This window comes from Phyllostomus discolor, chromosome X, assembly GCF_004126475.2.
Source record: "Phyllostomus discolor isolate MPI-MPIP mPhyDis1 chromosome X, mPhyDis1.pri.v3, whole genome shotgun sequence".
NCBI classification, from domain to species: domain Eukaryota; kingdom Metazoa; phylum Chordata; class Mammalia; order Chiroptera; family Phyllostomidae; genus Phyllostomus; species Phyllostomus discolor.
The window spans coordinates 80,149,727-80,438,084 of NC_050198.1; the positions used below are offsets into that span (position 1 = coordinate 80,149,727).

Genomic DNA, 288,358 nt, shown 5'->3' on the forward strand with positions numbered 1-288,358 from the left:
TTGGCACTGGCCTGGTCTAAGTTGAAGTGGAGGTGACATTGAAGCCAAGGGTTCTGTTTTCACCACCTTCCATCCTACTGTGCCCCTACTGGATTCTAACTGGAGTGGGAGATCAGAATCTCATATGATTGCTTGGGATAGTCTCAACAACGTCACTAGGGGCCTCAGGCCAGGTCCAGGGAAGGCTTCGAGCTGGAGGAGCTCTGCCGGTCTCCTCTGAAACACCAAAAACTGCCCTTTCCCTCCAGATGGCAGTGATCCTTAAGCATACTTTCCCACCCAGCAAATCATGGTATTAAATGCCGTTTTCTTTTGTCTCCATGGTAAGAGCAAAGAGCCAAGATGCTGCAGCAGCTTGCAAACTTCCCAGCTCCCTTGTCACTGCACTTTCAGGCAGAGCTCTGCCAAGGCCATGGCCAATGTTGAAATGGCCATGGACTAAAAGCAAAGGGAGTGAACATGCTAGTCTTGGGGCTTTTACGGCATGAGGGGGCAGGGATTCTGAACTCTTCTCTCAGCATGAAGTGGAGAGCTGCCTTGGGTTATGGTGGCTGTCCAACCACCAGCTCTGCAGGGTGTGTTTGTCAGGGATTGGAGCCATGAAATGGTTGGGTAGAAATGCATGTGCTGGGGTCATAGCTGAGAATAGTCCAACCGTAAAGCCTCACTGGGGAAATTCTGAGCTCAAAGCCAACCATTTTAGGGGCTGAAGGATACCACCTTTCATGGAGCCAGTTTTGAGGCTGTCATACTCTCCATGGACAGTGAATAAGGCAGTGGTGCTATTTCTAGGGTTCCTCGGTCTAGATGTAAGTTATTAGGTCTAGGAAGAATTCTAAGCTACAAACAAATACAAGACTAAACCTGTAGATCTAGTAGAGCCAAAGGGACAGCAGAGGCAATGCAGGGAGATGCTTGCCCAAGGGCTTTGGGTCCCATTAGCATCTGCGCTCAACCTTAGAGATCAAAGGCAACTGAGTCCATGGGAAGATGAGGAAAGTTCTATGCAAGCACCCAAGAGACTTTGCCATACACAGGAGGTTAGAACTGATTATGGAGAGAGGATCTAATGTTTCCCTCATTTTACAGATGAGGCTGCTGGGACTTAGGAAAGTGGCTGTCTAGGTCCTCCAGGAGTGAATGGTAGAAGTGAGACTCAAATTCAGAAGTGTTCCTCTCTGGGAAAAAAAAAAAAAAAAAAACAAAAACATGCGGGCAGGGAGCACTTACTGGAACCTGAGGAAGAAACACAGGGAGAAGGTAAACAGAGAGGGGGACCTTCAGAGATTCTGAGAAGAGGAGGAGAAAATGAAAGGGTTTAGGAAAATTGAAGAGAAAGGGGTATAATCTCTTTGAATGTCAGCTCTGTATTAAGCATATTAACATTCATTTAAGCACAGTGAACATATTCATGTTCTATCCCTAGAAATAAAAGAGAAGATACAACTGCAGAATGGAAGAAGAACCATAGTTTGGCTGGTGAATGAAAAGCCTAGACTAGATAGATGCAGAGCCATAAGTAATCTGAAGAGTGAAGAAGTTCCAATCTGAACTCACACACCATACTCCCAGCACTTATGTTGCACTGATAGTTCCCCTGACCTCTGTCCATTACTAGGTTACAAAGCTACTAGAGCAGGAACTATATGACTCATCTTCTTATCTCCAGGGACTATTGTACCATGGTATGCAGTAGCTGCACAATAAATGTTTGCGAGCTGTCCATCAAATACAGTTATTAATGTATGTATGCTTTCAGAAATTCAACACCCATATTAGGTGCTCCTCCAGAAGCATCTGTGTTGTACTGCAAATGACAAGACATCATACGTGGGAACCTGCCAGGGAAGCCAGGCACCTCTGTCCTAGACATGACCCTTGTGCTTTCCCCAACTAAGACACAGACCTTGCAGACTCTGCTGAGACTAGATAAACTCCTCAGGAAGGTACAGAACTAGACATGATTCACAGGGGTCTCTGCCTGGAACTGGGCCTCCGGAAGATATTTTGGCTCTCTGTCCCGATTGTCAATGCCCATTAGCCAGAGACTACTACCAGGATGCTCCTATGGTTGAACAAGTTGGGTTTATGCTCACTGCAGTGAGGGGTAATGCACACCATGGGGAACCATAGGGTATCTCAGGGAGAGGGTGCTAGAAAGAACTTAATAGGATTTGAGCTGGCCTGGGTGATTTCAGGAGGGTTTAAGGAAGTTGGGCTTTGTTCTGGATTGGATGCTGTCAGGAAGCACGGAAATTCAATGATTGAGTATCTTATTAAACAAATCTGATCCATTAGGAGGACAGACTAGAGTGAAGCTAATGCTGTCACTGGTAAAGAAGCATGCAGTCCCTCAGATTAGCCAGGAAAGGGGAGAGTGCATTTGATCATTTCTGTGGTTTGGGTGATGTTCATGCTTTTGTCTGTGTTTACACATGATTATGGAGTACTCTTGTTTTTGTCTAGGTCCACCATGGTCAGAGCAGCCTTGTACGATGGTAATGTCATGAATCTGTTTATTCTCAGCAGAACACCCAGGCCTAGTGGCGAGCGCCAGGCCAGTTCGTAGCAACACCAAGGCCTAGCTGACAGTCCCAGGTCAGCTTCTGGATGTCAGGGGCCGTGTTTCTCTTTTGCAAATGTTCATCTGGAGATGATCTGTTTTCCTACCACAGCCTGGCAGTTCAGTATCTAAATATTTAGACCCTCCCTGTACTCTGACCTAGTCACACACATCTGTAGAACCAGCCAGGCAGGGGAACGTCATAACTGGCTTGGGCTGTGTGTCTCTGTGTGTGGTTTTGTGTACATGTGCCTGTGCCTGCCAGAAATTCCCTGATAAGATGGGAAAGAGGCCAGAGGCAGTCCTGCTTCACCTCTGGGCCCAGCATAACTTCCCCTCTCCTCAGAGAGCAAGGCACTGGGATTGAGTCCTAATGATCTCTAGGGCAACAAGGGTGCCCAGCTTTAGGTGGAGTCAGGGAAGGACAGGGGATATCACCACAGCCAAACTCGAGAGAAGCGGGAAAGGGAAGGGGTAGTGGTGGAAGGGAGGGGAGGGTTCCTTTGTATAAATGGGTCTCTAGAGGGGCTGATTTTCCTTCAAGGAAGCAGCCTGCAGTAGGTCACTGTGGATTCTCCACCCCCATCCTTTTCTGCTTTAGTTTCTTGTCTCCAAAACAGACCCTGCTAATTAAAACAACAAACTCACATATGTTGACCTCATCCTCCACTAAGAGGCTTACTCTGACCTCTTTCCAATCAAACACACTTCCTTCCCTCAGGTCCCTGTCTCAAGCTAACGTACGAGACCATCTCCTGCTGTGCCTTACAGGTGGCCAGGCAAAGGCCAGTACCATCATGAAGAGGTGCCGTGGTGCCATAGGATAGCATTTGGAAAGCAGCAAAGAAAACGTGAGGTTGAAGTGAAGTAGGTGGGTTCCAAATGCTTGATATTTTGGCAGAGCCCCAACTCTTCTTTGCAGGGTGTGACTAGCCCTGTTCCGCACTGTGCTGTGGCCCAACTAATGACAGGCTGGCTATTGAGGGCCAAACCTCAACTGGCACTGCTTGTCTGTACAGTCAGAAATCGGTCCCTGTGATCCTTGGTTTAAGTGGCAAGTCACAGCAGTGGGTGAAGTGATGGGGGTCTCATACCCTGGATTATAGAGAATGGAGGCTGCAAGGCAGAGGCTCACTTGGACAGTGAGCCCTGTTATCTAGCATCATCCAACCAAGCAACCAAGCAGTTGCTCAGCATTTTGCTGGTGTCTTGGGGGTTGGGGCACACTGTCCCCATCCTGAGACAAAAGTCTCTGCTCTGGGAGGGCTTACGATCAATTCAGGCAATGAGCACTAATAATGCAAAGAATGACTTAAAGAAGAATTAAGTTCAAAGGCAGTAAGTGCAATTGGAGTTCAGAGATTAAATCATTCACGGGCACCAATCCAAGTGGTACCATGTTACCAAGGTGGGATTTCATTTGGGCCTTGAAAATGAGCAGGATTTGGATAGGTAAAAGGGCATAGGAACCTGGCTGGTGTGGCTCAGTGAATTGAGTGCTGACCTGTGGCCCAAAAGGTTGCCAGTTTAATTCCTAGTCAGGGCACATGCCTGGGTTGATGGTCAGGTCCCTAGTTGAGGGCGTGACAGGCAAGTGATCAATGTCTCTTTCCCTCTTCCTTCCTCCTTTCCCCTCACTCTAAAAATAAATAAATAATCTTTAAAAAGGGATTAGGGATGGTGTTCAGATGTGAAGAGCATGAACAAAAGTTTAAAAGGGGCAATAAACCAGATGCATACACTTGCATCTGTGCGGAGTCATGGGAAAGGAGACTGGGCAGGGAGGGCAGAGCGGGCTGAGATCAGGAGCACTGTGGAAGCCTTTGGACTTGATGTGATTGGTGACAGGGAGTCACTGTGTTCTTCAACAAGGGGGGTGGGGTCGACTAAGGTCAACCAGTGCTCTGGTTGATCTCTATTTTTGGTGTGTATGTAGTACTTTGTATGTCTTTCTATGGACGCATCTCACTAAATCATACTTCTGCATGCACACATTTGCCTTCCTCACTGACGCTAGGAGTTTCTTAAGACAAGTGGCCATGTTGTCTCTATCTTCTTTTTCTGACATCCACCTGGTTCATAATAGGCACTCAATGAATACTGATTAGAGAAATAGATTATTTCATTTTAATTAACTGAATTACAATGACATTCCATACAAGGATCACAACCATCAAAGAATTAAACTAAATTACACATAATGCTAAAACAAGATAAATTACAATTTGATCTTTTGTGAAATGATTTGTGAAACACTTCAGTATCTTACCACCACCTTTGTAAGCAACAATCATGACTGCATAATGAATCCTATCTCACAGGAGACTAGATGAGTTTTCTACTTATAGATTTGGATATGTCACATGTCAGGTTATATTTCACCAAAACTGTATGTGTGTGTGTATATATATATATATATATATATACACACACAGTGTCAATTGTTCTAGTACAATTAATTTGTAAAGTGGACATTGGTCCGTTCTAGTATTCAAAAGGATTTCATTGTAGCCCTCTCTTTAAACAAATTCAATATTTAAAAAAATCTACTGGCCATAATTTTCTCTTTACAAAATGACTCACAACTGGACTTCTGAAAGTACTAAAAATTTCCTCTTAATTGAAGTAAGATTTGATTTTTAGAAGTTCAAGTAGTTTGAAATGCAAAAATGCATGAGTTGACTTATGAAACTCTCACTTCTATTTCCAGGAAATCATCTATAAAGTGAAGAATGCCCATAAGCCCTATCTTAGATAAAAAGGGGTTGGGAGAAAGCAGATTTGTAGTTTGGGAGACAGTGGGTATTGGGGTCAAGAGATCATGACTCCTCAAGAAGTCAGTCTGCTGGTTTAACCACAAAGTACCAGATCTCTAAACCCTTGTCTCTGGTTGCATAAACGTCCTTTCTGCCTACCCGCCACCCCAGAACCTATTCAGTTCTGGGATGGGGGTTGGGAGTGGGTGGTGGCACATACGGTGGTGTTCCAGGTAAAGCAGAGTCTATTCCATATGTTTACGTGTTCACTTATTCAACAGTGAATAAGTAGGTGCTTTACTAAGCACCTACTGTGAGCTGGACTCTATGCTAAACTCTGGAGATATAACCAAGATCAAGATATTAAAGCCATGATTCCGTCTTCCAGGAAGCCACAGACCAGAAGGGAGACATAAGCAAGGAACAGGCTTGGAAGGGTCAGGAAAGTCTTCATAGAGACCACGACCTACCCCACAGGAGGGGGAAGGGGTCAAGCACTGTGGGCAGAGGCCACAGCTGGTGCACACAGAGGGGTCCACAGGGGCGAGACAGAAGTTTGGGGAAGTGAAAGGAGTTCGGAGTGTGGAACAGGGAATACTAGGCTGAGAACAATCATGCGCTTGGTAGTAGCTCCAATTTGCTTGCTCTCTGATATGCACAGCTTTTCTACCTTCATCCACCCGCTCCCTTTCAAAGAGAGCAGAATTTAATTTAGAAGAATCAGATTTTATTTAATGATGTAAACATTAAGAATTTGCCTACATCATTGAAATGTTCACAAAGGACATGACCATTCACACTCATACACACAGAGGAACTCTGCTGAATAAAAAATGCTCCTTTAATCATCCACGCTGCTGTCAGGGACAGCAAATTGCTTGCCTAGTCCACTGGGGGGTTTCAGTCTTCATGAATGTTGAATAGTTTGGCTACTTCATTGAGATCTTCATGTTGCTCACCGTCCTTAATTATCTGAGGGAGAGAGGAACAGTGGGTCACTAACACTCCACCTGCATTCTGGCTGCACTGAACAATGGGGCAGCCTGAGGCACAATGGGAGGGAGTTGTGGGAACAGTTTGCTACTAACCCCAAACGAGCATGTGCCAACTCCCAGGCTACCCAGCCAGATCCCAAGTGAAAGAGAAACATTCCTGAGCCAAGGCTATATCTTTGTTCTGCTCAGGTGCAATTTGACCTGGGTGTCTGGTCAAATTATACCTGACCAGGGTACCTGATGAAGAACGAAATCACAAGAACATATTTTTGGCCTGTTCCTTCCATCTTCCTCTAAAAGCTCTGACAGGCACTTACCTTCCTTGCTATTGGCATTCGGTTGAAGATGTTCCACAGCACAATTCCCACTACCACTTTGTCCCTGAGGTAGAAGATGACACCTTTGCCGTAGTCCTCCCCTTCCTCAGGGGCCTGGGGCACTGCGGAGTTGCTGGGAGGAATGGTGATTTCTGAGGCCTCCAACTCTGTCTCACTCTCTGATCGGATACCAGTCCCTGTGGCCAACCCCCAAAACAAAACAAAGTCAGTTATTATGAGCTTAGAAAATTCTAGAAGGAAAGTGTTTTTTGATACCCACTTTAAGCTGCTTCTAGGTGGTTTGTTTTCCTATGCTCTCAGTGAAAACTGGCCTTCTTCAACCCCTCTTCATTGTCAAAGGCAACGAAAGCTCTTCCTTGCCTGTTCGTGGGCACTGCATCAGTCTGACTCAAAACTTCCCTCCCTTAGTATCTCATTTTAAATTTATGCTCTGGATATTTCCTGGTATCCAGATTTCTTCAAATGGCAAAAGACTTGCTCCTGTCCTCTCAGAAACATTCTAGAGTTACATGGTTCATTACAGTGGCCACTAGCCACAAATAACTAGTATAGTTAAAATTAATTAAATTTTAAAATGCTTTAATTAGGTGAAACATATAATCCAGTTCCTCATTTATACTAGCCACAATTCAAGTGCTAAATAGCCACATGTGGCTAGTGGCTAATGTATTGGACAGAGCAGAGATAGAACAATGCTACCAGAGTGGAAAGTTCTATTGTACAGTGCTACCATAGAGACACTCTGGCCAAGCAGGAGAAGGCATTTCTATGTGGAAAACCACAGTGGAGCTGTTTCTTCCTGGTGAGGGTGGGGACAGAAGGCCGCATGGGGAAGGGGCATCTTATCTTCTGAGAATGACCAAGTTCCAAGTAATGCTGTTCAGTAGACAGAGGAGTGACCTGGAGTTTCCAAGTCCCTAGGTCCCTCTCCTGGGTCCACTTCCAAGGAGAGGTCAGAACTAAGGAGAAGGTGATGTGATCAACTTGGATTACACAGAAAAAGGACCTAAATATCCATGTAATGTCTTGTTTTCTCCTTCCTAAAGAGCAACTTGTCCTTGAAATACTTCTGACAAGAGGACATGGGGGTTAAATAACTTCAGCCAAGGTCATAGAAGGGAGAGAGAACAGGCCTAGGAGTTAATGAAAGATGTGTGTGGGAGAGAAATTCATTCTGAGAGAGGTGCCTCCCATCTAAAGAAAATCTGGCATTAAGATCTAATAAATGGAATTAAAGGTAGCTCAGGATTTACTCAGCCCACTTCTTCACTGCCCAGGGCCCCTGGAGGATAGCAGGTTCTAAACTAAAGCTCTCAGGCTTAGTTTTTAGGATTAGCAGGAAGAAGGAAAAAAAAAAAAGCAAAACAAAAATGAAACATCTAACAAGTCTAGGTTTCCTTTATCATGTTGGTCTTCCTATTCCCTAGAGACAAACTAAACAGCAGATCAGCTGAGTTAGCCACTGTCCACAGTCTGGGATGGAGACCCACAATATCTGTGCCTCTGCTTTGACCAGGATACCTGATTTTGCCAACTCTCAGACCATGAAAGAATGGGACTTTGGGTTTTGGTTTATTTTATTTTTTTTTAAAGATTACTTATTTTTCGAGAGAGGGGAAGGGAGGGAGAAAGAGAGGGAGAGAAACATCCATGTGTGGTTGCCTCTCATGTGCCCCCAAATGGGGACCTGGTCCACAACCCAGACACGTGCCCTGACTGGGAATCGAACCACTGACCCTTTGGTTCACAGGCTCCCACTCAATCCACTGAGCTACACCAGCCAGGGCAGGTTTGGTTTATTTTAAAGCACACATGAAGAGAGACTTTCACTAACAGTCCTCCCTGGCCAATACAGAAAGCCCTTGATCAGACGAATGTGGACCACAGCTCCTCAACACTCTTCCAAGTGGTCGGCCTTCCTTACCTGACTGCTCTGTGGCAGATCTTGGGTTGTCTTCTGCAGAGGCTTTTGCAAAAACCCCAACTGTGGGCAAACTACTATCCACGAGACCAATAGCTTCATAGCCAACTTCAGGGCCCAAATCACTCCTAAGGAAGGAGAGAGAAGAGGGCGTTCTGTCATGGGACTGTAAAGAATGACACAGTAGGATACTTTTCAAAGACTCTGTACTTTTATGCTACCCAAAGAACTTTATGAGCAATAACAAGACAAACACCAAATTGTTCTGTCTCCTCCTAGGGCACTTGGGAATAATTGTGAGAAAGCATGATTCTTCTAAGCAACTTTTATTTTACATAAAAAGCCATTATAAATATCACATATCCATACAATGTTCTACACTCTTCAATTTAGTCATGTTTTTATCCCATACCACATTTGGGGATTGATGGGCTCCCCACATTTACTATTCACAACCTTCCTTTAACTTGTCCTAAAACTGCCTTTTAGAAGCTTTAAAGGGTGATCCATATTTACGGAATTCAGAATTTGAGACATTTTATGGTTTCATTAACTGACAGTATTTCCTCTTTAGCCTCCATTTTCAAGGTCAGAATGCTTTCTATAAAGAGGTACCTTCACCCACTTGGTCATTTTATTTTAACTCTTCTTGGAAAATTTCCCTATCATCATCATCATCATCATCATCATCATCTGTTCTTAATATGCTAGGAACTTCACAGAATATTTACAGCACACACATACACCATGGTTTTGTAATCATCTAGGGTACTTGAGCTGTTTTGTTTCTGGTGCTCTGCATTTTGTTATCTTCTTAGCCACAGAAGCACAATAGACTGGTGTCTTCAAGGAACAGTCTGGAATAACTTCTTGCTTTCTGTTCCTGAGACCTAGCTGATAATTGCATAGCTGTGGACTACTCTTTTCCTAACTGAATTAGCTTATACGTATTGACCCTGAAATCCATGTCCTATGTTTTTGCTGCCCACTCATAAAACTGTGTGTGATCATCCTAAAATGTATTCTCGTTAGCTGAGATTTTTCCTTAGAGGTTTTTGAAACCTTCGGGATTTTTATGTACCCCATCTTTCAAATCACCAAGATGAGAATGTGGCAAACAGGGGCCAGCCCCAGTACTCAGGAATGTCCGCTGCTAACATTTTGCTATCCGGAGAACTGCCTGTATATATGCCTTACTTTGAACTCTTGATCTTAAGGGTTACAAATGAGTGGGCTACCTTTTTTTTCTTTGTCAGCATGTAAGGCTCATTAGGGTTAGCAGCAAAGAACAAATTAAAACACACTGCTATCTCTACCTAAGAGCACACTTCTGTACCCCTACTATAGTTTGAACTCTGAGCTATGTTAACAGAAGTGCCAATGCCCTCTCCATTCATTTAGCTAGTCTACGTTATGTCGAATTGGGGCCCTTTTACCAGATGGCCGCTTTGGGGTAGAATGTGTGGACATGAGTTGGAATCCCACCCTCATATAAAATGAATGGACCCACGAGGAAACCAAATCATAACTCTGGTTCCATTAATTCTGTGTTCAAACCAGTTCAGTCCGCAAGGCACAAAACTATTACCAGAACATTGACTGATGCCAGTATGGCTTAGCAGCTCCAGTCATATTTTCTCCAGCCAACCTTCCACTCACAACAGCATGATCATGGTGTTCTACCCGCCTCCTACCCAATTTTATGTCATAGAAGCATGCGGCATCTCCTGCCTGTGGAGACATATACAGTACATGAGCACGTGATAAAAAAAAGCAAGTTAAAGACGGAACATAAACTTTTTAGGCTCAAAAACACTTGTGATGTCAACTAATTAATGTTTTCTGTCTACAGGCCAGAATCATATATACACTATCAAAAATAGTTGAGATTCCATTAAAAAAACAAAAAACAAAACTATTCTATGCTTCCACAAAGCTAACCTAAATCTCCTATGCTCTAGCTCATAATTATTTCTTCTCACTTTGCCCTTAACAGAGACAGGATATTTAATAACCATTATTTGCACAATATTCTTTCCTATGTGCGGAAACAGTTTTTAGATGTGAATGCCTCTTACCTAGAACTCTTTTCCAAGATAAGATTTTTTTTTGTTATTCAGTATTCATTCATTCAACAAATATATAGAGAGAGTACTTATACTATACAAAGCGTTATACTGTCTGGGTTGCTTGCCTGAAGGAGTATATAATGTAGCCGAGGAAGGCGCAGCATTGCTCCTCACTACAGTGCAGTGCAAACAAGAAATGTGCTATCTGAGAGGTACAAATTAAGTGAGCTCAGTGTTTCAAAGAGAGAACCCATAGCTGGAGGTCAATGAGGCCACTGTTGTGAAGGAGGTGGTATATGAGCTCTCCAACCCTTTGCCCACCTTTGTGGCTATTCAGATTCCCCCAAAGACTTCCCTAAAAATTCAACACATGAGCAATAGTGAAATAAACTATGAAATCCACTAATGGAATAGTATACAGTCATTAAACTATTTCGACAATCTGAAGCAATGTGGAAAATACATGATAATGTTAAGTGAAAAAGAAAAGAATATAAATATTCATACATAGTATGCTTGCCGTGACTGTCTACAACAAAAGAAAAAAATCTATGCACAATAAAATGAAGGGAAGGAAATACACCAAAAAAGCCAGTGGTCGCTGCAGGTGATTTCTAGGTGATTTCTCCCTTTCTCCTTCTCATTTATCTACCATATTGAGCATGTTTTTCTTTTATAACAAGTTTTTTTTTAAAAAATCTAGTACATTTTATCTTTAAAAAAAAGCTTTAAGGGCAAACACCCTTCAAAGTTTCTATGTCCTTAGTCATGGAGTCCACAGTCAAACACAATACATTTATAATGCTCTAACAATTGGGAAATTACCTCATGGTTCCTACATACTATATAGTCTTGTTTGTGTCACATCAGATTGTTTAAAACAGCTAAAAATAGTTCTCAAGGAAAATGAAAATGGAATAACTTTTTTTTCTAGAGAATGTCATAAAATTGCCTCATCCTCTAATCTCTGGACTCACGTTCAGGGCAGAAGGAACAACAGATGTGTCTGAAAGCTGTGTTCACGCCCACCAGGCTCATGCCGGCAGCTGCCGCCAACAGCAGCACTGGAAGAGCTCTAGTTCTGTAGGCCATGCACACTGTTCATTTCCTTTTCCACTAGCTTGCAGTGTGAGACCATACCTGATCTTGTAAGTCAAGCAGTTCATAAGTACCTCTTCTCTACCCATGGCTTCCAAACATTCTGACTATATCACGCTAAGCTACTAATGAACTTTAGCACCACACTGGATAGGCTTGCTCTTAAGCTGGGGACCAGGAGCCATGCTTGGTCTTGCTGTAGCATACTTACCACCCAGATGTTAGAGCGTGCTTGGAGCTCTGCATTTACCCGGAAGCCACCAAAATCTGAATCTATCTCTAGTCCACCAGTCTTGGCTAATTCAACATTGGGCTCCAGGCCCACAGCTGCCACTATGTGGTCTGTTTCTACCTGAAGAAAAAAAAAGAAATAATTCAGTCAATCACCACAGTTTCCCTGTATGCCCATGGACATAGCAACTGGTGCCATTAAGAATGGGGCTTTATTAAAAAAAAATCATTGGTTCATTGACCTCTGGTAAAGTTTCCTGCTCCACACACTCATAGCCCATATCACCTGAAGATAAATCTGTCACCTTAGTCATCCCAAATATCTGTGATAAGATGGGAAAGGGAGACAGAAAAGTGGGTCACAGGTGTCCACTCTGGCTCTCATCATTCTTATTTTAATGCAGGGACAGTTCATTCAGAAAATCATGACAGGTTAATGGTGGCTGCCAAGAAAACTAATCTACTGGTATCAAATGAACAAGTAAGAATGAAGAAGGGGGAGGGGAGGACTAGAAGGTCATCTGGCAGCCTTTCCCCCCCTCCTTACCTTCCGGCCATCTTTCAGCTTGATGAGTAACTTGCCACCGCTGACTCCAACTGATTGCACAATAGCATTGGGCAGCACCTTAACCCCTTCTGTGAAGGCAAACAAGACCTGAGGCTGAGCCTGTGAGTGTACCACCTTCGTGAAAAGTAGGAAAGCAGGCTAGAGGCACCCCATCTGAAAACCGGTAATCGCACGTATGCAGGCAACCTTGGGGAACCACAAGAACCTATGCCTGCAGTTCATCTTCAGCACTTCTGGGAGTGTGGTATCTAAGATTCACAACACCTATGTGAACTTAGCTGGCTGGAGAATGGTGGAAACATTTCAACTAGTGGGTGATATCACTTATGTCAAAGGGGATCCCAAAGGGTTCCCAAAGAGGTAAACGTGGCATTAGGCATAACTCAGAGGAAAGAGCAGTAGCATATGGAAAGAGTCTCTCTACCTCGTCTGACTTTTTCCATGGTCCAGTTGCTGAGGTATTCGGGGAGGACCTTTCCCATATTTCCTTTTTCAGGAAAGAGCTGAATCACTTCAGTGCCTAAGGCTTGAGCTGAGAAAAAGAAAAAAAAAAGAGTAGGGATAGCTGGAAGCAAAAGCCAGTCCTAAAACAGGAAGAGAAGTAAAGGAGTGGCAGGCAGGCAGCCATCTGCTATGGCAAGGACAATGTTCTGACCCAGGCAAGAGATCACATTTGTGGGGCACTGGGGCACGAGGGCATTCACAATAGCCAGTACAACAGGTGCCAGAACTGTTGTCCCTGGCTTGCACGACATACCGTGACCTCAGTGCACTTGCACTTGGGCCTCACCTTGGGCTTACACAAGTACCGTGGGACCTCTGAATAGTAAGCCCCCTCCTGAGAAGGTGCCCCAATTTCACACAGCTTAGGGAAAATGGGTGCCATGAAATATTTAGACCGGAACTCACAAATGTGTCAAACTGGGAACCATCATGCGTCTGAAGGAAGTCTTTGACTTTTACAGGGAGCAGCAGTTCAAAGATGTGTACACTTCTGTAGTTTACACTGCCTTTACCATCTTAAGAACTCACTTTCCTTATTCTTTTATTTCTAAGGCCTCTGGGCCCGGAAGCTAGAGAAAAGGGAAGAAAGCACTGCTGTTCAGTCGCTCGGATAGCAGCTTTGCAGTCACTACAGGATCCCTCATCAGAACTAAGCTCAGAACTAGCTTCTTATGATACCAACCTTAGTCGAGCTTTTTCTACTGATTCTAGCAAATGCATCTCTGGAGTTTGTGAGAGGTCCCCCCAAAGCACATGATATCAGATCAGAGGGAAAGAATCGAGGTCACTCCCCAATACTCACCTTTTCTGCCAAGAGCACAGGCCAGTTCGCTACCAAGGAAGCCTCCACCAATAATCGTAATTGATTTGACTTCCCGGGAAATCTTCTCTAAGGTTCTAAAGTCTCCAATCTGCAGGATTGCACCAGTTTAGTCCAGTGATTTCCCAAAGGGGCACAGGATGACAATACCAGGAACTATCTCCCGCAAAATCTTTGACAACAGTAATTTGCACGTACAATCTCCTTATATAAAGTGGTTCAATTATAGCTCATGTTACTTTTAAGAATTAAAATAGTGTTTTTATTTTAATACCTTTTATATCAAAGAATGACATAGCTTTATGGGGGGCACTGGCTTCTCATATAAGTAAAGCCTGGAACATTTGTTTCCAGAAAATAGGTTTTGTAGCTGAAATGCCTGAGTTTGAAATCCAACTTAGCCATTTATTGCCCAGGTCACTTCACCAAGCCACTTGCCCTTCTCTGCTTCAGTGACATCTACTATAAAATGAAGAAAATAAACTTCAATGGCTGAGTTTTGTAATGAGAGATAAAATAGACGATACATAAATAAAGTATCTCCTAACACAAAACTGTGTCCATATTAAGTGCTTGATAGAACACAATTTTAACTGAATAGTCAGAAAAGGGAACCCCAGAGAGGACAGGTGACTTGCTCAAGGTCACACAGCTTATTAGTGTCCTTTAACTACAGAAGTCACATTTTGGGACAGCCCATGTTATTGATGTACATTTCTTTTTCCACTGTCACACTCCTAGCAAAAGTGGTTTTCAACTGGGGGTGGTTTTACCCCTTCACCCCAGGGGACATCTGGTATTTTGGGCTGTCACAACTGGGCGTGGGGAGGTGTTGCTTGCAGTAGTGGGTAGAGTTCAGAGACACTGCTAAACATCCTACAAAGCACAGGACAGTCCCTCACAGCAATCATTCACCCCAAAATGTTGGTAGTTCAGAGGTTGACAAACCTTGTTCTGCCAAGAACTTAAAGGATTGTACAAATCTTTTCAAATACCCATAACAGTGGCTAGAAAATTTTGGCAGTTTTCATAAGCACAGCACAGTGATAAGCAACCCCCCTTCCTTCTTCACTTAGGTACCCTTACTTTTTCTCCCCAAAGTCTCCACTATAGAACTTGCGATGAAAAATGCCAAGAGGCTATAAGGAGTTCCAATGACTCAAATGCATCAGGAAAAAATAACACAGAAGGGCAATCCAAAGGAACTATAGCAAGCAATGAAAATACCAAATGTATTTTTCTCCTAGGAGCTTAAAACTCTTGAGTGAGGTATTTGAGGTGCAGAGAGAGGAAGTGACTTGTTCAAGGCCAAATAACCAGTCTGCAGAAGAGCCATAAATATAACCCGAATCTCCCAATTCCCAGGTGGGTACTTGGGGACCATAAGATTATGCTACCTCTTCAAAACCAACACAACAAAAGCACTAAAGCGGACAATTACCTTTCTGAAAAGTGTTGTTCTACTCTTCACCTCTGCTCCAGCCCTATCAATGGCAGACAGAGTTCTTGGAGTGCCTCCTGGAAATAAGAGGAGGAAAGGCCTTCAGCCCAACAAGCAAGAGCTAGCCCAAACCATCCCCCCATAAAGGTGGTACTGTGGTGTGTGTGTGTTCCTGCTGCTGCTAAAGCAACAGGATTGGAGGCTTTGTTTTGCTGCAACTTGCAGCAGGCTTTTGTCAATTTCCTTTGAGAAGCACATTTCAGAGTATCTCTTCAAAGCCCGCCCCCCCTCCACACAGATGGTCACAAGGCCTCACTTTCTACTTCCCTCCCTTTCACTAGTTTCTCACCAGACAGCATAGCTACTTTGTTTAACAACTGCTCCAGCCTCTTTTCTTGATTTCTGGTTGGAATGGGCAATGAACTCACAAGGCTATATCAGTTTCAGGGCACAGGGAAGCATGCAGGGGTTAAGCAGGGAGAGTGAAAAAACAAAATCCCCCTTAATATTCATCCATGCTTTTGGGGGAAGGAACAGCAAGGATAATCCAGAAAGGCTGTTGATAGGACGCCCGGAGGTAGCTGGGCTTTGTACAAAGATAAAGACGCCCACTTCAGAGAGTCTGGGTTTTGGTGTTCTTTTTTTTTTTTAATTAAAGATTTTTATTTATTTATTTTCAGAGAGGGAAGGGAGGGAGAGAGGGAGAGAGAGAGAAACATCAATGTGCAGTTGCTGGGGGTTATGGCCTGCAACCCAGGCATGTGCCCTGACTGGGAATTGAACCTGGGACACTTTGGTTCCCAGCCCGCACTCAATCCACTGAGCTACGCCAGCCAGGGCGGTGTTCTTAAAATTAAGTGATACTGCCCTGGCTGGTGTGGCCCAGTGGATTGCGCACCAGCCTGTGAGTCAAAGGGTAGCTGGTTTGATTCCCAGTCACGGTACATGCCTGGGTTGCGGGCCAGGTCCCTGTTTGGAGGTGCACGAGAGGCAACCACACATTGATGTTTCTCTCCCTCCCTTCCCCTTTCTCTATAAGTAAATAAATAAAAACTTTAAAAAAGTGATACCTTCTATACTGACACTTGAATGAGCTCTATATCAGGAAAGAGAGTCATCTCCAGAAATACTCACCTGTTGCAATCAAGCACTTCTCATAGGTTATTTGAGAGCCATCATTAAGTTTCACCATGTTGCCTCTCACATCCAGCTGTACTACCTGGCACACACACACACACACAAACACACACATGCACACAAAAGATTTAAAGATAAATTAGCTTTAAGACATTTTTATTGAGATATAATTCACTTACTGTAAAATCCACCATTTTAAAGTGTTCCATCAGTGGTTTTTAGTATATTCACAAGCTTGTGCAACCATCACCACTATAATTCCAGACCATTTTCACTGCCCCGCAAAGGAACCCTGTACCTATTAGCCGTCAGCCAATGAGAAGAATTAGTTTTTAACCTGAGATGATCAATCCTTCAGAAACCATTTCTGGGCAATCACTGACACCACAGCTTCTTGTACCCAGTTTCCTCAGGTGGTCCTTATTCCCTAAGCAGCCAACATGAGAGCAAGTCCCTCCTGTCCCAAAGTTCCTGCTCAATTCACGGAGATGAAGAAGAACAGGACCCTGGCTGGCGTAGCTCAGTGGATTGAGCACAGGCTGTGAACCAAAGTGTTGCAGGTTCGATTCCCAGTCAGGGCACATGCCTGGGTTGCAGGCCATGACCCCCAGCAACCACACATTGATGTTTCTCTCTCTCTTTCTCCCTCCCTTTCCTCTCTAAAAATAAATAAATAAAATCTTTAAAAAAAAAGAAGAACAGGGACAGACTTTTCTGTTTGGTGCTTTGGAACACTAACTTCCTTGTTAACAACTCTCCTACACTGTCACCATTTTTACGGGATGCTTTGTCCAACTTCTAGCTCTCACTAAAACTTAGATGCCTCCAAAGACTTCTTATCTTCCCCCTGACTCCTCCCTGTCACAAGGCTAGGAAGGACTGTTGGCGGCTCCTGCTGCTTCCAGATCCCAGTGTCCTCATCTCCTTTTGAGGGACAACTACCTATATCCCTATAAGCCACTGTTACCCAGTCACCCCCTAGCCACTCCTCCTAATTTACTGGAGACCTCTGAACCTGGCTCATACTTTTCCTCTGAGCCACCTCCAGAATCTTGTTATTGCTTAACCTCTACTTCTACCTCAGACACCCCACTCTTTGGTCACAACTGCCCATCCTTCCAGCTTTCTGTCAGTCCCACTGTCATCTATACTTGCTTTCGATTTTCTCTGTTCACCTGGCAGGTTATTCAATCTCAACTGGGCTAATGGTAGATCATCCAAACTGCTCTCTTGCCAGCACCCCTACTTCCTGTACCCTATTCCTTCTCATGGTGAAAAGCTTGAGCTTTGGAGTCACAGAGACTAGGGTTCTAATTTCTGCTCCACTCCTTACTAGCTTTGAGACCATTCATTCAAGATGTATTTATTAAGCACCTACTATGTATCAGTGACTGTACTAAGTGCTGGGGGTATGATGGTGAGAAAGACAAGATACCTTCCCTGCCTTCAGAGTCTAGCAGCAAACATAATTTAATGAGCACTATAAGCAAGTATGAGAAATCAGCTGAGAAATGCTGTGATAAGGGCAACAGAGATAGCTCCAGGAACACAGGACAGGCACACCCAATCAAGCTTTCTGGAGGCAATGACATACCCTGAGATGGAATGGATGAGCAGCTTTTTAGCCCCCTTTGTTGTGTGGTGATTAAGCTCCCTCTTCAACCCAACCCCTCTATTCAACCTTCATACACCTCACTCTCACATAACCACCTGGCATCCTAGTTTATTGCAAAAACAAGTGAGGCCCTTATATGTGATCTTTCTCAGCTCCCCATAAGGTTCCTACCTCCCAACCCCCAAATAAAAACCATACTTTCTTCCTTCTAGCTTCTGAGTTGCCTTTTCTGTTCTGTTTCTGTGTCTATGTCTGACCCTCATTCCTTCCTTTTTTTCCCAGAAATTTCCCCTATTAGTCTCCCATTCATTCCCCTAAAATGTCCCACCCTGAAAGTCTCACCTTTGATTCTAGGTCCTCCTCAAGCTTTTGCCCAACTGCCATCACCCTGTTCTCATTCAAGCCTTTTGAAACAGTTTATCAACTCTTTTCTAACTTCACAATGATATCTCAGCCACTAAATCAAATGGGTCATTTTATAATTCTTTTCTTACCAGATTCCTTTGCTGAAGTAACATTATGCATCATATCGTCCTCCTTGAAACTCTGTGATCTTGGCCCCTGTCCTGGGCTCTCCTCATACTGCCCTTGAACTTCTTTCCTAGTCTCCCTAGTGGACTCTTCATAAGCCTGCCTCCGAAAAGTTAGGTTCCCAGGGTTCCATCCTTACCCTCCTCCTGTTCTGACTACAGAACTCTGTGGGAGACCTCACCCACTCTCATGATTTCAACTCCTATACATATAGGGATAATTCTTGAATCTCTGTCTGAGCCTAGAACCCTCCTCTGAGCATCACGGTCATATATCCAACTGCCCACAGAACAGCTCCACAGACACTCTACTTCATATTTAACAGTCCAAAACTAAATTTCTCTCTTAAACTAGATCTTCCTCTTGTAATATCTCTCTCAGTTGGGGATACCTCAACATCTACCACACAAGCTGGAAACCAGAAAGTCATCTTTGCCTCCTTGCTCTCCCTCATGTTCCACCTTCAATCTATTACCATGACTGCCAAGTCTGCCTCCTAAGCACATCTGCAGGGTTCCCCACTCTTCACCACGTTGCTGTCAGGAAGCTACACACTGATGTTGGTAAGAGCTTGAGCTCTGCAATCAGAATACTGCAGTCAGACAGATCTGGGTTCAAATTCTGTCTCTACCACTTATTAGCTGTGTGATTTTGGGCACGTTATTTAACCTCTTTTTTAATCTCAGTGTCTGTCTCTATAACATGGAAATAGTAATAGTACTCACCTCACAAGATTATTGTGAGGAGAAAATGAGGTAATATACATAAAGTGTTTTAGAACTGTGCTGACTTTATCATTACCACTACTGCCCTAATTTGGGCCCCCACCATCTCTCACCTGGATTACTGCAATATTCTTCATAATAGTCTGTCTCTAAATAGTCTTGTCCCCCTGAAACCCATCCATCCTCATCACAACCCATAGAGTGGTTACTTAAAATTCAATCCAATGGTATTATATCCTTGTCTAAGACCCAACAGCTCCCCAGTGCCTATGGCATAATGCTCAACCTCTTTCACATGATAGAGCTCTCTGGGATTGGGCTCCTGCACAACTTCTCAGTTTCATCTCTTGCCACTCCTTAACTTGTACTTTCTGCTCCCTCAGTACCCAGCTGCTTGTTTCCCTGCACCCAATACGCTTTTCCATACCCTCGTGCCTTTCCTTATGCAGTTCCTTTTTATTTGAATGCTCTTCACTCTCATCTTGTGAATGCCTCTTCATTCCATAATATTTCCCATTCTATAAGACTTCCTCCTCCAGGAAGGCTTCCCTGAAATCATCACTATCCTGGGCATGCTTCCCAGTATAAGTCCCACAATATACTGTGCATATCTTTCGTATTCCACATGTTTGTTATGATTATCTGTGCATATTTCTAATATTGTTAGCCCCTACAGAGCAAAGGCCTGTGTGTTATTTACACATAGGGGATACTTTATGCTCTGGATCTCATCTAGCCTGGTCTTTGATCTTGATAGCCATTCCCTCTCAACTGGAACACTGCCATTAGCTTACAAATGTACTCTAGTACCTCCCATAAACAAAAGTGAAACACAACACAACAATACAAAACCTTCCCTACCCCCCACAACTGCCCCCTAATACCTGCTTCCATTACTCAGATGCTTATCTTTGTAAAGTCTGACAATATTTCCATGCTGATCTATGCCTGAAGTATTTTACTATCTGGAATACCCATTCATCAATCTCTCATCACCAATAATCCCAAGGAAATGTTAGTGTGCAGAAATAGGAAGAAGGGGGAAGGGCAGGGGTGCAAATCAGGAGAGGGAACAGCTTCAGGGTCATGGTCCTCAATGATATGACCTCCCTGGGAAAGGTTAGTTGGCATGCCACTTAAGATTCTGAGGTGCTTTCCCCAAGAAGACACACTAAGCATTGTAGACTGGGAATATTAATCCTAAAATGATTCAATCCTTCTCTGATAAACTACAATGGCAGGGCAGATGTAAATGGTACTGGGGATACAAGTCACCATACTCACTGCCCACACAGGCACATACGTGGAGCCTGACAAAGGAAGCAGCCTACTAGCTCACCTTCTTCCCCGTGAGGACAGCCACACCGCCATTCTCAATGTGAGGCAGGTCATCAGCAGAGACATAGAAAGAAGGTGGCTGGAAGTATATGCTGTACAGAGAAGAAGGAAATATGTTATATACACATGTGGAACTGCCATCAACTTCCCCCATAAATTTAGTAAAATTGTTTCCATCATGAAACACTTTTAAACATTTTCCAAAGTAAGTCTCCATGGTCACTAAATCTTGGTTGTGACTTATACATACAGAGGTATTTTAGAGCAGTGGTTCTCAACTGGGGGCAATTTTGTCCTTCCCCTGGGGCAAGTACATTTGGTAATGTCTGGAGATATTTTGGCTGTAACAGTTTGGGTGGAGGGATGTACTGGTATCTAGTGGGTAAAAGCCTGGGATGCTGCTGAACACCCAATAGTCCACAGACCACCCCCGTAACAAAGAATTATCCAGCCCCAAATGCCAAGTACTGAGGCTGAGAAATGCTGCGCTGGATATAGGTTCATTTCAAAATGAACTCAGTTTAGCTCCTGAGATGATTTTGCCTGAAACAGTGGACAGTAACTATGAAATATTAATTAAGGGATGGTAAGGTAATTGGAAATATGCATCCTGCTTGAGAAAGGAACATGACAGTGAGGGTGAGGGAGGTGGGAAGATTTATGAAATCTGTTCAATAGCAAAAAGATCACTAAGGACAAAAAAATTGAGACCCAAAGTACATGGTACTTGAATCAAGAGATCCAAGTCATCCTTTTTAGAAGAAAAAGGCTTTCTAAGTCTCTTATGTAAACATTTAAAAAATATTTTATTTATTTTAATCAATAGGAGTTCTGGCCAAGATGGAGGTGTAGGTAGAAACCCTTTGCTTCGTCGCACAACCAAAAGGAGGATAACAACCAATCTAAAATCAATAAACAATGGGAAGTGCCCCCAAATCAAACTGCATATAACTCCAACAACCACGGAATGAAAGAAATAGTCAAACAGAACGACCAGACCGGGAAGGCAATAGATGGAGAAAAACCGCTGTGAGGAGGTGGACCCTGAGGCAGGGCTGGCTGTGGTGAGAAGGCCAGCTGTGTGAATGGGCGCTGACTTAAGGGGAAACTGAGACTCAGAGGTGGCTGTGTACTATGGTAGTTGCCACAGTGGGAGAAAATCCCAGTCTTACATGAGAGAGTTCATTGAAAAGTGCACTAGAGATGAGCAGGCAAGCTGCATTGTTCCCTCTCTGGCCCCTCCCCCATAGGCAGTGCCACAGGAGCGCAGCAAGGAGGGTTGCCCTGCCTAGGTGAATACCCAAGGCCCCACCCACCTCTGAGCAAAGAAATATATGGCCCCAAGCAAAGAAATATGGCCCACGTAAAAGAAGAGAGCAACCCCTTAGAAAGAGAGCTAAGCAAAGAGGATACAGCTAACCCATCTGATGAAGAGGTCAAAACCCTGGTAATCAAAATGCTCACAGAACTGATTGAGTTTGGTCAAAAAATGAAAGAACAAATGAAAGATACCCAAAATGAAATAAAGCAAAATATTCAGGGAACCAACAGTGACAGGAAGGAAACAAGGATTCAAATCAATGATTTGGAACACAAGGAAGAAATAAACATCCAACCAGAACAGAATGAACAAACAAGAATTCAAAAAAGTGAATTCAAAAAAAACCTCTGGGACAACCTGAAACATTCCAATATCTGAATTATAGGAGTGCCAGAAGAAAAAGAACAAGAGCAAGAAACTGAAAACTTATTTGAACAAATAATGAAGGAGAACTTCCCCAATCTGACAAAGGAAGTAGACCTCCAGGAAGTCCAGGAAGCCCAGAGAGTCCCAGAGAAGTTGGACCCAAAGAAGAACACACCAAGGCACATCATCATTAAGTTACCCAAGATTAAAGATAGAGGGAATCTTAAAAGCAACAAGTGGAAAGGAAAGACTTACCTACAAAGGAGTGCCCTTACGACTGTCAGTTGATTTCTCAAAAGGAACTTTGCAGGCAAGAAGGGGCTGGAAACAGGTATTTGAAGTCATGAAGAGCAAGGACCTACATCCAAGATGACTCTATCCAGCAAAGCTTTCATTTAGAATGGAAGGGCAGATAAAATGCTTCCCAGATAAGGTCAAGTTAAAGGAGTTCATCATCCCCAAGCCCTTACTATATGAAATATTAAAGGGACTTATCTAAGAAATTGAAGATCAATGTACAACCCATGGGCATGAACTATGGGGGTGGGGATGCTGGAAGGTTAGGGGGTGGAGGGGAGGATAAAGGGGAAAATTGGGAAAACTGTAATAGCATAAACAATAAAATATAATAAAAATATTGTATTTGTTTTAGAGGAGAAGGGAGAACGAGGGAAACATCATTGTGTGGTTGCCTCTCATGCGCCCCCTACTGCGGAGCTGATATGGCCAGCAACCCAGGCATGTGACCTGACCAGGAATCAAATCGAGGACCCTTCAGTTTGCAGGCTGGCGCTCAATCCACTGAGCTACACCAGCCAGGGCTTGTGTAAAAACATTTTAATAAAAAGGTTCTTCTTTAAAATGTACCTTCTCCACCACTGCAATTCTGAATATCTGCTAGGGTGTGAAAGAAAGTGTTATAGAACAGTGTCTTAGAAGTGACAACACAGGCTATAAAACTGATCATCCCTGGAGAAGTCTAACATAAAAGTCCTAGAAATAGGAGCATTAGTACTTCAGAGGCCAACATTACACCTTCAATTGTTGGTAGATTTGGTAACAGAATACAGGGCTTCTGCCACTGTAACCTGTTGTCCCTAAGCTGTACCAAGTGTGTACCAGAGCAGACTCCAATGAGCAGCCATGCCATCCATCCTATGCATTGCACATGGTCCATGAAAAATCTTTTTTTAAATTTTTATTTATTAATTTGTGTGTGTGTGTGAGAGAGAGAGAAGCATCAATTTGTTATTCTACTTATATTTGCATTCATTTGGTTGATTCTTGTATGTGCCCTGACCGGGAATCGAACCTGCAATCTTGGTGTATCAGGACAATGCTCTAACCAACTGAGCTACCTGGTCGGGGCTCCATGAAAAATCTTGACCTACTCCCTCTTTTTAAGTTGAAGTTGGTAGTCAGGCCCATTTTACATAAGTGAACACACCTTCTCTCTTTTCCATTCCACTGTTTGAATCGTAGTGTCTTTGTGACATTTGGATCATCCGAAAACCACAGTTCTTTTGAAAGAGGAGGTCGCATGTATGGCAGTTCAGGATCTTCAGATACAATCAGTACCTGTAGACACAAAATAATGATACTTTTCAGAACCAAGTCATTTCACAGGCATTTCACATGTCAAAGTGTTCACAGTGGCTAAGTGCTTGCAGACTATATATATACCCTCTGTGACAAGCAGAACAGTATGTGGCTTACCCTGGCCCCAGGATCCCGAGCCCGAATGGATCTGGCTGCAGCAAAAGCAGCAGTACCTCCACCGATGAGCAGGAATGGAACATGACTTGGTACCCTGACCTGAGGAACTGATTCTCCTTCTAGAGCTGTAAGCAACAGACCAGACAGGGTGAATTTTCTTAAAGTCTCAGATGACTCCTTGCCACTTCAAAGAAAATCATCTTAACTTATCTGAATCCTTTACATAAAGCTCACAAAACACTGTATGTACACATTTTTCTTAACGAACTTCTCAACGTCATGATGGGACAGGAAAAGCAAGTATTCCCTTCATTTCATAAGTGAAAAATAACCGAAAAAGGAATGAATGATTAGGCCAATGTCATTCATTTATTAAATGTCAGAACTAAAATCTAGCTTACATGTTTAGCTATTTCTAAAATCTATTAGAAAGTATATATTAAAAGGTTTCTGTCCTTTGGATTAATTTCCTAATGACTAACAGGGAAATATCAAGTTCAGTTTCACTTTTTTAAAAATCCTAATCTGAGGATATGTTTATTGATTTTTTTGTGTGCACAATAGAGTGAATGTATTTTATTATGGAAATTTCTTTCTTTTTTTATTTAATCTTTATTGTATTTATTGATTTTTAGAGAGCGGAGAAGGGATGGGAGGGAAGGGGGAGAGAAAAACATCAATTGGCTGCTTCCCACAATGCCCCGACCAGGAACTGAACTCACAACCTTCCAGGGCCAGTTTCACCTTATGTTAGCAATAAAGGGGGAAAACCCAGAAGGTCAACTGGGGATTATTATACAATGTTCAAGAACAAGGATGTGTTAGTGATGAAAGCAATGTAAATCGCCCACCCAGGGTTGTGGGGCTTATTAAAGGATTAAAACATTCCTCTCTGAAAAATCAAGCCAGTTGTGTGTGATGGAAGTGACAGCTAGGGCTATATGCTTTAGAAAAACAAATGCATCTTTAACAACTGAAAACTCCAAAGACTCAAAAGGGTAACAAAACAGACCAAAAGAATTTTGTCATTGAAAAAAAGGCCTTCATCTCTTTACCAATAACTTTCCTCTCCAAGCTTGCCTTTTTAATGTAAAGCTTGCCTTTTGAGAGTCTAATATGAAGAAAAACAACCAATCATGGTCACCACTAATTTTATTCTCAAACAGAAGTTTCAGTCAAATACTTTAATAAGTTGCTGCTGGGCCTTGGGTAATACCATGGTTTCTGGAAGCTTACAGTATCTCAGCATCATTGCTGTCTACAAGATATGAGCAAAGCATAGTATCCAAACTGTTTATAACTTTCCCTTCATCTATTGAGCCTCAAATCTTACTTACCAGATGATGTGGCCATCTTCTGTTTCTCTTCTGGCGTCAGCCCTAATCCTGAAATTCTTTCATTGTATCTTTTTTTGTCATCTCTTATATGCTTGTAGGCCTGTAATCCAAACATGGAGAAAATTGATTTCCTAACAGAGCTAGCTCATACCATTAGTAATATCATTATCTTCCAATTAAATGAGAAGCTTTTGTCTACATGAGGTAAGTTCTATGAGAAAATCACTAGGGCAAAATTATTTTCTTAAGAAATAAAAAATATTAAGTGTGTACACACTTGGTGTGGAAAGAATACAGGTTAAGCAGATGAAATTGTTCTAGTTTCAAATTTCCTTAGGGTCTATGTGAAGAATTTTCCTCATATTGTATTTAATTCTGAAGGTACAAAGAAATCAGAAAAACATTGTATAGTAGAAGAATAAAGTGCTAGGAAGTACTGAACTTTAAATAAGGGATTTTGGACTTCGCTGGATACTGGCTATGAAACCAAACCTGTGTGGTCCAGGGTTGGCAGCTGGGACATAAATTTCCCTGGTGAGTGTTCTGAGTTTGGTCCCTGAAACATGACCACCTATATCCTAGAGTGATAGATTAACTAATCATTCCCTCAATGGTCTACCCTTTCATGTCACTTAGATATTCATTAAGCGTCAAACACCTTGCTTAAATACCTGTGGTATTTTAAAAAATACTATTTTCTCTATCTTTTCAAATTGATGAAGGGTACTTTAGCATTATGACTAGTGTTTTTTTTTTTTATGTACAGCATCAGAATTGGAAAACATTTTAAAAAGCAATAGGCAACAATGACTTGTTTTTTATAACACTTTTGCTCTTTTGTATCCCACAGGGTCAAGAAGACAGAATTTAAGTGACCATATGCCAATTGGAACCCCAGATTATTAGTTAATTGGCGAAAGTAAGCAAAATCAGAGGAAGTGTAATTAAACATGTTTTTTAAAAGACTTATTTATTTTTAGAGAAAGGGGAAGGGAAGGAAAAAGAGAGGGAAACACCCACATGTGGTTGTCTCTCGAGCGCCCCCTACTGGGGAACCTGGCCTGCATCTCAGGCATGTGCCCTGATTGGGAATCAAACTGGCAACCCTTTAGTTCTCAGGCTGGTGCTCAATCCACTGAGCCCCACCAGCCAGGGCTAAAATATGTTTTAAGAATATTTCCACAAGCCTCTTACAGAGTAGCCTATGAGGCAATGTGCTGCAATAAAGGACCTCGCCCCTGAGACCTCAAAGTTTAGCAGCCTGAAATCTTCTAACACATGGTACGGATGGATTAGAAAATAAATACTATATGTTAAAAGACCATGCTTATTCCTTGAATTTGCCACTAAATTCAACAAATAAACTGAATTCAGCTAACATTAACTAAGAGAGTTTTTTTTTTATCTTGGCATTAGATATTATACATGAATCAAGTATTTATCCACTATATATATTTTTTTTCTTTTAAGAAAGGGACTTTTATCCAAAAAGATGGCTTAACCTGGTCAACATGAATGGGCAGAGAAATAAACTGGGGTCATGTTCATATTGAGTGGGACGAACAAAAATAGCCTAGGCCCTGCCACACCTCCTGGTAGCTTCACACATTGCCAGGAAAAACAGGCTACGAAATATCTTGAGGTTTAGTGGGGAAAGGACAAGAATAAAGCTTGTAATCTATTTAGAACCTTATTTATTTAGCTTTTAAGTAAATGTTCTGATATAAGAACAAGTTTGCAGACATACTAATTAAAATTTTATCTTTCCCTCAAGTGTTTCTGTATTCCCAGTTTGCACAGATATCTAATTAGTGGCATGACTATATGTAAGGTTAAGAAAAACTGTAATATGAAAAATATTAGTGTAAACAACTTTTTAAAGCAGATGAATGTGCCAGCATTTGGTTAACTTAAAGGAGGTTGAAGGACAACAGGTCATTTTCTTAGTGAGGCAACATGAACCTATCAGTTGAATAACTGCAAAGGGTGCAAATGCCAATTCTCATTACATATTCTAAAGGCCACTCAACTCTGTTCACTGATAAATAACAGGACTGAGATTAGGGATGTGCCTGTGGTCCTAGAGAAAGTCACTAGCAAAAGAGGGAGTAATGCTCACATCCACACCGATCGGGAATTTCTATGTAATTTAAGCTGAAGTGTTGTTCCAATCAGTGTTTTCCAAAGTGAGGTTGCAACCCAATAAAGAGCTGTTAAATCAATTTAGTAGGTTATGACCAGCACACACACACACACACGAAAATATGTGCCCTGGCTGATGTAGCTCAGTGGATTGAGTGCAAGCTACAAATGAAAGGGTCGCCAGTTCAATTCCCAGTCAGGGCACATCCTGGGTTGTGGGCCAGATCCTCAGAGGGAGGCACATGAGAGGCAACCACACATTGTTATCTTTCTCCCTTTCTCCTTCCTTTCCCTTCTCTCTAAAAATAAATACATAAAATCTTCTTTAAAAAATAGGAGAACAGAAAGTATTGGAGTCTATTATACCTAGTAAGTATTATTTTGAAATTTTCTATTTTACATATTTATCGTTATATAATGGTTGCAAGATAAAATTTATTTCTTCCTGTGGATTGTAGTAAAAAATTTTAAACCCACTAGTTTAAGGTATAGACCCCTGGCAAACATTTCAGAAAAACCTTCCTTGTTCTTGGCACTGCTCCCTTATTTTTGGAGGGCGGAGTGAGGGGAAGGTAAAGACCTCCCAACTCAGAAATTGCTAAGGTAGTATGTATACAGGAACATGTCCTCTCAGTGTGAGAGAGAAAAGTTGCAATGAAATACTGTTCTGTATGGAATGCTTATATCCCTCTCAAATTCATATGTTGATGCCCTAACCCCCAATGGGATGGTATTTGGGGATGGGGCTTCTTGGAGATGATCAAGGTTAAATGAGGTCATAAAGGTGGGGCCCTAATCCCATAGGGCAGGGGTATCAAACTCATTTTCACCAGGGGCCACATGAGCCTCACGGTTGCCTTCAAAGGGTCAAATGTCATTTTAGGGCTGTATCAATGTAACTACTCCTTAACTGTTAAGTGAGAGCTCAGTGTTGTCGCTGGGTAGAAACAGGGTGCTGGGCCTGATAAAACAAGGTGGAGGGCCGGAATCAGCTGTGAGCCTTGTGTTTGCCACCTGTGTCACAGGGCTAGTGATAGGGAAGAGAGCTCACATTCTTTTCCTCACGTGAGGACATGGGAGAAGGCGGCCACCTGCAGGCCAGAAAGAGTGCTCTCATCAGAACCTGACCATGCTGGCACCTTTACCTTGGACTTTCATCATCCAGATTGTCAGAGAATAAATTTCTGTTGTTTAAGCTTCCTAGTCTGCGGTATTTTATTATGGCAGCCAGAGCAGACTAATATAAACACTAAACAACTTGCAGCCATATCTCATCAACTCTGATGTCTGATTTTAACCATTCTCTGTAGACTAATACCACTTTCAGAGAAAAATATCTAAGCTACCTCAGATCACATTTGCAGTGATTTAAAACCTAATATAAAACTCCACAAAATAGTTAGCAAATGACTGTAGGTAGACAAAAGCTTATCATTTAATGTGAAACCACTATAATATAGTAGTTGTATTATTACCAGTGTTGGATAAACACAGAGGGCAGTGAGGTATTTAACTGAATGGTTTGGGAGGCACCTGTGCTTCATAGATATTTCTAAGGCAGGAGACAGCAACAGTGATTGCCCTGTCTTTTGGCCTGGCATCACCAGAGTTGCCTGGCCAGCTCTGCGGAGGCCATCCAATTCTGGCACAGCAACATAAAGCAGAGATTTAACAGGTTTAAATTTTACAAACATGTCAGATGCAAACATTTTAAATCGATTTTTGAGTGAACAGAATGGAACTGATAGGAAAAGTTGAGAGAACTATGAAATGGAAAAGTTAAGACTTAGAGGATATCTGAATTATAAATGAGAGGCATTTAAGACAGTAATCTACAGGAATATGTTAGCTTATAGCACTTCAGTCACTAGTTTGACCAAATTAGAGATTACAAAGGGACACTGCCAAATGAATTCACTTTGCAATGGAAGCTGGGGGTGAGTGGGGAGGACTTCTACGGCTGTTTGGACCTCCTCAAAAGCATTCAGTAGAATGCCTTTTAAAATTGATCGTTTCCCCCAAAACACATCATTTCACCTAAAATGATTCAAAATGGATGGTATTCAAGTTATCTTCATGTGCTTAGTCAACATTTACTCTTTGAGACTGTCTTCTTAGATATGCAGCACTAAAGCACAATATAATTTGGCATCATAAAACATAATTATGAAATTGACAAAAAATTTTAAAAGGCTGATGATGAGTATTTATAATACTCATTAAATGTGTGCCTTCATGTATATCCAGTAGTTCAACAGTTTTAAGAGCCAGATTTGAGGACTCCCTAGTGACTGACAATGTCCCTTTAACAAATACCTAGAAGGCACATGCTATGAATACTTCAGTGTATTCTATTGGATCCAGTCTTCATTAGTGCCACAGTCTCACCCACCATGCCCCCAAATAAATTTTGGTGTAAGCATCTTACATAATGAACTCCTGCCCCAGTGACTGTTGCTCCTACAATTAAGAAGTATACTAGTCTGCTGCCATCTTTCCCAGAAGAACCTGTAGACGCTAGTGATCTAGAAGGGGATCCTAGGTGATGACACGGCACAACTGTAGGTAAAGATAAAGCCAAGAAAGAAACAAAAGGAAATAGAAAAAGAACTAAGTATCAATGAAGAAACATTCAACACAAAGGCAAGGACACATGTTTGTGGTTACCCTGTGCTAAAAACGAAAAAAAAAAAAATGCTGCTCCAGGATTAGAGGAGAATATATATTTCCTTAATGTCTGTTATCTGACCGAGCTTACCTATTTTTTACTTTGACTCACAACTGGCAAGAACTATCTACTTTTCTTGTACATTTGGAAGTCAGGTCACGGTATGATGATCTAGATAACTTCAAATAATTTTCATGTCCCTTTTTTTAACCTAGTGATCAAGAAGCAAGACAAGTTTGCTGTCTTCCCAATACAGAAAGAACTAAAATTGTAATGTCGTCCAACCATTTGCTCTCAGTAAGTAAAACAAACAGCTTCCTTCAATCGAGGGTGCAGTTATCTAAGTTGGTTCTCTCAACTTTACATGATCCAACTTTAGACTGATTTGCTAATTTAGACTGATCTACTTACTCACAGTAAACCCTGCCAAGTTAAAAAATGTACAAAATAATTCTTGTGTGACCAACTAAGCTGATTAGAGTTCATTTAAGGTGATATAATTGTGCTATAACTATGCAGAAGTTAAAACCATACTTCTTACCTCACACAAACTCCATTCTAAAATTGGAGATACTAGGACTACTTCTATATATTTAGGCTTTCAGTGAGATTCAAGGATAGTTTTCAAATTAGGAATACTTAGTATTTGAATTGAAGGCTGTTGTTTTTGTTTTTCATACCTATCCCAAGCTGAGGAGAAAGAAAATATTTGACAAATGGGTCAAAATAAAATATTGTGCTAAGGAGCTGCAATGAATTTCGACCTTAATCAATATCCAAGAGAAAAGGTACAATTTTTGGTATTTGGTCAAACCTAAGAAAACACAGTGGCTTTCAAGTAAAAAGACAAGTGAAAAGTGCAAAGATAATCAACAGGAGATTAAATTTCAGTCATTCCCAAATTGGCTCTCATAGGGTATCAGACAGTAGGCATGTTAAAAGCTTATTGGAAATTTTTTCAAAAGGAGAAAGGGCAATCAGTTGCAGAAGTTTTAAATCAGAGTAGTACCGAGTCTATTAATGGAAACTGTTTGGCAGCTTCTTCACACAAGCTGCTTTCTACTTACATATGCACCAGCACCTATTGTTGATAAGCCCACAAAAAGGACTAACACAGAATTATCGATTTTGCCCCCTGATGCACCAGAGCTAGCCATTTGTCTTGTCATCTGGAGTTCTAGAGGAACATGCCATCGCTGGAACAAGTTGCCTAAAGGACACAATTTATTAAGACACACACACACATATAAAAATAAAATAGTTAATACATGTTTATGACTAAACGTCAATGCTTTGTATAAGTCAGGACTTACTGCCTGCTGGCTGGATGACGTTGCTGCTAAATGACCACGGAAAAAGACATCAACATTGCACACACAAATATAACAGATATCAGAATGCACACTCTTTACATGGTTAGTGTTCTTAAGAATGCTGCCCGGGGAGGAAATTCATAGCTTCCAGAAAGGATCATGAAAAACATATGTGCAGTTCATCAAATACTTCTCTTATACTTCTTCACCATAAATGAAGTAACCATGGAGAGATGACTGGATAGATATAAAAAGTTAATTACAGGATACCTAGGACATTATAACAGTCACTTAAGAAGACATCTAAACAGCTGGTTCAAACCTCGCACAAAATAATAAAACCCTGCCACACAATCTAACCAAGACACAGTTCGGTCTTGCATGAAAAGTATTATTTCTTGGAAGACAAATGTTCAAGCTAGGATGAAAGTCAGAAAAAAAAAAATTTAAGTGAATTTACTCCCAAAGAACTGAGGAATTTTGAATTATGAAGTATTTTTTAGAATGACAAAATATAATATATCCACCAACTACTTGGTTCTTAGTCCTCTGAAAAAATACAAAGTGATGTTGATGTAAAATTTTGTGTAGCTATGCAAATGACCTGGTGATCATAACAACTCTAATACAGAACTGTCAAGAGTTTCATAGATTTCTTCGTCCAGGAGGATGCTGGCATTTTCAGATGAAGGAAGCTCTCAGAACACTCTATGCTTGGGAAATTTCTTGTCTTAACTATTGACCTAGAGCAGGGATTCACACACTTTCTCTGTAAAGGACCCATAGTAAATATTTCCAGCTTTGCAGGCTGTCCAGTCACTGCTGTAATCCGGTTGCTGTTGCAACTGTTCAATTCTGCTGATGTTGAGCAAAAGCACCACAGGCAATATAGAAATGAATGGGTGTGACTGTGTTCTAATAAAACTTAATTTATAGACACTAAAATGTGAATTTAAAATCATTTTAATGTGTCCTCAAATACTCTATTTTTAATTTTTCTCTAGGCATTCACAAAAGTATAAAAACCATCTTAGCTCAGGGAGTGATACAAAAGCATTCATGTTTGGCTCATGGGCTGCACTTTGCCACCTGATCTAGAGCAGTGGTTATAAAACTTGCATCAGAATCCCATGAAGGGTTTGTTAAAGCACAGATGGACAGAGACCAACCCGTACAGTTTTGGAGTCAGGGGATCTGGGATGGGGCTCACAAATTTGCATTTCTCACAAGTTCCCCGGTGATATTGCAGGCCTGTACTTTAAGACCACTGGTGTAGAGGCAGGTAGATATGTTCTTGGTCTGATCAGGCTATTGGAGACGAACAGAATGGGTGCTGGTAGTAGCATTCCATGTACTTATAGAGATCAGAAACGGAGTTTTCTACTTTGCTTTCACAATGTTGGGGCACAGAGGTATAAAAACACATCCAACATAGGTCTGCAGTCTCTTACCTGAAATCTTTTTTTTTAAGAATTCTTTTCTTTTTTTATTTTAAGATTGTATTTATTTATTTTTTAGAGAGAGGGGAAAGGAAGGAGAAAGAGAGGGAGAGAAACATCAATGTGTGGTTGTTGTTCACGTGACCCCAACTGGGGACCTAGCCTGCAACTCAGGCATATGCCCTGACTGGGAATTGAACCAGTGACCCTTTGGTTCACAGGCCCATGCTCAATCCACTAAGTCACACCAGCCAGGGCAAATCTTCTTTTTTAAGAAGATTTTATTTATTTATTTATTTTTAGAGAGGGGGGAGGGGAGGAGAAAGAGAGGGAGAGAAACATCAATGTGTGGTTGCCTCTCACACGCCCCCTACTGGGGTGGGCTGCAACCCAGGCATGTGCCCTGACTAGGAATGGAATCAGAGACCCTTTGGTTTGCAAGCCGGCACTCAGTCCAGCCAGGTGAGCCACACCAGCTAGCGCTCTTACCTGAAATCTTTATGGACATGTGCAATGCAGAACTTCGAATTGTTTGGTCTTAAGGATACAGTGTATATACCATATAGTAAGGAGCACCCAGCAACCCAAAGTGACACACATTCATGTTTCTATGACCAATTACACAGAGTGGATAAACAAAGGATTCCAAGTAGGCTCGCTCCAGTTCAGGTCAGGTTTTACTGGCAAATGAGTTACAAAAACTTGATTTTTAGTCTATTTTGATTTCTCAATTATAGATAAGAGACCATGGGCGTATATTCTTAGGGCTAAAAACATATTTTTTACTGTTTTTATTTCTTACCTGCTTGAGAATCCTTCATCACCTTATGAAATAAAACAGTTTATATTTGGAAATAACAAATCATGAAGATAAAATCATGTGCAAGGGTAGAGTAGCTAATCTCAATCTGGGCAAGCTTTCAATATTCAGACATCCATAAGATGATGAAACATGAGTAGAAACTGAAAACTCTCAGAGCTTAGAAAGTGAAACTGGGTAGAAAAGGTTCCAGGAGGTTTAGTTCAATGAATACAAGTTTAGTTCAGTTTCAATGAGTTTTGTCCCTCACCCCACCCCATTTGTTTACTGAAAATAAATTATTTTAAGTTCCATTTATTTCCCTAGAGAATTCTAAATCCAGAAATTCTAACAACTTTATTTTAATATAATAGTAATGTGTTTACTCTCTGTTTGTTTTTCACAAACTGATAAAACTAAGAGCATTAGATTTGAGAAAGTTCAGGAGATTTTGCCTCACTATACCCCTAAAAAGAACATTTAAAAGTAAACTGATTTTTAAAAGGTAAATTGGTTAACATTTAATCTACTGCTTGAAAAAAAAAAGTAATACAACACTATTATCATTAACAAACCAACTTTTAGCATACCTACAAAGTGACTTTAAACTTTGTAAAAAGTGATAAGTCTTGTATGGATGTTGATATTTCCCACCAATTTTCTTTTACCCATAGAATTACTTCTACACCTCTCCCCATCCCTGGAGCTTCAATATTTTAGTAAATTTTACATCATGACTGAAACATGCCTTTTCACTTGTCTTACTAATGTGGGAAAGCCAACTTACTCCTTGACTTCTCATTATTGTTTTAGATTTTCTTCAGTCAAACCACAGATACTTTCTTCCTCACACTTAGGATTCAATTCTTTTTTTATCTGATACATTTATATATTATAATTGTCATTGTAGCGGTAGATAGCACCTCTATCATATCACATTATCATTTCTTTTTTAGTGGTTGGAGTAATTAGGATCTAGTTGCTTAGCAAGTCTGATGATTATAATATTGTTGTCTATATTCACTATACTGTGCAAGGATTCAATTCTTCAATTGTTGTTACACAGCACAACAGTGCCCAACAGATAGTAGGTGTTTGCTCAATAAATATTTGTTAAATTAGTGAAGGAAAGAACTAGAAGTTCTTCCGAATTCTAGTGATAAGGAATAAATATTTTGAAGAATTCTTTGCAAAGAAGTTTTAGCCATATCCCAATTATTTTGGGTTGCTTTATAATAAATCAGTAACTTCAAATACCAATGACTAGCATTAGAATAGTACCTAAGTCATCACCAGTTCATTTCCATAGATGTCATAATCTCCTTTTTCCATATTTCTGGAAGGCCTTTTCCAGAAATACTTTCACACAATTGAGGTACCTAGGAATCTCAAATAGAGCGGTCTATATACTCTTGAGTCTTGTGTTTGGAATGTCAAACTGACTTTTCTGACATGGATAAAATGCAGGACAGGACGAGTCTACATGACCTGTTCCTTAGGCACCTCTTTATAAGGAATCCAACAACTACTTACCTTTATCAGCCTCTTTTTTTTTTTTTTCAGCATCACCTCTTATGGGATTTTAGAAGAATCAGGACAGTGATAACTATAATAGAGTGTGAACCACTCTGAAGAAAGGCACCAGAGGCAAAATGATTCAGATGACCAAAAAAAAAAAAAGAAAAAGAAAAAGAAAAAGAAAGAAAGAAAGAAAAGAAATGCAACTGTTCTGCAAAGGTAAGTCTTACAGTACTAGGGTTCAGTCACTGAGAATTTGTCACATGCCAGAGGCTGTACAAAACGCTGAGGACACAAAAATAAATAGATTATGAGGACATAATCTCTGTCCTCAGGTAGTGCATAATTTAGAAAGGGAGAATGGCTGCCACTACTCTGAATATCAGAAGACGGGCTTGATACACATCATAAGAGACTCACTCTGTCTATTTTTTTTTTAATTTTTAGGTGAGTGGAAGAGAAGGAAAAGAATCATTATTCATTCAAAATAGTATTTCGCAAATTTGCCGGATCATATGAATTACATCAAGGGACTTGTCAAAATATAAAGTTCCAGCCCTGGCTAGTGTAGCTCAGTGGATTGAGTGCCAGCCTGTGAACCAAAGGATCACCAGTTTGATTCCCAGTCAGGACACATGCCTGGGTTGCAGGCCAGGTCAGGTCTCCAGTAGGGGGCGTGCAAGAGGCAACCACACATTGATGTTTCTCTCCTCTCCCTCCCTTCCCCTCTGTCTAAAATAAGTAAATAAAATCTTTAAAAACATTATATATATATAAAATTATGTCCTCTCTCCTAGAGATTCTCATTTGGTAGGTTTGGGGTCCACCCTCCCCTTGATTTATATGACTAGGCAACTTTGGAATGCTCTAGAAGAAAGTTATAATATGCAGTAATTCCTGTAAACTGTTAGAAAATATAACATTAATTGGTTGCAGAAAAGACTAACTTGCCAAAGATTTTCTTCTGGAAAATTTTGCCTAAGCAGAAAGAGGGGGGAGAAGGCTCATCTTTTTTTTTTTTTTTTTTTTTTTTTTAGTTTAAAGATTTTACTTATTTTAATTTTTTCTAACTTTTAAAAAAGATTTCATTTATTTTTAGCAAGGGGAAGGGAGAAAGAGAGGGAGAGAAACATCAATGTGTGGTCGCCTCTCATGCATCCCCTACTCACGACCTGGCCTGCAACCCAGGCATGTGCCCTGATTGGGAATCAAACCAGCGACCCTTTGGAAGGCTCAGGTTTTAGGCTTCAAAAAAGCATCATTTGAGTCCAATTTCCTTTTTAAGGAGTTAAGAAGGATTCTAAGTAGAGAAAAATGTTCAAACATTTGTCCCTCAGGTCAGGGATCAGTGATCAGTTTGATCACATGGGTAGTATAATGTTTGGTGACCAAATACTACAGAACAGAAAATATCCATTACCTAACCTATCTGCTCTGCAGTGCTGAAGTGACTATTAATATCTTCAAATATCTGAAAACAGGTAGAACATCCAAATAAAATAAACAAATAGTAGCTATTATGATTTTAAGGAAAAATGCAACATAAAATGGAAATGAACCTGACAGCAGTGACAGATGTGGATGAGATCATTTTAAGGTAGTCTTAAATCTTCCTAAAATCCTGGTAGAGAATTGAGGGGGAAGAAGGAAAAAAAAAGAGGAAAATGGCATAAAAACAAACAATGCCTCTTTCCCACTTACACAAAAATGTATGGTTGATGTGACCATGTGAAAAAGAAATCAGATTAAAAGCAATTTGTAATCAAGCAGCAAACAGGGTAAATTTGTAAAGTGACAGAATTGTTTCTTTTTCAAATTGCAACCTCAGCCCCACCCATTTCTTATACACTGGTGTTTGGACAAAAGACAAAGAATAAGTGTATACAAAGAGATAGATGGATATGTCAAAAGACATCAGAATACATTCTACAGTACACTACCTTCATACAAAGTTATGCAATGGGAAAAAACCATTGAGTCTGTAATTTTTCAGTACTAGTTCTAATATCACCAACCACCCTCAAATGTCTCAATATTAGTTTAGGAATCCATATTTAATTACTGAGAACTTTTGGCCAGGCTTCAGAATGCGGGTAAAAGCGTGAGTTTTAAGCAAAGTAAGTACACAAAGTCTGAAAGGTCAATGTGGACACAAATTTTCAGCTTACCTAAATTTATGTGCAATTTGCATAGAGAACACTCATTTCATTGCACAAACCCAAACATACAGATGACATCACAGATGATATATTAGTCTAAAAGCCAAGGCAGAGGTTTTTAAGTTCCAAAAGTAATATGTCTTAGGACCTACCTCAGATACACACCCATCAGGAAACATTTTCTTGAGACATAGCAACTGGAAAAACTCTTCAAATGCACATTCCCAAAGATAACAATATAAGGGGGATATTTTCCACTTTTTGTTTTAAAATCACTCAGGTGGTTCCACATTGGAAAGGTCTCAAGGATAACTTCTGGTATTGCAAATGTTAGTGTCCTCAGATGGTCATTCCAAGATTATCGATTAAAAACTAAATAAACCTGCACCTCTTATAGGTGGATATTCCTTACCCTCATGAAACTGTGCTGGTTGAAAATGAGCAGGCACAAGACATGCTCAGATAAATTCAGAGACAGCTGATGTACAATGGGCTAAAGAGGAACTGGATTCATTATTAACCTTGAGGTCAAACTTTAGGAAGCAAAATGGAGTTGAGGAAAGGGTATTAGGGTCCCAGAGACAGGCCACCTACCCTTTGCTCTAGCTATTAATTATGTGACCTTGGGCAAAAAATTTTCACCTCTCTGCCTTGGTTTATTATCTATAAAATGGGTTTGGACTTTACCACAAAATCCCTTCCGCCTCTAAAATTTGATGAAACAGCTTCAGGGCAAATACAATGCATTCTGCAAACTCTCTGAAGCATTAAAGTCCACCAAGAATTACACTGACCAGATACCTCAAATTAATCCTGGGTCAACTCGCCTGGTGTCTGGCGCACAACCCACTGACTCCTTACTTGCAATGCACTGTTTCTGTTTCACAGGGCACTCAAATCTATGGATCTCATCTGGGATTTGGAAGGTAAAGCAGGTAATACACTCATTTACAGAAGGAACTAGGGCGTGGAGCTTAAATGTCCTGTTTCAAGTCTCACAATCGGTAAAAGACAAAGTCTACTTGACCTCATTGCTCTAAAAAGGCGGATGAGAGTGGCCAGAAGGTGGCATTGGTCAATACTAGACATCCAGTTGTTCCGTTATCCCTGAAGAGCAAGCCCTCCCAGGAAAAGGCCTCAAGCCAACTACTGGGTTCAATTCCCTTGAAGGTCAGGTCCGTACCGCTTGCAAAACTCATGGTTTGGATCCTGCCAACTCGGAATTCACGCGACTGCAAGTGTGTTCAGTGTTTCCCGGGGGATGGGGGACGGGGAAAGCTGCAAGGCTTTGGGAGCCTAAGCATCCCAGGCCCTTGGTCTATCGAGGTGGGGGTTGCCCGGGATGGGACAGTCACCTGGAAGCCGGTTCCTCTGCCTTGGGCCTCGGACGCACACAGTCCGCACCAAGGGCGCCAGGTTCTGCTTCAAAGCACCCGCTGTCAGGCTTCCACACCGGAACATTTTGGCAACCACTACTCTGCACCGCTTCCTTCCTTTCTTCTCACGCACCAACAGATGGGTCAAACACCGTGGGCTCCGGCCCACTCCCTCCGTCCCTTTACACGCACTCCACGCAGACTCCTCCTCCCAGCACGGGGTGGGAATTGGACAGCTTAGCAGACTTGCTGGAGCAGAGGGAGGGTAAGCGCGACCTGAGGCCTACTGCGCAGGCGTAGTGCTCAGCCTCGCATTGCGATTGGCCCGCACGAGGAGAAGATCTGCGCATGCACCTAGTTGCCCACAAGCTTGCAGTGTGCCCGCCGCACTTGCCAGTAAATTTCCGGGGGTTGGTAGCTGTACGTTCGTTAAGCTGAGCGAGTTTAGAAGGCTTTCCAAGGTGGGATCTGTGGGGGCGCTCTGCCTGGCTGTTGCGGCCAGAGCTGCTCCTGTGTTGCTGGAGGAAACTGATAGCAGCATTTCACAAAGCGTAGCTCCAGCACTGAATTTTGTTCTTTTGTTTTAGATCACGAACCACTCAGCCTTTCAGATTCTCTGGCTGGACTCCACTTCCAGTCTTAACACAGGTTCCAGCAGGGGCTCAGCTGCCCAATTTCAGATTGGATTTTCGTCCTTTACAAATTACAGGCACTTTGTGACCCAACCCCTGTTTCCGGGGCAAGCATTCATTCCGTGCTCTGTTTTCCCATATCGCTTTTATATTGTGCAATTCTGATTCCTAGATGCTGTATCAAGGGCTGTGGATAGGATCCTGCTATTAATCTTACGTGCTTGAGAGGGGGATGCTGGCAAAAAGCGTTCCTGCTTCATAGACTTTCTGTGAGATAAATACTAAACAGGACTTTTGGAGTTGTGGGAGGAGTCGAGTGTGGGGCTGAGTATAAATAGGTGTTTCGACTGTAAGCCAAATTGGAAATTAAATTTTGGCCGTATGCAAAACATATGCCTTTTCTCAAAGTTTTGGGTTACATATTAATTTAACAACTCTTTTTAAAGGGTTTTAAAAAAGATTTTATTTTTCTAGAGAAGGGGAGAGAGAGAGAGAGAGAGAGAGAGAGAGAGAGAAGGAAGGAAACAGCAATGTGTGGTTGCCTCTCACTCTTCCCCTTCTGGGGACCTGGCCACAACCCAGGGATGTGCCCCGACTGGGAATCGAACTGGCTATGCCTTGATTCACAGGCCATCACTCAAGCCACTGAGCCACACCAGCCAGGGCTAATTTAACATGTATTTACTGAGCACTTGCCACTTGGCCTATACTATGAAGGGAGGCCCTCGGGTTGTGAAAAGTATAGGATGTGGTCACTGTCTAGTTGGGGAGACAAGGTACAAGATCCAGAAGGTATCCAGCCATGTAATGAAAAATAGAGACATTTGCCCTGGCTGATGTTTAACTCAGGAAACTGTCTTTACTGAGGTGAAAATGACCCAGGGTTCCCTTACACATTAAGAATAAAGTTTATCACTAGCCATCAGAGAGATACAAATTAAAACCACAATGAGACTGGGATGGGGTAAAAGGCAGAAAATGGTACTTGAACAACAATTAAAATAAAATAAAATTTCAAAATAATCACACCCCCCCACACACAATGAGATATCAGCTCACACCTGCCAAAATGGCCGTCATTAATAAATCAACAAACAACAAGTGCTGGTGAGGATGTAGAGAAAAGGGAACCCTAGTGCACTGTTGTTGGGAATGCAGACCCATGCAGCCATTGGTGCAGTATGGAATTTCCTCAAAAAATTAAAAATAGAACCACCTTTTGACCTAGTGATTCCATTACTAGGAATATATCCTAAGAATCCCAAAACACCATTTCAAAAGGCTATATACACCCCTATGTTCATAGCAGCAGTATTTACAATAGTCAAGATTTGGAAACAGCTTAAGTGCCCATCAGTAGATGAGTGGATCAAAAAAACTGGTACATTTACACAATGGCATACTGTGCAGCAGTAAAAAAAGAAGGAATTCCTACCTTTTGCAACAGCACGGGTGGAACTAGAGAGTATTATGCTAAGTGAAATAAGCCAGTTGGTGAAAGACAAATACCATATGAGCTCAACTATAAGTGGAATCTAATGAACAAAATAAACTAATGATCAAAATACAAGCAGAGACATGGAAACATGGAACAGACTGACAGCTGTAAGAGGGAAGAGGAGAGGTGGTTGAAAGAAGGTGAAGGGGTTAGTCAAAGAATGTATATGAATGACCCATGGACATAGAGAATGGTGTGGGGGTTGCCTGAGGGAGTGGGGGATGGGCTGGGTGGACGGTGGCAAAGGAGGAAAATTGGGATAACTATAATAGCATAAACAATGAATTATTTAAAATTTTTTAAAAAGAATAATGTTCAGAGCCCTAACCAATGTGGCTCAGTTAGTTGGGTGTTATACTGGAAAGCAAAGGGTCATGAGTTTGATTCCCAGTCAGGGCACATGCCTGGGTTGTGGGTTCAGTCCCCGGATGGGGCAGGTACAAGTAAGAGAGGCAACCAATTGATATTTCTCTCTCACATTGATGTTTCCCTCTCTTTCTCCCTTCTTTCCCCTCTCTCTAAAATAAATAAATAAATAAATAAACATTTTTTTTAAAAAAAGAATAAGGTTCAGAAGTGCAGGCAATAGGCAGCTTTTTACCTAGGGCTGCTTTGGGGGATAAATATTGAAAAATATCAATTCTACAATAAGGTAAAATTATTCATATTTATTTAATATCTCAAAAACCTTACAGATATTGCTATTGCTCTTTTTGAAAGCCAATAATAAACATGGATTGATTAAATAAAAGTTAATAATATCTGTTGGTGAAAGAAGCTTTGGAAAATACTATCAAATTGTGATGATGAGGTACCTATGAAAACAACCAGGTGTATTTGAAAGACAATCATTTAGTGATACACAGTTAACAAAAAAAGGCATTGTGTAGCACTTTTGATTTGTGCAATGAGGTAGTTTTCTTGTCTTTTTAATTTAAAATTATATTTCACTGTGGGTTTTTTTTTGCAAAAGCAATATATACATATCAAATTAACTCCAGAAATATAAGTGGAAGTCCCCCCCCCCCAAATCTCAACCCACAGAGATAGCAAACACTTTTTATTAGGGCATGGAGCACATTTTGAGATACCATATTTCTAGAAATTAATGTTTCTACCCTATAAATATAATATGAACTCTCAGACTCAGTGACAAGTTTTTACTGGAAGCATACATACATCTAAATAATCTTATTATGTGGATACTACTTTATACCCCTCAGAGATTTAGCATTAATTCTGGCTGTGATTTGGCAAAGCTTCTTTCTACTCTACCTATTGGATATGCCCAATTAGTAGTTACCTCCCTCTCTTTTAAAAAATCTTCATCCAAGGATATGTTTATTGATTTTAGAGTGAGAGGAAGGGAGAGAGAAAAACACTGATGTGAGAGAGAAACATCAACTGATTGCCTCCCATATGCGCCCTGACCAGAGCTGGAACCCACAGCATTTTGGTTTACACAATGATGCTCCAACCAACTGACCCACTGAGCCCAAGCACGTCCCCCGCCTTTTAATAGCTACTCTTCTGTAGATAATGATCACCAGATTTAGCTTCAAATAGAGAGGAATGAGGCTGAAAACTATCACCTAAACATCAGCCAATCCAAAAAAAAAAGCACCCCAAGATGAGTGCTATTCACACTACACAATGGGAATTGATATTCATAATGATGGCCTTGGTTTAACCAACTAAGATTAAAGCCTTCTCAAGATGGTTTTAATATTGAATAGCATAATCTAGGGTTTTAGAAATGGGTGACCCACATATATGCTAAAAGAGTTAGCTATAAATATATCTGCTAACTCAACTAAAAAGCTTATTACTAGAAGACTCCATTTTCCAAGCCACTTTGTGTAACTTGGACTTGACTTAGCAGCTGCATTCCAACTTGCTTTCAGATCTATTACTGATGCACTGAATTGTTTTTTCTCATAGCAGGGATAGATTTAGTCACGTTCCTCTTTTCTGCAGCTCTGCCTCGCACACAAATAAGGCAGCTCCAGTGTGCTGCTGGAATCCCTGGCCTTGATGACATTAGCAAATAACTCTTATGTAGGTGCTATTGGTATATGTTGATGTTATTCCTCAGAAATATGTTGGAGGATGGATAAAGTCTTAAAAGCAAACACAGAAGGGGTGCACTTTATTGTACGTAAGTTGTTCCTCAGTCAAGTTATTGCAAACAAATTCTGAACCTGCAAATCACTTTCAAGAGAGGGTCTACTGGTCTTGACCATGATGTGTAATGCTTAGTAAGATTTGGGAAGCTGCCCCCTAAAACCGTGAGAAAGTACTGTTCATTTATCATCTTCCAAGCATAGTCTAGGCTTTTGGCAAATTAGACCCAACCACTTTTTCTACATTCAGTTGCAGAGGGGTGAACCCTCCTAGGGGTTTCCAATTCCTTTTGAAACTCCACCATTCTGGAAGGGTTTAAGATTGTATGGAGGGCTCGGGAATGCAAGACATTGTGAGGTTTATGCCTTGTCCAAGATCCCTCCACCTGGGCCTGGAATGGTTAGCCCCAGTAACAAAGTCCCCTTTTGCTGGAGCTGCCACCACTAGCTTTCCCCCCTTCCCGTATGCCCTGTATGGCCCTCTCCCACGGCGGGCCTTCCCCATTGGCCAGTCAAACACAACCGACTGCAGTAGCCAATGAGAGACACTCTCCTGAACATTCAGAGGATGGGTGCTCATGGTGTGATGAGGGGAGGTTGGCGCCTGGCACGCGCCCCCCTACATGTGGCAAGTCTGTGATAGAAACAGTAACTCCCCCTACACACGCACACCAGTGCCCCCTGGCTCCCTCTCAGCTACGTGGCCCTCACGTCCCAGGGTGTATCTTGGCAACGCCCTCCCTGGCTCCTCTTCCGCGGGGCTCGCTTGTGGGGCTCTCGAGTGCACCTGCTTCTTTAATAAGACAGAGCATCCCTCTATCCCAAGGCTTGGGAGGGGTCCACGGAGACCCGGCTCAGCTGCTCGTTGCTCCGGAGGTGAAAGAGGTGTCTCGACCCCGCAGTCCGCTCTCGCCGAATAATAATGCACCTGGGCCAAAGTGCTCCAAAAATGCTTTAGGGTACAACTCTTTGTCCTCCTCAGCTGTGTTCCGGGCCCGCTGATTCTCCAGCGCTCCTAGAAAGTGGGGGTGGGGAGCCTGACACCTATAAAATAAATGCGGACAAGGAGAAAGGAAGACCACCCCGGGGTGGTATATGCCACTCTCTCCACCCGCCCCTTTCCTCCATAGGCTTCCCTCCTGAGGTGTGTCCCTGGACTGCCGTATGGAGACACCTCTTTCACCTCCGGAGGTCTAGGCCTAGGCGCAACGGTAGCTCGGGGCGCGCCATGGTTTCGCCTGCCTGACTTAGCATTCTGTCTGAGGGCACAGGCAGAAGGAGAAGGCTCGCGGCTTGCCTTCTCTCTTTCCACCTCTTCTTCTCTGTCTGGCTTTTGTGTTGGTGCCTCAGAGCTGCGAAGAGGGTGAGCTGAAGGAGGAGGAGGGGGACCTGGGGTGAGAGGCACCCCCTGCACGAGCGCGCGCGCGCTTGCGGTGCCGGTGCACGCACACACGCGCGGACACACTTGCGGACACGCGCGCACACACACATGCACAAAGCTCGCTCGATTCGAGCGCACTAACGTGGTCGTTTTCTTTGTGTGGAACCCTCGAGGGGGTTGGGGCCCTGGTCTCGTCCCGTCCTGTCTCGGGGAGATGGCGCAGCCCATTATGGGCCATGGGAGCCTGCAACCGGCCTCGGCCGCTGGCCTGGCATCCCTGGAGCTCGACTCATCGCTGGACCAGTACGTGCAGATTCGCATCTTCAAGATCATTGTGATTGGGGACTCCAACGTGGGCAAGACCTGCTTGACCTTCCGCTTCTGCGGCGGGACCTTCCCGGACAAAACTGAGGCCACCATCGGTGTGGACTTCAGGGAGAAGACCGTAGAAATCGAGGGCGAGAAGATCAAGGTGATCCAGATGGTCAGGTCCAGGAAGGGTGGGCTCTGGGAGGGGTCCTCGCTTGAGGTATCCGCTCTACTGCTTGTGAAGCGTCAGGTGCGTGGCTGTGTCGATGCTTGCTGAGCCCATGATCGTTGGCACCTCCTCATCCCCCTTTGCCTCTCTCAGCTGCCTGGTCCCGACCTCACCCGTTTTTTAGGGCAGGCCGGAGTGGGTGCATCCATGCCCTCTGCTCCTGCCTGGTAGCTCCTGCCAGGAAAAACTGTGTGATTCCATCCTTGACCCTGAGCCAGGAGCAGCAGCACCTGTGAGCAGAGGGAGGTAGGAGGGAACCCCGTTCTGGTCTATGGGATGGATCCCAGAGCACTGTGCATATCTTGAGGTCTCTTCTACCTTTTGGGTGCCAATAGGCTGTAGAAACCCAGTTTGGTTAAGCCCCATGGCATTAGAGGGGAGGAAAGGATGGAAATCCATAGAAAATTACAGTTTATGGTTAACATCAGGGCTGAAATGGAATAAGAGTGGAGTGGGGTTGTTCTGGCACAAAGTCATGAACCATTTTAAAGAAATTGAGACAGGGTCACCTACCAGCCCCTCATAATAGACAAAACTTATTATTTTGGAACAGTACTCCTCAAATGTTATCTTCTGCATTTGTTATTATTTGCCATTACTCATTCTCTAGGTATTGTCTTCACCAGACCTTTGTAAAAAGGCAGAGCAACTTATCTGAGGGCCAAGGGATGTGTCTTGGTCCTCCCTTCTCATTAGTTTATGAAATAGACTAAATACAGACATTCTTCTCTGGCCGTTTGTACTCACTGTTGGTTCATAAAATGGGGAAACTGGATAGGAAAGGGATACTTCGACGTGCAGAGGATAGCAGGAGGGAGGACATGACAAGGGCAGCTTCATGTACCAGGGGAGCAGAGGGGGGCATGGTTATGGGTAGGAAAGTCACATCAAAAGACACTGGGCACTAAAAACCAACTCCAATAGACCCACAGCTAACCTCTTCTTGAGCCTATGGTCAGACCCTGTCAGACGAAGGTAAACCTCCCTCCTGCTGGTCAAAAGGGCCCAAATGACCACAAGGCCTATCTTCAGAATGATATGGAGAGGAGGGCTGAGTAACTGGGAGAAATGATGAAACACTGTAAACTCTGCAAGACTCTTGACTCCTTAGTTATTAAAATAAATGTATTTTAAAATGGCTTCAGAAACCGAGTCAAGGTGCTGGATGTTTTAGGAAGATGGGCAGCTCAGTACTGGTAAGGGGGAGCTCTTGAGAACAACTGAGCCCCAGGGTCAGGAAAATAGGGTACTGTTTTGAGACAGTGATCTTTTTCACCCCTTGCATTTTGGGGGGAATGGCTACATTTCCTTTTTAAAGTCAAAGTAGGTATCTGTCTTTCTCTATTCCCAGGTCTTTATGTTGACTGTTGCTTGGTCAAGACTTTCTTTTTTAAAAACATATTTTATTGAGTATGCTATTACAGTTGTCCCATTTCCCCCCTTTCATTCCCCTCCACCCTGCACACCCCCTCCCACCCACATTCCCCCCTTTAGTTCATGTCCATGGGTCATACTTATAAGTTCTTTAGCTTCTACATTTCCCATACTATTCTTGCCCTCCCCTGTCTATTTTCTACCTACCATCTATGCCACTTATTCTCTGTACCTTTTCCCCCTCTCTCCTCCTCCCACTCCCCCTGCTGATAACCCTCCATGTCATCTTCATTTCTGTGACTCTGTTCCTGTTCTAGTTGTTTGCTTAGATTGTTTTTGGTTTTGCTTTAGGTGTGGTTGTTAATAATTGTGAGTTTGCTGTCCTTTTACTACATGTGTTCTTTATCTTCTTTTTCTTAGATAAGTCCCGTTAACATTTCATATAATAAGGGCTTGGTGATGATGAACTCCTTTAATATGACTTTCTTTAGTGTGTCTAGCTTCTTTAACGTAAGGTTGTAAGTTTCTGGAATTTATAAAGCATGCCTTAACAATACAAAGTAGAAATACACTTACAGATGTACCCTTAAACTCTGAAGACCCTTAAAATGTAATGCTATCACCTGTCTAAAATCAAGCGTCACATTGAGCCAAACCGCTCTGGATTTAAGAGAGGGGAAGTAAGTCCATGTGAAATTTACATGGATGAAAAAGGAAGTGTTTGGGAGTCTGGGGGAGAAAGAAGGGAGGGGGAAGCTAGAAAGTGGAAAATGGGAGGTGAAAATGAGTGGAAGAGGGTCACAACCCAATGCTCTTGGGGAAATTTTTAAAAGATTCCTTTTCTCTAAACAGCCCAGTACTTAGCCAAACTGGATTTTACAGTCCCTGCTAAAGATTCTGGACTTTTCCCAAGGGACAGAGCCTGTGACAGTGTGACTCACTAGAAACAGAGCTGAGCAGAACACCACGTGCGGAGAAGTGCTCAATGCAGGCTTTTTAGGGGAAGATGATATTTCAAGAGGGCAAAGCCTTGTGACACGTATGACATGAAGGAGCTTTCTGAGGGAAGATTCTGCAGGATCTCAGGGTGGGGTGTGGGAGTGAGGACATGGTGACCCTGCCTCTTGTAAAGTTGTTGCAACCTTAGGGCTAAACCCAGCAGGCAAAGACCAGCATGCCTGGGGGAAGGCAGCAGAGCACGGCAGCGAGCACATTATCTCAATAGGAGATTTGGCCTTACACTCCGGTTGGCCTGGAGTTTCTCAAGGAACAAGTATCAAAACCACATTAGGAGGTGACTTCCAAAGGCTTCTCTCTTTGGGGAAAAGAGAAAAGTCCAGTGTGCCAGGCTGAGGTGTCCTAGACCACAGCCAGCAATAGAAGGCTGTCAGGCTATAAAATGCCAGCTCTCACGGGAGAGTGGGAAAGAGGGCTCAGTGAGCTCTTCTCACAGTCCCTGAGTAGGGTGTGGCCTCTACTGGGTTGTGCCTGATTCAGCATATTTGGGACTACTCTCTTAATTACCAGGGCTATCTGTGGGGCCTTGAAAACCAGTTTGGTGTCTCCAGTCAACGTGTCTTCACTCCCTCCCCATCACAGCATTTATAATCCAGTGTTTCCTAGTTAACATGAACATCAAGAAAAACCTCCAACAAGTAGGTAACAATAACAACAACAACAACAACAACAACTCCTGCTTTTTGAATAAAGAGTCCAGACTGGACACTTGACATGCACTATCTTTTTTGATCTTAACTGTAGCCCTATGAAATTAGGACTGTAGTTGTCATTCCAGTGTACAGATAAGGAAAACATACTTAGATTAAATAACTTGCCCAAAGGCATTTGGCTGGAGCTTCTTGAGTCTAACTAAGCATTTTACTAGCTCATTATCCTGCCACCCTGTGACAGGGCCAAGTATTTTAACCTAGATTCAAAACCCAATCTCTCTGCCATTGCACTCCACTGTAGGGGGAGATATCTGGCCTTGGGGGAGTATGCACAGTGGGAGGTGGCATACTGGGCGGCCAGCCTGGTGGTCTCTTCTAGGCTGGGGGTCCAGGGTTGTAGAGTCCCAGGACCCAGGATCCTTCAAGTTGTCCCCTTCAATTGCACCCCAGACACTGGACTGAGTATCTCATCTAAGTTTTACTTTTTGCACCTTAACTGTCTCACCTTAGGTGTGAGAATCAGAGAATGTTCAGAGATAGAAGAGACCTAGAGACTTTCTACTCCAACATCCTTATTTTAGAGATAAGAAACCGAGACTCAGAAAGGGAAACTGACATCCCCGAGATCACACAGGCCCAGGCCTACAACTCAGGTCTTCTAATTCCCCTTTTGGTGCTCCTTTCATATAAATTCCTGATCTGGGCTTGTCCTTCCTTGGACCATGCAACCCATGCAGTAACCTTCGATAGGGACGCAGGGGCAGGGACACATCATGTGGGAAAGCTGACACACCTTCCTGACATCAGTCTTGGTGGAGGCATCTCCCAACCCCCAGAGGAAGGGTGGAGCTTCCCATAATGACCATTATGGGTCTGTCTCCTATAGGTCTACCTAAATCATTTTGAGCCTGTATCAGACTAAAAGCATTGGAAAATGCCAAATAGGAATGAGTGAAGGGTGGGATGAAGGAGGTATTACAGGTGGAGGACCAGAACCACTTTTGGAAGCATTCTTTGTAAATTCTCATGGAAGCAGTCTCTCCTGCCTAGTATGGCTCCTTACGTGGGCTGGGGATCCCTGCAGCCCTAGCACTGTGGATCAGGCAAACTGCAGGTGAGCCAATGCTGTGGGCAGGTGCCAACAAGGACTGTGGATATCTGTTCCTCTGCTGACCACTTGGAAAAACACCTTCTTGTGTTACACTATCGAGTGGATGGAGGCTGAGCTAAGTGTTCCCTCAGAAGCTGCCTGCAGTCAGAATGACATCATGTCTTCCTTAGGGCTTCTGAGCTTCCATCTTCTGCCAGTTAGCTTAACAGTTAATTACCCATCAGTGTGTTTCTCTGTCTGTCTTGCTTCCTCGCTTTCTGTGCGTAAATTTCTCTTTGTCTCTGTCTAGCTAGTTAACAAAAATTATTTTCAACTTTTCCTGTCACCCGCTCTGGAACTCTCCAGAAGTTACAGATGTATTTTTCTCCTCTTTTCCACTTCTACTCTCCCCCACTGGCCACCAACAAAAGGACATTCAAGCCTCATGTATAGAGAGGTGCGAGATATGTTGTTCCCTAGGGAAAAGAAATTTCCATGTCAGCTATGAGCATGTGCAGGGGGTGGGAGACTTGCTGAAACTTGCTCAGGCAGCGATAGCCCCAGAAGAATTGTTTAAAAGGATATATTTATCTTTGGTAGCTCCCCACGCTGTGCCCTTGACCCTCTTCCAACATCCCTGTCACTTTGGGCCTGCCCCCAGCCACCCATGGCAGGTTGCAGGCATTCCTCTCTCCTCCCCCTCCCCACTGACTGCTGGTCCCTGACTCTATCTCATTGTCAAGAAGCCAAGCTTTCTGTGCTTTCCAGGATGAGAGCCAAGAGGTCCAAGGAGCAGCACTACAAGGGCAGGGCTGATGGGCCTTCTGAGACAATGGCAACGATGAACATTTGCAGAGCACTTTATATTTTACCTAAGCTCTTTTTCATGTGTTATTTCATTTGCCTAATCATTTACTTGGCTACTAAGCAAAGGAGTTAGAACCCATGTCTCCCAATTCCAAAGCTACTGCTGTATTTCAGCTGCATCCACTCAAATATTTGTCGGGCCAGAATTAATGCCGGAGGTTTTGGGCTGGGAAGAAGGGAGAGTGTTTATTAGGCACTGTTCCATGTACTAACAAGGAATGCAAATCCTCACAGCATTACTACAAGATTGCTGTGGTCATCCTCAGTGTCCATGGGGGGACAATGAAGATAGTTATCTGCCCAAGGACACCTAACTAGTAGTATGTGACTGGGCTGAGATTTGCACCCAAGTTGGTTTGACTCCATCATGCCCCACTGGCCCTTGGAGAGAAAAGAGAACTGACCCTTAGCCATATGCATTCTCTGAGGAGCATGCATATGGCTACAGGACAGTTGTAAACCCTGGGCCGCCATGTGGATGCAGTGCCCACAGGAAATGAAGGATGAATAAGAGAAATGCCAGCTGCAAAAGGGGAAGGAGGTGCTTTCACTGTCTATCAGGGGCCAGGGTCTTATGGGGATGCTGAGAAGAATAGGGACATCAAACTGCCAAACAAAAATGAGGTCCTTTGTGTGTCCCATGAACCTGACTGCTGTGCTCTTCCTTCATGATGGCTCTTCTGGTTTTGTACTGTGAGCAGCCTGCTTCTCAGCTCACCTCTCACCACAAACAGGGGTGTGAAGAATTTAGGGTGGGTTAGAATTCTGGCTCTTTATAAAGAGCTAGAATGGGAGCAGTGCCCCGTTTAAATTCCGAGCCTGCATATAAAAGTGTCAAGGCTCTCCATGGCATTGGAAAGGCAAAGTTGGTCTCCAGCAGAGATGGCCTTCCCTGTAATTCTGGCAGCTTGGGTGGTGTACAGTTTTGAAGCCAAAGAAAAGCCAAACAGCCAACCTACTCAGCTCCATACACCTCACACATTCCCACCCGTGTTCTTGCTACTGGTAGGTATTTTTAGACTCCTGAGTTCATGGTGTTAAAGCATCTGCCACATGTCTGAGGGCTGGTAGGGATTTAGCCTTGCTCAGAGGCTAGAGTTCGAACCACTGGGGGGTTGGAGATCAGACTATTCTTGCGCTATACCTGTTCTCTTCCCATTGACCTCCATTTGTTTCCTGGTCTACTCTCCTTTTATTCCTGTTCAGGGCACCAGAGCTGTGGAAGAAATGAGAATCTTTTTTGGCTCTGCTTGCTGAAGCAAATCAGTCTTTGAGGACTCGTGTTTTTCTACGTAACCAAAGTTGAATGTTCTCTCTGAAATCACCTTGGTAGATACCTAGGATGCCAGACTGCTTGTAGTTTTGCTGGCTCAGGACAATGCTGCTTTTTGATAATGACGACAATGACTGTGACAACCATAATGATGAGTGATCTGATGCAGAAAAGATGGCTTATAGTTTAGGTGGAGATGCCCAGAGCATGATAAAACAACTAGAGAACAAATAAATATATTTTTTTTTAAAAAAAAGAATATATTTATTTACTTTTAGAGAGAGGAGAAGGGAGGGAGAAAGAGAGGGGGAGAAACAGCAATGTGCGAGGTATACATTGATCAGTTGTCTCTCGCACTCCCCAACTGGGGACCTGGCCCACAACCCAGGCATGTGCCCTGACTGGGAATCGATCTCTCTTTACAGGTCAGCACTCAATCCACTGAGCCACACTAGCCAGGGCCAAATAATTACATTCTAAATGGTGTGGTATGGACTCAAAGTACACTAGAAATACCTAAGAAAAGAGAATTAAAAAGAAGTTGGAGAAGATCGTAGGAAGAAGGTGGAGGCATGAGCTGAGCCTTGAAGAATAGGTCAGATTTGGGTAGGGTAATGAGGGGGCAACTGATTCTGTAAGGGAAGGGTGAATTAGCAGGACCATGAGTACAGTCGACAGAATGAACCAGGTGTGTAGCTGAGTAGTTTGAAATGAGGTTGGGTGGGGTCAAATTATGGCAGACAAAAATTTCCATTTGATGCCACATGCAGAAGAGGGCTAACATAATTTCCTGATGAGGATGATGACATGCTGATAAAAGCAGGGACTTAGGAAGGCAAGTTTGAAAGTAGTATGGAGGAAGCACTAGAGTAGAGACATCGAGAATCCAAAAGACTTCACTGTATTCCAGGAGTGAGGACAAGAGGGTCTGGCCTAGGGACATGAAAATCAAAATACAAGAATGGGTGAATTTGAAGGTTGTGCCAAAGGCACGTTGTGGCCATGTCCATAGTGGGAATGAAGGGGAGCCTGTACAATGAAAACTGATGTTCCAAATGATGGCTCTGGGGCCCTGTTAAGAGTTTCAGTCAGCAAGGAGATTCAATTATATTTACTAGATTATACTGATGACTGATACTTCAAATAAAGGCTATACTTTGTTTTAAGAGCCATAGTAGTCAATTAGTGGCCATAATCAGATTTTCTTCGATAACTGAGAATTGTATAGAGCCTTGGGACCATCATTCTGAGTATGAATTTCTCTTGTCCAAGACTTTGGATGTGTAAAGGGAAATAGATTGGGCTGAATGTGTCAACTCCAGAGTGTCCCTTGGGAGTTGTGTTCTCGTATATGTTATTTATATTGGAATTTTCCATCAATAATTTGGCCGTTATCCTAAAAGTTGCTATTCAGAAGAAAAATCCATTGTGGTAAATTACATTTTAAATAACAAAGAAGTGAACTTAAAATAAATTGAGCTATGCCCTGGTCAGTTAGCTAAATTGGTTAGTGTCATCCTTATACCACAGGGTTGTGGTTTTGATCCCTGATCAGGGCACAACCAATGAATGCATGGAGCAATGAAGCAGAGTTTCTCTCTCTCCTTTCCTCCTTCCCTCCCTCTCTCTCTCAAATAAATAAAATAATAAAATAATAAATTAAGCTAAAAGTTGAGATTTAAACACTAACTTTGTTTCCTTTAAAAAGTCATCCAACCCCGCCCCCCACCCCACCCAAACAAAGTAATGGATGCTTACAGTAGAAAATTTGAAAAATACAAAAAAAGAACTAAATAAATAATAGCTGTAGTCCCACTTCCCCCAAATAATCATTAATGTTCTGGTGTATACACTACCAAGTTTTCCTATGCATATGACTATGTTTAGTATATTTTTTTTTAAAAATTGGGACCATAGCATATAAAAATTTCATATCCCGGTTTCATTTATATTTTGTGCATATTTCCTTCATCATTTATTCTTTAAAAACATTTTAATGGCTGCATAATAGCCTACTATATAGATTTATGCATACACTTTAGCTATTCCTCTTCTACTGAGCATTTAGGTGGTTTTGTTTTTTTAAAAAGTATAAATAACATGGTGATTAAGATCCTGTACAAAATTTTCATCACATCTCTGCTATTGCTTTTGTATAAATTTTTGGAAGTGAGATTACAGGCTCAAAGAATTTTGAACATTTTTAAGGTTCTTGATAATATTGCCAAGTTACCCTCCGAACAGTTGACCAACATATGTCCCACTTTTTCAACTAAAAACCTTAAGATTTTTTGACTCAATATTTTCAACTAAAAATCTTAAGAAAATCTTTATGCACCATGAAAGCAACTTCTCTCAATACTTATATAAGTCCATTCTGCCAACCCATCAAAAAACCACTTCCTGCCCTGGCTGGTATAGCTCAGTGGATTGAGCTCGGGCCTGTAAAACAAAGGGTTGCTGGTTTGATTCCCAGTCAGGGCATATGCCTGGGTTGTGGGCCAGGTCCCCAGCTGGGGGCACGTGAGAGCAACCACACATTGATGTTTCTCTCCCTCTCTTTCTCTTTCCCCTCCCCCTCTATCTAAAAATAAATAAATAAAACATTAAAAAAAACCCACTTCCTGTGTTAGGGCTTGTCACCTCAGTTTTATAATGACACAGAACCATGTTTTCTCTTTTCTACTGATGTTTCCTCTTCTGACTGCAAACACGGGTTTTTGTATCTTCCAGGTTCAGGTGTGGGACACAGCAGGTCAGGAACGCTTCCGCAAAAGCATGGTAGAGCATTATTACCGCAATGTGCATGCAGTGGTCTTCGTCTATGACGTCACCAAGATGACATCCTTCACCAACCTCAAAATGTGGATCCAAGAATGCAATGGGCATGCTGTGCCCCCGCTAGTCCCGAAAGTGCTTGTGGGCAACAAGTGTGACTTGAGGGAACAGATCCAGGTGCCCTCCAACTTAGCCCTGAAATTTGCCGATGCCCACAACATGCTCTTGTTTGAGACATCGGCCAAGGACCCCAAAGAGAGCCAGAACGTGGAGTCAATTTTCATGTGCCTGGCTTGCCGATTGAAGGCACAGAAATCCCTGCTCTATCGTGATGCTGAGAGGCAGCAGGGAAAGGTGCAGAAACTGGAGTTCCCACAGGAAGCTAACAGCAAAACTTCCTGTCCCTGTTGAAACCAAATGGTGTAAATACAAGCTCCATTATCACTAGAGATTTTTTCTTTCCTTTTTTTCCGTGCCTGCATAATGCTGACACCTGCTTGTTTCCATACAAATTGATACTAAAATAAAATTTGTATAGATTAGCATATGCCTTCATGTCTTGCTTTCCTCTGAGAAGACATTTCTGATTGTGATGAGTAGAGGAGGCAGCTTACCTTACTAGAATATACCCGTGACAAAGCATACTCCTTATCAGCCTCTTATGCCACCTGAAGATCTCATCATTTGAGTCACTTCTTTAGGACTACTGATGTACCAAATGAGTCTTCATTGTCTCATTTGGTTACATCAGTGGGCGGAAACACCCAAAGCAGGTGGGACACAGGACAGATATGTTTTTCTGGAGTGCCAATGCAGGTAGCAGGATAGAGAAGACTTGAAAGATGTTGACTCATCAGTATTTCCTATATTCCCTGGATGTCAAGAGGAGGCTGCTCTCTCCTTATTTCCCAAAGTGTAAAAATAAGAAGCATAGATTGCCCAATGGGCCCAGCTGCTTCCAAAGTAGTGACATCCTTCTCACCATTTTCCACTAAGCACTCTCTGACACCAAAGTGTTTTTGCCCTTTGCCCCTTTCTTGGAGAGGGCACACTCAAGCAACCAAATATCTATTATGCACCAAGATCTTTGCTGTAGGCTATGGAGGAAACATAACAAGAGGAGGATTCATCCTCTACATTCAAAGACCTTTTGATCTAGTTGCGGGAACATTGTACACATTGAAACTACTTGGGAATAAAGATTAGATAGCCGTATCACCAAGTGCACAGAAGTGTTGCAGTTATGAGAATTGAGAGCATTGTGTACTATAAGGGAGGGGTCACTGAAAAAGAATTGGACTTATTTTGTATGCTGAATAAAAAGTAAGATTTGGATTAGTAAAGATGTGGACAGTGGGCAAAACTCAGGAGGCAGGAACGACTTTGGGGGTTGAACAGGAGGGCAACTGAAGTCTGGCCCCACTGACAGCTGAGCAGCCTTAGTGAGGAGCCCAGTGTGGGGAGGCCTTCACATCAGACAGGGCAGTCTGTTGCCTTCTGAGCCAAATGGGAGCTTTTGGTGGCTTTCCAGTAGGAGTCTTGTAGGTATGTTTTATATGGCTGGTCCTAGGGATGTGAAAGTCCCTTGTCCAATTGTTAAAGTAACTAAATGCCTAGGGGATATCTACAGTAGCCCCAAGTAGATCTCTTTACTTGGGGGATCTCCTTTGGGTGCCTCTGTTGTCAGAAGTCTGTGGAGAGAGGATCTGAAGCAGACAGGCGCTGAGCACTTTTCTGTTGTAGGTGAATGCAGGTGTGCTGCCTGCCCCCTACCCCCTGCCAGCAAAGATAATAATCCCAGATGCACTTCCCACCCAAACTGTCTGTCTGGCCCTTCCAAGTTGTCCCTGCAACCCTCTTCCTCCCACACTGGCTAATCCCCCAGCCCCAGCCAGCCTCAGGCTCAGCCTAGCCCCCAGGCTGGTTCTCACTTCTTGGCTTCTGCCTGGAAATCCCAGTCTTCAGAATTTGCCTAGTATTCCAGTGAGGGCTGTTTTCTTCCTAGTTGTTCCCACCCAATGTCCATCCCCTGAATCTCACCCAAGGGGCTGAGAGCCTGTTGTCTGTTGGCAAACTGCCTGCTAAAACTCTGTAGCTATCCTTTCCCTCATGGAGTACACTAAGGACTTGTCTCAGACTTTAGATATCGACTCCTTGCCCAGGACATTATCTGCTGTTGTGGTGTCATTTGGTTCTTGTGACCTTGCTGCAGAGCTGCACCTCAATAGCTGCACATATATTTGTGCATTCTAATGGGTGCATTTTAGTCTGTGTCTTGATCTGTCTTAGACAGGCCCCTTAGTGCTGTAATGGGCTCAAAATGACAACATTCCAACTCCTCTAACCAGGATTGCCTCTTCTAGACCTGGATTGCCTCTAACATACTTCAACAAACATTTACTGAACACCTACTATGTGCTACTGTTCTAAGCCCTAGAGATACATGGGTGACCAAAATGTTGCTCTCATAAAGGAGACAGACACTAAATCAGAAATGAGACACATAAATGAGAGAATTTGAGAGAGAAATAAGGACTCTAAGGGCCATAAAACAGAGTAAATGGATAGAGAATGAGGGAAGCGGGGGGGGGGCAACATATTAACTAAAGTGGTCACAAAAGGCATCTCTGAAGAGATAATACTTAACTGAGAACTGAATGAAGAAAAGCAACAAACTGAGAGGTCAGGGGTCAATAGAACCCCAAGTAATGGAAACCGCAAATGCCAAAGTCCTGAGGCAGAAGTGAGGTTGGTACATTTGAGGAACAGAAAGAAAAAGTACTGTGGATGAGCAAGAAAGGGAAAGAATGTGGAAGATGAAGCAAAGAAGTAGGTAAGGCCGGGCCTCTTGGGTTGGGGTTTTATTTAAATGCAGTGGGAATCCTGTGGAAGGTTTTAGCATCATCTAGACTCAGTAACCTTTGAAAAGATTCAGCAGGCTCGCTGACCTGCAACAGCGGAAAGACTTCACTTTTCATAACATCTCTGAGAGAAATAGACACCCCTTCCTGAGTAACTCCCAAGTGTGGGCCGCAGGGCTGCAACCTCCATGATAGCTGTTTCCCACCTTAGAAAATAGACTCTGAAAACTTATTCCAGATGTTCACCTTTTGGTCCCGCTTAAGGCTCTGATAGTTTTGTTGTGAAGAGCAGGCACCCACCAATCCTAATACCTGTCTCTATCCTCTGTGACTCACCTGCTTGATCCTGTCCTTCCCTGTAATATGACATTACTGTCCCTCAGGTGCCTGGGGACAGCCAAGAAGTCCTGGGGCTCCCCACTGTAACCCCAGAAATCATGAGAATCTCTGGGCTCCATCCACTCTCCCAGCTCCAGAACTTCCTGCTGACACCATGGTTCTCAGGCCTTGACTTGGAAATGGGCTGCACCCAGGGTGCACCCAGAGAAAGGGGACACCTGAGACCAGAAAACCATGACACCCTTGATGCCATGAGAGTGGTAAGGAGCAAGGGGAATTCAAGGGAAGCATGGTGCTTCCAGGCTCCTCATTTAGCCTTGCTATGTCTCCGGAACAATCCATGATGGCCAAAAGCTCTCTTCTACAGTTCCTCTGTACTTTCCAGACCTGTACACTTGAGTCTTCATTGGTACTACAGAGATAGGACAAGGAAAAATAACTACCAACACCTGAATGTCTATTATGTGCCAGGCCCTGTGCTAAAACATGTTATATTCTTTCACTAGCTCATTTAATGTTCTTTCAACCCTATTAGATAGGGATAATAATTTCCATTTTATAGATAAGAATATGGATGTCCTGACGGATTTAGTGGCTTATCCAGGGTAGTAAGTGGTAAAGCAAAAGCTGTCTTACTTCAAGTCTAGTTCTTTGTATAATATCGTACTGCCTTTCCAGCTAGTTCCAAGCTGCAGGACCTTTAAAGGGATTGCAGGTTGACTCCAGCCAGTCACCCTGACCCATGGGGTTTTGGTGAACAGGCCATTCAATAACCAGGACTGGGATTTTCCTCCTTGAATGGGATGGCACTGACCAGACACGTGCAAGAAGCCCAAGTGGCTGACAGAAGTGCCAGCTCTGGGCCAAAGGAGTACCTAAAATGTCCTTACCTTGGACAACAGCTGGGAACCATACAGACAGTTGGACTCTGCTGCTCAGACTTAGGACTATATGATCTTGTCACTTACCCCCCCCCCCCCACAAAAATATCCCTCCACTAACACCTGCGCATGTCAGATTCAGACTGAGGATTTGCTCTGGCCAAGTCCAGTGTAGCCGAGGACTCTCTTAGGAGGATACTTCAGTCAAAGAGCCCAAGACCAGATGCTGTTCTGAGCACCACCACCTAGAGCAGTACCTGTTCTGGATATCCAGCCCAGAACAGCTGGAGAGACCCACTCTCCAGTGAAGTTGATTGCAGCCCACCCTGAATGTGTGTGGGGTGAGGGTGGAGGATGTGGAGATGCACTGAGAGCTCCCTGGATAGCAAGGTTCAGCCTCTCTTGCAACTCTGAGTGGCATATGCAGAAAGAGGCCAGTTATTTTCCTGTAACACGTGAGGGGACAGAGTTGTTTCCCACCATCCCTCATCCCCTCACTGGGAGAGGCCTGCCTCTCTCTGGAAGTGCTGGCCTAGGCTCCACTGGTTTCAAACCTGGTTCTGACTTCAAGTCCCACTGACTGTCAACACCTGTAGGGGCTGGTGCTGGGGCAGCAGGACTGAGATAGGGGTCCAAGAGATTCCCATACGTAATTGATTTCCAAATGCTGGTTCACAGCCAACAGCATGAAATCAGTTGGCAGATTTTTAAAGTACAGATTTCTGGGGCACCACCCCTGAACACTCCAATTTACTAGATCTGGGTGCAGGGCCCAGGAGTTTATATGTATGTATGTATGTATTAATACTCCAATATATTCATTAATTTCAGAGAGAGAGGGAGGGAGAAAGAAATGCTGATGTGAAGTTCTGGCCAAGATGGAGGCATAGGTAGAAACCCTTCTCTTCCTCACACAACCAAATGAAGGATAACAACCAATCTAAAAACAATAAACAACCAGAAGTGCCAGAAAATCAAACTGCATGGAACTCTGACAACAAAAGAATTAAGGAAGCATTCAACCAGACCAGTAGGAAGGAGATGGGTAGCTGGCCAGGAAGGGAAGACCAGTGGCAAGGTGATGGACCATGTGGGTAGGGCTGACTGAATGGAAAACTGAGACTCAGAGCTGACTGTGGACTACAGTGGCGGTTGTCACAGTCAGAGCAACTCCCAGTCTCACATGAGAGAGTTCATTGGAAAGAGGAGCTAGAGCCACGCAAACAAGCTGCATTGTTCCCTCTCTCGCCCCACAGGGAGTGCCAAAGCGCAGCAAAGAGGGTCACCCTGCCCTGGTGAATACCAAAGGCCCCACCCCCTTACTGCTTAACAGGTGACCTGAGACAAAGAAGTATGGCTCAAATGAAAGAACCCAGAAAAACTCCAGAAAGAGAGCTAAGCAATGAGAAGATAGCCAACCTAGCTGATGAAGAGGTCAAAACCCTGGTAATCAAAATGCTCACAGAACTGATTGAGTTTGGTCAAAAAATGAAAGAACAAATGAAAGATACCCAAAATGAAATACAGCAAAATATTCAGGGACCCAACAGTGACGAGAAGAAAACCAGGATTCAAAGCAATGATTTGGAACAAAAAGAAGGAATAAACATCCAACCAGAACAGAATGAAGAAACAAGAAAAAAAAAAAAAAAGAAGAGAGGCTCAAGCACGTCTGGGACAAGTTTAAATGTTCCAATATCTGAATTATAGGGGTGTCAGAAGGAAAAGAACAAAACCAAAAAATTGAAAACTTATTTGAATAAATAATGAAGGAAAACTTCCCCAATCTGGTGAAGGAAAAAGACTTCCAGGAAGCCCAGAGAGTCCCAAAGAAGTTGGACCCAAAGAGGAACACACCAAGGCACATCATAATTAAGTTACCCAAGATTAAAGATAAAGAATCTTGAAAGCAGCAAGAGGAAAAGAGAGAGTTACCTACAAAGGAGTGTCCATAAGACTGTCAGCTGATTTCTCAAAAGAAACCTTACAGGCAAGAAGGGGCTGGAAAGAAGTATTTGAAGTCATGAAAGACAAGGACCTACATCTAAGATTATTTTATCCAACAAAGCTATCATTTGGAATGGAAGGGCAGATAAAGTGCTTCCCAGATAAGGTCAAGTTAAAGGAGTTCATCATCACCAAGCCCTTATTATATGAATGTTAAAAGGACTTATCTAAGAAATTTAAAAACTATGAACAGTAAAATGACAACAACTTCACAACTATCAACAAATTAACCTAAAAAAAAAGAAAAACAATGAAAACAAAAACCAAGCAGAGAATCAGAGAAATGGACATCAGATGGAGGGTTTTCAATGGGGGAGGGGGAGAGGAGGAATGGTGGGGGAACGTACAAGGAGTAAGAAGCATAGTTGAGCCCTGGCTGGTGTAGCTCAGTGGACTCAGTGCTGGCCTGTGAACCAAAGGATTGTTGGTTCGATTCCCAGTCAGGGCATATACCTGGGTTGTGGTCCAGGTCCCCAGTGAGGAGTGAGTGAGAGGGAACCATACATTGATGTTTCTCTTCCTCTCTTTCTCCCTCCCCTACCCTCTCTTTAAAAATAAATAAAATCTTTAAAAAAGTGTAATTGGTAGGCATAAAATAGATGGGGAGAGGTTAAGAATGGCATAGGAAACAGAGAACTCAAAGAACTTATACGTACAACCCATGGACATGAACTAAGGTGGGGGTAATGCCAGAGGGTTGGGGGGTGCAGGGCGGAGGGGGGATAAAGGGGAAAAATTGGGAAAACTGTATTAGCATAATCAATAAAATATACTTAAAAAAAGAAACATTGATGTGAGAAGCATTGATTGGCAGCCTCTCACATGCCTCAACCAGGGATCAAACCCACAACCCTCTGGCACACAGAACAATGCTCCAACCAACTGAGCCACCCAAGTAGGACAAAATTTGTATTGTTAAAATGTCCATAGTTGATTCTAATGTTCCCCCAGGTCTCTCTGTCTGTCTGTCTCTTGCTATTTCTCTATCTATCTATATGTGTATCTATACTTCCTTATAGGGAACCTATATGTGTGGCAGTGGTGAATGTAGCCCAGTCCCAGATTCGGAAAACTGGTGGGGAGTGAGTCGGCACATAGGAACTGAGCCCACAGATGGGTTTTCCAGTGGGGAATCAGGCCTGCATTGTACCTAGGCTGCTATGAGGCTTACTTTTTGCTAAAACTCCCTCACCCTGAATTGAGGCAGCAAATGTTTACTGCATATCTTTAAAGTAACTTCCTAAAATTTATGCTAAACCTCCCAAGGAGTGTAACCAGTTCAACCACTTTTCCCTTTGCATTTGCAAACATCTTTTTCTTTGAAGTCATTAGCAACATCCTCTCCTTTGTTTTCTGTAAAAGGTAACCACCTAATGCGAACCTGTGTGCAGTAAATGAGGACCATTCTCGATGTAATGTGCCCAGAGAAGCAATAATAGCTTGTCCAAGCAGGGGTTGGGGCCCTCTCTCACTGAGTGGCCATGCGGTCCCTTTTCCTCCACAGGACTTCTGTAACCCGTGTGAATTTGTTCATTGCAGCCACAACACACGGACCCCCACTGGCCAGAGTCCACATCACTTCCTGATGAAATCTGGAATCAGAAACTACTTTTCTTGGGCCAGAGATTCAAAACTAGCAGTCTGAGTAACTATGGAACCCCAGCCTGGTGGCCATTTGTCTGAAACTAGTATGCAAGAGCCTCCTAAGCATGAGAGACAAGTGGAGAACTAATCCTGAATATAAACACCTCTGCATTGTGAGGGCCACTCTGGACACAGAACACAAGATTGATAATTCAATAGAGATTGTATGTGTTCTGTGTGCCCTCTACTGGTAAAATTAGTGAAGGCTGAAAAATGTCTACTAGTAGTTTCTCTGAACTGTACTGACCATTCCCTGGGATGGAAGGCCATACAGAAGGAGCTAATATTGTCCAAATCAGGGCACTTAGGCACCTAGAATTAGAAGGGTTACTAATTTAAAAACACAACTTTATTGATGTATACTTGATATGTAAAAATTGAACATTTAATTTATACAATTTGCTGAGTTTGCACATATGCGTACACCTGTGAAAACATCACCACAATGAAGGTCATAAACATATCCATCACTTCCAAAAGTTTATTTGTACTACCCCCTTTTTCATGGCAAGAACATTTAAATTTGTTAAGAGGGTAGATCTTGTGTTAAAGGCTGCTAAGTAGGCTACTCATGCCCAATCATTGGAGCTTTGAATAACTACTAGCATGGCAACAGGGAGGGAGAGGGGACATTGAGAAGCACCTCACCTGCCCAGGGAGAGACAGATTTTCAAGATGGGTAGGTAAGTAGCCCTGGACCACTGGGGATAAAAGAAGATCCCCCTAAGCCATGATGCAGTTGAAATAGACTGAGAAAAGGATCTTATGGTCTGAAGTGACTCTGTGGTTGGTACTTAATTTGTTTCCTAATGATAAAGTATGCATTCTGACCCACTGCATTTACTCTTAAAGTACTGAAGAAGTGTCATGAAAGCAGGGATAAGAAACCTGGCCTGCTTGATTCTTACACAGCCAGGTGGAAACCCCAATACTTCATATAAAGGAGAGGAAGTTACTCCAAGTATTTTGGTCATGCTTATCCTTCCAGGGAGATCATTAGACGAGGAAGATGCTATCAGACCTAACCTAGCTTACAACCTTTATACCTCCAACTGAAATGACAAAATGACTCATGACACCTCACATTTATTGTTTACTATGCACAGCTAAGTCCTCTGTTATGTGCTTAACATGGACTGTCATGCTTAACACTAAAGCTCTGAGGCACAGAATGATCACAGCGGTTTGCCCAGGGTCATATCACTGGCCAGTATTAGAGCAGGGTATAACCCAGGTCTGCCTAACAGTAGAGTGAGAACCACAATGCTAATGACTTATTCTTTAGTTCTTTCAAGCCTAAGAGGAGGATGTGCTCCTGGGCTTGAAACTAAGGGCTCCATCTCTGCTGTGTTCCAGAATAAGTAGCAGATCTGCTGGCCGATGATGCTAGATGCCAGGGCTTAAGCTGATGAAATCACTGATAGCTCAGGTACAGGTTGTATATGAGGGTAGGTCCCTGAGGAGCAAACCGTCCTCTTAGGAGGGGAGGCCGAAGCAGGGGTTTGGAAAGTCTAGGAATGCGCTGGCTTGAACAACTGGAATGTTTTAAAAAGAGGTGTTTTAGAAAGTTCCTTACACTATTTGAGATGGAAAGAAGTGACCTTTAAGACGCTTTCCAGTTCTTTATTCCCCATGAGCAACAAAAATAGTGTGATCACACACCACCTCTATTTGATGGCCAGCTATGAAGATAATGAAGTGTTAGGCCTCTGGATAAAGATTCCTTACTTGTCTACAAATCAGAAGTCAGCTTTGAAATTGCTTATCTTCCATTAAAGAAAATACTCATATTTGACTAAAACTGGGACAGGAGGAGGTTTCTGTAAGGTGAGCAAGTCAGTACTTCCTGATACACTTCAGAATTACAAGTGACCTCAGTTTACTCATCAGTAAAATGGGACTGGAAACCATCTTTACATGATTTCTTGAACATTAAAATAAAAATGTTATGTATGTGAGATCCAGTTTATGAATAAACATTTGTGTATTATACTTTATTCAATTCCCCTGATATAAAGTGCATTAGTGAGAAATGAAAATGGAAGACCATTCAGGTTTTTCCTGGTCATTGAGTTTTAAAAATAAAGTTGTGTTGAATATATTCTGCTTTTAAATTCTTCAGAACTGAGGTAATCTGAACATAAAGCCACCTGAAAGTCACTAAAAGAACTAAATCAGCTTCAAAAATCACTTCAAATCATTTGATTCAATCAATAGACAGGCAACTAGTTAAATAGCCTAGTTTTCTGAGCTTGAGATATTTACTGATGTACTCAAGGGTTCTTATGCTCTGAGTCACTGATTATTTGCTAGATAGAAAATTGTTGGAATTCTGGCCAAGATGAAGGTGTAGGTAGAAACCCTTCACTTCCTCACACAACCAAAAGGAGGATAACAATCAATCTAAAATCATCACTAAGTTACCCAAGGTTAAAGACAAAGAGAAAATGTTAAAAGCAGCCAGGAGGAAAGGAGAGAGTTACCTACAAAGGAGTGTCCACAAGACTATCAGCTGACTTCTCAAAAGAAACCTTACAGGCAAGAAGGGGCTGGAAAGAAGTATTTGAAGTCATGAAAGACAAGGACCTACATCCAAGATGATTCTATCCAGCAAAGCTATTATTTAGAATGGAAGGGCAGATAAAATGCTTCCCAGATAAGGTCAAGTTAAAGGAGCTCATCATCACCAAGCCCTTATTATATGAAATGTTAAAGGGACTTATCTAAGAAATTAAAGAAAATCAAAAACTATGAACAGTAAAATGACAACCACCTCACAACTATCAACAAATGAACCTAAAAAACCATGAAAAACAAAAACTAAGCAAACAACTAGAACAAGAACAGAATCAGAGAATGGATATCACATGGAGGCTTTTCAGTGGAGAGGGAGAGAGGAGGCATAGGGGGGAAGGTACAGGAAATAAGAAGCATAATTTGTAGGCATAAAATAGAGGGAGGTTAAGAACGATATAGAAAATGTGGAAGTCAGAGAACTTATATGTACAACCTATGGACATGAACTAGGAGGGGTGGATGCTGCAGGGTTGGGGGATGCAGGGCGGAGGGAGGATAAAGCAGGAAAAATTGGGAAAACTGTAATAGCGTAATGAGATATACTTAAAAACAATAACAAAAATTGTCATTTTATCTTCAATATTTTATCAAGGAAAGGAAATGGGTACTACCTAAAACATTCCTTCTATTCTAATGTCATAATTAATCTATTCGGGTAGCTATACTGGAGAAAATGGAGGAAGAGGAAGGAGATAATGCTAACAGCTAGAACAATTCCAAGACTGAACGACAATATCCCTAACTTCTGAGAAAAGCAGGTACATTTTAATCATTTTGAAGTTCTGCAAAAGGAAAGGCCACTTTACTACTGGTATTTACAAGTATTTTTTTCATAAAATTAATGGTATTGGATAAGTAGGGAAGATTTCTGGAAATGAATTCCTGGTAATGATTACTAAAAAGTTTTCTGTAAAAAGGGATTCTCTAGGCACCCTAGGAATGTTTCCCTCCCAAAAAGATTGGATTCTCTACTAGTATGCAACAAGGCAGTGTTGTTTCAGTCTTTAGACAGGAAAAACCAGAACTAGACTCATTTCTGACATTAGAGAATTATACCACATGTAATGGAAGCACTGTGATAAAATGTCATCCACCCAGAAGTTTGGAGGAATATATTGCGAGACCTGGAACTATAAGCCAAAGTTACAGATAACCACAGTGCTTATGGACTGCAGAAAAAACTGTCAATGAGAAGATTCTACTGCTCTGTAGTTTCCACGGTCTCCTCTCAGCAGTAGTAATGGTAACAGCAATGACAGCAGTAACAGTGGCAACAGCAGCAGGAAGAGTGCTGACATTAGTGATAGTTGTGTAAGCAGCAGCATTTCATTGCCTACTTTTTAACAGGCCAGTGGCAAATTTATCTATCTGCCTGTCTCTGCCTGCCTGCCTAGATAGATAGATAAATAGATAATTCGTGATCCTTATTATTACACGCCTTTCGCTGATAAGAAAGTTGAGACTTGAGAAGTCTAGGTAATTTACTTGAGGCTACCCAGCTGGTTAGATACAAAACCAGGATTTAAATCCAGTTTATTTAAACCTTATTTCAAGGCTGAACTCCCTTCTCACCACCACACATCACAGTACCGTGGATAAATAGATATTTTTCAGTGTGGAGGGTTAAAAATGGTAGAAGAGATACACAGTAGCTTGTTGAGGACAGCAAGCTTTTTTAATGATTTTAAACCCCTCTTATTTTCCACCTGAGTTAACACAATAGTGATCCTAGCTGATCTCCTTGATTCTGTCCTCGATCCCCTGAAGCTTATTTTCAAGATAGCAGCTACATTGGTTCTGTTAGGACTCTATTTAAGGAGTTTTGTTTTTCACTGAGGTGTAACATACTCCTCTGATCAAAATCCACCAATGGTTTCCTGTCCCAGGATAAAAGCCAATTCCTTGCAATTAGCTTTAAGGTCCTATACTACATGGGTCTATATCACACCTCAGGCCACATACTGTACTACTCTCTCCTGCAGTCCACCCCCACCAGCCCCCCCTCCCGACACTCTACTGTAGTGCCATCAGTCTTGTTGCTCTTCCTCAAGTCAGGCATGATTCTCCTTTAAAACTCCTTTTTTCCCCCTTCATCATTATGTTAGTTGTAGACTGTTATTAGGTTAGGTTGAGTTTGACTTCATATTCCTAGTTTTGGTACAAAATTCACATATCATAAAATTAACCATCTTAAAGTGAACAATTCAGTGGCATTTTGTACATTCACAATGTTGTGTAACCACCATCTCTATCTAGTTCCCAAACATTCTCATCACTGGGAAAAGAAAAAAAAAAAAACTACTCATTAAGAAGTCACTCCCCATCCTCCCTCCCCTCAGCCCCTGGCAATCACCAATCTACTTTCTGTCTCTATGGATTTGCCTATTCTAGATATTACATATAAATGAAAATATACAATGTGACCTTTTCTTATTTTTTCATTTAGCATCATATTTTTGAGGCCCATCCACATTGTAGCATGTATCACTACTTCATTACTTTTTATGGCCAAATAATATTCTATTGTATGGATATACTACAATTTATTTCTCTCTTCATCTGCTAATGACATTTGGGCTGTTTCTACCTTTGGGCTATTGTGAGTAGTGCCATTATGAACATATATGTACAAGTACCTGAGTCCCTGCTCTCAATTCTTTTGGATCCATACTTAGAAATGGAATTGCCGGTCTATGTGGTAATTCTATGTTTAATTTTCTGAGGAACTGCCAAATTGTTTCCCAGAGTGGCTGAACCATTTTACATCCCCACCAGCAATGTATGGTGATTCCAATCGCCCCTTCAGGGCTTTTGCATTTGCTATTTTCTCTCCTGAAGGCTTTTCTGATAGATACCTAAGTAGCTCACTTCTTCACCTCCTTCAGATATTTACTCAATTGTCATCTAATGGAGGTGACCCTGACCATCAAATTTAAAATGGCAGCCTCCCAACCCCTACTCACCATATTCTTTCCTTAATTTTTCTCCATGGTATTGATCATCATCTAACATACTATATAATTTTCTATTTTCTATTCTTTGTCTTCCACCACTGAAATGTAGGCTCAATGAAGGCAGAAATTTCAGTCTGTTTTTCCACTACATAGAACAGTGTCATGTACATAGTAAGTGCTCACTTAATATTTGCTGAAGTGTTTTGGCAAAGTGTGACAATACAAGAGCAAGAAACTAAGTCTCTGTACTTTAGAGGTTATTTTTCTAATATGGTAATGGATTCAAACTGAGTCAATCTCACCTTTTATTTAGCTGTTACCAAAAACTGCACATGCACGAGATGGCTTTTTCTGAATCAGGTGAAAACATTACTATTACAATATGCTGAAGGTAAAGGGCTCAGGCTGTCAAACCAAAACTCTCAGCACCAATTAAAACCCAACTGACTATAATAAGTAAGCTTAGTACTGATTGTCTAAAATGTTTTATTTAAACAAGTAAAAATTATGCTACAGGACACAGAACTTTAAGTGTATTATACTTTAAGAAAATGAATACATACCATGAGAAATATGATCATATGGAAGAATACAAATCTGTAGCCCTATCTAAAACATTGCTATAGCAAGAATGTAACTTATAATTTTGAACTGTAACAGAAGCAGATAAAATATTCACATAAAAAGAGAACTTATGTCAAAACCACGAAGAAGTTATTTCTGGGCAAAAGCTTAAAAATTGATGTAATTAATACTGCTGAATTGTTCACTTGAAAATGGTTTAAATGGCAAACTTCATGTTATATATTTTTATCACAACTTTTGAAAAGTAAAAAAAAAGGGGGGGGTAGAAAAATGGTGGATGAAAAAACATCCTAGAGACAGATATGGAAATAAACAGTTGAGTATCATCAAACCCATTACTAAGAAAGAAGCCACTTTTGAAGATTTTGGAAAATCATTTATAGCAGAAATCAGTCTGGAAAATTAAAACTAAATAGATTTAACTCTTTTGACCGTTAATTTCAAAGATTAGACTATATAAGAAATGGTCATTAAAACTCATTTTCAATATGTTTGTTATAGGCTGAATATTTGTGCCCCTCCCCACCAATTCAAACATTGAAATCTAACACCCAATGTAATGGTGTTTGGAGATGGGGCCTTTGGGAGGTGATTAGATTATGAGGGTAGAGCCCCCAGGAATGGGATTGTAAAACAGACCCCAGAGAACTCTCTTAACCCTTCTACTGTGTGAGGATGTAAGAAGTAAGACTAAGACAGTTTCATAGTTCAAGGGTTCTGACATTAAGAGAAAAACCACTCATGACTGAATCAAACTTCAGAGCCTGCCCACCTTCATGGTTATTAAGATCACAAAGAACTCTTGTCAGTGTTTAAAGTTCAAGAAATTAGTAAACTATAAACAGCGAGCTTTTAACTGTGCTGGATGGAAAAGAGTAACATGTACTCAGTAGATAGAGCTCTCCGTCTGTAGGCTAAGTAATCAGGCTTCCATGTAAGAAGCAAAACAATGTTCCTAATGGTATGATGAAATCTACAGCTTTTATGTAATGGTATTTGTTAGAAAATAATTCCTGAGGCATTTTAACAATACAAATTTTATTAAAAAAATAAGTAATAACATCAAAACTGTTCACCAAATCTATAGTCAATGTAACCAAAATACACACCAAATTAAAAAATATATACATCTATGTATATATGTGTGTGTATATATATACACACACACACATATGCAAGAAACAAGTGCATTTTTGGTCCCAATAGTTTTGAATATATTATCTTTATCCAAAGGAATTACATTAATGGCTAAGAAGATATTATGCATTACATGTACAGAAATGTAACTTTAAAATTTGTTTTAAGGTCTACAGAAAGGTTTTTTTTGCCAATTCCTTATGTCTTTGAACTCACAATCACTAAAATAATGTTAATAATAGTTCTAAGATTGACAGAGGGTGTAATAATGTCTAATGTGTGAAAAATAACCAAATTAAGAAGATACCAATAGGTAGCTATATCAAGTCTGTAGAGAAGTCTAAGGAATTTCTTGGTGTTCTTAACAAAACAAAATGAACACAAAAGTTGTAAAGAAAAGAAATAAAAGGTGGACAGAACAGAACAGACCTCAGTAAATTTGTTGAAGAACAACATAAAACCAAGATAAAATTAAGTTAAATTAAAAAAATTAAAGCCCTGGCTGGTGTGACTCAGTGGATGGAGCTTTGGCCTATGAACCAAAAGGTTCATAGAGGCAACCACACACTGATGTTTCTCTCCCTCTCTTTTCTCCTTTCCTTCCCCGAGCTCTAAAAATAATTAATTAATTAAATAAAAAATAAATTACAGTTCCAAATTTACAGTTATTAGTACTGCCACTTTAAGTTTTATCCAGTATTAACCCTAGGGGTTTTTGGCAATACTAATATTTTTCAAAAATTTAAAAAGGTTTTATTTATATTTTAAGAGAGAAGGGAGGGAGGGGGAAAGAGAAGGAGAGAAACATGGATGTGTGAGAGAAACACTGACTGGTGCCTCTTTCATACCCCCTACTGGGCACCTGGCCCACAACCCAGGTATGTGCCCTGGCTAGGAATTGAACCAGCGACCTTTTGGTTCTCAGGCCAGTGCTCAATCCCCTGAGCCACACCAGCCAGGGCTGGAACTGTCATTTTGGAAAGTTGTTTTCCAAGGGCACAATTTTACAATCTACACAGGCAGATTTTATAGTCCTTGAACTGCATACATGACAGAAGAAGACTAAAGGGCAGCAGCCTAAATGATTAAACTTCAACTTGGGTGTTAAAAGCATTGATTTGATGGGCTTTTCTTGGTCAGAACTGAACTATAAGCTTAAGGTAAAAAACCAAAGCCCCCAGTGAGAAGTTGTGTTTAATTTGGTGGTCATCTCTGGCCAAATTAGCATGATCCACCATGAAGGAACGGACTCTTCCCAAGATATGATTTCCTAGGGCCACAACCTAGAGGAGGTCTCACAGTTAAACAATTCATATTTCTTGGAAAGAGAGAACAGGCATCAGTTGTGTCCAACGAAGGGGGACACTGACCAGGAGTACCCTGGACATTTTTGAAATTTCTGTGTTGCTTCTCCATCTGAAAAATATGAAAAACAGAACAATGACAGACAAAGAACAAGAAGAAAGACAGCTACCTGGCCTAAAAATGTAAGATTTGTATGAAATTAACTATGAAATCAGACAGACAAAAAAAAAAAAAAGATGAACAGCCATAGCATTTGAAATGCAATATTCTGAAGGCAAGTACAGCAGAGAAATACACACATTATTTTAAGCAAAGCGATAAAGACCATAACAGACAAAAGTTATTTTTGGAGAGAGCCAACTGGAGGAAAAAAGCATATGTTAAGATATGTTAACCTGACACAAAGATAAGGTGGAATAAGAATCTAGTGCCATTTGAAAGCTGAAAAGAGCTGAATGAGAGATAGTGTCATGGACTTGGCTGTTTAACCGTTTTTGTGTGAGCAAACACTTCAGAACTTTGAACTTAGGAAACTGGTTCTGTGTAAAAAAAACACTTCAGAACTTTGAACTTAGGAAATTCCAACTTGTCTTGCACCAGGTTGCACGAGCTCCATAGAGCAGGAATCTATTTCAACAAGCAGCTTTAAAAACAAAAACAGAAACAAAATACTTTAATATTTTTCATTTCTATTAATGATACATTAAAAATATGCAACAGTGTTAAAAATCCATCAAAGAAAAATACAGCGAATGAAAATTCAACTTACTCAGAAGCAGGTTCAGAAGTTGAGGTACTTTTGGGAACTGAAATTAGAAGCGTTTAACACTTAAAATAGCACACATGATGAGTGAGACTATCAACTTAATAAAATTAAGGCCCCATATTGTGGTTGATCCAAAATAAAGGAATAAATATCAGAAATCCAAAACAATGCAATTACATATACATACCATTCTCTGTTACAACTTGGCAAGTATGATTTTTACGTTGACTTAAGTGTTTAGCCATACGATCTAAACTAGAAGAATCAGCTAGGAAATCACATTTAAGGCACACAAGAGTAATGCCCCTATGGAAAAAAGAAGAAAGAAAATATTTTTATCTTTCATAAAAATCTATATACAGGTTCAATAATTGTTGTTCCATATAATAACTTTTTTCATTTTTTTTAATTTTTAGAGAGGGAAAGGGAGGGAGAAAAAGAGGGAGGGAGATATCGATGTATAAGAGAAACATTGATTGCGTGCTTCTCACATGTCCCCAACTGGGGACCTGGCCTGCAACCCAAGCATGTGCCTCGATTGGGAATCGAAATGGCAACCTTTCAGTTCACAGGCTAGTGTTCAATCCACTGAACCACACCAGCCAGGGCAATAACTCCTACACCAGCCAGGGCTCCATGTAATAACTCTTGATTTTCTTTTTATGCAACACGACCATTACTTTTCAATTTTGTTATATAAGCCTGATATATTTGAAATGGTGCTTTAGAAAATGGCATAGCCATGTCTAAGTTATGCTAACATTTAGTGCTTTATAAATTGTTTGCTCTCAGACCAGTTGCTAAAAGATAAGAGTCAGGAGACCTAAAGCCCAGTTGTGGATCTACTAACGACTTGTATAACTTGTGCAAGGCACAATATTTCTGTGCCTTTGCCCATCTGCAAAGCAATATAACATTCATTCATGCAATATATATTTGTTGAGAACTCTTTCAGCAATATTTTTATTGTTGTTCAAGTACAGTTGTCTCCATTTTCCTCACCCCCCCAAGCCCCACACATCCCCACCTTTCACCCTTGAACCTACCCCCCTTTGGCTTTGTCCACATGTTCTTTATACCTGTTCCTTGATGGCCCTTCCCTTATTATCCCTCTCCCCACTCCCCTCTGGCTATTGTCAGTTTGTTCTTTATTTCAATGTCTCTGGTTATATTTGTTGAGGACTTTATGTACTTTGTAGAGCCTACAATATAAAATCTTAAGTGACAACAAAATCATAAAAAATGGGAATGCTTTAAAAGGAAATCATTAAACATAATGTAATTATTATTATCAGCTTATGAACAAAGTGTAAATATACTTTCACAATTCATTTTAAATTTAAGTATTTGATGTATCTAGGAATAAAAAAAACATTGGTATACCTTAGACTGACTTCTCCCCTGCAGCTCTAGTCTTAATAGTTTGTTGTGTATATCTAGCTGTCACGTTAGTGCATCAAGAAGGATCTTCATAAGAATGTGGCATGGAGAAAATTAGGAAAAGCTGAACAACCCAAGGAAACTACATGTCTGACTTATAGCTTTCCATAAGATCAGATAAGCTCTTAGGATTTTTTCTTTTTCTAAGTCATTCCAAATATGAACATTAAGTAAGTGATCATTATTTGGAGAGGTGCTTCCTGGGTCTACTTGAATATGATAGGTAGGTAGGGGCATTTTTGATGCTGGGGACCAGATAGTATTGTTGTGAACTCCCTGGCATTCTGTTCTGTAACCTGAATCCTGATGGGGGATAGGGTAGTCCAGTCCAAATGGAAAACCCATTAGTTTCTTAGTTTAATGGCTAAAGAAAAGGTTGGGTGCTCTCTCGCGTGAGTCCCCCTTATTTCATGACATCTCATTTAGATACACAGGACTGCCACAAGATGAAGAAAGACTCCTTGAGGAGCCTGGCCTCGCATCAATCAGAGCCCCTACCTTAGTACTAACTTAACATTGCTGGGAGAAGACTGATGTTTGGATTAGAAAACAATGGAAATTTGGCAGAGGCCATGAGTGTGCTGGTCCAGAAATGCAGAATGTGCTCAGGCTGTCAGACTTTGTATAAGATCCGGGAGGTAGCGTTTTAGATCAGTGGACATTCTAAAAGAGCACTTGATGTTATTTTCAAGGAAGACTAGAAATGTAAAGCCAAGTTCGTGAAGAGATGGGGAAGCACGATTCCAAGTCAATGGGATAAAAGCAGAGACAGAAGCAGAGATGAGTCAAACACCACTTACAAAGCAAGAGGAGAGGGTGGAGCAAAGGAGATTCACCCAAAGGTCTGGTTGCTCTCTCAGTTGGATCTTATTGACCTACCCATGTTTTGGGCAGCTTTGGGAAACCATCTCTCAGGTGGTATTTAAAGGAAAGTTTTAGCCCTAGCTGGTGTGGCTCAGTGGATTGAGCACTGACCTGTGAACCAAAGGGTCATCAGTTTGATTCCCATTCTAGGGCACATGCCTGGGTGGTGGGCCAGATCCCCAGTTAGGGGCGTGTGAGAGGCAACCAATTAAAGGAAATGTTTATGACACATAATTCACATGCTATCCATTTCAGTCATTTAAAGAGTACAATTTATTGAATTTTGGAATGTTCACAGAGCTGTGCAACCATCACAACAATCTAAGTTTAGAACATTCTCATTACCTGAAAAAGAAACTCCATATCCCACATAAGCATTCACTTGCCCCTACCTTTCCTAACCCCCAGCCCATGGCAATCACTGATCTACTTTTTGTTTCTGTAGATTTGCCTATTCTGGAAATTTCATATAAATGGAAATACACAGTATGTGGCATTTTGTGACTGGTTTCTTTCATTAATAGGTTCATTGAAATTCTATTTTCTCAGCCCTGGCTGGCGTAGCTCAGTGGATTGAGCACGGGCTGGGAACCAAAGTGTCCCAGGTTCGATTCCCAGCCAGGGTACATTCCTGGGTTGCAGGCCATAACCCCCAGCAACCGCACATTGATGTTTCTCTCTCTCTCTCTCTCTCCCTCTCTCTCTCCCTCCCTTCCCTCTCTGAAAAAAAAATCTAAAAAAAAAATTCTATTTTCTCTACAGAATTTACTCTTATGTTAAAACTGTTTTGCATGTGTGTGTATTTATTATTAAATTTAGACTACTTTTCCTACTAATAAAGTATGTATATACATGGAAATGTCCTGATTAAGAAAGGTTATGGTTACTATGATCCAAATTTTAAAAATTCAAATAAAGTAGTGTCGCAGGTTCGATTCCCAGTCAGGGTACATGCCGGGCTTGCAGGCCACGGCCCCCAGCAACCACACACTGATGTTTCTCTCTCTCTCTCTCCCTTCCTTCTCTCTCTAAAAAATAAATAAAATCTTTAAAAAAATTTCTATAAAAATTCAAATAAAGTATAGTACATAGCATTAGAAAATAATCTTCATACAAATGAAGCCATGTGCTTTCCTCCCCACCCCTGAAAATCACCCCTCCCAAATGGTCTCTCTTATGATGTCATGTCAACAACAACACTCCCTCAAAATTGTAGTTTTCTCTGACACCTTTTTATTTAAAATTGTCAATATTTCAAACATTTTATTTTATTTTTTTTAAGATTTGATTTATTTACTTTTAGAGAGAGGGGAAGGGAGAGAGGAAAGGGAGAGAAACATCAGTGTGTGGTTGCCTCTCATGTGGCCCCCACTGGGGACCCAGCCTGCAACCCAGGCATGTGCCCTGACTGGGAATCGAACTGGTGACTCTTTGGTTCACAGGCTCATCCTCAATTCACTGAGCTACACCAGCCAGGACAAACATTTTATAGTATTAACAATTTATTGAGCACTTACTGTGCCAAGCTGAAGGTTTAACATATCATTTCATCTAAATCTTAGAGAAACCCAAAGAAATAGTTGCTATAATGATAATTTTTAAAAATAGAGGACAAGGCCAGGTTTGGTAACTTAGCAAAGCAAGGGCCAGGTTTGAAACTCAGCCCTTAGATTCCAGAGCCCATATTCTTAAACACGATGTAATACCACCTTGCTACCTTAATCCAGGTTATTAAATCCGTTTTAACCACAACAATAATCTTAACTAGTCTATGTGCCCTATACAGCTAAACTGACCTTTTATACCCCTCCAAACTGACCTTTCTTCAGTACTCTTGGTTCTGCACAAAACACCAGTGGTTTCCCCAATGTCTTCAAATTAAAATGAAGCTCAAATTCCTTAGCCTTTTCCATGGCTTCCACAATCTGGATCTAAGCTAAAAACTATTCCCCCAGACTTTAATCTCAATACTATTTATATAAACTTCATGCTCTATCTAAATTGTACTATGACTTCTGTTTTTTTTCCTTTCTGCATTTTTATTCGTGCTGTCTTCTACCTAGAATGCCCTTGTGCCCCTTCATATAAGTAGAAACCTCTCTTTCCTTTGAAATCATTAACTCTCATGGCACTCGTTATAAACCTCCTTGTATTACTGTAATTATTTAGTGGATTCTGAGCTAAGTGTGTGATATAACCAAAGTTAATTGTAAGTACCTTTAGAAATGTTTGACAATTCCTTCTGTACAGTAAACAAGTTGTGCATTTTCCTTTATTTCAAAACCAAAAAACCTTACAAATTATGAGGCTATCTATTGATAAAAAAGTGTTAGTTACTTTGCTAGGAATCTTAAATGTCTTTTATATTCAAATATTGTTGGAGAGCCTGAATTTTTATTTTTTATTGCAAAGCTACGGAAGTTTCACCTTAATGACTAACACCACTGAAACACAGTTCAGTCAGAGACTATATTCCCTCTTTGATCCAAGGATATAATGAACAGAACTCCATATATCCAGGAGCAATCATTTCATTTTCCAAACGAGGCACTCTAGCACCAGGTTAAAAGAAGTTACTATAGTCTGGACCAGTGTGGCTCAGTAGGTTGGACACTGTCCCACAAAGTAAAAGGTTGCCAACTTTAATTCCTGGTCAGGGCACATGCTTAAGTTGTGGGTTTGATTCCCAGTTGGGGTGTGCATGAGAGGCAACCAATCATTTCTCTTTCACATCGATGTTTTTTTTTTTTTAAGATGGATTTTTTTTAAAAAGTAAACATTTTATTGTATCTTTTCTATTATTTTATTCTTGTTATACCCTCCTCCACTTCCACCCATCCCCTCCTTCCCCCACAATCACCAACATTGAAGTTTCTCTCCCTCTTTTTCTCCCTCCCTTCCCCTTTCTCTAAAACTAAATACAGCTCTGGCTAGTGTAGCTCAGTAGACTGAGGGCAAGCCTGCGAATCAAAAGGTCACTGGTTTGATTCCCAGTCAGGGCACATGCCTGAGTTGTGGGTCAGGTCTCCAGTGTTGGGCATGCTAGAGGCAACCACACACTGATGATTCTCTCCCTCTCTTTCTCTCTCCCTTCCCCACTCTCTAAAAATAAATAAATAAAATATTTAAAAAACAAAAATAAGTAAATAAATACAAGTAAAAAAGTTAGGTACTATAATTTTTCAACAGAGAGAATGAAAAAAAGATCAACTAGTTACCTGAGAGTTCTACAATGCTTCTTAAAAATAGAAAACTGTTTACTTGGATGGCTGCTATGAGAGCTGGAAAGATAAGAGACAAATGAGATTTTATTACATAATAACTTGTATTAATTTTATGACCATATTTCAAGTCTATGTACAGTTTATTAGTTTTGAATAAAAGAGTCTGGTCTAAATTGTAAAATTCTATTAATCATCTCTGTTTACTTCAAAATTTTTATCTTATATCTCTCTGTACCTGTGTATTTTTAACAATATATTGCCCTGAGAATATTCTTAAATGATCAGTACCACAATATTGTGTATAAAAAATCTCATAGTTAAAATACAAAGACCATCAAATGGAAATTTCCAACGATTAAGAGTTGAAAATAATGTAAAAGGTATTTGCTAATAATGTATTTTGTTATAATATAAAGTTATGAATAATAATGATCACTTTCTAATCATATTGAGTACTTAGTGAGTAGGGACAATCTAAATGATCCTCAAAGTAACTGCTACCTGGGCTAAATGACACTACTTATCATTAGTAAAGCAAAACATTTAAATAATCTTTTGCAATTACTAGGAGAGCTTTTAAGGAAAGTGAATTAAGGGAAGCACAGCTCAGGAGTTAAAACAGTAATTCCTATACACATAGAAGAGAAAACCACTAACCAAATTTTGTAGCCAATGATAGTAGCTTTTATATTCCCTTTTAAATTGATAAGGAAAGTTTTCCTATATTAGAAAGCCAGGCAGGATTAGCTAGGATTGGCATACCATAGTACTATTACCTAAAGTGTGGTCCATGGACCAGCAGTGTCTGCATAACCTAGGAGTTTATGAGAAATACAAAGCCTTAGGTTCCACTCCAGACCTACTGAATTTATCTCTGGCAGTAGGGCCCAGAAATCAGTTTTAACAAGTTTTCAGGTAGTTATTATGTAAGAGGGAACATAGCTAAACATGATAAAGGCCATATATGACAAACCTACTGCCAGCATTATACTCAGTGGGCAAAAACTATAAGCATTCCCCTTAAGATCAGGAACAAGACAGGGATGTCTGCTTTCATCTCTCTTATTCAATGTAGTACTGTAAGTCCTAGCCACAGCAATCAGACAAAAAGAAGAAATAAAAGGCATCCAAATTGTAAAGGAAGAAGTAAAAGTGTCTTTGCAGATGACATGATACTGTACACAGAAAACCCCAAAGATACCACCAAGAAACTATAAATGAATAAATGAATTCAGCAAATTAGCAGGATACAAAATTAATATTCAGAAATCAGTTGCATTTTTATATGCCAATAATGAACAGGATAAGAAAAGAGGAAAACAATCCCATTCACAATTGCTTCAAAAAGAATAAAATACCTAGGAATAAACCTAACCAAGGGTATAAAAGACCTGTACTCAGAAAATTATGACACTGAAGAAAGAAATTGAAGAAGATACAAATTAGTGGAAGCATATACTGTGTTCATGGATAGGAAGAACTAACATCATTATGATGTCCATACTACCCAGAGCAATTAATAGATTCAACACAATTCTTGTTAAGATTCCAATGATGTATTTCACAGAACCAGAACAAATAATTCAAAAATTTATATAAAACCACAAAAGGCTCCTCATAGCAACAGCAATCCTGAGAAAGAACAAAGTTGGGGGACTTATACTACCTAATATCAAACTATATACTGTAAGACCATACTGATCAAAACAGCGGGGCGCTGGCAAAACAAAACAAAAACAAAACAGATACAAAGATCAATGGAACAAGAGAGCCCAGAAATAAATCCACATTTTATAGTCAATTAATATTTGACAGAGGAAGCAAGCACATACAATGGGCTAAAGACAGTTTATTCAATTAATTGTGTTGGGAAAATTGGACAGATATGTGCAGAAAAATGAAACTAGACCATCTTCTCACACTGCACATAAGAATAAATTCAAAATGGATGAAATACTGAAATATTAGACCTGAAACCATAAAAATCCTAGAAGAAAACATGCACAGCAAAATCTTGGACATTGCTCATAGCAATATTTTATCAAATATATCTCTCTAGGCAGGGAAAACAAAAGAAAAAGATAAACAAATGGGGCTTCATCACACTAATAAAAGGTTTTGTACAGCAAGGGAAATGGTAAATAAAATAAAAAGGCAACCCACTGATTGGGAGAACACATTTGCTGATACATCTGATAAGGGGTTAATATCCAAAATTTACAAAACTCAATTCCAAAAAATCCAAACAACCCAGTTAAAAAATGGGCAAAGGACCTGAATAGACACTTCTCCAAAGAGGACACACATATGGCCAATTGACACATGAAAAGATGCTCAATGTCACTAATCATCAGGGAAATGCAAATTAAAACCACAGTGAGATAGCATCTCACACCTGTTAGAATGGCTATCATCAATAAGTTAATAAACAACAAGTGTTGGCAAGGATGTAGAGAAAGGGAATCCTTTTGCACTGTTGGTGGGAATGCAGACTGGAGCAGCCACTGTGGAAGCAGTATGGAGATATCTCAAAACATTAAAGATGGATCTGCATTTTGACCCAGCAACCCTACTTCTCAGTATATCCGAAGAAATCCAAAACACTAATTTGAAAGTACATCAGCCACCCCTATGTTCATTGCAGTGTTATTTAAAATTGCCAAAAAATGGAAGCAGGCCAAGTGTCCATGAAGAGATGAGTAGATAAAACAACTATGGGACATTTATACAATGGAATTCCACTGAGCCATAGAAAATAAGAAAATTTTACCCTTTGCAACAGTATGGAAAGACCTGGAGAACATTAGACTCAGTGAAACAAGCCAGTCAGAGAAAGAGAAATATCATAAAATTTCACTCATATGTAGAATCTAATGAACAAGCTGAACTAACAAGCAAAACAGAGACAGACTCATAGATGGAGAACAGAGGACAGCTAATGAGGGGTAGGTTAAGGGGTGGAGAGAGTGAACAAAAAGGAAAAAGAACTCACAGACATGGACAGCAAGTGGTGATTGCTGGGGAGAGGGGATATAAGGGGACTAAATGGTAATGGAAACAATTAGTAAAGATTACATTAAAAAACAAAAATTGGATAAAAGATTGAAGGATAGCAAGATTAAACATGACTAAGATATAAAGGATTACGGGACAAAAACAAAGCAACATTCAAACAGATGATTTTGAGGGTGAGGTTGACTATAACAATGGATTGGTGCCACTATTTAAAAAGATGGATTAAGACTGAAAGTCATGGAGTAATGACAATTCAAAATAAATATTATATATGATGAGTTAAAAGGGGAGGGTAGTAAAGAGGGGGGGGGTAGAAAATGTCACAGGTGGATGTGAAGTGCTGGCTTAAAAACGTCAAGGTACTGTGAGGTCAGGCTGATCATCAAGGAAGGAAAAACCTTGCAAGCCAAGTGCCAAAGCCATAAAAAAAAGCGGGCAAATCCTAGGAAGTAGAAGCTAACTATGCCCAGAAAGTAACAAAGGTCTCATCATGATTTATGAGAAAATCACTTTTATTGGTTATATCTTATTTCTGAATAAAAATAAGTAGAACTACTTTAATTTGAATAATCAACTTAGCATAGTTATATAAAAATTTTTTTGTCTATTAAAAAAAATTCATCCTGAGGAAGTGTTACAAATGAGATCCAAATGAAAGTAATGTGGGCTCTGAAGGCTTTTTCTAGTATAAAGTATACGAGGTATGTCCAAAAAGTATCCAGCCATGTACTATGAAAAATAAGAGACATTTATTGAAGGTATAAAATACAAGAAACATTGTACACAGGAAAATGACACCTCAGTCCCCTTCAAAGTAGGCTCCTTGGGACCTCACACAGTTCTCGAAATTGCCATCTACTTCCCTATAGTATTTTCCTGAATCTTATTAACGGTCTGAAATCTCTTCCCATTCAAAGGTGATTTTAGTTTTGGGAAAAGCCAGAAGTCTCAGGGCACCAAATCTAGGCTGTAAGGGGGCAGAGTCACTTGGGTGATTTGATGTTTCACGAAAAAATCTCTGCATGAGACGTGATGCATGAGGGGACACATTGTTGTGATGAAGCTGCCAATCACCAGTTGCCCATAGCTGCAGCCTTCTGAATCATCTGAATAGTTTCCGCAGAGGAATGTTCAAACTTAATGCAAAACTTGATGTAGATCTGTTGGTCTACTTGCTCAGTCATTTTGAATGTGACAGCCACACAGTACACATGCTCACTCAATGACGTTTATAGCCCCCATTGACTAGTACAGTGAAGCTGTCATTGTTTCATGCATGTGCATTTCCAGTCCACTCTATTTGGCTGCCAGGTTACACCAATGTCATGCAAACTGTTCCTGTTATACTAACAATGGTTGGACTTTTTCTGGACAGACCTCATATGGTAAGTGCTAAAGTACGTAATTTAAATTGAGTGGATGTATGAAAAGAAATTCCAATAGTAGCATCACGACTGGAATATTCCTGTAGTCTCTCATGTCACATTTCACTGAATGAAAGATGGATGACTTTAAAGACGAATGGACAGGGGGATGGATGAGAGACAAGGGTATGAGGGAGAGGAAGGGGTGGATAGAAACAGAGAGCATGCATATGTAATCACCAATAATGGGTCTTACCATCTTTGACAAATCTGATGTCTCTCAAAGTAACTGCTCACTTGGGTTACATGTGTTTATTGAATAAATATTTTTAAAACATTTAAAGTTTTATGTTTGGAAATAACCACTTTTTGAAAGAGTTAGAAAAATAAATTTCCTTAACAAACTTATTTTAATTTCATTCTCCTAACTTCTTGAAACTTTTGTGCCATTAATTTCATGAGTCATTATGCTAGCAAACAGTATTGGGTAATATCATAGAATCTCTATTGGTAGATCCCTTTAGCTCTTTGATGTGACAAACTGGCTTCTAATAGGATAAATTTGATTTAAAACAAAAAACACAGATACCCTGAATGGCAGTTTTGATTGGCAGTGTATAAGTTTAACTCACCTCGCCATATGATTTACAAAGGCTTTGTTACAGTTAGTGTTGTATTTGCAAAAATTACAGTGGATATATATTGAAAAGTGGCTTGCAAAATCTTTTATTTTGGAATGACACTCAATGCACTTGTGAACTCCTCGACAACACCTTATGGAGACAGAAAAAATGATAAAATTTATATTGTAAAATAAAAAATAATAAGGTAAAGCTTTAACATTTTATTAATTGAAGCTAAGATATTTAAGTTAACATCTTTAAATAGAGATTTATTAATTTGAAATTTTTCTATGAAATAAGCTAGGATAAATGTAAAAAATCTAACAGCAGTTAACTTTTCCCTGAAAAGAAAAGGATCATATTAACCAATTCAACTATCACAAGATATAAACACAAAATATAAGGTTAGTGTAAAAGATGACAATTATACAAACATAGTAATTCAAGTTCTGTCCAAGAGTTGTAAAAAGTACCTTTTTACTTGCTTGATGTTTATGCCAGATAAAATCAACATGTAAATGTGCAAGAGAGTTTTGTGATATGGTAAATCATATTAAAATAAACCTTTCATATTTAACATAAATTGAAATTGCAAATCAGGAATAAAATATAATACCTTAAATTCTTCAAAGCTATGCTGATTTTGTTCTTTCTGTTGCGTTGTTTCTTTTGCTTGTAAGAGGTTTTTGCTTTGCATTTAGACGCACCTTTACCTTGCTTACTTGCATTGGATGCTTTACTTGCAGTGGGTGCAGTTGCACGAGGCTTACACATCCTAGCCTTAGTTGCATTAGATTTCGTGGAATTTTTAGCAGTGGTATTTTTAGACTTTGGAGGTGAGACCTGAAGAGAAGAAGTGCTTGGAGTATCACTGGAAGATGTAGTTGATGGTTTTGAATGAAGGTGTCCAAATGATGCTCGAATAGTAACCTATAAATATGATGGCAATGTATGTTTTATAAAATTAATCATCACCATAATATTAAAAAGATCACTGCAAGCACTCACAGTATGATCCATTTCTTTTTGACAAGGGTACCAAAACAATTCAGTGAGGGAAACAATAGTCACATTAACAAATGATGCTGGGACAAATGGATACCTACATGCAAATGAATGAGGATCCCAACTAGATACGAATATTAACTCAAAAGGTATCAAAAGACCAAACTGTAGGTGCTAAAACTATAAAACTTTTAGTAAAAGGTGAAAGATTTATATGATTTGTAGAGAAACCAGAGCATAAAAAAACTACAGAACTTTTAGAAGCAAACCTAATAAATCTTTGTGACCTTGGGTTAGGCAATAGTTTCTTAAATGTTACACTGAAAGTATAATTAGCCAAAGAAAAAAAACAGATAAATTGAACTTCATAAAAATTTAAAACTTGTGCTTCAAATGACACGATTAAGAGAGTGAAAAGATAACCCACAGAATGAGAGAAAATATATGCAAAACATATATCTAATAAGGAACTTATATATAAAATACATAAAGAATTCTTACAACACAATATAAAAACAAATAACCTGGGGTGGTGAACACACAATACAGTGTACAGATGATGTGTTGTTGAATTGTGTACCTGAAACCTATATAATTTTGTTAACCAGTGTTAATTAAAAGGAGAAAAACACAAATAACCCAATTTAAAAATGGGCAAGTATATTGTAATAAGTATGTATGGTGCCAGGTGGGTACTGGAAATATCAGGGGGAACACTCTGTAAAGTATATAATTGTCTAATCACTACATACTACACCTGAAACTAATACAAAAATACTGAGTGTAAACTATAAAAAAAATTTAGAAAAATGGGCAAGTGATCTGATAAGCCTTCCTTCAAAGATGTATGCATGGAAAATAAGCACATGAAATATGCTCAATATCACTAGTTATCAAGGAAATGTAAATAAAAACTCCAATGTGATATTACCTCACACCATCTAGAATGGCTATAATAGAAAAGGCAGGTAAGGGCAAAGATGGAGGCATAGGCAGATATGCTTCACTTCCTCACGCAACCAAAAGGACAACAGCAAATTTACAAACAAAAAACAAAAGACAAATAAAAAACAAACAGCCAGAACTGTCACAAAATCGAACTGTATGGATGTCTGACAACCAAGGACTTACAGAAGAAACATTCATCTAGACAGGTAGGAGGGGAGGAGAGGTGTGGGCAGCTGGTGGAATGGGTGGCTCCACATTTGTGTGTGATAAATCAGGAGGAACAACTAGGGAGTGAGACAGACCGAACTACCCAGGGTTCCAGCACCGGAAATAAAGCCTCAAAACCTCTGGCTCTAAAAACCTGTAGGGGTTGCAGCAGTGGGAGCAACTGTCAGTCTCATAGCAGAGTTTGTTGGAGGGGCTTATGAGGTCCTAGAACATGCACAAACCCACTTATCGAAGAATCAGAACCAGAAGGGTGCAGTTTGCTTGTGAATAGCAGGGGGAGTGACTGAACACCAACCAAGAGCTGAGCAAGTGGTACTGGCCCCTCTGAAACCCCTCCTGCACAACACAGTGAAGTGGGTTGCCCCACCCTGGTGAATACCTAAGGCTTTTCCTCTTACAGTGTAACAGGTGTGCCAAGACAAAGAAATAGGGCCCAAATTAAAGAACAGATCAAAACTCCAGAAAAACAACTGAGCAACAAGGAGATAGCTAACCTGTCAGATGCAGAGTTCAAAACACTGGTAATCAGGATGCTCACAGAACTGATTGAGTTCAGATGCAAAATAAAGGAAGATGTGAAGGCTATACAAAGTGAAATAAAGAAAAATATATAGGGAACCAACAGTGAAGGGGAAAAAACTGGGACTCAAATCAAACATTTGGAACAAAAGAAAGAAATAAACATTCAACCAGAACAGAATGAAGAAACAAGAATTCAAAAAAAAAATGAGGAGAGTCTTAGGAACCTCTGGGACAACTTTAAATGTTCCAACATCCAATTTATAGGGCTGTTGGAAGGGGAAGAGGGAGAGCAAGAAATTGAAACCTTATTTAAAAATATAACGAAGGAGAACTTCCCCAGTCTGGGGAAGGAAATACACATTCAAGTCCAGGAAGCTCAGAGATTCCCAAAAAAGATGGACCCAAGGAGGAACACACCAAGACATATCATAATGAAATTACCGAAGATTAAAGATAAGGAGATAATTTTTTAAAGGTAGCTATGAGTTTAAGATTTTATTTATTTTTAGACAGAGGGAAAGGGAGGGAGAGAAATATCAATATGTGATTGCCCCTTGTGCGCCCCCATACTGGGGACCTGGCCTGTAACCCAGGCATGTGCCATAGCCTGGGATTGGACTGGTGACCCTTTGGTTTGCAAGCCAGTGCTCAATCCACTGAGCCACACCAGCCAGGGCAGGAGAGAATCTTAAAAACAGCAAGAAAAAAAGAGTTACCTATAAAGGAGTTCCCATAAGACTATCAACTGACTTCTCAAAAGAAACCTTACAGATGAGAAGGGGCTGGAAAGAAGTATTCAAAGTCATGAAAGGCAAGGATCTACATCCAAGATTACTCTATACAGCAAAACTATCCTTTGGAATTGAAGGACAGATAAAGTGCTTCTCAGATCATCACCAAGCCCTTATTATATGAAATGGCAAAGGGATTTATCTAAGAAAAAGAAGATAAAAAATATGAACAAGTAAAATGACAACCAATTCGGAACTCTCAACAACTGAATCTAAAAAACAAAAGTAAAAGCAAAACCAAACTAAGCAAACAAACAGAACAGGAACAGAGTCACAGAAATGGAGATCACATGGAGGGTTATAAGTTCTGAGGGGAATGGGGGAGAGTGGGGGAAAAGGTACAGGGAATAAGAAGCATAATTGGTAGGTACAAAATAGACAGGGAGAGGCTAAGAATAGTATAGGAGCCCTGGCTGGTGTAGCTCAGTGGATTGAGCGCGGGCTGCAAACCAAAGCATCGCAGGTTTGATTCCCAGTCAGGGCACACGCCTGGGTTGCAGGCCATGGCCCCCAGCAACCGCACATTGATGTTTCTCTGTTTCTCTCTCTCTGTCTTTCTCCCTCCCTTCCCTCTCTAAAAAAAAATACATAAAATCATTTAAAAAACAGTATAGGAAATGGAGAAGCCAAAGAACTTATATGTATGACCCATGACATGAACTAAAGGGGACAGTGGTGGAGGGAAGGGGGTACAGGGCAGAGAGGGATAAAGGGGAAGAAAAAAGGGACAACTATAATAGCATAATCAATAAAATAAATTTTAAAGAAGATTTTATTTATTTATTTTTAGACAGAATGGAATGGACAGAGAAAGAGAGGGAGAGAAACATCAATGTGTGGTTGTCTCTCACACGCCCTGCCCCCCTCACTGGGGACCTGGCTCGCAATCCAGGCATGTGCCCTGACTGGGAATCGAACCAGCAACTCTTTGGTTCACAGGCCAGTACTCAATCCACTGAGCCACACTAGCTAGGACACAATAAAATATACTTAAAACAAGGCAGGTAATAACGAGTGGTGCCAAGAATGTGGAGAAATTGCAACCCTCATTATTTTTGGTTGTACAGTAGTTTTGAAAAACAGTTTGGCAGTTCTTCAAAATGTTAAACATAAGAGGTATACAACCCAGCAATTTCACTCCTAAGTGTTCCATTCTAGCAATTTCACCCAAGAGAAATGAACTACATTCACATAAAAACGTGTGCATGAATTTTCAGAGAAGCATTATTCATACATCCAAAACCTGGAAACAATCCAATGTCCATCAATTGGTGAATGGATAAATAAAATATAGAGTGTGCCTACAATGAAATAACATTCAGCTATAAAAAAGAATGAAGTACTGATACATAAGTGGTGGTACATAAATACTGGTACAGCCGTAAGAGGGAATGAAATATTGATACAAGCTACAATGTGGATGAACCTCAAAAACATTATGCTAAGTGAATATGTCAGACATAAAAGATCATTTATTGTATGATTCCATTTATATTAAATGTCCAGAGTAGGAAAATCCACAAGGGCAGAAAGAAGGTTAACATTTGCCTGGAGCCAGTGGAGGGGAAATAGGAACTGACTGCCAATAGGTATGGGGTTTTTTGGGGGGGGGGTGTTGAAAATGCTCTAAAATGGATGCTAGTGATGGTTGCACAATTCTGTGAATGTGTTAAATTTTAACACTGAATTGTACACTTTAAATGGGACAATAGTATGGTATATGAATTATATCTCAATAAAGCTGTTTCAAAAATACAGCAATACAAAAAGTTAAAAATCATTCCTTTGAAAATGACAAATATAAAATACAATCAGTTAAATCTTCCATTTATTCTGAGTGGTTATACCAGTTAAATTAAATTTAGATCAATATTTACTTACTGTTGTATTATAGTGTTATAGTGATAGTATTTATATAACATAGGTATTAATGGATAATTAGGAATTAGTGCTAATTATTATCATCATCAAAAAAGCATATTCCATGGCTATTTTATGCTCTGATATAGCTAAATAGCTTTCACAAATTAGAGGTCAAAATTTGAATCTCAAAGGCCTGAAATAACAACTCTGGAAGGGCCTATATCACTCTTTTTTTCTTAAGATTTTATTTATTTATGTATTTGCTTTTAGAGGGAGGGGAAGAGAGGGACAAAGAGAGGGAGAGAAACATCAGTGTGTGAGAGATACAACTGGTTGCCTCTCACACACCCCAACTAGTGACCTGACCTGCAATCCAGGCATGTGCCCTGACTGAGAACGAATTGGCAACCTTCTGGTTCTCGGGGCAGCACTCAATCCACTGAGCAACACCACCCAGGGCTAGAAAGGCCTGTATTACTCTTTGATGACTATAAAGCAGATCTCCAGTAAATGTGACCTGCTTTCTCTGGGGGCTCACAGAGCAAAATTTATGGCTCCAAAGGTTACTGTGGAGGTTACATCAATTCATCATATATCACGGAAAGTTTCATAATATTCAGAATTTCCTTTAAGGGAGCTAATATAAAATTTATCATTTAGTATTTAAAAAAATGTTCAATTACACCCACTGGTTAATAATGAAAAGCACAGTTGTCTATTTAGCTTCTCTTTAATCATTTAACTATGCAACCTCCATGTATTTGAGGAGCAGCCAATGAAGACGTCATACGTAATACATGTGGTTTGGTACACTACAAAAACCACTGAGCTAGGAGTCAAAAGACCCAAAGTGAAGTCTCAGTACTACCTATTCCTAGCCATGTGACCCTGAGTAAGTAACGTATCCTCTCTAAGCCTCTTCATTTATAATAAGGGAATCATACCTACCTTGTCTACCTCATTAAATTGTTACATGGATTAAATAATGGAATGTATGAAAAAGCACACTGAAACCTTAATTCTAAAGTACTGTAATCATTATGATTAATATTATAACATAATATACTAATTATTACTACTAGTATGAGAAGATCTGAGGGAGGACTGCACTGCTTATATTAGTATTCTGCACGTCTAGTCCCAGCATGGAAGGAATGGACTGCACAGAAGGAAGGATACTGGATAGCTTCTCTGGCTCTACATATTCAGAGCACTACTTTGCATTATTTTAGTTCATTGAAATAGTAGACATATTCACATTCAAAGGTAAGTACTCAAAACCAAATATAAATGTTTGGGAATTTTTTCAATTTGGATTAGGCATCCCTCTACTGGAGCACAGCCAAGAGCTGACTTTACATAAAGAAGTCAGAAAAAGTGTACACAAGGCAATCATGGAAAAGGAAATTTGCAGTCAAATGTGTTTGTGCTCTTAAAACAGCAATGCTATTCAGAAGCAGAACTTGCTTTTCTGAGAACACTCAGTAACACCAACTTCAACAAACCATGGCATTCAAGGCACTGTGACACATGCTAGAGACACAAAGATAAATTAAACATGATTCCTGACCTTATAGTCTAGTGGCTGAAACAGACATATATGCTGCCAACTGGAATAGCTCAGAAAGAGACTATAGAATATTGAAGAAATATTCTACCCGTTGACTCAGGCTGCAGTTAATCTACTTGCACTCAGTACAAAGAAATTTGATCCAAGTTAGCACACGTCAATCAACTCAGAAAAGAATAGATAGAAGTTTTTCTTTCCAAACATAAGATAAATCTTAAAATTAAAATCTTACTATTATATTCAATAGATAAAACCAGGCAGGAGTTTATTTCTATTATCATACAAAATGTTAAAATACAACATATTTAAAACTCACTTTTGAACCAGGAGGCAAGCCTTCTAGCTCTTTAGGTTTTATAAATGTCCGATGCTGTGCCTTGTGATCCAGTTTCTCCTTGCAGGTCAAAAACTGTAGTCTGCATTTTGTACAGCGATGAACTCCTTTTTTCTGTTTATAAACAATATTAGAAATAATAATTTCTACTACCACAAAACCTGGGACCTGAAATTGCTCTTAATTCTAATAACTAAACAATTTAAAAATCAGTGTTTTGCCATATTCCATCATAAATAACATCAAAATACCATTTCATTATTTAAAAGCACTTCTTGCATTAGTATTTGGGTTTCAAAAGCATTTGTTACTATATAGGCAATCAACATGAAAATTGTAACAATTAGGTTCCAATGGGACAAGTTCTATAGCATTTATAGGGTGAAAGCTTTTTGAATTTACATTTGAAGTAGAAATTATTCAAACACATGGTAACATGAAAATGAGCTAGACTGTATTTTTATCCATGAAAACAGCAAATTCTTTTTTAATGTTGTTATTTCCATTTATTTCACAAGTTGGTAAAATACATTGAACTTTCTAACACCAAAAAATTTTAGCCAAACTCTCTCATGAAAGTTATGGAGAAATGGTTGTATAAAGCAGTGCTGCCCAATAGGACATTCTAGACTGATAATGATCTACAAGTGCACTGTCCAATTTGGTAGCCACTAGCCACATCTGGTTATTGAGCACTTAAAATGTGGAAAGTCCAACAGAAGACTTAAATTTTGATTTAAATAGACACATATGGCTAGTGGATCAGCTGAACAGCTGATTCCAATCTACTGCTTGAGAACCCCTCAACTGCGTTCCCTCTTAAACCCAGTCCTGTTATTATTTTACCAATGGGAAATAGGACCCAAGAGATACCTAAGTGATTTGCTTATAGCTAGTGATTTCTACTATAAATTATATATTATCAATTTCAATCTTTATGTATATGCTTTCATTAATTAAAGTTATATTTTATGTTTATATGTAAATTTAAAACATACAGATACAAAATAACTTTTTCTCTAAAGCTGTATCTCTCTAGGCCCATCACTATTTACATTTGAAACGAATAATCATTTAGGAAAAGCAAACAAGGTAAGGTATATGAAAGTACCTAAGTTTCTGGTGCATAGCATGAATATTATAAATAAAAATTCTTTACACATTTCAAAACAATATATAAATATAAAGTGTTTGTATTACTAGTTTAGTATAATTTTATGACTTTAATTTTTTCCTTTTATTGACTCTAGAGAGAGGGGATGGAAGGGAGAAAGAGAGGTAGAGAAACATCAATGTGAGGGAGAAACATTGATTGGTTGCCTCTTGCAGCGCCCTGACTGGAGATCAGCCCCACAACTCAGGCATGTGCTCTGACAGGGAATTGAACCTGTGATCTTTTGATTTTCAGGACAATGGCGAACCAACTGAGTCACTCGCCAGGGCTCGTTTTAAGACTATTTTAGAAGTAAGGTGCATTGGATCATACCATAGGTACAGGCAATATAAACAGATTCACCTATATGTGCTCAAAAGAGAGAAAGAGTGGGGGAAAGTCTCAAACAAACAAATCAGCAAAATAAAACCAGAGGCATGGAAACAAGGAACAGAATGACAGAGACCACAGGGAAGGTGGAGGGGGATGAAGGGGGAAAGAAGGGGAAAGGTCTGATGAATGAGCACGTATGAATGACCCATGGGTATGGATAACATTGTGGGGATTGACTGTGGGAGGGGGAGGGCGGATGGGGCAGAGGAGAGCAACAGGGAAAATTGGGACAAATGTAATAGAACAACAATAAAAAACAGCAAGATAAAATGAAAGATAGAAAGTTCCCGAGTATAGTTCTCAGAATTTTTTTCCCTCTACTTGTACTTATACCCACCTCATCCAGTTTCGTGATTTAAAATTATCACCCATCCAACTGTCTCCTCAATGTCATTACTTGTTATCTAACAGGCATTTCAAATCAACATGGTCAAAACTGAACTCTAGATTACCCCCCAGCCACCCTGCAAAAAAAAAAAAAAAATCTGTCCCCTCCTAGTTTTTCCAATCTCAGAATATGGGAACACCATTCTTATTTATAGCTGTTTGGGACAAAAGAACTTGGTCATTCTTAACTCTTTCTTTCACACCTCATATCCAACCTATTAAGAAAACCTGTCAGCTCTGCTTTCAAAAACAATCTTTTCACTTTTCATCCCCCCCATCCACTGCCACCATACCAGTCCAAGCAACTCATCTGGACTCTTGCAATAGCCTCCTATCTTCCCCTTGTTTCCATTTTTTCCTCCCAACAGTCTAACTCTCTCCATAGCTGCCAGAGTAGTCTCTCACATGCTTAAACCCTCCAATGGCTTCCCATAACACTCCTAAAACCTGACTCTAGCTTATGATGCCCTACACTATCTGCCCTGTATTCTAATGCTACCACTTAATTTCCTATTATTTTTCCTCCCAGTTGTTTACTGCACTCCAGCAATACTAACTAACCTCTTTGCTGCTCCTTGAACATTTAGATACATGCTCACCTCACTGCCTACTTACTGTTCCCTCTACCAGGGGCATTTTCTCCCAGACATATACATGGCTTTCTTAATTTTTTTTTTTGGAGAGGCTCTCTTTGATCACTCCATTAAAAAAACCCCAGAAACTACTCATTTACCTCCTAAGCCCTGGCACTCCCTATATTTTCTTCCCATGGTACTCATCACCAACTGGCATACATATATTCAGATATCACATACACACTCTTCTCCACTATAATGCAAATCCTAGAAGGCACAAACTTTGTTTTGTTCATTGCTGAAAAACAGCCCCTGGCATATATTAGGCACTCAATGAATACAGGGTGGGGTAAAAGTAGGTTTACAGTTGTAAGTATGCAAAAACAGTTTATTCTTATATTATTTATTAATTATTGTATTATTTTCCATATGAAGAACTGTAAACCTACCGTTGTCCCACCCTGTATTTGATAAATAGTGAGACATACAGCAAGAGACTGACATAGAATGCACATGAAAAGCAGGCACAGTTTAACTAGTTTGAATGTCTGCCATTCCATTCCATGAGCATCTGCCCAGAGCCCTGAGATGGGAGCCCTGAGCAGATTAATCTACTGTTCCTTTAGTTGGACTCAACTCTGCATACCTATTTTACTCACGCATGCTTGCAATGTGCTAAGGACGATAAAGTACATTTTTTAATAGCATAGTTTGTTCAACCAAAGAACAGTGATCTGTTCCAGGGACAAAGAAAAGTATCTGTTGAACTTTTGACAAGTGTACTGTATCATTTGGGTGATCTGAAGGATTTTCAAGGTTAATCCTGACTACCTGTAAATGTGCCTTCAGACCTAATATCAAAGAATATGACTCTGAGATAAAAACTTTGGCCGTAAGACAAATTTTGGTCCTGCCACTTACTAAAGAATGTGACATTGGGCAAATAACTTATTTTCTACAAAGCTTTGTTCCCTCATCTATGAAATGAAAATGACCATATGCCTGTTTTGTAGAGTGGTGGTGAAGATTAAACAAGAAAATACAAGTAAAAACACTAGTAACTGTCATACAGCAAGTGATTAGTGTAAGTTAACTGCTCGTTATTATTATAAAGATCTAATGAGGCTATATAACACATCTGAAATCCTTCATCCTTTCTTAAAAGTTGTACAAGCTGTACTGTTAGCTCTAAAATCACTCAAAACATAATATATTCTTTTATAAAAAGTTACAACCACAGTCTTCAAAAAGAATAAAATTTTATCTAGACTGAACAATTCTTGTGTAAAATTGCACTAATGTCATCACAATTACAAGCTTATAATCCTGCCACGGTTTTTGAGTATTTTGTGAACAATTATACAAATTACAAATACTTTGAAGGATGCCTGGTGACCTTTCATATTAATAGAGCCTTTCCTCTATTGACTCCTGACCGCCTCCCTCTTAAGTACTTGAAACTTACAAAAAAAATGGGTACCCAAGGTGTGTAGGTAGTCCCCAAGACTACTCCCAGGTTTGATGATCTAGTACAGAGGTGTCAAATTCATTTTCACCAGGGCCCCATCAGCCTTGCGGTTGCCTTCAAAGGGCTGAGTATAATTTTAGGGCTGTATCAATGTAACTACTCCTTAACAGTTAAGCAAGAGCTCGGCACTGCTGCTGGGCAGAAACAAGGTGCCAGGCTGGATAAAACAAGGTGGAGAGATGGATTCGGCCCATGGACCTTGTGTTTGCCACCTGTGCTCTAGTAGGAGGAATTAAAAGACTTAGAAGTTGTGATACCCATAGTTCTGATTTATTACAGTGAAAGGATACAGAGAAGGATTAATAAAGGGAAAAAAGTACACGGGAGTCTGGAGGATACTGGTGCCAGTTTCCAAGTGCCTTCTCCCAATGGAGTTGCATAAGACACACTTAATCCCCTAGCAACATCTATGAAGTGTTTTTTTTTGTTTGTTTGTTTTGTTTTATTTTATTTATTTATTTTTTTGGCTAGGGAAGCTCTCTTGAGTCTAAGAGCTGAGATTTTTTCATGGGTTCAGTTGCCAAACCTTTAGATGCCCAGAAGAAAAGCAAGTGTTCACCATAATTGTATTTTTTTGCACAAATGATCTAGAAAACCTGGTACAACGTGGTTCAAGGTTGCAGGCATGTAAAACACTTCTCAGTTAATAACAAAGGTTCTAGGAGTTAGCCAAGACCAGTTATGCAAGTAGACCCTTCTGAAAATGTACATGATTTGAGCAACTCAGTCCTGCTAGGTTAACTCTTTCCTAGATACATGGCAAGTTCAGATGTACAACTTGAGGTATGGAGAGTGACCATAGATCATATAAACCACTTAAGAGACACAGTCCACATAGCAGGCCCATCCTTCTTTTTCTTACCTTTTTAAGCATATATTACTCTCTCCACACCTACATTTTACCCTGGAGTTTAGTAAAGCATGGGAGATAGAATTATGTTAAAAACTTCATAATGAAATAGAGCTTTTATCTCCTACTTCCTTTCAAAATCAAAGGTCAAAAGATTAAATATAGAGCGCCAAGACCATTGTTTCCCAAATCCTGATCCCCAAGAGATGTTAATAGGTATTGAGCAAATAAAGGTTTCAATGGTCAAATAAATTTTGGAGATAAAATATACAATACCCCTTTGCTTGGACATTTATGATTTTCAGCGTATTAAAAGCTCTGAAAAGTTTTATTTTAAAAATAAACAAAAGCCAATCATTTAATTTTATAAATCTAGCCATTTACTGAATTTTTTCCAGGAACAATTTTAGAGAAGACATCTACTAACATCTGACAGAACTTTGGTGCCAACCCAGAACAGAAAGATCTTGTCAGAGGTTCTTAAGGGTAAGGTCGCATACCAGGATAAAAAACTAAGCATGTCGGTACCATCCCAGTCATAACACAGATGGTCCTAAATGTATCTGGATATGCTAATTTTATGATTTTTTCCAATTAACAACTACAAGTTGATTTTATGATTATCAGATGACTGGAAATCGATGTTAGCAGTAGTGCTGTGACAATGTAATCAATAATATGTACTAAGCTGATCTGTGAGGAGACAAACCTTGATTGCATAATCAGATTCTGTGAATTCATGACTTCTGGTTTTGGCAAAGGTACCACTGCTTTTTCAAACACTCAAGAATAGGTTTATATCAATGTTTTCAGCCAAAATAAAGGATGGTCTAATTGTGTCAGGAAAATAGCAAGAGGCATAAAATGAGAATTCAAAGGAAACATGAAAGCAGTAATACTGGCATCTGAGAGATTACACAGCAGGACTGGCAAGTCATCCAGAAAACAAGTTATAATGTAAACATAATTCTCTGGCATAGTTCACATATCTAGAAATAAATCTCATTGCTGTTTCCTTTGTCACTGACTGCTACAAAAGACCGTTTCAAGCCACTGAAGAGAACCACGTCTTTGCATAATAAAAAATGGGCTACAAATTGGAAATAAAGTTTGAAGAGAAAAAGGAAAGAGATTATGAGCCCTAAATCTTATCTTACTCAGTTCATACTTATCCCTTTCCCTGCTCCTGATTAACTACTTTCAGAATCACTCCCATTCTTACCACTCTTAGACCCCTGGAATATCCAACTTAATATTCCACTCATATTCCATCTTCTCCTCCATTCTAGGGTTCCTATTTCTACCTGTCCTTCAGAATTTTCCCTATCCATGAGCCTCATCATCACCAGGAAACAGACAAATAAAGGAAGTGGAAATTTCACAAGTAATTCAGCATTAATTATAAATGGTATCATTTGCAACAAATTTGCTTTCCTTCTAGAACAAATCTAGCCAATGCTTTAAGTGACATGCGCACGCGCACACACACACACGCACACACACACACACACCCCTTTTCAGTAAGACAAAATAAACACATAAGAACTGCTAAATCTCACCTGATGTTTCATGTAATGATTCATGTACGGGGTTGCCATTCTACTAACTTTGAGGCAAAATGGACACAGCAAGTTCTTCGTGTTTTCATGGGATGCTCTAAAATGACTTTCTACATCAGAAAATGTTGATGATCTAAACTGGCAAACCTAGAAATATAAAGAAGGTTTAGTTTAACTTCAAAATTTATAACTGATACACAATTACATCAAAATAGCAATGATGAATCCTTTGTTCAGAGGAACATTACATTCTACTAATTCAGCTCTTCTGCCTATACGATGAAGAATCTTATTACTGTAAATAATGATAATCTTTGAAACAGAGAAGTTATCATTCAAAGTTTAAAAATATATTACTAAATGTAACTAGATTTCTTTCTTTTCAGATCTACTACCCCTTCCCCTGACTTAAAATTTCAAACTCTGATACCTCTTATCTTATAAAGTTTATCCAGCTATATAAAATGGAGTATTCTTTTCTTTGGATTTTAGATAGCATCCAGGATATGACAGAGGCAATTTATCTTTATCTTGCTATCTTATTGGGAACCAGTTCAAATTCTAGGAAAATAAAGGCCACAAAGCATTTAGTTGAGTTCCCCATAATTAACAGCATTTATTTCCCTAGCATGTCCATATTGTTCCCTACTTGGTAACTAATAAAGTCCATATGTTTGTCTTTTTCCAACAGAGTATTCTGTTTTTCTAGTATAGGGGTCAGTAAACTATGACCCACAGGCCAAATCTAACCCACCACCCACACATATGTGAATTAAACCAAGGGAGTTTCCATGACTGAAGAGGCTCTTCAATTTTAGTAACTTTTCTTTGAATAGTTAAAAAATTCAAAAAACAACATTATTTCATGGCACATGATTAATTAAATGAACACCTAAGTACATAATAAAATGTGTGTGTACCTGGCAAATATATGGCATTTCACCGGGTTTATGAGTGTCCTTCATATGTTGTAAAAGAGTATGTTCTGTTTCAAATGATAATTCACAGATTTTACAAATAGCTGAAATTGGAAAAAAAAACACATTGCACCATATTAAGGATGTATATAAATAAGAGGTTCATTTTGTACACCTATAACAATAGCAACAAGTAACAATAGTAACAGTGATGATGGTTCCAACAATTCTATAGTTGTTAACACTGTTAACACTGTTCTAAGAACTTTACTTGTATTAGCTTACTTAATAATTCCCATTCCGTCATTGAGAGTGACTGCTATTTTTATTCCCATTTTTCAGATGAGGAACCCCAGGCACAGAAAGATTAAGTAACTGGCCTAAGATCTTGCAGTTGCATTAAGAGGCAGAGATGGAATTTGAATCCAAGCCGTTTAACTCCACACTCTGATTTTAACTTTCATTGCCATTACTTTTCTTATTCAAGTATAAATCAAGACCACTGATTTCATATTTGCAAACCAGGGAATCTGGTTTTCTAATTTAGCCCCTTATACACAATGCATGAGTTATGCCCTATTTACAAAAAGAACTTCAATTTTAGTAAGTAATTGTATTGAAAAGTTTCTACAAGTTAAAACTTGTTTTCCAACTTTGCCCTCAGACTACCAAGTCTATTTCTTATTCTTATTTTTTTCTATCAGATTTCTAAAGGATTCCTCATAGTTTGGATGATGAAAATCATTAACGTTCAGGACTTCAGTGAAATTGTTAACTTACTAGAAAACTCATGAGGTGTGTGTGTGCTCTCAATGTGACACTGCAGCTGGAATGGTGTGGGATACTGACGGTAACAGTGCTGGCAGGTGGTGTGGCTTTCCCAGCTCTCACTGTTCTGCTTCTCAAGTTCTAAATGGTGTTTCATGTGGTTCATAAACCTATAAATAATTGTCAACAGGTGCAAATATTCAGATTTACAACCAACGAAAAACCTCACAAATAAGTATCTGGGCCTAAATGTTAAAACAGCAGTTGTATTACTCAAAATAATATCTCCAAGCCACAAAATCATCTAGAAAAGTATGCACTTTATGTTTTTTAAAGATTTTATTTATTTTGCACAGAGAGGGGAAGGGAGGAAGAGAGGGAGGAAAACATTGACTGGTTGCCTCTCGCATGCCCCCAACCAGCCACGTGGCCCACAGCCCAGAGTTCAACCCACTGAGCCCAACCAAACAGGGTGAAAAGTGTGCACTTTAAATAATCACTTTCATTAACTGGCTTAGTAAATCTGTTTGTACAAAATAATCTCTTTGTTTTAAAATAACCCATTAATAGTTAATATGAAATACCACTAATTTGCTAGAACTCTCCACCATTATTTCAGGTTAATTTTTTTTGTAAAGAAAAACAGCAGGCTTTTTTTCCATATATGAAATACTATTTACATTTTAAAGCAAAATACTTAAAGGAAGGAAACCCTTACCACCAAAAGCAGTTACTATAGAGTCAGGAGAGAAAACTTCTGAAGGCTTTAAATATATAAAACAGGTTTCAGCTGCTTAAAGGAAAAATTATTAGTGTTTTTATGTGTCTTGGTTTCTAAATGCATGTAATGCATTAATAAGTATTAAATTATAGCATTTTAATACTGATAATTTAATGGTACTAGTTTCCTTTTAGCAGAAATTATTCCTTTTAACTTGTGGGCTATGAACTTTTTTGTACAATGTCATCCATTTCTAGATTATACTATGTCAGGGTCCCAAAAAGGCTTCTTATAGGAAGGAAGTATGACCTTCAATGGCAGAGAGTACTATCGAAACAGGCATATCTATTTCAAAGGCTCACTGAAACTTTTTACTTAATTTCCAAGAAAAGTTAATCCATCAAAACAAGACTGTGTCAAATATTAACCGTTATTCACTATTAGTCCCTAAAGGAAGTAATGAAATGAATTGATAATGTCATCAATCTAATAGCAATCATTATGGAGGCTTTGACATTTATCTTTTCATACTTCCAAAATACTAGTTCATTTTAGAGCCACTTATGGTGCACTTTGAAACGTCTTTGTTCCTCTCATTTTAACTTTACCTCTATTCAAATTTATTTTAAAAGTTTTAGTCTTGCCTAAATACATATAAAGGGCATAAGCCACTAAACTTTCAGCTCATGACTTTAAGAAATAAAATCTATTTGTATAAAATAATCTCTTAATCAACTAGCTATCTTTCAATTATTACAATGCCCTTATCAGCAGCTCACACTGCTTAAACCCCTTACAAGGCGGTTCTCAGAATAAAATAGCCCTATATATTGGTTATACTCAATGTAGAAAAAAATACCCAACAATATGTTGATAGGGCAGAGAATAGAAATCTTGAGCTATTAGCTTCTACCATTCTCTAAAACCAACAATTTGCCATCCTAGTTTTTACTATTAAGGTAAAATATTATTTAACACATACAACAGTGTTTATTGCTCAGGTTTCATTTACTAAATAATATGTCAAAAAAGGTACAAAATTCCTAGATATTATAAAACATGGTTAGCTTAAACTTTCTAGATAGTCTGATAATGTAGAAATCTGTAACTAGTCTTTTGAAATGATAACAAAAAGAAAAATTTCTTGTTTAATATTAAATGACTAGTCTTAAGGGAAAAGCCAAAAAGCTTTTGCTAAATAAAACTTCTACTGTCATATGTATAACATTTAAGTATAATAAGGAACTTAACTGTGAACTACTTTCCATGAGTTTTACCAAAATTACTAATGTATTTTCTGATGTGTTTTACCATAAACATGGCAAAAACATGGAAGGAGGTCACAGTGTTTCAGTGTTACATCTCAAAGTACAACTTCTCTTCTGTTAAGCTACTGAAACCATTAGCAATTGGAGGCTATTAGGGCTTGATAAAAAGGAGGTAAAGAAGTGTGAAAACTCATAATATGAATAATATTTGAAAAACCTTTGGAAATTATAAAGCCCTACCCTAAACATAGTATTCATAATTTAGTTTATGCTTATATTACAGTACAGTTCAGCATTTTTCTATGTACTTCATTCTAAATCTAAAATTCATCAGAAAATAAAATAAACCCTGGGCTTACAAATGACCTACAGGATGCCTACGGATGTTACTTACATATGATGGTTATCAAGGGTAAATATTTTTAAAAGTTTACATATGTGTATGGGTCACAATATAGGTACATGTATTTCATGTAAGGGGAGAGCACTGATGCCTGCAATTTACTCTGAAAAGTATCAAAAAAATCAGATGGGTCTATGGATGAATAAATATGTAGTAATACAAGTATAGTAAAATGTTAATGGCAGAACTGAGGTGGATAAATACATACAGATGCTTTTCGTAACATTTTCAATTTTGCTGAATAGTTGAAAATTTTTATAATAAAATGTTGGAAAAACAATGTCAGGTTATATGGTATAAACAATGAAAAATACCTATCAATGTCTGGTTACTTTGTTTTTGTTACTATCTCACTTACGATGATAGATATGTAATATGTCATACAACTCAAAGGCTGTCAAGTATAAATTCCTAAAATTTAAAGCATGTATGTATAAACCTTCAAAATTCCACTGAGAATTAAATCTCTACTTTTAAAATGTACTAAACTACAAAATCAAAGCAGACATGTTTCAAAGAACTGGCCCTCCTCTAAAAAATCATTTTGTCCCACAAGGTAAATGTGCTAAAAGTTATAAATATGAATTGAAAAACTAGTGCATTAAATAAGACTATTATGAAGGAGGTCAAACTGGATTAAGTGATTCTTCTTGTGATAGAAAAAGTAAGATTGGAAAAGCAACTAAAAAATAAAAATGTCCCCTGGAACCTTCTAGTTTAATGATAAATATAAAAAATGTAATTTCCCCCTAAATTAAAATAAATTTTGTCCTTTCTTAAGTTATCTGAAAGAAATACAACTAAGTGGACCCAATTGTCAAAATCCTAAAATACAAGAAAGGACAAAGGCTTTTCAACATGATAATTACCTTTGCTCTTTGTAGAAAGTGCTAAAATGGCAACAAAATAAAGATACAGTATTATATCTGTAGCATCCCAATTTTCAAACAGAAACAGAAATATATACATACCTAATATTATTTTTAAGAACTTTCAAGCAACTGAAGCATTTAAAGGTTGTGTAAGTTTTCTGCTCATTGTCAACATCTCCTTCATGTTTTCCGTAGTAAAAGTCACTAACTAACATGATCAACTTTTCCTTCTCTGTACCAGTCTTATCTTTACTTTCAGTATTTGAAATTTCTACTTTGATCATCTCCAAAAATTTATTTACCATGTCCGGACAACAACGCTGAAAGAGAAAAACATATACACTATACTTACATCTCTTTTAAAAATTAGACCACAAAAAATTATTTTGAGTTTAAAACTAGGGCCAGTTCATGTAAAACTGTGCTTGGCACTATACCTGGAATGATATTCACCAAAATGTTGGCTTCTTTCTTTATATAGTCTAAAAAATTCAAACAATATACACCCTTTTTATCTTTATAAAGAAATAAACAAATAGAAAACCTTAAGGTCAGGGATGGCTATATATCAACTTTTTTCCTTTCAATTAAATTTTATTGATGTAAATATCTAATAATAATTTGCAAATTGGCCAAAAATCAAACATTTCATATATGTGTCAAAATATAGCTCAACATAGTAGTATTTCAGTAAAGTCTGGTTGGAACTAGACTTTGAGCACAGGTAAATTGCCATTCCCCAGACTCAAAGTACCTAGGAAATGTATGGGACCCAAGGAAAGAAGCACCAGTTGCATCTTGAAAACCTCAACACATTCTATCTAGAATGCTGAAATATCATGGAAATCTACTTCATGAATAAAATCAATGCTGCATATAAACTGACCCTAATGGTGAATACTTTCATACACGAGTTTTTTATTGCCAATGAGATAAATTGTGTATAGTAATCCCATCACTGTACACAATTTTCAGTTGTAGAATTTCCCCGTTGTTCTTTAATAACTATTTCCTAAACACACAAACTACATATACACAATGCAATCACAAAGTGAAAGACTTTAAAAAATAAGTTACAAGAAAAATTGTGACAGAATTGAGACAAGTAAAACCTATCAGACCAATTAAATCTATCCTACCAATGAATACCAATGTTTAACTCAACCACTACAAACAAGCAACCAAAACAGAACCAGAGACACTGAAATAAAGAACAAACTGACAGTAACCAGAGGGGAGGAGGGAGAGGTATAACAGGGGAAAATAGGGGAAGATATATAAAGGACACATGGACAAAGCCAAATGGGGTAGGTCTGAGGGTGGGATAAAAATGGAAACAATCATACTTGAACAACAACAACAACAAAAAGAAATTTCATGTAGGATCACAAAAGAAAAAACAACTCTGGTAAAAAAAAAACGATTAGGAAGCATTGAAAATAAAAAAGATAAACACAGATTATAACAGGCAAATGAACATCATAAGAAAGCAAAGGTTGTGAGCCTGATATCAAACAAAATAGGATCAAAGCCAAAACAGGGACAGTTTATAAAAACACAAAAGGGTACATTTATAATTAAATTTATAAACATAGGTTCACCTATATTCCTAAATGGCAACTGTAAAACAGAACTGGAAGATATCAAAGAAAATAGAGGTGATAATGTGAGACTTTGAGACCTTCTCAATCCATGACAGAACAAGCAGACAAATATAAGTGAATATATAGGAACCTAAATAATGTATTAGTACATTAGATCTGATTGATAACTATCAAATTCCATACCTCCCCCAAAACATCCCTTATTTTCAAGTTTCCAAATAACAATCACATATTTTTAAAATGGAAATCTCTACTGTAATCTTATACAATTTTAACTGATATGTCTCCCATAGTTTTAATCACAAGCAATGCTACAATAAGATAAAAAAGCTACACATCGGAGAATGCTTGCCACTTTCTCTAGATGCAGGGGTATATATAGTATGCTATGTTTTGTGCATAAAATGAATAAAAAAATAAGAACATTTATGTGTGCCTGTATATAGAGAAAGCAAATGAAAGAGGATATAAATGAATAAAAGTTATTTCCTTTGTGAGTTGTATTGGGAACTAGGCAAATAAGGAAAGGTGTGATATTTTTCACTGTATACCTTCTTATACTTTTTTGAATCATGTGACTGTATTACTCCCAAAGTTCAAGAAATTAAAAATAACGAAGAAACTCAGCCTTTTTTTTCTGTCTCTCCATCTAACGCAAAATATAAAACATCAAGTATCTCTATATAATATTACATAGATCAGAAAACCAAAAGCACCTGTAGACGTTACTTCTTACATAAAACCAAACCCAAAGTCTAGTTAGCAGGCATCACTCAGAAAGGTCGAAATAGTGATAAATCAAATACAGTTTTACATAAGAAAAAAAAAGATTGCATTTGGAATTTTGGGATGCCCCTTTGTTTGTTACATTTTTTTTTGGAAAATTCTGAATTTGAATGAAAAATCTGTCAAACTTTGAAATAGTAATAACCTTTCCTAATTTGCTTCTTTGCCTTGTCCTCTTCTTATCCCTTCTCTCCTGAATATAATCTACACTGCCTTTTTTCTTGCCTCCTTTCCCTCTTCTGTCATTCATGCTGGGCATACAAGAAGAATACAGATTAGCTTTATAGATCAGACACACAGAACACTGTAATATCTACTAAAATATTTTAAGAGGATCAATACATAAACCCCATACTTCATTAATACTTTGAAAATTACCAAAAACCTAATTCCAAGAGCTTCCTACACCAATATAAAGCTAGAATTTATAGCAACTATACAAACTACATTCTGGATTGAGTTAAAACAATTGTTTAAATAATATGAAATGATTCACCATTAGGAGTTTACATCTGAGTGTTAAAAATTAAAATGTGTGACAAAAAGTTTCATTAAGTACTGTGACATGCATATGAAAAAATGGACAAAAAATAAAGTAAAAAGGAAATTTTTAAATCACATATAAGATTAAGCACTTGAAATATTCTGATTAGTACATTGTTTTCATTAAAAATTAAAATGCAATGTTATACTATAGTATATATAAACTTAATTTTTAAAATTTGATACTTGAGAAGGATTTTAAAATCTTATATGAAGATGATCATTATAAATATAAATTTTTACTTAAGTTATATGAAAATACCAATGAGATTTATCTAAATGTCTAGACAAACTAGTATTTACTATCTATCAATCCTGAATATTTTTAAATATTTGTATTTCTAACATAAAAATTTGAAAAATTTTACCTTCATGTGATATTTCAAAGCATCCAAAAGATTGAACTGAACATTGCACTTTGGGCAAGGTCTTTGAAAAGGCATTCCAGTTTTATGTTCAATTGATGAGGTATCTGAAATAAATTAAGGACTTTTATGATTCAAATTTTTCATCTTAAACCTTAAACAACCACTAATAATAGTTTCAAAATTTCTCATAATATTTCTTATGTACGCCATATTTCTTATATTTCTTTTTTGTACGCCATATTCATGTTTACCTTTTGATGTCATAACTGGGGAGGATGTCACTGAAGGAGAGCTGTCTAAAGATAACGAAGCACAAGAATCTATTTCAGAAACATCTTCGTTGGTCTTTGGCTTTTTTGGATTAAGTCTGCTTGCTATAACAGAATGTTTTTTTATAGGCAAAGTTTCATCCAGAGCTACAATTTAAAAAGTAAAAAAAAAAAAATTGTGAATGTTTTAGTATAGAACATTGCTTACAAATGCTACTAAAATGGTCTTACATTTAAAACTTCAGTAAAAATACTTCAGTTAAATTAAAGGCAATACAACTGAATTACCATATCATACAAATGACAATAAAGAATGATCAAAATTTATATGATCAATAGGTAGAAACTGCACAAACAGCTATTACAAACTACACATATTTAAACTCATAAAATAAACTTGTAAGCAAAAAATTCTAAAGACACTTTTGAATAAAGAAATATATAAATAGGTAGCAGGAAAAAAAATCAGACCAAAAAATAGCTTCCAAAATTAAATCATAGAGAATATTCTAAACTCAGTTCCAAAAATGAATTTTTAGACATGCAAATGCTTTTGTGCTTGTAAACAAAAACAATTTCTAATCTAAAAATTTAGAGAAACATTTTAAGATACTTATGGAAAACTCAAGTTTGTTCTTTTTCCACTTAACAAGCTGACTGGTGGTCTAAATGATCTGTTTATTCCCCTGAGTCTAATGCAGGGATGTCAAACTCATTATCACTGGGGGCCACATCAGCCTCGGGGCTGCCTTCAAAGGGCTGAGTGTAATTTTAGGACTGTATAAACGTAACCACTCCTTAAGAGTTAAGCCAGAGCTTGGCGCTGCCTCGGGGTAGAAACAAGGTGAGGCCAGACAAGGTGCGGCTGGGTAAAACAAGGTGGAGGGCCTTGTGTTTGCCACCTGTGTCTTAAAGGCTTCCAGATGATGCAATTCAGGGCATTTGCAAGAGAAGTGGGGCTATTTAGGGTACAACCAGATCCAGCAGAAGTCCTTTAGAAATGAACACACAACTGTAATTTGTGATAAAAATTCTAAAACTTCACATCAAATCCGTGTTTTAGTTTTTGAGATAACATAGAAATAATTTTTTCCATCTTCAAATACATCATACTGCAGGAACTTGGGACTGATTTTTGTGTGATCACACTACCATTGTTCTCACATGCTTAGGTTACCTGAACAACCAATGAGCGCTGGTTATTTTGGACTAGGCAACTGAGTATCTAGCAGGCTGTATAGTAAAAATAGACTTTTATATATAATTTTTTAAAGTATGGGTAAATTTCCAAGTTAAATAAAATCACTCTGGGCTCAACAGTTTAAAATGCTGACTCTAACTTATTTATATCTGTTGCTTTTGACTTGTGCTGTTTACTAGCCTCAATTATGCCAATAAAATCCTGTTCTCATTCTCCAAAATCAAGTTCAAGTCCAATCTTCTCCAAGAACCTTCTAGACAGAAGTCTATTAATCATTCTTCTGAACACATAGCACATATTAGCATCCATAATTCTCATGTGAACAATTGTTTATTGTCAAGTCCTTTAAGGCTTTAATGTATTTCTTGCTTCTCACTTATCTCATTTGAGCCTCAAAAAAGCTCTAAGATAAGTAGAGCAGGAATTAAAATTGTATCTCCAAATGGCTGATTTCAGGTCTGAAGAATGCATTATGTGAGAAAAATAAAAGTATCTATTTTAATAATATGAAAAAAATAGGTGTAAAGATGGTAGTTCATTTGATAAAGGCTATGAAAATGTTTACAATAGAGTCTGAAACATCTATCTTCCTAATCAACTATAACCTTATTTACTATCAGGGCAATGTTCTGCTCCTCGTAGTACTACAACTTATGGAGAGAGAGTAGGAGTCACTATCTTTACCCCTTAGAAGCTTCAAGAATTCAGGCTTTTTCTATGAATAAAGATCATATGCTGCCCTGGCCGGTGTGGCTCAGTTGGTTGGAGTGCCTCCTGTAACTGAAGGGTTCAGGGTTTGATTCCCGTTCAGGGCATAGGCCTACATAGTGGGTTTGGTCCCTGGTCCAGGCATGTATGTGAGGGCAACCAATCAGTGCTTCTCTCTCATTTTGATGTTTCTCTCCCTTCACCTCTCCTATTCTCGAACAGCAATGAAAAAATGTTCTTGGGTGAGGATTAAAAAAATAAAGATAATGTGCTTTTTTAAAAAAATATTTTATTTATTTATTTTTAGAGAAAGAGGAAGAGAAGGAGAAAGAGGGAGAGACAAATATCAATGTGTGGTTGCCTCTCATGCGCCCTGTACTGGGGACCTGGTCTGCAACCCATGCATGTGCCCTGACTGGGAATCTAACTGGTGATCCTCAGGTTCGAAGCCTGTGCTCAATCCATTGAGCCACACCAGCCAAGGCAAGACCATGTGCTTTATAAAAATCAGATTTCGGACAAGTACTTTTCCTCCTAATTTATTTTGGTTCTTGGCTATTTTATTCACTATATCCATATACCTAGATAGATGACTATCAAACAAAGTATTATCAGAATGGGAAAATATTTTTGGTATACATATTACCATAAATTTCTCACTATTTTTGGTTTGGCAAATGCATACCAATTTGTAAAGTAAACAAGTTAAACATGCAAAAAAATTTCTTCTGAACTTAGCTCCATTTTAGTGAAATATATCAAATTTGCTAATATAGAAATAGAAATTGCTTTGATTATAGGGAATTTTCAACTAGACAAAATTCCTTTAAGGAATACAAAGAACAATAATAAAGAACTTGAAAACTATACCAAGAATGGTAGCTCTTCTTCAACTGGAAATTTTTATTACTCTTTAAATGGATATTTATTGACTATTTCTTATATGTAAATCAAAGTTTCTTTAGTATTGCCATTTTATAATACCACTCTATAATCATATTTAACTGTCACATCTCCATCATTTATTTGGATAGAAAGACACTAACTGAGCTTGTGAAGAAATCAACTATAACCATGCAATTTTTCTCATACTAAAAACCTCCCAAATAATTAATACTTAATCTATAATATTAGGGCATCAAGCAACTGCCCTGACTCACAGAAATTAAGATTTTTTCAGCCTATGACTGGTTCCAAGTGAGAATGAGGTCAAAGAATACATGTTAGTCAACTTAACAGAAAGAAATAAAATATTCTATTATTAAATACAATGTTATATACAATCACCCAAGAAAGTCAATCGTAAAGTATTAGCTTCCATCTTATAATATATGAAAAACTTAACATGAAGGCATGGGCTTCAGAATAGAAATTCATTCCATACATATATTCAACAGTTCTCTTTATGTATTTATAAAAAAGTGCTAAACCAAACCTTCTATATAAATTGTTGATCTGTCTTGGGACAGTGGCACTGTGTCCTGGGTCAGGTCAAACAGTAAATCTGAAGAATCATCCGATTCAACTTGTGATGAGTTCTTTGTAAAATCCTGTAAAAAGTTATAGGTAATTATTACTCTGTCAAAATTAGCATCTACTAGGTAAGGAGTATATGGGAACTCTCTGGATTATTATTATAATTTTTCTGGAAATATAAAATTAGTTAGAAATAAAAGTTAAAATTAAAACAATGATATTATTGGCAAACTAGCAGTTGTATTTTGGTAAAACTTTTCTGCAAGAAATTTTGGCAGTATCTAACATGGGATTTCAAAAGTTCGTGTCTTTTGATCCGATTGTTTCAAATATTCTGCTTCTAAGAATTCATGCTAAGGAAATGAAAATATTTAATGAAGAATTATTTGTTATAGCAAAAAAATGAAAATCTGTATGTCCAACAATGGAGAAATGGTTAAATTAAATCACAGACTATCATGCAACATCATGTTTTTGAGAAATATCCAGTGACAAAGAAATGTTTCCAATATAAATTTCAGTGAAAAAAAGAATAGTATTCTGCACATAAAATACAATCCTGATTAATGATATATTCTATATACCACACTACCCATTTGGAGAAACAAAATCAAAATACAGTCTGCATCCTCTTCTGTTTCTTCTCTACCTCCCAAACATATTGCCTTCATAATGGGAATATAAGAATCTTGCTTGAGCATTTTGTGCTTCACAGCTGAGAGACAATCAAGTTTTAATAATCTTACTTTGCTCCTAAGTTTTCTGTTGACTAACCCAAGCCATTCCATTCCTAGAATTGAGGTACTGCAGGCAGATTTCTGCATTTGAGACTTAATGTGTATTACATAAAATCAATGTCTTTATGACTTAATTGTAACCAACCACAATGTTATTGCAAGGTAGATATTTTTCCAAATGTCCAATATAGTTCTTCAACAGAAGTTCCTCCAAATAATGTTAATACTTTAAACCCTTTTCTAGGTGATAACTCCTGTCAATTAAGTACCACCATTTCAGGGAGCAGATACATTATTCAACAAATAACATGCTAAAATAATTCTCCAAGTGGGAATAAAATAGTTCAGAAAGATACAAAATACAATAGTAAGGTACGGTTAAGTAAGGTTCCCAATATATCCCAGCTTACTACTGATGATAAAGTTGGAATTAGAAGCTAGGTTGACCTGATTACAAAGCCTGTGCCCTTAAAAGCTTTATCACACTGACTTTAAAAAGTATAATAGTAATTATCTCCCTGATTGCTCAAAAGAGTTGTTGAGGTAAAGAGAATGAAAAAGTTTAAAAATTTCAGAGAATATCCTAAGAATCTCAATTCATTTGAGAATATATATGGGTTCTATTCAACCCTGGCTGTACATTAAAGTCACCTGGAGAGTTTTTTAAAAAATCTATCATGCCCAGGCATCACCTTACCCCACAGGAACTGACAAAACCCTCTATTTTAAAAAAGCTCTATTTTCTAAAAGCAGAACTGGGAACCTCATTGGGGAGCTTTGATTAAACAACCATGCTCACAGAAACAAAAATTCTGAGTTTGAATAAGCTCTAGTTTCTAACTTTTCTAACATGAAAGATTCTACCCTCTACTCTCGGCTAATCTTTTTCCCTGGGTCCAATGTAGGGATTATTTTCATTTGTCTGCATTTAAATCATGATGTATCCTTTTTCTTTTTCCCCCTAGTGCCAAACAGCTTAGGACAGTGTGAAAACACCACCAAGTTAATCTGATTCCAACTAAAATAAAATTATTTACATTTCTGGTAGCCTGCCATCTTCAGATACACCTATTAAGTTTTTCTTTTGTTTTAATTAATTTATTTTTAGAAAGAGTGGAAGATACGGATATAGAGAGGGAGAGAAACATCGATGTGTGAGAAAAACATCAATTGGCTGCCTCTCACAGGCCTCCAACCAGGGAGCAGGCCTGCAACCCAGGCATGTGCCCTGACCAGGAATTGGACAGGTGACCTTTTGGTTAGCAGTCTAGCACTCAATCCACTGAGCCATACCAGCTAGGGCTTAGTTTTTTTTTTTTTTTTAAGTATTAAAAACAGTCCATGGATGCTTAGAGGCTCTAAATTCAAGAGCCAGTAGTCTGAGTAAATGTTCTGATTTCAGAAAGGGAGGCCCAGGGGGGTTGTGACAATATTTTAGTTAGGATCAAAGGCTGAATCAGTACTCCTGTCTCCTCTCATTTTCAATCTTGGTTTCTTGAACTACTAGTCCAGAGCTCATATTATTACTGGTAAGTGTTTCCAAATGCAGATACAAGTTTACCAAATTTCTATTTTTTGCTTCAAAGCTCAAATTTTATCATAGGCATGAACACTATTAGTGCTTTTCTGTGATGGGCACACTTTCCACATTTTTGAGGACTGAAAAATTATGTGTTTCAGACAGACTCTAAGTAGCCCCCAAGGCTCCCTCCTGATATTTACACCCTTATATAATCTTCCCTAGAGTATGTGTGGGACCTGTGACTGTTTCTAATCTACAGAATATGGCAAAAGTGAGGACATGTGCATGATTGTTACAAAGCCCATCTTGCTGAGGACTCTTTTCCTTGCTGGTTTTGAGGAAGCAACTAGTCATGCCAGGAAAGCCTACATAGAAAGGAACTGAGGGCAGTTTGTGGCTGACATGAACAAGACACTGACGCTTTTAGTCTGACAACCCACAGAGAACTAGATACTACCAACAACCAAGTGAGCTTGGAAGCAGTCTAAGCAGTCTTAAATGTTACTGCAACTCTGGCAAACATCTTGATTGCAGCCTCATGAGACCTTGAGGCAGAGAAGCCAGTTAAGCCATATCCTAATCCAGACTCACAGAAACCATAAGATAATAAGTATATTGCTTTAAGCTTTGAAATTTGTGGTATTATTGTTATTCAGCAATAAATAATTAATATATGGTGCTTTGTCCATCATTCTTTCAAGTAAAAATGGCATTCCATTAATAAAGACAGTGAGGTCAATTTGCAATTGAATCACACAAGTGATTAAGAAAACCCTATACTGCATATACAGAAATGCTTTATGCACCTTACCCATTTCATTACACAGAATATTTAAAAAGAAGTATATTCAAAGCTCAAGTTAATAAAATCAGTAAAAAATATTATTTCTTCAAGGATATTCTTAAATGAAATAATTCTTTTTTAAAAAGATTCTATCCATTCATTTTTAGAGAGAGGGAGAGAGAGAAGGAGAGAATATCAACATGTGGTTACCCCTCATGTGCCCCCAACCAGGGACCTGGCTAGCAACCCAGGCATGTGTCCTGACTGGGAATTAAACTGGAGACCCTTTGGTTTACAGGCCGGCATTCAATCCACTGAGCCACACCAACCAGGGCATGAAATATATTTTTTAAAAAGATTTTATTTATTTATTTTTAGAGAGGGAAGGGAGGGAGATAGAGAGAGAGAGAGAGAGAGAAACATCAATGTGCGGTTGCTGGGGGTTATGGCCTGCAACCCAGGCATGTACCCTGGCTGGGAATCGAACCTGGGACACTTTGGTTCCCAGCCCACGCTCAATCCACTGAGCTACGGCAGCCAGGGCGCGAAATATATTCTTAAATAAAATTTTTCTACTGTGGGTGCTCAGCGGTCACGAATACAAAAAACTACTAGTATAGTTTGGGTCCTTTGCCTTGATTCATATTAAGGTACAAGAAGTTTTACCCTCCATTGCTTTTGTGTCACTAGTGCAAATGTTGACAAGTGAAAAAGGAAAATATCTTACTATGATGAGTTTTAACTTCACAGAATCCTAAAAGAGTCTCAGGGAACCCCAATAGTCTGTGGTCCACACTGCTGCCCTAAGGCACAGGTGGCAAACACAAGGCCCGTGGGCCAAATCCAGCCCGGTACCTTGTTTCTACCCAGTGGCAGTACCGAGCTATCACTTAACTGTTAAGGAGTAGTTACGTTTACACAGTCCTAAAATTACATTTGGCCCTTTGAAAGCAACCTCAAGACTGATGTGGCCCCCAGTGAAAATGAGTTTGACACCCCTGCCCTAAGGCAATGCTTCTTTTTTAAAATATATATACCAAAAGAGATAGATGTGTGTATGTGCATATTTTAAAAACTCTCAGTTCACCCTGCCTGTTGTGGCTCAGTGGATTGAGTGCCAGACTGTGCACCAAAGAGCTGCTGGTTTGATTCCCAGTCAGGGCACATACCTGGGTTGCAGGCCAGGTCCCCAGTTGGGTGCATATGAGAGGCAACCACACAATGATGTTTCTCTCCCTGTCTTTCTCCTTCTCTTCCCCCCTCTCTAAAAAAATAAATAAATCAATCAATAAATCCCTTAGTTAACCTGGATTGAAATTGCAAATCCATCATTTGCCAGCTGTGTGGCCTTGAATGGATTATATAGCCTTTCTGAGTCTCAGTTTCCTCAACTATAAAGTAGGGATGATTATTGTGCCTACATCATAAAAAGTGGTAAGAATTAAATGAGATTAACTTATTTGTAGCATTTAGAACAAAGCTCCATATTAGCAGACTAATAAATAATATTAAATATTACCATTATCTATCACTTCTGTTAAACATATTGAAAATTAAACTTCTGAAAACTATGTTTCAGAGTAAAGAGCAACAATGACTTTAGAACAATCTTTCAATTAAGAATAGCTGGTTCAATTTACTATCTTAAGAATTTTGCCATTATGTGATATTCACTACTGATTATACTATTTAGATAGCATAGTTTTCAATATTATACCTATTTAAATTAAGCTAAATATAATTACCTGATTTATTAACAGGTCGGATAGTTAGTTAATATAGTCATTACTTTGAATATTGAGCTATCATAAAGATGGTGATATTTTCTTATAGTGATTATGGTTCTACAGAAACGGTGACTAGCTCTGATAGACCACAGTTCTAACCAGGTATTATAATATTCAACGTGTCCCTGAGGTAACTGAGGTTTCAGAAACACTTACCGATTTAGACACATTCTGAATAACAGAGCTAGGTGAAGATTTAGATTCAGGATTAAATCTAGGTAAGGCAGCCACTGGATTTGATGATGGGTCTCCATAATGTTGACTTGTAGGCTTGAATGCATCCGTAACACCTGTATTTTAAAATTATACAATAAATTAAATATTTTTCTATACAACCAATTTTGTCAAAATATTATACTTTAAAGTTAATATAGTACAATAATACTATACCTTGATTGAGTAGTTCATTCTTTATTCCCTTTGAAGATGAGCTGGAGTTACCTCTGTTCAAAATATCTATAAAAATTACATTTATTTTAAATGAACAAACACAACCGAAATGCACTAATAGACACAGATTGCCGACCTGTGGTTGCCAGAGGGAGTGGGGTTGGGGGACTGGGTGAAAGAGGTGAAGGGATTGAGAAGTACAGATGAGCAATTACAAAAGAGTCATAGGAATGTAAAGTACAGCATAGGGAATGTAGTGATAATATTGTAATAACTATGTATGGTGCCAAGTGGTTACTGGAAATATCAAGGGGGACACTTTGTAAAGTACAATTGTCTAACCACTATGTTATACAGCTGAAACCAATACAAAATGATACTGAATGTAAACTGTAGTTGAAAAATAAAAAATATATTTTAAAATTTATTTGGATGTGTAATGTATAAAAGATAATAGAGTGGGTTTGTATGTAGACCTGTGTTCCTGTGACTCAAGCCCTTCCCTAATCCCCATGCCATATTCATACCTCTAAAAGCCTAGAAGATTCATTATGCGTAAGCAGATTGGGTTATCTGTACCATTACTCATTAAGTTCTAAAAGGAACACTGTCAGAGACTACAGACTAAATTGAACCCGGAGTATACGAGAGTATCTCAAATCTATGACTACACCAATAGTAAATCTGAGACTGACGTGACCCTCTAGATCAGTTTAACACTGCTCACTCTTGTACCCATGTGAACCCATAACTTCTAGGTTATTGAGGAGTCAAATGAAAATTTGCCAGAGTAGAGATTTGCCTAAAATTGCTAATCAGTAAAAGGTACGCAGCATTAACAAAATCCTCAAAACTAAAAAGTTTTTACACAGCAAAGGGAACTATCAACAAAATGAAAAGACAACCTACTAAATGGGAGAAGATATTTGCCAATGAGACATCTGGTAAGAGGTTAATATCTAATATTTATAAGGAACTCATATAACTCAGCACTAAGAAAACAATCCAATTAAAAAATGGGCAAATGACCTAAACAAACACTTATCCAATGAGGCCAATAGATACATGAAAAGATGCTCACTGTCATTAATCATCAAAGAAATGCAGATTAAAACTATAATGATATATCACCTCACACCCGTGAGAATGATTACTATGAATAAATCAACAAATAACTAGTGTTGGTGAGGATGTGAACAAAAGGGAACCCTTGTGCACTGTTGGTGGGAATGCATATTAGTGCAAGTGCTATGGGACAGTGTGGAGGTTCCTCCAAAAATTAAAAATGAAACTGCCTCATGACCTAGTGATTCTATTTCTAGGTATATATCTGAAGAAACCCAAAACACTCATTAAAAAATATGTACACTCTTATGTTTGTTGCTACATTATTTACAATAGTCAAGATATGGAAGCAACCTAAGTGCCTATCAACAGACCAACAGATAAAAAGTGGTGGTGCAGCCCTGGCTGGTGTGGCTCAGTGGACTGAGTGCTGGCCTGTGAGCCAAAGGGTCACTGGTTTGATTCCCAGTCAAGGCACATGCCTGAGTTGCCGGCCAGGTCCCCAGTATGGGGTACACAGGAGGGAACCACACATTGATGTTTCTCTGCCTCTCTTTCTCCCTCCCCTCCCCTCTCTCTAAAAACAAACAAACAAACAAACAAATAAATAAATAAAATCTTTTAAAAAGGGGGAGGTACCTAGTATACAATGGAATGTTACTCAGCCATAAAAAGAGAATGAAATCTTGTAATTTGTGACAGCATGGATGGACCCAGAGGGCATTATGCTCAGTGAAATAAGTAAGTCAGAGAAAGACAAATACCATATAATTTCACTTATATGTGGAATCTAATGAACAAAATAAACAAGCATATTTGAAACATACTCCTAGACATAGAGAGCAGACTGTTGATTGTAAGCTGGGAGGGGGTTTGGAGGACTGGGAGAAAGAGGAAGGGATTGAGAAGTACAGATTGGTAGTTACAAAACAGTCATGGGGATGTAAAGTTCAACATAGGGAATAGAGTCAATAATATTGTAATAACTATGTATGGTGCCAGGTGGGTACTGGAAATACTGGGGGACCACTTTGTAAAGTATTCAATCTATGATTGTCTAACCACAACGTTGTTCACCTAAAACTAATAGAAAATAATATTGAATGTAATATATATATATATATATATATATATATATATATATTTTTTTTTTTTTTTTTAAATCCCACAGAATGCAGACTGGTGTAGTCACTGTGGAAAGCAGTATGGAAATACCTAAAACAACTAAAAATGGATTTGCTTTTTGACTCAGTAATCCCACTTCTGGAAGTATATCCAAAGGAACTCAAAACACAAATTTGAAAGAATGTAAGCACCCTTATGTTCACTGCAGTGTTATTTACAATTGCCAAGAAATGGAAGCAGCCCAAGTGTCCATCAATAGATGAATGGATAAAACAACTATGGGACATTTACACAATGGAATTCTACTCGGCCATACAAAAGAAGAAAATTTTACCCTTTACAACAGTATGGATGGACCTGGAGAACATTATGCTAGGGGAAATAAGCCAGTCAGAGAAAGAGAAATATCATATGATTTCATTCATATGTGGAATCTAATGAACAAACTGCACTAACAAGAAAAACAGAGACAGGCTCATAGATGGAGAGCAGGATGACATCTAGTGGCAGGGGGAGGTTAGGGCGTGGATGGATGAGAAGGAAAAAGGACTCATGGATGTGGACAACAGTGTGGTGATTGCTGGGGGGTATGTAAGAGGAATAAATGGTAATGGAAAATATGTAATAAAGATTAAATTAAAAAATCCCATTAAGACCTCAATAAACTTCCTTTCCTTCCTCCTAGTAAAAAGAACCAGATCTTCATAAAATAATTTATAAAGTAAAGGGCCACACGGGGTTGTTTTATGATCATGGAAATGCAGTGCTCTATGACTTAAGCACTACTGAAGTCACCTAGGAGAAAAATCTGCAAAAACAACTTGATATTGTTTGCTTTCAGAAATTCAAGGTATTTGAAGAGCTATTAAAGAGTTATTCCTATAGTACTTTTTGGTGGCAGCAGTCTGTCAAACAAAAGTTTTTAACCCCTCCCCCATGGTGGATTGATATAAATATTTAGCTCATGATCCATATGCTAAAAATATTTTATGGCTGAAACATAAAACATCAATAAAATCATTTAAATTCTGAGTTAAATTAGAAAAGAAATTTCACTGGGATCAACTTTCTTTTTGATAGAACCACTTACAACTAATACACTTTATTCTAGTTAAGTGCTGTTAACAGTCATTTGTAGTTGATATAAATCTAATTCGAACTATCATGTTTTCAGTAAGATAATTTGAGTAATAATTTTGAAATATGGTAATATTTCCATATAAAAATAATCATAGTGACTAGGAAACAATAATTAAGAGAATATAATATTCTGTTCCACTATCAACAACAAACATGCTAACATGCCTAGTTCATTTTATAATTGAAGTGGCACTAAACTTAGCACCTCTCAAATTTGCCACAAGAAATGATTATAAGAATTAAATTAAAATAAATTATTCTACCTCTGATGAAAATGGAGAGAAGTGCTATTTTTAGTTTAGAGTCAAGAGAAGCAAGAACTAGGCTTTCATAAAATTAAAAACTTGTCTGTCAAGCACACTATTATGCACTGCCATGGTAAGTAAGAAAACATCTGTTTCCTCTTTCTTCCCTGATGTTCAGTATGTTGTTTCTCTGTACTTTACACATTTTTATTGGACATTTAAGGTAGCATCATCAATATTTTCACTTTAACATTATTACAATGTTAAATCTACTTACTGTAATTGAAATCTAATAATCTACAAAGATAGTGGTCATATTCCACTAGAAAGCCATGAGGATTAAATGTGCTGACTGCCTGCATCACTGAAGTACATGGACTGATGACCAGGTTCTCCTCCTTTATAAATATAATCAGGAGTTGCTGCAAGATGACAGTGGTCAGAAACTACAGCCCATGTTGGTACACAGACCAGATATCGTACAATCATGTAGTGCCTGTTCATTTTGTAGCCTTGAATCAAAATGACACTGCAATGTGAGAACCCCCTCAGAGACTAACACAAACTCATTTAGTATTCTAGTATTTTAAGCAAAGTATTCCAAACACTTCCTTGTCTAGGTGCATTTGGATGTTAGGGAGAAAAATAAAAATTAACAAGTAAACAGGTATAAATAGGCCACTTGGTTCCACTAAAAATTATGATTTCCAATATCAGAAGGCCTACAACGTTGTTAAGTACAAGTCCCAACCACATTCTCCCTCTGATTCTCACAAATTCTTATTGATCTCTATGCTCCTTCTCATGAGTAACAAGGACATATAAGATAGCATACAGGTTTTTCCATTGGAAACATCTTACGAAATTTCATCAGAAGTTAATGATAACTTGTAGGGGACTGACCATGGGCTAAAGGGGAGGGCTGGGTGGACGCAGGCAAAAGGGGAAAAATTGGGATGACTGTAACAGAAACAACAATAAAAATAAAGTAGAAAAAAAGAAAGTAAATGCTTACTTGAAATGGCTGGTTTTGAACTTGATATCTCTCCAACAAAGATTAGCTCATCATCATCCTCATCCTGATTTTCTTCTATTTTCTTCTGCCATGGTTCCAGTTCTTCTTCTTCACATTCCATAAAGAGTTCTGCCATTTTTGAATTATCTAATTTTCAAAAGGAGAAAAGCAAATCTTATTTTAAATACATTTTTTACAATATATACTATGATATTTAACATGTACTTTAATAATGCTAATAGCAATTACTGAATTGATATTTGTCAGTAAATGGTAGCAAAATTAAGAAACTTCAAATTCAACCTCTAATATCTAAACTAATAAAAGTAAGCTAGACAGCTACATAATGGATGACAATAGTTATCTGCAGTAGACAATAAGTTTTAGGAATAATCAAATCCAATCAAACTGAGTTTTAGTTTTATGACTAGAATATAATTATATCTATGAAAGGGACTGTACCTATTATCTTAAAAAAAAACTCCACAGACTTTGGCATTAACAAAAGGGAGATAAACTAGGAATAAGAAGCAACAGGTGGGAGATATAATAGAACAACTGAACAAGACTGAGATGTACCAGGCACAGAGCAAAGAAGGAATGAGGTGCTAGAATGAAAATAGAAATACTGAGTAAGGCTCATTCCTTCTCAAGACAGATGGAGACATTTCTCACATGAAGAAACTAAGCAAAGAACATACTGTGAAAACTACCAAGCTACAAGTGTTGACCAAGCACACAGAGCTCCTTGTGATCATTTTGGTGCCTCATTCTTTTTTTAAAACTTAATTTTTTATTTTAATTTTAATTTTATTATATTTCCCCCATTACTATTTATCTCCCCATACTCTCTTCCACCTTCACTCACCCCTCTCCTCCTGCAGTCACCACACTGTTTTCCATGTCTGTAAGTCCTTTTTCCTTTTTGCTCAATCCCTCTACCCCTCAAACTTACCCCTCCAGAGCTTGGTGCCTTATTTGTAAATATGGATGCACAACTACTGAGAATCAGAAATATGACTAAAACCTCCAGTGTGAAATACAAAAGCAATAAAACAGAAAGAAAGACTGTTAAAAAGACACAGATAATATACACGGCAGGAGAAAATATCAGAGATGATATAATTAGTGATTTTAGAGAGGTAAGACAAGAATGTTATAACATTCAGAAAACAAAAAAAGTTTATATTAATCTGGCCAAAATTCAGTAAAATATCAAATGCCAAGGTTGAATAAATGTCCCAAAAGTAGAACAAAAATATACATGTAGGAGTGAACAAAATTAGATTTACAGTTGTAAGTATAATACAATAATTAATATATAATAATACAAGAATAAACTCTGTCCTTGGCCGGGGCATCATCCTGTACATCAAAAGGTTGAGGGTTTGATTCCCTGTCAGGGCACATACCTAGGTTTCAGGTTTGATCACTAGTTGGGGCACATACCGGAGGCAGCCGACTGATGTTTCTTTCTCACATCGATGTCTCTCTCTCTTCTTTCCTCTCTTTAAAATCCTCGGGTGAGGATAAAAAAAGAAAAAAAGAATAAACTCTGTTTTGCATACTGACAACTGTAAACCTATTTTTGCCAAGTATACAGATATATATATATATATATATATATATATATATATATATATAGAGAGAGAGAGAGAGAGAGAGAGAGAGAGAGAGAGAGAAGGAAAGAGGGAGGGAGGGAGGGAGGGAGAGAGAGAGAGAATACACGATTGTTAAAAAATCAATTTCAAAATTACAAGTCACCTAATAAAAGTTCCAGAAAAAGAACAAAGAAAAAAAGGGGATGTAATCAAAGTAAAAAAATACAAGAAAAAATCCCAGTTGTAAAGGATATAAATCTCCAGATAGAAAGGGCTCACCAGCACCTAGCACAATAATTAAGAAAAGAAAACACCTACAGTAGAGAGACATATTGTGAAATTTCAGAATGCTGGAGATAAGGGAATAGTGTTACATCTGAGAGTGAGAGTGGAGACAGAGAGAAAGTTAAAATACTGCTTTCAAAAGTCTTACTAAAATAAATTTCAATTTAAAATTCTATACCCAGCCAAGATTTTTGTTAGACATAAGGTACATATTCTTTTATCAACAATGAAGACCGGAAACATCAGACAAAACTTACCTTCCATTCACCCTTTCTTAGAAGGAATCCACCAACATGAGACTTAAGGAAGAAGACTTAGGATGCAGAAAACATGTCATTTAATGTAATAGAAAGAAAAAGGAAAGTCCCAGGACAATAGCCATTCAACAAGTCTAGAAAGCAACCAGACAATGTACAGCAGGAGAACATTACTCTCAGGAGGAATGTCTCCAGGAGAACACACACACACACATACATTATATACTAAATTGTTAAATTGCCTTACAAGTTTTACCATGTAAAAAATTGAGTTAAGAGGCTACAGAAGGGTGTGAAATGCCTTCGCTATAGACCTTAACTAAATTTAGCAAATTTTAAAAAATGAAAAATTTAAATTACTGGATATATTTTTAAAGAGAGAAAAATGTAAATGTATCCATAACATATTAATACCATAGTACTATGCTCATCAGGGAACAATGTTTATTATGGTCATCATAATGGAAACATCAAATATAATTTAACAAAAAATTCAGATATAACTATACTGGGTGATGCTTGGAGGGAGAGGTAAGTGTAAGAAATCTAAAATCTTCATAGTGCTCTACAGGAAAATCATTAGATAATGGCAAAAACTTACGAGTCAAGAGGTTGTGTTATATATATGTGTGTATTAAATTTTTATAAATATGGAAATGATTATTAGAAAAACAGCTAAACTAGTAATAGTGGATGTCTTGAAAAAAAAACATAGGAATATATAGGCTCAAAACAAAGCCATGTTCATGTGAACAATCCTCTCTCTTGCTCTTTCACATCTTCCAAGAAATGGTAGTTATAACTTTCAGATTACATATTTGTCTTTTTAAAATGAGGCATGTATTGTTCTGGTTAAAAAAGTATCGAGGAAGCAACTAAAATTAAAATAATAGCAATAGGAACAGATAAAAATGGTGCTCAATATATGGAATGAGATGTGGACAGGGAACAACTGAACAATAAAAATGAAAACAAAGCAATAATTCCAGGGTTTAGGCTTAGACAAAAATATCTCATTTTTTAGACAATTATCTTTAATTCATCTTTTACATGCAGTAGTTTATAAAGGTAATTTTACTGGATCAAAACAATGTCATTTCTACTTTTAACTCAAAATTAAAAGGTACTAGGTAAATAAAATAATTTGGGGATTGCATACAAAAGAAACACCTTAATAAGTGCATGCTACTTAAAAAAAAAAAAAACTGTAAGTTCCAGCCAAGATGGAGGCATAGGTAGAAACCCTTCACTTCCTCACACAAACAAAGGGAGGATGACAACCAATCTAAGATCAATAAACAACCAGAAGTGGCAGAAAATCACACTGCATGGGACTCCAACAACCAAGGAATTGAAGAAACAATCAAACAGACCAATCAGACCAGTAAAGTGGCAGACAGATAGAAATCATGGCGAGATGACGGACTGACTGTGTGGGCAGGGTTGACTGAACAGGAAACAGACTCAGAGCTGACTGTGGACTACGGTAGGGGTTGCTGTGGTGGCAGAAACTCCCAGTCTCACAGGAGAGAGTTCATTGGAAAGAGGGGGCTAGAGCAGAGCAAGCGAGCTGCATTGTTCCCTCTCTGGTCCCTCCCCCACAGGCAGTGCCACAGCCAGCAAGGAGGGTCACCCTACCCTGGTGAACACCTAAGGTCCCACCCCCTTACAATTTTACAGGTGGCCTGAGACAAAGAAATATGGCCCAAATGAACGAACACAGCAAACCTTCAGAAAGAGATCTAAGTAATGAAGAGATAGCCAACCTATCTGATGGAGAATTTAAAGCCCTGGTAATCAAAATGTTCACAGAACTGATTGGACTTGGTCACAAGATGAAAGAACAAATGAAAGATACCCAAAATGAAATAAAGCAAAACATCCGGCGAACCAAAAGTGACAGGAAGGAAACGAGGACTCAAATCAACGATTTGGAACAAAAGGAAGAAATAAACATCCAACTGGAACACAAGAAACAAGAAGAAATTTGAAGAAACGAGAATTCAAAAAATTAAAGAGAGGCTTAGGAACTTCTGGGACAACTTTAAATGTTCCAACATCTGAATTATAGGGGTGCCAGAAGGAGAACAAGAGCAAGAAATTAAAAACTTATTTGAACAAATAATGAAGGAAAACTTGCCCAACTGGGCAAAACAAACAGACTTCCAGGAAGTCCGGGAAGCCCAGAGAGTCCCAAAGAAGTTGGACCTAAAGAGGAACACACCAAGGCACATCATCATTAAGTTACCCAAGATTAAAGATAAGGAGAGAATCTTGAAAGCTGCATGAGGAAAAGAGAGAGTTACCTACAAAGGAGTTCCCACAAGACTATCAGCTCATTTCTCAAAAGAAACCTTACAGGCAAGAAGGGGCTGGAAAGAAGTATTCAAAGTCATGAAGGGTAAGAACCTGCATCCAAGATTACTCTATCCAGCAAAGCTATCATTTAGAATGGAAGGGCAGACAAAGTGCTTCCCAGATAAGGTCAAGTTAAAGGAGTTCATCATCACCAAGCCCTTATTATATGAAATGTTAAAGGGACTTATCTAAGAAAAAGAAGATAAAAAATATGAACAGTAATATGACAACAAACTCCCAACTATTAACAAATGAACCTAAAAAAAAAAAGAGAAAACGAAAACTAAGCAAACAAACAGAACAAGAACAGAATCAGAGAAATGGACATCACACAGAGGGTTTTCACTGGGGAAGGGGAGAGGAAGAATGGGGGAAAAGGTACAGGGAATAAGAAGCATAATTGGTAGGCATAAAATCGATAGGGAGAGGTTAAGAATGGTATAGAAAACAGAGAAGTCAAATAACTTATATGTACAACCCATGGACATGAACTAAGTGGGGAATGCTGGAGGGTTGGGAGGTATAGGGTAGAGGGGGACAAAGGGGGGTAAATTGGGAAAACTGTAATAGCATTATCAATAAAAGATACTTAAAAATAAATAAAATATAAAATGAGGGGAAAAAACCTTTAATATCATTTTCCCTTCTATATAGGTATGTCAAAATCATTTATTGGCACATTATTTAATGTTTAGTAGTCCACCTACCATTAAATATACAAAAAACTTTCCCACCCTCCCCAATGTAACCAACTTTATGAACCGTTCCTTTTCTTTTCTAAACTATACTTTATATATATATATATATATATATATATATATATATATATATAAAACACATATATATTATACACACACAGTGTATAATGTAAGTAAAATTAAAAATTCACATCATTTGCGTGTTCTGACTACTTAAAAACACCATTCTCATTATGTTGCTTGAAGTACTCATTTGTACTGCTTCTTCCATCTAAAATATCCTTTCTTCTTACTGTAGACTGTCTACATTACTTAAGTATAGTAGAAATAGCATGAACTTGACATTAAATAGAATAGTTCAAATCTTCACTATACTACTTCTAATCATGAGACTCTGGTGAAATTGCTTGGCTGTTTCCTCATTTCTAATATTGGTTTAATGTCAACCTAACTGAAGTGATAAGGTAAATTCAAGAAAATTCATGTAACGTACCTAACTTAATACAGATCTTCAACAAAATATTTATTTCCTGCCTCTTCCCAACTCTTAGTTCAATTTTAACTTACTCAATAACCCATTAGACCTTGTTTTTCTTCCATCTCTTACTACATTAGGAGTCTATTTCATGTAATTCAAGATTTACTATATATAATCTCAAATGCTCACTATTAATGTGTTTGAACTGTATATGTCTAACTCCAAGGTAAGCTCCTTGAGAGTGAAGAGTATATTTTTTCTTCCTTTGTATTTTCTCTTAGACACAGCAGTCTACTGGACATGCAGTAGGCGCTTAATGTATGATAATTTACGAGCTAAGAAACTAGGCAAAGTCAGGCAATACTATCTTTTAAAAATGAGGGAGACCCATATATACTGATAAGTCTTCCTTATTTTTTTTAACTAGGTGCTGCCACTGTCAATATATTTCAAGGTAGATTGTTGAGTAAAAATTATTTAAAGACACATAATAGCATATATAGTATGATTTTATTTAGAAATAATAGAGTTTTTGTCAACGCATAAAAAAGTTTGTGATTATGTATAAAAAGCATTATCTCTGGAGATGAAGAAATATTGGTTTAATGTCAACCTAACTGAAGTGCGAGTTTCTAGTTTACTAACATTTTTATTGTATATTGTTCTTTTTCACTATGAGCATATATTAGTTTAATAAGTGTGTTTACTTATTTTAGCATAGACATTTTTATTGTATTTTTCCATTACCATTTATCCCCCTTATACCTTTCCCCCAGCAATCACCACACTGTTGTCCATGAGTCTTTTTTCACTTTTGATCAATCCCTCCACCCTCTAACCCCCCATTGCCATCAACCTGTTCTCTATCTATGAGTCTGTCTCTATTTCGCTTGTTAAATGTGCTCACCTCTGCCTTTCTCATCTGTTCTCATGAAGCAAGGTTATAAGTACAAAAGTCACACATACTAGCATCACTTTCAGCAGCAATACTTACTTTTTGGTTGAAAAGGTTTATTGTCATCCATCAAGTTGCAGAGTCACCTAAGCACCAACATACAACATCAATCAATTTTATGAGTCACTTTAATACCAAATATTAAAACATTAAACTTGGGATTCAGAAACCTTTGGGTCTGATTTTGATCTCCAGCAAACTTACCATGAGACTCCAGACAAGGTAGCAAGTTAGGTCTCAGCTTTTGGACCTATAAAATAAACATAACTACTATTAGAGTGGATTTGTTAAATTAAGTATATACACACATTTACTCCTTTTCTCTTACAAAAAGCTTACCTTTTGAGTTCGATGTTTTTGATATACATATGCTACTCACTTTCTGTAACTGGTTTATTCCTCAATGAATGCGAACTTAATCAAATGTTGAATGTACAAAGTATTACTTAAAGAAATCTAATGAATTATTAAATTACAAATAATCTTTGAAAGGCATCCTTTTGTAAAAATGAGGAATTACCCTTTAATATGCTTTATTGAATCTAAATTTTGCAATGCTAAGTAACAATAATCTTTAACTGTCACCTATTTTTCACATCAGAAATGTTTTGAACATCAATGATTGATTGGGTTCAATTCCCAGTCAGGGTGTGTATGAGAGGGCAGCTGATCGATGTCCCCCCCCCCTCTTTTTTGTAAAAGAAGTGAAAAATGTCCCTGGATGAGGATTTAATTTTTTTTAATTACTCATTGTCTTCTATGCTCAAGGTAATGTGAAAACTAAGATGAATAAATCATAGCTGTGCCTTCAGAAATTTACAATCTTATGTGTCTATGATTCTTTGGGCTTTTAAAAGGTGGTATATTAGGCTCTGGCAGGTGTAGCTCAGTGGATTGAGCATGGGCCTGTGAACCAAAGGGTCACCAGTTCAATTCTCAATCAGGGCACACGCCTGGGTTGTGGGCCAGGTTCCCAGTAAGGGGTCCATGACAGGCAACCACACATGGATGTTTCTCTCCCTCTCTTTGTCCTTCCCTTCCCCTTTCTCTAAAAATAAATAAAATCTTTAAAAATAAAAAGGTGTTATTTCCTTAAAACAAGAATTTGTGTTCTGAATTCTCATGTACATACTAATTTACACATAAAATAATCACTTAGAAACTATTTCAGTTATAAAACAAGTAAAATATTAGACATCAGAAATCTAAAGTATTAGGATAAGTAGCTAATTGAGTCTTCATATTTATCTTTAATCTTAGACAGCAAAAGTAATCTTCCCCAGTTTTTCCAATTCCAAAATTTTCTAGACTGAATTAGACCAAAGGGAAAAAAACTATTTTAACTCCAGAAAAATCTGCTATAAATGCCTGAATTACTATTACAAGAATCTCTAGTGAATTCAATACATAAGCAAATTTCCATAGTTCTGAGGTTTGACTATTTTCTTGGAAGGTTTTAGTTATTTATTTTTTAGAGAGAGGGGAAGGGAGAAAGAGAGGGAGAGAAACATCAATGTGTGGTTGCCTCTCACACACCCCCTACTAAGGACCGGGCCTGCAACGCAGGCATGTGCCTTGACTGGGAATTTACCCAGCAACCCTTTGGTTCTCAGCCCGACACTCAATCCACTGAGCTACATTAGCCAGGGCTGAGGTTTGACTATTTAAATCTCTAACTCAATTTGATAGTTATCACTTGTCTTGCAACTAGAATTAAGGTAATACATATATATGTTGAGTAGATAAATACCTGATAATTCTTTCTCAGCATTAAGGACCTACTACTGATTCCAAGAATACAGAATTTCATTTTTTTTTAAATCCTCACTTGAAGACATGTCTTTATTGCTTTTAGAGAGAGGAAAGGGGAAGAGTTGGAGCGGGGACAGAGAGAGAGAGAGGAACATTGTTTGGTTGCCTCCTCCGTAAGCACCTTGACCAGGGACTGAAACTAAAACCTAGGAATGTACCCTGACCAGGAACTGAACCTGCAACCGTTTGGGGTACAGGACGATGCTCCAACTGATTGAGCCACCTGGCCAGAGCCAGGATATTTTTTTTTTTAAGTCAGAACTGTACAGCCCATGAGACTCATAAAGAACACTTTTATTAAATGGTCATACAAAATGTCTATTGATAGATATTACCACAAATACCTTAAAATTGGTACTAATGTAAAAACAGTATACATAAACACATCTGGTCTACTGCCTATGATTAACTATGGAGCTAGCTTTTGGGGCCCATAGCAGCCATGAAGGAGCCTCAATTAATACATTTGCAAACATTCTAAAAAGTCAGAAATCCTCAGATGACATTTAGAATCACAACATCAGTCTAAAGCTGTGCTATCCAATAAGGTAATATCACCACAAAAAACTCAAGTCATTACTTCAGAGTTTTGGTGGCAAGGTAAGGAATTCCGTGGGAGATTAATCTGTTTGAGAAATAAAATATTCAGCAAAATGTGCAGTTAGAAACTTGGTGCTCCTATAATAGCAACTCCAAAGGGTCTCTAGGTTATGCAACTCAGAGTTGGCATCAAACTGTAGGAGTAAAGAACTCTCCATTCCAGCTGCTGACTCAGATGCAGATACTATACCCATGTTTAATATGCTGTTCCAATGGGAGAATAATGAATCCCAAGTAACTGACAAACACCTCTTGGAACACACTATTCAGTTTTTGGAGACTGCCTGTATTAATAATTATAATTACTATTTAGATAGTTTCTGTTTTTGGGTTTATATTTTTAAAATTCAACACTTTTAAGAATTCATTGCATAAAAATTTAAAAACATTAATGTATTAAAATAGTTTAAATGGTTAATTGTATTTTATGTGTATTTTACCACAAGAAAATATATTTAAAAATTAACGGATGCCATTTCACATCCACTAGGATGGCTATAATAAAAAAAGATAGAAAATCACAAGTGCTGGCAAGGATATGGAGAAAAGGGACTCCTTTTATACTGTTGCTGGAAATATGAAATTGTGCAGACACTATGTAAAACACTTTGGTAGTTCCTCACAAAGTTAAACATAAAGTTATCGTATGACTCAGCAATTCCACTCTTGGTGAGAAATGAAAACATATGTCCACACAAAAACTTGTGCGCAAATGTTCATAGCAGCATTATTCATAATACCCCATGATTGGAAACAATCCAAATACCTGATTAATGAATGGATAGCCAAATGTGAAATACCTATAGAATTAAAAATATTCATTCATAAAAATGAATGAAGTACTGATACATACTATGATACGGGTGGATCTTGAGAACATTATACTAAGTGAAAGAAGCCAGTCAAAAAAAAACGATGTATTATATTATTTCATGAAATACCCAGGAATAGCCAATTCATAAAGACAGAAAGTAGAATAGAGGTTGCTTAGGGCTGGGAGGGTTGGGGGAAAATGGGGAGTGACTACGTATGGGCATGGGATTTCTTTCGGGGGTGCTGAAAATATTCTAAAATTGATTATCGGTAATTTTTTCACTATGTTGTGAATACATTACAACCAATGAACTGTATACTTCAAATGAGTGAACTGTATGTTATCTCAATAAAGCTGTTAAAATAATAAGCTGGTAGGATATAAGGCTGGGAGTTGTGGAGTCACGATGTGGAGAAAGACTACCTAAGAAAGAAGCTAACGAAGAGAAAAGCAAAACCATAGATTCTGGGTTAGAGAAAAAGAGGGGAGGTAAGGAAGACATTCAAGTTTGATGTTATCATTTAAACACCTGAAGCTAGCTATGCTTGAAGAAAATTAATTACTAAATTTTAAAAGGGAATTTAAATTTAAAAAATTTTTAAATTACTAAATTTTCAATTAAGAGAATTGTTCACTTCTGGTTTCATCTACTTTGAGCAAGGTTTCTGGTACTTGTATTGAAGAGAATACTCTTACCAATGGACTATTAGCCAACATTTTTCAAACTAACAGATCTCTAGGAAAAATAGATATGTTCCAGATGGTGCAAGAGGTCTCTAAAACAATACATTGTTTTGCTATCTAAAAAATTAACATTAGCATAGTCAGGTAACCTGGATGACCACCTTATAACTAAGCTGTCATAATTTCAATACTCATGGTTTTTAAAGTTGAGATATAATAGATGTATAGCATTATATTAGTTCCAGGTATACAACATAATTCAATATATGTATACTGTAAAATAATCACAATAAGTCTAGTTAACACCCATCACACAGTTACAAATTTTTTTCTTGTGATGAGAACTTTAAAATCTACTCTCTTAGCAACTTTCAAACATTCAATAGTCTTATTAGTTATAGTCACCATTGTGTGTATCACATCCCTGGGACTTATTTGTAACTGGAAGTTTGTATCTTTTGACCAAGTTCACCCAACCACCAATCTGTTTTGTATGTCTATGAGTTTACTTGTTTAAGAAATAAAACAGTATTTGCCTTTCTCTGACTTATCTCACTTAGCATAATGCCCTCAAGGCCCATCCATGTAGCTGCAAATAGCAGGATTCCTTTTTTTAATGGCTGAATACTGTTCCACTGTGTGTGTGTATCACATCACATCTCTATTCATTCATCTGTCCATGATGTTTAGGTTGTTTCCACACCTTGGATATTGTAAATAATGCTGCAATAAACATGAAGGTGTAGATATCTTTACAAGTTAGTGTTTTTGTTTACTTCAGATAAATTCCCACAAATGGAATTGCTGGATCCTATCAGTACTCATACTTTGTATTTACTACTGCATTGTCATCAAGTACTATAATATTCATTGCTGCTGTCTATTAATAAAAGATCAGAGGGAGAGAACATCTAAATAATGCATGTGCATAAAATGAAAGGCAAATGGCAATATGGTTAGCTACAGAAATGAAAGTATTGAAAAGGTTCAAATAGAAAAATCTTGCAATTGTTTAGACATATGAAATATAGGTATGAAAAACTCAAAATATGCAGTGACTGTTTCATCAAAATACATTATTCATTCCATGTATTAAAATTGATTTAAATAGTACTGATTTCATAGTTTTAATTACTTTGTTTTTTGGCACATTTAATTAATTTGTTTTTTAGTAAATTTATTAATATGTGTTTACACCATTAAAACTTATGATCTTGGTCTTTCCTTCTTGCCTTTGTGTAAGGCCAAAAGAGAGAGAGGGGTGCTTTGATGGCCTTAAAGCAGACTTGTAGGAATGTCACTAACAGCATGACCTTTGAGAACAAATCCAGCAACCAGAACCTCACCATTTTCCTCAATAAATTTTAAACAACATCATTGGGTACAAAGGTTGTGATTCATTCATTCATTCATTCATTCATTCAGCCAATCTTGATCAGCTGGACCCTGACATGCCTTCTGATGGCAGAATTGGTTGTTTGGCTTTGACCCCTACTTTTTCCAGCAAATTCCCTTTGCATGAAAAGCACCTCCAAAGAGTGTTTTGTTTTACAATTGTGTAGGTACTCTAAGAATATTCTACATTTTAAGTAGGAGGGTGTCTTGTGAAAATGTTTCCCCCCTTGTTTTTGTTTGCTTTTATTTTTGCTTATTTGTTTCTATTTTTTAAATATTGTTATTTTATTACAGTTGCCCCAATTTTACCCCTTTGCCTCCTCCACCCAGCTCACCCTTACCCTACAACTCCCACAGTCAATCCCTACACCATTACAACAGGAATTAATTGATACAGTACTGAAATCCAGGAAACACTGGATTATACCTTTGTTCTGTAGACAATTTCACTGGCATTTAAATAATTCAAACTCTCAAACCAGGTTTTGGGAACAATTCACATGTAATTTAGAAGCAAAACATAGGCTCACCATCCTTCCTTTGTCCAAGAAGTTTTAATATTGTGGGGATTAGATATTTTCTTGAAAGCCTGAATACATGAAGTTCAGGTACACTTTGGAAAAATATTTCTGCAATAACTTTATTATTTTGCCCCCATTTTATTTAGGTTTTCAACTTTTGTCTCTGTTGACCTTCTTTTTTATATATTTTATTGATTATGCTATTGCAGTTGTCCCACTTCCTCCTCCTTTATTCCCCTCTGCCCTGCATCTGCCCTCCCACCTGCATTCCCCCCTCCCCTTAGTTCATGTCCATGGGTTGTACATATAAATTCTTTGGCTTCTCTATTTCCTATACTATTCTTAACATTCCCCTGTCTATTTTGTACCACCATTTATGCTTCATATTCCCTGTACCTTTTCCCCCATTCTTCCCCCACCCCTCCCCACTGATAACCCTCCATGTGATCTCCATTCTGTGATTCTGTTCCTGTTCTAGTTGTTTGCTTAGTTTGTTTTTGTTTTCATTTTATGTTCAGTTGTTGATAGTTGTGAGTTTGTTGTCATTTTACCACTCACATTTTTCTTCATCTTCTTTTTTCTCAGATAAGTCCCTTTATCATTTCATATAATAATGGTTTGGTGATGATAAACTGCTTTAACTTGACCTTATCTAGGAAGCACTTTATCTGCCCTTCCATTCTAAATGATAGCTTTGTTGGATAGGGTCATCTTGCTTTTCATCACTTTGAATACTCCTTTCCAGCCCCTTCTTGCATGCAAGGTTTCTTTTGAGAAATCAGCTGATAGCCTTGCGGGAACTCCTTTGTAAGTAACTATCTCCTTTTCTTTTGCTGCTTTTAAGATTCTCTCCTTATCTTTAATCTTCGGTAATGTAATTATGATGTGCCTTCATGTGTGCTTCCTTGGGTCCAACTTCTTTGGGACTCTCTGAGCTTCCTGGACTTCCTGGAAGTCTATTTCTTTGGCCAGATTGGGGAAGTTCTCCATTATTTTTTCAAATAAGTTTCCGATTTCAGTTCTTCCTCTTTTTCTTCTGGCATGCCTATGATTTGAATGTTGGGATATATAAAGTTGTCCCAGAGGTTCCTAAACCTCTTATATATTTTTTAATTCTTCTTTCTTCATTCTCTTCAGGTGTAATGTTTATTTCTTCCTTCTGTTCCAAATCTTTGATTTGAGTCCTGTTTTTTTCCCCCTTCACTGCTGATTCCTTGCACATTTCTCTTCATTTTACTTTGTATCAACTTCACTTTTTCCTCCATTTTGCGACCATACTCAACCATTTCTGTGAGCATACTGATTACCAGTGTTTTGAACTGTGCATCTGATAGGTTGCCTATCTCTTCATCACTTAGTTCTATTTTTGGAGTTTTCATCTGTTCTTTCATTTGGGCCATTTTTTTTTTGGTCTCTTACAGCTGTTACACTGTAAGGGGTGGAGCCTTAGGTATTTGCCAGGGTGGGGCAACCCACATTGCTGCCTTGTGCTGGTGTATGTGGGGGAGGGGTCCTAGAGGAAACAATGCTCCCTGCTCATCTCTCAGCAGCTTTCAGTCAATTCCCCTGCTTTCCACAAGCAAATCTGGGCCCTTTTGGTGCTGATTCCTGGGTGGGCAGGTGTCTCCAACGAACTCTCCTGAGGCTACGAGTTTCTCCTGTTGCTACCACCACAGGTTTTTACAGCCAGGGGTTTTGAGGTTTATTTCCTCACGCCAGAACTCTGGGTTGTGCTGTTTCTTGGCACTCCCCAGTTGTTCTTCACGGTTATCTGCTTGCAAATGTGGGCTCGCCTAGTCTGCCAGCTGCCGACTTCCCATTTCCAGTCATTGCCTTGTCACAGGTCCTCTCCACCCCTGCGGCCCATCTCTGCCCCTCCTACCAGTATGCATGAATGTTTCTTCTTTAACTCCTTGGTTGTCAGACTTCCATACAGTTTGATTTTCTGGCAGTTCTGGTTATTTTTTGTTTTTAAATTTGTTGTTGTCCGTCTTTTGGTTGTGCAAGGAGGCAAAGTATATCTACATATACTTCCATCTTGGCCAGAAATCAAAAGATATGTCTCTGTTGACTTTCATACTTCATTTATTGGTAGAAAACAGCTAGATGACCAACCCTAAAGATATAAAATTCATTGGTCTAATACTTTGCAATTATTGCCTATATTTTAAAATATTTTTATGTTAGTTTTTGGGATTGGGCACTATAGTAAACCTTATTTTCTGCAAAGTAATTTTTATATCACATTCAGGCTAAGGATTTTATCTATAAGAATATGCTTCATTATAATTCATTTGTAAAAGATAATCAGGAGAAAAAAACTAATGCATAAATGGCCTTTTGAAGCCAAACTATACAGTATTTTATAAAAGTTTCACAAAATATACTATAATGACTAATTTCTAAAATAACCTCAGGATTGTATTATTAGTTAATTCACATCTTATAGGGGTAAATTTTTTTACAGATTTTGTAAATTAATTTTTAGAGAGAGGGGAAGGGGGGGAGAAATATCAACGTGCAGTTGCCTCACATGCGCTCTCCTACTGGGGACCTGGCCTGAAACCCAGGTATGTGTCCTGATTGAGAGCTGAACTGGTGACCCTTTGGTTCTCAGGCCGGCACTCAATTCACTGAGCCACACTAGCTAGGGCTTATAGGGGTAAATTTTATCCACTAGGGAAAATGTCAACTAAAAAACTACAGTATAGGGATGAGAACACTGGACATAGGCTGAATAACTAAGTGGGAATTTGGACTCTATTATTTTCCGGTTGCCAAACCTATAGGATGTTTAATCAATCTCTTTGACCTTAGTTTTCTATCTGTAAAATGAAAACAGTAATATCTACTGAGAAGATGAGAAAACAAAATTCTAGTTCAGATAAAGAACTGTTAATATATTGTCATAAATGAAGTATACAACATCAGTAGTTCTCAAACTTTTTGGTCTAAGGAACTCTTTGCATTCTTAAAACTTAATAAGGACCTCAATGAGCTTTTTGTTTATGTGGATTATATCTATTGTAACTTACCACATTAGAAATTAAAACTTAGATTGGAGAAGATGGTGGAGGAGTGAGGGGAAGTTACACTAACCTTCTCCCAGGATCAATCTGGAAATACAACTAAATGGTGGAGAAATCACCCGGAATAAACAACTAAACAATAGCAGGAGAGAAGCCTTATAACTATATACAGAAGAAACAGCTTTGGCAGAACATGACTGGTAGGCAGTGCAGCGGAGACACGAGAGGACTAGTTGGGCACCTATAGGTGGCAGCTGAAGTGACAGAGGGATATTTATGTGGCCAGTTGGATACACCTGAGAAGTGTGAGGTCTAAACCCTAAGCTAGACTCTCCAGCCTAGAGCACCAGAGCCTGAAAAGTACACAGATATCACCCAGCTGCAAAAAGTAGAGGGGTTTCTCTCTGCCAGAGACATTTGGCTGGAGACTCAAAGAACTCCTTAAAGGGCCAATGCACAGATTTCATTTGCAGCCACTTAACCAGGGCTCCAGCAAAGAAAGAGGCAGAGTGGACTGGAGACACTTGAGGAGAGTCGGGGAACAGGGACTTTGGGGAGAGAACTGAGAGAGCAGCTGCGAGGATCCTGGTGCTGAGTCATCCCCATACTGCAGGAGCCATCTTGCTCAGGCAGACCACTCCCCTCCAAGTGGCAGCAGCCAGAGGGGAAGCAATAGCCTCACCCCCAGGAGGGACTCGGCTCCAACTATGGTGCTTAAGCCTGACTGCTGAGTGCAGAGTGACTAGATTAACAACTGAAGGACTCGGCCACAGAGAGTAGATCCTTGGTAGTCTCAAATAGGCTGCCTAAGGCAAGATGGGGGTCACCATTTGATATCACCAGAGGTGGATCCGGAAAGCAAAAACAGTGGTAAACACTAGATGCTATCAAGAGGAAACCCACCATAGTCTTCTCCATGATTTGCGATATTTTCTTTCCTGCATAGCTTTTAACATTTATTTCTTGTCTTTCAAGTTTGTGCATATTAAGTCACTAGATCTTATATTATAGGTTATTTTAATTCACATATTTTGTTCTTCCCTTCTCTTACCCCATTTACCTCCTTCTTTACTCTCTTTATTTTCATTTTAAATTTTGTTTTCTCTCTTGCTACAATGTGTTTCCATTATGCACTTATTATTTCTACCCTATCCAACCTCTCAAAACCAATTTTCTTGTCAAAGGTCATCTCACATTCTTTTTCCTGCTCTTAAAATACCCCCCCCCTCTCCCCATATTTAGCAATCTTTGCTTGCTGGTTGTAGATAAGGTAGTTGTTGCATTTTTTTTTCCATTTTATCTCTAGAACTTCACTATTTTTGTATTTCAAATCTCAAATTTTACCTTTCCCCTCTCCTACTTTTTTGTCTGAAATTTTACTTTGTCCCTCTCTTATTGCCCCTTTTTCTTTATTGTTACTCTTTCATCTCCAATTTTAATTTTCCCTGTCTTAGCCTGGTTTTCATTCCTCACATTTGCTATTCCCTCTCCCTCTACCATCTCAAAAGCACTTCCCTTTCCTCTAGATATCTCTTAAGCTTTTCTTTATTCATTTCCCCCTGTAATTCTTACCCTACCTGTATTAATTTTAGCTCATTTATTGCTGGTAGTGCTGTGGTGGATCCTTTTCTCCAATTTGGTTCTTATTTTTTATTATTTACTTCCTTTTCCCCCTTTTTGTTTCTATTTTATTTTTTTAAATTACTGTTTAAACCTAGTACTATACACTCCCCTTCTTTTACTCCATTCTGCCTTCATTCCCTTTTTTATTTACCATGTGAATTATACTTACTCCCTTCTCATTGCTCCGATTCCTTACTCTTATTAGTGTTCCTCCCTCTATCCTCTCAAAATCATTTTTCTTTCAGTAGGTCACTTCATATTCGCTCTCTTTTCTTACAATAATCTTGATCTCTTTACACCCTTAATAACACTGGTTCATTTACTGTTGATAGTGGGACTGTGGATGTAAACTGTTTTTGAAGACGTGGCTTTTTGCTGGCAGCATCTGCACAACATTATACAATACGTGGTGGGTGGAGTGACCCTAGTCAACCAGTCGGAGGGAAGTACCCACCAAAGAATGACCCAACAACAATCAAAACCCAATTACATCCACAGAGCCAACATAAATGGGATAAATGGCATCCTGAGAGCATCAAGTTCAGGAGATCATGGAGAATGGACCACTGAATCACACAGGTCTCTACCACAAAAGTTCACACCACAAAGACAGAGAGTTAAAGCAGATAATTTAAGAGGTAGAAGCAAACAAGAAGCAAAAAAGAAGAGTCTACCAAAAAATAGGAAGACAAAGAAACAACCCCGAATAGAAAGGAAAGGAGGAATCCCCAGAAAGAGTGCTAAATGAAACAGAGGCAAGTAAACTATCAGATATTGAGTTCAAAGCAATGGTTATAAGAAAGCTCAATGAGCTAATTGAAAATTACCAAAAACTACAGAGAAGGTACAAGGAACTTACTGTGAACTACATCAGCATGAAACAGGACATAGAAACTATGAAAAAGAGCCAGGAAGAAATGAAGAATACAATTTCTGAATGGAAGGATTCCTTCTACACAGTACAAGGAATCAAAACCAGGCTAGATGAAGCAGAGGATAGATAGAATCAGCGAGCTGGAGGACAAGGTAGAAAACAACTTCCAGAAAGAGCAAAAAGAAAAGGAAAAAAGACTCATAAAAAACAAGAGGAGTTAAGGGAACTGCAGGACAACATGAAACGTAATGATATCCATATAATAGGGACACCAGAAGAAGAAGAGGAGCAAAGGGTAGAAAACCTGTTTGAAAAAGGAATTATGGAAAATTTCCCTAATTTGATGACAGAAAAAAATCACACAAGTCTAGGAAGCACAGAGGGTAGCAATCAAGATGAACTCAAACAGGCCCACTCCACAACACATGTAATTGAAATGGCAAAATTCCAAGACAAAGAGAGAATCTTAAAGGCAGCAAGGGAGAACAGGAAGTAATATACAAGGGAGCCCCGATGAGGCTAGCAGCTGACTTCTCAATGGAAACACTACAGGCCAGAAGGGAATGGCAAGAAATATTCCAGGTAATGAAAAGCAAAGGCCTGCAATTAAGACTACTCTATCCAGAAAGGCTCTCAATTAAAATGGAAGACCAAATAAGGAGGTTCCCAGAGAAAGGAATGGTAAAAGAATTCACCTCCACTAAACCAGCACTGCAAGATATGTTAAAGGAACTGCTTTAAGAAGATGAATAAAAAGAGTGAGAGAGAGAGAGAGGGGCACACATGTAGAAAAAGGAAAAATGGCAATGAGTACGTACCTATCAATAATAGTCTTAAATGTAAATGTATTAAATGCTCCAGTAATAAGACAAAGGGTAGCTGAATGGATAAGAAAACATGACCTGCACATATGCTGACTACAAGAGACCCACCTCAAAACAAAAGACCTACACAGACTGAAAGTGAAGGTTTGGAAACAAATATTCCAAGTTAATGGACAGGGAGAAAAAGCTGGGGCAGTAACACTTATATCAGAAAAAATAGACTGCAAAAGAAAGGTCATAAAAAGAGACACAGGAGGATACTCCATGACACTCAAGGGAAGAAGCCATCGAGAAGACATAAACATTGTAAACATATGTACACCCAACATAGGAGCATCCGAATATAAAAGGAAAATCTCGGAGGATGTCAAGAAAGATACAGACAGCAACACATTTATAGTAGGGGATTTTAACACCCCACGGACAAAAATGGATAGACCTTCCAAACAAAGTATCGACAAGGATAGCGTGGCACTGAACGATGCACTAGATCAAATGGACTTAACTGACATATACAGAACCTGTCACCCTAGAGAAGGAAAATATACATTCTTTTCGAATGCACATGGAATGTGCATGTCTTTCACATTTTGAAAGACAGACCACATGACAGGACACAAAACAAGCCTCAACTAATTCAGGAAAACTGAAATCATACCAAGTATTTTCTCAGACTACAAGGGCTTGAAACTAGAAACCAACCTCAAGGAAAAAAAATCAAAAACATTCAAATTCATGGAGAATGAATAGCATGCTATTAAATAATGAATGGGTTAATAATGAGAACAAGGAAGAAGTGAAAATGTTTCTGGAAACAAATGAAAATGAATACAAAACAGCCCAAATCCTGTGGGACACAGTGAAGGCAGTCCTCGGAGGGAAGTTCACAATGATACAGGCCTACCTAAAAATGATAGAAACATTTCAAACAACCTAACACTATGCCTACAAGAACTCCAGGAAGAACAATGAAGACAGCTCAGAGCAAGTAGAAGGAAGGAAATAACCAAGATCAGAGCAGAATTAAATGACATAGAGACTAAAAAGCACAATTCTAAGAATCAATGAATCCAGGGGCTGGTTCTTTGAAAAGATAAACAAAATAGACAACCCTTTAAGCAGGTTCATCAAGTAAAAAAGAGGACCCAAATAAACACAATCAGAAATGAAACAGGAGAGATTACAACTGATATTACAGAAATACAAAGGATTGAAAGAAATTACTACAAAGAATTATATGCCAAGAAATTTGAAAACCTAGGTGAAATGGACTAATTTCTAGAAAAATATAATCTTCCAAAACTCAATGAAAAAGAAGCAGAAAGCCTGAAGAGACCAATAACAGCAGACAAAATTGAAGCAGTAATCAAAAAACTGGCACATAAAAGCCCTGGGCTGGATGGTTTCACAGGAAAATTCTTACAAAACATTTAAGGAAGAGCTAACCCCTAATCCTTGTCAAACTCCAAAAAATCCAAGAAGCAGGAAGACTCGCAGACTCTTTTTATGAGGCCAGCATCATCCTAATCCCAAAACCAGATAAAGACACAACAAAGAAAGAAACTACAGGCCAATATTGCTGATGAACACAGATGCTAAAATCCTCAACAAAATATTGGCAAGCTGCATCCAGTAATACATTAAAAAGATCATACACCATGATCAAGTCAGATTCTTTCCTGGGATGCAAGGATGGTACAATATTCACAAATCAATAAATAATACATCACATTAAAAAAGGAACGACAAAAATTATATGATCATACCAATAGATGCTGAATCAGCATTTGATAAGGTACAGCACCCATTTATGATAAAAACACTCAGCCAAGCGGGAGTAGAGGGTGCATACCTCAATGTAATGAAGGCCCTATATGAGAAACCTACAGCCAACATCATATCAATGGGCAAAAACTAAAGCATTCCCACTAAGAACAGGAACAAAACAAGGATGTCCACTTTCACCACTTCTATTCAACATAATACTGGAAGTTCTAGCCACAGTGATCAGAAAAGAAAAAGAAATAAAAGACATCCAAACTGGAAAGGAGGAAGGAAGCAAAACTCATTGTTTGCAGATGACATGACAGTATACATATAAAACCCTAGAGACTCCACAAAAAATCCACTCAACCTAGTAAGTGAATTTGTCAGAACAGTGGGATAGAAAGTCAATGTTCAGAAATCATTGGCAGTTTTGTACACCAACAATGAAATATCAGAAACAGAAATCAGGAAAAAATCCCAGTTGATATAGCAACAAGAAAAATAATGTTTCTTTTTTTTAAACCTAGGAATAAACCTAACCACAGAGGTAAAAGACCTGTACTCAGAAAACTATACAACACTGAAGAAAGAAATTAAGGAAGACACAAATAGGGAGCAGTGGGGGTGGGAATGCAGACAACTTTAATTGAACAACAATAAAGTAATGTAAAAAGTTAAGCAGACTGAGAACCAAAGTGTTGCAGGTTTGATTCCCAGACAGGGTACATGCCTGGGTTGCAGGCCATGACCCCCAGCAACCGCATATCGATGTTTCTCTCTCTCTCTCTCCCTCCCTTCCCTCTCTAAAAAATAAATAAATAAAATCTTTAAAAAAATAATGTAAAAAATTTAAAAATAAATTAATTAGTATGTTTTTGTCTTAAAAAAGGGAAGACACAAATAAATGGAAGCATATACCATGTTCATACATTAGAAAAATTAACACCATCAAAATGTCCATACTACCCAAAGCAATTTATACATTCAATGCAACCCCTATTAAAATACCAATGACATATTTCACAGATGTAGAACAAATATTTCAAAAATTTATATGGAATCATAAATGACCTTGTATAGTCTCAGCAATTTTGAGAAAAAACAAAGTAGGAGGGATCACAATACCTAACATCAAATATATTACAAGGCCACCGTTATCAAAACAGTCTGGTACTGGCATAATAACAGACATATAGATATATGTGTAGACATATGTAACACAATTGATTGCCCAGAAATAAGCACATGTTTCTATGGTCAATTAATATTCAACAAAGGGGATAGGGACATAACATGGAGTAAAAAATAGTCTCTTCAACAAATAGTGTTGGGAAATCTCAAGAGCCACATGCAAAACAATGAAATTTGACCACCAACTTACACCATACACAAAAATAAACTCATGGTGGATAAAAGACTTAAATACAAGTTGTGACACCATAAAGTCCTAGAGGAGAACACAGGCAGGAAACTTGCAGATATTCCATGAAGCAGTATTTTCACTGATATGTTCCATAGAGCAAGGGACATAAAGGAAAGAATAAACAAATGGGACTTCATCAAAATAAAAAGCTTCTGCATGGCTAAAGAAAACATCAGCAAAATGAAAAGGGAATCAACCACGTGGGAATATATATTTGCCAATGACACCTTGGACAAGGCTTTGATCTCCAAAATATATAAAGAATTCATACGACTCCACACCAGAAAGACAAACGATCCAATTAAATGAGCAAAGGTCCTTAAGAGACACTTCTCCAAGAAAGACATACCAAGGGCCCAGAGACAAATGAAAGGATGCTCAGCACCACTAGCCATCAGAGAGCTGCAAATTAAAACTCCTTGATGGCTCTGGCTGGTGTGGCTCAGTGGATTGAGCACCGGCCTGTGAACCAAAGAGTTGCTGGTTCGATTCCCAGTCTAGGGCACATGCCTGGGTTGCAGGCCAGGTCCCCAGTTGCGGGCCCATGAGAGGCAACCACAAACTGATGTTTCTTCTCCCTATCTTTCTTCCCCCTTTCTCTATGCCTAAAAATAAATAAATAAAATCTTAAAAAAAGATTTTTAAAAAAGCCTCAATAAGCTACCCCTTCATACCTGTCAGAATGACCGTCATAAACAAATCAGCAATCAACAAATGCTGGCAAGGTTGTGGAGAAAAGGGAACCCTAGTACACTGTTGGTGGGAATGAAGACTGGTGCAGCCACCGTGGGAAACGCTATAAAATTTCCTAAAAAACAAACAAACAAACAAACAAAAAAAACATAAAACAAAAAACAAAAAACAAACTAAAAATGGAACTGCATTTTGACCTGGCAATTCTATTGCTGGGATTATACCCTAAGAATCCTGAAACACCAATTCAAAAGAAGCTATGCACCCCAACGTCCATAGTGGTGTTATCTGTAATACTCAAGTGCTGGAAAAGCCTAAGTGCCCATCAGTAAATGAGTGGATCAAAAAACTGGTATTTTATACAATGGAATACTATGTAGCAGAAAGAAAAAACTCCCACTCTTTATTGATAGCATGGCTGGAAATGGAGATTATGCTAAGTGAAATAAGCCAGGCAGTGAAAGACAAATACCATATGATCTCCCCTATAAGTGGAACCTCATCACCAAACAGACAAGAGAGCAAAATAGAATGAAAGACATGGAAATAAAGAACTGACAGTGACCAGAGGGGAGGGAGGAGGGTTACAATGGGGAAAAAAGGGGAAGGGTCAAGTCAAAGAACAAGTATAAAGGACCCATGGACAAAGACAAAGGGTGGCAGGATTGAATGTGGGAAGTGGGGGTTTGGTAGGGCAGGGGAGAGTAATATGGAAAAATGGGGACAAGTGGAATTGAACAATAATTGTTTAAATCCAAAAAAAAAGAAATTAAAACTTAAAAATTTAATATTTATTTATTTAAAGCACAAATATGCCCAATACATGTTCATATATAGTTTTAATGAAAATACTTTTTTCAAACAAAAAATTTAATGAGAAGTGTGGTACTGGTTTACATTTTTTGCAAATGTCTTTAATATCCGTCTTAATAAAAGACAACTGAATTCTTATGTAAGCTTCTGAAATGTATCTTTTGTTTTTCTAATTATATACAAAGGAGTACACCATGAATAAATCCTCATTAAATATTTAATAAAATTGGTTTCACTATTTTGTGATTCTTATGTAAGTTATTTGTAAAATGACTTAAAACATAAAACATAACATAACAAGTTCCATTGGACCCAGATTGTACATAGTGATGACTATTTTTCCTGACATATCCAGAGTGAATAAAAACACTCCTTAAAAGAAAACTGCTTTGCAGAAAATGAATAAAAAAATCTAGACACACATTTTTTATACCATTACAGAATAAACCAAGTCTTTTTGAGTCATTTAAAATAACCTTACTGAAAACCAAATATTTTTAAATCCTTCTTGACGTAGGAAGACAGAATAGGTAATACATATTTCTGATCTTTTAACTTAGTTTTGAAATAACAAAATATTTTAATATATATTTCCAATATCCTATCTGTCACTAAAACTACGGATTTCTTTTATTTCCAAAAAATTGCTATTCATTTAGGTACTCTCCCTCTCCTATTAGTATAAGAGTGACAGAAATATTTTGGTATGGTTCTTTTAAAAACATTTTATTGTAGTTTTTTTCCATTACTATTTATCCCCCTTATACTCCCCTCCCCCCTGCAATCGGCACACTGTTGTCCATGTCCATGAGTCCTTTTTCCTTGATCCCTCCACTTTGCATGGTTCTAAATGTCCTCTTGAATAAAGAGAACAAATGGGAGAAAAGAAGAGGTACAAAATTATATATATCCTTATCCCCTCATTCACTTCTTTAACTAAAAATGCTGATGCTAAGTAGTAAAACACTGGGCTGAAGAAATTGGATTGGACTAGAAATCAACTGAGGAAAGAAAATATGTTGAAACTGTACTTTAACAACAATTAAAATAAAATTAAAAAAAAAAGAAAATAGGTTGAACAGGGGAAGCTGAAATTTGGAGCCCTTCAACATGAAAACTTTTTTTCAATGTGTTATTCTTCAACTTTTCAACATGCTTGGAAATAATAATAGTTTAAATACTAAAAAGGTGAAGAGATGTAAAATATTAAAAATAAAAATATAAAGGAAAGGGAATTGGAAAATATTTCTTCTGTTTTTAGGGGGTGAGCATCCTTTTTTATTCTCCTTAACCACCTCAGTCCCGTGAAAAGTGTGGCATAATACAGTAAATTGAACATTGGCTGAAGACTTAGAAGATCTAGGTTTAAGAACAGGTCCTATCAATTCCTACCATTTAAGACTTCGGTAAAATCTCCTTGAGGATGTTCCCTCACCTTCCACACAGTTCTATCAGTACCCCACAGCCCACCTCAGAATGGGTAATAATCAATGAAACATACAAATGTAAAATACAATTATAGTGGAATTCGTACCAATGTTAAAACATCAAGAGCATACAGCCATAACTTAATAAAACAAACCAGTGCCTTCATAGGCTCTGAAAATTTATCCTTAAGGAGGCGGTTAGAGTTTTCATGGTAACCCCCCAAGCAGGACACCTCATGAATGCAAAGAGGAGACTTTTGTTGTTTAAAACTCTATTTCTTGGTTCTAATTTTATATTTAACGGCACTAGAAGACATTAAAATTCACAGACCAAAACTGAAAACAAAAGGTAAAATTTAAGTCCACATATTTAAAAAAAAACCAACTAAAAAATCTTTGCAAACAAAGAGAATCCCTTGGATGAAGATCTCCCGTGCTTCCAGAAGCTGGTACAGTTGACATTTTATTCTGATTTCTCCTTAATAAAAAGCACTAAAACTTGAGATAAGTCAAGAGGAACTCCCTCCGTGTCTAGAGAAGGATAAAGCCTGAGAATAAGATATTTTTTTCCATTAAGTAAGACCTGCAAAGCTCACTGTTAAAAAAACTGTGTATCGAACTCCACGTTTTCTTCTCAAGGCTCTTCTCCTCCAGACAATAACGGAATGGAGCACGATTTCTATAACGGAGGAGCGAAGTCCCTTTGGCAAGAACAAGGATTTGAGCACTTTACAACCAGTAACCTGGGTCGGGGGAGCCTGGACCTAAACGATGGGCCCAAAGGCCCCTGAATCCTGAAAGTTCGGAACCTTCCCTGGTTTCTTTGCCTACGACTTTAGAGACTTGGGGATAGGCGGGTGTCGCCAAACGTCGACATCAGAAGTATAAAAGACCAAAGGGAGTTGCCTCCAAAAAGAAAAGACAAAACCTGTCATCGGACAGATGCACAGGTCCCATGAGCTGAGGTGGCAGTGGCGGCGGCCCGCGCGACCACGGCCTGAGCTGCCCGCCAAACCCTGCCGCCGAGCAGCTACCTTCCTTAGATCCCTCCCCCGCCAGGAATGGCGCAAGATGGTGGCCCACCCGGCACCGCGCCACTTCGCCGTCCCCTCCCCCTCGCCCCTGGCGATCCAGGCGACTCACGCCGGAATTCAGACCCTCAAGACTCCCGCTGCCTTCCTCAGCGCTAGGCCGCTGTTGCCGCCCTCAGGGCAAGGCGGTCACCGCCACAAGCGACAGCCTCCGCCAGCTCCCCTGAGGCGCAGGCGGGCGTGGGGGACACGTACCGCGAACAGAACCGGTCGGCCAAACTGGGACTTGAAGGAGGAGGAGAAAGAGGAGGAGTACAAAAATACCGAGCGGCGGCCAAAGAAAAGCAGCAGCCTCGGTGACTCCAGGCGTGGAATGATCGACTCAGACCTCGGTGGAGGTATATAGCTAAGCGCGCTGCCTCATGGGTAGGGGACCGCGCCTCCACCACCCCCATCCGGCCCACTGCACATCCGGGTTTCTTTTCTAACGGATGACGGAGGGCGTGCGCGGACATGTGCAGGGCCTCACAAATTCTCGAAGGCAGCGGCAATTTGGCTGTGCACTGTGGTTGGTGGGCCGCAGTCTGCGAGCCCTGGAGAAGGCGGGACGCTGAAGCCGAAATCTTTCTCAACCCTCTTGTCAACCAGGGTTGCAGTTCCAAAATTCGGGCTGCACCCAGTATCTCAGCACATGAAAATGTGAATTTTGGATCCTCCCTGTGTGTAATGGGGAGAGGCAACAATTTTAAACATACTATAACTGGGAGTTGAAGACCTAAACTAGATGAATAAAAGGAATAAAAATCAGGTTATTTAAATGATTAATTTCACTAAATTTGTTTTAAACTGGTGGGTTTGCTTGCACGTTATTCCTATCATATAGATGTCTATAATAGTTATTAGAATGTTAAGGAAAAATATGTTTACAAGAAAAATATTTGCCAAGATACTGCTTGCACAAACATTTTCTAAGGATTAAATTTGAATGGTAAAGAAAGTTTCTTCTCACAATTTTCCTTACAAGTTCTGTGGCAGTAGTGGTCATTCTCTCAACAGTTACCTAGACTTAAAACCTTGCCATAATATTCCTTGACACACATGCAAGTTTAGTGAGTCACTGAATCCTACCAATATTATTTGAGCTAGTTTTTTCTTTCTCATCTGAACTTTCTTTTGCTACTGGCCTTGAAAATAAGCTTTACAAGAAAAGACAGTGAGTAATCAAAATAACAAACATGGAAAGTTAAAAGTTGCAAAATCTTGGAGCATTTATAGATAACTCCCCACTTCTGGGCAGGCTGATAAGAAAGACCAGAGCTTGCTTTCTCCTTTGTTGTCAGTGTAGTCTAGAGACTATAAAGTTGCAACACACTCCCTCTTCCTCTCTCTTAAGCCAGTCCAGAGCTGTTTGGATCCCCTCCTTTCCCAGTGCCCCTTGAGTAATAAATTTATTTCAGATTTTCTGGGTGTATGGAGTGTCAAGAGCCTCCACATTAAAACTAAAATCAGGAGGGGGGAGAGTCAACTATGCCTCAGTGGGATGACTAGAAAACACTTATAAACTAACTCAAATTTCTAAATCAATTCATTCTTTTTTTCATGAAAAAAATATAATGGCCAAGAAGACCTGAAAACTCTTGTCAGTAAATGTGCTTCTAAAAAATCCCCAATATTTTATTTGGTTCTTTTGACTAACTCACCATGTGCCTCTTTTTTTTTTTTTTGACTACCATTAAATCGGGATTTACTCTTACATAGCTTTTCTGGGAAATTTTTAAAATTAAGATAAATCCACATAAAACAACCATTTTAAAGTGTAAAATACAGTGGTTTCTAATATATTCACATCATTGTGTAAAATCATCACCACTATCTAACTCCAGAACATTTTCATCATACCCGAAAAGAACTCCCATACTTGTTCATAGCTACTCCCAATTTCCTCCTACCCGCATCCCCTAGAAACCTTTAATCAATTTTATTTTTCCACAGACTTGCCTCTTTTGGACATTCCATATAAGGGAAATCATACAATATATAGTTTTTTGCATTTTGTTTTTTGCATCTGGCTTCTTTCATTTAGCATGTTTTAGAGGTAGATTTATTTGTGTGGTAGCATGAATCACTAATTCATTCCTTTTTATGGCTGCATAATATTCCATTGTATAGCTATACCATTTTTTAAATGCATTCTTCAATTGATGGATATTTGGGTCATTTCCACTTTTTGGCTATTATAAACAATGCAGCTATGAATGTTGGTGTATGATTTTTTTGAATTGCATTATGAAGATATAGTTCACATACCATACAATTCACCCATTTTAAGTGTATAGTTCAATGTTTTTTAGTATAATCACAGGTATGTGTGCCCACCATCACAGTCAACTTAAGAACATTTTCTTTTTTTAAGATTTTATTTATTTTAGAGAGAGGGGAAGGGAAGGAGAAAGAGAGGGAAATATCAATGTGTGGTAGCATCTCTTGCACTCCCTACTGGGGATAGGGGACCTGGCCCACAACCCAGGCCTGTGCTCTGACTGGGAATCGAACTGGCAACCCTTTGTTTCACAGCCTGAGCTCAATCCACTGAGCTACACCAGTCAGGGCAAGAACATTTTCATTACTCCAAAAAGAAACCATATATACATTAACCACCATGCCCCTTCCTGCCCCAGCATATCCTCCCGCCCTAGACTACCACTAGTCTACTTTCTGTCTCTATAAATTTCCCTGTTCTCAATACTTCATATAAATGGAATTATATAATATGCCATCTCTTGTTACTGGCTTCTTTTTTTTTTTTTTTTGCATAATGTTTTCAAGGCTCATCCATGTTGTATTTTATTCCTTTTTATAACCAAATGATATTTCATTGCATGGATATACCAGAATTATTTATCCATTTGTCAGTATATAAAATAAATAATAAACATATGAAAACTATTATTAAAGGTGAGTCAATGAAAATCTAGGAAGGCTGAAAGAGTTGTCCAATATCACACAAGGGACAAGAGAAAAATGGCAGGACGAGTACTAAAACCTAGGTTTCCTTGTTCCCAGTCTAATTTGTATGCAATGGCTGGCATTAAAATTTTCCTGTTCTGTTTCTCACCCCATCAAAAACAAAGATACCAAGTAGTATATCTGATAAAGTTACCAAAATTTATATGCAATAGTCTGGCATTAAAATTTTCTTGTTGTTTCTCACCACATAAAACCCCCCCACAAAGATGTCAAGTAGTACATCTGATAGAGTAACCTAAGTTCCTGGGAATGTATGTTTATTCTGAGTGGGCCTTCTAGAGGAACTGTCCCCACAGAACACTTTAAAGAATGGAAGAAACTGAATACAGGAAAGACAGGAGAGGTATTTCTATGGACACTTGATATGTAGTAATAACTACAACTGTGGCTAAAAAAAATATGTAGCACTTATTGTGTATGAAGCACTGTTCTCAGTACTTTATAAATACTGATTATTTTCATACAGATTTATCAGGAAATCATTATGTTTATCATCCCCATCTACAGATGTCAGAGATAGTAAGTACTTTGCAGTCACACAACACAAGTGATAAAGCCAGGGTTTGAACCCAGGCATTTTGGTTCTGGCATCTGGATTAGCCATTATAGTCTTTTTTCTCTTTAGATTTTCAGTAAATATGTTTTTTTTTAATGTTTCCAATGAGTTTAATGAAACCGTGCAGATGCCAAACTAGGGAGCCAGGAACACAGCCCAGAGGTCTCATGGAAGCTCTACCACACGGGCATGGGGAACCGTTCGCCTAATGCCAACAGCAAGGGAGGGGATGCCCACTGGCATCTCAGACCTAAGACACTCCTTGGGGGGTGGGGTGGGGGATATTCATTGTACCCCCAGAGCAGGAGCAAGATGGCCACCTTCACTCCTGAACATAAATTCTTGTGAAGACCACGTCATTGGCACCAAACGACAGTATCAGCTCGTTGTTGGCCAGCTCGCGGGGCCAGTGGGTTTTGGGGCCATCCTCCTCGAGGAGAGTTTGTGTGCAGTGGATCTTGTTTTCATTCTCCCAAGTGGCCAAACTCCTGCACTTGCATCCATCCACAGTCTCCTCCGCAAAGCCTTCTCCGACCCTGAAGTTGACCTTGGTGGTGCCCACCATGGTGGATGTCTTGATGTAGACAGATCAAGACAGTCCTGGAGGATCTCCATGTGAGGCTTGGGTGCTGCCTCCATGGCCACCTTCTGCAGTATGGTGTTCACACCCAGGGCCTTGAGGAGCTCTTCAAAGTTCTCATTGCTGTGCATCTTCCAGGTGATGGTGAAGTTAGGCATAGTGGCAGCAGTAGTTGTGGTGGCTGCGGCTGGTGCATTCAGAGCTGCACAGCCAAGACTGCCTTCAGTAAATATATGTTACATGAGTGAATAAATGTATACATAGTATGAAAAACTTAGATCAAAGATCCTTTGGGAAATATTTAATGACAAGGGGTATCAAACAATGCTGGCTTCATGTAGAATAAGTACAATAGAGTAAATAGTAGAATGAATCTCCCATTAAGACAAAGTCACTCTTGTCATACATTTTTGTGGAATTAACAGGTTTAGTCACCTACATCTCTAAAATTCCAGTTAGGACCTTTCTATGTTTCTCACATTTCTGGTTAAACCACTTTAGCAGTAGAGGGCTCTTGACTAAATCTCAAGGATAATTCACCCACATATATAATTTCTAGGTAAAGAGAGTTTTCATATTCCTCTGGTAACTGCATGCAGAGATTGACAGCCCTTCAGAATTGAAAGGTATAAATGTTTGTAATCAGTACTTTGCATTATGCTATATTTTAGAGGGGGGCACAAAGAAGTATACAAAATAAATCCTTCTCTTATTGCATTAACATCTAATTGGCAGCTTAGGCTCATCACCCCAGACATGATTAGTGAGCAGTTCACAAACCTGCATAATCAAGTACACTAGCTTCGTGTGGTTCAGATTTTCAAGTGCAGTGACAGTTCAGAGAAAAAGGAAATTAGAGTAGACGGAAGCAGATATGTGAGACCTGGTCTTAAGATGAGTTTAGACTAATCAGGGTCTTGAAGAATGAATACAACTTGATAAGGCAAAAAAGAGACACTTTATGTAAGAGTGGAAACATGAAGGAAAGAAAATGGGGAGACAAAAATGAGAAAAATGCTTTTCTGAAACAATAAAGGGACCAGTTTAATTAGAGCAGATGTTGTAAATTAGGGACATTGAGTTTGGGTATTCATTCATGAAGCAAATGCTTACTGAACACAATGTCAGGTGTTGACAATATTGAGATAAATGGGACACAATCCTTGCCTTCAAGTTGCTTTCATTCAAATGATAGGAACAGGTTCCTAAATATATAAGTACTGTGATAGAGGTATACTTCAAGTGGGCTCCTGACTCAGCTTGGGTATGTCAAAGGAGGCTTCATGAGGGAAGTGATAGCTGAGTTTAAATGACTGGCAGTCAACCAATCAAAAATGGGGTGGCCAGAGGGAGTGTCAGCTAGAAAACCATGGGGAAAAACTATAGGGGTAAAAGCATGTAGCAGCCATGGCAATACCCTATTCAGATCTTTCTATGAGAGAACCTGCTGCAGAGATCATTGATGACTGACAGACTCTAGCTATATAACCTTTGAATCTATTGCAGTGTTCCCACCTGGCCATGCTTCCCCCTGGGGAACTCTCAGACAATGACTAGGCATGGAAGATTACTAGTACCAGACTATTATTGTGGGATTCTTCTAATGGACAATTTTTGCTTGGGTATCCCCAATCACCCTTGTCCAAGACTTTCTTAGAACTGCACTTCAGTAAGATGCTCTTCCTACTCAATCCTCCTTTCACAAGTGTCAGACCATGGTTTCTAAGTTATTCCCACCTATTTTTGCTTCTTCCTCCTTTACCTTCTATAGGTGGTTCTCCCATGAAATATTTGGCATGTCTAATTCCATCTTAACATCTGCTTCTCCAAGAAACTCTACTGAAACAAAGCAGCAAAATATATGCAGGAAAGCAAGAAACTGTGCAAGATTACTTGTAAGGACCAGTGGTAGATGGAGGTGGACTGAGGACACTGAATGACTTTACCAGGAACTTGGATTTAAAACCTGTGGACATAGGAGCCATTGAAGATTCTGCTGGAAGAATGAAGTGCATATTTGTGATTCAGTTTAATCTGTCTGAACTTGAAAAAGAAGAGAGACTTAAGAGTTAAGACTAGATGCAGGGAGATCAATTAGGATGCTTCAGTGGTAGTTTTGAAAGGAATAACACAGGCAGTGACAATAGGAAGGAAGGGTAGAAGATGGATTTAATTAATATTTAGAAATAAAATGGGGGGGGCGGGATTGGTGATTACCTTGCTGTGGTGATTAAATGTGAAGGATAAGGCTCAGTTCTCTATCCTGGGTTTTTAGGTAGAGAATATGGGAAGAATAGTTTGTTTTTAGTTGTATTTAGAACATGTTTAGGTTGTTTGCCCTATGGGTCATCTATGAGACATTGAGACATGTAGTGTGTTGTCATATATGGAAGTCTATAGCTAAAGGAATAATTCTGAGTTGAAGACAAAAATTTTGGAGTAGGATAGTGTATGTGTATAAACTCACCTGAAGTAATGTGTTAAGTGAGAAGAAGAATAAGCTGAAGATGGTTATAGAAGTGACAGCATTTTGTATCAAAATATGTTATAAATATTCCTTAAAATATATCCAATGGAATTTGAATTCAATTGAGGTCTGATATTTACCACCATCCATTAAAAAATACCAGAAGTCCCAGCCATTCCATTTCTAGACATCCAAGACCAATGAGTATATATATCCGTTATGTGATATGTATAAGAATATTTACAGTATTTTATACATAATAAGGAAAACCTAGAGAAAAACTAATTGTCCATCAGCAGTAGAATGGACAAATAAATAATGGTACATACATAGCTATGGTTCTCAGAATCTTTTTATATTCTTAAAAATTACTGAGACCCAAAGCAATTATGGATTCAATGCAATTCCTATCAAAATAGCAATGGCATGTTTCACAAAACTAGAACAAATAATCCAAAAATTTGTATAAAAACATAAAAGACCCCAAATGGAGAACAATCTTGAGAAACAAGGACAAAGTGGGAGGTATCACACTATCTGATATCAAGCTATACTACAGGGTTATACTAATTAAAAAAGCATGATACTGACATAAAAACAGACACATAGATTAGTGGAACTGAATAGAGAGCCCAGAAATAAAACAATGCCTATATAGTCTGTTAATCCATGACAAAAAAAGGGAGAACATACAATGCAGCAAGACAATCCAACTAATACATGGTGTTGGGAAAATTGGACAGATACATGCAAACAAATAAAACTAGACCACCTTGTACACAATACAAGAATTAATTCAAATGGAATAAAGACTTAAATTTCCTGGCCAGTGTGTCTCAGTTGCTTGAGCATTGTCCTGTAAAGCAAAAGGTCATTGGTTAAATTCTTGGTCAGGGCAAATTCTTGGGTTGTGACTTCATCCCTGGTTGGGGAGCATGTGAGAAGCAACTGATTGATGTTTCTCTCACACATCAATGTTTCTCTCCCTCTCTTTCACTCTCCCTTCCCCTCTCTCTAAAAATAAATAAATATTTAAATGTAATACCCGACACCATAAAATTCCTAGAAGAAAACATAGGCAATAAACTCTCTGACATGTAGCAAGGTGGAGGCTTGCAGACCAGGTGGGTGAGGTGGTGGCTGGTGGATCTGGCAGTCTACCATTCATGTGTGGATAAATTGGGAGGAACAACTAGGGAGTGAGACAGACTGCACAACCCAGAGTCCCAGCATGGGACAAGAAAGCCTCAAAACCTATGGCTGTAAGAACTGGTGGGGTTGTGGTAGTGGGAGAAACTGCCAGTCTCACAGGAGAGGCCATTGGAGTCCTAGGGAGTCATGGGGCCCTAGAACATACACAAACCCACCCACATGGGAATCAGCACCAGAGGGCACAATTTGCTTGTGGGTAGCAGGGGAAGTGACTGAAAGCAGGGTGAGAGCCAAGCAAGTGGCACTGTTCCCTCTCTGACTGCCCCCCCACATACACAACAGTACCACAACACAGTGAAGTGGGTTGCCCCACTCTCGTGAATACGTAAGGCTCCACCCCTTACAATGTAACAGGTTTGCTGAGGCAAAGAAATAGACCCCAAATGAAAGAACACATCAAAACTCCAGAAAAAGAACTAAGCAACAAGGAGATAGACAACCTATCTGATGCAGTGTTCAAAACACTGGCAATCAGGATGCTCACAGAAATGGTTGACTATGGTTGCAAAACAAAGGAAAAAGTGAAAAGCTATGCAAACTGAAATAAAGAAAAATATTCACAGAACCAAAAGTGAAGGGAAGGAAAGAGGGACCCAAGTCAATGGTTTGGACCAGAAGGAAGAAACAAATATTCAACCAGAACAGAATGAAGAAATAAGAATTCAAAAAAAAAATGAGTAGAGGCTTAGGAATTTCCAGGACAACTTTAAACATTTGAATCATAGAGGTGCCAGAAGAAGAGGAAGAGCAAGAAATTGAAAATTTATTTGAAAAAATAATGAAGGAAAACTTCCCCAATCTGGCCAAAGAAATAGACTTCCAGGAAGTCCAGGAAGCTCAGAGAGTCCCAAAGAAGTTGGACCCAAGGAAGCACACATTGAGGCACATCATAATTACATTACACAAGATTAAAGATAAGGGGAGAATCTTAAAAGCAGCAAGAGAAAAGGAGACAGTTACCTACAGAGGAGTTCCCACATGACTTTCTGCTGATTTCTCAAAAGAAACCTTACATGCAAGAAGGGGCTGGAAAGGAGTATTCAAAGTGATGAAAAGGAAGGACCTACAACCAAGATTACTCTATCCAGCAAAGCTATGATTTAGAATGGAAGGGCAGATAAAGTGCTTCCCAGATAAGGTCAAGTTAAAGGAGTTCATCATCACCAAACCATTATTATATGAAATGTTAAAGGGACTTATGTAAGAAAACAAAGATCGAAACTATGAACAGTAAAATGACAGTAAACTCAGAACTATCAACAACTGAACCTAAAACAAAAACAAAGACAAACTAAGCAAACAACTAGAATAGGGACAGAATCACAGAAATGGAGATCACATGGAGGGTTATTGGCAGGGAAGGGTGGGAATGGGGAAAAAGGTACAGGTAATAGGTAGCATATATGGTAGGTAGAAAATAGACAGGGGAAGGTTAAGAATAGTACAGGAAATGTAGAAGCCAAAGAACTTATATGTATGACTCATGGACATGAACTAAGGGGGGGGTGCGGGTGGGAGGAGGTATGCAGGGCAGAGGGGAATAAAGAGGGAAAATGAGACAACCATAATAGCATAATCAATAAAATATATTTTTAAAAGTGCAAGGTTAATTTAACTCCAAGAAATCAATCAATGTAATTCACCATATTAACAAAATAAAGGAGAGAGCCCATTCAATCATTCTGAGAGATGCAGAAAAAGCTTGTGACAAAATTCAATATCCATTCCTGATAAAAAAAATTTCCAGAGAATTAGGAATAATAAAAAAAAAACTTCTGGAAGTGAATAAAGGTCATCTATAAACACAGAGAGCTAGCATCATAATTAATGGAGAAAGATTGAATTGATATTTCCTAAGATAGGAGCAAGGCAAGGTTGCCACTATTACCACTTCTATTCAACATAGTACTGAAGTTTTAACCCATTGCAAAAAGGAAAGAAAAAAAAAAAAGAAACTGTAGGCATTAAGATAAAAGAGGTAAAACTATCCCTATTTGTAACGATATAGGTATTAATGTAGAAAATCCCAGAGAAATAAGAAAACAAATATTAGAACCATTAAGTGAATTTAGCAAGGTTACAGGATGCCGGCTTAATATACAAAATCAACTGTATACTAAGAACAAACAATTGGAAAATGAAACTCCAAAAATAATTCTACTTACAATAGCATTAAAATTTAAAATATTTACAAAAGCCCTGGCTGGTGTGGCTCAGTGGATTGAGAGCTGGCCTGCAAACCAAAGGGTCACTGGTTTGATTCCCAGTCAGGGCACAAGTCTGCATTGTGGGCCAGGTCCCCAGTAGAGGGCTCGTGAGGGGCAACCACACATTGATGTTTCTCTCCCTCTTTTTCCTTCCTTTCCTTCTCTAAAAATAAGTAAATGAAACCTTAACAAAAAAGAAAGATTGAAAATCAGCTTTTAAAAATTACTAATAAATTTGATTAAATTCTTCTATATGGAAACTACAAAACAAAGCTGAGAGAAGTTAAAGAATACCTAAATATGGAGATACACCATGTTCATGAATCAATATTGTTTATGTGATAATTATCCCTAAATGATGTGTAAGTATAACACAAACACAAGCACAACTGCAGCACTTTTTTTATCCTTAAAATACATTATTGAAAAGGCAGGCCAGAGACTTCCGGCAAGATGGAGGAATAGGTGGTCGCACCATACCTCCTCGTACAACCAAGATTAGAAAACCAATAATTTACAACAATAATTTACTATCAGAATAACACCCAGATCTGGCAGAGGATTTATCTGAATGGAAGTCGGGCAGCCAAGAAGTTGAAGTAGACGCGTTCATCCAGACTGGTAGGAGAAGACGAGCCGGCGGGCGCGGAGCTGGCTCGGGTTGGCGGCGCGCGGAGGTCGGGGGGAAGGTTTGGCGCGAAATCGGCGCAAAAGCCATCGGGCACGTAAGAAGGCAGCGGTGATCCCTGAGTACGCAAGCTGCGGCTGGCAGACCCAGAGGGGCAGCGATTCTGGACCAGGGCAGAACTCGCGGCCCAGAAGCCCAGACAAGGGTCTGAGTCCAGGGGAACGGAACTACCGCCATTGTTTTCTCCCGCCCCACTCTTGCTCCCGCCCCGCCCCCACATATAACGTCACAATCTAGCGACCGGGGTGCCCAGCCCCGTGAGCACCTAAGGCTCCGCCCCCCACCATAACAAGAGCAACCAGACTGGAAAAAAAAAAAAAAGGAGAGACAGGGGGAAAAAAAACCCATGTTTTCAACAGAGCAGATCAGTCCCCCAGGACTCATCCTTTTGAGCGACCAAGAATTAGCCAATCTATCAGATGCGCAGTTCAAAACACTGGTGATCAGAAAGCTCACGGAACTGGTGGATTTTGGACGAAATTTAGATGAAAGAATGCAGAGTACCATAAAACAGATGCAGGAAGACACGCGGAGGAGAGCCAATAGTGAAAGGAAGGAATATGAGTCTCAAAACAATACAGTGGACCAGAAAGAAGATAGAATCAACCAAGCAGGAAAGCATGATGAAATAAGAATTCAAAAAATTGAGGAAAAGATTAAGAGCATCCAAGACACCTTTAAACGTTCCAATATCCGAATTATAGGGGTACCAGAATCGGAAGGGGAAAAGCAACAGATTGAGCACGTATTTGAACAAATAATAAAGGAGAACTTCCCCAATCTGGCAAAGGGAACAGTCTTCCAAGAAATCCAAGAAGCTCAGAGAGCCCCAAAGAAGTCGGACCCAAGAAGAAACACACCAAGGCACATCATAATTACATTAGCCAAGGTAAAAACGAAGGAGAGAATCCTAGAAGCAGCAAGAGATAAGGGGACAGTCACCTACAAAGGAGTTCCCATCAGACTGTCAGCTGATTTCTCCAAAGAGACCTTAGAGGCAAGAAGGGGCTGGAAAGAAATATTCCAAGTCATGAAAGACAAGGACCTACATCCCAGATTGCTCTATCCAGCAAAGCTCTCATTTAGAATGGAAGGGCAGATAAAGTGCTTCTCAGATAAGGTCAAGTTAAAGGAGTTCATCATCACCAAGCCCTTATTTTATGAAATGCTAAAGGGACTTATCTAAGAAAAGAAGATAAAGAAAAGTCATGTATAGTATAAGGACAGCAAACTCACAAATATCAACAACCACACCTAAAGCAAAACCAAAAGAAACTAAGTAAACAATTAGAACAGAAACAGAACCACAGAAATGGAGGGCACATGGAGGGTTAGCAGCAGGAAGCTGGGAGGAGGAGAGAGGGGGAAAAGGTATAGAGAATAAGTAACATAGAATGTAGGTTGAAAATAGATAGGGGGAGGGCAAGAATAGAATGGGAAATGTAGAAACTAAAGAACTCATAAATATGACACATGGACATGAACTAAAGGGGGAAATGTGGGTGGGAGGGGGTACAGGGTGGAGGGGAGAGAAGGGGGGAAATGGGACAACTGTAATAGCATAATCAATAAAATATATTTAAAAAAAAAGAAAAAAAAAAAAAGAAAAGGCAGGCCAGATACTGGGAGAAAATATTCCCAATACATAGCAAACAAAGGACTTACATTCAGAAAAAAAAAATATATTCACACGCACACTCAATACTATGAAGACAAAACATTAATGGGCACAAGATATGAATATACACTTGATAAAGGAAGATATATAAATGAACAATGTCATGAAAAAATACTTAACATCATTAGCCATCAGAGAAATGCAAATTAAAAAGCACAATGAGGTACCACCACATACCCATATAGGACAGATAAAAATAAAAAAAAATGATTATACCAAGTGCTAGAAAAGATGTGGGGCAACTGGAAATCTCATATTCTGCTGGCAGGAATGTAATATGATACAATCATTTTGGAAAACTGAGTTTAAGATTTTCAACATAAACCTAGTTTATGACTTAGCCATTCCATTTCTAGGTATTCACTCATGAGGAATGAAAATATGTCTACATTAAAACTTGTACACAGGACTGCCAGCCAAGATGGAGGCATAGGTGGATGCACTGTGCCTCCTCACACAACCAAGATAGGGATAATAAGAATTTAGAGACAGAATAACAACCAGGACTGACAGAAAATTGATCTGAATGGAAGTCGGACAACCAAGCAGTTGAAGTAGACCCATACATTCAGACCGGTGGGAGGGGCGGAGTCAGGCAGCCAGGCACCAGTGGCGGTGCTGAGCAGAGAGCGTTGGGATGTGGGCCTAAGGCATCTGGAGGCACGTAAGACCTCTGGGGCACGCAAGACCGCAGTGGGTGGACCCTGAGAGCACAAGTGGCGGCTGGCAGACCCCAGCCTAGGGGTGGCAACCAGCAGACCCAGCGAGGCAGTGATTGTGAAGCAAGACACTGCGCGCAGCCCAGGATCCCAGTGCTGGGAAATAGAGCCTCAGGATACTGATTGAGGACACCCCTGGGAGTTGAGGTGCACGGAGAGACACCCAGCCTCACAGGAGAGGTCCTTAGAGCGTCCCACAGCATACACAAGCTCACCCACATGGGAACTGGCACCAGAGGGGCCCAGTTTGCTTGGGGGAAGCAGCAGAAGGGGCCAACATCCCACGGAGAATGGAGCAAATGCCATTGTTCCCTCTCGACCCCGCCCCCACATACAACGTCACAACCCGGCGACTGGGGTGCCCAGCCCTGGTGAACACCTAAGGCTCCGCCCCTCATTGTAACCTGCACAACCAGACCAGAGAGAGAGAGAGAGAGAGGAAGGGAGAGAGAGAGAGAGAGAGAGGGAGAGAGAGAGAGAGAGCGCGCTGGCTCAAACACAAGACCAAATGAAAGCCCCAGAACCCATCTTTTTAAGTGACTGAGAGATAGCCAACCTATCAGATGCACAGTTCAAAACACTGGTGATCAGGAAACTCACAGAATTGGTTGATTGTGGTTGCAAGTTAGATGAAAAAGTAAAGGCTACAATAAGTGAAATGAAGAAAATACACAGGGAACCAATAGCGATGGAAAGAAAGCTGGGTCTCACATCAATGGAGTGGACCAGAAGGAAGAAAGAAACAACCACACAGAAAAGAATGAAGAAGTAAGAATTCAAAAAAATGAGGAGAGACTTAGGAACCTCCGAGACATTTTTAAATGTTCCAACATCCGAATTATAGGGGTACCAGAAGGAGAAGAGGAAGAGCAACAAGTGGAAAACTTATTTGAACAAATAATAAAGGAGAACTTCCCCATTCTGGCAAAGGAAATGGACTTCCAGGAAGTCCAGGAAGCTCAGAGAGTCCCAAAGAAGTTGGACCCAAGAAGGAACACACCAAGGCACATCATAATTACATTAGCTAAGGTAAAAATGAAGGAGAGAATCCTAGAAGCAGCAAGAGATAAGGAGACAGTCACCTGCAAAGGAGTTCCCATCAGAATGTCAGCTAATTTCTCAAAAGAGACTTTGCAGGCAAGAAGGCGCTGGAAAGAAGTATTCCAAGTCATGAAAGGCAAGGACCTACATCCAAGATTGCTCTATCCAGCAAAGCTTTCATTTAGAATGGAAGGACAGATAAAGTACTTCTCAGATAAGGTCAAGTTAAAGGAGTTCATCATCACCAAGCCCTTATTTTATGAAATGTTAAAGGGACTTATCTAAGAAAAAGAAGATAAAAAACATGTATTACTATACAGCAAATGACAGCAAACTCACAACTATTAACAACCAAACCTAAAACAAAACCAAAAGAAACTAAGCAAACAACTAGAACAGGAACAGAACCTCAGAAGTGGAGATTACATGGAGGGTTAGCAACAGGGGAGTGGGAGGAGGAGAGAGGGCGATAAGGTATAGAGAATAAGTAGCATAGATGGTAGGTAGAAAATAGACAGGGGGAGGGCAAGAATAGTATGGGAAATGTAGAAGCTAAAGCACTTATGACACATGGACATGAACTGAAGGGGGAATGTGGGTGGGAGAGGGTATGCAGGTTGGAGGGGAGTGAAGGGGGGAAATGGGACAACTGTAATAGCATAATCAATAAAATATATTTTAAAAGTTAAAAAAACTTGTAACAAATGTTCATAGCAATTTTATTTGTAATAGACAAAACTAGGAACAACCCAAATGTACATCAAGAGATGAATGGATAAAGAAATTTTGGTATACAATAGAAATTAGGGGTATATCCATACTATGGAATACAGAAATAAGAAGGAACAAATTGTTCACACATGTAACAACATAGATGCATCCTAAACTCACCCATGCTGAGTAAAGGAGCCAGAAAAAAAGTACATAATGTGTGATTCCATTTGTATGAAATCCTAGAAGGGCAAACTAATCTATGGGGTTGGGTATGGAGGGAGAGATATACAAACCTGAAGCATGAGAAAACTTTTGGGAGTGATGGAAACTTTTTAATTTTTTTCAATAAAAATCTATTTATTTACTTTTTTCCATCACCCTTTATCTCCCCTATACCCACCCCCACGTTCACTCCCCTATCACCACACTGTTGCATTGTTGTCAGTGTCCATGAATTCTTTCTCTCTCCCTTTTTTTTTTTTTTTTGCTCAGTACCTCCTCACCCAGCCTCCCCCATGTCCAGCTATCAGCCCGCTCTCTATGAGTCTCTACAAGGATATTTTGCTTGTTAGTTCATGGAAATGATTTATATATTTTTTCTTTGAACTTATTTTTCATTCTGTTCCTCTACAGAATTTTATTCTAGTGAAATATAATTCTAAACATCCTCAAATATTTCTATGCAATAAAATCATAGACATTCTCAAGCAAATAAATTTTTGTAAAGAATTCATAATGAAGTATAGAGTCTTGGAATTCTATTAAAAAATCCTCATCTAAGGACATTTTAAAAATTGCTTTTAGACAGAAGGGAAAGGAGAGAGAAACATCACTGTGAGAGAGAAACATTGATTGGTTGCTACCCATGAGCACCCAGACCAGGGATTGTATGCACCTAGCCTGGGGATGAAACCTGCAACCTAGGTAATGTGCCCTGATAGGGGAACAACCAAAACCTTTCAGTTATAGGACAATGCTCCAAACAGCTAAGCCACATGGGCCAGGGAAGAATCTTGGGATTGTAGTTTGAAAATGATGGACTATATAACATTCATTTGGCACTTACTATACATTGCTAAATAACTTATCTATGTACATCTTATTTTACTACATGATTAATTTTTTGAAGGAAGGAAAGTATGTCAGATCTTTTTATCACATGAGACCTGGCACACAGTAGATGGCTCGTTTATTCATTTTCTCATGAATCCCAAGATTTCTAGAGCCTTTATGTTTAAGGTACTTAACTAGGCCTTGGACATGTAATGATGGGTCCGTGCAGGGCTCAGTAAATTCCTCTTGATAATTGATTGACAATTATCAGGTACCTTTCAGAAAGGCTGTAATTGTCTTTTCTCCTACAAGGGGGGTGCAGTACAGGCCCTATTAATTCTGTTGTAAAAGCAGGGACACCAAGATAGAGATTAAATGATTCATTTAGAGGCATGCACTTCATTGTGAGTAGAGTGAAAGATTAAGACCCTTATAGGCTCTTTCCTGAACAAAGGTGCTAGAGAAATTACTTCAGTGACTGGGGTTCATATTTCATTTAAATGCTCTCATTTCATTTCTGCTACATCTACCTTCTTACACTAATATTTCTTTTTTATTGAGGTAATATATGTTTATATAATATAACATATAAACATATGTTTATGTAATATAACATTACATAAGTTTCACGTGTACAACATCTGGCTGCAACATCTGTCAACCCATTGATTGCCAGATTCGTATTTCTGAATTGCTTATTCCACTTCAGACACTGTCAGGATAAATTAGACATCTAAGGTTAATGATATCATCTGAAGCAGAACTACTATAAGTAGAAAATATTAAAAAGCAGTTTTGTATTTCCATATAGTGTATTGGGCTTTTTTTTTTTTTTTTTTTTTTACTATGAGTAAAAATGGGAAAAATAAAGTTGGGTCAATTTTGAAATGTAAAAATAAAAAGAAAAGAAAATTCTACTTTATTATATATCCTCCAGCAAGTGTAACAAAAGAAGGACAGATAACAGTAAACATTTTATCTTCAGACAATGCAGCTACAAACTATTCTGCTGAATAATCTGGTAGATCCCTGGCTATGAGCAGAGAAAGGGTAAAAACTCCAACGATATGTAAAATTGGATCAGATACAGGCTTCATCCATGGCCTAGCCCACTCAGCTGACAAGGTATGTTGTTAACAAAACATGTTATACCACAAGTACATTGCCCTATCCTGTGTTTATCTTGCTGGAAACTGTAATTATCTGAAACAATTGCCTCAGTGAAAATTGTGATATGAATTTTATAAAGAGCAAAACAATTTGGACTCCTTATTTCTTTCTGGCAAAATCTGATGTTGTTTGGAGTCTATTCTGCCACATACCCCTGGAAGACAATTTCCTTCCATGGAGCAAGGGGTACATTTTGACTTGTCTCATTCCCTTCAGGAGGAATGAGTTTCAGATGGGTGTGTGACACAATTTTGGCCAATGGGACTCAAGGAAATTATGCTATAGGCCTCCTCAAAGGATATTTTCCCCCTTGGGATGGGGAGGAGAGAGAGAATATCGCAATATCACAGGTATGGGAGGCAATATCCGTGTTCTTTGTGAGATGCCCCTACTTGCATCTGATGCAAGGAATGCTGAAGCCAAGATACAGCCCTAACAGGTGATGACAGGAGATATTACCATCATGCTGAGGATAGTACAGCAGAAAGAAGAAATCCACTTGGGTCTTTGATGACATATTTGAGGTACTCAATTAACTCATCTTAGAACCATCTTTCCTAGACTTATTTTATGAGATAATAAGTTTCTTATTTTTATTTTTAAAAATATTTTATTTATTTAATTTTAGACAGAGGGGAAGGGAGGGATAAAGAGAAGGAGCGAAACATCAACATGTGGTTGCGTCTCTTGTGCCCCCTACTGGGGATAGGGGACCTAGCCTGCAACCCAGACATGTGCCCTGACTGGGAATCGAACCAACGACCCTTTGGTTCTCAGGCCACTGAGATCCACTGAGCAACACTAGCCAGGGTGAGTTTCTTATTTTTAAAAGTCAGAAAAAGTCATCTCCAGTCAGGGATTCTGTTGGGTTGATGCCTTGATCTTTTCTAGTGAAGAAATGAGAGTGTGAATGATAAATATAAAGTGTGGGATTTGAAAAATTTGAAAGAGATATTTCAGGTTTTACCTATAGCCCTCTTCTTCTCCTTTCACCTCACTCCATCCCTACCCCACCTTACATACACTGGACTCAGACAAGGGCCAGGAGACATAGTGGGAGACAGAGAATCTTTCCCTTCTGATGACCTAATCTTTGTTTTTGTCTCAAGCTTATTGTGTTTGGTTCTTTCTTCCTTAAGGACATCTTCTGTACCAGGAGGCTCCTCAGTCACTAAATTATCATACATGTGTAAACCCCAAGCCACAGCTTGGATCAAGTGGGGTGCCTCAATTTCTGCATCATTTTGTGGCTGTATCTGGAATGCTCCCTCTGAGCATGGATAGAGAAAGAATAAAAATGGCCCACACTCAGGATTGGGCACTGGCACTGGCATGGGAGATGGTCACAGTATGCAGGAGTTATAGCATGGCTTCAGAAGATTATAACTCCTGTGAAGGCCATATAGCATACAGCCTAGAATGCTGAGTGTAGACTTAGTGCTCAACAGATGCATACAGAACTTAATTGAAACAATTGGTTTCTAAACTGAAGGTTAAATGGGTTTCTTTTACTGAATCGTCCATTCAGAGAGTGACTTTCACTCACCAGTCTCTTCCCTTTCAAAACAAAACTGTCAATTTTTTCACCTCAATTATCTAAGTGTATTTTATGACATACTTGTGAGATAGGAGATGGTAAGAACAGTTTACTTTACCAGGAAGAAGTGAAGACACAGTTGCTCTAACTTGGCCAAGATTGCAGAGGGCATTTGTGGCAGAGCATGAGTGACCCATTAAGCCCTCAGGTTCTCAAGCCATTGTTCTGATGTTCCTGTCAATACTTGTTTGGATAGCACTTTCTTAGTTCTGTCTTGCTGGTCTGCTAATTACCCATGCCAATCATAATTGAAACACCAAGGGCCTACAAGTCAGCCACAGTCTCAGGAAGATATAATAAAAGTATTTTTTTTTTAAAAAAGCAAGGCACAATATAGTATATTACTTCTTCAAATGTGTGTATTGGTTGGCACATCATAAGTCAAAAAATGTGTGCAGGAAGGAGTGGTGCTGTTTTTTTCCTCTTGATATAAAAAGAAAAGGATATATACAACTATTTTGAATGAAACACAGCTGAAAACAAAGTGAGAAATTCACCAGTTTAAGATCCTCTTAACTGAGAACTCTTTTAAGATCTCCTTAAAAAGAGTTTGCTGCCCATATCTAAAGGATCAGGAAGGATGTGTCTTTTCTTCCTCCTCACCCAGAAAGTCCCATGTCATTGCTCTCTACATGCACTTTATTAAGAAAGCCTGGATGATGCTGGAGTGTTTAGTATAAACCTTGACAGAAATGCAATTTAACATTCTAATAAACACTGAGGCTTTTTCCTCATTCATTTTTACTTTATAAAGAAATATAAAGGTGTTCAGAAGATAACATCTAGAACTGGAGAAGATTCAAAGGAGAAATGCTGAGGAAGGAAGAAAGCCGGGTGGGAAGGGAAGCATGTGTGGGGGTTGAGACTGCTCATGTGAGATGATTCTGGATTTGGGCTAATCTCCTGCCACTCATCCTGGCAGACAAAGGCACTGGGGTACCAGAGCCTCTGAATTCCCACTGCGCCGGACCAAGCACAAGGACAAATAGTCCCTTATTAGAGGCTGCTTCATCGCCCAGAGGCTGGGATGGAGGAAAGTGAGTGGCCTGGATGGCAGCTCCTCTCAGGCTGAACTGCACTTATGTGGAAAAAAGCATTCCATCTTGTATCGTTAAGTATGATGATTTACTGCAGTGTAAAGTTACCTGTAGGATTTTGTAGATATTCTTTATCAAGTTGAGGAAGTTCCCCTCTATTTCTAGCTACTGAAAGTTTTTATTATGAATGGGGGTTAGATTTTGCCAAATGCTTTTCAGTGTCAATCGATATGACGATAAGATTTTTCTTCTTTAGCCTGTTGATATATTTTGGTTACCTTGAATGATTTTTAAATGTTGAGGCAGTCATTCATACATGGGATAAATCCCACATGGTCATATTGGTAGAGGTGGTTTGCTAGTTTTTGTTGAGGCTTTTTGTATCTAACTTCATGGGAAATATCCATCTGTAGTTCTTTTTGGTACTGTCTATCTGATTGTGGTATCAGGGAAAGACTGGCCTTATAAGTTAAATTGGGAAGTGTTACCTCTTATTCTATATTCTGGAAGAGGTTGGGTAGAATTGTTATTTCCATTGAGATGTTTGGTATAATTATTCAGTGAAACCATCTGAACCCAGAGATTTCCTTTTGAGGTTTTAAATTATGAATTAACATTCTTTAATAGTGATAGAAGTTTTCAGAGTATCTATTTTATCTTTAGTGAGTTTTGTTAATTTGTGATTTTTCAAGCAATTGGTCTACTTCATCTAAATTCTAAAACATATATCTGTAGAATTGTTTGTAATATTTATTCCTTTTCTACCCTTTTAATGTTTGCAGGATCTGTAGTCATATTCCCTGTTCCATTCCTGATATTGGTAATCGATTTTTTTTTTTTTTGGCCAGCCTTGCTAGAGATTTTTTAATTTAATTGATCTTTTTAAATATTCAGCTCTTTGTTTCACTGATTTTCTTTATTGCTTTTCTGTTTTTAATTTTTTTGATTTCTGCCACTAGGCATAGGCCTTTTGGAAACTCACTACAAAGCAGAAAAAGCTTATGTAACAAATAGTTATGATTGTATGATCCTATTTACTTGAAATGATCAGAAAAACCAAATCTATAGACACAGGAAGTATCTGTGTCTATAGATAATTTGCACAGGTCTGACAGAGGATATGGGAATCAACTAAATGTAAATGGGCCTGAGGAATCTTACTGGAGTGATGAAATGGTCTAAAACTGAATTGTGGTGATAATTGCACAACTCAGTAAATTTACTAAAAGGCATTAATTATATTCTACACTTGAAATGGGTGATTTTTACGATGTGCAGCTGGTATCTTTTTTTAAAGATTTTATTTATTTATTTTTAGAGAGATGGAGAGGGAGGGAGAAAGAGGGCACGTGAAACATCAGTGTGTGGTTGCCTCTCGTACACCCCCCACTGGGGACATGGCCTGCAACCCAGGCATGTGTCCTGCCTGGGAATCAAATCGGCAACACTTTGGTTTGCAGGCCCACGCTCAATCCACTGAGCTACACCAGTCAGGGCTGGTATCTTAATAAGCTTGTAAGAAACAAATAATTGTGAAATAATGTGAATAAATGTAATAATAGAATCATGTAGTCTTGCTCCCCTTTTACAAGCAAATGGAGACTAAGTGATTTGCCCAAAATCACATAACTAATTAGTGATATGGTTAGCATATGAATCTAATCCGATTTAGTCAAGATCAGTCATCACTAGACATAATGAGAAGTGACATAGAAATATATTCCAGGAAATGGATATTGTTTCTACAAGTGGGTGTTGCCCCTCTCTCAGAATGGTCCTCACCCTGTGAAGCAAAGATCACTCTGCGGGGTAACCTACATGGCATCTCACACACATACTGCCAGTTGACAGGGCTGTACAAGTGAGCTAGCCTCTATCAGAGCTTTATCTTGATCAGATTTCTTAGTTTCAAGCCACAAATATCAATTCTGAGTGACTGGGGTAGGAAGAGAATTGAGCAGCACACAGAATCAATATTGGGGTTAAGAATCAAGCTCAGAGCTGTGCAGCTAGGAACAATGCCTAAAATCATGCTACAGATTCACCCCAGTGAGAAGACTGCTGTTACTGATATTTCTGTGCTTACTGGACTCTGTCCCTTCCTCCAGCACCACTACCACCACTCTGGGAACTCAATTTGGTCATAACTGTGGCTGTTGCAAGAGAGAAAACTCATTTTGATCATACTTTTAAATGTTACTACCTCTTGACTCAAACTTCTATGCATGAGCTTTTGATTGGCTCAGGTCAATCATGGAATTAAATTGCAAAGCAGGCTTGTAATATGAACATTTAACACCTTCTATAAGCTTCCACAGTGGGAACCAGGCTCTACTTTCCTCTAGTAATCATATGTTGGTGAATTTCCTACATACACAAAGTGAATTCAGATGCTAGCCAGCCAACACACACACACACACACACACACACACACAATCTCAAATTTCCACTAGCCTTGCTCAAATTGTGGTACTCAAACCAGCTTTATTGGCATCAACTGTTAAATCCTCTGGTCCTGCTCCACATCCTCAGAACCAGAATCCATTTTTTAAACAAGTGCCCTAGATTAATTTGTATGTACATCAGAAGTGCTGCTGTACATTATAAAATGTGCAGTCCTTTTTAATTTCCAAAGATTAGTGACTACTACTCTCTACTCATCCATAGGGTTGTCAGGTTTAGCAAATAAAAATACAAAAATCTCAGTTAAATTTGAATTTCAAGATAAATGATTAATGATTTTTTAGTATAAGAACATTCTGTATTTTATCTGGCAACTCTACTCATCTATGTGTGCCTCTCCTCACAATTGACAAAATGAACAAAAAGAAAAATTAATATAACATACTACAGTAATGCATGTACACTAGTTTCCTATTTTGGCATGGCTGATTATAAACAGCATGATCATAAACAGGTAGATCATAAGCAGAACATATAAACTTTGCGCTGTTTCAAGCACACTGAGTTCTGCATGAGCATCCCATGCCTGAGGTCTCTATAATTTTGAAGAGTGAGTGGCTTCTATTAACTGTTCCATAGAATAAATTCTTTTTTTCCAAATACACCTATGAATTGTAACTACTTTTGTTGCAGATGGAGACAGGGTCCAGGCTCTTGGTGGTCATAAACAAAGAGTTGGACTGACCACACAGATATTGTAAAGCAAAGCAAGCAGGAATCTTATTAAGGAAAGTACACTTTCCAAGAAATGGGAGCTGACATCTCTTGCCAGGGAATTGCTTTCTTCTATTGAAGGGTTCCAGGCTTTATAGGGTTTTTACTTAAGCTTCTGCACATGCGATTTCCTACAATCCTCCTTGATTGCCCACTCAGGGAGTAAACCACAATGCTAATTATCATCGGGTGTCACAAAGTGATTCTCAAAAATCAGGATGCTGACTGATGACAGTTGCATTGCTTCAGAGTTTCCTATTCTATCTCCTGTCTCATTTTTGCTTAATGAATTTTGACCAACAGCACCTTTATCCCACACAACCCAACTTACATTCCTTTCAAAATATGGATGAAATAAGTCTTAAAGAAAATAAAGAGAATATGTGGTAAGAAAAGAAAATGTGAAAATACACACTGGCTTTCCTCTGGAGAATGCTTCATTTTATTCCTAAAGAAAAGGGCTTTTGGACTTCTGGCCAAGATGGAGGTGTAGGTAGACACACTGTGCCTCTTTGCATAACCAAAATAAGGTCAACAACAATTTAGAAACAAGATAATAACCAGATCTGACAGAAAATTGAACTGTATGGAAGTCGGACAACCAACGGGTTAAAATATACGCATTCATCCAGACTGGTAGGAGAAGCAGAGTCAGGCCGCTGGGTGGAGAGGGGTTGAGGCACAAAAAGTGGTGGCACTGGATGCATAAGGCATCCCGGGAGCAAGACCCCAGCAGGTGGACCCTGGGCACACAGGTGGCTGGCAGACCCAGCGAGGCGGTGACTGTGAAGTGAGGCACTGCATACAAGGTGCCTGGCTGTCCAGGCCACATTCGTGCACAGATAAAGCAGGCAAAATTGGACAGTGAGACAGAAGTGCCACCCAGGGTCCCAGCACCTGGAAATAGAACCTTGGATACTGGCTGAAAACACCTGTGGGCGTTGAGGCACAGGGAGAGACTCCCAGCTGCACAGGAGAGTGCATTGGAGAGACCCAAAGGGTCCTAGAACATACACAAGCCCACCCACACAGGAATCAGCACCAGAAAGGCCCAGTTTGCTTGGGGGAGGCAGTGGAAGGGACTGAAATCCGACAGAGAGAGGAGCAAGCACCATTGTTCCCTCTCAGACCCTCCCCACACATACAACATCACAACCCAGCAACTGGGGTACCCCATCCTGGAGAACACCTAAGGCTCCGCCCCTCACTATGTAACAAGCACAATCAGACCAAAAAAAAAAAAAAAAAAAGAGGCTCAAACAGAAGTACAAATCAAAGCCTCATAGCCAATACTTTTAAGGGACCAAGATAGCCAACCTATCAGATACACAGTACAAAGCACTGGTGATCAGGATGCTCACAGAATTGGTTGAATTTTGTCATAAATTAGATGAACAGATGAAGGCTACGATAAGAGAAATGAAGAAAAATGCATAGGGAACCAATAGTGATGAGAAGGAAACTGGGACTCAAAACAATAGAGTGGACCAGAAGGAAGAAAGAAACAACCAAACAGAAAAGAATAGAGAAAAAATTTTAAAAGATGGGGAGAGACTTAGGATCCTCTAGGACATCTTAAAATGTTCCAACATCCAAATTATAGAGATACCATAAGGGGAAGAGCATGAGCAACAAGTGGAAAAGTTATTTGAACAAATAATAAAGGAAAACTTCCCCAATCTGGCAAAGGAAATAGACTTTCAGGAAGTCCAGGAAGCTCAGAGAGTCCCAAAGAGGTTAGACCCAAGGAGGAACACACCAAAGCATATCATAATAACATTATCCAAGGTAAAAATGGAGGAGAGAATCCTAGAAGCAGCAAGAGATAAAGGGACAGCCACCTGCAAAGGAGTTTCCATCAGAATGTCAGCTGATTTCTCAAAAGAGACCTTGCAGGCAAGAAGGGGCTGGAAAGAAGTATTCCAAGTCATGAAAGGCAAGGACCTACATCCAAGATTGCTCTATCCAGCAAAGCTTTCATTTAGAATAAAGTGCTTCTCAGAAAAGGTCAAGTTAAAGGAGTTCATTATCACCAAGCCCTTATTATATGAAATGTTAAAGGGACTTATCTAAGAAAAAGAAGATAAAAACATGTATAGTAAAATGACAGCAAACTCACAACTATTAACAACCACACGTAAAACAAAAAGAAACTAAGCAAACAACTAGAACTGGAACAGAACCTCAGAAATGGAGATCACATGGAGGGTTAGCAACAGGGGAGTGAGAGGAGGAGAGAGGGGGAAAAGGTACAAAGAATAAGTAGCATAGACAGTACATAGAAAATAGACAGGGGGAGGGCAAGAATAGTATGGGAAATGTAGAAGCTAAAGAACTTGTGACACATGGACATGAACTAAAGGGGGGGAATGTGGGTGGGAGGGGGCATGTAGGGTGGAGGGGAGTGAAGGGGGAAATGGGACAACTGTAATAGCATAATCAATAAAATATATTTTTAAAAAAAGAAAAGAGCTTTTGCCATGTCCAAGAGGCCTTTAAAAATAGTTTTCAGCCCTTGCTGGTGTGGCTCAGTGGATTCCCCTACACCCTCCTCCCCTCCTACAGCCATCAGTGCTGGCCCATGAACCAAAAGGTCACTGGTTTGATTCCCAGTTAGGGCACATGCCCGGGTTTTGGGCCAGGTCCCCAGTAGAGGGCATTCGAGAGGCAACTGATCAATGTCTCTCTTGCACATGGATGTTTCTCTACCTCTCTTTCTCCCTCCCTTCCCCTCTCTCTAAAAATAAATAAATAAAATCTTAAAAAATAGCTTTCAAACAGTTGTCTGGGAAAAAGGCTGATTGTATGATGTATCAATTGGAATTATCAATTGAAATTAAAAACATCATGGTCAAAAAATACTTTTAGTACTCCAAATACTTTTAGTTCATATACACTCCAAATACTTTTACTACATAAAAATACTTTTAGACTTCCGGCCAACATGGAGGCATAGGTAGTCTCACTGTGCCTCCTTGCGCAACCAAAACTAAGGACAACAAAAATTTAGAAACAAAAAAACAACCAGAACAGAGAGAAAAGAACTGAACGGAAGTCTGACAACCATTCATCCAGACCAGTAAGGAAGGATGGAGTTGGAAGCCTACAGAGAGGGGTCGAGGGGTCCTGGCAGGAAAAAGCGGTGGCTGTCAGACTCAGGTGCGTGGGGTGCAGGCAGCAGTTGGTGGACCCCAGACGCGCAGGGGAAGCTGATGGACCTGGTAGCAGACCCTGGGAGTGGGAGGCAACGAGCAGACCCCATGAGGCACGCAAGGCAGCTGGCTGTCTGCAGCCACACATTCAAGCGCAGATAAACTATGCGAAAATGGGCAGTGACACAGACCTTGCAACCCAGGGACCCAGTGCCAGGAAATAAAGCCTAAAAGCATCAATTGAAAACACCTGTGGGGGTTGAGGCCGGGAGAATCTCCCAGCCTCAAAGGAGAGCTCCTTGGGGAGACTCACAGAGTCCAAGAAAGTACACAAGCCCACCCGCTCGGGAGCCAGCACCAGAAGTGCCCAATCTGCTTGTGGGAAGCAGCAGAGGGGACTGAAGTCCTAGAGAGAGTAGAGCAGGTGACAATGTACCCTCTCAGACCCTCCCCCCACATACAATATCACAACCCAGTGGCTGGGGTGCCCTGCCCTGGTGAACACCTAAGGCTCCACCCCTCATATGTAACAGGCACCACCAGACCAAAGGGGGGAAAAAAGATGACTCAAACAAAATCGGAAGTTCTGCAGTCAGTACTTTTAAGTGACCGAGAGATAGCCAACTTATCAGATGCACAATTCAAAGCACTGGTCATCAGGATGCTCACAGAATTGGTTAATTTTGGTCACAAATTAGATGAAAAAATGAAGGCTACAATAAGTGAAATGAAGAAAAGTGCATAGGGAACCAATAGTGATGGGAAGGAAACTGGGACTCAAAACAATAGAGTGGACCAGAAGGAAGAAAGAACAACCAAACAGAAAAGAGTGAAGAAACAAGAATTCAAAAAAATGAAGAGAAGCTTAGGAACCTCCAGGACATCTTAAAACGTTCCAACATCTGAACTATAGGGGTACCAGAAGGAGAAGAGGAAGAGCAACCAGTGGAAAACTTATTTGAACAAATAATAAAGGAAAACTTCCCCAATCTGGCAAAGGAAATAGACTTTCAGGAAGTCCAGGAAGCTCAGAGAGTCCCAAAGAGGTTAGACCCAAGGAGGAACACACCAAAGCATATCATAATAACATTATCCAAGGTAAAAATGGAGGAGAGAATCCTAGAAGCAGCAAGAGATAAAGGGACAGTCACCTACAAGGGAGTTCCCATCAGAATGTCAGCTGATTTCTCAAAAGAGACCTTGCAGGCAAGAAGGGGCTGGAAAGAAGTATTCCAAGTCATGAAAGGCAAGGACCTACATCCAAGATTGCTCTATCCAGCAAAGCTTTCATTTAGAATGGAAGGGCAGATAAAGTGCTTCTCAGATAAGGTCAAGTTAAAGGAATTCATCATCACCAAGCCCTTATTATATGAAATGTTAAAGGGACTTATCTAAGAAAAAGAAGATAAAAAATATGAACAGTAAAACAGACATCAAACTCACAGTTATTAACAACCAAACCTAAAACAAAATCAAACTAAGCAATCAACTAGAACAGGAACAGAACCCCATAAATGGGGATCACATGGAGGGTTAGCAACAAGGGAATTGGGAGGAGGAGAGAGGGGGAAAAGGTACAGAGAATAAGTAGCATAGATTGTAGGTTGAAAATAGATAGGGGGAGGGTAAGGATAGTATGGGAAATGTAGAAGCTAAAGAACTTATGACACCTGGACATGAACTAAAGGGGGGAATGTGGGTGGGACAGGGTGTACAGGGTGGAGAGGAGTGAAGGGGGGATAATGGGACAACTGTAATAGCATAATCAATAAAAATATATTAAAAAAAGAAACATTAGATGGCCTGGAAAAAAAAAAGAAACATCAATGTGTGGTTGCCTCTCAGGTGCCACTGCATTGTGCTCTGACTGGGAATCTAACTAGTGACCCTATGTTTTGCAGGACTGCACCCATTCCACTGAGCCACACCAGCCAGTGTACCCATTTTTTTAATCCACTCAACTACTGATGGGCACTTGGGCTGTTTCCAACACTTAGCTATTGTAAATAGTGCTTCTATGAACATAGGGCTGCATAAGTTGTTTGAATTGGTGTTTCAGGATTCTTAGGGTATATTCCCAGTAGTGGAATTGCTGGGTCATAAGGCAGTTCCATTTTTAGTTTTTTTGAGGAAATTCCATACTGCTTTTCACAGTGGCTGCACCAGTCTGCATTCCCACCAACAGTGTACTAAGGTTCCCTTTCCTCCACATCCTCGCCAGCACTTGTTATTCATTGATTTATTAATGATGGCTGTTTTGAGAGGTGTGAGGTGATATCTCATTGTGGTTTTAATTTGCATCTCTCTGATGGCTAGTGATGTTAAGCATTTTTTCATATGTCTATGGTCCATCTGTATGTCATCCTTGGAGAAGTGTCTGTTCCTGTCTTTTTCTCATATTTTAATTGGATTGTTTGTCTTCCTAGTGTTGGATCATATAAGTTCTTTATATATTTTGGGGATTAAACCTTTTTCCAATGTATCATTGGCAAATATTTTCTCCCATACAGTTGGTTCTTCTTTCATTTTGATGATGGTTTCTTTAGCCGTGCTTTTTCATTTGATGTAGATGCATTTACTTGTTTTTTCCTTTATTTCCCTTTCCCTAGGAGATACATCAGCAAAAACATTGCTACATGGGATGTCTGAAATTTTACTGCTGATATTTTCTGCTAGGGCTGTTTCATGACTTACATTTGAGTCACTTATCCATTTTGAGTTTATCCAGTGTATGATGTAAGTTAGTGGTCTAGTTTCTTTTTTCTTTTTCTTTTTTCTTTGCATGTACCAGTCCAGTTCTCCCAACACCATTTATTGAAGAGACTTTTTTTTTTAATTTTAAGATTGTATTTATTTATTTTTAGATAGAGGGGAAAGAGATGGAGAGAAACATCAATGTGCAAAAGATACATTGATCACCTCCTTCTGCACACCACCAAGTGGGGACCCAGTCTGCAACCCATGCATATATCCTGATTGGGAATTGAACCAGTGACCTATTGATTCACAGGCCAGCACTCAATCCACTGAGCCACACCAGCCAGGGTGAAGAAAGATGGTTTTCACTACATTGTATGCCCATGTCCCCCTTTTCAAATATTACTTGACCACAGAGACATGGGTTTATTTCTGGGCTCTCTATTCTGTTCCACTGATGTATGTGTCTGTTTTTACACCAGTACCAGGCTGTCTTGATACAGTGGCCTTGTAATACAGTCTGATATCAGGTATTGTGATCCCTCCTACTTTGTTCTTCTTTCTCAAAATTGCTGAGGCTATTTGAGGTCTTTTTTGGTTTTATATACACTTTTGAAATATTTGTTCTAGATTTGTGAAATATGTCATTGGTATTTTGGTAGGGATTGCATTGAATCTATAGATTGTGTTGGGTAATATGGCCATTTTAATGGTTAATTCTTCCAATCCATGAACACAGTATATGCTTCCATTTATTTGTATCTCCACAATTTCTTTCTTCAGTGTTCTATAGTTTTCTGAGTACAGGTCTTTTATATCCTTGGTTAAATTTATTCCTAGGTACTTTATTTTTCTTGTTGCTGTAGAAAATGGAATTTCCAGCTCGGGCTGGGAACCAAAGTGTCCCAGGTTCAATTCCCAGCCAGGGTACATTCCTGGGTTGCAGGCCATAACCCCCAGCAACCACACATTGATGTTTCTCTCTCTCTCTCTCTCTCTCTCTCTCTCTCTCTCTCTCTCTCTCTCTCTCTCCCTCCCTCCCTTCCCTCTCTAAAAATAAATAAAAATAAAAAAAAAGAAAATGGAATTTCCCCCATATTTCTCTTTCTGATACCTTATTTTTGGTGTATAAAAATGCCATTGATTTCTGAATATTGACTTTGTATCCCACTACTTTGCTGAATTCTCCTATTAGGTTGAGTGGTTTTTTTGGTGGAGACTATAGGGTTTTCTACATATACCATAATGTTGTCTGAAAATAATGAGTTTTACTTCTTCCTTTCCAACTTGGATACCTTATATTTCTTTTACTTGTGTAATTGTTGTGGCTAGAACTTCTAGTACTGTGTTGAATAAGAGTGGTGAAAGTGGACACCCTTGTCTTATTCCTGATTTTAAGGGAGATGTTTTTACTGTTTGCCTGTTGAGTACGATGTTGGCAGAAAGTTTCTTGTATATGGCCTTTATTATTTTCAGGTATGCTCCCTCTAGTCCCACTTTGCCAAGTGTTTCTTTCTTTCTTTTTTTTTTTGTCATAAATGGGTGCTGGATTTTGTCAAATGCTTTTTCAGCATCTATTGATACAATCATGTGATTTTCGTCTTTCATTTTGTTTATGTGACGTATTATGTTTATTGATTTGCAAATGTAATACCATCCTGGCATCCCTGAGATAAATCCCACTTGATTGTGGTATATAATCTGTTTAATGTATTGCTGGATCAGGATTACCAGTATTTTATTGGGGATTTTAGCATCTGTATTCATTAGAGATATTGGCCTGCAATTTTCTTTCTTTGTTCTGTCTTTAACTGGCTTTGGAATTGGGAAAATGCTGGCCTCATAAAAATGAGTTTGGGAGTCTTTCCTCTTGAATTTTTTGGGATAGTTTGAGGATAGGTGTTAATTCTTCTTTGAATGTTTGGTAAAATTGACCTGTGAAGCCATCTGGTCTATGGCTTTTGTGTGGGGAGTTTGGTTGATTACTGCTTCAGTTTTGCTAGTTGTTCAGTCTGTTCAGACTTTGTGCTTCTTCATGATTCAGTTTTGAGAGATTGTATGTTTTCAGAAATTTGTCCATTTCACCTAGGTTGTCCAGTTTCTTGACATATAGTTGTTCATAGTAATTTCTTACAATCCTTTGTATTTCTGTGGTATTGGTTGTTAATTGTCCTCTTCTGTTTCTTTATCTTTCCAAAGAACCAGCTCCTAGATTCATTGATTCTTTGGATTGTTTTTTTTTTTTTCAGTCTCTATGTCATTTAATTCTGCTCTGATCTTGATTATTTCTTTTCTTCTACTCTGGGCATTGTTTTTGTTCCTCTAGTTCATTTAAAAAAATACAGTTGCTATTTTATAAAAGATTTTTATTTATTCATTTTTAGAGAGGGAAGGGAGGGAGAAAGAGAGAGAGAGAAACACCAATGTGCGGTTGCTGGGGGTCGTGGCCTGCACCCCAGGCATGTGCCCTGACTTGGAATTGAACCTGTGATGGTTTGGTTCACAGCCCACGCTCAATCCACTGAGCTATGCCAGCCAGGGCTGTTCCTCTAGCTCTTTTCGATGTAGTGTTAGGTTGTTTATTTGAGATGTTTCTATCTTCTTTAGGTATGGCTGTATTGCTATGAACTTCTCTCTCAGGACTGTCTTCGCTGTGTCTCATGCGCCCGCATTTTAATTCATTGTTTGCAGAAGGGAGATGTCTCTAATAGATGAATCATGCACACTAGTTTATTGGTCAGACCATAAATATGTCAATTGACTAGATTTTTGTTAAATATTAGATAATATAGAAAACATTAATAAGCATACCATCAATCACTTATATATACTACTTCTATAATAACTCTACTTAATTTATAATACAGAATACTTAGAAACTATCTAATCTGTTTCTTTCCAAATAGTGGACTGGTTAAATAAATAGTAGACATATATACAATGTAGCCATTTAAAATAATATTTTCCAGATCTCCTCGGAGATAAAGCCAACTCCATGACTGGAGGAGGAAATTACAAGATGGTCCTGGAACATCTTATCATACTGAAAGGTATCAAAGGACCCTGGGTCATGCTAAAAATAACTCAGGAGTCAACTTGGAGATTTTGCTTTCCAAAGAGGGAGAAATCTGTATATCAATGAGAATAATAACCTTAATGGAGTGAAACACTGACATCTTATTAATATTGTGTCTTCCAATATAGCATATCTTTCTAAGTCTTCTTTAGTTTCTTGTAATAATCTTTCATAGTTTTCAATGTACAGGTCTTGCACTTTTTTCATCCAATTTATCCCTAAGCATTTCATATTTTTGATGCCATTTTGAATGTAAATCTTTGGATGGCCGGTATTTATTGCTAATATATAAAAGTACAATAGATTCTTATATACTGACTTTATATCCTGAAACCTTGCTAAACTTACATATTAGTTGTTACAGCTTTTTTTGTGTGTATATTCTGGAAGATTTTCCGTTTGGAAAACTTATCATCCCTGTATTATGAAATTTAACCTTTCCAGTTTAGATGCATTTTTATATTCCCTTGTAGCACTGACTAAAATTTCCAGTACAATATTGAATAAAAATGGTACAAGTGGATAGCCTTGCCTTGTTTCTGATGTTAGAAGGAAAGCATTTAGTCTCTCATCATTATATGTGATGTGAGCTGTAGATCTTTCATAGATAACTTTCTCCAGAGTGAGGAAGATTCCTTCTATTCCTAGTTCGCTGAGAGATTTTATCTGAGATTTTATGCTAACATGTTGCATTTTGTCAAATGCTTTCTCTGTGTCTGATGAGATAATTATGTTTTTTTTTTCTTTATTCTTTTGCTGCTGCTGATGAATCACAGTGATAGATTTTTGGTTGCTAAACCTACTTTGCATTCCTCAAATAAACCCCATATAGTTATGATGGAGTACTTTTTTGCATATCTTTAGATTTGATTTGCTAAATTTTTGCTAAGAGTTTTTGCACCTAAGTTCTTGAGGGGTATTGGCCTTTGTTTTCTTTCCTATAATGTCCTATAACGTCTATGTGACCAGTAATGCTGGTCTCATAGAATGAGTTGGGAAATATTCTATTGTCTTATATTTTCTGGAAGAGTTTATATAGAACTATAATTATTTATTACTTAAATGCTTGGGAGAATTTACCAGTGAAGTCATCCACACCCAAAGTTTTCTTTGTGGGAAAGTTTTTAAGCTACAAATTAATTTTTGTAATAGCTATTGGGCTATTCAGATTACTGATTTCTTCTCAAATGTGCTTTGATTGTTTGTATATTTTAAGAAATTTTTCCATTTGTCCTTCTCATCAGTTGTCAAGTTTATTAGCATAAAGTTGTTGATAAGATTTTCTTTCTTTTTTTTTTTTTTATTATGGTACCTGTGGGGTTTTTAAAAGATTTATTTATTTCTTTTTTAGAGAGGGGAAGGGAGGGAGAAAGAAAGAGAGAAAAACATTAATGTGTGGTTGCCTCTCATGTAGCCCACAACCCAGGCATGTGCCCTGACTGGGAATTGAACCTGTGATGCGTTGGTTTGAAGCCCGAGCTCAATCTACTGAGCTATGCCAGCCAGGGTGATAAGATTTTCTTATCATTTTAACATTTGTATAGTCATCTATTCTGTACAACAAATTACCACAAACTTATCATTTATTATTTTACAGCTTCTCTAGTTTAGGAATCTGGTCACATCTTTGCTGGGTCCTGGACTTTTTACAGGCTGTAATCAAACTGTCAGCCAGGACCAGGGTCTCATGTAAACACTTTTTTAAAAGTTTTTTTTTATTTTTAAAAAAGATTTTATTTATTCAGTTTTAGAGAGAAGGGAAGAGAAGGAGAGAAATATCAATGTGTGGTTGCCTCTCCTGTGCCCCGTATTGGGGACCTGGCCTGCAACCCAGGCATGTGCCCTGACTGGGATTTGAACTGGTGACCCTTTGATTCCCAGGCTGGCACTCAATCACTGAGCCACACCAGCCAGGGTTCATCTAAACACTTGCCTGGGGAAGGATCCACTTCTAAGATCATGTTGTTGGCAGGATTCAGTTCCTTGTGGGTTGTTGGACTGAGGGCTAAGTTTCCTGTTGTCTGTTGGCAATAGGCTGCCCTCAGTTCCTTACCATGTTGCCTCTCCAACATGGAAGCTTGCTTTAGTAAAGCCATTAATAAACAGGGTGTAGCAAGTTAGTAGTCATAGCCTAGTCAGAAAGTGAATTCCATTTCCTTTGTCATTGTTGTTGGTTAGAAACAAGTCACTAGGTCAGTTCATTCTCAAGGGGAAAATCACATAGGGACAAGAATACCTGGAGGCAAGACTCAATGGGGACCATTTTAGAAACTACCTGCAACAATATTTGTAGGATCTATAACTTATGTTCCCTCTCTTAATCCTAATATTATTTAATTATATCTGTTTTGTCCTGATCAATCTAGCTAGACGTTTGTCTATATTATTGACATTCTTAAAGAATGAGCATTTCTTTGTTTTTCTGTTTTCAGTATATTTGATTTGTGCCATCTTTACTTTAGGTTTAAGTTTGTTTACTTTAGGTTTAATTTGCAATTTGTCTTCTAGTTTCATAAGGTCATTATTTCGAGATATTTAACGTTTTCTAATATACACATTTAGTGCTATAACTCTTCTAACCATATCTTTAGCTGCATCCCACAATTTTTTTAATGTTTTCACTTTAATTTAGTTCAAAATGCTTTATAATTTTACTTTTGATTTCCTCCCTTGTCCTATCAATTATTTAGTGGTATGTTATTCAGGTTCCAAATATTTGGGAATTTTCTAGGAAACTTTCTTCTTTTGATCTAATTTAACCTAATACAATAAAATCAATTAAATTTTATTTTGTCAGAGAGCATGCCTTTTTTTATCCTCACCTAAAGACAACTTTTTTCTTTATTTTTAGAGACAGAGGGAGTGTGGGAAGGAGGGAGGGAGAGAGAGAGAAACATCGATGAGAGAGGGAGAGATATTGATGTGAGAGAAACATCATCATAAGGCTGCCTTCCCTCACATATTCCAACCAGGGATAGAACCCAAAGCTCTGGTACATGCCCTGAAGGGGAATCAAACCCTTGACCTTTGGTCTAACTGATGACACTCCAACCAACTGAGCCATGCTGGCCAGGGCGAGACCATTCTTTGCATAATTTCAATGCTTTTAAATGTGTTGCATAAATAAATAAATGTATTTATTTGCTTGTTAGCTTTAACTGTGTCCCAGTGCTTGAGTATAGAACGTCTGGACTGGAAACTATTGGGCACTGAAGACATGATGCTGAGAGGGCCAGAGCTCTTTCCTTCTGCCTCTGTACATTACAAGGACCAGGACCTCATGCCCAACCCCTACCAGGAAGAGGAGTTTTGTTTATTGAATTATTTTATGGCTGAGAATATGGTCTAATTTGTTCATTGTTCAATGGCCATGAAAAAGGAATGTATATTCTGTTGTTTTTTGGAGTGTTTTATAAATGTCAGTTAGGTTAGGTTGATAGTGTTGTCTTCTATATTGTTACTGATTTTATATATACTTTTACTATCAATTATTGAGAGGTGTGTTGAAATCTTTGTGTATTTGTTTATTTTTCAATTCTATCAGTTTTTGTTTCATATATTTTGAAGCTCTGTTATTAGGTGTCTAAATATTTAGAATTGCCCCGGCTGGTGTGGCTCAGTGGATTGAGTGTCAGCTTGCGAATCAAAGGGTCGCTGGTGCAATTCCCAGTCAGGGCACATGCCTGGGTTGCTGGCCAGGTTCCCAGTAGGGGATGCATGAAAGTCAACCACACATTGATATTTCTCTTCTCTTTCTCCTTCCCTTTCCCCCTCTCTAAAAATAAATAAATAAAATCTACAAAAGTGCCCCCTACTGGGAACCTGGACCACAACTGGGAATCAAACCAATGACCCCTTGGTTTGCAGACCAGCACTCAATCCACTAGGCCACACCAGCTAGGGCAGACTACAGTTTTCTTTTCCTAAAGTTTTCTTTGTCTGTATATTCCAGTTTTCTTAAAAGAGCATGGTTTTAAAATTTTCTGATCAGAAAAAGAACTGACATATTCTTTTAAAAGGCTATGGTACAATGGTGCAGCTGCTGTGGAAAACAGTTTGGTGGTTCCTTAAAAAGTTAAATATAGAATTAGCATATGATTTAACAATTCCACTCTGAGGTGTATAGCCAAAAGAATTAAAAAGCAAGGGCTCAGATTTTTGCACAACAATGTTTATAGCAGCATTATTCACAATAGCCAAAAGGTGGAAACAACCCAAATGTCCATCAGCAGATGAATGGATAAGCAAAACTTGTGTATACATACAATGGAATAATTATTGTAAAAGGGAAGGAAGTTTTTATCCAGGCTACAATGTGGATGAACTTTGAAAACATTATATTAGGTGAAGTAAACCTGACACAAAAAGACAAATATAGTATGATTTCACTTGTATGAGGTATTTAGAATATTTAAATTTATTGATACAGAAAAAATAGTGGTTATCAGGGCTGGAGAGATAAGGGAAGGGGAAGTGGCTGTTTAATGGGTTTTTGTTTGGGATAGTGAAAACTTCTGGAAATAGTGGTGATGATTATACAACACTATGAATGTACTTGATGCCACTGAATTGTATACTTAAAATGGTGATTTTTTATGTTATGTATATTTTACCACAATAAACAAAAACAGCAACAAAAGGAGAAAAATTAGCCTTTGTCTTATTCACTCCTGGGCTTAAATGAGATAATTCATGTGAAGTGATTAGCACAATATTATAGGGGATTATGGGGAATCCTCAATAAAGGAAGGAGAAATGTTTTTTTCTTATAATTAGGACCATTTAAAGATGGAATGGGCTTCCTTGGGGAGAGGATAGTGAGTTTCCTGCTACTGGAGGTGTTTAATAGGAGGCAAAACAGACTTCTTAAATTACATATGTAAATGAATCACCTGGGATAGTGCTAAAATGCAGATTTCAACTTAAATAAGTTCTGCTTGGGGCCTGAGAATCTGCATTTCTAACAAGCCTCAAGTGATTCTGATGCTATCACTGACCACATCTGAGTAGCAGGGAGCTAGATGATACTTGGGGGGGTATGCTGGAGAAGGTATGTGATAAATCATCAGATGGCACAGTGACTTAGATCTCTGTTGTCCAGTATGGTGGCCAACATGCCAATGTGGCTACTGAGCACTTGAAATGTGGCTGCTCTGAATTGAGATGGGCTGTGAGTGTAAAAAAACAGTGACAAACTTAGTATGAAAATAAAATGTAGGGGGATCCAAGATGGCAGAGGAGTAAGTGGAAGCTACACTAACTTCCTCCCAGGAGCAGGCCAGAATCACAAATAAACTGTAAAGAAATAATCCAGAATAACCCATTGAACACTAGCTGGAGAGAAGTCTGAGAACCGGACTGTTAAACTCATTTTCACCAGGGGCCACATCAGCCTCGTGGTTGCCTTCAAAGGGCTGAATGTAATTTTAGAACTGTATAAATATAGCTACTCCTTAACAGTTCAATGGGAGCTTGGCACTGTTGCTGGGTAAAAACAAGGTGCTGGGCCAGATAAAACAAGGTGGAGGGCCAGGTTTAGCCCATGGACTTTGTGTTTGCCACCTGTGCCTTAGAACCTTGGACAGATAGAAGAAACCACTTTACCACAATGTGACTGGTACGGATGGAGTGCAGAGGAGATGTGAGAGGACTGGCTGGGCTTCCACAGGTGACAGCTGAAGTGCCAGAGGAATATTTCAGCAGTTGGGGGGTTCCTCCTCAAAAGTGTGGAGTCTAAACCCCAAGCTGGGCTCCCCAAGCCTACAGCACCAAAGCCAGAAAGGAATCCAGATAACATCCAGCTATGAAAAGCAGCAGGGTTTCTGTCTGCTAGGGAAAGACTGCTGGAGACACAGAGAGCCTCTTACAAGACCAATGCACACAATTTCATCTGCAGCCACTTACCCTGGGTGCTGGCAAAGGGAGGGAAGTGTGGACTAGAGATGCTTGAAGAGAGTTTGGGGTTGGTGACTCTGGGGAGAGAACTGAAGGAACAGCTGCCAGGATCCCTGTGCTGAGTCATTCCCCATTTGCAGGAGCAGTCTTGCACATGCGGAGCAGTCCCCTTTGAGTGGCATCAGCCTGTGGGGAAGCAAGAACCCTATCTGCAGGAATTACTATGCCCCACCCTGTGGTGCTTAAACCAGGCTGCTGATTACAGCTTGATTAGATGAAGAGGTCATAAATTTAATGACTTATTAGCTTAAAAAGTAAGGCAGAAAATACATAGAAGCAGCCAAAATGGGAAGACAAAAACAGACCCCAAAGGAAAGAACACATGAATTTTCCAGAAAAACTAGATGAAATGGAGACAAGCAATTTATCAAAGAGAGGGTTTAGAGTAATGATTATAAGGATAGTCAACAGCATGAAAAAAGACGTAGAAACCATAAAAAAGAACCAGTCAGAAATAAAGAGTGCAATGTCTGGGATAAATAATATACTGCAAGGAATAAACAGTAGGTTAGCTGAAGCAGAGGGTCACATCAGTGATTTAGAAGACAAAGTAGAAAAAATGTGCAGGCAGAGCAGCAAAAGGAAAAAAGAATTTTAAAAAATAAGGAGAGCTTAAGAAACATTTTGGATAACACGAGGTGTAACAACATCCACATCATGAGAATAACAAAAGGAGAAAAGAATGAACAGGGATCAAGAATCTATTTGAGCAAATAATGGCCAAAACTGCCCTGGCTGGCATAGCTCAGTGGATTGAGCGTGGGCTGCGAACCAAAGTGTCGCAGGTTCAATTCCCAGTCAGGCCACATACCTGGGTTGCAGGCCACAGCCCCCAGCAACTGCACATTGATGTTTCTCTCTCTCTCTTTCTCCCTCCCTTCCCTCTCTAAAAATAAATAAATAAAATCTTAAAAAAAAAATAATGGCCAAAACTTCCCTAATCAAGTGAAGGAAAAAGTCATACAAATCCAAGGAGCTCAGAGAGTCCCAAACAAGTTGGACCCAAAGAAGCCTACACTGAGACACATAATACTTAAAATGACAAGGAGAGAATCCTAAACGCTCAAGAGAAAAGCAGGGAGTTACCGACAGGGGAGCACCGACTAGACTGGTGATCTGATTACTCAACAGAACATTTAAGTCCAGGAGGGACTGGTATGAAATATTCAATGTTATGAAAAGCAAGGACATACAACAAAAACTACTTTACCCAGCAAGGCTATCATTTAAAATCAAAGGAGAAACAAGGAGCTTCTCAAACAAGAAAAAGCTAAAGGAGATTGTTAACACCAAACCAGTACTGCAACAAATGTTAAAGGGCTTGCAAGGAGGAGGAGGAAGAGGAGGAAGAGGAAAAGGTGAAGAAGGTGAAGAAGAAAAGAAGGTGAAGAAGAAGGAAGAGGAGGAGGAGAAAGGAGGATAAAGGAGGACAAAGGAGGGAGAAGAAAAAAGGTCAGAGGAATACAGTCTAACAATAAAATGGCAATACAGATGTATCTATCAACAGTCACCTTAAATGTGAATGGCTTAAATGCTCCAACCAAAAGACAGAGGGTAGCTGAATGGGTAAGAAAACAAGACCCATAAATATGCTGCCTACAATAGACCCACCTCAGATTGAAAGATACACACAGACTAAAAGTAAAGGGATTGAGAAAGATATTCCATACAAATGAAAAAGAAAAAAAAAAGCTGGGGTAGTAGTATTTATATTGGACAAAATAGACTTTAAAACCAAAGCTATAGTAAGACACAAAGAAGGACACTAAATAGTGATGAGGGGAACAATCCAACAAGAGGATATAACCTTGTAAACACTTATGCATCCAACATAGGAGCACCTAAATATGAGAAGCAAATCTTGAAGGACATAAAATACAGTCATAGTTGGGGATTTTAACACCCCATTGACGTCAATGAATAGATTTTCCAGGCAAAAAAATCAACAAGGAGACAGTGTTAAATGGATTTAATTGATGTCTTTAGAGCATTTAACCCCAAAGCAAGCAGACTATACTTACTTTTCAAGAGCACATGGAACATTTTCTAGGATAGGCCACATGCTAGGACACAAAACAAGTCTCAATAAATTTAAGAAGATTGAAATCGTATCAAATATTTTCTCTGACCATAATGCTATGAAACTAGAAATACATCACATGGAAAAAAAACACAAAGACATGGAAGCTAAATAAGATGTTATTAAACAATTAATTGGTTAAGAATGAGATCAAGGAAGAAGTCAAAAGATACCTTGAAACAAATGAAAATTAGGACACAATAATCCAAAATCTGTTGGACACTGGGAAAGCAATCCTATGGGAGAAATTCATAGTATTATAGGCCTATCTCAAAAAAACAAGAAAAAGCCCTGGTTGGTGTGGCTCAATGGATTGAGTGCCAGCCTGCGAACCAAAGGGTCGCTCGTTTGATTCTCAGTCAGGGCACATGCCTGGCTTGTAGGCCAGGTCCCCAGTTGGGGGCATGTGAGAGGCAACCACACATTGATGTTTCTCTCCCTCTCTTTCTCCCACCCTTCCCCTCTGTCTAAAAAGAAAGAAATAAAATCTTAAAAAAAGAAAAAGTTTAAATGGGCAATGTAACTTCATACTTATAGGAACTTGAAAATGAACAACAAAGCCCAAACTGAGGAGAAGGTAGGGCATAATAAAGACCAGAACAGAAATAAACAAGAGTCTAAAAAATGATACAAAAAATCAATGAATTCAAGCACTGGTCCTTTGAAAAGGTAAACAAAATGGGCAAATCTTTTGGAAGCCAAAATTGACAAAAATATTTATATTTATATGAGACAGAAAGACTGGAAGGACACACAAGATATATGAATGATGGTACTGGGTAATGGGGATGATGTTTACATTTTTACTTCTTTTGTAATTTTATCTTCTTATGTATGTTTTTTTTTTTTTGTTTTCCTTTTCCTTTCATCAAGATACATAACTTTTAAAACCTGGAAATTCAGGACTTTTGGCCAAGATGGGGGTGTAGGTAGATATACACTGCACAACCAAAAGAAGGACAACAACAAATTTAAAAACAAAAACCAACCAGAACTGCCAGAAAATTGAACTGTATGGAAGGTTGACAACTGAGGAGTTAAAGAAGAAACATTCATTTAGACTGGTAGGAGGGGTGGAGACTGGCAGCCAGGGCCAGGGTGGAGGGGACACATGGCAAGGTGGTGGCTGAAGGACCAAGCAGGTGATGTGGCGGCTGGCAGCCCACATTTCTGTGTGGATAAACTAGGAGGAACAACTGGAAAGTGAGACAGACTGCACATCCCAGGTTTTCAGCATGGAAAAAGAAAGCCTCAAAACTCATGGCTGTAAAAACCTCTGGGGGTTGCAGCAGTGGGAGAAACTTCCAGCCTCACAGGAGAGATCATTGCAGAGATACACAGAGTCCTAGAGTGTACACAGGTCCACTTGCCTAGGAATCAGCACCAGAAGGGTCCAATTTGCTTATGGGTAGTGGGGGAACTGACTAAAAGCCAGCTGAAAACCAAGCAAGCAGCATTGTTCCCTCTATGATCCCTCCCCCACATCAAGTGCCACAATGCAGTGAAGGGGGTTGCCCCACCCTGGAAATACCTAAGGTTCCACCTCTTACAATGAAACAGGTACACTGAGATGAAGAAATATGGCTCAAATGAAAGATCAAAACTCCAAAAAATAGAACTAAGTGATAAACAGATAGCCAACCTATGAGATGCACAGTTGAAAACACGGGTAGTCAGGATGCTGGCAGAAATGGTTGAGTGTGGTTGCAAAATAAAGGAAAAAGTGGAGGCTATGCAAAGTGACATAAAGAAAAACATGCAGTGAACCAACAGGGAAGGGAAGGAAACTGAGACTCAAATCAACAGTTTGGAGCAGAAGGAAAAAATAAACATTTGACCATAATAGCATGAAGAAACAAGAATTCAAAAAAACGAGGAGAGGCTTAGGAATCCCTGGGACAACTTTAAAGGTTCCAATATCTGAATCAGAGGCGTGCCAGAAGAAGAAGAGGAAGAGCAAGAAATGAAAACTTATTTGAAAAAATAATGAAGGAGAACTTCCCCAATCTGGCAAAGGAAATAGGTTTCCAGAAAGTCCAGGAAGCCCAGAGAGGCCCAAAGAAGTTGGACCCAAGGAAGCACACACCAAGACACATCCTCGTTTCATTACCTAAGATTAAATATAAGGAGAGAATCTTAAAAGTAGAAAGAGAAAAGGAGACAATCACCTACAAAGGAGTTCCCATAAGACTATCAGCTGATTTCTCAAAAGAAACCTTGCAGGCAAGAAGGGGCTGGAGAAAGTATTTGAAGTCATAGAAGGCAAGGACCTACATCCAAGATTACTCTATCCAGCAAATCTTCCATTTAGAATGGAAGAGCAGATCAAGTGCTTCCCAGAGAAGGTCAAGTTAAAGGAGTTCGTCATCACCAAGCCCTTATTATATGAAATGTTAAAGGGACTTATCTAAGAAAAAGAAGAAGATCAAAACTGTGAGTAGTAAACTGACAACTATTAACAACTGAACCAAAAACAAAAACAAACTAAGCAAACAACTAGAACAGGAACAGAAAAATAGAAATGGAGATCACCTGGAGAGTTATCAGTTGGGAGGGGAGGGGAGAATGGGGGAAAAGGTACAGAGAATAAGTAGCATAAATGGTAGGTAGAAAATAGAGGAAGGTTAAGAATAGTATAAGAAATGGAGAAGCCAAATAACTTGTATGTACAACCCATGGACATGAACTAAGGAGGGGGGAATGTCAGTGGGAGGGGGGTGCAGTGTGGAGGTGAATAAAGGGGAGAAAAAAATGGGACAACTCGAATAGCATAATCAACAAAATATAGTTTAACAACAACAGCAACAACAACAACAAGAAAACACCTGGAAATTCAGGAGGAATATAAGTTAGATATACTGACGATGCTGACTTCAGCACCTGAGGCCACCCAGCAGGAGGATGTGACTGCAACACACACATCACAAGAGTGGTGGTATAACTACGTGTGTATGCATTGAGAGCGCACTAGAAGGAGCCCCTCAACACTGTTAAGAGTAGTGCTCTTTGAATATTTGGATTTCCGTTCATTTTTACTTCTTTCCACTTTTGAGTATAGTTTAAAGTGTTTTATAATGACTATGTACTTTATTATAATCAGAAAAAAGAAGCTCTTTGTAGTTTTAAAATATAGGTATAGTCTTTATCACAGAAAATAATAGTCCCACATATTCTGTGCTGATAAAACCACATCTGAGGCTCTCTGTCTCCTGCTGGCCTGGAAGCATCAAGTGGCTGCTGTATGAACTTCCTATAGAGAGAGTCATGTCACAAGAAACTGGGAACAGTCTTAGGAGCTCAGAGTGGCTTTTGTCTAATAGCCAGCAAGCAATTGAAGTCTTTGATACTGCAGCTGTAAGGAAGTGAATTCTGCAACAACTTGAATGGGTTTGGAAGTGAATTCTTCCCCAGTCAAGTTTCAAGATAAAAATAAATTCTGGCTGATCCTTGATTGCAGCCTTCTGACACCAAGAGCCCAATAAGTCATGCCTGGACTCTTGACCAGCAGAAGCTGGAAGGCAGTAGATGTGTGGTGTTTTAAGCTGATAAATTTGTGGCAATGTTTTTTTACACAGCAATAGAAAACTAATACATCCTCCTACTAGCAGTGGATAAGAATTTGAGGTGCTTTCTACCAAACCCCTTGTATTGTCAGTCCTTTAAACTTTGGCCTAGCTTGTGGGTTTGTTTGAAGTTGAATTTTCTAGATTAATAATGCTATGCACTTTTCATATGCTTATTGATAATTTTGATATACTCTTTTATGAAATACCTTTCAAGTATTTTTCCCATTGTAAATTAAGTTGTCCTTTTTATCTCTGAGTTTAGAAGTTTATACCGGATATGCAATTTGTAGGATACAAGGATTAAAAATCTCTTCTCCCTGTCTGGATCTTGCCTTTTTATTCTCTTACCAGTGTCTTTTAATGAAAATAAAAATGTTCTCGGACTTCTGGCAAGATGGAGACATAGGTGGACACACCGTACCTCCACGTACAACCAAGGTTAGAACAACAACAATTTAGAGGCAGAATAACACCCAGAACTGACAGAGAATTTATCTGAATGGAAGTCGGACAGCCGGGAAGTTGAAGTAGACCGTTCATCCAGACTGGTAGGAGGGGCGGAGACGAGCAGCTGCCGGGAGCTGGTCCCGAGCTCAGAGAACAGGGAAAACCGGGCGCGTGGGCAACCGGGAGCACGTAAGCCATCCGGGGCGCGCAAGATCGCAGTGTGTGGACCCTGAGTTCGCAAGCGGCAACTGGCGGACCCAGTGAGGCTGCAATTGTGAACCAGGGCAGAGCGCGCAACCCAGGATCCCAGGGAAGGGACTGAGATCCCAGGAGAATGGAGCTACCGCAATTGTTCACCCCTGCCCCCGCCCCCACAACGTCACAATCTAGCGACTGGGGTGCCCAGCCCCGGTGAACACCTAAGGCTCCGCCCCTCACTGTAACAGGAGCGGCCAGACCAAAAAAAAAAAAGGGAGAGAGAGAGAGAGAGAGAGAGAGAGAGAGAGAGAGAGAGATGTCTCAAACAGAAGAACAGATCAATGCCCCAGGACTCATCCTTTTGAGCGACCAAGAGATAACCAATCTATCAGATGCACAGTTTAAAACACTGGTGATCAGAAAGCTCACAGAATAGGTTGATTTTGGGCACAAATTAGATGAAAAAATGCAGGTTACCATAAAAGAGATGAAGGAAGATGCACAGAGAACCAATAGGGATGGGAAGGAAACTGGGACTCAAAACAATAGAGTGGACCAGAAGGAAGAAAAAAAAAAAAAACAGGAAAGAATGAAGAAATAAGAATTCAAAAAAATGAGGATAAGCTTAGGAACTGCCAGGACATCTTTAAACGTTCCAACATCCGAATTATAGGGGTACCAGAAGGGGAAGAGGAAAAGCAACAGATTGAACACATATTTGAACAAATAATAAAGGAGAACTTCCCCAGTCTGGCAAAGGAAATAGACTTCCAGGAAATCCAGGAAGCTCAGAGAGCCCCAAAGAAGTTGGACCCAAGAAGAAACACACCAAGGCACATCATAATTACATTAGCCAAGGTAAAAACGAAGGAGAGAATCCTAGAAGCAGCAAGAGATAAGGGGACAGTCACCTACAAAGAAGTTTCCATCAGACTGTCAGCTGATTTCTCAAAAGAGACCTTACAGGCAAGAAGGGGCTGGAAAGAAATATTCCAAGTCATGAAAGACAAGGACCAGATTACTCTGTCCAGCAAAGCTTTCATTTAGAATGAAGGGCAGATAAAGTGCTTTTCAGATAAGGTCAAGTTAAAGGAGTTCATCATCACCAAGCCCTTATTTTATGAAATGTTAAAGGGACTTATCTAAGAAAAGAAGATAAATAAAAAACATGTATAGTAAAAGGACAGCAAACTCACAATTATTAACAATCACACCTAAAGTAAAACCAAAAGAAACTAAGCAAACAACTAGAACAGGAATATAACCACAGAAATGGAGATCACATGGAGGGTTAGCAACAGGGGAGTGGGAGAAGGAGAGAGGGGGAAAAGGTACAGAGAATAAGAATAAGTAGCATAGATTGTAGGTTGAAAATAGATAGGGGGAGGGTAAGAATAGTATGGGAAATCTAGAAGCTAAAGAACTTATAAGTATGACACATGGACATGACTAAAGGGGGGGATATGGGTGGGAGAGGGTGTACAGGGTGGAGGGGAGTGAAGGGGGGAAAATGGGACAACTGTAATAGCATAATCACTAAAATATATTAAAAAAATAAATGTTCTCAATTTTATATTATTTTTTGTTTGTTGTCCCCCCTCCAGTTTTATTGAGATATAATTGACATGTAATATTGTATTAGTGAGGTGAACCTCACCTCAATTAATAAAAAGATCTTCTGGATCAAAATACAGTGCTCTTTTTATATTATAAGACCAGGTGCCCTGGCTGGTGTGGCTCAGTGGATTGAGTGCCGGCCTGCGAACCTAAGGGTCGCCAGTTCAATTCCCAGTCAGGGCACATGTCTGGATTGTAGGCCAAGTGCCCAGTAGGGGAGCATGAGAGGCAACCACGCATTGATGTTTCTCTCCCTCTCTTTCTCCTTCCCTTCCCTTCTCTCTAAAAATAAATAAAAATGTCTTTAAAAAGAATTAAAAAAAAAACAACACCAGGTGTTTCTCTTGGGAGAGTAGAAAGAGGAAGGCACATTTTAGCTCATCATAAATGAGAACTGTCTAACAAAGTTACCGAATAGTGAAATGAGCTGACTTGTGGTATATACGTACACTAGAAGTATTCTAGCAGAGACTGGAGAATTGTCTTTAATAAATATTATAGAAGGGACCTCTAAGTATCTTTCCAACTTGAGGATTCCAGGATTCTATCCTCTTCAGTAGCTTATCTCTTGGAGAGATCAGAAGTCAAGCATAACACAAGACAGAATATAATCAAATACTGGTCTATGTGGTAAAGACAACAAAAAGGTGATTTAAAAGGAAAATGACCAACTTTGATAATGAGGACTAGATTTTTAATGTAGTTTTAGAAAATGTTGAGAACAAAGCAAACTGAAAATGTGTTAAAGTGTGTATGTTTATAATGTTTCTACAAATTTTGTTTTAAAATTTATCTATTCTAGAACTTTTAAAATAAGTAATTTGAGAACAAAGCTCCTTTTAACAAAGTTTATTTAGGTGGTCGGTGAGAGTAGTTGGTGACGGCAGTGGCTGCTGAAGAGGCAAAAGTGCAATTTTGTAGAAAAGCTGGTAGTGATTTGCTCACGGAGAGGGCTATATGAGTAATTCTAAAAGGTTCACAGACTTGGATGTGAGGCACAGCCCAGGCCACAGCTGGACATACAATTCATGTCACTGAAGAGAGTGCAGTCCTTCTGAATGAGGACTGACTCTAAGCTACAACATTCTTTTGCTGGCTGGCTGGGAGTGCTTTGCTGAGATGTAAATTGAAGGGGATTCACATTTTGGAATGTATGAACATGTTTCTTATATTATCTCTATTTTTTTAAAAAGATTTTATTTATTTTTTAGAGAGGGGGAGAGAGGGAGAAGAAAGGGAGAGAAATATCAATGTGTGGTTGCCTCTCCTGTGTCCCCTACTGGGGACCTGGCCTGCAACCCAGGCATGTGTCCTAGACTGGGAATGGAACCAGTGACCCTTTGGTTCGCAAGCTAACACTCAACCACTGAGCCACACCAGCCAGGGCAATTATCTTTATTTTTAATAAGTAACTTTCTGAAGGTAACAAGGGCATTAAAATTGAGAACTGAATGGTAGAGTGGTTAAGAGCCTGGGCTCTGAAGTCAGACTGGAATTTGAATCTCAGCTCTACCACTTACCAAATTACTTTCTCAACTTCTTACTATATCAGTTTTCTCATCTATCAAAAAGGGAAAATAATAGAAACTGTCTCATAGGGTAGTTGTGTACACATGAAGCTCTTGGCATCATCCTTAGTAATTATTCCCTAATGTTGGCTAACATGTGTGCTGCCTTAAGAACTTATTTACTGGGGAACAAAGGTATTCTGAACATGCATTCATTCAACAAATAATCATTTAGGCACATGCCTTTGCACTGGCTAAACTGTTATACTGCACACAACACATAAACCCTATTATTATGTAATCTCGCAAGATTACAGAACTTTCACAGGAGAGGTTTAAAATTCGAATGAAGCCCATTGGGGTCAACGGAATCATCCAGGGTGCTTTGCATCTATTCCTTCCACCACAGTGATCTATAGCCAGAAGCCAGTGAGCAGGCCCTCATGGTTTTCTGGCTGATTGTGAGTTACAGGTTAACTGAAACTCCCCGTTTTCATTTCTACTCTTCAGATTCTTTAATTTTTTTGTGGTCTTCTCTTTTGTTTACAACTTGCTGTTTGTCAACCATGTGCTTTGAGTACATGGCCCGCACCTTATTCTTTGGTCCCTAACACCTGGAACCTAACACCTGGAACCCTAGTAGGTGGTGAGATGTATTTGTTTATTTGACCTTTCTTTTTTATTTTATTTTAATTTTATTTTAATTGTTGTTCAAGTACAGTTTTCCGTCTTTTGCTCTATTTGACCTTTCTTTCCGAGCTTAGGCAGTTTACTAAATACCGTTCATCTCCTTTCCCTCATTTTTCCACTTTTATTTTAAGCCTTTTGCCCCGCCCCTTCATTTTCCCTCTTTTTTCGCGTTCTGCTAGAGGCTGCCCCGCCCTTTCACTCATCCCTAGCCTCTCCTCTTACCCCACCCCTCGCAGACCCTAGGCTTTTACTCCGCGCCTTCTCTCCCGGGCCTAGTTGGTGCTGGGTGGGTAGTAACACGAAATCTGCTCTCACCGTCAAGCAAGTTAACTGCAGAAGATGCCTTACCTTCCTCTTCCTACACCTCCCAAAAATCAGGGTACCCCTTTGGGCAGCCTGCCTGATTTCCCCGTTAAGACTCCTGTTGTTTTCGCCTCTCCTTTCGCGCCTTCTTTTTAGGGATTGGAGGAGGTGCAGTTGAAATGCCTGCACCGCCGTTGCCAGGGGAACAGCTTGGTTACTTCCGTTGGTTTCAATGCTTCCGGGTTGGCGTTGCAGTGGCGTTTCCGACTGGGGGAGCCTCGGCTTCCCAGTCATCTGATGAGCCCGAGCAGGTGAGGGGGAGCTCCCGGATTACCAGGCTGGGGAGTGGGGCTGGGCCGCGCCGGGCCGCGCGGGCCAGGCTGGCCTGGTTTGCCTGGTTCCTGGCCTGGGAGGGGCTTAACGGTCCTTTGGTCTCTCTCTCCCCTCAGCTGAGTCCCTTCCCTGTCTTTCACTCTTCTGGCATCGTTGGTTTTACTTCTTCGGTTGAACCCTGCTTCCTCGACCCCCCTGGGAGGCCGCCTGCTTCAGGCGCCTCCCTTCTCTTCACGAACTCGCTCTGACAGCTGAGGAACTGGCAAGATCCTGCTACCCAGAGGGTGAATGGGTATCTTTCCTGGAATAATCCTAATTTTTCTAAGGGTGAAGTTTGCAACGGCGGCCGTGATTGTAAGCGGAGTAAGCAAACACCTCCATTGTATTAGTGTGAAGGGTGCTGTTGAAAGATGCTCCCCTTCAGTTTCTACCCCCTTCCACCCCCCGAGGTAAAAAAGGCATTGAAGGCATCTATTAAAATGCAGTTCAGATAACTAATTGTGATGACAGCCTTTATCAACACGAATTAGTTTCTCAGACAAGGTAACAGCAGGGATAGTTGTAGCTTTCTGTCAGTGTTTCCTTGTTTTTTGTTTTTGTTTTTGTTTTTGTTTCCAGGCTAGGTATGCTTAGAGTCATCATGAACTCCCTCCCTCCCTTGCCTTCATTTTCTACATCATCAAGTTTCTTTGTGTCTCTATTTTTGGAGTTTATCTCTAACCTCACTGCCAACAAACAACTTGTGTGCTTTACTTCACACCATCCTAAGCTAGTTTCCCTTCCTCTCTCATTTGTAATCACTGCTTGCTGAAGGCCTGATAGGCAAACTAAAATATGGATTTCAAATCACTTCCCGGTTCAAAATCTTACAATATACATCACACCCACCACACACACACTTTGGTTTCAAGCCTTTCAACATGATCTGTTCCTTACACTTCTTGACTGGTATTGTTTCAATAAGAGAAGGGATTTTTTTGTTGCAGTTAGGTTGCACTTTTCCTTCTCACAACAAACCATACTGATGTCTGTCTCCACGTGCTGTGCTTTCCCGATCTTTGTGCCTTTGTTCATCCTGCTCTTCTCCCCCTTCCTTCTCTCTTACCTACACCTATCCAGATTTCTACCTGTCCTGTCTCAAAACCCATTTTTAATTCTCTCACCTCCACAAACCTTTCATGATTATTTAAGCCCATGCTGATCTGTCTCCTTTTCCATGCTTACCCTGCTCTTAGAGTTTGTATTATGTAGTTTAGCACTTAATTTTTCTCTGATGAGATACTATGATTTCTACCAGAGTATAAATTATTGAAAGGCAGGCACAGTATTTTACAGAACTTTTATCCCCACCACAGTCTCCTTGATTATCCAGGAAATATAGGTCGAATGATAAATATTGCCATGGTGTTAGAACATTTGTTCTTTTTTTTTTTTTAACATGATGTTTAGACCATAGTACATTGCAGGTTTGGGCATATAATATCCCTTTAATAAATATTTGCTTGACTCTCCATTATCACCTTCTGAATCTGAGAATCTCTAATACCTACTTTTTCTTAAAGAGGAAAGCAAGAAAGGCACCTAGATTTTTCTGATCATATCTTTGTAGTAGTGTATAGCTAGGTAACTTGTATTTTACGGCATTCTTCTCACTCTTTAGGCTGTCAAATTTTTCTTAGACTTCAGAATACATATCCACATTTTGAAGACATTTTTCATTGGCTTCTTTATACAATAAAAATATTTAAAGTACTCTATTTGAACTTAGATATGACTTCTCTTCTATTATCCATATCTGGGGATAGCCCCCACAAGTCAAAATCATTGTTAAATGCTTGGGGTATTTTACACAAATAATTCTCTGTAAAAGAAGCAAGGGAACAGAATTAATAGGCAGAGAATCTTTGAGATCAGCAAAGTGTTGTGTACTGAATGTACAGTATTGGTTAGGTCCAGCAACCCAATTTTTGTGATTTCTCTGTAATATTTTACATATAGGCTGCATTCATAGATAAAGGACATCACACTGGAACCAACTATGTATTTAATGGATGTGTACCCAATTCTGTGCAAGCTATTGCAGGGGTTTAAAAAAGTGCTGTGAGATGTGGTTTCTGCCTTCAGGGATCGTACCTAGTTAAGAGAGAAAATAACATGGGCAACTAGAAGATAAACCACATCCTAGTCATTATTTGTATGCTTGAGATTAAGATGTAGAAGGGATAAATGAAAGTTTAGAAAACATTGCATAGCTGTAGAATAGTTGTGACATAACATGCATGCTTGTGAACAGCCTTAAGTAAAAGATTTGGAGGTTTTAGCTGATATTTTAATGATTCAGTGGTGTGATGCGGCCCTCACAAAAGCAATTGCAATTTTCAGCTGTAGTAATTAAAGTATAATAATGATGAAAATGATTGTGGTTATGTAGCCTGAGAGAGATAACAACATGATATCTGTATTTAAATATTAGAAGGACTTTCTTAGGAAAAAAGTAAATTTATTCAATATTACCTCCAAAAATGGGTGAAAACTATAGGAAGGCAGACTTTTGGCTTAGTAGGAGGAAGAGATGTCTAAAATAAGATCTGATGAAATATAATACAGGACTTCTTCATAGCAAGATTCTTTCCTAACATTGAAAGGAAAGGGATTTTGCTATCAGATAGGAGTGGGGAGGTAGCAGTGGTAGCAGTGTTAGTTTGGCCAGTAGTTCCCAGACTTTTGGATTTCATGGACCAATAAAATTTAAATGAAAGTTTTGGGAGGAGGTACAAATTAGGATTGCCAGTCTTATTTTGTTAAGACACTAAAGCAAAAATCAACTACCAATCTATTGTCATTTTATATAAGAAAGGTAATTTTTAAAAAAATGTTCCAGGAGTTGGAAGAACATGATTTCCTAATAATCCTTTAAATTAAATATATTGGGTTGGCCAAAAAGTCTGTTTAGTTTTTTTCTGTAAGATAAAAGACACATTTTTCATTGTCACCAACAACTTTATAGATTTGGATATTTTGCATATACTGACTATGTGCTGCTATTGGCTTCTAGTGGGTAGAGGCCCACTAGACATCATCCAGTGCATAAGACAGCTCCACAGCAAAGAATTATTTGGCCAAAATATTAATAATACTGAGAAACTTTGCAAACCACTTTTGACACATTTGATCAGTCACAGCACCTTCTCCATATGCTGCACAAATCTTTTTTTTGCATTTCAGTTATGTTTTCACCTTTCTTTTTTAACATTTTATTTCATTTTAAAGATTTTATTTATTTATTTTTAGAGAGTGGGGAAAGGAAAGGAGAAAAAGAGGGAGAGAAACATCAATGTGTGGTTGCCTCCTGCACGCCCCTCACTGGGGGCCCAGTCTGCAACCTGGGCATGTGCCCTGACTGGGGATTGAGAGTCCAACTTAAGCAAAGAGATTACTTACAGTCTTGACCAGGATTTAGTAGGTGACACCTAGAGCAGTACTTCTTAACATGTGAAAGCATCAGCAGTATTTGGAAACTTGCAAATTCTTAGGCCAGGTCCAGACCCCCAATCAGAAAATCTGAGGACAAGGCCCACCAATCTATGTTTTAATCCACATTCTAGATGATTCTGGCACACATTAAAATGTGAAAACCACTGATCTAGAGGTCAGAGCTGTGGGAAAAAATTTAAGAGAGATATCTGAGAGTAGCAGGGAAAAAGGCTGAAAAGACTGCTGATGACGGGTCTACTTGGGGTGGGATGAGAAAGGAGGGAAGGGAAATGAAGAGTAGAATACATTGTCAAAGAACCTGATCTTCAAAGAAAAAAAAATATTTGTATGTGCTTTAAAAGGCCAGGGAAAAGGAGATTAACTGGATGTGTGGATGTTAAATGTCATACAGAATAGAGACACCATATTGCTGTCATTCCTCTGGGAACCAGAAGGAAGGTGAAAAGATGCTTAACTCAACTTGGGCCTTGTCAGGGGGAGTTGTGGATAGATAGAACTAGCTAGATGAACTAAAACCCTAAAGTTTAGTGGAGAGATGAGAAGGCTAAGTATATGAGAGCGTAATGGTGTCACCTTGTGCTTTGCACTGGAATCAATGTGACTGAATACCATGAACTGCTTTTATGAGATGCCTCAGCCTCTATAATTTAAACTCCAGGTTCCTTCACTAGTAATCGTGTTGTTGAGTGTCTAAGTTGGGTGTGCTGGATGGCCTGAAACCTCTTCTTTGGGTGGGGATGGGGATGGAATTAAAGAAACTAGAGAGGGTGAAGGGCACAGGTTGATCTTTGAGTGATTCACATGTGTGCCCCTACAGAATGGCAGTAAAGAACACATTCATGATCATCTATCACATAAAACAGGATCCCCCATTTTGTGTCATTCCACTTGGTATGTCTGTTTTACCAAATTTGTTAATATAAGTGTTGTTATTAGACACTAACAAATGCTCCCCATTCTTGTGCCTTGTTCTGATTTGTGCTTGTTTTTAGCCCCAGAAGAGTGCCACTCTAAGCCATGAGATGTCTGGTCTGAACTGGAAACCCTTTGTATATGGCGGCCTTGCCTCTATTGTTGCTGAGTTTGGTAAGAATCTGAAAACTGACAAATCTGCTTCTTATGGTACAGGTGGAAGCTTATGGTGACAGTTATTTTTGGTAACTGCTAGTGAAAAAGTTCAAAGAAAGGCCTTCTTTGTTTTAAAAACTAGTCTCAAAGCCATCAAATGACATTTTCTGAGGAAGTACACTAGTGGTATGAAAAGTGAAGTTAAGAAAAGGAAGATTTTCTTAGGAAAGATTTCAAACTTAGGAAGATTTTTGATAGTTTAATGATTTGTTAATTTGCTAGGCTTAAGTAATATACCTGAAAATACAGAGGGAGTTAATTATGATAGGGGTTTCTGCTCTATACCTGTACTAATGGTCTTTCCTTTATGATAAGTTGTTTGTAACATTTTTAGTATAAGTATTCAAACTTCTTTTCAAACTTCTGTTCATTTTACAAGCAAATTGACTATCACAATCAAAACAGATTTTTCTCTATTTGATTTGTATTTTGGAATATTTTTCGATTGTATTTTTTCATCTTCAAATTTTTTCTTCCTAAACTAAATAAGTGATTCCAACCCACACCTCTTTGTTGACTTTAAAACGACATTTAAATTATTTTTCATTTACAGTATATAAAGACCATTTTAAAGTACTATATTATATCACAGTTTCAAATATACTGTGGGTCAAATCCTGCTGACCAGATAGAATACAGTAGTATATTTTGCTTTCCCACATACAACTCTTTGTCTTCTGACAGTGGTATTCTAGTGTTCTTTTATGTGTTATAAAAATGACTTTGTCTTGTTTTAAAAATTGTCATTGGCATACATTTGACCAACATTTAACTCTGGCTCCTTGGAAAAACTTATAAATGAATGTGTTCCTTCATAGGAACTTTTCCTGTGGACCTAACCAAAACACGACTGCAAGTTCAAGGCCAAAGCATCGATGCCCGCTTCAAAGAGATAAAATACCGAGGAATGTTTCATGCCTTGTTCCGAATCTATAAAGAAGAAGGTGTGTTGGCTCTGTATTCAGGGTAAGACTGGATTCTTTCCTTACATCATCAATAGAAATACTTCTTAAAGAAGCCATGTATTTCAGCTGCCTGAGAGTTTGTGCCATTCATATTCACCATTTCAAGTTGTAATTTAATATTGATGTACTAGTTTGTATTTCACTTGCTTATTTGAAACCCTTGACGTTTTGGATTTTGAGTCCATTTATAAATGTGTGTAGCTATTAGTGATGCATTTTATTTTATTTTATTTTATTGTTTAAAAAAGATTTTAGCCTTGGTTGGTGTGGCTCAGTGGATTGAATGCTGGCCTGTGAATCAAAGGGTTACTGGTTCGATTCCCAGTCTAGGGCATATGCCTGAGGTGTGGGCATAAATTTAAAAATATATATATTTATTTATTTTTAGACAGAGAGGAAGGAAGGGAAAAAGTGAGGGAGAGAAACATCAGTGTGTGGTTGCCTCTCGCGTGTCCCCTCCTGGGGACCTGGCCTGCAACCTAGGCATGTGCCCTGACTGGGAATCTAACTGGTGACCCTTTGGTTCACAGGCCAGCACTCAATCCACTGAGCCACACCAGCCAAGGCTATTAGTGATGCATTTTAAAGTGGATAGTCCAGCCCTGGCTTGTGTGGCTCAGTGGATTGAGTGCTAGCCTGTGAACCAAAGGGTTGCTGGTTCGATTCCCAGTCAGGGTACATGCCTGGGTTGTAGGCCTGGTCCCCAGGAGGGGGCATGCGAGAGGCAACCACATAGTGATGTTTCTCTCCTTCTTTTTCTCTTTCCCTTCCCCTCTCTCTAAAAATAAATAAGTAAAATCTTTAAAAAATAAATAAATAAAATGCATAGTCCATTGCAGCATTGGCTTTCTCCTGTTTTCCCAAGAGTCACTGATAGGCACTATGAATAGCAACAATAGTTAACTGTGTGTTTTTCTGTGGTATTTTTCTTGAGTTGCCAGATACTGACTTGTTTAATTTTTTTTCTTCTTTAAAGAAATGATATTCTGGCAGTTTAAACAAAATACAGAAAGAGAGAGAGGGAGACCCATCTTTTGTTTGGTTGGTTTTTTTTGGTCTACTTTTGATTAGCCATAAGTTTGTGGTTTATTGTCCAGTTTGTTGTTTATCTGTTGCCAGCTTCCTAGGCCACTCCTGCATCTAGGGTACCAGTTTATTGCTCAGAGAATGGGCATCAATTTTATTACTAATCTATGTTAGGCTGAATTTCAAAGACAATTTTCTTGGGGAAAAATCAAGTAATACATCCATATTCTTTCATCAATATGGATAATCGCAAGATTATTTTTATAACTTCCTAAGTATAGTCCTGTAATTTGGAAGAATCTCAAAGGATATATAAGTGAGAATGTCTCCAGTTTATAAGCAAAACTAAATAGGGTGAAATCTTGGTTCTGGTATTTCCTTCTTAAAAGGATGGAAGATGTATTTGCAACTGTTAGGAAGTAAGGTTGATTTTTTTCTAAAAAAGAAACAAACAAACCAAAAAACCTATGAGGTGAGTAATGGGCATATACTTTTTTTACATTGCTGGATTCAGTTTGCTAATATTTTGTTAAGGAATTTTGCTTCTAAGTTCATGAGAGATACTGGCCTATAACTTCCCTTTTTTAATACTGTCTGTTTCTGGTTTTGGTATCAGGGTCATCCTAGCCTCATAAAATGAGTTGGGAAGCATTCCGTCTTCTGTTTCTGGAAGAGATTGTATAAGATTGGTATCAGTTCCTTACATGGTTGGTGGAATTCCCCAGTGAAATTATCTGGGCCTGGAGATTTCTTTTTTGGAAATTGTAAATTATGAATTAAAAATTTTTAATGATTATGAGACTTCAGACTACCTGTTTCATCTTGATTCTGGTAGTTTTAGTAGTTTGTGGTTTTTAAGGAATCAGTCCATTTCATCTAAGTTGTTGAATTTAAGAGCATGCCATTTTTTATAGCATTCCCTTATTATCCTTTTAATGGCTACAGAATTTGTGGTGCTATTTATTCCCTATCACATTCCTGATATTGATGACTTAAGTCTTCTCTTTAGCTAGAGGTTTACCATGTTTATTGATTTTTTCCCAAAACAGCTGACTTTTTGATTCATTCATTTTCTGCCTCTATTTCCCTGTTTCAATTTTATTAATTTATGCTTTTTATTATTTCTTCCCTTCTGCTTACTTTGGGTTTATTTTGCTCTTTTTGTAGTTTGTTGAGGTAGGAAATTAGAGTATTGATTTGAGATTTTCCTCTTTTCTAATGTAAGCATTTTGTGTTACAAATTTCTTTCACAGCACTGCTTTGGCTGCATCCCACATATTTTAATAGGTTAAATATATCATTTTCACTCAGTACTGTGTATTTTTGAAATTTCTTTTGAGACATCCTATGAGCCATGGATTGTTTAGAAGTATTTTGTTTAATTTCAAAATGTGTAAGGATTTTCCTTCTGGATTGCCAGTTTAATTACATAATGGTTAGAGAACATACTGTATATGATTTCAATTTTAAAAGATTTGTTGAGGTTTGTTTTATGACCCAGATATGCTCTTTCGGTGAATGTTTCATGGGTGCTTGAAAAAAATGTGTATTTTGGTGTTGATGGGTGGAATGAGGTAGGTGATGGAAATAAGTAGGCTGTCTAGAACTATATAATCTGTAAGTGCATGTTGAGTATAATTGACTTTTTTCTTCTTAATTTTTTTCCAGAATTGCTCCTGCTTTACTGAGGCAGGCATCATATGGCACCATTAAGATTGGCATTTACCAGAGCTTGAAGAGATTATTTGTAGAACGTTTAGAAGGTCAGTATAGACTCCTTATTCTCTTTTGGGGTAATATTCAAAGAGATCATTGAAATCATGCTTGGTGAAAAGTGCTCCTTATGGGATGCCTGAGAATGGGTGACAGTCACTGTAAGGATAAAGTGAGGTAAGCTTGTACTGACTTGGGCTTAATCCTTGCAGAGGTGATAATATGTTAGAGGGATCTGCTCTTCAAGCAGATCTGATCTTTTGTCCCTTTTCCTATCAAACAAAAAAAATGGCTTCTGATCTTCAGAGAGGGAACATGGAATAAACTTGTACAGAAAATTAATGGTGTCCTCAACAACAAGAGGACTTCAACTATAAGGACTTTTCTAACTGCTGATATTTTAAAAAAGGTTTTATTTATTTATTTTTAGAGAAAGGGGAAGGGAGGGAGAGGAACATCCATGTGTGAATCATTGATCAGTGGCCTTTCTCACACCTCCAACTGGGGACCTGGCCCACAACCCAGGCATGTGCCCTGACCTGTTCCCTGACCCAGAATCAAACTGGTGACCTTTCGATTTACGGGACAATGCCCAACCCACTGAGCCACACCAGCCAGGGCTGTAGCTGCTGATTTTGACAAGTTTTTGTTAGGTGGAGTAATTTTATGCTATTATATTGTAGATTCCGATGTACCTGGGGCCACTTTATCCACATTAGTATTATATGCTTGAGCCACTGTAGTATTATATGTCTGTTTATTTGCTGCTGCAACAGTGCCAGCCTGATGCTGTACTAAATGGTTATTTTATTACAGGCCTGGGGCTGTTAACATGATTGGGAACAGCTGGAGAACCTTTTGGTTAGCAGTATTCTCTGTATCACTTTATGAAATCAATTTTTTCTGGAGCTTTGTTTTTGAGGATCCTGAAGGATTTGCTTCTTGAAGTCATTTCCTTACACAGATTCTTCACTTGGGTTTATATAGTTTCTATTTGTGGGCTCATCATGGTGAAGAGGCATGGTAAAGATTGAATTTTAACTTTAGAATAATATGTTTTGGTTTTCTTGTTTTGTTTTGTTTTGTCTTGTCTTGTTTTTGGTAGTCGAAGGGGTATAGTTCCAAATGACTAGTTTTTCACATTTGATTACAGAAACCTGTAAATAAATAGAGGCCAGTTGATACTAAGGCCAGTCAAAATTAATATTTAGAATTTTTTCCATTAGACAATGATTTTATGTTTTAACATTCTTTCCTGAGATTTTATTGATGATTCTCCAGAAAAAGTTTCTATTCTGATTTAAAAAGTCTTTTTCTTTAGATATTTGAGATGATTGAGGGGTAAATACCATGTTTGAATTTGTGTGTGGTATTAGCAGTAGTATATAACAACAGGACGTGTTTCACTGTCTTTTAGAAATAGTTTTTTAAAACAATGATTTATGTATTACAATTTTTATATGTTGCAGTACTGATTTGAAGTGTAGAAATATTTGGGTTTTTTTTTTCCATAAGCTTTGTGCTTCATTTTACAGTTATGTCTCTGACTAGGGTTCCTTTCCTCTGATACCTCAGTACTCTGTTCTCAGAAACTGGTACCTAATATGTGCAGACATTTCTTTCTTTCTTTGCTCCTTTTTACAGATGAAACTCTTCTAGTTAATATGATCTGTGGGGTAGTGTCAGGAGTGATATCTTCCACTATAGCCAATCCCACTGATGTACTAAAGGTAAGGAGGTCTGGTAGCATTGGATGTATGCAGTGTGATGTGAAAAGATCATGAGTTTTGAGTCAGATTTGGGTTTAGATTCCCCACTCTATCACTTGACAGCTGTAAAACTTGGGGCAAATTGCTTAATTGCTTTAAGCCTGTTTTTTCGTTTATAAAATGAAATTAATTCAGTATTTGTCAAATAAGGTTGTTAGGGATTATAGATAATATATATAAACTGTCTGTCATTGTACTTGGTAGGTAGCAGATGCTCAATAAATAGTATTCAATTTGTTAAGACATGTGTTAATCCATTGGTCTTCAAACCAGAATATGCAAGCCTCTATAAGGTCTTTCCAAGGGCTATGCAATTTTAAGGAAACTATTTTCAAGATCCCTTACTTCCATTTGTATTCTTTTCTGAAAGCGATCTGAGAGTAAACTTGTATATATAATAGTCTTTTCCTCACTTTACAAAAGCAAGGCACATTCCCCACCCCTTCCAGAGCTTAGTATGGTATATTGGCCTGTGGTGTAAGCTGGGGTACCAAACAAAGTGATAAATCAAAATGCAGTTTTTGGAGAAACCCCTTTTAATAACTGATTGAAGTACCTTAAATCTGTACTGTTTTTGTCTTTTCCTGTCTTATCCATATTTCTATTAAGTGAGATTTGGCTTTAAAATGGTATATTTTGGCTTTTGTTGGGATATTCTGAATTCAGAACCAGAATAGTATAGGTTAGTGGTGCTGAGGTTTTAAAATATAATTGGATTTCTTTCAGATTTTATCAAAACAGAATGAAACATTTATTTTAATACCAATCTTCATTTTATTTTATCTTATTAAATGGCAAACATTTTCTGTTTATTAACTTATTTGAACATATGATTAATTATTGGCACTAAATATATGGTAAAATGTGTGAGAGGATCTCAAGTCACAGTCAGACTGTGACAATACCAATATAGGATTTATAATCACAGTTGGGCTGTTCAGTCCTTTTACTTATCCTTGGACAGCTCTTTCCCTGGTTTATTATCCATTGCTTCCTTGCCTTTGTGCATGTAGTTCTATTTCTGCCTCAGTGCTTTCCCCCCTTTCCTCATGAATTTATCCTTCAAGACCGTTCAGGAATAGGGCCAGGACTAGGATGAGGTATTCTCTTTGGGTGCAAAATGGAAGGGGATGCCAAAACACTCAGGAATCAAGAGAAATAACACTTTTGTGCAATAATTTTCAAAGGTTAAAATGAATGCAAAAATTGATGAACAAGCTATTAATATTTTGTACAATTCATCTCACTTGCCTGATCCTAATCCCACCGTGTTGGATCCTGTATTTAGTTACAATCATTTGATATTTGGTTCTTTGTATATTCTTGTATATTAATTTTGACTTTTAAAAATATTTCATTAAGATATTACTTACCTGGATTACTGAAGTATTTTGTATGTTCCTCCTACATTTTGTGCCTGAGGGAAGTGCCACACTTGTTGCTTCACCTGAGTCCCAGCCCTACTCAGGAATCATCTCCTTAAAGAAATATATGATTTGGTTCCAGGGTAGAGGGGGGCAAAGGGGAAAATTTGGGACAACTGTAATAGTATAAACAATAAAATATAATTTAAATAAAAAAAGAAATCTTCTACTTATCATAGGATATTTGTGTTTTCAGTATGTTTTTGTGATAGTTTCTATTCTGATTTAATTTGGTTCAGGTTTTTATTTCAACTCTTAGTAGTAGCATTTGACATTCTACATAAAAACATGTTTCTGTTACATGACATTTATTGAAATGTAGAATTTTGCTTCATGAAAATCAGGGCTACAATTGGGCCACTAGTATTTAGTGATTGACTAATATGATTCTATATGTGAAGAGTCAGTGGGAAATCATATCAAATCTTTCACATGGCTTTTTAGTGCTATATCTCCTTCCTTGTGCTTCTCAAAGGCCACTTTACAGAACACAGTATCATGCTTTTTACAAACAAAACTCAGTTTAATCTCTTATAGCATAAAATTATATTTTAAAGCATTTTTGCTTTTTATAATTACATTAGCAAAGCATGATCAATGCAGAAAAAAGTGGAAGGCAGGAAAAAAGACAAAAATGGGAAAAATGCTCGTGGGTAACCTCGTCACTCAGACTTAAACCACAGTCAACATTTGGGTATATATATTCATCCAGTCTCCTTGTTGTGTATGTAGTTTAAGTTTACATGTTTTTAACAAAAAAATCACATACCATACATACTGCTTTGCAACCTGCTTTTTCTATACAGCAGTTACTTGTTGGCATTTTTCAATGTCAAATATTATTCTATAACAAAATGTTATGGCTGCATAGTATTCCGTTAACTGGATGCGTCATAAATTTATGCAGCCAATCCTTTGTGGTTTTTGGATATGTAGGCTGTTTGAATTTTTCACTAAACTAGTTATATTTTAGATGAATTGTTTACCACCTTCACTGAGTACTTATTCTTCCTTTTTCCCAAGTTTTCTTGCAACTCCAGAAAAGATGGACTTAGGTATGAGGAGCATGATAAAATCATCTTTATAAGATACTTTGACACAAACTACATTTTTTCTACATATAGTTTAAGATATTAACTTCATAATAATAGCAGGCTGATTTTTCTTTAATTCCCAAATACTGTTTTCTTAATTTTAAATGAGTGAACCATTTCATTTTGGTTTTCTGTCAAAACAAAATGTTCACCTCTTCTTATTTTAGATTCGAATGCAGGCTCAGGGAAGCTTGTTCCAAGGCAGCATGATTGGCAGCTTCATTGATATATACCAACAAGAAGGTACCAAGGGTCTGTGGAGGGTGAGTACTCTTTTCCTATTGTTCTATACTCAGTTCCTAGAATTTGCAAAGACTGCTTTTTATTTAAAGCCATGAAGTTGTGAATTGTCATCTTATACTGTGTAATATTCTTGGTAACCCATAAAGTAAGATAAGAAGCTCCTCGTCACCTAAGAAAGGACCAGAACTTATCAGTCGACTTTATTTTTGCTTAATGTTTGGGGGTTGTATGTATGAGAGAAGATATTACATTATTTGAGATAACTGTTTTGGTTTGTTCAAATTCACAGTGAATTTAGTTCTTCAATATATATTTTTGCCAGCTTTGTACTAACACAGCAGTCTATTTATGATAGTCTCTGTAGTACTTATGTTCTAAAGATGTTGCCCGAGAAAAGCTTTTTTAAATGTAAAAGATACACTGTAAAATACTAAAAAAATATATAAATGAGAAAAAAATCCACCAAGTCTACCTAGCTAGAGATAATCACTTAACATTTTGTCATATTATCTTTCAGTCTTCTATGTATACTTTGTTGTTTTGTTGTTCTTCCTATAATACTTTATTTTAATTACTTAAGATTGTAATATTAAATAAGACTACTAGTAGAATATTCAGAGATAGTCGAATGGGGAGTCTATTAATAGGTTCTTTAAAAAGAGAACTTTGCTTTTTTCTTCCTTTATAATTTTTCCCAACTTCTTGTAATAATTTCAAATATACAGGCAGAAAAGTTGAAAGAATAGAATAATGAACACCTACCTACTTGGATTAAATGACTATTAAATTTTAGCCATATTTGCTTTATCTATTTATGTGTGTATATACACACACATTTTTTTGCTAAACTATTTGAAAGGAAGTTGCAGACATTATGATATTCCCCTAAATACTTCATTATGAATCTCCCAAGAATGAGGACATTCTCCTATCTAATAATACCATTATCTCAATAAGGAAATTAACAGTAAGTCCCTAACATCTAACATCAAGCCCATATTCAAATTTCCTTTATTGATGAGACCAGACCAGCTTTCTTATAGAATGTTTTATCATATTTCACCTGTATTTCCTGTAAACTAGAAATTATATCCATTGGCTTGATTATATTCATGTTAAATATTTTTAGTAAGAGACCTTCATAGGTAAGACTGTGTATTTCATGTTGCATCACACCAATAGGTAGATGTTAGGTTATCCCACAGTGATGCCAAGTTTGATTACCTGGTGAGATGGTATCTACTAGATCTCACCATTGTAAAAGATAAGTTGTTTCCCCCTTTGCAATTAGCAAGTAGTTGATAGGATTATATTCTAGCATCATGCATGTACCCCATTACTTAATAACCTTTCACCTAGTGGTCTTGGCATTCATTAATGATCCTTCAGGTTTGCTTTTTGATAATAGCAGTGTGCAGTTTCTTGATTAGTTTAATATAAAATCATAAAATGGAACTTGCTAGAATTTTTTTTACAAACTAATGCTAAAGGAAAAACAGAGTAATAAACAGAATTGGAAATTTTGTCAGGGAAACATAGCTACTTTATTTTTATTTTTGCATATATTATTTTTTATTTTTATTTTTTATTGCTGTCCAGTTAGTGTTGCCCTGCCTTTTCCCCTTTACTTACCCCTACCCCATCCCCACCCACTCCCACAGTCAATTCCCCCCATTGTCTGCACTCATGAGTCCTCTATTTGTGTTCCTTTTCTTACCCCTTCCTCTTCTTTCCCTGTTACCCCCTCCCTCATGCTCCTTCCTCTCTGGTGATTGTCAATTTGTTCTTTATTTCCAAGTCTCTGGTTATATTTTGCTTGCTTGTTTGTTTAGTTGATTAGGTCCCACTCATAGGTGAGATCATATGGTATTTGTCTTTCATTGCCTGGCTTATTTTACTTAGCATAATGCTTCAGTTCCATCCATGCTGTTGCAAAGGGTAGGAAGAAAGGGTTTGTTTGTTTGTTTCTTTCTTTCTTTCCTTCTTTCTTTCTGAATTCCATCATTTAAGTGTACTACAGTTTTTTTATCCATTCAATTTACTGGTGGGCACTTAGGCTGTTTTCAGCACTTGGCTATTGTAAATAACACTGGTATGAACATTGGGGTATGAACATTGGGCTTTTGAATTGGTGTTTCGGGATTCTTAGTGTAGAGTCCCAGCAGTGGAATGGCTGGATCAAAAGGCAGTTCCATCTTTAGTTTTCTGAGGAAATTCCATACTGTTTTCCACAGAGGCTGCACCTTTCTGCAATCCAACCAACAGTGTATTAGGGTTCCTTTTTTTTTACCAACCTCACCAACACTTACTGTTTGTTGATTTGGTTATGATGGCCATTCTCACCAGTGTGAAGTGGTATCTCATTGTGGTTTTAATTTGCATCTCTCTGATGGCTAGTGATGCTGAGTATTTTTTCATGTGACTTTGGGCCCTCTGTGTGTCTCCTTGGAGAAATGTCTGTTCAGGTCATTTGCCCATTTTTTAATTGAATTGCTTGTCTTCCTGGTGTGGAGTCTTGTGAGTTTCTTAATATATTTTGTAGATCAAACCCTTGTCCAGGGTAGCATTGGCAAATATATTTTCCCATATGGTTGGTTCCCTTTCCACTTTGTTGATGTTTTCTTTGGTTGTACAGAAGCTTTTTAATTTGATGAAGTTCTATTTGTGTATTCTGTCTTTTATTTCCCTTGCTCTAGGGGACATATCAGTGAAAACATTGCTGTGTGGGATATCTGAGATTTTCTTGCCTGTGTTCTCCTCTAGGACTTTTATGGTGTCACAACTTATATTTAAGTTTTTTTACCCATCTTGAGTTTATTATGGTATATGGTGTAAGTTGGTGGTCTAGTTTCAATTTTTTTTTGCATGTACTTATCCAGCTTTCCCACACCACATATATTGAAAAGGCTCTTTTTACTCCGTTTTATGTTCCTGCCCCCTTTTTCAAATATTAACTGACTGTATTGACATGGTTTCATTTTGGGGCTCTTTATTCTGCTCCATTGATGTATGTGTCTGTTCTTATGCCAGTACCAGACTGTTTTGATTACAGTGGCCCTGTAATATAGTTTGATATCAGGTATTGTGATTCCTCCTACTTTGTTCTTCTTTCTCAAAATTGCTGAGGCTATTCAGGGTCACATGTGGTTCCATATAAATTTTTGAAATATTTGTTCTACATATGTAAAATATATCATTGGTATTTCGATAGGAATTGCATCAAATCTATAGATTGCTTTGGGTATTATGGACATTTGTGGTAAAATATGCATAATATAATATTTACCATCTTAACCATTTCAAGTTCAGTTTTGTTAAGTACATTTATACTGCTCTACCACCAGTCTCCAGAATTCTTTTCATCTTGCAAACCTAGGATTCCATATGCATTAAACAACTCTCCATTTTCCCCCTGCCCCCAACCTGATGCTTTCTGTTTCTGTGAATTTGACTATACTGGGTACCTTATATAAGTGGAATCATACTTTTGTCATTTGGTGACTGGCTTATTTTGCTTAGCATAATGCCCTCCGGGTTCATTCATGTTGTCACATGTGTTAGAATTTCTTTCCTTTTTAAGGCTGAATAATATTCTATTGTGTGTATATATGAGGTCTGTCTGGAAAAAGTCCAGCCATTGTTAATAAAATGAAAATGGTTTGTGAGACATTGATGTAACCTGCAGCCAAGGAGAGTGGACTGGAATGCACATGCATGAACAATGATGACTTCACTGTACTAATCAGTGGGGGCAGTAGATGCCATTGAATGAGCATGTGTACTCTGTGGCCATTGCATTCAAAATGACTGAGCAAGTAGAGCAAAGAATCTGCATCAAATTTTGCATTAAGCTTGAACATTGCTCCGTGGAAACTATTCAGATGAATCAGAAGGCCACAGCTATGACAACTGGTGATTGGCAGCTTCATCAGGACAATGCACCCACTTATGCATCTTGTCTCATACAGTTTATTGATGAAACATCAAATCACCCAGATGACTCTCTCCCCGTATAGCCCAGATTTGGTGCCCTGAAACTTCTGGCCTTTCCCCAAACTAAAATCATCTTTGAAAGGGGAGAGAATTCATATAGTAGATGAGATTTAGGAACATATGATAGGACAGCTGATGGTGACTGGGAGAACTGTGTGATGTCCCAGGGTGCGTACTTTGAAGGGGACTGAGTTGTCATTGTCTTAATTGTTGTATGTATAATGTTTCTTGTATCTTGTATCCTCTTCAATAAATGTCTTTGTTTTTCATATCATATGGCTGGATACCTTCTAGACAGAGTATGTGTCACACACACATATATACCTACACACATATGTATGTATGTGTGTGTGTGTGTATAAATAACATGTCTGTGGTCTGAATTCAGCCAGACTGTGAGCTCCAGTTTGGGGCCTTACTGTTCACCAAAGTAGCCTTCTGTAGATGTTGTCTTCTAATAGACTAAAGCAGATGGAGGGGTCAGAGATGAAGGCACTGTTGGATTAGTGAGCCCGATCAGCAGCATAAAACATCTGGTGACAGTACAGCTACATTACTTCCACTGCATACATCGAGTTAGGGATATTAGAGATGATTGATACTTTAATATTATCAGTCTCCCAGAAAGCAGTTGTCTCCACAGTTGTTATTTTCAATTGTAAGCATTTAAACAAAATTTATAAAGGAAAACATTCATTGTGATATTTTTAAATATACAAAGACATAAAAATGGAAATTAACTGGTCTGTTATACTAATTCCAGATGCAGAAAAGTATTTTGGTGTACTTCTCTCTAGCCCTTTACAAAGATTTGGCATGTGTGTATACCTTTTTCTCTAAGTTAGAGTACTATATGTAACTTTATGTCTTGCCTTCTTTAAGGTTATATGTTAAGTATTTTATTGTGTCAGTATTCTTCAAAAACATTTCTTTTAATTCTCTAGAACCTCTGAATTTCCATGTGAACTATAATAGGAGTATTATGCTAGTGAGTGAAATGATGGTAGTGTTACCCAAGGTGGACTTGTGAGGTAGCACCCCTGTTTGCCTTGTCCTTTTCCCTAGCTGCATCATACCTTTACTGTCACCCTAGTATGCCCTTTATGCATATACTAAAATACTGTGAATTAAACTTGGAAGCTCTTTTCTCCCCACTGACTTTTGCTTCATTTTACTTTTTATAACAGCTTTAGTAAGATAATTCACATACCATTACATTCACCACCTCAAAGCATACATAATTTTTTTTTTTAGTAATTCACAGACTTGTTCCAGTATTGATTTGGAAGAGTAACCTCTGTACTTCAGACTTGAATTTTTTTTGTCACTTTTAAATTCACAACCTACTTTGCTTACTTTTAGACTTATGTCATACTACCTGTATATTTTCTTGGTGTCTAACGCCACTTGTATTTTGTAGGGTGTTGTTCCAACTGCTCAACGGGCTGCTATCGTTGTGGGAGTAGAGCTACCAGTCTATGATATTACAAAGAAGCACTTGATATTGTCAGGGGTGATGGGAGACACAATTTTAACTCACTTTGTGTAAGTATGATAGATTGTGTTCATGCCATATTCCCAGTACTTTGAGCACAAAAAGCATCTTTCAGTGAGAGCCTCTTATAGAACAGATACCTTTATTTTATTTTTTAAAGATTTTATTTATTTATTTTTAGAGAGACGGGAAGGGAAGGAGAGAGAGAGGAAGAGAAACATCAGTGTGTGGCTGCCTCTCACATGCCCCCTACTGGGGACCTGGCCCCCAACCCAGGCATGTGCCCTGACTGGGAATTGAACCAGTGATCCTTTGGTTCACAGGCCTGCGCTCAATTCACTGAGCTACAGCAGCCAGGGCTGATACCTTTATTTTCTATCCCAGAAGCTATGATCAATTAGGTCCTTAGAGGCAGTATCTAATACAGCAGCCTATCAGATATCTGTAGGGTTTCCATTTGTTCATACACAGCCTAAATAGCTATTAGTTGCTTTGCTTTATTTTGGCAAGCAAACTTTTATCAGTGAGATTGAGAAAAAAGGTATAATTTAATAGTGCCCCTGAAACAAAACCATAGTTTTGGGCTGAAGACTTTTGCTAGTGTCATCCTACATTTTCTTCTCTTGCAACTTGTATGATATTTTACTACTTAAATGCATTTGGCATGTAATCCTATGTTTTGAAAAATTTACATAACTAATATATGGTGTGTGACACTTCCTGCTTAGGGATCTTGCTAGATTTATAAACTGTCCCCTTTTAAGGAAAAAAAAAAAAAAGCTGTCTAAGTTTCAGATTGAAAAGTGAAAGGGACAACTTTTAAATGATGTCTCTTTAGCAAATATTTTCTTTCTCTTTAGATTATCATGAAAGGACAAGTGCCAGGTTTTATCTGATGAGTCTGACTCATTGTATATTTAAGTTTGGCCTAATTTCTGTTTAGTGGGCAGGGATGGAATTGGGGAAATCTATCTTCTTAAAGTTTTCCTTTTTAGTTCCAGCTTTACATGCGGCTTGGCTGGGGCTCTGGCTTCTAATCCAGTTGATGTGGTTCGAACTCGTATGATGAACCAGAGGGCAATTGTGGGACATGTGGACCTCTACAAGGGTACTTTGGATGGTATTTTAAAGGTATGCACACTGTGGGCTTAGATTAAATTTTTAATCTTCTTTGATGTCTCAGACCTACTTTCAAGGCTTATTCTTAATTGCTACATATAATTCTGAAGATGGAAGAATCATTATATACATTTTTATAGGCTCTCAGAGTAATTCCCAGGTAGAAAAGCTGTGCCCTTGGCAATCCGCTGATGCACAGTGGTCCTTAAACTTGTTACTCTGATTTGAATGCTTGTGACTGCAGGATACTTTTATTAATAGCACCATGTAGAATTGATATAAAGCATTTAACATATCCCCACATTTACCCACTTCAAAAAAGACAGAGTCCCTGTGATAGAAAATCTGGCACTCAATTTTAGTTAAGCATTGGGCTATTGTTCACACTTTTGCTTTGAAAGTTTCTGCGATGTTATTCTTATAGAAAGCAGAATATTGTAAATGAATTATGTGTTATATAATCACTGGTGATAATACTTCTATAGAAAACAAATTTGAGGGTGAAATATGATATTGCCATATGGTTTCTCTGTGGTTCAGTTTAGTGTAACAACTATTTATTATATATCAGGCACATTTTAGTAGGCACAGAGAAATAATAGCATACTACAGGTGTACAAACAGATAATTAACACAGTTGGTAACTGATAACCTCAGGGATCTATGGGAGGAAATCTTAGTCTAGTTTGGAAGTTTAGGATAAGCTCCCTGTAGATGGTGACATCTTGATAATAATAACTCATATATGTTGAGTGCTTTACTATGTATTAGAAATTATCCTAATGAGACCTTATGTATTTTAGTGGTGACCATGTGGTAACATTCATTGACAGAGGCATCACAGGAAAAGGAACAGGTTTTGTGGGAGACATTACAGTTATGGACACTTAGTTTGAGGCTCATGAGAAAGACACAGTGGGTATATTTGCATATACTAGTCTTCACTCAGAGGAGGGTTCAGGGTTGTAGCTGAGAGCCTTGGGAATCAGTAGTGTACAGATGTTACATAACTGTGGAGGGGGAGACCAAGGAGAGCAGGTAGAGGAAGTCACAGCTTTTTTGCCTTCCAAGATCACTGGAGTGTTACAAGATTTGTTCCATTAATAGTGATTCACATAGGCAGTGATTCTTGGACTCTGGAGAGTAGAGTTTAGCAAAAGCCTCCCTTACTGTTTTTCACATGTTCACCCTTCCACTTGACAATCACTGATATAGAGAAAAGAGTAGGGCCAAGGAAATAAATCTGAGGAAATGCTGATTGTTAAGGATTTGACAGATGAGAAACCTAGGAAAGACACCAAAAGATAATAGTTCAAAAGGTATGAGGAAACTTAGAAGAGAATAGTGTCATGGAAGCCAAGGGTGTAAAGAGTTTCAAGAAGGGATGAGTAATTATTTGTGAAATGGAATAGAGAGATCCAGTGTAAGGACTGCAAAGTATCTCTTGGATATAATATTTTCTAGAGAGATTTTCTGGATTGCTGTTTGCAAAGGCCAGCTGCTGTGCATTGAGAAGTGGTTCAATTTAATCATTCATTCATTCAATACAAAAATGTTTAAGTGTCTTATTGCCAGGTACTTTTCTAGGTTGGTGAACAAAAAAAGTCCTGCTTTTCATGACATTATGATTCTAATAGGAAGAGACAGATAAATACCTAAGAAGTGAGGATAAGTAGATAAATATAAAATATTACTTCGGGAAGGTTGGCTACAAGGAGCTAAAGGGAAAATAATATAGTTATAGCTAGTCCTTATTGAACACTTATTATGTGCTACACACTATAATATGTCCTTTAACTCACAACAACCCTGTGGGGTAGGCATTATCTGTCCCATTTTATAAATGATGGATTTTAGGTTCAGAGTAGCTAAGTATTTATCCAAGATTACACACTGGATAAATGTCAGCTCTGGGATTTAAACCAGGGCCTGTCTGATTCCAAAGTTTGTATTTGTAATCACTATTCTGTGTTGTATTGGCAGAAACATATTTTCATGTTGGCAGTAACTTTTAAGTACTTATATTTGCTCACATATTCACTTGCTGTTAAAGTTCTTTAAAACAATTTCACTCTACATTGTCATTATATATAATAGCATCATACTATATTATTTGATCTCTAAGAGTCCCAAAGCACTTTGGTGAGTGGAATTATGCATTCATCTCTGACATAGAAATGAGCAACTGCAAATCTCATTTTGTTACCTCCATCCTAAAACCATTGAATGGCTTGTCATACATCCAGTGATCTATGTGACTTGACCCCTTTTTCCTTCCATAGTGTTATCTTTGCTACCTTTATTCTGCATTTCAGATGTACTGAACAATTTCTAGTACTAGACTTTCTCTCATTCCCAAGTTTTCACCCATGCCATGTACTTTGTTAGATTCCCCCCACTCCATCCTAACTCTCTTTCACTTGGCTAGCGTCTACTGATTATTTAGATCTCATTACTTTTTCATAAAGGCCTTCTCAGAGTATTGAACTAGGTTATAGGTACATAGTTTTGTGCACTTGCTTTATCATAGCATTTATTATACAGTGGAACCTCAGCTCTTGAACGTAATTCATTTCGCAAGGCAGTTTGAGAAACGATTTTTTCGAGAACTGAATCTCCTCTGTCTGTCACGTGAGAGATGCGTGCTTGATCAAGCACTGATACAAGTATCAGTATGTAAGGGTTGTTGGGCTGAGAACCCAAGAACTGAAGTTTTGTTTGACAACTGAGAAATTTCTTCCATGAACAACGTGGTCAAGAACTGAATTGTTTGAGATGGGGGACGCTTGAGAACCAAGGTTTCACTGCATTTTAAAAAATCTTGAGGACCAATTCACACATCATAAAATTAATCTATTCAGAGTAGCTTTTGGTATATTCACAGATATGTGCAACCATCATCACCACAGTTTTATAACATTTTCACTACCTTTCTCTTTTTTAAGTATATTTTATTGATTATGCTATTACAGTTGTCCCAATTTTCTTCTCTCCTTCATCCTCCTCCACCCTGCAGCATTTCCACCCCCTTAGTTCATGTCCATGGGTCGTACATATAAGTTATTTGGTTGCTCTATTTCCTATACTATTCTTAACCTCCCCCTGTCTATTTTGTGCCTACCTATTATGCTTTTTATTCTCTGTGCCTTTGACCCCCATTCTGCCTCTTCCCACCCCCACTAATAACCCTCTGTGTGATCTCCATTTCTGTGATTCTGTTCCTGTTCTACTTGTTTGCTTAGTTTTTGTTTTTTAGGTTCAGTTGTTGATAGTTGTCAGTTTGTTGTCATTTTACTGTTCATAATTTTGATCTTCTTTTTCTTAGATAAGTTCCTTTAACGTTTCATATAATAAGGGCTTGGTTATGATGAACTCCTTTAACTTGACCCTATCTGGGGAGCACTTATTGCCGTTCCATTCTAAATGATAGCTATGCTGGATAGAGTCATCTTGCATGTAGGTCCTTGCCTTTCATGACTTCAAATACTTTTTTCCAGCTCCTCCTTGCCTGTAAGGTTTCTTTTGAGAAATCAGCTGACAGTCTTATGGACACTCCTTTGTAGGTAACTCTCTCCTTTTCTCGTGCTGCTTTTAAGATTCTCTTCTTATCTTTAATCTTGGGTAACTTAATTATGATGTGTCTTGGTGCGTTCCTCCTTGGGTCCAACTTCTTTGGGACTCTCTGAGCTTCCTGGACTTGCATGTCTATTTTCTTCTCCAGATTGGGGAAGTTTTCCTTTATTATTTGTTCAAATAAGTTTTCAATTTCTTGCTTTTCCTCTTCTTCTGGATTAGGATGTTGGAGTGTTTGAAGTTGTTCCAGAGGTTAATAAGCCTCTCTTCATTTTTTTGAATTCTTGTTTCTTCATTCTCTTCTGGTTGAATGTTTATTTCTTCCTTTTTTTCCAAATCATTGATTTGAGTCCCAGTTTTCTTCCCTTCAATGTTGGTTTCCTGTATCTTTTCCTTTATTTTGGTTTGTATAGCCTTTACTTCTTCCTTCATTTTGCAACTGAGCTCAGTCATTTCTGTCAGCATGCTGATTACCAGTGTTTTGAACTCTGCATCAGATAGGTTGTCTATCTCCTCATTGCTTAGTTCTTTTTCTGGAGTTTTAATCTGTTCTTTCATTTAGTGATATTTCTTTATCTCAGCGCACCTGTTGTGTAGTAAGGGGTGGAGCCTTAGGTATTTGCCAGGGTGAGGCAACCCTTTTGCTGTATTGGGGCACTGTCTGTGGGGGAGGGGGATCCAAGAGGGAACAATGCCACTTGCTCAGCTTTTGTCCCACTTTCCATCACTTCCCTATTTCCCACAAGTGGATTGTGCCCTTTCAGGTACTTACTCGCAGGTGGGTATGTTTGTGTACATTTTAGGACCCCGTGGACCTCTCCAAAAGACTCTTGTGTGAGACTGGGAGTTTCCCCCTTTCCTGCAACTCCCACAGATTTTTTATAGCAAGAGGTTTTGAGTCTTTAGTTTCTTTGCACTAAAATCCTGGGTTTTGCGTTCTGTCTCATTCCCCCTTCGTTCCTCCTGGCTTATCTGCATGCGAATGTGGGATCACCCACCTAGTCTGCCAGCTGCTGCCTTGGCCCATGTCCTCTCCACCCTGGATGCCCATCTCTGCCCTGGCTGCTTGTTTCTGCCTCTCCTACCAGTCTGCATGAATTTTTTTTTAACTCCTTGGTTGTTGGACTTCCATGCAAATTTTTTTTCTGGCAATTCTGGTGGTTCTTTGTTTTTAAAGTGGTTGTTATCCTTCTTTTGATGTGCTAGGAAGTGAAGCATTTCTGCCTATGCCTCCATCTTGGCTGGAACCCTGTACCTTTCTTTTAAGAAAATATTTATTGATTTTAGAGAGACAGAGGGAGGGAGAGAGACAGAGAAACATTAGTTTGTTGTTAGTTAGCTATGCATTCACCGGTTGATTTCTTGTATGTACCCTGACTGTGGATCAAACCTGCAACCTTGGCATATCAGGATGATGCCTAACCTTAAAAGGGCTTGACTGGCTCCTTTCATTTACTGTAATGTTTTGAGGTTTACTCATGGTGTAGCATGTATCACTACCTTGTTCCTTTTTATAACTGGATAATATTCTATCGTATGACTAAATCACATTCACATTTTAAAAATTTTATTGTAATTACTTTTATGTTTTATTTTATTTTATTCTTTTTTATTGAATTTATTGGGCTGATATTTGGTTAACAGAACCATACAGGTTTCAAGTATACAACTCAACAAAATACCATCTGCACACTGCATTGTGTACTCATCACCCAAAGTAAAGTTTCTTTCCTTCCCCATTTATCCCCTTTTTGTCTTCCTCTACCTCCCCTCACCCCTTTTCCCTCTGGTTAACAGAATGCTGTTGTCCAATTACACACACACACACACACACTTATGTGTGTGTGTGTGTGTGTGTGTGTGTATGGCTTAATCCATTCATTTTTTTCCACCTAGTCCTCCAACACCCCTCCTCTCTGTAATTACTTTTGATGTCTATCTGCTCAACCCAGTGGATTGTAAGTTCCTTGAAGGCAAGGCAGTGTGCCTCTTGTTTATCAACATTATAGGGATATGTTTATTCACAGCAAATTATTGGTTGAATGAATGTATAATTTCATGAAGTAGCCTGTTATCTCTGTTTATTTACAGAAATTCTTGTTTGTTTCCACATAACTGCCTAAGCCAAAAAGTGTGCTTTCTAGTTCTAATGTTCTAAAGAAATTAGTCAAGGTTTTAGAGCTTTATAAGGATTCAGATGGCTCATAGGAGTGTTAGAGACCCTCACTGTGTTTGTGTGTTCATGTAGGCAATAAATATATATATTTAGATGTTTATTGGAAACTTTATATGCCAGACAATGTTAGGTAGTAGGAAGATAATGTTGAATGAGACAAATATAGTCCCTACTTTCCTGGAGATTATGTTGTAGTTGAGGCAAACAGATGATAAATAGACAAATAATAGGCAGTATAATTTCAGATTGAAGTAAATGCGACGAAAAAACAAACAGAACATAATGAGTTAGTGACTCCATGATGATGGTAGAAAACTACTTTAGCTAGGGTGGCCAGGAAAAGGCTGTGAGGAGGTGACATTAGAGCAGAAGTCTGAGTGATGAGAAGAAGGTGGCCACGTGAAGATCTGAAAGAAAGTTATTTCATAAAGAAGGAACAGGTACAAAGGCCCTGAGTTGGGAATGAGCGGGACATGTTCAAGCATTGAAAAGAAGGCTGATGTGGCTGAGTGTGGTAAATGAAGGAAAAAGTATTGGGTTAGCCAAAAAGTTCATTTTTTCCCATATAAAATGTTGAACATTAACTAATGTTGAACAGTAACTAAACATTACTAGAGCCATCTTATGGAAAAAATGGTTAGTTGTCTTCAACTTCATTTGAAACAATTGTGTTAGAGTGTATTGTGACAGCTGTCATAACAGTGTGCCTTTATTTATTTTTTAAAAGATTTTATTTATTTTTAGACAGAGGGAAAGGGTGGGAGAAAGATAGGGAGAGAAACATCAATGTGTGGTTGCCTCTCATGGGCCTCCTACTGGGGACCTGGCTTGCAAACCAGGCATGTGCCCTGATTGGGAATCAAACTGGCAACCCTTTGGTTTGTAGGCCGGCACTCAATCCACTGAGCCACACCAACCAGCGCTCATATCAGTGTTCATTAAAAAAAAAAAAAACTTATCAAAATTGGTGAATTTTTGTGGAGCCATTTTAATGCTGAAGATGGAAGAAAAATAAGCAACATTTTTGGCACATTATGCTTTGTTATTGCAAGAAAGGAAAAACACAACTGAAATGCAAAAAAATTTGTGCAGTGTATGGAGAAAGTACTGTGAGTGGTCATACATGTCAGAAGTGGTTTGTGAAATTTCATGCTGGAGGTTTCTCACTGGATGATGCTCCATGGTCAGGTAGACCAGTTGAAGTTGATAGTGATCAAATCAAGATATTAAGTGAGAACAATTGACATTACACCATGTGGGAAATAGCTGACATACTCAAAATATCCAAATCAATAAAGTTACTGGTGAAAATGAAGAAGTGTGCTTTTTGTGGAGAAAAACTAAATGAACTTTTTGGCTAACTCAATAGTAGGAAATGAAACCAGAGAGAGAGGCAGGGGCTAAATCATTTAGGATCCTATATGTCATCATAGAAAGCTTGCAATTAGAATGAATTCCACTGGGAAGTCAATGGAGAGCATCAAGCAGGAAAGTGATACTGTCTGATTTAAAATTTCAAAAGATTGTTAAAAGATTGTTTAGGTGGAGATTTTAGACTAGTTAGGAGGCTTATTGTGGTTGTTCAGGTGAGAGGTGATGTGGTTGGATTGTATTTCTAAGATGCCTTATAATTTAAGCAATCTGTGATTGTAGGTTATCAGCATCTGGGCTTTATTTTTGCTGACTTTCACAACTTTTCAATATCTGTTTTCATCTGAGACCCAGGGCATTTGCTGGTAATCCACTGGGGGAACTACATTAACCATCATGTTTTCATAAATAATGCCCTTATTAAATTGCTACATGCTCTAAAAATAGTAAGGATAGTTATCTTGACTATTTGTTTTTTAACATTTAAGTATAGTTGGTATATAATATTATATTAGTTTCAGGTGTACAATAGAGTGATTCAACATTTTTATACCTTACAATATGATCACCACTATACAATGCAGCAATTCTGCTTTTGGGTATTTGTCCAAAGAAATTGAGTATTCTTAATCTATAAGATGGGATAAGGGATATTTATAAATCTGGATTCTGATAATACTGTCTAATCCAGATATATCCATTTTTACTATAATGGTTTCACTTCATCAGTGGAAAGGCAAAATCACATTTTTTCAATGTCTAATACAATGCCTAAATCACAGGAATCGCTTAATGGAAATTTGTCCGTGAAATAGGAACCGTTTCTATAAATTGAATTCAACATTTACCACCAGTTTGTGATCTTTGATATACATGATTTATCATTTAATTCATAATAACCATTCACTTGGTGTGTGTAGAACCCTTTGTATAAAACAGGAAATGCAAACTCAGATCCTCAAAGCATTGATATGAGGTAGGCCATGGCATTATGCAGAACTTACAATAATGAACCACACTCAGAGGATAGTGACTTGCCCAACTCCCTGTTCACCTACCTTGCTTTACTTTTCTATTAGTGTGTATTTCTGAATATACATAAGTTTATGTATTTGTCAGCTCCACTGGAGTATGCACTTCATAAGGGCAGGGACTATATAGGTTATCTTTTGCTGTGTAACAAATTACTCCAAAACTCAGTGCCTTAAAACAACAAACATTTATTATCTCACATTTTCTATGGGTCAGGGATTCAGAAGTGGTTTAGCTGAGGGATTTTAACTTAGATTCTCATGAGGGTGTTGTCCAAATGTCAGCTAGGGCTTCAGTCATCTGATGGCTTAATTGGGGCTGGATTATCTGCTTTAAAGATGATTCATGTGGCTGTTAGCAGGACACCTCTCTTCCTCTCTGGCTGTTTGCAAGAGGCCTTAGTTTCTCACCATGTGGGCCTCTCTTCATGATACAGAAGCTGGCTTCCTCCAGAGTAAATGATCCAAGAGAGAACAAGGCAGAAGCTATATATATTTATAATCTTTTATAATGAGGCATGTGTTCACTACCGTCTTATTCTATTGGTGATACAGACCAATCCTGATATGTGTGGAAGGGCCTACACAAGTGTGTGAGTAACTGGAGGTGGCTTTCTTTGGGGACCATCTTGGAAGCTCTCTATCACAAATACTTTTTGTCTCTTGTTTACTAGTATTACTATTATCTTAGCATCAAGAATACTTTGCATATATTAGGTGCATAATAAATATTTGTTGAATGAATGGGTGGGTGGACTTAGACTACAAATGAATTCAAATGTGCATCTTTAGAAACAAAGGAGACCATTCGTGGAACCATGAGTTGTTGGGGAGGGGCTTAGAAGATGAGCACTAAAATATAAGTAATTGTCAGATGTAAAGAGTACAGGGAATTCACTCTATTTTTTATTATCTTTCTCTCAGATGTGGAAGCACGAGGGCTTTTTTGCACTCTATAAAGGATTTTGGCCGAACTGGCTTCGACTTGGACCCTGGAACATCATTGTATCCTTTTCGAACATGAGAATGAAAGCAAATGTTTCAAGCTCCCAGGTAATTCTAGGCTATAGGAAGGAAAATTTGATTCTTGAAGCCTTTAGGCAAGTGAGAAACTCAAGCATTCTAATGGTGACTATTGAGGATGGAATTGAGAAATGATTTTCAGTTGGAGTCGAAAGCAAACTGAAAGGACTAGAAAAGAGATGGCAAAGTTTCCACTTAGGAAAAAAAAAAAAAACAAAGCACTACCTGTAACAGCAAAATATGGAAAGTGCTATGAAGTTTTTGGAAACTCTGCTGGGAGATGCCCACAGAAAACTCCATGGTGAGGAGGTCCATATCTCCTATCCCCTAACTATAGGAGCCAAGCAGCTAGGGAAACTGTAAGACAGAAAACATTGGTAGGGTGAAGGAATCCAGGGTCAAATAGGGCTATTTCTTCAGGGGTGAATCTCCTTCCTTTAGCTGCATTTGAGTGCCTTCTACATGCAGAGCCATGAATTGGACCCTGTGTATGTTTTCGTGTGTATAGTGGTGAGCATTGCAGGATTTCTTGCCCTTGTGGAGTCTATAGGTTGAGGGAGATAGTATCTTTCTCCCTCCTTGGGATTGCTCTGATCACCTAATGTTTGTAACAATTATTCTAGCATTGAACTAGATGCTGTCATTGATGTTCTTGGTTGTGTGTGTGTGTGTGTGTGTGTGTGTGTGTTGTGTGCCCCTGAAGACTATGTTAGAGTTTTAATCTGTTTATATTACTAAATACCAATGATGATAATGGGCACATGGTGGGCACTCAGTGCATGCTTGATTTGTCAGAAACTTTTTTAAAAAGACTTAAACAAGTGCAACTTAGAATGGCACAGTCTAAGTACCTTAATTTAAGAATGCAATGCACAATTTTAGAACTGATTTGGCTGTCAGTGTTATCTCGGTGATCTTCCATAACTTAATCTTCAGTTTTTTATCACATACGAGCAGCTTAAGAGACTTCAGATCTAAGGACTGAATTATATGTGAACCAAGCCCTGCCAACCTTTGTACTCTTTTCTCTGTTTCCTTGTTCAAATGTATTTTGACAAACTTATAAGTGTTTACTGAACCATTGGTCTCCCAAGAGCCTCCTGATGGAAGAACAATAGGATGGTTCAAAATTGTTCATTTGTTTGTGTTACCATGTTAACTTCCCCGAGAGGGGGTGTTAACATTGAGATTCTGGACCCTGATTGGTATCTTCTGTGAAGATGGATACTGATGGGTGACATTGAAAATGGCCTTCTTTTCAAATGTGGGTTAAATGTAGTTGGTTAGCCCCAGACTAGAGCAGAAGGCATAGGCTAGGGCAGTTACTGCTATGTATGTTACAGACCTTGGTTCTCATTAAAGTATTTATTGCAAGAATCACTTTGGCTTTGTCTTCATTTAGTATTTTCTCATTTGCCAACTCTTTATAAGTTACATTTTCCAGAAAGTGGTAAAGAGAAGGTAACTATGAAATTGAACCTGGACACCTAAGCACATTTATGGGAACAGACTAAGTGTCACTAAGTATATTGTTGTTTTCCACTGTCATTCATTGTCATAATGTCACTCACATGTAAACATCAGGCAAATGGTCCTTTCCTAAGCATAAATAATAAAAAGAACAAGCAGCTCATTTGAAAGTGTCTTCAGATAAAATGCTTTAAAAAGGCTTAAAATAGAGCCCTGTGTCTAGGCTTCTTATAATTGTCTTATGTGCAAAAAGTCCTGCCTACTTTCTTGTACTAGAATAGTGCCTAGCACATTGAAGGCTCTCAAATATTTGTGGAATGAGTAGTTTAGTTTCTTCATATTTATCCATTCATTATTTGTTTAAAAAATATTATGTGTGTATTATGTACTAGATGCTGAGAATATAAAAAGTTAAGACAGTCTGTTTTCAAACTCACATCATAGTAGGAGAAACAATTTAAGTCAATAATTATAGTAGGCACTAAGTACTATGTAAAAGATAAACCAAGTTCTGCAGCACAGAGGAAGGAACAGCCAGTTACCTAGGGGATTGGGCAAAGGCTTCATAGTGGAGGTGACATTTGTGCTAAAAAGCAGACGTTAGTTACCATGTGGATGATGTAGGAAATGACATTCCAGGTGGGAGAATGGGGAAAAATTCAGAGTGGCAAAGATGTAGGGCAGTGGTTTTCAAATACTACACGGGGCAGAATCACCTGGCAATCTTGTGCAAATGTAGGTCCTTGTGTCCCATCATCTGAGAACCTAACCTTACTTGGGTCAAAGGCATTTTGCTTTTGTTATAGGCAGTCAATGCAGGTGAACCTTAGATTATACTTTGAGAAGTACTTGTAAAGAAATATGGGCTAGAATGAAAGGAAATAAGAATAGTGTGGCAAAAGGGTCAAATTATGAAGAGTCTCTATATGCCCAAGGAAAGTTTGACTTTTATCCTGAGAGATGGGGCAGACTAAGGAAGTTTACAATAGGGAAATAATATAACCAGCTTTTGTTTTTTTTAGGAAGATAACCCTAATGTGGAGGGTAAATGGAACAGACGACCCTAAAAAGGTTAGGGCATACTGAAATCTATTCCCCTTTATGTAGAGGTAGACAAAATAGGGTCTAGATAAACTAAGAAAATTTGTTCTAAGTCACATAGCCAGACTGTGGCAGGTTTGAGACTAGCACATAGTTTTCGGGTTTCTTTGTCTCATTCTACCACCCCACAGTGGCTTCTGAACTATCAGTCTAAAGTACTACCTTTTGAAAATTAATTTTAATAGACCTTTTTAAGAGATGTTTTAGGTTCACAACAAAATTGTGCAGAAGGTACAGAGATTTCCCGTATACTCCCTATTAATTCGCACATGTGTCCAGCTTCCCCCCATCAAAATTCATCACCAGAGTGATTCATTTGTTACAACTTACATTGGCACATCATTTTCACCCCAAGTCTATCATTTACATTAATTAGGGTTCCCTCTTGGTGTTACACATCTGTGGGTTTTGCGAAATGTGTAACGACATGTTATCTACCATCATAGTATCATACAGAATAGTTTCACTGTCCTGATAATCCTCTGTGCTCTGCCTACTTATTCTTCTCCCAACCCATAATCACTGAAATCTATTGATCCTTTTCCTGTCTCTATGGCTTGCCTTTTCCAGAGTGTCATATAGTCAGAATCACTCAGTATGACATCTTTTCAGATTGGCTCCTTTCACTTAGTAGTATGCACATAAGGTTCCTCCACAGCTGTTTGTGGCTGTATATCTCATTTTCTTTTTTTTTTCCCGCTTTTGGATACATTATAGTATATTCATTCATCTCCTGAAGGATGTCTTGGTTGTTTCAAAGTTTTGGCAATTATGAATAAAGCTGCTATAAATATTCATGTGTAGCTTTTTGTGTGTGTGAACATGTTTTCAGCTCATTTGGGTAAATACCAAAGAGTACAATTGCTGGATGCTATTATAAGAATAAATTTAGTTTTATAAGAAAGTTCCAAAATGTCTTCCAAAGTGGCCATACCATTTTGCATTCTCACCAGCAATGCATGAGAGTTTTTGTTTCTCTACATCCTTGCTAATTTTTGGAATTGTCAGTGTTTGGGATTTTGGGTACTCTTATAGGTATCTCATTGTTTATATTTATTTGAAGACTACATACTAGTCAAACAATATTGAATATAAATTGTAATTAAAAATAAAGACTACTACACCAGTCAGATACCTAGCTTATTCCAAAATAGATTAATAAAAAGGAAGTCATGTTTTTGCAATAGTATAGGCCAGCAATTTTCAACCAGTGTGCTGTAAGTCATACTAATGTGCCACAAGAATTTTAAAAACATGCAGAAAAATCTGACAATGACCAGAGAAGAGGTGGAAGAGGGATAATGGGAGGGCATCAAAGAACATGTATGAAGGACACATGGACAAAGTCAAAGGGGGGCAGGCTCGAGGGTGGGAGGTGGGGGTGAGTGGAGTGGGGAGCATGGTGGGGTAAAAATGGAGACAACTACTTGAACAACAATAAAAAAATTTAAGAAAATATATGTGCATTTTAGGTTTAAAATATATGCTTACTAGGGTTTACAGGAACAAGTATAAAAGACATGACAAAAACAAAGGGGGGTGGAAATGGGAGAGAGGTAGGGAGAGCTGGGGGCACTGGGAGGGGAGTAAAAGACAGAAAATTATACTGGAACAATTAAAATAAAAATTAAGGGGACTTCCGGCCAAGATGGAGGCATAGGTAGACACACTGTACCTCCTCACACAACCAAGATAGGGACAACAATAATTTAGAAACAGAATAACAACCAGAACTGACAGAAAATTGAACTGTAAGGAAGTCGGATAACCAAGACGTTAAAATAGATCCATTCATCCAGACCGGTAGGAGGGGTGGAGTGGGGCAGCCGGGCGCCTTTGCCATGCAGAGAGCAGAGAGCATTGGGACCGGGTGTGTAAGGCCTCCAGGGTGTTCAAGACCTCAAGGGGTGGACCCTGAGCGTGCAAGAGACAGCTGGCAGACCCAGTGAGGCAGCAATTGTGAAGCAAGGCATATGCGCACAACCAAGGATCACAGTGCTGGGATATAGAGCTTAGGGCACTGATTAAAACATCTGTGGGTGTTGAGGTGCAGGGAGAGACTCCCAGCCTCACTGGAGAGGTCCCTGGAAAGTCCCACGGGGTGCACAAGCCCACCCACATGGGAATTGGCACCAGAGGGGCCCAGTTTTTTCGGGGGAAGTGGCAGAAGGGACTGAGGTCTGACGGAGAGCGGAGCAAGCACCATTGTTCCCTCTCGGACCCTGACCCCACATACAATGTCACAACCCAGTGACTGGGGTGCCCCACCCTAGTGAACACCTAAGGCTCTGCCCCTCATACATAACAGGTGCAACCAGACCAAAGGGGAAAAAAAAACAGATGTGAAATCCTCACAATCAGTACTTTTAAGTGACCAAGAGATAGCCAACCTATCAGATGCACAGTTCAAAGCACTGGTGATCAGGATGCTCACAGAATTGGGTGATTTTGGTCACAAATTAGATGAGAAAATGAAGGCTATAATAAGTGAAATGAAGAAAAATGCACAGGGAACCAATAGTGATGGAATGAAAGCTGGGCCTCACATCAATGGGGTGGACCAGAAGGAAGAAAACATACAATCAGAAAAGCATGAAGAAATAAGAATTCAAAAAAAAATGAGGAGAGGCTTAGGAACCTCCAGGACATCTTTAAACGATCCAACATCCAAATTATAGGGATACCAGAAGGAGAAGAGGAAGAACAACAAGTGGAAAAGTTATTTGAACAAATAATAAAGGAGAATTTCCCCATTCTGGCAAAGGAAATAGACTTCCCCGAAGTCCAGGAAGCTCAGAGAGTCCCAAAGAAGTTGGACCCAAGAGGGAACACACCAAGGCACATCATAATTACATTAGCCAAGGTAAAAATGAAGGAGGGAATCCTAGAAGCAGCCAGAGATAAGGAGACAGTGACCTACAAAGGAGTTCCCATCAGACTGTCAGCTGATTTCTCAAAAGAGACTTTGCAGGCAAGAAGGTGCTGGAAAGAAGTATTCCAAGTCATGAAAGGCAAGGACCTACATCCCAGATTGCTCTATCCAGCAAAGCTTTCATTTAGAATGGAAGGGCAGATAAAGTGCTTCTCAGATAAGGTCAAGTTAAAGGAGTTCATCATCACCAAGCCCTTATTTTATGAAACATTAAAGGGACTTATCTAAGAAAAAGAAGATAAAAAAAAACATGTATAGTAAAATGACAGCAAACTCACAATTACTAACAACCACACCTAAAACAAAATAAAAAAGAAACTAAGCAAACAACTAGAATAGGAACAGAACCCCAGATGGAGATCACATGGAGGGTTAGCAACAGGGAAGTGGGAGGAGGAGAGAGGGGGAAAAGGTACAGAGAATAAGTAGCATAGATGGTAGATAGAAAATAGACAGGGGGAGGGCAAAAGTAGTATGGGAAATGTAGAAGCTAAAGCACTTATGACACATGGACGTGAACTAAAGTGGGGGAATGTGGGTGAGAGAAGGTGTGCAGGGTGGAGGGGAATGAAGGGGCGGTAATGGGACAACTGTAATAGCATAATCAATAAAATATATTAAAAATTAAAAATATATATGCTTACTAATAAAAAATAGATGTTCATTAAAAAAAAAAAAAACACGTAATACCTGACTAGTTAGGGCCACTGACCTCTTTTCCCTAGAGTGTTAAATAAAGAAATGACAACAGCCAACACAACAATAGCTGTCTGGTGTGAATGAATCAAAATTATACCTGGGTTTTGTCAGATCAGCAAAAGCATATATTTTTTGTGTGCTGCAGAGTTTTTATAATTAGTTTATGTGTGCCACTAGATGAAAAAGGCTGAAAATTGCTGGTATAGAGTGAAAGGTAGTTTCTTAAACGGTTTATATATGTTGGCAATTGGGTTTCATTTACCTCCAGGTAAATGTAATTTCTTCAGGGAAATTTTCCATTGATTTTCTCGTCACCAATCTAAAGAACTTTCCTCATAATTTCCTTTCTTCCCTAATTCTCACCTGAAGATATGCTTATTGATTTTAGAGAATGGAGGGAGGGAGGGAGGGAGGGGGAGAGAGAGAGAGAGAGAGAGAGAGAGAGAGAGAGAGAGAGAGAGAGAGAGAGAGAACGAGAGAGAGAGAGAGAGAGATGTGCAAAACATCAATCAGTTGCCTCTTGTATGTGCCCCGACGGGATGGAACCTGCAACCTAGGTATGTGCCCTGACTCAGGATCAAACCTGCAGGCTTTTGGTGTATGGGACAATGCTCCAACCAACTGAGCAACCCAGCCAATGCTCATTATAATTTCTTATACTATATATTTATAACTATATATTTGTATGATTATTTGATTAATATCTCTATCTCCCATTAGCCTGTAAGCTTTATAAAATAGGGATTCTGTTGATTTTGTTTATTGCTGTGTTCTCAGTGCATAGCACAGTTACATTACTTAATAAATATTTGTTAAATGATTAAGTGAATTGATCAATATCCAAAGAGCTGATAAAATGCCTAAAATATAGCAAGGGTTCAGCAAATACTATGGGATTTAAATGGAATGAAATTAAATTTTGAATTATTGATAATGGATTATTGATAATGGTAGATAAAGAACAGGTTTTTGTTTTTGTTTTCTTTTTAAAGATTTTATTTATGTATTTTTAGAGAGGGAACGGAGGGAGAGAGAGAGAGAGAGAGGGAGAGAAACATCAATGTACAGTTGCTGAGGGTCATGGCCTGCAACCCAGGCATGTACCCTGACTGGGAATTGAACCTGTGACACTTTGGTTTGCAGCCCACGCTCAATCCACTGAGCTATGCCAGCCAGGGCTAAGAACAGGTTTTTAAGGGAAAATAAAAGTGCTTGGGGAAGTGCACCTAATCTTTTTAACTATTTATTTATTCAACATCTGTCTCTGTCTCATGGAGCTTACTCTGTGTAGAAGGGAGATATAATAAAAGATTAATGAGTAAACATATATATTGGAGGGTGATAGATGCTTTGTAGAAAAATAAAGCAAGGAAGAGGAATGGGGAATATTGGGGCAAGGTTGTACATTGAGAAAGCCAAATTTGATTGCAGTCTATAGGAGATGAGATAAAAGCCAATCTAGGTTTAAAGTAAATGCAAAGGCCCTGAGGTGAGCATGTACCTGGAGTCTAATGTGATGATACAAGCAAGAAGTGATGGTGGCTTGGATGATGGTAGTAGCAGTAGAGGCTGTGAGAAGTGGTTGGAATACCTATATTTTGGAGAATAGCAAATAATGACTTGCTAAAGGATAGGATTTGGGTTGTAAGAGAGAAATGAAAATGAAAAGGAAGAAACAACCCAGATGTCCATCACCTGATGGATGGATAAACACATTAGTGGTTTATCCATACAATGGAGTATTATTCAGCCATAGAGGTATGAACTGCTGATATGTGCTACAAAATGGATTAATCTTGAAAGCATTATAAATGCAAGAAGTCAAACACAAAAAAACACATATGATATCATCCCAGTTAAATTAAATATCCAGAATAGGAAAATCCATAAAGATAGAAAATAAATTAGTGGTTGCCTATGGCTTGCAAGAGGGATGGATGGGACTGGAAATGGGTATAAAATTTCATTTTGGGATGACAATGTTCTAAAATTAGGTTATGGTGATGGTTGTGTAACTCTGTAAATATACTAATAAACATTAAATTGTATGCTTTAAATAGATAATCATTATGGTGTGTAAATTATATCTCAAGCAAGCTTTTTTTTTAAAGACTAGCATGTGATTGGGATGGCTAGTGAGGAATTTCAATGAAGCTGCATGATAACAAAATACAGATTGATTCATATTAACTCCAGATGATTACATGGATATTTTTTCCTTTGGAATAAGCAAATCCCTTATGTTACCAGAGACCTGAAGATCAAATGACTGAGATTTCTGATCTCAGAAACCCCTGGGTTTAAAGGGATAAAATAATGATCAAAGTCTGTAGGCTATATGATGAAAAAGTTTTCATTATTTTTATTTTTTCTTTCTTTAATCATGTTTTTTTAATTTGAGAGGCTAGAGCATGATACAATGTAATGATGATGATGATGATGATGATGATAACAACTGGCACTTAATATGGCTTTATTATGTGCCAGATACTGTTATAAGTATATTGTGTTTCTAAAATTCTGTTTACATTTTTCCAACCACCCTATGAGGTAGGTACTATTCTTATTTTTCAATGAGAAACTGAGGTACAGAAAAGTAAAATACTTTTGTTACTAGGAAATAGCAGAACTAAGATTCTAACCTGGGCAGTCTGGTTCATGAGCCCATGCTTGTAATCACTATGCTAGAGGTGTACTGACTCAGCCTTGTCCAGGCTTACTTAAAGTTTATGGCAGGTGAGCAGTAAAGAATATTGATTTCATTAATTCCCCTATCTTTATAGCACCCTGGGAGAAAGAAGGTCAGTAGTTGTTGTGGTTGGTCACTCTCTGACACTTAACTGTAATACTGCTCTTCAACTATTTTCCTGGAGACATGTGACTGTAAAATGTAGAACTTTTATTCTCCACTTTCTACTGCTTTCCCTCTCTTTCCTTTGTTGGTCTTTCTTCTCCAGGACCTCCTTCATCACTAGTCCAACATACATAGGACCTTGTTCTTGTGTGTTTTACTATTTATTAAAGAACTTGGAATTATTGATACAGATGCCTCTAGTTTGAAATTGAATGATGTGAACACGGGGCTAGGCTTCTCGCCCTCTCGCATCCAGTGCAAAGAAGTGTATTGTTAGTCTTATAAATTTATGGGAGGAATGATTAAACTATTATGAACCTGATTATAAATACTTTTTTCTATTCAATAAAGTATATCATATAAGGGATAATATTTTTGTTAGCCTAGCCAGTCAGGATGTTACATGTAAGTTAAAGTAATGTTGCTTTTTAAAAAAACAAATATATTCATATTTTCTCAGAATGACCACTTTGTATTCATCTTAATTCCTAGGGTTTCAGTAAAGGATACTTATTTTCTTCAGTGTGACAGCATCAAAATTCAGTTGTATTTTGGGCTGTGCCTAACTAACTCTAAACACTCTTCATGCATCCTTGTCTGTCCCATTTATTTAGTAAATAAGGAAACCAATTTAACATATCAGTATATAAGACTACTAAGGGATCTGATAATCTTAGATACTTTAGTAGTTGGAATTTTGCATTGTAAGTCTTTTTCACATTTAAAATAACCTCTTGCCATTCAGCAATGATTTCTTGGTTCAGTTTTCTCACTTTTTAAACCTCCTCTGAGATAATATGACACCAGTTTGCTTTTCTATAGGAAGCGCTTTAGTATTTGTTAAATGGCCCAGTGGGCAAATCTGCAAAAATATTATGAGCGATAAAAAGCACAATGAACAGTTTTGTAAGACAGCGTGGCATTTTACTGGGCCAATGACTGTGTTATCTCAGTGTGTTTATCAGCTTTTTAGTGCCTAATGTCAACACAGTTGAGAAAGAACTGGAACTGATGTGGATTTATTATAGTAAGTGGGAAATATGATTCAATCACAGGGCTGTTGGGTGACATACACCAAATACAAACAAACCTAAACAAATAAAAGAGATCCCCCCCACCGCTTCAGGCTCTTGGTTTTACATGATTTTAGTCCCTCCAGTGCTCTGGAGTAAATGAATTCTGCCTGTCCCATTGTATAGAAAATGTTTTGGAAAAAAACAAAAACCAAAACCAGAAGCTGCTTTGTGCATTGAAACAGACTCTGAGACCCTTAGCAGTTGCACTGCTTGTTTCTATGATTCCTCATGAGAGGGCTCTTTGAGCCCAGTGGCTGATTATGGTCCCAACAGCTTATAAACCCAGTGAACATATGGCTGGGTAGTAGTAGCACGTTAAGCTCTCATGCACTTTACCCTGCTACAGTTGATCCATTAGGTGGAGCACACCATTCCCTCTCTGCAAGGCTGTGAGACTACAGCTTCAAGGCTCAACTGGATCAAGACCTGTCTCCTGGCTCCATTTGATCATGTTTTCATATTCTCATGCCTTAGCATTTTATGGTATTGCACAAAGCAACTACCTCAGAAAATTTTAAGAGTGAAAATACATTTAAATCAATACCTGAATATTGCACAATGCTGGGTTGATTATCTAGTTGTACTGTGAGGGTTGTTCTTAAAGTGCTGTGCCCTGTTAGTCCAGATTTCTAAATTTGCAGATTAACTCTAGCAGTAGGACATATCAATAGGTTTTCTTTTCTGAAAAACAACTGGGTAAACCCCTCTTTATGGTTTATACTTTCAGAAAATCATGCAATTTTATTTCTTTGAGATATTCATCAGTATAGTCTGTTTGTTTATGGCTCGTTTTGACTTTTCTTAGCAGATACCTTAGGGAAACATTACACTTCAAGAAATGCCAGCAAAAACATGAACCAGAATTCTTTTAAATGTTTAATGCTCTTTGACCTAGTAATACTGCTTATCCTAAGGAATTAAACAGACATGTCAAATATTTATACACAAAGGTATCTATAGTGCTATTATAACAGTGAGAAATTGGAAATAAAATAAAGGTACAACTATAAGAAAATGGTTAAAATATTATATGCTCATCCTGAAAAAGAACATGCAACCTTTACAAGACATATTTTTGAAGAAAACTTACTGACAGAAAAAATATACAATATAATGTTAAGTGAATAAAACAGATGAAGGATAATAACAGTGATCATCTCTGGATGATGCAATTATAGGTTATGTATTTTCAAAAATTTCTAAAATATGCAAAAATTGCTTTTATAATCAGAAAAGAATTATTACAATTATATATGCATCAATATATATCTCTAACATCCCAGGAAAGCTGGGGCAATTTTAATACCTCACTCTGAATGAATGTTTGTGGGGTAGACAGACAGATGGATAGACAGATGAATGAATGATTGGCAGTTGACACCTGTAGGCACCATCATTGAGTTTATATAACTGCAGAAATAAAAAATGAAGATTTTTTAATTAACAAGAGGAAATTCCAGATCAGTCAGCTGTTTGAAGGATGACATGGAAGGTACTGAATGAGTCACAAAATAAGTGAGTGGCTGATGGCAGCCTAGGAGTTGTGGTCTGGCCTTAGGTCCATTGTTGCTCTTGTTGCTCAGCTATCAACACCATTTTTCCTCTTCTTATATCTGTGTCCATGAAGTATCCCTGATGCCTGCTGATTTCACTGGTTTCTATTCAGTTTTGCCAGTTACTAAGTAAGAATGAAATAAAAGTCATGAGTTCATTTCCCATTTGAACCATGATCATTTCTCCATGTAGGGAAAAGATCTCCCAAGACTAACTCTGGCTGGCCAGCTCTCAGAGATGGGCTTACTGGTTATGTGGACAAGCAGGTCAGTGTTGTTGGATCAGGGAAACCTGCCTCTAACACTTGTGAGACCACTCAAAATGCCCCTGGACATGTTCTGAGTGCTGTGTGTTCTTAATGTTCTTGAGAGTAGTCCCCTGAAATTGAGTTGTGCTATGTATAATGTTAGCTACCTGAGGAATCAATATAAAACTTAGTCATCACAATTTTCATAACAAATTCACAATAAGCTGTTTATGGAAATTATACATGGGACCAATTGACCTACATTCTATCCTACAAGATCTTAATATCTTTTGGCTAGTTTGATCAAATTGCTGAACAGGATCTGGCTTTTTTCAAGTCTATCCAGAGACAACATTGGGCGCATGAATGAAATCCAAATGTTTCTTCTCCAAGTGCATTCCCTTATCTGTGAAGGAGGCTGTGTCAAAGAAAGCCACTAGACTTTTTCATAGCATTCTGTATCTCTGCTCATGGTGGGTTTTTATATGCAGTGTTTTTAAGTTCAGTTACCCCAAAGCCCAAGTGTATGATAATAGTTCCTTGCTTGTATCTGCTCTGCCTTGATCCTGCTAAAATATTAGATTTTACTCTTTGTGTTTCTCAACCTGAGTCATCTCTCATCACTCATTTTAATAAACCCTATTCAAGGGTTGAGGAATTCACAGTTCAGAGCCTAATTATCCTTGTCCTGGAGGTCATAACATCTACAGATATGATGGGCACCCTTAAATTGGCCAGTTTGATGTTTTATTCTGGATTTTTAAGGAAGAGAGAGAACATTTTCTGAGCACTAACAATGTGCTGTTGTTTACTAGGCATTTCCCACATACATTATTGAAGTTAGTCCTCACTATAACCATAGAAGGCAGACATTATTACCCCAATCTTACAAATGAGGAAACTACAGCTTTGAGAATTTAAATGACTGAGTCATAATTTGAACATTGGCCTGTTGGACTTCAAAGCCAATGATTTTTCCACTGCACATACTTACTCCCAGGGATAGCAGGGTTTCTCAGACTGAGCCTAATAACACAATAATCACCTAGCCTCCCCTCAGATCCTGCCTTTACCCTATAATTAACTAATTTCCATTATACTTTGCTTGTGTTACCTTGGCAAGATAAATTCTTTGCATTAAAGCCAGGAAATTAAGCCTTGAACTACCAATAAGAAGGGCACTCACTGGAGGCAGCTTTCAATTTTGTCCAAAAACCCAGTTACTGTTTTTGTTTTACCTAGTTCCCAGTAATTCATAACCCGATCCAAGAGTGTGCCTTATTTCTGGCATAACTTGTCCTTGCTGGGTACTCAACATTTCAAATCATATTGGCTTCCATCATCCCCTTGACAGTGAAAAAGTTATCCTGTTGTCAAGGAACACAAAACCTACTATGGTGAAGGCAAGCACAGTCCTCCTCTGGGCCAGAGGGGTAAGCAAAGCCACTGAAAAAAGATCTGCCAAAGGAGGGTTTATATATTAGAATAAATTAGTGAGCCCTGTCTGGTGTGGCTCAATGGATTGAATGCCAGCCTGCAAACCAAAGGGTCACTGTTTTGATTCCCAGTCAGGGCACATGCCTGGGTTGCAGGCCAGGTCCCCAGTAAGGGGTACATGGGAGGCAACCACACATTGATGTTTCTCTCCCTCTCTTTCTCCCTTCCCCTCTCTCTAAAAATAAATAAATAAAATCTTTAAAAAATAGAATAAATTATAAACAGATAATTTGTGCTGAAGGTAGAGGATGAGGATGGGAGGAAATTTTTGAGAGTATAGCAATTGAAAGGGATGATCATTAACCTTTGAACAATTTAGGGAAAACAAACTAGGAGTTCATCTAAGGTTGAGGGGGGATTAAAACCCAAGTGCAAAGTGTTATGGTATGGTGCCATCCTTTTGAGAGGGATAATGCTAGATTCCATCCAGCTCCTGAACGTCACAGTTTGAGATCTGAATGAAAACTTTCGAGGGTCGCTGGAAATTACACATTGGACTCAAATGTATTCTCAGGCCATCATTTTAGAGATACAGAGTGGTTAACCATCCAAGGTGGTTTGGCACCAAATCCTAGACAAATTAATCCATACTTTTGAGGTTTCTTGCCCTCTTCATTCAGCTTTCTAGGGAGATGATCTAGTTTAGGGTCTTAAGAGACAAACATTCTAGGAATTCACTGTGGAGACCAGGAGGTTGAGGAAAGGGTTACAGGGAAGCTCAGGAAGGCTGAGCATAGTTCCTGGGCTTCTTCCCCACTCTGTTCTTGAATTTTTGCTTCTAGGTTTCCCAGAGAGAGCCTGAGCATAATTCCCAGATGCCAACAGTCATTTTCTGTACCCACAGAGAGCAGAAAGAGGCATCTGCTCCTTAGCTGATCTCCTGAGCCATTTTGGAAACATCTTATATGATCAGGTTTCTTAGGAAAATGAAAGTTTGGGAGTAAACGGAAGAAGGTCATGCTCTAAGGAGCAAAGTGGGCCCAGTGTGGAGAGCTTGGTAGTTCTCTCCTTGGTATCTACCCCCTTTCCTCTCCTTTCCCTCCCAGTGTTTCAGAATTTGTGGTTCAGCATTGTCATCATCAAGTAGCTACAAGTGAAGTAAGAGGCCAACTGAGGGAAAGGGGCATTACAGGGTTAGAAAGGTGGTGGATTGGTAGGTTTAATAGAAAAAAAAATCACAAGATAGGCTATTTCCCAAAGAAACACTGTTTTGAACACCATGAAGTATGGGGAAAGACATGCTTTAGAATCTAATACAGGTTCCTAAATTTTATACAAACTCACTACTTAAAATGTCTGATTTGCATCAGGGGACAGGACTTTTTGCTTTACCAAAACAATCACTATAGTAAACAGTTAAAAACAACAGAACTTCATTTCTCCAGTACTCTGTTGTTTAATACAGTAGCCACTAGCCACATGTGGCTATTGAGCATTTGAAATATGGCTGGTTTGAATTGAGATGTTCTGTAAGAGTAAAATACACACCAAACTTCAAAGATTTAGCATGAAAAAATAATGTAATAGTTTTTTTATATTGATTACATTGAAATAGTGTTTGGATATATTGGGTTAAATGAAGCATTAACATTAGTTTCACCTGTTTCTTCTTTTTTTATCCTTTCAACGTGGCTACTAGAACATTTAAACCTGGCTTGCATTATATTTCTATTGAATGGTGCTCCTCTAGTGTATTAAAAAATAGAGTTTGACTGTTAAGCATCTTTATAGTAGTACATTTCTTACTTTAAGTAAGTATACCTGTACAGGAGAAACAGACTCATTGCAAGAGAAGTGGAGTGGAGATTTGCAAATAAGGAAACATTATAGAAGAAAGTCAGCACTCTGCATCAGTTACCTCTCAGTCTGGGGTGAGGTGGTATGAGGGGTGGTCCATTGCCTGAAATAAGTGCTCTCATTCCTCTCGTTCCTTCTGATCTACTATTTGGGACCCTGAGAGAGGAGGGAAAAGGCACTTTGAACTTCTTTGCCCTTACCATCTTAGCCATCAAGCTGTGGGTGGGAGATAGTGGCAATGTGACAGGAAGTTTCCCTTGACACCTCTGGGCTACCATCCCTGCCCAAGAGAAGAAGTAATGAAGCAAGCCCCTTCTTCACTCCCAGGGCCATCTGATAAAGCTGCTGCCGCACCTCCTTCTGCCAATAGGCATAGATGAGTGGGTTGAGCAGGGAATTGCACACGCCAAGCAGCCACAGGTACCGTTCCAGCACTATGTAGAGATGGCACTCCTGGCAGGCCACCTGCACAATGCCAGTGATAAGAAATGGGGTCCAGGATAGAGTGAAGCTCCCGATGAGAACAGCTACAGTGAGGACAGCCTTGAAGTCATTGGGAGTCCGTGGGGGCTGGTAAGCTCCAGCCGTGGCTCCAGCATGCTCCATCTTTCGGATCTGCTGGCTGTGCACGAAGGCAATCTTGAGCATGTCACAGTAGAAGAAGACAAAAAGGAGCAGGGCTGGGAAGAAGCCAATGCAGGAGAGTGTCAACACAAAGCGTGGGTGAAACACAGCAAAGAAGCTGCAGGGGCCCTGGTAGGTGGTCTGCTGGAACATAGGGATTCCAAGTGGGAGGAAGCCAATGAGGTAAGACACCAACCACAGCCCAGCAAGGCAGGCTCCAGCCACGAGCCCGTTCATGATCTGGAAGTAGCGGAGGGGCTGCTTGATGGCAAGGTACCTGTCAAAGGCAATCAGCATGACGGTGAGGACAGAGGCAGCTGCAGAAGAAGTGACAAATGCCATCCGAAGACTGCACAGGGTCTTCTGTGTGGGCTGAGCTGGGCTGGAGAGCTGGTCTGTGACTATGCCAGAAATGGCCACACCAAGCAAGGTGTCAGCCACAGCCAGATTCAAGGTGAAGCAGAGATTGACACCAACATTCTTGTGGATCGACAACAGCACAGCCACGGCCACTAGTGCATTAGCAGCAATAATGAGGGAGGCCAGGACAGCAAGGATCACTCCAAATGAGAAAGATGACTCCATCTCTGGAAGTGTCAGGATTTCCACTTACCAGAGCATGCTGGCTCTCCAACTCAAATTCTTGTGGGCTGGGAGAGAAGGAGCTGTGAATTCAGAGCTGCAGCACAGTTCTGGTCATCACTGGCAGTCCAGGCTGGCAGCTTGCCATCTCTGGGATCCTGCTGGTTATTAATATTCACTCACCCTCTCTTTTTCAGTCCTAAGCCTCTTGCCTCCTCAGCTCTCTGAAGGCAGCAATTTCCGTGCAGACCTCCCCTGGATCCTGAGCTAGTCCCTCCCCCTCCAACAACCAAGTTACTAGACAACGCTCAAGTACCTAGTGCACACTGTCTCGCCAGGCTCTCTCTCCTTTCACTCGATGCTTAATGGACTTTGGAGGGACTGGAGCACTCAGCAGGTCTCCTGTCTGGCAGAAGCTGTAATTGACTCTAACCACACTCTTTCTTCCGCCATAGCTGGATATTAATTTCCACTTCTTCCTCAGCCTCAACTATGAGCTTAACAACTAACCTCAGCCTAATTAAGCATTTACTTAATAACCAATTCTCAGTTACTGTTTCCTAACTCTTCAGATCCTAATTCTCTGAAAGAGGGTTTGCTGTTCCCCTCTTCCTCATCCCTCAGAACTCAATTAGTTGAGAACCTATAAGGGTGGGAAAAACAAAGCTGAGAATTGTTAGTAGCCTTCATTCCATTTAGAATAGAGCCCATCCCTGTCTAAGGCATCTGTTTCTGTTGGATATACTCATTGAGAATTTTTCTGCACCCTGTCAGGCCATTTTTCTGGTCATGAGTAGTGGCTGCTAGCCTTGCCTTTCCTTATCATGCACTCTTGCCTTTCTTGGTCCTGTAGACCTGAGGTATTTCTGGGACAGGAGAAGAGGAGGTAGACTACATTCTAGAAAAGTAGTCTGCTTTAATGTTTGGTTGTGGAATTTTCCATTAGCCAACAAAGGGTGGTGGTGTTATTGAAGCAGGTGAGATGGGCTTGGAGGTCAGCTCTGTAGGTCACTCCTATTTTAGATTGTATATCTATCCATTTGCTCCGGTACGTTAGAACTAACCTTTTGCCTGCTGCTCTCTTCTTGGATACCAAGAGGAAAGGGTGGCTAAAAGCTTATTTACTCAGTTCAGGTGAGAGCACAAATGGGAAAGATTATTTTAAGTGACAGGCTGGAGCAAGGTGCAGGGTTGGAGGCAAATATATTCAGATGTTTCAACAGAATGAGTGGGCCTTTGGCAGATGTCTCTCTTATAAAGGATCAGAAAGGCTGTGGTGTGGGGACTTGGTATTCCAGTTGCCAGCCTAATAACTGTTTTTTGTAACACCTATTAGAAGGCTGATTTCAGTCGCTTGGCACTTGGCCTAATTTTATACCTGGATATAAGGTATGCTTTTGTTTCCCCAGCCTAGACCCCATGCATGTAGTCAAGATGGCCCTTTTCAAGCCAATTCTCGAACTTAAGAGTGCATCAGAATCCCCAATACCTCATCTCCAGAATTTTGGATACATTAAGTCTGCAGTGGGCTTGAGCATCTGCATTTCTAACCAGTCCCCAGGTGATGCTGATGCTGCTGGTTTGGGGACCTCGCTTTAAGAATCACTACTTTAGTGATGTGCTTCTTAACCTCTGCTGTGTAGTGAAATCACTTGGCAATTCCAAAAACACTGACATTTGGGTCACGCATCAAGAGACTCTACTGTCATTAGTCTGGGGTATGACCTATGCATCTGGAGTTTTAAAACTTCAGGTGATTCAAATATTCGAGCAGAGGTGAGAACCACTGTCCAATGGCAAAAGGACAGTGTCTGAAGTCAGGACACCTGGGGACTGAACCAACATCTCTGTGATTTTGCTTGGATAAACAACTTCACCTCTCTGACTTAGTTTTGGCTTCCTCATATGTATCATGGGAATAACAGTACCTACATCACAGTGTTGTGGGGATGATACAATGAGGTATGATGGATATGAAAAGGTTTCATAAACTGTAAAATGTTGCATAGGCATTTTTATTGTGTGTCTTCTAGTCTCTTGTTAATCAAAGTGTTTATCAGATCAGGTATTGGTACGACATGAGAACGTGGTAGAAATATAGAATCTCAGGCCCTGCTGAAGACCTATGGAAGCAGAGCTTCCATTTGAACAATATTTCCAGGTGATCTCTATACACATTAAAATTGTCATTTCCATGTTTTCACTGTCAGGTGCCTGGTTGTATTAGTTTTCTTTCCTGCTGTAACAAACTACCACAAACATAGTATCTTTTTTAAAGTACATTTTATTGGTTATGCTATTATAGTTGTCCCACAAATTTTGTATCTTAAACAACACACATTCATACAGGTTCTCAAGGTCAGAGGTCCAAACTGGGACCTAAAGGGCTCAAATCAAGGTACTGGCAGGGCTCCATTCCTTCAAGAGGTTCTAAGGGAGTTTAATAACTTCCTTGCCTCTTTCACTTTTAGAGGCTGCCTCCATTCCCTAACTCATGTTTCATCACTTTGACCTCTGCTTCTTTTGTCACATCTCCTTCTCTGACTCTAACTCTCCTGCCTCCCTCTTTAAGGACTCTTGTAAGTAGATTGAATCTTCCCGCATAATCCATATCTTCCCCATCTCAAGACCCTTTAATTTAATCACATCTTCAATGTACCTTTTGCCATGTAAAGTAAAACATTCACAGGCTCTGGGTATTAGGGTGTGCATATCTTTGAGGAGGGGCATTATTCTGCCTACCACACTGGTATTCTTTTCTGCCCAGGTCTCTTCTCCCTCCACCCCCCAAAAGATGCTCTTCTTAGTTTGCTCTTCCTTTGCTCATGCCCTAGATATTTATTATTATTTTTTTTTTAGCCATAAACACTTCCTATTCGTCTTGTCCTCTCAGGATCCCATAAGCTGATTCAAACTAATGTAGGAAGCCTTGGAAACTAGTGAGATCCCTGTCATTGGAAGTATGCAAGCAAAGGCTGAATGGTCACTTGTCTACAGGGTCTTAGATGAAATTCCTGCAGTGGTGCAAAACATCATTATTTCCATTGAATTGTCTTTCAGTCCCTACACAAACTGTTTTTGATGGGCCCCTGGAGTCTTTTCCCTCTTTCAGCTTCCTCCTTTCTTTCTTAGCTATATATCCACCTTCTCTATCCACCTTGGTCTTTTCTACCCCCTTTCTGACAATAACACATGGCTCATGTGTGCATCCTAGGGGTGTGCCCATACTATGAGGTCGGGGCCATAGGGAACGGGGTTCCTTACTGGGAGATTGGTGGCAGGTCCTTACAGTCCTGCCCCACTGGAGTGAGCTGAGGGCTCTCAGAGTCTCTGGAATATAGTGTTGACAAGATGAACAGGCTGCAGTTGAGGAAGAAAAAAGATGACAGGGTTTATGCCCTGGATGGTGTGGCTCAGTGGATTGAGTGCCGGCTTGTGAACCAAAGGGTCGCTGGTTGGATTCCCAGTCAGGGTACATGCCTGGGTTGCAGGCCAGGTCCCCAGTAGGGGCGTGTGAGAGGCATGCCCTCTCTCAGGGAGAGAAATTTCTCAGGGAGAGAAATTGATGTTTCTCTCCCTGTCTTTCTCTCTCCCTTCTCCTGTCTAAAAATAGATAAATAAAATATTTATAAAAAGAAAAGGATGAGAGGGTTTATTATCTGGTCAAATTAGCCCATAATGAATGCATTAAAGGCTGGTCATACTGGGTTGTCACCAAGGATACAAAAGAGTGCTTCATCTACATTGAGTGCATGGGACTGATAACCAGAGGTTTCAGCTGGAATGGGAGTGGAGGACACACCAGGCTTCAACACAGCCCACCTTTGGAGCCAGGCCCCTGGAAAAGGAGCTCTAGGAAGATATCCAAGGCAAATGGTGCCTGATTTCTCATGGTAGACCATCCATCTGTTAAGCTGTATCTTGTTCAAGGACAAAAGCAGCAGTGACATTTAATATCTTTTCCTGAATGACTAGACTGTTACATCCATAACTATGAAATATTATGCAGCTGTGTGAAGAAAAAATGGGATAAGCTTTATATATCTTGACACAGAGACCTTGTAGCTATATTGTTGATAAATCAAGTCACACATCAATATGTAGAGTCTGGGCTCATTTATTAAAATAAAACCCCCAGACCCCATCTATATTTTTGTATAAATGCATAGAAAGGAGATTGTTAACAGACAATGAATAACTTTGAGGAGGGAGGTAGGATTGGTGGGGCAAGTGAAGAGTCACTGTCACAATTTACTTTGAATACTTCTGAGTTGTTAGATATAGTTTCCCAGTGAGAGTGTATTCAAGTAATTGCAAAGGAAAAGCCTCCTCAAAACTCCCCCTCCCTATTCCAGCTTAGCCACCATTTTGGAAAGGTCTTTTCCAAACCACACAAAAATGTGGTGTATATTCATATTTATGTATGTATTTGTATGTATATTTTTATATATGTGTATATTTATGTGATGTAGCTATATATATTTATATATGTATATATTTGTGTATGTATATTTATATGTGTGTATATATTAATATACATAGTTATATATTTGCTTTTGCTCATATTGTTTTTACCTGTGTGTGTGGACAGGGAGAAAGGATAGGGCAAGACGGGATGGAAGAATCCCTATTTGAGGCTTTAGTTTCTCCTTGAAGTGGGAGGCATTTTGAGGAAAGAGGCCTAGCTTTCTGGGGCATCTGAGCCTTTTGTAGCAACGATCCCAACTAACATTTATAGGGCCCATAAGTACTGAGCACTGTGCTAAATATACAGCATGGATTCTCCTTTCATCCTCACAACATTTCCATAAGGCAAACACTACTAATACCTCAATTTTACAGTTGAGGAAACCAAGGAACACAGAGTAGATGACTCATTTCCCCAACATCTCATAGCTTGTAAGCCGTAGGTGTTGGAAATTGGCACACAGGCCAGCAGCTTGTGTGGGACAGCCAGAAAGAGTTTGCGAAATCTCATATCAAGCATAGACTACATGTTGTCTCCTTTTCTTGCCAGTTATGTGCTTCTGTACCTTTGCCCATCCTACTACCTGTGACCTTCAAGTTGACATTTTTATACTTTGGGCTTTTTTTTAAAGGTGCTTGAACTGAGATTAAGTACAAGCCCTTTATGTTGTTATTGTTGTTGCTAAAGTCCAGTGATTGTGGAAAATGAGAATCATTTTTATTCTAAGCCCAAGGAAATATATAAATATGGATTCATATATACCTCTCCATTTGTTTTCCTGTTCCTGCTTTCCATTCTTGCTATTGGCTCTCTTACTTTGCATTTCATTATCTGAAGTACTATTATGGCCTTCTAACTGCTTATCCTGTCTTTTCCCATGCTGACATCCCTTTTCCAGCATGTTTATTGAGTGCTTACTCTGTGCTAGTTACTATGATTGGAAAAAGCTTTTCATACATTCAAGTAGCACCTTGTGAGGTAGATGATATTATCCCCAGTTTACAAGTAAAGAAGCTGAGGCTTGGAGAGGCAAAGGGATGTGCCTAAAATTACTCAAATAGGAAGGAGTAGCAGAACTGGTATGGAATCCAGTTATCTTCACTCTTGGTCCAATGGTCATTTTGCTATTTACATTAGGGAAGCCTGAGTATGGTTGGGTGAATAATGCTCCACAAAGATGTAAATGTTTAATCTTAACACACTCATATGTGAGTATGTTACCTTATATAGCAAAAGGGCCTTTGTAATTATGATTAAAGCTCTTAAAATGGGGAGGTGATCCTGGATTTTCTGGGTGGACCCAATGATACAAATCACAAGGGTCTTTATAAAGAAGAAGGCAGGAGATCAGCAGTATTAGGGAATATGATGACAGAAGCAAGAGTTCAGAGTGATCAAGGAAGGGGGTCACAAGCCAAAGATTGCAGGTGGCCTCTAGAAGCTGGAAAAGGCAAGGAACAAATTCTCCCCTAGAGCCTACAGTAGGAACCAGGCCTGCTGGTACTTTGCTGTTAGCCAAGTGAAGCTGAGTTCACATTCTTGATCTTAAGAACTCTAAGCTAATAACTGTGTGTTGTTCTAAGCACTAAGTTTGTGATATTTTGCTACGGCAGTAATAGGAAACTAATAGACTGAGCTAAAGGGTTAATATTAAAAAAACGTGGTCCTAGTTATATTGCTGCTTGGCAGTGCCTCCTGCCTAAGAAACATTTGGTTGCGATACTACAAAGGTTTCTACTTAACCAGAAAAGAGCACCTTGAAGGCCTGAGATGCCAAAATGCCAATGACCAGGGAGCCCAGCAGAGGGCAGGCAATCTGCAAGGAGAAAGCAATCATTGGACTGGCTTTGCTCCCACCTAGCTATCTATATATACCTGAAGGACCTCCAAAAGGAAAGATCCTTCTAGGCACTTCTGGGTTGCTGTGATTGTGTTGCATCTTAGCCATGCCTTCATGCAGGCCAGAGGAGCGTGATGAGTAGGAAAACCTTTTCATTTGCCACTCAGGGCTCAGACCCTTTTTGCTCTATTCATTTCTTTATATTATTGGGCTAGTACATTGAAATCCTTCTTTCTCCTGTAGAGTAGGAGTTGGGTAAAGAGGCAAACACATTTTTGGTTCATTCCCATGGCTTATGGAATGGGGTAGGGTGAGAGTAAAAAATATACATCAATTGATACTTGTTTTTTTTTTATGGAAAGTCTTTCTTGAAGGCTATTCTTTAAGAAAGAATGCACTGAGGGGGTCATTTTAGCCTGAATCATATATTGTAGCCCTCCATCTCTCAGACACCCATTTCCAACTTTTCTGAGAGGAAGAGCTGGGGTTAAGATTTGGGGGCAACACTTTGCGAGGTTGTAACAATAGCTGGGGGTATTTGGAACCTGGGAAATTATTATTAAATTAGTAATACCTACCTCTTATCAGACAAACTTTATGTGCATGATATTATTTAATTCTAACATCCATGTGAGGTGATATTATCACCAATGCACAAATAAATTAATTGAAGCCAACTAAATTGCCCAAGGTTTTATAGCTAGAAAATGGTGGAACTAGGATTTGAACCTAAGTTCTATCAAGCCTCAGAATCTACATCCTTCTAACTTGCTACTAACTTGGTCTCTCCGAAAAGTAAGCCGCTCAACAGAAATAGAATGAAAAAATGTGTGGCATCATTCTACAGCTTTGAGCACCTGTGTTCAGCCTCTCAAGAGATGCTAACCTCCACCATGCACAAGAAGAATGCTATAGGCCAACATACAATGTCATTGTGACTTGAGCCGAGACAAGCCTGCTCTGTGCTTCATCTCTGAGTGCTTTGCCCGCCCCTCAGCTGGTCTCTCTGACCACCCATCTGCTCTTGTCTTCACAATGATCTGTTTCAGTTATCTGGCTTCTCTACCCCTTGGCTCACCCATTCCTTTCCCTAATATGCAGAGTATCTCCCATTCCCTGGATCAGTGTTTTATCTGGCACTCCTGGTAACTGGCTTCTTTATCTTGGTCTCAATATGGCATCCTATGACCTGTCTCAGCAACAGAACACCCCAGAAAATGTCTGGCTCAGAATAGTGAAAATGACTGAGGGGAGGGTAAAAGCTCACTGTGTAAGGAATCTTTTGGAGAATAGGGGGTGGGACATTAGTCATTAGCCTGTCGAGTATTTTTTTTTTAAAGATTGTATTTATTTTTTAGAGAGGGAAGGGAGAAAGAAAGAGAGCGAGAGATGAGAGAGAGAGAGAAATATCCATGTGCGGTTGCTGGAGGTCATGGCCTGCAACCCAGGCATGTACCCCGACTGGGAATCGAACCTGCGACACCTTGGTTCGCAGCCCAAGCTCAATCCACTGAGCTATGCCAGCCAGGGCTCCTGTCGAGTATTTACTCTGTATTTATCTGCTTAGATACAATTGTGATGACCATTTTGGAACACCTGCTCTAGAGAGGCTCCTATCATCCCTCAAAAATTCTTTCTCATTCAGCTCCAATTACATCAGCCTAGCTCTGCTCCTCATCACACTGGGTCTGTTTCTTCTATTCATTTCAATTCCGCATGCATGCTACTTAGGCTTGCATACCAATGAGCACTTTGCATTGTGAATTTGGAGGTAATGCGATTTGTGATGACAGGTAGGATCCACTTGGACCAGAGCCATATACTCGCACAGCAATTTCTTCTCTTCTCTGTCCCTTTCTTCTCCCGAACTAGATTCTGCTTTTTAAGTCATCACATCAGAAACTTTGGCAGATTCTGAAATTTGTGCTGATTGAGGTATGGAAAGGTGGTGCTTTGGCCTGGGCATGGGGGGAAGGGTAAAAAATGACAGCCAGATAGTATGAGGACATCTGTTGTGTGTCTTCCAGAAGGCATACTTTCCCCTGAAAGAAACTTGGATTCCTCCTCAAGAGTTTGGAATTCTCTATCCAGCTATTCAAGATTCTACCTACATATCATTGCTGAGAGCAAGCAGTGGTGCTGATCCTGGGGGAAGCCCACTGGGGTACAGCTGTATTTCAAATTCGTCAATATCTGGTTCATATGACTCATGCACATTTTCCTGCAACAGCTTCCAGCTAAGCTTTGCAAACTGCTCTCAATTATCTGTGGATGACAGTATTCACAGAAAATCCTTAGATGCTCTAAGGCAGTGGTCCTTAGCTGTTGTTTCTGAACAATGGAACCTTTTTAGAATCTGATATTAACTGTGGATCTTCTAAAAATGCACATGTTCAAAGCAAGCAAAATATAACCAAATACATTGAAATTGAGAACAGGCTGACAGTGACCAGAGGGGAGAGGGGAGAGGATTGTAGGGGTGAAGGGTTTGCAGGAACAATTATAAAGGACACGTGGACAATAACAAGGGGGAGCGGAAACAGGGCAAGGAGGGGGGAGGGCTGGGATGATGGGGAGGGGTGGGGGGAAAGGCAGAAAACCGTATTTGAACACCAATAAAAATATTTTAAAAATAAATACATTTTAGGAAAAAATAAAATAAAAATGCACATGTTCATATACACGCATCATGAATTTAGGTTGATATCTCTGGAAGAGATCCTCTGTTAACGCGATGCATCATTTCTTATTCCCTTTATTTCTCGAGGCAACCTACAATTAAGAAACAGATCTTTAAATAAATACATTTAATCAGTTTTCTTCAACTCAAGGGAAGTGTGGCCAACACCCACCCTTTTAGGCTTCTATTTTGCTTCCATCAGATAGCATTATCCCAAAGTCTTTAGTGTGATGACAGGCAAGTACAGGATGGCATGTTGGTTAGATTTACGGGTCCTCTAGAGTCCACTATTGTGATGGTGACATTGTTTGTGGATCAACTGAAATAAGTAAGTGAAAACACTGGAAAACTGAAGGTGCTTTTACCAAGAACACTTTTCTGCAGTGTTTGACAATGTTGGTCACTTCTTGCTCTGTTCTCAAATTTACTTTCTCCTGCTGCTTTATCCTTATCTTTCCTCCTCCTTCTTGGTCTCCTTTGTTGTCTCCTCAGGGACTTTTTTAAAAGATTTTTTTAAAAAGATATTTTCAGATAAGGGAGGAAGAAAGAGAGATTAATCACATCAATGTTTGATTGCCTCTTGCTTGTCCCCCACTGAGGACGCAGCCTGTAACCCAGGCATGTGCGCTGACTGGGAATTGAATCAGCAACCCCTTTTTTCACAGGCTGGCACTCAATTCATTGAGCCACACCAGCCGGGGTCCTCAGGGATTTTTGACTCAACAATTTGCCAGCTGAGTTCATCATTTTCCCCCACAGCAGTCTTCCTACCTGCTTTTCTTACTCTGGCAAAGAGTTTCACTACCCGACTAGTCTCTCAAACCAGAAACCTAAGCGTCATTCTTAAATGTTTCCTCATTACCCACATCTGCTTTACTCAATATGTTATGGCATGGAAATTTGTTGACTTTGTTCCTGCTCATCACAGTCAACTGGTCTCCCCAAATCAAGATTTGCGTGCCTTCAGTTCATCCTTTATACTGATTCCAAGGTGATCTAAAATAAAATGACCATTGCATTCCCAGGATCAAGGGAGCATACTTGGATTGTATTTTTCACATATATGTTTTCCTTTGAGACTGATCATGTTCATCTTTGTATTCTCACCACCTAATTCAGTGTCTGCATATAGCAGTTTCTCAGCAATCTGGCTGCCTTGTTGGTTGGCTGAATGACTGAATGATTGAACCATATGATCACTTCTCAGTGCCTACAGGCTGGAATCTGAATTTCTTGCTTCATCTATAAGGGCCCTTCACTAAATGGCCTGAACTCTTCCATTTTCTTGGGATGCCCTACCCCATTCTATTATCTGGTCATACCATACACTTTTCACACTTTGATGCTTTTGTCTCTGGAGGCTCTTCTGCGGGTTCCTCTGCTCAAAATGCTCTCTCTGCATGGCACCCATCCCCTGTCTTCCATCTACGTGGTGACTGCCCTCAAGACCCAATTCAACTGTCACTTGCCTCTATAGCTTTCCTCCAACAATCTGCTTTCTACCTCCAGCTCCATCTAACCCTCAATGGTCAGAATTAAAGAATTCCTCATCTGGTCCCAAGAGGATTTCACTCATACCTTCATTATGACACTCATCCCTCTGTATTGTATTTATTCATATTTGTAACTATCTGGCAACACTGTGGGATGGTCAAGGGCAGGGACTGGGTCTTATGGTCTTGTTCACTGAAGTATTTCCAGCATCTAGCCCAGCACCTAAGCACTCACAAATACAGTATATGCCTTTATGTTGGTTTCATGAGTATTCTTTTTTTATTTTAATACGTATTTTAGCTTAAAGAGGAGGAACACCATCTCCGTTGCTGTCATCCTGAGGCAAGGTACCATCATCTTTTGCCCGAATCATTGCAGAGCTTCCTAACTAGTCTTGCTGCTTCTATCCCAGATCCCCCCCACCATCTGCTTGCTCTCCCTGCCCCTCCTGTCTGTGGCCAAGGTGATCCTGCTAAAATGTAAGTCAGAATAAAATTCTTTGGTGGATTCTCTCCTCACATTAAACAAAATCCAAAGTGTCTGCCCAACATGGCCCTGCCTGATCTGCTCCCTTCATCCCCATCTATATTGTGCATAGTGGCTAAGGATACAGACTTTGGAGCTGCACTACCTGGGTTCAAATTCTGAGTCTACCATTTACCAGCTGAGTGACCTAGGGCAAATGAATTAATCTCTCTGTGCCTCAGTGTCATCTTCAAAAACGGGGATAATAGTGTCTACCTCATAGGGTTGTTGTGAGAAGTAAATGAGTTAATGTGTGTAAAGTACCTAGAACAGTGTCTGGTACATGGTGGGCACTAAATCAAATTTTGTTAAATAAAAATTTTCTCGACATTCTCTCCCTTGCCTGCTCCTCTCTGGCTAGTCTGGTTTTCTTGTTTTTCAAATAGACTCCCATATCAGGACCTTTGCACTTACTGTTCCCTCTGCCTGGAACACTCTTTTCCCAAGTACAACATGAATTGCTCCCCATCTTCTTGTAGGTCTCTGCCTCCATGTCACTTTATCAAAGAAGCCTTCTTTGATCAATTGCCCTTTATAAAAATAGCAACACTCTTACTCTCTATCCCCTTACCCTGCTTTATTTTTTCTTCATAGTACTTATCAACATTGGATATATATTTATATGCGTATTTTCCTTTTTCTCAACAAGAATGTAAACTCCAGGGGGACAGGAACTCTGCTTGCTTTGTTTGCTGTTATAACCCCAGCACCTAAAACAGTGTCTAGCATATAATAACTGTTCAACAGATATTTGAATGGATGAATGAAAGACAAAAGTGAGAATGTAAAGGTTATGATCTCTCTGCCAAATAACATGGCAATAAAAATGTAAGCAATATCTGGATAAAGGTAAGAAAATTTTAACAGTATAAAAAGGGAAAAAAGGAAAAACCCCTCTCTTCCTGGAATCATCTGTTTCCCTAAAAGTAACCATAGTTGTGTGTACTTTCAATTTCATTAACCACTAAGTGTATTGGTTGCTTGCTATGTGTGCAGGAAAATATTTGAGGTCTGAGTGCTGAGCAATTAAAAATGCAGAGCTTTTACTTTTTAGGATCTTCAAGTCTTTCTGGGGCTGGGGAGAACAAAAGAATTTTGATGTGCTGCAGAGTTCAGAAATGGGAACAATCACTGTGGGCTGGCAAGGTCAGGAAAGGTTTCCTGCATGAGAGATGCCTTGATGGGAGTTTGGAGTTTGGGCAGGTTTCATTCAGTGAGAGAGTGGTACCAGGTATTGGGCTCTCTCAGCAGAGGTATCTAGGTTGAATAATGAAAGGGGCCCTTGAGTGAATGAATAGAAGTGGAGTCTGGCTGAAATTGAAGAGTTGTGTTGGGGACCAGTGGGAGGAAAGGCTGGAGAATAGGAGCTGGGGCAATTATGAGAGTGCTGAAAAAGTTAGTAGGCATGCAATAATGACTTGAAACAGAAGGACTGTTAAGTCAAGAGATTAATTTGGCTAGACACATTGTACAGCCTTTCCTGGAATGTGGGGACTGCCTTTGGCTTCCTTAGCATTACCTGCAGAATCTCAAACTGAGCTCTGCATACAGTGGGTGCTAAATGAATGTTATTGGCGAAGATCACTAATAGCCACCTTGGATGGCAAACTCTGGTCCTCTTCTCAGACATTAAGTTTAGAGGGTCCTCTGGACCTCCATCTCCTTTCCACTCACTTGTGAAAATCTCTAGGGATCATTTAACCTCCCACTTTCTAACATTTGCATTCACACCCATTGAGTTGTCCCAGGAGAAATGGGACAGTTTTGAGCTCTCCTAGCTTCTGAAAATCTCTGCTGAACCCACCAGCTGGATAGTAGCAGTCTTCTCATGTTTCCCTCAACCTAAATTGTCTTCCCTTTTCATTGGTCTTACTCTTTTCTTTTGCTTCAGCTTCTTTTTGAACTGTGATGAGAAAGGCCCAGGTGTCGCCTCAATTCTATCATTTCACAGTGGCTTGAAGAATCCAACCAGATAATGCTGCATCCTAATTTACCACTTTGCAGGGGCTACTCCAACTGTACAGCTAAGCAACCTAAGATTCCTAGTAGTAGATAAAACCATATGCAATCTGTCACTGTTTAGTTTTCATTGCTAAGATAATTCTACAAAGTTAATGAATAGCTGGGTTAGAGTGGGGAGGGGCAGAGAATGAATGAAGCCTTTGTTCTGCTTCTTGTAAGGACATTAGGTACATGATGAGTTGTTGAGGGTATAGTTGTCATCATTGCCATCATCATCAAAGTGTTTTTATGAAGGGCTTAGAGCTAGGCCTATACAGAACTACATAGCTCTGGACCTTCACTTTTAGCCCACACATGGTTTGAGACCAGATATTGATGTGGACACATGCAAGATGGATTCAAATCATCAATATGGCTTAAATCACACATTATATGCCACCATCTCTTCTATGGTTTACTGATTATTTCTGGCATAAAGTTTATCATGCAAATATATCTTGTCTCTTCTAGAATATCATTAGCTCCTTGAGGGCCAAGAATCCAACCTTATATTCCTGTCTGCAGACTTGCTGTAAAGGACAAATATAGATGCTCAGTAAGGACTGATCAATCAGACCCTATGGGTAGAGATGGAGTACCTTTCAAATTAATTAACTCCTTTGAACCTCAGTTTCTCCCTCTATAAAATGGTGATGGTAACTATGGAATTTATGGGGTTATTGTGAGGATTGAGGGGCCAATATATGCAAATAGCTTAGCACATAACCTAACATTATCCACTCAAGTGTGAGGTATTAACTCAACAATATTAATTCCTGCCTTCTGCTTAAGTGGGAGAGAGACTATGGAAAAGGGTGAGTGTAGCAACCCTCACACAAAACTGTATTCGAGTAAGCCTGTAGAAGCTGAGTGGCCCATTACCTATGCTTTGGAATTGAGGAGCAGAAAATATTTACCCTCTCACATCTTTTTTTTTTTTGAAACAATTGGATTATGTTATTTAAAAAAATGTTTTATTTATTTATTTTTGGAGAGGGAAGGAAGGGAGAAAGAGAGAGAGAGAAACATCAATGTGCGGTTGCTGGGGGCTGTGGCCTACAACCCAGGCATGTGCCCTGACTGGGAATCTAACCTGCGACACTTCGGATCGCAGCCCGCGCTCAATCCACTGAGGTATGCCAGCCAGGGCTTCACATATCTTCTTTCCTTAGTTTTGCTGTAACTCCTGAACAGTGATGCTTTGAGTGTGTGTGTGTGTGTGTGTGTGTGTGTGTGAGAGAGAGAGAGAGAGAGAGAGAGAGAGAGAGAGAAATTGGTCTGAGTGGGGACCTACACTGGGAGGAAAGGCTAGAAGTAAAGTTGTTACGTCAGGCGCCTTTTTTTCAAACATTCATTCAGCAAACATTTAGAGTTAACTGCATCACTGCCAGGCGTCGTCCAGGAACTGGGGGTTTTATAGTTGACCAGGCTCACACCCTTGCCCCATTTCACAGAGAAATGTAGCGAGGTAGCAGAAAAAAATTCATTGGAAGAGCTAATCCCTTCCCCACCCCGCCGCCCGTAGAATGAAGCCGCTTTTGCACTAGTGCGCAGGCGTCGTGCCTTTGGGCCGCGGGGCTGTGGCAAAGAGCCAAGGTGCCGTTAGCAGCAGCTGAGTACTTCCGGCGCTGCGCGAGCTACGCAGAGTTTAGAGGGCGCGCCACGCTAGGGCCACGCATGCGCCCCGCAGCCACGCCCATAGAGAATTTCACCTTCCTGAGCGCGAACCCGCGGAGATGAAGTAAGGCCTCTGCTTCTTTTAAGGGGGGGCAGTGGTGAGCTGTGGGGACGGTGGGGGTCGGTTAGGGGTGGGCCGCTGGGAGTGACCCACTGGGTTGATGTGGTAGAGCCTCCAACCGGCCGAGGGGCGGGAGTGGCTCAAAGACTAGAAAATTAGACTCCTCGTTTTGCTCTCCCTACCCCAGGCCAGGCCGCACATACTTACCCGCTCTTCCACCCCCTCTGCAGCCCTTTAACTAAAGTGAAGCTGATCAATGAGCTGAATGAACGTGAGGTCCAGCTCGGGGTGGCGGAGGAGGTGTCCTGGCACTCCGAGTACAAAGACAGCGCCTGGATCTTCCTGGGTGAGGTTCACATCTTTCTCTTCTAGTGCTCCTCATTCTCTCCTGCCTTGCTTTGTAACATTTCAGTTTTTCCGCTCATTCTTCCTGACATTCATCGTTCACTTTTGTTTCTTTCTGTTGTCTGCCCATAAATCTGTTTTCCATCTCTTTTCTCCCTCATGTCTAGTTTGCTCTGCCTGCCAAATCAGTGGTCTCATAGTTACAGTCTGCCATTCGCTGTACCAAGAATTTTGCCACTTTGCTTCCCAGACTGTTATTTTTATAGCTTTTTATTTTGCAGTTGCAGTTGACGTACAATATTGTATTAGTTTTAGGTGTACAACATAGTCATTAGACGTTTATATAACTTAAAAAGTGATCACCTGGTTAAGTCTGCTACCCATCCAACACTGTACATAGTTATTACAATATCATTGACTATATTCCCTATGCTGTACTTTACATCCCCATGACTGTTTTGTAACTACCAATTTGTACTTCGTTACTTTTTAAAGGTTTTATTTATTTGTTTTTAGAGAGAGGGGAAGGAAGGGAAATATGAATGTGTGGTTGCCTCTTGGGCGCCCCCTACTGGGGACCTGACTGGCAACCCAAGCATGTGCCCTGACTGGGAACCCAAGCATGTGCCCTGACTGGGAATTGAATTGGTGACCCTTTAGTTCACAGACCCAGCACTCAGTCCACTGAGCCACACCAGCCAGGGCCCAATTTGTACTTCTTAATCCCTTCACCTTTTTCTCCCATCCCCCAACTTCCCTTCACTCTGACAACCATCAGTCCATTCTCTATGAGTCTGCTTCTGTGTTTTTTTTTTTGTTCATTTATTTTGCTGTTTAGATCCCACATATAAGTGAAATCATATGGTGTTTGTCTTTCTTTGTCTGAAACCATTATCATCATCCCCTTCCCCCGCATACAACTGAGGAAACTGAGGCACTGAGAAGTCAATGAACTTTTTAAGGTCACATAGCTAGTAAGTGGAATTTCCAGAACTATGGGATTCTAGAACTCATGGTCTTAACCAGTATCGCATATTACTGTTAATTGTCCCCCTTCCTTCAGAATTCATTTTCCTCATCTGATTAGCTGCTGCCTTCTGTCCATGGTCATAGTACCATCTGTACATTCACTTTGTGTCACATCTAGTAATTTGACAGCTTATTCAAGGAGACAATTGCACCAGTCATGGTGCTAAACACTTTATATTCATTGTTTTATTTAATTCTTACAACAAATCTGTGAGGTAAGTATTCATATCCCCACTTTACAGGTGAGGAAGAAAACATTTGCAGGTGAACTTATTTTCTGTGAAACGCTTAACAGTTGTCTTTATAAAATACTTAGTCTGTGTGAGGTGGAGTTAATATTTGCATATTTAAACTGATTTTGGATCTTGGTGAATTTATGAGTAAAGAGCCAGTGAGTCAAGATACGTTTGTGGGATGAGAATTTTGTGCTGGAAACAGTCTGCTTTGTCCATGGAAGTTTAGGTATGAGGAGGATTAGTTTAGTAGTGGTGACTTGGACCTTTCCATTCAGTCACCCCATGTTTGTACTGTTGTTGCAGTGTATATATGTTTCTGTCATTGCATCAGACTGTTAGTTCTCTGAGGGCAGGTCCTGTGGCTTATTCTTGTTTGCACTCTCAGTGCCTGGCTTTGTGCGTGGTATGTTATAGACACTTGGTAAGTGTTTGTAGAACTGAAATGTGGTTTTCCCTTCTAGGAGGACTTCCTTATGAACTGACTGAAGGGGACATCATCTGTGTGTTCTCACAGTAAGTCCCCGTTCATTTCCTGCCTTCAGTGTTACCAGAGTATTTTGCTTCCATAATGCATTTTTGTGACATCACAAAAGCCATTTATTTTAATTCTAGGCTGACTGGCATGCCTGCATGGGGAGGGCCAGAGCTCCTACTCTAGTCTAGGTCAGTCACAGGGCATGGTTCTAGAATTCTCCCAATGTGCAAAATCCAAGAAATTGGATGTTTTGGGAGGCAGTTTTGGGCATTTTGGTCTATTTTTATTGCTTTTTCACCGGGGATTATTCAGCGGGGGCCTACACTGAAACAGATTGCAACTCACATGAAGATACTATGTATCTTCCTCAGACTTCTACAAACTAGGGGTAACTAACTCATGGTGACAGGGTGCTTCTGGGCCCAAACCTTTGTGGCCTTGTAGAATTGGGGCAAATCACCAAGCAACTGGTGAAAAAAAGCAAAAGGTTTAGGCAGTAGTTTGCTTTCTTTGTTTCTAAATGAGTATAAGGTTGGTGAGCAGAACCGATCTCTTTACCCAGAGGCTGAGAATCACAGGCTGATGAGAAACACAAGTAAATAGGAGAACCTCATGGTCTTCATTCTGTGAGATGATAGCAGCAGCACTGGGTGGGAGGGGGACTTGACAGCTCACAGTGATAGTGGCAGCTGGCAGAAGAGGGGCTGGGCATAACCCTAGAGCTACACAGAGTGATTAGAAAGTTTATAGGGCCAGAGGGCTTCAGCAACTCACAAGAGCAGAGGGCCTTGGCCCTTGGGTTGTGTAGCCTGCAGGAACAGAGGACTGTTGCAGAGAAGTTGGATAGCATGTACAGGCAGAGTACTATGGCACGCAGGGTGTAGCAAGTTTTCTGATTATCAAAGTATGTATAGTCATTATAGAAAGTTTGGTGAAAAGAAAAGGTATAAAGAAGAAAATAGAATGTACTTTAATGAAAACTGTTAACAATTTGGTGTACTTCTTTATCTTTTTAAAAATGTTGGGCATAATTTTCAATATTTTGCTGTTATAAATTATATTGCCATGTTCATTGTGTTACCTACATCTTTGTATGCATTCCTGATGGTATGCATCCCAGATGTTAGCATTTTACCATGTTTGCTTTATTGTTACTTCTCTCCATGGACGAGTATTATTTTTTTTTCTGAACCATTTGAGAGTCACTTGCAGACCTGATGCCCATTGATCTCTCAATTCTTCAATATGTATTTTCCCTAAAACAAGGACATTCTCTGGTTTAATCTCAATGTAGTGGTCAAATTCAGGATACCAACACTGATGCAATAGTAATATTTATGTATAGACTTTATTCAACTTTACCAGTTATCCTGATAATGTCCTTTATAGCAAAAGGAAAAAGAATAGCTTTCTGATCCTTAGTCTGTGAAGTAAATTGCAAATAATATTTTCCCCTAGTTTGCCATTTGTCTTCTGACTTGCTTACTGTGATTTTATGCTATGCAGAATTATTATTTTTATTTTATATATTCGTTCATATGTTTAAATTATCTTATGGTAAAAGGGACTTTTTAGGAGGTGTACAGTCCTATGAGTTTTAATACAGGAAAGATTTGTGATTATTCCCACCATTAGGATGGAGAACAGTTCCAAAAACTCCCCCATGCTGTCACTTTATATTCTCCCCCTCTGGTATTTTATGTGGTCTTTTTAATTGCTTCTGGATTTTGAGTCATAATTAGAAAGTGTTTCTTCCTACCCACCCATCTGTGTTGTTGTCTAGTTCTTGTATGGTTTCAATTTTATACATTGAACTTTCTGATCCATTTAGAGTTATTTTGATGTATAGTGTGAGATATGGATCCAATTTCTTGTTTCGTTTTTTTCTAAATGGCTATCCAGTTGTCCCAACAATATTTATCAAAATGCCTGTATTTTCCCCCCAAACAAATTGGGATATCATCCTTATCATATATTATTTTTCCATATATACCTAAGTAGTCTCTTTCTTGCTTTCCTATTCTGTTTTATTGGTCTGTCTGTCTCTTCATGTGCCAGTACCACACTAATTAATCATAGAAGCTTTTCAGTGTGGGAGAGTTACTCCTCCCTATTTTTTAAAAGTTTTTCCAGCTATTCTGTTAATTTTTCCACAATAACTGTAGAATCAACTTATCCAGCTCCAGGGGGAAAACACAACTTGTATTGAAAATTGGGATTACATTAAATTTCAGTATTAACTTTGGGGAAGATTTTGATATCTTTATGATGTTGACTCATACTATCCAAGAACAAGGGATGTCTTTATATTTGTTTAAATGTATGTTTGTATCTTTCAGCAGTTTAAAAAATTCTTTATATAGGCTTTATCCATTGATTATATGTTTTAATATTGATCTGATTGATCTAATCTGATAATTGCTTGTGTGTAAGAGGATGACTTATTTTTGTTAACTTCATATCCTGGCACCTTACTGAATTGTTATACTGTTTGTTTTTATCATTGCTTATCATTGATTCTCTTGGATTTTCTATACTACTGCTATTGTGATCTTAAAACAGAGATAGTTTTACTACTGTTTTCATTTCTTATATCTGTTTTCTACTAATTGCATTGGCTAATATCTACAATGTTAAATAGTGTTACATAGTTCCTGATCTTAGTTGAATCATCTCTAGTAATTTCTGTTAAGTAAGATGCTAGATTTCAGGCCCAGGTGTGTGTATGTGATCATGTTATATAATATATCCATCAATTCCCGTTTGATTTTTATGGCTTATTTTTTATTTTGTGATGCTTTAACTTATCTGGAATTTATTTTTGGATAAGGAGTAAGGTAGAATTCTATTAACTCTCATCTGCTTTCCTTAGATTTGCTACTTTTATATTCATTTTTCCTTTTTTAACAGTATACTTCTTTAAGGTTACAGATTTTCCTGGGTATGGTTTTAGCTGCATCCCATAACTTTTGGTATATATTATTATTTTCATTTTTATAATCTTCTAAACAGTTTGCCACTGACTTTTTCTTTATTATGTTTCATTTTCTCTTTCATTCATTTGTTAACCAGGATAGTAGGTTTCAGGTACTAAGTTTATTTTGAGACCTATGCTGTAGTCAATTTTAATACATGTGTCATAGATTCTTGAGAAGAAAGTGTTGCTTTTTTATAAGATTCAAACATATCTCTATATCTACTAGTCTGACAGTAATATATGTTAACACTTTAATTGTTACAGTATTAATCGTATGTTTATTTGTATTTCTGTTACATAATTATATGTTAATTATATTAATTCCTCTGCCCTAATTTTTGTCAACTTTGTGTTATAAAGTGATATGTTAAAATCTCTCATAATTTTCACTTAGTTTCTGTTTGTATTTCTATTAGTTTTTTAATTAAACTTTTATTTGTTAATTTATGAATAAAATTTCATAACTTACACTTTTGTTATGTTTTAGGACCTTTGGGGGGGCTTGAATTTATTTTTTATTTTAATTGGGTATTCTTGCTATATACTTGTCTAACTTTTTATTTTTAACCATCTTTATATCATTTTGTTTTAGATGTTTTTCCTGTGCAAACTATATTATTTGAATTTTGTTTTGTCATCCAATCTGAAAGTTTTTGCATTTTAAACCAATAGTGTCTTTACTCTTTTATAAAATAAATAGATACGGGGAGATTGTTAATATTAATCTGGTACGGGACAAGAAGACTGGGAAATCCAAAGGATTCTGTTTCCTCTGCTATGAAGACCAGAGGAGCACAATTCTGGCCGTGGACAATTTTAATGGGATCAAGGTGAGTGTTCTTAGTAAGCAGGATTTGGCTAGACTTTTATCAGATAGCAGTTTGGTTTCATTTTTCACCTAAATCTCCACAGGCTCAAGTACAGTACTGGTCAGCCAAGTATGTTGTGAGGGTTGTAGAATTGTGGGGATATACTGACCAGTAAATAATCCCAGGAAATAATTCTAATTGCTCATGACCTTACATCCTATTCCTTTCCCCCATCTCTTAACAACTGTTTCTCTAGGAACCTAGGAACCATGCCTCCTCTCCTCCCACCCCCGCTACCCTGCCTCTATTTCTTACCTTTTCATCCTTAAGATTCCACTCTTATCTCTGGTTTGTTGGAGAACAAAGAGACTAGCAAACACTGCTCTTCCATGTGTCCTGTGTCAGGGGATTTAGGGTTCTATCATGGCTTCATGACCTAGGATAGTTCTGTATGTCTGTCATATGTCTCCACAGACTTAGCAATCAGTTCTGGGCCCCGGATAGTCTCTAGTTAAAATCCGATGACAAAGTCTACAAAAATAACTCATTCTGAAGTTTTCTCTCCTCTGTTCCCAATAAATCCAACCCTTGTCAGTGAGACCTTGGGCGAAGAAAAGGGAATGGGTAAAGTCAGGCTTATCTGTGCTCCACAGAGTCCCTGCACTCATTTAGGTAAAGCACTATAGATGAACATGCATTATCTCAGGCCAGGAGGCGACTCTTGAGTTGGAGAGTTTGTCACTGATTGCACAGTGTGGAACAGTTGGAGACTATAAAACAGGGTGGAACAGGTTTCCAGGCTTGCTTTTTTAAAAAAATCCTCACCTGAGAACATTTTTCATTGCTTCTAGAGAGAGGGGAAGGGAGGAACATTGATGTAAGACAGAAACATTGGTTGGTTGCCTCCTGTATGCAACTGGACTGGGGATCAAACCACAACCTGGGTATGTGCCCTGACTGGGAATTGAACCCACAACCTTTTGGTTATAGGACAATGCTCTAACCAACTGAGCCACACTGGCCAGGGCAAGGCTTGCTTTTTAAGAGAGCCAACAGTCAAAGGGAATCACCATAAAAGGAAGGTTTTCAAGATGTTTTGAAATGGGGAATAGGAAAGATGACAGGAGCTGCTTGGGCCCAAGGTAAGAATAAAAATGTGCTCTTGTATTAGAAGTATAAAAGCCAGACTTTTCAAATTTCAGATGCTTTGCCTATAGAATAAATCAGTATCTGCCTGAATGTTTTTGTTTTAAGTGAGGGGTTAATTTTTTTTTTTGCTCACCTAGAGATTGTGATTCACATTGAAAGTATCAGTGTGAGCCAGTTGTTTTGGGAGGGTGGGGGGGAGCAAGGTGTGAGGGCTTAAGAAAAAAGACAGCAGCCTTTTCAGTACTGCTTAAATTAACCAAGTGATTAAATATAGCTAGAAAAAAAGAAAAAACAAAATAAGACAATGGTCTTTCTGGATTCCTTCCCCCCTCCCAATTGGTCTACCTTGGCCTCATCCTAATTGCTGTGTTGAGGAATCAACTGTAGTACTGGGTTCAATTTCAAGATTTCTTCTAGCTGCCAAGGTATATTTCATTATAAATTAATGTTATGGATTGAGGCTAATTCACTGTTTGTGCATTGAGATTACCACACTTTCCTCTGCTGCTTGTGGACAGAACTTCCCAGTCTTTTTCATTTCATGGCACATGTAAAACCTGAAGATGTTAGTATCACCCTGGGGTAAGTTGTGGAGGCTACCTAGTACAAATGCCTCATGGCTCCAGCTGCCCCAAGCCCCCATCTGGCTGTCCTGAGAGCTGAGCAAATTAATATCTAGGTGTGTGCTGTGACACACCAGTTAGGTCTGTTTTAGAGATTTCCCCAGAATTAGAATAGCAGGAAGGTCATGGGTGTAGTTCATACCATGGCTTTCTGCAACTGGGTTCGTGCAGTTTAATAGGATGACTGTCTTTGCTGAAGCATATCCTGTCTATCTTAGATCAAAGGAAGAACTATCCGAGTAGATCATGTGTCTAACTATCGGGCTCCTAAGGACTCAGAAGATACGGATGATGTGACCAAAGAGCTCCAGAATAAGGGCTGTGGGGCTCGCACCCCCCCACAGAACTCATCTGAGGGCTCTGAAGATGACAAACCCAGCAAAAAACACAGAAAAGGTAAAGTGTTAGGACCTAAGAGGAGATTCTGGGTAGTTGTTAGTATTTGATCTTCCTAGCATTCACTGAGACTTGATAATCAATTCTTAAGTGTGGAGGAGGGGAAGGTGTGGGGAACCTTACTTGAATAGGGAAAGGAGAGGTACTTTCAGCAAAAGGCTAATATTATGGGTTGCACTGTGTCCCTTAAAATTCATACATTGAAGTCCTAACCTCTAGTACCTCAGAAAGTTACTGTATTTGGAAGCAGGGACTTTTAAGAGGTAATTAAGCGTAGGAATTGCCTTATACAGCAGTTTGGCACATCAAGGGTAACAGATTGAACTTGGCTTCTCAGAGGTACTCTTCTGGCAGTCTAGACTATCACATTACTGCCAGGGATGCTTTCCTTTTGCATAGCCTCCATCTCCTCCATTTGACTTTTTCTAAAAAGATTTTATTTATTTTTTTAGAGAGAGGGGAAGGGAGGGAGAAAGAGAGGGAGAGAAACATAAGTGTGTGATTGCCTCTCATGCACTTCCTACTGGGGACCTGGCCTGTAACCCAGGCATGTGCCCTGACTGGAAATTGAACCGGTGACCTTTTGGTTTGCAGGCCAGCACTCAATCCACTGAGCCACACCAGCCAGGGCTCCATTTGCCTTTTCTTTGTTTGTTTTTTTAGAAGTCATGGTGGGATTGAAACTTTTAATTTTATTTTTTTTCTTTTCATCTAACAGTTTTTATTATGTCTGAAGTCACATGTATTTATTATATGATGAGGAGAGTTTGAATTTAGGGATTGTATCCTCTGCTGAAAAGAGTTTGCAAAAATCCTGATTGGTACAAATTAAGCTTAAGAGTGTTTAAACACTTCACTATAGATCCATTTTCCTTTTTGTATTGATTGCATCCCTTTCTTCCTCCAGACAAAAAGGAAAAAAAGAAGAGAAAGAAAGACAAAGAGAAGATTGATCGGGAGGTACTGGCAGAGCAGCCAGCCTCCTCTTCAACTCCCGGAAGCAAGACAATAAAGGAGAAGGATGACCCTGGCTCTAAAAAGCACAGCAGCAAGAACTCAGAGAGGGGTCAGAACTCAGAGAGGGGTCCGAAGCCAGAGTCCAGGGAGGTGTGGAAGCACCACCTCAGCTCCCCTGAGGTCAGGACAGCCTGTCGAGGGGGAGCAGAGGACCGGGAGAGGGAGCTGAAGAAGGAGAAGCCTAAACATGAGCACAAGTCCTCAAGCGGGAGGGAAGAAAGAGAAGAAAAAAACAGGGATAGGGACAGAGGTCGAACCTCAGATACACATTCTGGCCGGCACGAGGGACATAGCCATAGAAGTAGAAGTAGAAGTAGGAGCCGAGATAAATCCCATAGGCCTAAAAAGGCACGACACTCCCGAGACCCAGACCCCTTGAATCCCAGTGACCGCAAACACCACTGAAGCTGCAGCCTGGGCAGCTGCTTGATAGAATTAAAATGAACTGCATTTTAAAAAGGCAATCAAATTCAGTTATATTTTTACTGTTTCTGTGTGTAAAATCTCTGAGGCTGTATTCTTCCATCCCTTGAGTATTAGAGTCATTGAGAGAGCTGTACTTTCAAGAGCCAAATGTCCTGGAGTTTTGAGCAAAATCTATTGTCCTTGGGAATATGCTTGGAATATTAGAATATATATCCTAAAAATTGGGTTCATAAGTGTGGCCCTTGAATTTATGACCCCAGTTAATGATGAAGTGTTCAGGAAGGGGGAAATACCAGGTAACTCTACTAGTCTTTATTCTAGATGTTAAGAGCTTTCCAGTTGGCAGATAGACCCATAGAGCAGAGAAATGTGGCTTAACTGGGTTTAGACAGCTTGATGTGAATGTGGTGATTCATAACATCAATTCAATCCCTTTTACCCCTTCCTGCATTGAAAAATTTATTTTTTTTTTTGCTTTTTTGGTTCATATATGTCTCTGTGTTTTTTCCTTGCAGTTTATTTATTTATTTATTCTTATTGAGGTGAAATTTCACATGACATGAAAGTAACTATTTTAACTCCTGTCTAGTTCCAAAACATTTTCATCACTCCATAATGAAATCCTATACTCATTAAGCAGTTATTTTGTATTCCCTCCTCCTTGTCCCTGGCAACCACCAATATGCTTTCTGTTTCCATGAATTTACCTATTCTGCACAGTTTATATAAATGAAATTATATAGTATGTGACCTTTTGTGTCTGCTATGTTTCAATATGTTTTCAAGGTTCATCCATGTTTTAGCATGTATCAGTACTTCATTTTCTATTTATGGCTGAATAAAATCTCATTGTGTGGATATACTACATTTTGTTTATCCATTTTTCAGTGGATGGACATTTGGGTTGGCTAGCCAGCTTGCTTTCTATGTTCCAGGCATAGCAGGCTACTTTGGTGTTTACTCTGCTTTTCACACGGTTACTCTTGCTGGGATGGGAACATCCTGTCTTCTCCATTGCATATCTATCTGGTCTGCTGGACAGTTCTTTCCCATTTTGACAGTGTCGTCCTTCTGTTTTAGCAATCAGTCATTTAGGAGTTTGGTAGGCACTAGCTCACAGGATCTTAACACTCCTGATGAATTATAAAAATTGAATTTTGGACCCTCTGAAACAGGACTAGAGCTTTAATAGTGAGTACACTAAGTTAGGTTACCTGATGTGTTAGTTTGGCTTTTAGATGTATAAGAGTTTTTTTTTTTTTTTTTCCTGTGGGGAGGTGAGGTGGGGGAGGAGGATGATGCCTGCCAAGAGGGAATTGGAGAAGTCTGGGAAAGCTGTCAGACTCTGATGTAGGTCTGACACATGGAGAAGAGAGGGAAGTAAAGAAAGAAAGTTGGGTAGGAAAAGTCTTAGACTGCTGTGGAGTTCTAAGAATGTTTCAGCAAACCCAATGGTGAGTCCTTGAGCCAAAGTTGCCTCAGAGGAATCCTGCTAGATCAGCCTTGGTAAGCAGGAGTTCTTGCTGCAGAGCCTTCATCAGTCATGTGACCACTCTGCTTGTGTGTCCATCATGCCAGTTGTTTGGTAGCCATTAAAGAAGGCCTGTTCACCTGGCTGAATCATTTTGTCTGCTTGGTGGTTTAGTGCCTCTCCCATGGTGGATGCTCTCTGATAGGCATTAGTATGTGATGGCAGAAATCTTCACACTTTGCCTGTTCCCACATGTCAGCCCACAGCCTTTACACCAGACCTCATCTCTGAGTTTCCAGCCCTTCTTCCAGGAGAACTAGATGGCCAGACCATTTACTATTACCCAAGAGTTTATATATTCAATAGTCTCACATCAGGCTACTTCTAAACCAAGCGCACTGCTTGTGGTTCTTTCCATTGGAAAAATTTTCCTTTTCCATTCCAGAATGTGGCTTTAATGTAGACACTATTCATCTTCATTGTACCCACATACTGAGCTGACCTATCTGTAAACCAAGCCCAAGCTGATCCTTCCTTAATCTGGTCATATGGGAACTCCCAAATATATGATGGAGGCTATCACTCTGTATCTTTTAGGTTCATTAGTGGCCCTGATCTCCATCTCCTCTGAGATATTACTTATATATGCCAAGGAACATGTATGTCTTATGCAGTTCTGGGGGCTGGTTAATCAAATGTGGTATTATAAGGCAGGCTGGCAGGCTGGAAGGCTGGAAACTCTTGGGCAGGAGCTGACACTGCAGTCCACAGGCAGAATTTCTTCAGGGAAATCTCAATTTTGCTCTTAAGGCATTCAACTGGTTGGATGAGACCTACCCAAATTATGGAGGCTAATGTCCTTTACTTAAAATCAACTAATTGTAGATGTTAACCACATCTACAAAATGCCTTTACAGAAACACCCAAGTTAGTGTTTGATTGACTAATTGGGTGCTATAGTCCCAACTTGACACAGAAAAGAAACCATTATAATTTACTCTCATTGATGATGGTAGGGAGGCAGTTTTAGAGGTTTCCACTTGGCTTTCCTCATTGTGACAGCTCTTACCAACAGCTCTTACCATGGACCCACAGGGGGGTTATTTTCAACCATCAACTCAATTTCAGTTACACACTTGAGGACTTGGAAACCACCACTGGGCAGGTCTGCAGGCCCACTGCGAGTCCTGTTGTAGCCAGCACTCTAGTTATAACTTGGCTCTCAAAGCCCCTAGTCTAATAAGGGCCATGATGAAGCTTCAGGTGCCTAGGTATCAATGTCAGCTTTGATCTTGAGTCCAGTATACCTCAAATGCCTGGCTGTCCTTTCCCTAGTGTACACCTAGCCAAGTGAGTGGCTATAGGTCCCTTTGAGAAATACTAGGGGAATCATCACCTACTCCATTGCTCTTCCTCCTAGGGACCCAGCTATCTCTTCCAGATCTGAGTATGGGCTGAAGCCTGGAAATTGAGCAAAGAATTGGGATTTTTTATTTGGGAAACCTTCCTCAATCCCCATGCTCCTCTATTCTTGTTTTCAGCTTGTACAGCTTCAGCAATATTCTTGTTGGCTGTATGTCTATATTCTTCCTAAGGACACCATGGTCCATTCGCCCTCTCCACAACTTCCCTGTGGGTAAAGCCCACTTGGCTTTCCTTCAGACGTTGTGGTTTGTTTTGGTATTTGTGGCCTCCTGGCTTCTGGTGAGTAAGCACCTCTACCTGGTGGGACTATTATTCTGTGGTGCCATCTCTGTGATCATCTCTTACTGCCATCAGTAGCCTGGATGTAGCGATGCTGGTGCCCCTTGGGCCCTGCTGTGGAACAGTACTCTTGTGGAGTTTTGACCTCATAACCTATCTACTCTAGCATGCCCACTTCCATCTGCCTTTTCATTCCTTTTCTTTTTTTTTCTTCAGTTTGTAAGGACAACTCAGGCAGTTCTCCTTTGTTCAGTGGTAGCCATCATTTTCTCTGGGCCTGTAAAAGCCACCTTAGTAGAGAGTTGCCACCCACTCTGGTTGTTGCCAGGGCATTAAATCTTCCGTTTGGAGGAAGTACTCCTAGTCTATGAATTCTTGCTTTCTTGGCTCTGTCGATATATTCCCCTCAAAATCCAAACCCAGTGCTTCCTTGGTTCCTGGCAATCTATATATTCCTGTCAGCTAATTGTTGCAACTCTTTGGCATATATTCTTTATTAGGCCCAGACACTTCCCCAGCCATATTATGCTGGGATTTAATCCCTAGCTATCAGCTCAGTAACAAGAAGAGGGGCATCAGCTGCTTGTGTGAGGAGCAGCCTCTGCACATCTACCAGCACAGGGCAAGTACTGGCTCTTACTAGGGAAGAGTGGCGCTCTGTGAAGTGAGAGCTGGGTGGGGGTATCTGCTGAGCCAAAGCCATTAGGGGAGTCTGGCCAGATGTTCCCACCCCATGTTTCAGGGTCCCAGGATTTTCCAGCCACAGGAAGTCATGCTGTCCTGACTTCAGCAAAGCAGACCTGTAGCCTTTTTAAATGTTGAGTATCTCCTTGGAGTTTTACAACTCTCTTATGTCCTCTCATTGTTGCTCTTGCACCATAGGAAGTGAGGGCCTCTTTGTAACTCCATGAAAGCCCTCTGGCTCTCACATTTAGTCTTTAACTACTTATTAACTGTCATCCATTTATCATTATCCTGCTGCTGGGCAGTATCCAGCCATCTCCTTGTCTGTAGACCTTATTCCTCCCATATTTTTCAAAAGTCTGAATCATCACTTTTTGCAAGGCCATTCTCAGTTTTTTCAGGTCATCTCCAGAGAAATCTTTAGAAGTTGGACTGCCACCCTATACCTGGGACTATCCATGCTCCACAGCCCCCTCAGGACAGTGACCATTTTGCCCACCAGGCAATGACTGAAGTAGTCCCAGAACCCCATCTCATCATAGCCTGTTTTCTTGGACCACCACTGGCACCATTTGTGTTAGTTTGGGTTCTCTGAGAAGCAGATGCCAAGATGGGATTAGATATATAAGAGAATATATTAGGGGCATATATATCAAGAATATATTCTCTCAAGATATATTAGGGAAATTACCTATGAGGGAAAATGGGGAGGGAGCCAGAGTAGTCAGGGAGAGCTAGCTGTCAGACTAGAAAGTTTAACTCATGTGGAGGAGAGGGGGAAAGAAGGAAGAGTTAATAGGAAGTCTTAGACTATGTGGTGCAGTTCTAAGAATATTTTGGCAAAGCAGATGTATCACTTGGGAGAGAGCCCACCATGGACCCTGAGAATCCCTATGCATTCTTGGTCAGGTCTTTAAAGCAAAGCTTATCTGTCTCCTGATACTGAGCCATTTCTGTAGGGCAAGGTGACCACAGTGTGACTGTGGTCTAACATTTAATGGTTTCCTTCTTGAGGGAGGGTCATTGGGTTTGTTTTCTCATTGCCCCAAAAGTCCCAGGCCCTTGACCCCAGATTGCTCAGCTCTGTGATACATCCCACTGCATGGGTAGCATCCATCTGAGCCTGTTGCATGGCCCTGTGGGACTTGAGGGCAGGGGAACTTGCAAAACTACACCGATACTCATGCTGTTTGTTGTAATATATTGGCTTGTTCTAATTCATTAGATCTTACTGTCTACTTTCTACACCTGTGAAGTAGTGTCAGGACTACCCTGTGCTATCCTTTTTCAGCTTGGGGAGTTCTATTTCTTGTAGGAATGGTCTGTCTTAATATTTATGCCATATTCAGATAATGGCTGAGAGCTGCCCATGGGAAGTGTGGCCTTCATGAAAACACAGTGGTAGTGGATTTCAGCTGCAGCAGTGTTGGATTTCTGAGCTCAGCAGCTGTGCCTGTCAGTCACTTATGCTCCCTGCAGTTACAGATCTGAGAATGTACATATACACCCTGCAGTAGGCCCAGCCCCAAACAACCAGCTAGCCAATGGTTTTGGTTGGTCTTTGGGAACAGTGAATGCTTACTTGTTCCTTTCCTGGATTCACTTCACAGGAGACAATTGGAATTCATTGATAGACAAATTCCTGGTGACCTCAAAGCTAAACCACCACATTGAATGAAGTTCTCAAGAACAAAACAAATGACAAAATAGAACCAGAGACACGGAAATAAAGACAAAACTGACAGTGACTGGGGCAACGGGAGTAATGGGGGAAAAGAAGGGGAATGGTTTAGTCAGGGAACATGTATAAAGGACCCATGGACATGGCCAATGGGGTGGGGATTGACTGTGGAAGCGGTGGGTGGGCAGGATGGGGGAGAGCCACAGGGAAAGAATTGGGACAACTGTAATTGAACAATAAAAATTAATAATAATAAAATCCCCATTTAAAATGAAAAAAAAAAAAAAGAATGCTTTTTAGTTCTTGGCATATCAATATTTCTTTCATGTGGCCTAATTAACACCCTAGTCTCTTTTTGCTTCCTTTAACCTATTGGGGCATGTATCTAATAAGTATCTGTATTGGTAGTTTATTCACTCATTGAACCCTAAATTGGAAATAATCCTTATATGGTACAAGACATTCCTTCTATAAACATGTTTTGAAGCTCTTTGAAAGGAATAACCTGGTCATTGTCTAAATGGCATTCTAATGAAGTATAAAGTGCTCCTCAATGTAATGTTAGGATGAAAGAATAAAGTTAAATATTTTCTGATGTCTTTTATTTTAACCTGAAAATGTAAACTTAGAAAACAAAATTTTGGGTAAGATTATTTGCACTAGAAGGATTTAACCTAGTGTTCTTCCTGTACTAAATAAGTGGACCCTGATTTCTCTAATTGTTACTGGAAACTGTCATAAAATAGGTGATAAAAGCAAGTCATATTTTTTTCAGTAGGAAATAATCAACAATTGTATTTGTGATAAACATTCTATAAATTAAGTATGACCAATATAGTATGTCATCAAGTATATATTGGTCCCTAGATTAATCATTTAAAAATATTGAAATTATGAGCCAGGTCCTACAAAAGGGCAAAACCTTATGACACATGTTAAGTTACTCTGAAGTGTATGCTTGTCACACAGATATATAGCTGTCGTAATTGTACATTTTTAAAATATTTATTTTTAGAGAGAGAGGAAGGGAAGGAGAAAGAGAGGGAGAGAAACATCACTGAGTGGTTGCCTCTCATGTGGCCCCCAATGGGGACCTGGCCTGCAACCCAGGCATGTGCCCTAACTGGGAATCGAACGGATGACCCTTTGGCTCATAGCCCATGCCCAATCCACTGAGCCACACCAGCCAGGGTATAATTGTACATTTAACTTAATGCTGATATATTCTTTATAATGAACATTAGTCAAAACTTTGGTTACCTTTTGCCAGCAGAGAATTTAGAAGAGTACTTTGGGGATGATTGAACATGACCTAGCCTCTTCAAAAAGCCATTGAAAAAAAACCTAAACTCATACCTCATGAGAAGCTGTGGTGCCCCAGATAGACTTTTATCATTTGACTCCTTTTTTTTTCTTCTGTGATACCTTCAGGTTACTTTAATTTGCATTTTCTTTTATTGCAAGTAAGGCCATGCATTTTTATGTTTACATTGTTTTTATACTTAAATGGTTCCATCTCCAAGGATTGTAGATACTAGCTCATATATTCTTTTTTTTTTTTTTCAGTGTCAACTTAGGCCTTTAAATCTTTTTAAAAAATTACATTTTAGCCCTCGCTGGTGTGGCTCAGTGGATTGAGTGCTGGACTGGGAAGCAAGGGGTCACTGGTTTGATTCCTGGTGGGGACACATGCCTGGGTTGTGGGCCATGTCAGGTCCTCTGTGGGGGATGTGCAGGAGGCAACTACATATTGATATTTCTCTCCCTCTCTCCCTTTCCCTCTCTCTAAAAATAAATAAAATCTTTAAAAATCATATTTTATTGATTATTCTATTAGAGTTGTCCTGATTTTTCCCCCTTTGTCCCTATCAACCCAGATGCCCCCCACTCCCTCAGGTAACCCCCACTCTGTTGTTCATGTCCCTAGGTCATACATATATGTTCTTTGGCTACTCTATTTCCTATGCTGTACTTTACATTCCCATTACTACTCTATAACTACCAATTTGTACTTCTTAATCCCTTCAGCTTTTTCACCCATTCGCTCAACCTCTTCCCATCTGGCAACCATCAAAATGTTCTCTGTATGTATGATTCTGTTTCTCTTCTGCTTTTTTGTTTTGTAGATTCAATTGTTGATATGTATTTGTTGCTATTTTATTATTAATATGCTTGACCTTCTTTTTTTTAAAGATTTTATTTATTTATTTTTAGAGAGGGAAGGGAGGGAGAAAGAGAAAGAGAGAGAAACATCCATGTGTGGTTGGGGGCCATGGCCTGCAACCCAGGCATGTTCCCTGACTAGGAATCGAACCTGCGATGCTTTGGTTTGCAGCCCGTGCTCAATGCACTGAGCTACGCCAGCCAGGGCTGCTTGATCTTCTTAAAGAAGACCCTTTAACATTTCATGTAATGTTGATTTGGTGGTGATTTACTCCTTTAGCTTTTTCTTATCTGGAAAGCTCTTTATCTGTCCTTGATTCTAAATGATAGCTTTCGTGGGTAGAGTAATCTTGGTTGTAGGTCCTTGCTTTTCATCACTTTAAATATTCCATGCCACTCCCTTCTAGCCTGCAAAGTTTCTTTTAAGAAATCAGCTGACAGTCTTATGGGTGCTCCCTTGTAGGTAACTAACTGCTCTTCTCTTCCTGCTTTTAAGATGCTCTCTTTGTCCTTTAACCTTTGAAATTTTAATTATGATGTGTTTTGGAGTTGGCCTCTTTGGGTTCTCTCTGTTTGGGCCTCTCTGTGCTTCCTGGACTTGTGTGTATTTCCTTCACCAGGTTAGGGAAGTTTTCTGTCATTATTTCTTGAAATAGGTTTTCAATCACTTGCTCTATCTCTTGTTCTGGTACCCCTATCATGTGAATGTTGTGAGACTTTATGTTGTCTCAAAGATCCTTGGAACTATTTTTTAAAATTGTTTTTTTCTTTCTGCTGCTCTGATTGGGTGTTTTATGCTACCTGGTCTTCCAAATTGTTTATTTGACCCTCTACTTCATCCAACCTACTGTTATTCCTTCTAGTGTATTCTTTATTTCAGATATGGTGTTATTCACTTCTGACTGGTTCTAGTTTGTGGTTTCCATGTCATTTTTTATGCTGTTGAACTTCTCTCTGAGTTCATCTGCTCTTCCCCTAGGTTCATTGAGCATCTTTGTAACCAGTGCTTTGAAAACTGCATCCAGTAGCTTGATTGTCTCCATTTTGTTTAGTTCTTTTTCTGGAGTTTTGTTTTGTTCTTTCATTTGGGTCATATTTCTTTGTCTCCTTATTTTGGCAGCCTTCCTGTGTTTGTTTCTATGTATTATGTAGAGCTGCCACATCTCTCAGGCTTGGTAGAGTTGTTACAGAACAGACCTGGGGTGGTGAACAATATACTATTACCTAATGGACCCCCCTTGTGCTCTGGGGGTCTCCAATCCATACTAGGTTTGCTTTTCTGGCCGCCAGGGAAAGACTTCTCTCAATGCCAGAGATTGGTGAAGAGGAAGGGAATTATTTATTAAAAAAGTCATATAGACTTAGAGTAATGACTTAATGTCTTCATTAAAATACTAAAGTCCTTTAGAATACCCACAGATGCACACAGTCCTTCCCTCTCCCTCTGCCCAGTCTGGAATACCATATCTCAGGAAAAAAAGTAGAAGTCCATGACTCAGGCAGCCCCTCAGTTCCCAGCACAATCAGCTGTGTCATCGCCATGATCTCCAGTTAATCCAAAACCATGTGGCACCTTCTCATGGCCCACCAGCAAGAGTCCTTTCACCCATTTCCTTCCCAGCAAGGTCTTTCCTGCTTCCTAAGCCATGTGGCAAAAGGGAGCGCCACAAAGCTGTGTGGTCCCAACCTGCCAGCATGGCTGCTGCACCTGGGTTTTAAATCCCAGTGCCAATCTTCCTCTGCAGCCCCATTTCTGACTCCTCCCACAATCAGTTACACCTGCTAGCATTCCCATATTTTTCCAGCCTTTCTTGGCTGCCATGATAAGTCCAGGCAGGCATAGCCGCACAGCATGGAGCCAATCATCTCCAAGCTCTCATGCAGGCACTGTAACCAGGGGGAGTTGCCTCCCAGTTACATCCTGGGATGGAAGTCACTCCCATCCCCCTGGCTCAAAGTATGGCCACAGCTATTTGACATATCTATAAAACCAGTTAAAACTTATAGATATGTTAAATGACCATGCCTGAAGTTATGTGCAAAACTGTTGCCATGCAAAACAACTCTCGATGGCCCTGCTCCATGTTTCCCATCCCGCAGTTCAGACCTGTGGGGGGTGAAAAACATCCCATATTTTTTATATTTCCTGGATACCATGAGTTCTGGACCCCATTACAAATCCTTCTTTGCCCCCTGCCCCCCAACCTGGCTGCACCCTCTTACAGAGTCGGCTAATGTAGTAAGTGTCCTGTAGGGTCCAGTGGCCTCCCCTATCACCAAAGCTGGGTATTTGAGTTTTTCCCACTGTGTGGGCTGTGTACGCCCTCCTGTTTTAGTTGAACCTTGATTGCTATTGGCACGTCCAAGGTAAGCCACCACCTGTGTTCTGTCAGGGGTCATACAGCATAAGCTACAAAGCAATCTGCAGATGACTGCTACTTATGAAGTGCCTAGAGGTGCCCAGGTATGGCCAAGTTGTGAACCAAAGCTTGCTGCTGCTAGTGTCAAGCCAGGGGCAACTTAGAGAGAGGTATGGAGCTCTCTGAAGCCAGCTGCTGCTTGTTTGAGAGAATTTAAGAAAATATGAAGCATGGGCCAAGACAAGCCATTCCCATGGAAAAGCCACTGGAAAGAGCTTGGGTGGGCCTGCAAGTTGTGGGGGTAGGGTCTCAGGGAATCATGAGGGTGGGGTGAACAGTGTGAGCCATATTGAGCCAGGTTGGTGCCTGCCTGCTGGCTCTGTTGCTCTGTGGGCAGGGGAGGGTTCAAAAAAGGAACAATGGCCTCTGCCAGAACTTCTGCCTGAGAGAAAGTTGTCCCCTAGCTCTCACCCTGATGTTGCATAACTCAGTTCCTCCCTGTATGACTGATGCTTTTCAATATGCTGCCCTTATTCTGGAGCTCACAGTGAGTGAGCCTGAGTAATTCTGCATGGGCCTTTTAAGAGGAACTGAAACAAGAGGGCAAGAGAGTCTGGGACTTGTGCTGCCTGTCACCACTCAGCCAAAAAGCATAGACAGAGATTAGATTATAATTGTGCTTTTATATAATATCAGAGGCTAGCAGTCTAAGAAGGTGGTGGGTTAAAACCCAAACATCCACCTTCTCTTGAGCATTCAGAAGCAAGTTTATATAGGGGAAATGTAAGAATTTAGGAGGGGGAAACTCCTATGAGGAGTGCAGCCTGTGCTCTTTCTCTTGGGAGGGGGAGCTGAAAGGGAAGTCTGAAGCTTCTTCCCAAGCTGGTTCCCTTGTTCTGGTGTTATCTCTCTGTTTGCATTAGAATTCTTGTTCTTCTCCCCAGAAAACTGTGGTTTATGACCAGGGAGGTTATGTATTCTCTGGTTAGGGAGGAGAGGTATAAACCATTTACGCTCAAGTATACTTGGTTAGGAGAGATAAGGTCTTGCAGTTCACTAGCTGGCTATAAATTGATCCAAGTGTTTGGCCTTGTTTAATTTTTTGACTCAGTTTCCCCATTCCACTTGTCCAGGAATTTCCCTATCTTTTTACTATCCTGTTTCAGAACTGCCAGGGAGACTAGCAGTTTCTGTCTCAATTCCTCAAAACCTCAATTCCTGCTGGTTTTTACAGCCAGGAGTTATGGTGACTTCTGTTCCTGGCACTGGGACCCTGTGCTGGGGGGCCTGGTGTGAGGCTGGGACACTTCACTCCCGAGATATCCCTCCTGATTTTTATCTACCACATGTGGGTATGGGACCATGTCTCTGCCCCTCCAGATACAGATCTGATCAGATCACTGAGGAGAAGTAGAGAGGTGCCATAGGACAAGGTTGCCCAGGACAATGGTAAACAGTCTAGGATGGGACTGGCTCAGAAACTGAATGCCTCTGGTGCACATGGAGTTATGGGTTGGAAGATTTAAACAGAAGGCAGACTGGTTTCTCTCTTCCTCAGGGATGCCTGGATGATCATGCTGCAGGTGTCTTCATTTCCCAAAGGATGGTATTTTATTTTATCTTATTTTTATTTTTTTTTATTTTTGAAATGTGACCTTACAGTCAAATCCATTTATTTATATCTTAATTTTTTTTTATTGTTGTTCAAGTATAATTGTCTCCATTTTCACCCCACCATGCCCCCCACCCCACCCATCTCTGCCTCCCACCCTCTAACTCATCCCCTTTGGCTTTCTCCATGTGTCCTTCATATGTGCTCCTTGATGGTGCCCCCCATTATCCCCTATTATCCCTCTCCCTCCTCCTCTCTGATTACTGTCAGATTGTTCTTTATTTCAATGTCTGTTGTTGTATTTTGCTTGCTTGTTTGTTTTGTTGGTTGGTTTCCACTTATAGGTGAGATCGTATGGTATTTCTCTTTCACTGCTTGGCTTGTTTCACTTAGCATAATGCTCTCTGGTTCCATCCAAGCTGTTGCAAAGGATAGGGTCTCCTTCTTTCTTCTGCATAGTATTCCATCGTGTAAATGTACCATAGTTTTTTGATGCATTCATTAACTGATGGGCACTTAGGTTGCTTCCAGCATTTGGCTGTTGTAAATTGTGCTGCTATGAACATTGGGGTGCATAGGTTCTTTTGAATTGGTGATTCAGTATTCTTAGGGTATAATCCCAGCAGTGGAATTGCTGGGTCAAGAGGCAGTTCCATTTTTAGTTTTCAGAGGAAATTCCATACCATTTTCTACAATGGCTTCACCAGTCTTCATTCCCACCAGCAGTGTTCTAGGGTGCCCTTTCCTCCACATCCTCTCCAACACTTGTTGTTTGTTGATTTGTTTATGATGACCATTCTGATAAATGTGCAGTGATATCTCACTGTGGTTTAATTTGCATCTCTCTGATGGCTAGTGATGCTAAGCATCTTTTCATATGTCTCTGGGACCTTTGTATGTCTTCCTTGGAGAAGTGTCTGTTCAAGTCCTTTGCTGATTTTTTAATTGGGTTGTTTGTCTTTCTGGAGTGGACTCATATGAGTTCTTTCTATATTTTGGAGATCAACCCTTGTCAAAGGATGGCATTTTTTTTAAAGATTTTATTTATTTATTTTTAGAGAGGGAAGGGAGGGAGAAAGAGAGAGATAGAGAGAAACATCAGTGTGTGGTTGCTTGGGGTCATGGCCTGCAACCCAGGCATGTGCCCTGACTGGGAATCGAACCTGCGGCACTTCGGTTCGCAGCCCACACTCAATCCACTGAGCTACGCCAGCCAGGGCAAAGGATGGTATTTTAAATGGGAGAAGAACTCCAAGGGAAGCCTAGGATTGAGCTGGGCTGGTCTGGAAGAGACAGGCAGAGTTATTTTTCCTTGGGTATTCTAGAGGGGGATGGGTTCTGAGACAGAGGCTTGCCATTCTTCTAAAATCGTGTAGCTTTTAAAAATATTATGTTGGTTTTGTTTGTAAACTGACCTTATAGAAATAAGATAATTAAAAGCTAATGGGAGGAATGATAGGGGAACTCAAGAGTTAAATATTTTAGCCTAATTCATAGTCTTAAGTGATTAAAGCTGGTACTCAAGAGTTAAATATTTCATCCTTAGTTGTTAGGCTTCATTGACTAATGTATGTGGAAAGCTGTTCTTCCAAAATTGTGTAGCTTTTGAATCAAGACTCCCTTTCTTTTTCACCAAAGCGTTGCCTCTGGAATTTTGCCTAGAGGCTGGTGGTGGGCAGCAGGACCTCACTTGCTGTTCAGTAACAGTACCAGTCTCAATGTAGTTTCTTCTTTAATTTTGTAGTTGTAGGAGTTCCATCCAGCTCAATATCTGGCAGTTGTGAATGATGGTTGTTCTATGTTCTATAGTTTAGTTGTAGTTATGATATGGTTATGGAGGAGGTGTTTACCTATGCCACCATCTTGACCAGAAGTCTCTGTATGCCTTTAATTTTAATTTAATTTATAGATTGAGTCTCAAGCACAGTTTGAGAGTGTGGCTCATACATTCTTAATGTATTTTGGCCAACAGGCTTTGAACAGTTATAGTAGGCACCTTAAATTTTATTTTGGTGTTCACCTTTTGACATTTAGTTCATTAGACAAAAACATTTTTTAAAAGGAGGACTTTAATTGAAGCTACAAATGCAACCATAGAAACCGACCAAAGTAGTGGTGCCAGAAAATAGTAGCTTTAAAGTAACATGCTACTATTCCCTGTCTTTTCCATTCTCACTTCCTTCCCTCTCGGCCTCTCTTTGTGTTTTCTGCCTTTTTGAAGTAGCATATTCAGTGAGACTTCTTTCTAACGTCATATGTTAATACACTTGTCATCCATAGAGTATATCAGGAAGGATATTTGATCCATTGTAAAAGAGATTGCTTTTAGAGAGAACCAAGTAGCAGATGGGAGAGGTGAGGGGAATAGACTTACTTTTCACTATACTTTGTACTTTTGAAATCCAAACTGGATTTTTTATTATTTATTAACAAATTAAAGCCATATATGTAAGATCAGTGTTTGTTATTATTGTGAACCTTTAAAAAATAACTTCAAAGTTTATGCTGTTGCATGTGATGAACTTCAGTATATAAGAACAGGAATGAATGAGCAGATGAAGGCAGCCAAATCTGGATATAGGTAATATTTGGGCAGAACTACTTGCCCTTATATTTGCTAAAGTTCAGTTAAAAATAACATTCATGGGCTATATAGGTATAGCATAAAGGAAATTTATTTGTCTGGAAATATTTCCCTAGGAGATTTTGGATAAGGCTGGAACCTTCCTCTGACCTAACTTCTTGGATAAAGCTGGGGTATGAGAATGCTAGTTTAGTGATCATGCTTTTTGTTAAGTAGATAGAGGGAAGACAGAGTGGTGGTTTCAGTACCAGAGTGGTGTTTCTGTCCCATGGAAGCACTTTCTAGGTAATCACTGTGTCTGAGGCTAGCTGGCAAGTACAGGCCAAGTACAGGCTCTGATTTACTCTTTGTGATTCCTCAACTTTAGAGTTCTAGATACTGCATTGTACATCCTTGCTCCATCAGTTGAGTTTTGGCAAGTACAGGAGTATAGGTATTATTGGAAATCATGAGTTCCCACTGGCCACATGGGTGGTGCAGGTGTGTTGAAGGGCACAAGAGTTTGCCTGGAGGCTTCAAAGGCACTCTGAGGAGTCAGTTCACTGCACTGCTCTAAGTGTTTGGGGATGGACTTTCAAAATGAATTTTCAGGGAACTAGACAACCGAATCTGGGTTGGCTAGTGCCTTTGAGGTCATGAACTAATGTGGCTGTCCAATAGGGTAGCCACTAACCCCATGTTGCTATTTAAATTGCAATAAATCAAAATGAAAAAAAATCAGTTCCTCAATTATACTAATAATAACTCAATAGCCATGTGGGACTAGTGGTTACTGTACTGGACTGAACATATATAGACTATTTACATCACAGCTATTAGATAGCATCGAATGAGACTGTTCAGGTATGGCAACATTGTATGCAGTTGAGTGACCCAAGGAGCACGTATCCCTGGTGTTTTCCAGGCCTACTTAATCCTAACTGTCCTATGAGGATTTCCTCAGTTCCAGTTCCTCCACAAAACTGGTCCTGACCCCTCCAGCTCACAGTGATGGCTCCCTTCTTTGAACTCCTAGAGCACTCAAAATACATGCTGATACATTGTCTTATTGGTGTCACACTTCTGCTTCTAAGTTGGTCTTATCTTCCCAGAAAGGCTGCAGGGCCCTCAACAACAGACCTTAAATCCCATGGTACCTGGTAAATGCATCTACATGTGAGGCACAGCCCCTCTTCTCATGCCAAAATGCCTATGAAAAGGTTCATCATGAACAAGCAAGCAAAATATAACCAAAGACATTGAAAGTGAGAACAGTCTGGCAGTGACGAGAGGGGAGAGGGGAGGGGATAATGGGGGAAAAGGGTGAAGGGTTTGCAGGAACAACTATAAAGGACACATGGACAATAGTAAGGGGGGTGGAAACAGGGAAAGGAGGTGGGGAGGGATGGGGTGGTGGGGGAGGATAGGGGGGAAGGCAGAAAACTGTATTTGAACAACAATAAAAAATGTAAAAGAAAAGGTTTATCATACCCTCCTTTTTTTCCAGCTGCCTTCTTATACATACTATATTTGCTTTTATTTATAGGATCAGCATGTAGGACACAATGTCATGCTTCAAAAACCATTTATTTGTTGAAGAAGATCAGTAGACTTATTGATGTCTGGTGTAGCAGCCTTGGCTTCGGTCTTGGTGAGGGAGGGATGGTGAGGAAGATATGGGAACATTGCCTTTAGATCCTGAAAATACTTTGGACATAGATGAAGATACCTTCCTCATTTTTTTCAGAATTTGGAGTACTGGGCTTATCAGTATCTGTGACCAAATCAAATGAGACATGTGGTCATTTATGGAGCTTTCCAGCTGAGGCTGTCAGACTAGGACATTGATAATTTAGGATTCAGAAAAAAACATTTATATAATAACTTCTGGGTTTTAAGCTACTTTCAAAGGAGTCTTTATTTCCTTTTTCTGACAACCCTGGAAAGGAAGCAGGAGAAATTCAGTGAGGTCAGATGCCTTGTCTAAGGTCATATGGGTAGGAAGTGGCCAAGTTGGCACAGGGTCCAGGTATTCTGATGTGCAGGTCAGCTCTGAACTCCCTGCACTCTGATGCTTCTTCAGCCAGCTCAGCAGTGCTTATCTTCCTCATGATAGCACATCATTATCAAAAAATTGTGATGAGCTAATTACATATGAAACAGTAACTTTTCGACTCTCAACACTGTGTGTGTCCTTTTCAGAATGTCAAGGTAAAAGCAGCAGTGCATTAAAAACGCTATAATTTCTCATTCACTTTGGGTAAATTTTCCAAAGTGACCCCAAGTGATCTCTTTGTTGTGTAAGCTATAAAGGACTTATGTGGCCAATAAGAGTCTCCATTCAGACCTATTTTCTGCACTATTTGTCTTGTGCAAAGGGCTCTTAAAGCATATCATTGTTGATGTTAATGAAATGATTATTGTATCTATAAGGACAGGCATGGGTATTTATCTATGTTGCTGATGCATCATGACAAGATGTCATGAAAAGGCACAGGGAAATAAAACACATACTTTATTTCCAATAAAAGGCAAAGTTCTCCTATTCTTCCTGCAGTTACCTAGTTTTTATCTTCTCCAGCAATATAGCCTTGGGAACCTCAAGAATCTATGATTGAAAGAAAGGTAGCACATAGCAAATTTACCACCAAATAAAGAGAAAAATGTTTAGCTTTCTAAATTAACAATGCTGTACTGGAATGTGCTTGTAGTTTAAAAAATAAGACAACCTAGAATTAATAAAGAAAAAGCAAAATCTGCAGAGGCAAAGACAAAGGCTCAAGCAGAAAGGTCTACAGTATGAAAGAGTAAGAAAGAGACTTAGTTACAGGATTGAGGCATATGCTGCAAGGCCATGTTCTGAAAAATATCACTGGAGGGGAAATGAAGCCTTCTTTTTTATTACTTATTACCCTCATTCAAGGACATTGTTTTTTCGTTGCTTTTTTTCTAGTAAGAGATGGGGGGTGAGAGAGAGGGGGTGGGGAAGGAGAGAATAGGAATGTGAGAGACATCTATTTGTTGCCTCCTGCATGTGCCTGGACCAGGGATCACACACACCTGGACCAGGGATCAAACCTGCAACATTTCAGTGTATGGGACAACATTCCTACCAACTGAATACAAACTGAGTCACACCAGCCAGATCGGATTCTGCAGTCTTAATAAGCACCCTGGGTGATCATGATGCAAGCAGTCCCTGAAAACACTTTAAGATGCTGTCCTGAGCTTTCAGTAACTAGTAGATGCTGCATATTGTTCAAGATTGGCACTGGATAGAATAACAGCATACATGAAGCTCATCCCTAGGTGTATAATGAACACTTTGACTAACAGCTCATACTCCTTTTGAAGCAAAACTGCTGAAAAATCAAGCAGTAGGTATGGCATTCATGGTGTACTGGAAGTAGGAGTTAGATGTGTTAAAATGAAACCACCTTGGTGAGACCAACTCTCTTTCAGGATACCCTGATGCTGTTTTGATTAGTCTGTGGGCAGTGCAATGGGGTTCACCCAGTTGGTACTGGTCACTGACGAGAAAGACACATGCCTGGGGTGTTTTGAGCCAAAGTTCATGGGCTATGATGTGTGTGAAGTGCTACAGATGAGCATTTCATACTATGAGTTGATTTAGATTCCAAGTAAAGCCATATTTGTACAAAATACACTATAAACTGTTATGATCATATGTTGGTCCAGAATTCCCCTTTGTTTTGTGGGTTTTCATAAAAATAGTCATCATTGTAATTTCTAATAGATTCTCCTTTGTGGGACTTTTTACTATTTTGAGCATCTTGTGCAAGGTTGGCCATTTGTGCAGTTATTCCTCCAAAAGCCCTTATCTGTGCAAAAATATGTTATTTGAATTTACAGCTGCTGACCATTGAGTTCTTGTAATATGCAGAATGCAGGGTTTGGACATAAGTTTCCCTGGAAAATTAAGAAGAAAGTGATTTTACTATAATATTTGATTGGACACAGTAGGATACCTACATGGGAACTTTTACTTGCCACTGAACTCTGCAGGCTGTCCTTGGTTACCACCAAATTCTGAGATGCAGTGGCAACTAGATATAGCCCCTGAATGGCAGAAGGAAAGAATACAGGATGAAAGTCACAAGACTTACGAGGTTTGAGCCCTGCTTGTGCCACTTGCTGGCTGTGCAGCCTTCGGCTGGTCACTTACCTCCATGTTCTCGTCCATAAAATAGAACTATAAGACTTGTAGAGGGAGCAAGGTATGGTACACTAATTAGCTTCAGTGATGTGGTTTCCTCATCAGTACAATGGAGATGATATTTCACAGGGTGGATGTGAGAAAGGCACTTAGCAAAATGCCTGCCTAGTACATAGCTGATACTTAATGAATGTTACTTTCAGTGGCTGACATCCTTTGCTGTGAGACTCAAGTCAGAGAACTGCATAATAACCTGCAAATCAGCCTATAAACATAGTAGGTAATATTAGTTCAACCCCTTAGTAGTGGTGGGTGGGGGTGCTGCAAGGCAAGAGCCATTCACTGCAAACTTCTATATTCAAAATGACACAATTGAAAGCTGTATCACAAAATGGTAAATATATTTTGCTTGAAGTGCCATCACCTGAAGGGCATAGGCTGGCCAGAGCACTTTTGCATTGCTAGAGGGTGCTAAACTGCCAAGGCAAAGTGAAATACTAGCTGAAGCCTCTGCTCTTTGCTGGACAGTGAACATTAGAAATATCTAGAAACTCTCAAGGGCAGAACAAATGCGGCATCCTAGGCATGGTTTCTCATAATTCTTGCCAATTATGACACCTAGGATTGGCCCCAGACCTGGACATGGGCTAACTTTAAGGGCTCAGGTTACCAGGTTAAAAAACACAGCTGTGCCATGCCTCCTGGAACTTGGAATAAATAAAATGTTTTAGATCCTTCTCTGAGGAAGAAAATTATAGGGGAGGTTTTAAGGGGAGAAGAGGGGAAAGGGGATGCCCATTTTACTACCCCAATCTCCTTTTAAATAGTTCTTAACCATTGTGAGGTCTGGAACAAGCAGGTGGTGTTTGTGGGGTTACAAGAGTATAGAGGTGGTAGGGCAGGGATAGTGGCTCAGATGCTGGCTTTGCTCCATGGACCTTAAGCATCCCCTGGAATACAGAAACAGCATGATCCCAAGAGGGCACAACATAGGCTGGGGGATGTGGCTGGGCTGCAAGGTAGCCATTCAGTGGTGGTGGCAGTTAAAAAGGAAGTGGTAAATCAATGAAGTAAGGCCTAAATGCATGCTAGATGAGAGGAGTATATTTTGCGTTGGTGTTGTGTAGAGCATAGTATTATCATAAATTTGACTCTAATTCTAAGAGTATTTGAGGCAGCTTATGAATGAAGACATTGAGAGGTAAGATATTTAAAGGGATAAACTTGGACAGAGACAATCTAAAGAAATGGTTCTCAATACTGGCTGAACAACAGAATCATCTAGAGAAATATTGAAAATAGACATGCTTGGGCCACACCCCCAGTTGAACAGGAACCCCTGAGGGTGTGTGGCAAGTATTGGTCTGTTTTCCAAGTTGTCCCAGTGACTTTAATGTACAACCAGGCTGAGAATTCCTGATCTAAAAGAAGCAGGAGGGGAAGATGCTACCAAGTGTCCCAACATGAGTAAGTTAAGTCAGTGATTCTTAACATTGCCTCTACATTAAAATCATCTGGGCAGGTTTTGGAACTCCCATTGCCCAGGCTGCAACCCTAACTGACTGTATCAGAATCTCTGTGGGTGGGACCTCATCATCAGTTTTTTTCCCTTTTTATATGTGGAATCTAATGAACTAACAAGCAAAATAGTGACACACTCATAAATAGAGAGGAAGCCGATAGCTGTCTGGTGGAGAGGGGGAGCTGGGTGAGGTGGGTGGAGGGATTAAGCAAAAAAGAAAAAAAAGAGGAAAAAAACTCATGGACACAGTCATCAGTTGTTTGTAAAGTTTGCCAGATAATTCTAGTCTGCGGCCAGAATTGAGAACTGCTCTGTATAGTAGTTCCCGAATGTGGCTGTACAACAGATTCAAGGGGGAGAGGAACTGGGAGCTCCTGATGTAGATGCTAAATTTGGCCCTGGCAGCTAAGGCTGTTCTTTTGACAAGTGTTTGTTGGGCATATACTATATTTCAATCCTGTGTTAGGTACTGGGCATACAGTTATGAACAAAACAGATAAAGCCCTTGCTGTCATGAAGCTTATATTCAAATAATTATATAATCAACCAGATGGTAAAAGCAGGAGTATTTGTTGGTTTTGTTTGCTGTTGAATCTCCGGTGCCTGGCACATAGTAAGCACTCAATAAATAATTGTTGAATGAATGAATGATTGACCAAATGGTGACTTAAATGCTCTGAAGAAAAATAAAGTGGATAAGGGGGATTGTGTGTGTGTGTGTGTGTGTGTGTGTTTCTATTTTACATTGGATGGTCAGGGAGCACCTCAATGAAAAGGTGACTTTTGAGCAAAGACTGGAAGGAAATGGGAGAACAAGACACATGGCTATCTGGGGATACATTGTTCTTGGCAAGAGGAAAACCAAGTGCAAATTGCATCTGAGGTGGTAGTGTGCTTGTTATGTTAGGGGAGCTGTAAGGAGGTCAGTGTAGCTGGAGTGAGTGACTGAGTTAGTGGACAGAAGTAACAGAATGATAGAGGGGCAACAGGGAATGGGAGAGAGGGAGTGAGCAGTTCATATAGGGCCCAGTAGACTATGGTAAGGTCTTCGGCACTAAAGGAAACATGATGGCTTCTTTGTCTATCTGACACTGGAGAGCATTATGTATTCATATATACAGGATAAGGCAGAAGTAGGTTTACAGTGGTTCATATGGAAATTAATACAATAATTAATAAATAAGAATGCAAGAATAACTGTTTCATGTACTCACAACCTGTATATAGACTGATGTTTTCCTGGAGGTCAAAGCACACCACAGAGTTAGACCCTTATTTTAAGGCAGTCCTTTATTTCCGTCAGGGCTCCACTGGCTAACAATGAGGGGAAAGTGAAAAATATTTACCTGAACATTGCTTCTAGTCTCCAGTTTAAAACTGTGTGATCGAAACATAGTATTGGATAACAGTTATTTCTGAGACATGCATAATTTTTGGCACAAAAATCTCAATAATTTCATTAAGGAATCATAGAAATTACAAAAAAAAGACAGACCTAAAACCCCAGAATTCTGGGCTCAGGTCTTGTTTTTTTTTACTCAGAAACTCAGGGAAAGAAGGGGTGTGACATGGTGGAAGGAGCACCAGCCAGAAAGTCAGGAAAGGCAGGCTCTGCAACTAGCTACATGTCCTCACACAACCACTCAGACTCTATTGGCCTCTCTGCTCATCTGTAAAATGAAAAATTAGTCATTGTGTGATTTCAAAGGACCCCTACAGGTCTCTGGTTGTAGGTAGCTAAAAAAGTTGAATGAGGTTGCCAGCTAAAGGAATGCTAGAAAAGAAGGTGCTGGTCTTAAAAAAATAGTTATTTCCTGTGGAAATCAGGAGCTGTGTTGAGGCATTATTCTGGGTTCTAGGAGACATCAGTGATTGAAATTTGACCTAAGGAAGTAGAAATGATACTGAGAGAGAAGTTTCAAAAGACCCACAGTTAGGGAGGTAGCAAGTAGTAAAAAGACCACGGGGCTTTTTTGAGTCAGAAAAACTACATTTGAGTCTTAGCTTCGCTACTTAGAGCTCAGTGAACACTGGGAAGTTACTTCTGACTTCTCTGACTCTATGTCTTTATATGTACCATGAAGATGTAACTACTTTCTCACAAGAGGACCAAATGAAATTATGTGTATGTATTTCATATGCATTTTATATGTATTCAATCATAAAGGACCAAGATGAGAGAACTCTATGAATTATCCTTTGGGCCAAGGTTTCTCGAAAAAATATAGTAAAACCTCAGTTACCTTGAATATGAGAAAGATCCCATTAGTTGAATTATCTGATAAAATCAGGTAACCAGAATAAACCCCTAAATTTTACTGTTGGTTGCTAGTTGTTCTGAAGTGTCCAAATGTACTTTGTTACCTTAAGAAGTCTTGTATACTGCATATATTTGAACTGACTTTTTAAAAATGATTGAGGCCATTTGGGTTTATCAGGGCTATCATTCCAAATATCACTTTTTAAGTGTCTAGGCTAAATGTATAGCAGTCCTTCTGGATATATCTAGGAAGTTATTTCCAGGCACAGAAAGAAAAATTCTAGGTATTTGAGAGATCCACATAACCAGAATTGACTTGAGACTTTATTGTCTATTCTATACTCTGAGAATTTGTAGCACCAGCCCTGATCTCCCCATTGAATTCTAGATTTAACTGTTCTTGAATTCTATATCCAACTGCTTATGTGATCTCTCTACTTGAATGTCTGATGCCCTCTCAGTCTCACAATGCCCAGAGTTCTTGTTCCCTCTCTCTTCCCCACCTTTGTTCTTCTTCCTGTCTCACCAATTAGTATCACAAGCCATTTCATTTCTTAAGGCAAAATTGTAGGAGTCATCCTAGATATTTCTATTTTCCTCACTCCTAATATCTAGTCCATTAGCAGGTCCTGTTGACTTTACTTTCCAAATATATTCTGAATTTGTTCACTTCTTACCACCTCCACTGCCACTCTCCTAGTCCAAGCCACAATTTTTTTGGCTGGGTAAGTGTAATAGCCTCCTAACTGGTCTCCCTGCTTTAACCCTCCTGTTCTTAGCTCATTCTTCAAAAGTAGCCAGAGGAATTTTTAAAGTAAACTATCAAGCAAAATAGAGACAGACTCATAGATAGAAATCAGGCCAACAGCAATGGGAGGTTTAGGGAGTGGAGGGATTGAGCAAAAAAGAAAACACTCATGGATATGGACAACAGTGTGGTGATTGTGGGGGCAGAGGGAGTGGATGAAAGTGGAAGAGAGTTTAAGGGGGATAAGTGGTAATGAAAAATATAATAAAAATAAACTATTAAAAATAAATAAAATTGTCCTGGATGGTGCTGCTCAGTGGACTGAGTGCCAGCCTGCAAACCAAAGGGTTGCTGGTTCAATTCCCAGTCTAGAACACATGCCTGGGTTGCATACCAGGTTCCCAGTAGGGGGCATGGACATGTGGGAGGCAACCACACTTTGATATTTCTCTCCCCTACTCAGTTTCCCTCTCTAAAAATAAATAAATAAAATCTTTAAAAATAAAATTTAACAAATAAATAAAATAAAAAGTCATAAATTAGATTATATCACTCATCTGTTTAAAAATCTTCCACAGGACTTCTACTGCAACCAGTAAAGTAACCCACACTCCTGTCTGTGGCCTACAACAGGCCCTAACATGATCTGGCCCCTAGCTTCTCTCTAATCTCATCTTTTTTAAAAATAATTTTATTTTAATCATTGTTCAAGTACAGTTTTCTCCCTTTTACTCCTATTCCAGCCCACCCATCTAAGCTCATCTTATACTACTTTGCTTCTCACTAGGCTCTAGGTACTAGCCTTTTTTCTTTTCCTCTAATGTGCCATGCTCATCCCATCCTTGGGTCTTTCCACTTTCTGTACCCAGTGCCTGGAACACACTGTTTCCAGATCTGCTTGTGGTCGCTTCCTTCTTGTAACTAAGGTCTGGTGTTTCTGGACTTCTTGGACCAAACTAATCTAGCCATAGACTAGATAGACTGGCTCTTCTTTCTTTTTGTTTTTGTTCAGATTCATATAGGAGTTACACAAATAATTACTGAGTACCTACTATGTACCTCTTTTCTAGGCAAGTGGGGATACAGTGAGCAGACAAAAATCTCTGTCCTCATGTAACTAATATCTAGTACATGATATTGTAATATCCCTCCCAGGGATAGGGAGATAGCCAATAAACAAATAAGTGCTAGGGAGAAAATTAAAGCAGTGAAGGAGGATAGGGGGTGCTGGGGTGGCAGTGAGGTTACAATTTTAAAGAGAATGCTCAAGGAAAGCTTGACTTAAAAGAGGATATTTGAGCAAAGATCTGAGGAAGGTGAAGAGTGAGCTATGCAGATATCTAGGAGAAGAAAGTCTTAGGCAGCTCAGCAAGTGCAAAGACCCTGAGAAAGGAGAATGTCTGCCATGTTTGAGGGTCAGTGTGGCTAGAGTGTAGTGATTAAGAGGGATCATAAGAAGTAGTCAGAGAGGTTCTGGGGAGGAGGACTGTTATCCAGATCTTCTAGGGACTTATAAGCCTTTATAAGGACTCTTGCTTTTACCTTAAGTAAGATGGGAAGTACTTATTCCTTTGTAGAACTATTGTGCTTATGTATCCTCTCACTCCTAAGTTAGAATGAGGGTGAAGACTTTGTCTCTTTTATTCACAGCTGTATCTCCAGAATTTAGAACAGTGTCCAGTACAAAGAAAATGTGTGGCGAATCTTTGTTGAATGTGAATGAATGAATGGACTGAACAGGTGAAATATTACCAAACGACATGGGAACTAAGCATAACTCAGTGCACAGGTTACACATGAAAATAATGACACTGGATTCAGGTTTAGGATGCTTGGGATCTCTTCTGACTCACTGTATGGCATTGGACAAGTCACTTCCCCATGTGAACCTTGGTCTCTTCATCTCCAAAATGAGGAGATTACACTAGATAGTTTCTTTCTGGCCCTAACAACCTATGATGCTTTTATACTGGAAACACACCTGTCAGATATCATCTGACTCTGACCTGTTCATGGAATTCTGGCAAATCACCACAATCACCACATTGTTGTCCATGGGTTCTTCCTTTTTGCTCAATCCCTCCACCCCCTAACCTTTCCCTCTTATCTACTATCCTGCTCTCTCTCTATGACTCTGTCTCTATTTTCCTTGTTAGCTCAGTTTGTTCATTATATTCCTCATATGAGTGAAATCATATGGTATTTGTCTTTCTCTGACTGGCTTATTTTACTTAGCATAATGTACTCCAGGTTCATCCATACTGTTGCAAAGGGTAAGATTTTCTTCTTTTTTATGATCAAGTACTATTCCATTGTGTAAATGTCTGATAGATGTTTTATCCACTCATGTACTGATGGACACTGGGCCTGCTTCCACATCTTGGATATTGCAAATAATGTTGCAGTGAACATAGGGGTTATAAAGAAAAATAAAGTACCTAGGAATAGACCTTACCAAGGAGGTAAAAGACCTGTACTTAGAAAACTACACAACACTGAAGAAAGAAATTGAGGAAGACACAAATAAATAGAAGCATATACCTTGTTCATGGATTGGAAGAATTAACATCATCAAAATGTAATACTACCCAAATCAATTTATAGATTCAACACAATTCCTACTAAAGTACCAATGGCATATTTCACATATATAGAACAAACATTTCAAAAACTTATATGGAACCATAATGACCTGGAATAGCCACAGCAATTTTGAGAAGAACAAAGTAGGAGGGACCACAATACTTGATATCAAACTGTATTACAAGGCTACTGTAATCAAAACAGCCTGGTACTGGAATGAGAACAGTCACATAGACCAATGGAAGAGAATAGAGAGTCCAGAAATAAACCCAAATCTCTATGGTCAATTAATATTCAATAACTGGATAAAGCATAAAGTGGAGTAACAATAGCCTCTTCAACAAATGGTGTTGGGAGACCTGGACAAGTACATGCCAAAAAAATGAAACTCGATCACCAACTTACCCATATACAAAAATAAATTCAAGGTGGATAAAAGACTTAAATATAAGTTGTGACACCATAAAAGTCCTAGAGAAGAACATAGGCAGGAAAATCTCAGATATTACATGGAGCAATATTTTTACCAATATGTCCCCTACAGCAAGGACATAAAGGCAAGAATAAACAAATGGGATCTCATCAAAATAAAAAGCTTCTGCATGGCTAAAGAAAACATCAGCAAAATGGAAAAAGAACCAATCATATGGGAAAACATATTTGCCAATGATACCTCAGACAAGGCTTCAATCTCCAAAATATATAAAGAATTCACATGACTCCACACCAGAAAGACAAACAAACCAATTAAAAAATGGGCAAAGAATGTGAACAGAAAATTCTCCAAGGAGGACATACAAAGGCCCCAGAGACCTATGAAAAGATGCTCAGCATCATTAGCCATCAGAGAGATGCAAATTAAAACCACAATGAGATATCACTTCACACCTCTCAGGATGGCCATCATAAACAAATCAACAAACAACAAATGTTGGAGAGGATGTGGAGAAAAGGGAACCCTAGTGCATTGTTGGTGGGAATGCAGACTGGTGAAGCCACAGTGGCAAACAGTATGGAATTTCCTCAGAAAACTAAAAATAGAACTGCCTCTTGACCCAGTGTTCCACTGCTGGGATTATACCCTAAGAATCCTGAATCACCAATTCAAAAGAACCTATGCACCCCAATGTTCATAGCAGCACAAGATACAACAGCCATGTGTTGGAAGCAGCCTAAGTGCCCATCAGTAAATGAGTGACTCAAAAAACCGTGGTACATTTATACAATGGAATTCTATGCCACAGAAAGAAAGAAGGAACTCGTACCATTCATGCCAGCATGGATGGAACTGGAGAGCATTATGCTAAGAGAAATAAGCCAGGTGGTGAAAGACAAATACCATATGATCTCACTTATAACTGGAAACTAATCAACAAAACAAATAAACAAACAAAATATAACAAGACATGGAAATTAAGAATAAACTGACAGTAACCAGAGGGGATGTGGGAGGGGATAATGGAGAGAAAAGAGGGAAGGGTTTTCAGGAACATGTATAAAGGACACATGGACAAAACCAAAGGGGTGTAGGATCAAGGGTGGGAAGTGGGGATGCCTGAGGTGGGGATGAGTGGTGGTGGGGGAAATGGAGACGACTGTACTTGAACAACAATAAAAAAAATGTGAGACAAAAAATTTAAAAAAATTAAAAAAGCATAAATGTTAGGTAGAGAAGAGACAGGGGGAGGTTCAGGATAGTGTGGGAAAAGAAGAGGCCAAAGAACTTATGTGTATGACCCATGGACATGAACTAAGGGTGGAGGGGATGCTGGTGAGAGTGGGGTGCAGGGCAGAGGGGGATAAAAGGGAGAAAAATGGAACAACTGTAACAGTATAATCAATAAAATATACTTAAAAAAAGGATACTTCTATTCATTCTTACTAGCTTGCTCTCTTTCTGTTTTGTACAATCTTTTCTTATTGGTCTTTGGTTATTTTTTTCTGTATTTAGCTTTCTTTGCTTTCCTTAGTGTTTCAATCTATCTTTTTG

The 288,358-nt window shown here is 39.2% G+C and overlaps 6 protein-coding genes, 1 non-coding gene and 1 pseudogene across 17 annotated transcripts; 3 read left to right on the forward strand and 5 right to left on the reverse strand.

Annotated features, from left to right (window-relative positions):
- Positions 1 to 5,206: 5,206 nt before the first annotated feature.
- On the reverse strand, positions 5,207 to 39,069 carry AIFM1 (apoptosis inducing factor mitochondria associated 1). Of its 3 annotated transcripts, none has more exons than XM_028522412.2 (16): positions 38,784 to 39,069; positions 29,961 to 30,091; positions 25,391 to 25,490; positions 24,054 to 24,178; positions 23,785 to 23,915; positions 20,652 to 20,742; positions 16,439 to 16,523; positions 15,305 to 15,381; positions 13,846 to 13,954; positions 12,964 to 13,071; positions 12,519 to 12,607; positions 11,952 to 12,092; positions 10,162 to 10,304; positions 8,577 to 8,701; positions 6,632 to 6,828; positions 5,207 to 6,291 (listed from the first exon to the last, which is right to left on the reverse strand). In XM_028522412.2, exons 1-16 carry the CDS (start codon positions 38,887 to 38,889, stop codon positions 6,220 to 6,222), a joined length of 1,830 nt encoding a protein of 609 aa, XP_028378213.1. In that variant the 5' UTR covers positions 38,890 to 39,069; the 3' UTR covers positions 5,207 to 6,219. The 3 variants fall into 3 exon arrangements, with proteins under 3 accessions (XP_028378213.1, XP_028378212.1, XP_035872897.1); XM_028522411.2 differs by lacking the exon at positions 29,961 to 30,091 and adding an exon at positions 31,268 to 31,410; XM_036017004.1 differs by lacking the exon at positions 29,961 to 30,091 and having other exon boundaries at positions 38,784 to 39,065.
- Positions 39,070 to 43,974: 4,905 nt separating this feature from the next.
- RAB33A (RAB33A, member RAS oncogene family) lies at positions 43,975 to 54,570 on the forward strand. The gene is made up of 2 exons (XM_028522616.2): positions 43,975 to 44,910; positions 53,984 to 54,570. Exons 1-2 carry the CDS (start codon positions 44,653 to 44,655, stop codon positions 54,437 to 54,439), a joined length of 714 nt encoding a protein of 237 aa, XP_028378417.1. The 5' UTR covers positions 43,975 to 44,652; the 3' UTR covers positions 54,440 to 54,570.
- A 14,327-nt stretch (positions 54,571 to 68,897) lies between these two features.
- ZNF280C (zinc finger protein 280C) lies at positions 68,898 to 143,366 on the reverse strand. 5 transcript variants are annotated; one of them, XM_036017009.1, is made up of 21 exons: positions 143,252 to 143,358; positions 123,871 to 123,916; positions 123,706 to 123,752; positions 118,484 to 118,552; positions 117,035 to 117,181; positions 112,445 to 112,510; positions 112,211 to 112,344; positions 107,184 to 107,298; positions 103,822 to 103,986; positions 103,571 to 103,674; positions 100,369 to 100,589; positions 97,018 to 97,175; positions 96,241 to 96,341; positions 95,321 to 95,467; positions 88,858 to 88,989; positions 82,231 to 82,544; positions 81,624 to 81,764; positions 76,607 to 76,669; positions 71,272 to 71,390; positions 71,088 to 71,124; positions 70,515 to 70,961 (listed from the first exon to the last, which is right to left on the reverse strand). In XM_036017009.1, exons 5-21 carry the CDS (start codon positions 117,168 to 117,170, stop codon positions 70,946 to 70,948), a joined length of 2,169 nt encoding a protein of 722 aa, XP_035872902.1. In that variant the 5' UTR covers positions 117,171 to 117,181; positions 118,484 to 118,552; positions 123,706 to 123,752; positions 123,871 to 123,916; positions 143,252 to 143,358; the 3' UTR covers positions 70,515 to 70,945. The 5 variants fall into 5 exon arrangements, with proteins under 5 accessions (XP_028378390.1, XP_035872902.1, XP_028378389.1 ...); XM_028522589.2 differs by lacking the exon at positions 112,445 to 112,510 and having other exon boundaries at positions 68,898 to 70,961; positions 143,252 to 143,366; XM_028522588.2 differs by lacking the exon at positions 118,484 to 118,552 and having other exon boundaries at positions 143,252 to 143,355.
- A 3,362-nt stretch (positions 143,367 to 146,728) lies between these two features.
- LOC114505459 lies at positions 146,729 to 147,332 on the reverse strand (annotated as a pseudogene).
- Positions 147,333 to 178,002: 30,670 nt separating this feature from the next.
- On the reverse strand, positions 178,003 to 178,149 carry LOC114505847. Its single transcript, XR_003685309.1, has one exon. It is a non-coding gene; the product is annotated as a small nucleolar RNA SNORA57 (small nucleolar RNA).
- Positions 178,150 to 191,206: 13,057 nt separating this feature from the next.
- Positions 191,207 to 221,559, forward strand: SLC25A14 (solute carrier family 25 member 14). Of its 4 annotated transcripts, none has more exons than XM_028522968.2 (11): positions 191,441 to 191,519; positions 191,658 to 191,904; positions 196,029 to 196,122; positions 196,983 to 197,130; positions 199,824 to 199,918; positions 201,513 to 201,598; positions 204,323 to 204,418; positions 209,812 to 209,936; positions 210,882 to 211,017; positions 220,081 to 220,161; positions 221,116 to 221,559. In XM_028522968.2, exons 2-11 carry the CDS (start codon positions 191,830 to 191,832, stop codon positions 221,155 to 221,157), a joined length of 978 nt encoding a protein of 325 aa, XP_028378769.1. In that variant the 5' UTR covers positions 191,441 to 191,519; positions 191,658 to 191,829; the 3' UTR covers positions 221,158 to 221,559. The 4 variants fall into 4 exon arrangements, with proteins under 4 accessions (XP_028378768.2, XP_028378769.1, XP_035872205.1 ...); XM_036016312.1 differs by having other exon boundaries at positions 191,658 to 191,895; XM_028522967.2 differs by lacking the exon at positions 191,658 to 191,904 and having other exon boundaries at positions 191,207 to 191,519.
- A 14,051-nt stretch (positions 221,560 to 235,610) lies between these two features.
- Positions 235,611 to 236,615, reverse strand: GPR119 (G protein-coupled receptor 119). Its single transcript, XM_028522183.1, has one exon. It carries the CDS (start codon positions 236,613 to 236,615, stop codon positions 235,611 to 235,613), a length of 1,005 nt encoding a protein of 334 aa, XP_028377984.1.
- Positions 236,616 to 251,265: 14,650 nt separating this feature from the next.
- RBMX2 (RNA binding motif protein X-linked 2) lies at positions 251,266 to 266,420 on the forward strand. 2 transcript variants are annotated; one of them, XR_004900890.1, is made up of 7 exons: positions 251,266 to 251,361; positions 251,589 to 251,704; positions 253,430 to 253,481; positions 257,121 to 257,250; positions 259,220 to 259,397; positions 260,305 to 260,874; positions 266,310 to 266,420. XR_004900890.1 is itself a non-coding variant. In XM_028522656.2 (6 exons), the coding sequence occupies exons 1-6, from the start codon at positions 251,357 to 251,359 to the stop codon at positions 260,817 to 260,819; spliced, it is 996 nt and encodes a 331-aa protein (XP_028378457.1). In that variant the 5' UTR covers positions 251,266 to 251,356; the 3' UTR covers positions 260,820 to 261,590. The 2 variants fall into 2 exon arrangements, 1 of the variants encoding a protein (XP_028378457.1); XM_028522656.2 differs by lacking the exon at positions 266,310 to 266,420 and having other exon boundaries at positions 260,305 to 261,590.
- Positions 266,421 to 288,358: the final 21,938 nt, after the last annotated feature.

Coding starts and splice junctions, on each gene's coding strand:
- AIFM1 (XM_028522411.2), bottom strand. CDS start 38,889: ATGTTCCGGTGTGGAAGCCTGACAGCGGGTGCTTTGAAGCAGAACCTG. Junction 24,179..25,390: donor GAAGATGGCCACATCATCTG/GTAAGTAAGATT, acceptor TGTTGCTTACAG/CTCTAGAAGGAGAATCAGTT. Junction 10,305..11,951: donor CACGCTCTAACATCTGGGTG/GTAAGTATGCTA, acceptor ATGTCTCCACAG/GCAGGAGATGCCGCATGCTT.
- GPR119 (XM_028522183.1), bottom strand. CDS start 236,615: ATGGAGTCATCTTTCTCATTTGGAGTGATCCTTGCTGTCCTGGCCTCC.
- RAB33A (XM_028522616.2), top strand. CDS start 44,653: ATGGCGCAGCCCATTATGGGCCATGGGAGCCTGCAACCGGCCTCGGCC. Junction 44,911..53,983: donor TCGAGGGCGAGAAGATCAAG/GTGATCCAGATG, acceptor TGTATCTTCCAG/GTTCAGGTGTGGGACACAGC.
- ZNF280C (XM_028522588.2), bottom strand. CDS start 123,736: ATGGATGACAATAAACCTTTTCAACCAAAAA. Junction 96,342..97,017: donor CACACCTCATGAGTTTTCTA/GTAAGTTAACAA, acceptor TTCCAATTTCAG/CTATTTGTAAAATCTGTGAA. Junction 71,391..76,606: donor AAGCATTGTAGAACTCTCAG/GTAACTAGTTGA, acceptor TTTTTTCCATAG/GGGCATTACTCTTGTGTGCC.
- RBMX2 (XM_028522656.2), top strand. Junction 251,705..253,429: donor CAGCGCCTGGATCTTCCTGG/GTGAGGTTCACA, acceptor TTTCCCTTCTAG/GAGGACTTCCTTATGAACTG. Junction 257,251..259,219: donor ACAATTTTAATGGGATCAAG/GTGAGTGTTCTT, acceptor TGTCTATCTTAG/ATCAAAGGAAGAACTATCCG.
- SLC25A14 (XM_028522967.2), top strand. CDS start 191,388: ATGCCTGCACCGCCGTTGCCAGGGGAACAGCTTGGTTACTTCCGTTGG. Junction 196,123..196,982: donor CTCTATTGTTGCTGAGTTTG/GTAAGAATCTGA, acceptor GTTCCTTCATAG/GAACTTTTCCTGTGGACCTA. Junction 209,937..210,881: donor ACAATTTTAACTCACTTTGT/GTAAGTATGATA, acceptor TTTCCTTTTTAG/TTCCAGCTTTACATGCGGCT.